At 42.2% G+C, this 226,487-nt stretch overlaps 6 protein-coding genes across 11 annotated transcripts; 3 read left to right on the top strand and 3 right to left on the bottom strand.

Moving 5' to 3' along the window:
• The first annotated feature begins 7,293 nt into the window (after window positions 1-7,293).
• Window positions 7,294-22,546, top strand: LOC120553386 (deoxynucleoside triphosphate triphosphohydrolase SAMHD1-like). The gene is made up of 14 exons (XM_039791730.1): window positions 7,294-7,415; window positions 8,714-8,874; window positions 9,111-9,226; window positions 10,190-10,284; window positions 10,621-10,770; window positions 10,860-10,960; window positions 11,156-11,264; window positions 11,959-12,050; window positions 12,176-12,291; window positions 18,142-18,275; window positions 18,863-18,916; window positions 19,069-19,173; window positions 19,256-19,393; window positions 21,032-22,546. Exons 1-14 carry the CDS (start codon window positions 7,404-7,406, stop codon window positions 21,053-21,055), a joined length of 1,407 nt encoding a protein of 468 aa, XP_039647664.1. The 5' UTR covers window positions 7,294-7,403; the 3' UTR covers window positions 21,056-22,546.
• A 2,738-nt stretch (window positions 22,547-25,284) lies between these two features.
• Window positions 25,285-31,016, bottom strand: LOC120553455. Its single transcript, XM_039791854.1, has 4 exons — window positions 29,316-31,016; window positions 28,863-28,975; window positions 28,577-28,774; window positions 25,285-27,757 (listed from the first exon to the last, which is right to left on the bottom strand). Exons 1-4 carry the CDS (start codon window positions 29,379-29,381, stop codon window positions 26,719-26,721), a joined length of 1,416 nt encoding a protein of 471 aa, XP_039647788.1. The 5' UTR covers window positions 29,382-31,016; the 3' UTR covers window positions 25,285-26,718.
• A 171-nt stretch (window positions 31,017-31,187) lies between these two features.
• aldh1l2 (aldehyde dehydrogenase 1 family, member L2) lies at window positions 31,188-60,015 on the bottom strand. Of its 4 annotated transcripts, none has more exons than XM_039791858.1 (23): window positions 59,930-60,015; window positions 55,098-55,242; window positions 51,674-51,908; window positions 48,381-48,546; window positions 46,332-46,433; window positions 44,619-44,708; window positions 42,949-43,083; window positions 42,323-42,448; window positions 42,119-42,210; window positions 41,239-41,386; window positions 40,926-41,045; window positions 40,611-40,738; window positions 39,443-39,593; window positions 39,281-39,351; window positions 39,063-39,168; window positions 38,838-38,925; window positions 37,009-37,102; window positions 36,823-36,922; window positions 36,474-36,572; window positions 35,649-35,814; window positions 34,915-35,020; window positions 34,614-34,813; window positions 31,188-32,532 (listed from the first exon to the last, which is right to left on the bottom strand). In XM_039791858.1, the coding sequence occupies exons 1-23, from the start codon at window positions 59,990-59,992 to the stop codon at window positions 32,477-32,479; spliced, it is 2,787 nt and encodes a 928-aa protein (XP_039647792.1). In that variant the 5' UTR covers window positions 59,993-60,015; the 3' UTR covers window positions 31,188-32,476. The 4 variants fall into 4 exon arrangements, with proteins under 4 accessions (XP_039647792.1, XP_039647793.1, XP_039647790.1 ...); XM_039791859.1 differs by lacking the exon at window positions 59,930-60,015 and adding an exon at window positions 57,384-57,630; XM_039791856.1 differs by lacking the exon at window positions 31,188-32,532 and having other exon boundaries at window positions 34,322-34,813.
• Window positions 60,016-63,990: 3,975 nt separating this feature from the next.
• LOC120553142 (trichohyalin-like) lies at window positions 63,991-69,538 on the top strand. The gene is made up of 4 exons (XM_039791230.1): window positions 63,991-64,058; window positions 66,251-67,383; window positions 67,870-68,751; window positions 69,240-69,538. The coding sequence occupies exons 2-4, from the start codon at window positions 66,291-66,293 to the stop codon at window positions 69,467-69,469; spliced, it is 2,205 nt and encodes a 734-aa protein (XP_039647164.1). The 5' UTR covers window positions 63,991-64,058; window positions 66,251-66,290; the 3' UTR covers window positions 69,470-69,538.
• Window positions 69,539-77,184: 7,646 nt separating this feature from the next.
• On the bottom strand, window positions 77,185-97,502 carry samm50l (sorting and assembly machinery component 50 homolog, like). The gene is made up of 15 exons (XM_039792222.1): window positions 97,327-97,502; window positions 94,602-94,715; window positions 90,767-90,868; window positions 89,638-89,725; window positions 88,147-88,253; window positions 87,362-87,492; window positions 87,094-87,181; window positions 86,047-86,175; window positions 85,760-85,831; window positions 82,920-83,006; window positions 82,618-82,688; window positions 81,274-81,341; window positions 79,523-79,669; window positions 79,012-79,153; window positions 77,185-78,175 (listed from the first exon to the last, which is right to left on the bottom strand). The coding sequence occupies exons 1-15, from the start codon at window positions 97,345-97,347 to the stop codon at window positions 78,130-78,132; spliced, it is 1,413 nt and encodes a 470-aa protein (XP_039648156.1). The 5' UTR covers window positions 97,348-97,502; the 3' UTR covers window positions 77,185-78,129.
• A 6,237-nt stretch (window positions 97,503-103,739) lies between these two features.
• scube1 (signal peptide, CUB domain, EGF-like 1) lies at window positions 103,740-225,958 on the top strand. Of its 3 annotated transcripts, XM_039792167.1 has the most exons (23): window positions 103,740-103,940; window positions 108,346-108,468; window positions 130,821-130,946; window positions 148,255-148,389; window positions 171,545-171,673; window positions 175,896-176,012; window positions 182,431-182,520; window positions 189,209-189,325; window positions 207,507-207,629; window positions 210,422-210,538; window positions 211,564-211,686; window positions 211,894-212,013; window positions 215,400-215,498; window positions 218,136-218,252; window positions 218,432-218,590; window positions 218,862-219,065; window positions 219,430-219,591; window positions 220,302-220,469; window positions 221,807-221,968; window positions 222,574-222,771; window positions 223,975-224,127; window positions 224,283-224,362; window positions 224,810-225,958. In XM_039792167.1, exons 1-23 carry the CDS (start codon window positions 103,853-103,855, stop codon window positions 224,960-224,962), a joined length of 3,063 nt encoding a protein of 1,020 aa, XP_039648101.1. In that variant the 5' UTR covers window positions 103,740-103,852; the 3' UTR covers window positions 224,963-225,958. The 3 variants fall into 3 exon arrangements, with proteins under 3 accessions (XP_039648101.1, XP_039648102.1, XP_039648103.1); XM_039792168.1 differs by lacking the exon at window positions 182,431-182,520 and having other exon boundaries at window positions 224,810-225,957; XM_039792169.1 differs by lacking the exons at window positions 103,740-103,940; window positions 108,346-108,468 and adding an exon at window positions 121,636-121,742.
• The last annotated feature ends 529 nt before the right edge of the window (window positions 225,959-226,487 follow it).

Below are 226,487 nucleotides of genomic sequence, written 5' to 3' on the forward strand. Positions count from 1 at the left end.
ATTGGCTTTTAATTTTCATTTAATATTTGGCTTTTGAATTTGAATTTAACATTGGCTTTTAATTTTCATTTAATATTTGGCATTTCAATTTAACATTGGCTTTTAATTTTCATTTAATATTTGGCTTTTGAATTTGAATTTAACATTGGCTTTTAATTTTCATTTAATATTTGGCTTTTGAATTAGAATTTAACATTGGCTTTTAATTTTCATTTAATATTTGGCATTTGAATTTAACATTGGCTTGACTGAAGCTTCTGACACCATCGGAGAAAATGTGCAGATGGCCATCAACGTTTGTAAAACTGCCCATATTCAAACTCTACACAGTTAATTTATCGCATAAAAAAGTCTCAGAAGTGAATTTAGTGGTGAAAAAGCAGATGAAAATTGTAAAAAGTTTCAGGTTGTTTGCTGCTGCTACTACTGCAAACTCCCGATCTAGATTATAGAATCGATTGCTTTTTTTATAATTTCACCCATGTTTCTACTGTTGCTTAATTAAATATAACATCAAAAGAGAGAAGTTGTCTGAGTCGTGTATTAAACAGACACACCTGGGGTGAAGTTGGGAACCAGAATCAGCTTTAAATACAGTCCTAATCTAGTCCTCACTAACACGGGCCCAATTATAATAACTACATGAAAACTTCACTGTTGTTGCATGAAATGTCGTTTGTGTTTAGCCTACATCATCATTTTCTATCATGTGAAATAAGAGGCCATCAAGCCTGAAGCTGCAGACAGATGCTCCCCAGCAGTAAGCTCCCCCTGCTGTTCATAAGGTGCCTCTGCACCCCTTCCATTTCAGACCCTCCCACCAGCCTTTGGGCCACGCCTCCTCATTTACATTGACATGTGTCAAGTCCAAACGAAAAGGCAATGTTAAATGGAAATTGAAATGCCAAATATTAAATGAAAATTAAAAGCCAATGTTAAATTCAAATTCAAAAGCCAAATATTAAATGAAAATTAAAAGCCAATGTTAAATTCAAATTCAAAAGCTAAATATTAAATGAAAATTAAAAGCCAATGTTAAATTCAAATGCCAAATATTAAATGAAAATTAAAAGCCAATGTTAAATTCTAATTCAAAAGCCAAATATTAAATGAAAATTAAAAGCCAATGTTAAATTCAAATTCAAAAGCCAAATATTAAATGAAAATTAAAAGCCAATGTTAAATTGAAATACCAAATATTAAATGAAAATTAAAAGCCAATGTTAAATTCAAATTCAAAAGCCAAATATTAAATGAAAATTAAAAGCCAATGTTAAATTCAAATTCAAAAGCTAAATATTAAATGAAAATTAAAAAAAATAAACAATAGTTTTATTTGATCTTGCTTTGTTTTCTCTTTGGACTTTCAATTTCTCTTTGGACTTTCAGTTTGAATTATGAATAAATATTTCCTCCATACAACAGCAATTTACTGGTGAAATAAGTTATTGTTATTGTTATAGTTATTACATTATTATTAAATCTTTAATTTTCACCATGGCCTTAGCAATAAACAAGTCACGGACTGCTGTTTACTACCCTTATTTTTTTTCTTCTTCTTTTTTTTTTAACTTTATTGAAAAGTACCGGTTCAGGCACCGTTTAGGCACCGGCACCGTTTTAAAAGTATCGATTTAGCACCGGAATCGAAAAAATCTCAAACGATACCCAACCCTACTCACGAGTCCTCGATGATTGTCATGAGTGGCTCTGTAGCAGACGAGCGAGTGAAGTCTCTCCTCCAGTCAGGGTAAAGCAAATCCACAACAAAAGCCATTCTTTCACTTCTGAAATAATATAAAATGTTCTGCACGTAGCCTAGCTAGGCCTACTGTAGGTTTGGTGTATAAATGTAGTGTTAAAATGCAATTAGGTCAAGCAGACAGTCTGAAATATTGCAAGCTCGCCTCGGCTCGCCTATAGATCAATACTGACTCAAGTGACTCGCACAACCCAGCTCAGTTTAGCGAGTGACTCAGAATAACCTGAATCCTTAAAAAGAATTGAGTCATTAGTAAATTCAAGTTTCCCAAGTCACTATATAATACATATTTTTTTCCTTATGACAGCCTGATTTTAAAAACAATGTACTCAACACACTAGTTAAAATAAAACAGAAAGAATAACAATTCTCAGATTGCATTTTCCATTGTGCACTGCATGTGTGTTTGTCCTTAATCTGCCTCCCTGCCCAGACCCCATCAGTCCTCCCCCCCCCAGATCACACCCAAAACATTAACAGAACATTATTAAATCACACTTTAACTAGGACAGAAAATGTTCAGAACATGTTTTTTTTCCCATGAGCCTTTGCACCACTTCAGAACAGAACAGTTCCAATGACCCCACCCCTCCCATACAGAAACTTACCATCCTTAGTTATCTCTGCTTAACATGATCTGTGCACTGCATACTTAAGATAATTATTACAAACAACTAATGTGATTCAGTAATGAATATGGTTTTACACAAAACATGAAAGAATAAGTAGTGACCACTATAAAGTTTAATTACAACTAAATCTGGGTTTACAGTGTATCCAGTATATATATATATATATATATATATATATATATATATATATATATATATATATATATATATACACCTTTAAGCCCAGCTGGTTTGGGTCACAATGAGATGAAGGGTGTGATGCTTCTTTGTGGCCGTCTAGTGGTTGGATTAGAGTTTCTGGAGACCAGCTGACTCGTTTACCGTCAACATTTCTAGAGAAAGTGCTCTGACTTCAATCTCCACACAGAGAGGGTGGAGGCCTGAAACCAGGGGCGGATCTACAGGGGGGCAAGGGGAGGCAGCAAACCCCCCCCACTGTAGGGCCTTGCAGTGTAGCATGGAGACTGTACCATTATACTTATTTTCAGTGTTTCTCTTGATTCAATGAAAAAGCTGACTAAATTGACCAAAATATTCTTCTTTAAAACAATTTATTTTTTTTAAGTTTACAATCAAGCCAGAAAAATACCTTAAAACACAATGACTTATTTTGAAAAAGTGTCCCCATATAAAAGAAATACAATACTTTATTATACACTTGTTAAATGAGCTGATCATAATGTAAATTAGTGAGCTACTGGTAAAGCTCATCTGCTAACCCTGACAGCACACACCTCCAAAAATATGAACTAAGCTCAACACACTTACCTGAGACTCTCTGAGACTCTAAACCTGGCTGTCCCTGGTCTCCCTGAGACTTTAAACCTGGCTGTCCCTGGTCTCCCTGTTCCTCAGTTCTTTCTGTCTCCTTTGCCTGTGACATAGTGACCTTAGTATTTCCAGAAGCACCCATTCTTATAAAGATGTTACCAAATTGTCTTGATATGAGGACTTACTTTGCATTTTGGTGTATTGAAAAAGGATCTTATTGTCAGGGTTTGTGACTTGGACCCAGAAGCAGACTGACAGACAGTACAAAGTTTTACACAGTTTATTGCTGAATCAGACAAAGTAGCAGAATGGACAGGTGGGAAAATCCTCTCAGACAACAGAGTAGGGTGTGGACACAGGCAGGGAGACGAAGCATGCAGGACTAGTGACGGCAAGTGGAGAGTGGCCTCAGCAGGCAGGTTGAGAGTCTGTAGGGCAGAGTGGCTTTCCTTCAAACACAAAGAACAGCATTCAGGTCTGCAGGCACAAACAGCAGGTTACAAAAGTACCACAACAGAATCAAACAGGACATTGACTTACATGACTAGACGTAACTATCCAGCACCAACCAGAGAGCAGCCACAGTTTATGAAGCTGTGCTGACGAGCCACAGAAAACAGGTGGTTGATTGGAGATTGCCTGCAGCTGCGAGTTATCCTGGGAGTGGCTAGTCACACACTGCACTGTGAGAGAGGAAAAACAGAGCGAGCAGAGGAGAGGGAGAGGAAAAGAGAGAGAAGGCTCCAGGGAAGCCCAGCTTGTCACTTCCCCACTAGTGGAGTCGTGACACTATGTCTGTTTTTCTTTTCTCTGTCATTTTATCTGGGCAACAACAACACAAATCTTTAACGTCAGATGATAATGATCATTAAATGATCTTGCGTCCTCCACATAAATATTAGGTTTCGTCTGGGACAGAGGATATATATTTAACTGATCAGCCACTTAACTTTATATTGAGCAAAACGCAACTGTAGATCTTCAATATTAACCCTAATATCAGTTCACACACATAACGCTGGGCTTATCGCCATGTTAAAGGTCCCATGGCTTGAAAATTTCACTTTATGAGTTTTTTTAACATTAATATGAGTTCCACCCAGCCTGCCTATGGTCCCCCAGTGGCTAGAAATGGTGATAGGTGTAAACCGAGCCCTGGGTATCCTGCTCTGCCTTTGAGAAAATGAAAGCTCAGATGGGCCGATCTGGAATCTTCTCCTTATGAGGTCATAAGGAGCAAGGTTACCTCCCCTTTCTCTGCTTTGCCCGCCCAGAGATTTTGGCCCACCCATGAGAGAGAGACATCATGGCTTTCAAATGTGCAAAGTGGCAGTTGGTCACGGCCACACCCCCACCCTCCACCTTGCCCCCCCCCCTCTCTCCTCAAAAGCATTTAAAGCTACAGACACAGAAATGGCACATCCTAAAGAAAGCTCATTGTGGGACTGGCTCTAGTGGCTTTAATTCTGCACCAAGGCTGAATTTCGGGAAAGAGACTTCAGATACAGTATTAGGGAACCACTAAGGTCTATATAAAAGAGACTTCAGATACAGTATTAGGGAACCACTAAGGCCTATATAAAAGAGACTTCAGATACAGTATTAGGAGACCACTAAGGTCTATATAAAAGAGACTTCAGATACAGTATTAGGGGACCACTAAGGTCTATATAAAAGAGACTTCAGATACAGTATTAGGGGACCACTAAGGCCTATATAAAAGAGACTTCAGATACAGTATTAGGGGACCACTAAGGTCTATATAAAAGAGACTTCAGATACAGTATTAGGAGACCACTAAGGCCTATATAAAAGCATCCAAAGAGCACCATGTCATGGGACCTTTAATGTTAGTTGTAGTGGGTGCATTTCTATCCAACAAGCTATTAAACAAGCTAGGTAACGTTACATTATATTACACTAACATAACAAACTTTTTTACTGACTAATTTAATAATTACTCAGCATAATTTCTATTTGAGAAAAGAACAACTTCATCCGGTGTTAATGTGAATAAAATAGCCTTGAACAGTAGCAAATCTAACTACCAGTAGCCTATGTTCTCTCATTCTCTCCCGCAGTCTGCTGGACTTGTGTGTGTGGGTAAAGCAGGCAGTGGACCAAAAATGTGGCTAAACTTAAAAAGCCTTTTTTGGGGAGTTGTATTGTTTTACTACTTACACAGACCATACATCATTATGTTATTTACAATACACAGAATGGTCTTTAATGATATTTCTAAGGGGGGGGACAACCCTTATATGGGACCTCCCTGGGATTTACGCCTATGATTGTAGTTGTAATCTTATCCCCTGCCCCTCAAATACTTAGCTACGTCCCTGCATCAAACGTGCATGTGAGAGTCTGGCTCGCACACAGCGAGTCTACTGCGGGGCGGTGGCCCTGTGTCCCGGCAAAGACTGGAGCGACTGAGCTGCCCCCTTCCATATAAATTGCAGTAGCATAACATGTCATGTCATTCGGTTGTATATGTTATAGGGTTAGATATGTAAAGATTTACATATATACATAGATTATCTAATGATGTTTTACAGTTTCTCTATCATAGCATTTGTTTGATCATAAGTACTGATAAAATAAGAGACATTCTGTTCTATTTTCTTTTATTTGTCTGTATCAGTGAATATGATCAAGCCATTTAATTCAATTTCAGCTAAATTCTGTTTTATTTATAGTATCAAATCATAACGAGAGTTCACTCTTCTCAAGACACTTTACAAATAGAGTAGTGTAGACTACAGATCTTAACTGTTGTGTTAGCCTACTGGTTCTGCCATTTTGAGTCAAATAAAGCAAATTATCCAAAAGGACATAATTCACAATTACTCATTCACACTTCTATTTTCAAGCTTAGTTCATGTAAGCTACTGTGTGAGGGAAATGCCTTCATATATTCACATAATATATATTTAAAACATTTTCTATTATTTTTTTTACAGATTACCTATTTAATTTATTCACAGTTGGGCCTTCAGTACATGGAATAATTTAATTATGTCTACCTCTACATGCTAAAACACAGAGGTAGTCTTAGTGTATTGTTTTTTTTTTATCTAGTTTGAATGACTGGAGTGCAAACTAATCTGTGCAGTAGAAATCAACCACAGTAGTTTTAGAAAAATAAAAAATATTTTTGACAGTACCTGTGGTTCTTGCCGGGCCAGACAATGCCCCTTAGCTGTGATATTATCACAACATACCACATCCTGTTCCAAGCTTTTGCTTAAATAAACATCAGTGTAATAAATGTAAGGTGAAGGAGCATTATGGCATGGTATCTATCTGTATAAGTGTGTTTAATTTTTGTTCTACCATGTTGCTTTATGACTCCATGAACATTGGACTTAAAAAAAGGTCTTCCTAAAAGCAGTCTGTGTTGTATTTCAAATTGTAGTTTGTGTCCAGGGATCTTCAACAGTCACTGCAGGGGGGTATCCAAATTATTGTCAATTTTTTAAAGTCTTTTTCAAAAATGTATATGTCTCAACGTAATTCCAACATATTTTTAGCAAATATAAATCCCCACTGATGATAGGCTTACTGGCCTATAGGTAAGGTAGTCACTAAGGACATCCACAGATCCAGTTCATCTTAAACATTCCCTGTGCCACATGTATGTTTAACATTAAAACATGATTTATAAAATCATGCCAGCAATTATTTTAATAGCTTAGTATTCTATGCAAAAAATGTATGTATAAAGGCTTTAGGCTGCCCTATGCCTTATTGTAGGCCCAGTTGATTTTGCAACTTAATTTTATACAATATAAGTAGTAGGGGGTCCCTGATCCATCTCACTTTCAGTTAAGGGGTCCTTGGCTTAAAAAACGATGAAGACCCCTGGTTTAAACTGTAGCCTATGTATTTCTTAGATAGATAGACATTTATTGATCCTTTCGGAAATTCATCTTGCACCATACAGCTCATCAGATAGACAGACAACAGACCATAAACAACGAGCGTGTGTGTTTTATATGCTCTCCTTCCCTTTCCATAAGTGGCTTTGCCAGTTTTCAATTTATCTATGGGGGCAGTAACCATCTGGTAGGTGTGGTGAAGATATTTATGGCCAGGCAGGCTGGGTTATCTTTGTACAGGTCTGCCCTGATCAGCTGTATAAACAACGTGATAGAACATTATTCGTGGGACTGTCCTAACATCGGTTAGACGCAGATACAATATCTGACAGCTCTGAAACGCCACAGAAGAAATTGAAGATGGACCATAAGGTAAGATATCGAGTCTAACCGTACATCACACTACATTTTCAGGACTGGAGAGATGAGGAAGACTAAACACAGGGAAGCTGAAGAGCTTATAGAATAGACAGCAAACCTACACAATCACAAAGTTAAGATTGTATATGTTTACCATCTTTTGTTTAATCTATTGTCAGAGTTTTTTTGAGTTTAGGCCTTTAGATTCCCATAGCAACATAGGTCATCGACGAAGCTCTTCCATTCTCTCCGGTCTTGGGCCCAATCTATTGCCAGTCTACATCAAAAGATGATGAGATGTTGGAGGCACAGACAATGAAGATGAGGAAGATTGCAGTATGAAAAAATGAAGAAAAACTAGTTCACTGATCACTCAGGAGTCTTTTTACTGGTAAACTTTTGGGTAAATAGACTAGGTATGTCCAATTTTTGTTCTATTTTGTTTTACCCGGGCCTGTACTACGAAGCAAGATCAACATGCCCTGGATTTCTTTCCGTTACCCAGCTTCACTAGGCTACACCTAACAACCGCGGTCCCACATAAGGTGTTACACGACGGTGCTCAGCAACTAGTTCAATCAACAAAGGGTTTCCCAAATTAGCAACGAGTGCATTCACATAAAAAAGGCAAAGCTGGCAAAGATTTCCGACGCTGTAAATGCGTAAATTACAAGACTTATAAATATCATCATCAGTCAGGCACAAGTAGATCTGACCATAATTACACTTCCAGTGCATTCCATAAACTTTCGTTGCTGTAGTCTATATTCTTTAAGTTGCAACCCTGGCAGTTAAGTGATCGTTGGAGCAAATAAAAAAGAATATAAAAACGTAATTCAAACCAATCGCATTGGCAACATATGACTCAAAAAGCTGACAAAGATACGTAAATCGAGTTCTACTGGATCTTCTAAGAACGGTGACGCCGTTATCAATCGAGTACTGATTGGTCAGTAGGTGGTGCTTCAACACTGATCTCTAATCTCCAACTTATCCTGCTCCCGAGCAGGTTACGCGTTGAGCATAAATTGCGATGGCAATGTAACCCGGTAACAAGTGAGCTACTGTCGTGATACACAGAACCCTTGGTTGAACCAATGCTAATTGGTCCCATCATGCGTCCCATCCCCCATGTTATTCCTTTGGAGCTTTGAATTAATGTTTGGGCTCATTGGGCCTCATTCAAGAACATTTTCCTATTCTCATTCTCTAGCTAGATCACAGCTACCCTCAGGAGAACTGGAGCTGGGTTTACTGGGACTCTTTTGGGTCATCATTGGACTGAGTTTATGTTCTATGTGTTCTGTCAGGTGTTTAATGATCCCATCCACGGGACGGTGGAGTTACACCCACTTCTCATCAAAATCATCAACACACCTCAGTTCCAGAGACTGAGAAACATCAAGCAGCTTGGAGGGGTCTACTTTGTTTACCCTGGAGCATCCCACAACCGCTTTGAGCACTCCATTGGGTATGTTGGTATGGTATCAGATAAATAGTGTTAGAGTCTTAAGGTATTCACAATCTAAATTAATTTAAGACTAGTTTGCAGTAAAGCACCAATAACATCAATAAAACCATAGTAAACATATTGCATACATCAGTACAGGTATAATACAAGTTCATATTTCTATTTTTTAGCAGAATACTTGTGTGATAATTGTTTCATGAGTTTTTTATTGTTGTGTATTGTGTCTGGTGATAAAGGGTGGCGCACTTGGCAGGTCAACTTGTTGAGGCTCTGCGTACAAGACAGCCGGAACTCGACATCGATGACAGAGACGTCCTTTGTGTGAAGATTGCTGGTCTCTGCCATGACCTGGGTGAGTGATACACACCTTTTCACTATAACATCATGTCATATGTTTTAAATGGTTATTAGTGGGTGGGATTAAAATTAAGTTTTCAGCATTTATCCTGTGTGCATTATACCTATGTCTATGTTTTATTTCTCCTCTTGTTAACATTTTTTTTCATTATATTTGTGAACCGGATGCAACATAACTTTGTTCTGTTGTCCACTTGCCCTGTGAAATAGTATGAATGACACAATATACTTATTTAAAATAAATCAATATAAAATCAAAGTGAAGCTATCCACACATTTTCAAGTACAAGATGATTTAATGGTAAAGGGTATGGCAGGCATTAACAGTTAACGACCGGTCCCTAATGAAAGCAGACACTAAAAACAATGCCTGCAACAGTTCCTGCACATGGTTCAGATTAAATGCCTTTTAGAAAGGTGAAAGGTTATGCCCTTTGACCTACTGGGAGGGACTTTAATATGAAATATTTGCAGCAAGTGCAATAATCGTTTAAATATATAATGACCTTTTTGACAGTCTCTCATGGAAGGCATTCCTAGTGTTGACACACAAAAAGTGACTTCCTACTTCAATCATTCATTACTAATACAATAGAAACTCAATAGTTTATTTTAGTGAGCAGTTAAGATTCATAACTAACCACTTCACTTTTATAGAAATTCTGTTGAAATTTGCATTGCAAAAGTAGCGTATTTTATTTTTCAAAACTCACAGTAAAGCTTCGAGTTTGGCATGACTTCAATTATGTTGTTGTGTTGATGGAAAATAATGCTGGATAAAATGTTCCTCATCCTGAGTTCATCAGATCAACAAATAAACATGGAAGAAATGTTGAATTTGCATCAACAGAAAACACAAAACAGGCTTGTAAGATTTACTAGATCTACTAACGGTTCACTTCACTGTTTACCTCAGTTCACTTTGCATACAATCCTCATTAGGTTCATTTATATTTAGGACATGGACCCTTTTCCCATCTGTATGATAAAATGTTCATACCCAAAGTACCATATCCACCAGGTCCACTAGGTGATAAAATGGCAAAGTGGAAGGTAAGAAATTATTATTTTTGATGTCTGATGTGTGATATAATAACCCACCAGCCAGGGGCTGTAATGTAGTCCTGGCTTGTTTGTTTATGAGCCAAAATTAAAAATGCTTTAATCTTTCACACAAACCAACATCCTGTGAGTCACTCTCAATGGATGTGGAGAGTGGGAGAGGTGAAGAGGTTAGAGATATGGTGTCGTCTGAACATGACAGATAAGACAAGACCTCACAGTCTGTGTATCCTGTAAAACTCTTTTTACTTCTTTATTTACTTATTTATGTCTTTCTCTTTAACGTCTCATGATACTCTTAATAATGTGTATCTTGTATGAATGAAGCATGAAGAAGCCTCTGTAGAGATGTTTGACCATCTGGTGAAATCTAATAATCTGGAGCTGGAGATGAAGGACCATGGTCTGAATCTGCCCGAGGACTTGGATTTCATCAAAAAGTTGATTGAAGGACTGAGTGACCCTAATGCAGTCCAGGTCTGCATTCATGTGTGAGTTGAGTGAAAACAATCAGTATCATCATCATCATTGATTATAATGCCATTAATATGCTCTCATCTCCACAGTGGCCATATAATTGTCGGCCAAAGGAAAAATCCTTCCTCTATGAAATCGTGGCCAACAAAAGCAACGGCATTGATGTGGACAAGTTTGACTACTTTGCCAGGTGGGGCTTGTTGAACAGCTACTGTAGATCAATTCATTGTTTGATGCAGAGTGATAAACTACTATGGATTATTTTCTCCTGAACATGTATAATAATCTTGTGATCATTTTAACAATATGCAGCTTCCTCCAGGTAGCTTTGATTAGTTTAAAGTAAGAAGTCCATTACCCATTTCTTCCCTCTGTCTCTTCTCAGGGACTGCTACCACCTGGGCATGAAGAACAACGTTGACCATCTCCGCTTCATGCAGTTAACCAGAGTGTGTGAGGTGGACGGGCTGAATCACATCTGCAGTAGAGACAAGGTGCTGACATCATTACTCCTGATTTTGTTAAATCCAGTTTTAAAATAGCATCTATTTATCTTATCTTCATGCTTTAATTCTATACCTGTCTTATTATATTCTATTTTATATTCTCTTTAATAAAGTTTTTTAATTGTTTTAACTGCTCATTAATGTTTACTGTGGCCAACAGGGGCAAATGCACTTCAACTTAATGAAAAACACACAAATAGACAAAACACAAGCAAATTAAGAAAACGTCTTCATTAATTTGACAACACATGCGCAACATTTAGCAAACACAATACAACCAAATACACAAATGTGTTGCAAATACAGAAACGATGCAAAAAGCACACAAATCCAAAAATCATTTTTATTATCATATTACGAGTTTACAGACACGTCTCTGCTGATTGGGTATCACCTGTGACCTTAGCCAATTTTGGGGGGTTTTCTTTTTTCATCGTTTCTATATTTGCAGCGCGTATGTGTATTTGGTTGTGTTGTGTGTATTTGCAGCGCGTATGAAGATTAATGAAGATGTTTTCTTAATTTGCTTGTATTTCAGTAAGTTGCAGTGCGTTTGTCCCCTGTCAGCCATCGTAAATGTTTTATGTAAAGCATTTTGAATTGTCTTGTTGAAATGTGCTGAATAAATAAAGCTGCCTTGCCTTATTAGTTGTGATTAAACTATAGACAATCCTCTAAACAGGAGGTGGGCAATCTGTATGACATGTTCTACACCAGGAACTGTCTCCACAGAAGAGCCTACCAGCACAGAGTGAACAAGATCATAGAGTATATGTGAGTAGCTAACCTGTTAATAACAATTAGCTTCTTCTGATGCAGCTTATTTCTTTTTTGATTCATAATTCACTCTATTGTGTGGTATGCATAAAAGTGAGAATATGTTGCGTATGGTCATCCAGGATTGCAGAGGCCTTTTTAGAAGCAGACGGGCATATCAAGATTGAAGGCTCAAAAAGGCAGATGTTCACTCTCTCTACAGCCATAGATGACATGGAGGCCTACACCAAGCTGACAGGTCTGTAGATACCACTGTGTGCTGTGAGCTTGTGTTTTAACATTAAAAACAACTGACAATTTTCAGAATTATTCTAAGGATTTTGATTGCTTACCTGCACACAAGGAGAGGCCTCAAACTATTGAGGCCACAGTTCTACTACTTCGGCAGATAGCACACTAGTTTTGGTGATGCTAAGGGACTGTTCGTTATTTATTTCAGGAGCCACCGGAGGAGTTCTGGGACCTTTAGTCAAAATAGACATGACCCTCCCCTAATACATTTTCTATGACCCCCCCATAACAATTTCGAATAAAGGCATGACCCTCCCCCAACAATTTGCACTAAAAACTCCTGGGTTATTTCTTCAACCCAGTTTCTGGGTTATTTGTGTTGGGTTAAAATTATGGCTTATTTTTTCAGGGAGTAACCATTTTCTGGGTTATAGGGCTAATATTTTGACCCAATTCCTGGGTTGTTTGGGTTGCTGGGTTATTTTTCAAAGAGTAACCCATGTTCTGGGTTATAGGGTTCTCTCTCTCTCTCTCTCTCTCTCTCTCTCTCTCTATATATATATATATATATATATATATATATATATATATATATATATATTTTATTTTTTTGTTTTTGTTTTTTATTATTATTATTTATTTATTTATTTAATATATAATGTATTTTTTGTTGGAGGGGTGTGTTTTATGGAGTTATTATATTATCATGTCAACATAGTTTATAATATGAACAATCACACTTGTGTGTTGTGTACAGTACAAGCCAAAAGTTTGGACACACCTTCTCATTCAATGTGTTTCTTTATTTTCATGACTATTTACATTGTAGATTCTCACTGAAGGCATCAAAACTATGAATGAACACATATGGAATTATGTACTTAACAAAAAAGTGTGAAATAACTGAAAACATGTCTTATATTTTAGATTCTTCAAAGTAGCCACCCTTTACTTTTTTTGATAACTCTCCAAACCCTTGGTGTTCTCTCAATGAGCTTCATGAGGTAGTCACCTGAAATGGTTTTCACTTCACAGGTGTGCTTTGTCAGGGTTAATTAGTGGAATTTTTTCCCATATTAATAAAAAAGCAAAGGGTGGCTACTTTGAGGAATCTAAAATATAAGACATGTTTTCAGTTATTTCACACTTTCTTGTTAAGTACATAATTCCAAATGTGTTCATTCATAGTTTTGATGCCTTCAGTGAGAATCTACAATGTAAATAGTCATGAAAAAACGCATTGAATGAGAAGGTGTGTCCAAACTTTTGGCCTGTACTGTACATTATGATAAAACAGTATCACCAGTATTTGTAGGAGAAATCAAGTGACACACCCTCTAAACATGGATCTATTAACTAAGAAATAGAAGAAATAAGTTCATATATTAAACCCTTGCCCCTATAACATACACATCAGTCTGCCAGAAATTCAGAAGAAGAGGAAGAAGAAACACCTCCTTCCCTCTCTACCCCCGTAGAAGAAGAACCCCCCCCTGCCTGCAGTTGTTCTGGAATCTATTCCAGAACAACTGCAGGTCTCTCAGAGGAGGGGCGGGACTGTTGAGCTCTAAATCTACTGAAATGGCCACCACACCATAACAGAGGAGTGTGATGCGTCAGATGAGAATGCAGAGGTTTAGTTGTGTATTTTGCGCCTGTAAAAAAAAAAGAACAATGTTCATCTGTATGTCTTTGCCAAATGCACACCAGTACAATAAATTGTTGCGAAGCGTTCTCCAATTTCTCCCATTCATTTTGGAAGGTCTTTCAGATAATGGTGGGAAGATTGAGGCTTTGTGAAACAATGAAACAGTTGAAGCAAAAGTGCCATATTGTGTCGAGGCTTCGAAACAATCCGTCACCCGTCTCAACAATGACACCTAGTGGTCTCTTGCAGGTGTTGATCTGAAACAACCTTGACAACGAGCCATTAAAAAAACTATGTTAAGCTTGTAGGCCCCTCACTCTGCATAATGTTTTTTGGTCATGAAAAATGAATTAATAAAAGAAATCAAGCCGCAATGTCTCACTTTTTTATAGATTTTTATTCCAAAATATAAATTTATCTGCTGTGGAAGGACTTAGCCTACTTCTTTTTTTTTTTACAGATAATGTCTCCAGCCTTTGAAAAAATCCTCACACAAGGGACACTTGTTGATGGCATGCAAAGATATTTTTTAGCAAGGACATACAAATGAGGAAAGCTTACTGCTCTCTCTTTCCAGTAAGTTAGGGGATCAGGAGTTCTGGGCAAAAACGCATAGTTGTGTTATTTTTTCTCTTTCACTGTGGCATCAGCTGTAGCATTGTGTATCATCTTGGTTTCACGATCATCAAAACGTTCCCATAAACTGTCTTGTGTTTCTACTGGTGTTGATGTTGATTATGATGGGCCTGATGTTGACATTTGTGGCTCTGAATTAAAATTAAAATGGAGCTTCCATTTTTATCTATCTATCTATCTATCTATCTATCTATCTATCTATCTATCTATCTATCTATCTATCTATCTATGTAGCTATATATGTAGGCCCTATCTATCTATTAATGTGTCACTGTATGTAGGCTATACTCTGTCTGTCTCTAGCCTATCAGTCAATGTGTAAATTTAAATGTAAGCCTAAATATAACTAAACAAATCGCACTATAAATGTCACTATATCACCAAAAATCCGCTATCTCAAAATCAAACTCCTCTCACAAAAACCCAAGAGATTGTGTGGTCTGTTCCAGACCCTGTCAATCAAACTCTGATTCGGCGGACCATGCCACCTGTCGAAACACTTGTGAAACACTCCGATGCTTCATTTAGCCGTAGTCACGTGACATGGGTGTTTTGAATCACGCTTCGGACCGTGTTTCGAAACATCTGCGCTTCAGGATCTCAACAAAGCTTCGGAACGTCAGTTTCGCGTCAGCCATCCCTACTTTCAGAATGTGTAGAACAGGACATGGGTTATTCTTTGAAAAATAACCCAACAACCCAGAAATTGGGTGGAAAGATTGGCCTTATAACCCAAAATTTTTTAAATTACATATGCGGTGAAACCTCTGCATTCTCATCTGACGCATCCCACTCCTCTGTTATGGTGTGGTGACCATTTCAGTAGATTTACTCACTAACGTTGTTAAGGAAACACAATAAGCATGAAAACTAAATGCACACTTCCTGCATTACTTCAAATACTAAGGGACCGTTCGGTATTTATGGAATGGACCATCGGAGAAAAATAGGGGAGGGTCATGTCTTTTTATTCTTTATTAAGGGGAGGGTCATCCAAAATGTTTCTGTCCAGAGCGGGGGGGGGGTCACCCAACTTTTGTATTCATGAAACAGCAAAATTTCAAAGTGGCTTGTTTGGTGCATATTTTTCCATGTAGCTCTTAGTCTCGGCCCCCGCTACCAGATGGGTCTGACCCATGAGTTGCTGTGGGGCAGGGGGAGCTGCCCCCTGGTGGCTGAAACGGATAATTGCATTGTTTAAAAAATTAGTGGAATCATGGGCTCAGTTTGGTTTGAAATGTGCTGGGGACAGAGACGCATTTGGAAGTACATTTCCAGAAGTGCTGGGTACAATGACGCATTCTTTTTTTTTTCTCTCTTTCGCGCATGTCTTGTTTGAAAGACGCTGTCCTGTAGCTTACTACTGAATAAAAATGTGGTTTAATGTACGTAAACAATGATTACCAAATTTCTCTCTCATATTGCTCCTCATAACCACTGAAAACTGTCAAAAAAATCGAATCCAAAGTCCAATTATTATGGACGTTATCTGATATCTGACGCATTTCTGCTTCACATTTTCAGCAGGGTAGCGGAGCGGCATCTTGGTTTGACTCCCCACGATTCTCATGGGCTTTATGAGTCATAACGTGAAAAAGCTTAATGTAGTTTAATGCACCTAAACAACGATCAATCATCACCACATTTCTGGTTAGATTTTTTGATAATGAAGAAGAAAACGCGAATGTGATAAAACTTATAATCGTTGGATTTCGGTTTAGTTCTTTTGACAGGCTCAAGTTATCATTACAATATATGGCCATGATACATTTGGTGATCATTGATCGTTGTTTAGGTACATTAAACCACGTAAAGTTTTTTCACGTTAAGCAGAATGTCCCGACAGGCAGTGTTTTGAACAGAGAAGCGTGCAGCCAGCGCAGCAGCAGAGCGGCTGTGTGTGTGTGTGTGTGTGTGTGTGTGTGTGTGTGTGTGTGTGTGTGTGTGTGTGTGTGTGTGTGTGTGTGTGTGTGTGTGTGTGTCTCCTCTAGTAAACTAGTATTTACATGAAATAAAACAATAAAACATTGAGACCGTTAAGCAAGGTACTCTGGGTAACATTCAACACACAAACTGGTTGCTATGGACTTGTCACTAGGCTTCCTCCTCTTCGCTGTTTAAACAAAGTGTAATAAACGTATAAAAGTCCAAATCTACACAAAACCCGCAATCAATTAGTAAGCTGACATCAAATGTGGCATTTAGGAAACCTTTATTGTAACCTTGGCACAGTAAGATGTCCAGACTAGCAACAGTCATTTTCATTTTTTGAGTCCTGCTGCTCGCATCGTCAGCCAGGTAATATGTTTTTTTATTAAAGCAGTATATGAAATCAGTTGTATTACCTACCACCATTTAGTTGTTTTGTGTTATTTAGCTAAGATATTTATAAAATATCTGCTCATGCCAAACGTAATTATTCCACTCATTTTTTAAACAATGCAATTATCTGTTTCAGCCACCAGGGGGGCAGTGCTCCCCCTGCCCCACAGCCAAATCATGGGTCAGACCCATCTGGTAGTGAAGGAGGGCCGAGACTGAGAGCTACATGGATATGCACCAAACAAGCCACTTTGAAATTTTGCTGTTTCTATGAATACAAAAGTTGGACTAAAAAAGTTTGGATGACCCTCCCCTCAACAAAGAATAAAAAGACATGACCCTCCCCTATTTTCCTCCGGTGGTCCATTCCATAAATACCGAACGGTCCCTAACATACAAATGGGTTAGCAAGGAGCAAGTTTTCCAAGTTTTTAAGTTTTAATTATCTTATCAACATGGTAGCGGACAAATATGCTTGCTTTATGCAAATGTTTATTCTTATTGCATTTAAAGGAGGAGGGTTCTCAGCATCAGCCGTATGCTTGGTCAGCACATGGTGTTTGAGACTAGACGTACTCCGCTGATATAACTCAGTTAACATCCACAGTACATGCAAATAACTTTAGTCTTGTAGAAAGAACCATCTGTTTACTTTCTGCTCAAGGAGCTTTGTTTCTGTTAGCCATCCTCAATCCTTCCTGATTTCCAAATCACAGAACGTGTCAATCGCACATCAAAAAAATGGTGGCATTAAAATGGATTTGCATTAACTCGTTATTATTTTGTTCAGTTTGACAGCTATCATTTATTTATTGCTACTCTAAAGAATCAGAAGCCTCACTATTATCTATGTAGAAGACATGGAAACAGTGTTGCAGTGTAGAGCTAGTTACTCCTTAAATATAATAAGGAACATTTTGTAAAAGGTAAGGATATTTCCTAAAGGCTAAATAAAAGACACAACCCTCCAAACTCTACATGCTAGCAATGCTTTTACTGTAGCTCCATGCACGCGTGTGATGTTACATGTCAGATTGAGTTAACTTTTATCAAAACTGTTTGGATAAAATAAATGTTATGGTAGCAGTAGTAGTTTTATAGAATAATCAGTAATACAAAGATTTTTTTTTCTTTGAGTTATGTTTCTGTTTACAGTGTCAATTGTTTATTTGTGAAACACTGGGAATGAATTTGTGACCTTTTCTTTGGTTTGTTTGAACTCAGCTGTCTTTCACTCGGTTTGTCCTGTAGATCATGTGTTTGAACAAATACTCCACTCTTCCTCCACGGATCTGGCTGACGCAAAGAAGATTCTGGAAAAGATCATCTCTCGAAAACACTACAAGTTTCTGGGTGAAATCAGGCCTGGACCAATCCCAACCAAGGTGTGCATTAATGTCTTTGGGGACAGCATAAAATCATGCATTATTTTTCTGGGGTGGGTGCAACTTTGTAGGGGTGTACTTGTGTGCCTTCATGCAAGTGTATGTGATGGCATTAACACAATAGCTGAGAGCAAGACATTATCTTATCTTCATGTTTCCTTGACATACAGAGATAAACATTACAGCCTCAAATCATATATTCTATTATATCAGGCTCTCAATTTAGAACCCAGCTGGCTTCAGTCTTGGTAGGGGTTTACGGGGGTAATAGGCTATTATTATGAAACCCTTGAAGCATAATAGGAGTAAAAATGAATGATGTTTTGTTAGTTATGGTCAATATTTTTATTGCAGTTGTTTTAGGTGGACATTTTTGTCCTCTAATGACACCAGAGGAACTTTTTTAAGGTGCATAAGGATTCATATTCATACATGTTGGAAAAGCTCCATTTTGGGGTGAGAAAGATGCTGTTCTAGATTATGTTTTTATGTTGAACTCTTAATGTATTCTTACTGTGTGTTAAGTTTGAATAAATTGTAAATCTTGTGTCCCTCACACTTCTCTCCCGTTCTCCTCCCTCCCCAAGAAGGTGATTGGTGAATTGGAAAAGGAATTGGCTGCCTTGGACTTCATAGTTTTAGTGAGTTTTTACTCTTATTACTTTTACTCCATTTGTCTTTAAATCTTGGGTTTTGTTGATTATCATTTAATTTGTAAGATGTTGCTTTCCACCATTGGTATAATTTACCTGGGAATATAAAAACAGACTTCTCTCTCCCCCTTCTAATTCAGGTCACTACTTTTGACTATGGAATGAAAGACAAGGACCCCATCAAGAATGTGTATTTCTACAGCAAGAGAAACCCTGACACAGCATTTAAGATCACCAAAGACCAGGTCAGAACTAAATCAATCACTCCAAAAGGCAGCCTCTGTTATGTCATTATTCTCAACTCTATGCTGCTGTAATTCTTTTCAGGTGTCCAAGCTTCTCCCAGAATGCTTTTCTGAGCAGCTGATCGGGGTTTACAGTAAGAAGACTGATGACCAGAGTCTGAAGGCTGCCAGGAATCACTTGGACCAGTGGTGTGAAGATAAGGGCTTGCCAAACCTTCAGGTAATATTTAGATCTAGGCTTTTATATAGGAAAGGTACTGTGTGGGGCCCTCAGGCTGGAGGTTCTATTAAAGTGCTCATATTATGCTTTCCCCCTTTCCTTTATTGTGTTATATATATATATACAGTACAGGCCAAAAGTTTGGACACACCTTCTCATTCAATGTGTTTCTTTATTTTCATGACTATTTACATTGTAGATTCTCACTGAAGGCATCAAAACTATGAATGAACACATATGGAATTATGTACTTAACAAAAAAGTGTGAAATAGCTGAAAACATGTCTTATATTTTAGATTCTTCAAAGTAGCCACCCTTTGCTTTTTTTGATAGCGCTGCAAACCCTTGGTGTTCTCTCAGTGAGCTTCATGAGGTAGTCACCTGAAATGGTTTTACCTTCACAGGTGTGCTTTGTCAGGGTTAATTAGTGGAAGTTTTTCCCTTATTAATAAAAAAGCAAAGGGTGGCTACTTTGAAGAATCTAAAATATAAGACATGTTTTCAGTTATTTCACACTTTTGTTAAGTGCATAATTCCATATGTGTTCATTCATAGTTTTGATGCCTTCAGTGAGAATCTAAAATGTAAATAGTCATAAAAAAAAAAGGAAACGCCATTGAATGAGAAAGTGTGTCCAAACTTTTTGTACTATATATATATATATATATATATATATATATATATATATATATATATATATATATATATATATATCTTTTTGTGCATGTTATAGGTTTACAAAGTGAAAAATCCCAAAGTCCCCCCCCCAAAGGGACTTACCATCTCCAACAGAAAACACTGTTCACCAACTGCTCCAAACAGCTCTATTGTAGTCCAGCCTTTACTTCAGAGACAAACGTGGTCACTTTGGAACACACGTTATAATGCTCGCCTAGCTGCTAGCACCCTCATACTCTGCTTCTGACTGGCTAGTAGTCCTTACCTAGGTACTGTCAGGGCACGCCCTCATACTCTGCTTCTGACTGGCTAGTAGTCCTTACCTAGGTACTGTCAGGGCACGCCCTCATACTCTGCTTCTGACTGGCTAGTAGTCCTTATCTAGATACTGCCCATGTGCGACTCCCAACAAAGATGGAACAGAAGTGCGATGTCTCACTCTGTAGCTAAAACAGAGAGCTCAACACACAGGGTGAAAAGAGGAGCTGCAGCAATGTGCAGTATAACACAAATATGGTGTTTTCTGAAAATGAAACCACATAAACCTGTTCTGGTACAACCTCTAAATACAATTATGAACCTGAAAATGAGCATAATCTGAGCAATTTAGACAATAACTAAGATAGTTTGGTCTATACATCTAAGAAAATAGGGCAAAATTCCTGTAACAATTTACTAAAGCCCAAGGTGGCTAATAGCTTGTTCTATCCCTTAGCACTATCACTTAAGACAAAAGAGCAAATCCTCACGTGAGAAGCTGCATTTTGGCTTGAAAAAATTACTTGAATGAATAATCAAAACTATAGTCATTAAAATAGTGTCAGATTTATTTTCAGTCGATCGACTAATCACTTCAGCTCCTTTGCAGTCTAGTGGCCTGCCTCAGTAATGACAAATATCTCACTCTGAGCCACTCTTGTTAATACTCTAAACACTTCTCTGTCTTTATTTACATGCAGTATGGAGACACTGCAACACCATAAATCATCCCTGGGGGAAATATCCAGAACAATCCACCAGATGTTTCAGAAAATAGAGATTAAAAGTGAAAAAAGAAATCAAACACTCCCTGCTACTTATAGGTTCATTATGATTGATTCTATAAGGTGAGTATGATCACAGTGTAGTACTAGACACCACTTTTCTCCAAAAACAAATGATTTCAGAGTACCAGGATACATTACCGCATGTTTGGGTCATATACTCAGTTTCTTTAGAGCCCTGTTCAACATTGAACACATATCTATGTTTTAGTTTGATCATTAAACACACTTTAAATGTCTTGGTCTAAACTGAAGCATATTTTAGATAATTGTTTTTTATCCATCACATTTAGGCTTCTCTGTGTATTCTGTGTGTATTCCTTATAATCAGGGCACGCTATAAAGCATTACCCACATGGAGTGGACTTAAAGTGAATATTTAAATTGTGGCTTAGGGATTTTAAATATTATTAAGGTGTTTGGTTTTTATGTTAATCTGTGTGAATTGATGTGATAATCTGATTATATATTATGGGAAGCTCTGACTTGGGAATCACTTTGTATTGCATCTATCAAATGAAATAAGAGTTATGATTACTATAACCATTATGATAACAGTATACTCTAGCCCAGTGGTGTCAAACTCATTTTAGTTCATGGGCCACATCCCCCTAATCTGATCTCAAGTGGGCCGGACCATTAAACCACTCCAGAAAGATCAGAAACTGTATCTGCCACAGAGTTACTTGTCAGCTTGATGTTGGCAAACGCAAGTCGCTTCTTCTACGACGGTGTTTTAAGGCCGTTGTAGGAAAAAAATAATGTTACAGACCCGGGAGAGAGGGGTAATATTCCGAAAAAAAAGATAAAGTCGTACATTTTCGGGAAAAAGAACTCTGATATTTTCTGAGATTAAAGTGGTAAATTTGTTATTCGTTTCTTCTCTGCAATTTTCACACTTTGCAAGTTCATCCAGTGGGCCTGATTGGACCCTTTGGCGAGCCGGTTCTGGCCCACGGGCCGTATGTTTGACACCCCTGCTCTAGCCTATATCACTGTTTCTCACTGTACTCGTACTATATAGCTCAACTTGCTTTGTTCAATGTAACCATTAGAGTGTGATTAAGATAAACTTTCAATATCGTTGTGTTTTGCTCATAGAGTGAAACTGTATTAGATTATTAATATATATTTGGGGATGTAAAGGGAAACCTATCTAATCTAATCTATTAGAACCTTTCAACTGTATCCCTGATGAGACAGGTTGATGTTTGTCCTTGTGTGGTTTAACTTTTCCAACAGATGAAATCATAACACTTGTGTTTTCAGCTGGGATGATAATTCATCTTTTATTCATGGAACATGTTGTCAAAGAAAAAATTGGGAATTTTTTTTTTTAAATGTGTATTAGCAAAGAAAGGCCTTAAAATGATAAAAGGAAAAGCAATCAATCCTGAATGGAAAGAGAAATAAAGGGAAGTGTCTCAGTGCTATTAAGTCGTATCAATTCAACACTTAGTCAAGTATTCTGCAATGATTCAAACTCAAGTAAGTATGTAGTTTCTTATTATATTTTTCAGTAAGTATTTTTTAATCACTGAGTCTTTTTTTTTTTTTTCAACGGTGACAAAATCCTAAAATGATCCATGTCTTATGAAACAGCCCCAAAATCGCTTATCCAAGACAGCTTTTGATCAAATTATTGTTTATTTAAAAGGTTTGTTTTTCATCTTCCCACTGTTCATATTATTATATTATATTATGACACTCTGGTTATGTTGAAATAAAACCTTAATTCACTCATGTACATGTGAAAATATGCTGGCTCTATACACGCTAAGAGTACTGTTTATTTAAACAAAATATCATTTTGACAGAAAGAAACAGTGTCACTAACCCTAACCCTTCCCTAACCCTGACCTACCTAATCCTTACCCTAGTCTTAAGCAACAACCATGGAGCCAGTGATGGCTCTGTGTCTTCCTGTGTGTGTAATGTATACACTGTTATACCAAATTAGCAATATTTACATTGTCAACATTCTAAGAAATGGAAAACCAATATTGACATGTGTTGCAATATACATTAAATTAGATGTGACAACAAAGAAATAATAAAATAAAGTATAATGAGAGAGGAGGAAGAAAAAATAAAAAAATAAAAAGGGGGGGTGGGAGAGGGAGGGGGGGATGCAGGGCATAGATATACATTTATATGCTAGGTCTGAAATTATTTTCTATATGTTCTAAAAAGGGCTGCCACACTTTTTTAAATTTCTTATCTGAGCCGCCAAGGGAGCATCTCATTCTTTCTAATTTAAGATGTGCCATAACATCGGTCACCCAGCGTCCAAATGACGGTGGGTTAGTGGATTTCCAGTGCAAAAGGATGAGTCGCCTAGCCAGCAAAGATGAAAAGGCTAGTACATCCGATTGAGCAGTAGTGAGTTCAGAGCCCAGAGGTGCTATCCCAAAAATACCAATCATAGGATCAGGGTCCACATCTTTATTGAAAACCTGTATGTATGTATCAAAAATTGCAGACCAAAATGGACGGAGCCCAGAACATATGATACAGCGCTCCTGGTTCCTGATGGCACCTAAGGCATGTTGGATCGGAACCAGGGTATAACTTAGCAAGTCTTGCCCTTGATAAGTGAAGTCTATGGCAGATCCTAAACTGCAGTACCCCATGTCTGATACATATGGAGGAGGAGTGTATCCTCCGTATAGTATATTGCCAATCCACATCCAAGATTAAGAAAGTTAGTTTGATAAGTCTTACCTACTACACCTTTAAAGTAACACTATGTAACTTTTCCCTCTTCGGTCCCCTTACAGGTTGTCTCACTGGAACTACAGCTAAAAGTTACACAGTGTTGCTTTAACAGGTCAAGTTGTATTAACACAGAGCGGTAAGTTGATGCAGTAGACAAATCAAGTTTACATTTCAATAAGGAGAGACTTCGTTTGCAGATATGCAAAATGATTTATTGTACAACTGTATAATATGAAATGTACAAAGTCTTTTGGAGATTAGATTAGATTTCGGAGAAGAGACCAGAGACCGGACCGAAGAGGCAACAGAGCGGTCAGCCGGGAGAAACACGAAGACCGGAGGCGGCAGGGGAGGAGGAGGGCCGAGCGCTTTGCCTGAAACGACAGCTGACAGCACAGGGAGAGAACAGATTTAAAGCAGAGTAGTAAGGCTGTGATTGGCCCATGAATTTCGTGGCCAAATCTGATTGGTTTAACTGACAGCGTCACTTCTAATAGCTGATATGACTTAAGAATGAGTAGTGCTTGGGTTAATGACGTCTTCCTGAATGAATTTGCGCTGAGCTTCATTAGTAGACATTACTGAAAATCATTAGTTAACACAAGTTTCTCAAGGTTGGTTACATAACAAATATAGACTAGATTATCCTTATCTAAACTACATAAAAAACTGTTCTAAATATGTTTTTTCCTTATGACAGCCTGATGTAAACAATACATTAGCTCCAAAAACACAGAAAGAATAACAATTCTCAGATTGTATTTTCCATCATGCTCTGCAGGTATGTTTGGCCGTGGTCTGCCTCACTGCCCAGACCACATCAGCCCCCCCCCCCGGTCTCGGTCATGGTGCAACAATAAATGGAGAAAAACATGAAGACTAAATCAACAATACAAAAGTAAAACCCAGATAACATAAATGCACACCCAAAACATTAACAGAACATTATTAAAACACACTTTAACTAGGACAGAAACCGTTCAGAACATGTTTTTTTCCCATGAGCCTTTGCACCACTTCAGCCAAGAACAGTTACAATGACTCCACCCCTCCCATACAGAAACTTACCATCCTTAGTTATCTCTGTTTAACATGATCTGTGCACTGCATACTTAAGCTGATTATTACAAACAACTAATGTGATTCAGTAATGAATATGGTTTTACACAATACATGAAAGAATAAGTAGTGACCACTATGAAGTTTAATTACAACTAAATCTGGGTTTACAGTGTATCCAGTATATATATATATATACACCTTTAAGCCCAGCTTGTTTGGGTCACAATGAGATGAAGGGTGTGATGCTTCTTTGTGGCCGTCTAGTGGTTGGATTAGAGTTTCTGGAGACCAGCTGACTCGTTTACCTTCAACATTTCTAGAGAAAGTGCTCTGACTCTTATTCTACCTCTGATACTAAATAATGACAAAAGAGACATCACAACCGTTTATTAGATTCATCAGCATTTATTAAAGTCCAGACAAAATGCAGATGTGTGGGTAATTTAGAGATTCCAATTGGGCTGCATGTCTTTGGATAGTGGGAGGAAACCGGAGCACCCGGGGGAAAACCCAACATGCACAGGGAGGGGGGGGGGGGAGGATAGAGGCCTGAAAGTCAATCCTCCACCTTCTTCCAATGAGGACTCACTGAGCCACACTGCTCACATTTTCTTAGGCCGGCCACACACCGCCTGCGTGGTGTGAGCGTGTCAGCTGCGTGGCGTGTCCGTTTATATTTCGGCTCCCATGGTAACAGGTTAGAGCTTGCACACTGCCTGCATGAAACGCACGTCTCAGGCGCGGCATGCTAGAAATTTTTCACGCGACACGCAAGCGTGTTGGAAGTGTTACCAGGCAAAATGGAATACGAAAAGATGTGTATATGTCATTTGGACACAAATACATATTAAAATTTTTTGTTATGGCCTTAATGTTTAATCTTTGTGCTACATTAGTGCCCGGTGTGAAGCAATTGTGTAACAGCGCCGTCTCCTGGAATGTCAAGTCTGTTCACTTTCTGTGGTTCAATGTCACGAGAGTTGACGGAAATTCATTTTCCTTTTTTAGGTAGTGAAATACTATAGCTAAAAAACCAAAACTGAAATGAGCTCATGTTCATTTTTTTGTACTGTTATTTTTTTTTTTAACCAGGTACTACTGTTTAACCTTGGTTGTAGTTTTCAGTTTAGTTTTTCCGTTTACTAACAATATTTTTCACTGCTTATTTTTGTTTCAGGTCCTGTACAAACTCCAGAAACACTTTTGGAAACCAAACTTACACATCGTTTTTAAGCGTGTGCATTCATCTTGAAAAATGACCCATGTCATTATAAAGTTTTATGTTTTTCAAGATGAAGGCAAAGCAGTAAAGAAAAGATCTTGAGGAAAGACTGAGGGCCAGATGTACTTTTGTACATCACTTTTGCGCCCACTTCTGGCGTATTTGTTTCACAACGTGCGCCTAAGAGCATGGCGAGGTATGTACGAACAGGCCGCACTGAGGTAGAAACGCACACTGCCTGTCGCGGGAACTGAAAATGTCAAATTGCGCTTTTCCGTTCACATTCCATTCCAGAAGTTGTTAAACTCCTCGCTACATTACAGATATTGGCATCAGGATCATTTCAAACGGTCCTAGCATCGGCAGTGGGAATATCGCAGTCTGCACTCAGCACAAGTACTTAACGCTTTGCTACAGCGCAACATAGTGTATAGTGGGCGGAAAAAAGGCGCTGATTACCCAAGGAACTGCAGGTCTGGTAAATACGACGAAAGCTGAACTATCACAGCGTGCGCTTTCTGCGGGTTGGCCATGGCGCTGATAACGCTACATTCGCAAAATGTACGTACAACTGGCCCTGAATGTTGGATACTTGCGTGAGCTAGTCATCCGGTGATCCTCGGCTGATGCAGGAGGTGAAGGGCTTCTTCAGAATCCTGGCCACGGCAGATAACATCCCGATGATGACGGGGCCCTTCTGTTTCTTCTGATGCCGGGGTATCGATTCACTCTCCAGGAGAGCCACTTGACTGTTGAATGTGTCGACTTCACACGCAGGAGCTACTTTGTTGCTTCTTCTTCTGAAAATCCTCCTCACGTTTGTAACAAAGCTGGGTTTTTTATGCGCAGCTTTCTCCTGCTGCACTCTCAATTCCCTGGCAACCGCCTCCTCGAAGGCCATACCTTCAGACACTATGGCAGCTCGCAGCAGCTTTGTGGATCCAAACTCCAGACCAAGCTTCTTAAAGATGGTACAGTGGAGGTTTCCAACAGTTTGTGGGAGAGTAAAACCTGTTTCTTCCACAGTCCTCGTCAGATTCTTCAAAATTCCATCAAAGTTCAAGTCCATCACGGATGTCTTGGTGGAGAGGGCAATGTGGTCCAGCAGCATACCAAGGAACATGGCCAGAAAGGTCTTCTCTCCCTGGGATAACTCCTGTTTGGTAGTGGCTGGAGACACTGAGCTCACAGAAACGCTTAGCTCTGAACTCTGTGACTCCACTAGACAGAAGTCCTCAACCTTGCCCTCGTCGTCTGGACTGGAGGCCCAAGGTGAAACGCTGAGCAGGCGTAATTCTTCAGGGGGATTAATCTCGTACTTCCGGACCACGCATCTGCTCAGTATGTTGGCAACATGAAAAACCATGTGTTTAGTTGATTGCGGTGTAACCCACTCATCAGATTCCTCCGATGGTGAGGAAGAGGCTGACTGCGTGATAGCAGCCAGTGTGCGGTTGACCTTCTTGGCCACCTCTTCTGCAACCAGCTGCAGCAGCTGTTCAGAGTCGTCAGAACTCTCCTCTACGACTTCTAACGCTTCTCCAAGACACTGGTGAAGTGAATGTCCAAGGCTGGCTTGGATATCCTCCACTGTCACTGAGTGATAGTTATGCTCCCTTTGTGGAGATTCACTCTCGCCCCTTAAAAAGAGAAACAATCATATTTTAGTCAACTGATCTGCTCTGGGCAGTGACATTTAAAGCAACTTTCACCGCTTTGGTCGCCCTACAGGTTGGAAGCGGAATTGTCCATTAAGTTACATTATGCAAGTTTGACAGATCGGGTAGCGGATCTGTAGTTCGAATGAACTGGACAATGTAATGTAACGGACAATTCCGCTTCCAACCTGTAGGGGGGACCGAAGCGGGAAAAGTTCTCTAGAGTTGCTTTAAACACTTTTTAAACACTACTGGTATCGCCCTCTGAACATTTTTCAGAACGTGAAGGATAAACCTCAATTCTAGCACTAGAATCTGGAGTCTACATACAGTAATGCAGCGCGAAATTAGGCGACATAAGTTTAATAATAACACATAAGTTTAGCTGTCTTAGCAGTTCAATTTAGCCGACAAAAGGTGACAGTGAGCTGCTGGTCGTTTCAGCTGACATTACAGTTAGGTTTAGGAGTGAATAAGTGAGCGTCATGTGACACAGACCGTTCATTTTAGCACCAAAAATGACTACCGGTAGTTAAGATTAGAAAAAAAGACTATAGTTAGGATTAAAAACACAAAAAAGCGTTTCCTGGGTGAACATCTTTTGTTTACCCAAGGACGCTAACTCCGCTCCCTGGGTCGAAAGCGTTGCGTATTCTGGCCAAGCCATATGTGGAATGCTTACAGTGCTTTCCTTTCGTAGCTATAGTATGTACAAATGGTTCATGGGAACAGCCTGAGTAATGATGCCTGAGAAGAAGATGGAAGTGAATAACACAGTTACTGTGGAAGCTTTTGACTTACAGGTACATTGTGACATAAGTGTTGCTGGGGTTGCTGGCACTCTCCATGGAAATGTGGCCCCAAGTCTTGTCATTAACCTGAGGTGCCACAACATCCAGGACCTCGTCGCAGACCGTCTGGACAACCTCATAACACAGGTCGGACAGCAGTAGGACTGTGGCAGAATCAATGCTGCCATCTGCCAGCAACAGCCAGTTTCTGGAAGAAGAGATTAGGAATGGTTAAGCCAAACAAACATCTAACCAGTGTTTAACCAGCCGAATGATGACTTTTAACTTTCACTTACTCGTTTGTGATATACCCCAAATATAACATGACCACTTCATCCAAAGTCTCTGATGTGAGCAGAGGCATCTCCAAATCACTGCACCTCTCCTCTCCGAGTTCATCTGGTGAAATCTGACAGGAAGAAAAACCATCAGGCTTTAGAAGCAGCCATCTTTTACACATCAACAAAAAAACTTCTCCTTGGGATGGATTGTAAGAAAAGCTACATGTTCATAATCTGACAACACTATTAACAGTTATGGTTGGCTATTGGTGCTGAGCACAATTCAGAAACAATCCTTGAATTCAATCTGCAAGCTTTAATAAACCATAATAGACATAATATACCATAGACTAGACAATAGACCATATATAAATCTGTGCATTTCAAGAGCTTAGGGTCCAAATACAACAGTTATAAAATGTTGCCTTCAGGGGAAACAATTAACTGTTGCATATTTGAATGTCTTACCTTGATATCCATGTGGAGCAACGATGTACGTTCCGTTTGTTGTGTTAAGTATCCTAATCTTTCCATAATTGACTCTGTGAAGGTCTGTGTAGATGTGTTCCCTGTGTCTCTGCTGAGTTAATAGTGTGACTTTAGAAGAGAATGGTCATAATGGAGTAGAACGCCACAATTCCACCTGTGGAACTGTAGAACATTCTATACATTCTACTTCCATGTGTGTCACGGTTACACACACACAAACATACACAAGCACACACACAAACACACACACAGTGCGTCTCACTATCTTTGTGGGGACCTGTCATTGACGTAATGCATTCCCTAGCCCCTTACTCTAACCGACCCCAGTCGCTCTTCGTCGCCAGGTCACTACTAGCTCTTGGCCGTCTGCTTGGTGTGCCAGGGTCTTAACAGTCACGGGCTGTGTGCATTTCTCTGTGGACTGAGCGTTTTGATACTTACAGTTTTTATATAGCACCTCGACCTGCTTCATAATAATAAAAAATACAAAAAAGACATGGAAACCTTCCTTTTTACAATATGTGACCATACCATGTATCAAATGTAAGATATGCAAAATAACTGGTAGCACCAAGAGCAGCATCACTGCTTCTTCCCATCATGTAGCATGTTTGCATATTTATTGAGTAACAGCAGCATTACACAGTAAAATTCAAATCAAAGTTTATTTCCTGTTGCATGACGTTATCCTACTGGCTGAACACTGTTTATTGAGGGGACATATTACACCTTTTCCACAAAGGGGGAGAAAAAACACTTGCTTATTAGCCCTTGCTGCCTTTACTGATAATGTGGGACAAACATAATACTAATTTCACAACTTCTTCTTATGAGTGATGGATAATTAAAAAAAAAACTGGAGCTGGTGTTTTTAACAAATATAATATAGTGTTATAACATACAGTCTGTGTCTGTCTGACAAAAATATATCACATATATATATTCCCTTCTTTTGTTAGAAAATATTTACAAAAAAGGTCAAATTTATCAAAGGGAAGAGAGTGAATCTCTAAAGTTATGTGGGAACAGACAGCTGCAAGGAAATGATGTAAAAAAAAAAAATGGCTCACCATAGCTTGACATAGTGACAAGTAAATACTGATCAAAAGTTTTAAATTCTGAAAAAAGAGGTGAATCATTTCTAACATATATATATATATATAATTTGAAACACGCCTGAGACAATTGCCTATTTCTTTTGCTATTTTTCATCTATGTTACAGTCACCAGTAATACTACGCAGAATGCTCCGACATTTGAGTGACAACACAAGAAACTACTAAATTCAATTGGCATTACTATTTTCACAACAAACATCACCGCTAAAGTCTGTTGTCTCTTGAACATACTTTCCTCACGACAGCTTGTGAATGTGATGCTATGAAATCTCAAATATTGGATGCCAGCTGCGTGCCAAAATAAAATAGTGTTAATTAAATTAAATAATGTTAACTGTAATGGATTACCTGTCGTAATCAAGCTGCAAGTCCCTGAATGATGATTTGTGTAGTGTACTCAAAAGAAAAGTCAAATCTGCCCAACAAAGTAGGAGTACTCCATTACAGTCACTCTTTCGTTGCAATAGTCTCGCATTGCCAGACCTTCCTCCACAGCGCTGCAAAGGAGGGTCTGGCTAGTCCACACAGCATTCCGGGATGGGATAAAAAGTGCTCTGGTTTATTGGCATTTCCTCAAACAAATGCCAATCGTCTTGGGCGGCACTAAGCTCCGCACGGAGCCTCGGTGCCTCTGCAAAATAGCCTCAGGAAGGAACTTGTTTTGGTGGAACGTGTACATTCAAAAGTAGTTTTTTGTTTTGTTTTGAAGATCATTTTTTGGGGCTTTTTTCCTTTATTTGATAGAGGATAGACAGGAAAAGGGACAGAGAGAGAGAGGGGTTGACACGCAGCAAAGGGCTGCAGGTCGGATTCAAACCCTGGGCTGCTGCAAAGGACTCAGCCTCCATGGGGCCCACGCTCTACTGCGTGAGCTAGAGTCCGCCCCGTTCAAAAGTTTAGTCGTGCGAGAGAAAACTCAGATTGGACAGATAGTCTAGCTAGCTGTCTGGATTTACCCTGCAGAGATCTGAGGAGCAGTTAACCATAGTCCTCACAAATCCACCAGAGGTTAGAACGCCAACACAAAGAAAGGGGAAGGTAACGGGACATCTGGCCGAAATGAGGACCTTCCGGCGGAATTTCCAGTGGCGCCTGAACAAGCGCGGAAATGAAACGTCGTCGATATGGAGTACTGCTGCAATGACGGACAGGAAGCCCAAGTGTTGACGCCTGCGCAGTATTTTTGTGTGTTGATGTGTGTACCGCAGATGAAAACTATAAGATTAGGGTTAAAAGCTTTGAAAAAACCTTTAGCAAATTGACCTTTGCTTTCATGTGGATTAATTGAGAATTCAAATGTAACTCTGGCTTTTTGACCTGTTTTCGATGATAAATTCTGACCAATAGCTCTGTGATTAAGCAGTTTAGTCCTGTCAGGCAGGACACTGGCTACTCCAAAACTCAACCCAAAGACATCTAAACACACGCTACAACAGTCATATTCATGTACAGATGAGTTATCCATCAATAAGAAAAGTGATACGGCACACAGCAGCCCAAAAGCTGTCAAAGAGTAACCAGGGAGATATTATAGGAATGATGAAGGCGAGTGAATGAGAAAGGCATGATTGCAGATGATTTTCAAAAGTTTGAATGGAACTGATTAACGCGATTGATAATGATGGGAAAACAGATTTTAGGTCGAAAATAGTGTTTTAACATAAAACACTTTTATGGAACTGAAAGATTGAAAATAGTCTTAACCAGCCCGGCTGCCACCAGACGTCCGACTCTGGGTTTTATGTGTGGATATACAGATGTGTGTAAACCACACGTGTCCCTTGTCCACGATCTGATTATTATTATTTTTTTTACGCAGGTGTCCAAACTGCGGCAGAGACGAACAACAAAGCTCTCCTCTCATTCATACAGTACACACACGTCACACGCGCACACGCACAAATACACACACAAGCACGCTGTCCAGAAGCAATGCTGTATGAAGCTGGATGTCTGCCTGAAGCAGACAGACGAGTCCTTTTCCTATTGAGATGTGGCTCCGAGTTGGTTGGAGTCCGCCCCTCAGTACTCCACAGTCACTGCTTTGGTCTTGAGGTATTCCAGTAGAGCGTCCTCTCCTGTGGACCAGACCCCCCCCCCCCAAAAAAAACAATATTCACTGGGAGGAAAGGGTGCCGAGGGACAAATCGTGGGACAAAATCTGAATGAAATGATACCTGCTCATTATCTAAGTCCAATCTAATGTTCATAGTTACAGTTATATTAGTTTCATTAATGAACACTTTAAAAAAAAATATATAATATATAATACATCAAGCATTGACTTGAATGGCAGCGATTGCTCGCGGGGCACGCAACGCAGCACAGACGCGCCTGGTGGAAATTAGCGGTAAGCCAGTGGTTTCTAAACTTCTTGGAGTGTGACCCATGTGAAGAAGGTCTATATGTGATGAATGTGTGAGCCGTTTAACCAAATAGGGATTTTTTGTTTGTCAGATTCTTTTATTTGAGTGATTTTCAGAGGGCCCAAAAGTACCCAGAATTTCAAAAAGCAAGAAATAGTGAATATGACTCATAGTAACAAAAATGAGTTTTTCTTTCTTAGCCTTTTGATCTTGTGTCCCTGTGGTGGTGGTGGGGGTTTACGCTGGTCTAAGCTGTGATTAAATCTTTTCCTCTGCTTGATTAAGTTCAAATTGAATCGCTGACATACGTACGTAGTTTTGGACTATAGTCTCAACGTTAGCCTGAGAACCCCCAGAGGGGATAAGTCGATATGACCGTAGTCACAGAGGAGGGGCATACATAAAATCATCATTTCTACACGTGGATAAAGTTTAAGAACAATTTTTAATAAAGCAACATGGTTCTTCTGAACTAATGCTCTACTTTTGTGGATATTGGCCAGCAGCAGCTCCACAATAAAAGCCTTACAGCCATCATGAGCCTAAAACAAGGCCTGAAGTAAAGGACAGCTTCAGTTTCATTCTTTTATTTTAGACTTTATAAAAGGACGTCAAAAGCCACAGAAGACATGAAACAACAGTTTCTTTATATTATAGGTTTTACGAGTTATAGTCCTTACAACTAATGAACTGGGGCGTATTTACAGAAACTTCTTAACTTGCAGATCTTAAATTAACTTCCCTAACTTCAGGATATCGCTAAGCTGTCCTAACTTTCACTGTTCCACCAGGTAGTGTTGGCTAACTTGAATCCAGTTTCTTCGAGCAACTGTGACCCGCTTTGGAGAGGTCGACCCGGCGACATGAGGCTCTCCCGGTTCTAGTGCAACCATGGGTGCAACTGAGAAATGCCCGTTGGGGTTTTTGCTCCATGTTTTTGTACGTTTCAACTTATGTTTCAGTATGGTCACAAAGTTGTTTAGCTCGGCGTGATGAGAAAAGTAGCATTGGATGCTAGATAACAGACATACAAGTTGATAACCACTGTTGAGTATTTAGGATTTCCTAACCTGGGGTAAGATGGTATTCCTAAAGTTAGCTAGGACTTGCTTCTGTAATACCAAATTGGGAGAAATACTATCTTAAGTGGAACTAGTATGCTTTTCTGTATTCATTCATTAATATCTATAATGTCATAATGTTGGATTTTCATAACAAAACAAATAATGAGGTCAACGTATTCAGCCCGTTCAGATTTCCAACTGTTCTGAACGCCCCGGTTTAAACAGGTTTTTCTATCCTCGGCTAACAGACTCGAGTCACCGACCTCGCCAGACTGTCCGACGGCCGATAATCGGGTTGGCGTGTCAACACTCTGGCCAATCAGAGCAGACTGGGCTTTTGAGGGAGGGAGGGCGGGCTTAAAGAGACAGGCGCTCCAACACAGCGTCTCATACAGAGGGTGAATCCAGGAGCAGCAGCCATGGGCAGTATGAGAAAGATAAAGTGTTTTTTGAACATTAAAGCATATAAACATGTCCTAGTACAAACACAAAATACAAGTATGAACCTGGAAATGCTACATAATAGGTCCACTTTAACTTTAGACTTAAGATAGGAAGTTTCTGGAATACGGCCCGTGGTCTTTTTGTGTAAAATCAGCATGTTCCCCTTTTGTCTCAGTCAATAATATTACACCAATGACTGTACAAATGTTACATTAAAGTAAGAAAAGTAAAGAATATAACATAACTTCTGCCAATCCATGTCATGACATTCATGCCTGTACTCACCGAGGTCTTTGCCAAAGCCGGACTGTTTGAAGCCTCCGAAAGGTGAAGCCACGTCGGTCTTGTTGTAGGTGTTGATGAATACTGTTCCAGCCTCCAGCCGCTCGCTCACGTACATGGCCTTGTTGATGTCGCGGGTGAACACGCCCGAGGCCAGGCCGTACTCGGTGGCGTTGGCTCTCTGCAGCACGCCGTCCACATCGCTGCGGTTTGCCAGAGGTACAGAGGACACCGGTTAGCGACTTGAACCGCGCGACGGCACTGCAGCAACTCCAGCAAGTTGCTTTTTTTTTTTATGACTCACCCATCTTTAAATTTGGACACCACCATGACAGGGCCGAAGGACTCCTCCTTGGCGATGAACATGTGGTCCTCGACATGAGTGAAGACAGTGGGCTCCATGAAAAAACCTGAAGGAAAATGACCGTATTGGGGATTAGCTAATGCTAACAATGATGCTAAAGCTTGTACAGAGAAGACCGAAAACAAGACCAAGCCGCTCCTCTGTGTCAAATGCTGAACTGAGAAACTGACAGTCAATCCACAGAAAATGTATAAATTAGCATTTTTATAATAAGCCTCTTTCAAAACATATCTGTAGTAAAGTCAAGACTAGGGTTTGGTATGAACCGATACTTTTAAAAAGATTAAAATATATATATATATAAAAAAAGGAGCATTCAGTGTTTGTATTTTATCCATCTTACTTTATCCATCCATCCAAACTTTATGCATAAGTGCCATTTGTGCAACCACTGTTTACCCAAAGTCTTTATGCCAAGGTGCTGGTATATACACATACCCTTTGTTTTTGTTTTCTATAGGCAAATTCTGAACGTACTTGTATAATTACAATCTTGAACTTTGTACAATCTGTAAAATACACCAATAAAAAGTAAAAAAAATAAAGTATAATGTGCACGTGTGTTCATGTGACCTGACTGGACTGAAAATGAGTCCCAGTAGCTACAGACACTGTGCAGCTGGTGGTCAGGTGTAGTAGCCATTTTGCCCGGGGAGGCTCAGCGTGTTTTCTACCTGGCCTGTCCACCTGTTTGCCTCCGTACACCAGCGTGGCTCCCTCCTTCAGTCCGACCTCACAGTACTCCAGCAGCTTGTCCATGTGGGCTTTGTGATTCTGTGGGCCGTGGTCTGTGGATCGATCCAGTGGGTCGCCAATCTTCATCTTCTTCAGCTCTTCCACCTTAGAGGGAAAGGGTGGAGAAGAAACACAATGCTCGGTGTGCTTAAAGGTCTTTGCACGTTAAAAAAGAAATACGACCTCCCCTTGTGTCAATCACGTTTATACACTGCCTCGTGTACAATTTTCTGCATTTTTTCGCATCCTCAGCAAGCGTTTTGACACTTCAGAGATCCTTTGAGATCAATAAGTTCGTAGAAATTGGTGGTCTTCTTTTCTGTGGGTACAGTATCGCTAGCAAAGCATCAAACTGAGCCACTGACATCCTGAAGTAAACTTTGAATATGCTCCTTGCTCTCTGTGCAATCTCAGGATTGGATGGACCCGATACTTCCTTTTTCTTTTTCTCTTTTTAAGAAGAGAGAGGACAACCAAATCATCCTCACGGCTTGAAGACTCCATTTTGTGAAAAATTTCACAAAAGCAATACGGATGAATTAATACGCATCGGACTCAGTGTGCAAGGTTTCTGTGCGTGACCACTTTTTAGGATCACAGATACAAAAAAACGCATATACAAGTGTGCAAGGACCTTTTTGATGCCGTTTTTTTGTTTCTTTTGCTCAAACTGACACAAGCAAATTGCATTGTGGGAAGTGTAGGAGCCCGTCATACCAGGGACTAAAGGAGGAGGACTTGTGTTAGGGTTTTGGCTGACTCACCACTCGGCTGATGAACTCATCATGAATGGACTCCTCCACAAACAAACGCCCAGCAGCGATGCAGTTCTCCCCCTTGTTGAAATACACAGAGCTCATGCCCTATGGAGCAGCAGACACACAGACACAGAGTCAAGAGCATGCTATTTGATCCACAGTTTGCCACTGAGCTCACTGAAAGATGTTAAAAACAAAGTGCAAATGCAATCAACGATTTGACTCTAACCCTCTATAGCCTTAGAAGTTTCTGTCAATTGAAGAATGTCTCCAGTGACTGATTGCTTCATCACTAACATGGTGTAAAGGTTAACAGGCCCTGTTCCCTCTCCCTCTGCGAGTGTCGCTCTCTCACCATGCGAACCGCCTTGTCCATGTCACAGTCGCTGAAGATGATGAGAGGCGACTTCCCTCCCAGCTCCAGAGAAACCTTCTTCAGGTTGCTGAGCGCACAGCTGCGACGAGAGATCACACAGAAACGGGACATGAACTTTTCACCTGGCAGACAAGTCAACAAAGCCAGGAGTGGGTCAGGTCGTACCTCTTCATGATCTGTTTGCCGATAGGCGTGGAGCCGGTGAAGCCCAGCTTGCGGATGTCTGGGTGGTCGCACAAGCGCTGTCCCACCATTCCACCTGGAGGAGAGAACGGGATTAGCAAGGTGCATTTTGGATCTATTAGAAAGCTTTTAAAGTAGGAGTCAGTAGAGCTGGGCAATATATCGATATCGTGATATGAGACTAGATATCGTCTTAGATTTTGGATATGGTAATATGGCATTAGTGGTGTCTTTTCCTGGTTTTAAAGGCTGCATTACAGTAAAGTGATGTACTTTTCTGAACTTACCAGACTGTTGTAACTGTTCTATTATTTGCCTTTACCCACTTAGACATTATATCCACATTACTGATTATTTATCAAAAATCTCATTGTGAAAATATTGTGAAAGCACCAATAGTCAACACTACAATATCGTTGCGGTATCGATATCAAGGTATTTGGTCAAAAATATCGTGATATTTGATTTTCTCCATATCACCCAGCCCTAGGATTCCTTTTCGGTCTCTGTCAACATGATGCATCACAAAAACAGAACACAGTTTAAATGATGTATACGGCTGATGTTACTGTAGATTTTTCCTATTGCCAACTAAACCCATAAAAAGACTAAAACCAATCATGTGTCAAAACGTTCTGACTGAAGTGGCCGGGTTAGCTCAGTTGGTAAAGCTGGCGCACATATACTGAGGTTTGCTCCTAGACGCAGTGGCCGTGGGTTCCGACCTGCTGCCCTTTGCTGCATGTCATCCCCCCTCTCTCTCCCCTTTCATGTCTTCATCTGTCCTGTGGAAATAAAGGCCTAAAAATGCCCCCAAAAAAATAAATGAAACTTTCTGTCTGAAGACACAAAAGTACGTCTTTAAAAATGACTCGCAAATATATAGTCATATTATTTATACAGTAAGCTCATAATCATCATTATGAAATCATTTTCATAAAACAGCTGGTCAGTTTTTATTAAACTTACTCAAACAGGAGGAATGAGTGCATTTGTTGGGGACTATTTTCATCATCAGAATACTTTATTGATCCTCTGAGGGAAATGTATTCAGTTGCAAGTGTATTAAGTAACATAAAGTAACATAGCTACAGTGCAAGAAATAAAAAGTTGTAACTGATACATTTTTATTTATGGTAGTGTGTGTGGGATTGAGTGAAAATGAACTACAGTGTATGTTCTTGGTAATGAAGGAACATGTCACCCAGTGCAACAGTGTGGCTCGCTGATGTGTTTTAATAGTTTTTGGACAACAGCGGAGCTCTATGGCACAGAGGAAGAAGATGTATCAGGCTTTGATACAGACAAAACTTGTGAGTAGATACATTCACTGTTGCTTTTGGTCTCTTCGTGAAATAGCAGATCTTGTATTCAAGACCTGCATACGTTTCAGGGCATGTATGTTTGTGCAATGGTTCCCAACCTCTGGGTCAGAAACGCACAAGAGGTTAGGGGATGATTACAAGACAAAGAAACAAAAATTCATCTACACAAAAGGATTTTCTTTCTTGCAAATTACTGAGCCACGCACGGGATGTCAGGCAATTATCCTGGAGATATACTTCCGTTGATCCAGGCTACTCTTCAACCGATCTGTTCACAAATGATAGATATATAACATTTGACGAGGGGTTGCAAGTAGACTATCCTTTGTATTGACAACCTAGCAACCCACGTTGGTTACCACTGGCCTAGAGTATGAGCAATCGGATTTCATTTGCACGGTTGACTTACGATTTCTGAATCATATGTTTTCTTGCAACTGCATGACATAAGGAAAGGAATGTGGATCCTGTATTTGTGTTCGTTACCTGAGCCTGGCAAAATGTTTATGACTCCTTTTGGAATGCCAGCTTTCGCGGACAGCTCAGCAAACTTCAGTGCCGTCAACGGAGTGACCTGTAATTATTAGAGTTAATGTATGAAACACAAACTCCTCTGACACTAGATCCATTCAACCGAAACTGTTCATTTTAGTACGATATGTGAGTCGAAGCCAGAGTGTGTGTGTGTGTGTGTGTGTATGGTGTGCTCACCTGTGCGGGTTTCAGAACGAGCGTGTTCCCTGCTGCGAGGCAGGCAGCGCTCTTCCACGCCAGCATCATGAGAGGATAGTTCCATGGGATGATGATGGCACACACACTGCCACAGGAAAAAACACACACACAGCTCTGGACTCAGTAAAACACACGCAGTATAGTCTGGTGACAATATTCAAATACAGGGCAGCATTTAGTAAATCCGGAGCTTTTACCCCAGTGGTTCTCTCTTAGTGAAGGTCAGATTTCGATTGGGCCTGGCTTGGTTGATGGGGATGGTCTTGCCCTGCAACAAAGAAATGGCGTGTTCCTCTGGTTATATAATCACTGTTCAACGTTTATAAAAGTGGCGTGAGCACGCCTGAAGGTTAACCTACGTGGATCTTGTCACACCAGCCGGCAAAGTATCGGAAGGTCTGGATGGACATGCCTACGTGTGTCTTGAGGGCCAGCGTGTACACAGCTCCCGAGTCAATGGACTCGATGGTGGCCAGCTCCTCCTGGTGTTCCTCCATCAGGTCTGCGAGCCTGGAGGGACGAAGGGGGAAGAGTGAGAGGGCTCACCAGCACCAAAATGACAAGAATTGAGAATAAAAATAGCAATTCAAATCCTCTCCAAATGTGTTTAGGAGCATATTACTAAACAACCGCTGAACAAGCAGGACATAAGAGTCAGGCTGTACCGGACTCTCCCGGTGATTTATTTAAATATTTATAGTATTTTAACCAGATTTGTTTATTGGGGTTTCATTTACTCAAGCATAATACACATTTTGGTTTATCAAATTGTCAGAAATAACATTAAAATGTATGGATTTCTGTCAAAAAGGTAACTGATAGAACGATACTGCTTCATGCAACATCTGATCAGCTGTATTGAAATAAGGAAAAAGGTTAATCCAGCTGATAAGCTATTTAGCCTGTAAACTGACATTAAACATTAGCAGCACATATGTTCCTTGTGGATTTGTATTTGCTAAACCAATTACTTGTTTTTATTCTTATCCATTCTGTATGTCTGGAACAAGAATGTCTTTCTGGATAAACATGGTTCTATATCATCTTAAGGTGCTGATTTTGAAAAAAGAGAGCACTATATGTAATTTACAGAGCAGACCTGCGTTATTTGGCGTGTGTTTCTAACCTTGGTGTATCTGGAACGAGGGTTATTAATGTTTTGAATTTTCAATTTGATTTTAGTTTTAGTTTAGTTTCAGTTCTTCAGGTTTAGTTTTTTATATATTTAGGTTTACAGTAGTTTTAGTTTGTTTTTCCTAGGTCTCAGAAGTCTGTAGCTGTATACATATGAACAGATGGTTGGAGAACTATATAGGAATACCATGATGTTTAATATTTAATCTTCGCGCTGCTTTAGTGTCTGCTGGAATGTCAATATCAAGTCTGTTCAATTTCTGGAAAAAACTGAAATGATTTGGGTTCATTTTTGTTTTATTTATTATACTGTATTATATATATATATATATATTTTTTTTTTCTTCTTTTTAGATCATGTACCACTGGAGTCCACTAGATGGAGCTACTCACTTGTAAAGCAGACTTCCTCTGTCTCTGGGGTTCATTTTGCCCCATGGTCCATTATCATAGGCTTCTTTGGCAGCTGCCACTGCCCGGTCCACATCCCCCACTGAGGCGTAGGACACCTTACAGATCACCTGGTGAAAGGCGTAGCGGTCACACACAGTGTCTGTGAAGGCTCTCAGTCACCCAGGTCATAGTTATCCAAGGAAGGGGGGGGCAACTGGACTTGGGTAAAAGTCCAATTGCCCTTGAATTCAACCCTTCCTTGAGTCGCACGCAGTCTAATAATTAATAATATGGCAGTATATTCATGTGACTCACTGATCCATCAGTAGGGTTGATGGTATTGTAGCTTTTGCCGTTTTCTGCATCCTCAAACTTGCCGTTGATAAAACACTGGGTTGGCATCTTCACTGTCATGTTGTTCACTTCTTTGGTTGCCTGGGTAACAGTACAAGCATCACAAATCAACCAACCACAAGCACCTACCTTTGTGCATATCTTGAAACAGAATGTGTGATGAAAACCATAAAAAAATCTCAAGACAATCTTTGGATTTAGAACTTAAATGGGAGGATCTAAAGATAAATCAGCAGACTCGGGGTTCACTGAAACATAACAGTGGGAGACTCACGTAGTCGATGACCAGCTCCTCCTCCTGGTCCTCCCCTCTCAGCTTGCGGACAAACATCTGGATGAAGTCCTGGAAGGTGGTAGCCATGTACACGTCCTCGTTCTGCAGCTGGACGCCGGCGCACTTCTGCTTCACCTCCTCCACCAGCCTGACACAGAGACAACAGCGCTTCGTCAGTGCTTACAGTGGCAGGGGTCTCTTTGTATAGTCGACTATTGAAACTACTAATTGGTACGGCACATTATTGTCGAAAATATTCGTTCATCTGTGGTTTTAACATGGTGCAGTAATGGAGTAGTGGCAATGTATGATAATGTTTGATAATATTGATAATACTGTGCAATACCATTACTGTGCAATATCTGTATACTGTGCAATATCATTACTCTCATTGTCCAATATCTATTTCTCATTGAATATGATCACCATCATTGGGCAATATTCAAATAATGTGCAATAACCCACACTGCATATCACACTGTATATAAAACCATATTTATTTTTTCACATGTATATAGTGTCTCAACTGTGCACCTTACCCTTATAAGGAAAATAAATGAGGACTGCAGCGGCAGCGAGTAAGTTAGTTTGTCAGGGACACAAAGATGTTTGATATTTTCTATTTTTGCACTTTATTTAAGTCGCTTTGGATAAAAGCGTCAGCTAAATGACATGTAATGTAATGTAATTTATGGTGTTTCATTGTGGTGAGAAGTCTAAGTTCTACATTTCTGTTTGCACTCTTTATAGACTATGTTCTGTTTACACTTGCCATCTGAGGACAATAATCAGTGTCCTTATGACATCTGATTCCACCGTGTCCGCCGCTATTGGCGTCTATTCATTTCGGAACGATCTCTGCACTGGCCTCCTCCCTCACCTGACTACATCCATGGAGGCGGCCCCGGACTTGAAGAAGTCTGTTGTGTCCTCAACGGCTGGGACATTGCTGAGGATGCCCTTCCAGATGTCCTGTAATAAATGAAAGCAACAGTCTCTCGCGTCAAAATGAACGCATCTTTTAAGAGACGCAGAAGCTCCAGTACAGTCCACAGCTAAACATCGTCCACTGACAGTAACTTGCCCTGATCTCCTCTGCCATCTTCTCTTCATCAGCAGTCAGCTCCACACTGGAGCTTTCCCCAGAGAAGAAGTATTTAGAAGCAGGGATCATCTTGCCATCATCAAACTGCAGGTTCTTCACCAGGAGCTGTGGACCAAACATAATAGAGGTCAGAGGAGACTGCGTGGTCACAGTGGCTGACAGGTTAAGGCGTTGGACTCGAAATCTAATGGGGTTTCCCGGCACAGGTTCAAATCCTGTCCATGACGATATCTCTTGGGGTGGCAGTAGCTCAGCCTGTTAGGGTTTTCTGTGGACTGCCAGTTCACCTCCTGGGCACTGCCATGGTGCTCTTGAGCAAGGCACTGAACCCCCAACTGCCCGGGCGCCTCTCTGACATTTGTGCGTGTATAGGAACTGAGCATGTGTGTGTATGTGTTCTAACAACAGAGTGAAAAAAATGTCCAAGCCAAATTATTATTATTTAACTAACCTAGCATTACCTGGCCGCCTAAAAACCTACTGTACGTGGAGGGCAGCAGACGGACAGTGAACAGGGGCACGACTCATTCAACTCTACTCTAATCTCTACTTTTGTTTGGTCTGAATATTTGTTCTGCAGTGCAACAAACGACACAGACACTCACAGCTTTCCCATCGGTTCCATACAGCACCAGCCCGTTCTTGGTGACCAGGCCTGGCTGGGGCGCCCCCGCTATCTCCAGGGGTTGACCGGCTGGTAGCGACCCCCCCAACATGGACGAGCCATACAGGGTCACAGCCTGAGGAAGAACACACACAGAAGCCCTTAAAACAAATATTTTGCGTGTTGCAAAACTTTTATTAACCTGCAGTGGTCACGTTTTAATATGGTGTTACAATTTCAGGAAGCTCAACAGAATTTTTTTAAGTCATACTGCAGTAAGTTCCTCTTTGTTCTATGTGGGACTGTCCTCATAAACACAAGTTCTGCTGTTAGAGAAAATCCGATTCCACTCTCATGTCTGTACCCTAAATATGAAGCTGACGCCAGGAGACAGTTAGCGTAGCTTAGCACAATGACTGGAAACAAGGGGAGACAGCTAGCTAGGCTCCACCTAAAGGGAAGGAAACCTGCCTACCAAGCACTTCTAACGCTCAGCGATTAACATGTTATATCTTGTTTGTTTAATCTGTACAAAAACCTAAGTGTAAAATCGCAACGTGTCCTTTTTTACTTCTCCTGCCTAGCTACAGAGCTGTAGCTCTAAAGGACAGACCGTTCTTATTTCATGAGATGTCAGGCTCGTACTTGGACTACATGGGAAGGCCCAGAGACTGTTTCTGGCTGTAGTGTGGATACAGGAGGCCCATCTGTAGAACCACTGTGTCCAGTGTATGTCTTTAGTAAAGTGATTGGTGCTGTACTGCTCATACGTTTAGCGACACCTTGGTCATGTTATTGTGACTGTTATGTCATGTATGGTTGAGAAGAAGCTTCTCCCCTTCCTTCATTAACTAGTGTAGCTGTTTTCTTTCAGACGTACAAGTCTTTTCTTCTTTTTTGGCATTTATTTATTTGAATATTTTTGTAGTTATTATCTGCTTTCCTGTTATGCCAAAAAAGTTGAATAAAACATTAATTTAAAAAGAAAGTTCATAGATTTTAGACTTTTAGACAAAGCCAATGCTATAAAAAGAAAGATACATTTTACTATTGGTCAAATGCCTGGTTTAAACCACATTGTCAAACTGCAACATATGAAATCCCACATTTGAACTCTTCCAGGACTTGTTGACATGACGTTTGAGTTACTAAATATCTGCCTCATCCCCAACATATCAGAATATATATCTGCCATACAGCCCTTTATCAATCTGACCTAGGCATGTAACAATTATTACATAATTGGGTAATTGTTTTTTACATTATTGCGGTTTCTTTGTTTAACCACAATTAATTGCTCACATTCCCTTAATGCGTATGACCGGTAATTGTTCATTTTGTTTAGATATGCCAAATGACAAGTGGGATACTGTTCATATCATATTTACTTTAATTATACTGTTTATGATAATAACGAGGCGTGTTTACCTCATGCCTCGTTTGTTACTACATAATCTGGGTCACACAACAGTGACAGAAACAAAAGACATATCCTGGGATTCATTCAAAACTTGAATTTGTTTTAAAAAGTAATACATTAATAAATATTTTTTAAAATTTGACTGAAAGGTACTATATTATTGTTAATCGCCATCATTTCTGAGACATTTGGCCTTGCAATAGACACAGAGTGGGTGTGTTTTATTTGCTTGTGTGTTCCAGGTACTGCACCTGCCCATCAATGACCGTCCAGGCACCGGGGACTTTGTCGTGGCCGCGGATCCAGTTGTGGATGTCCTGCGCTGGTTGGGCCAGGTTGACCTGAGGGAGAGAGCAACACTGGAGTCAACATGCTGACGGCTCAGATTCATTTCCAGACCAGGTCGCGTACATTTCTGAGAATGAGAGGGAAGCCCAACAGCTGGTTGCCACTAGCAGAGCGCCACGTGGAAAACTGACGCTGGACTCCAAAAAAAAAAAACTCTGCACTAAGAATAGCACATTTAGATTCACTGCCAGCAATGTGGCTCCAATAGGCAAATCAGAAAGCAGCTAAGATCAGCCCCACCTCTGCCTTTCCTCTTGTAAGATAAACACTCGCCAGACACTCAATCTTATATGTTTGGCCCTGAACCAATGGTGGAAGAAGTATTCAGATCCTTTAATTGAGTAAAAGTACTAATACCACATTGTAAAACGAACTAATACTCTGTTACAAATGAGTCCTGCATTGAAAATGTTACTTAAGTAAAAGTATGTAGGTATCATCAAGAAAACGTTCTCTAAGTATTAAAAGTGCTCGATGCAGAAAAATCCTCACGTTTTAGAAACTGGAAACGATCCAAACTGTTCTGTCAATCAACCAAGTGTTAAATCGGCCAAGTTTACTTGTAGGCCTGTATATTGTTGGGTACAGTTGGTAGTTTAATTTATAATAAAACATCAGATTTGATAAACTACATGTGTTTTGGGTGCAAAACATGCTACTTTGTAAAGTAACTAGTAACTTAAGCTGTAACAGATGAATGTAGTGGAGTAAAAAGTCCAATATTTCTCTCTGAAATGTGGCGGAGTAGAAGTAGAAAGTGGCATGAAAAGAAAAGACTCAAGTAAAGTACATATATACAATAATATATGCAATATCCCTTTTTCTTTGTCCCGTGAATTCTCAAAGAAGTTGGACGCAGATCATTCTATAAAGCTCCTTCTGATTGGAAACATCTTCCTGTTTCTCTGAGATCTATCACCACTGACCGGTGCTTCAGGACATTGTTATTTCCTCATCTTAGAACAAACTGTCTATGCTTTTTAATTGTGTATTCTTAGGACTTTTTTTGTTTATTTGTGCTGAAAACAAACTGCTTCAATTGTTCTTTATTCTTTTGGAACTGATTTATTATCCAGGCTTATTGTATCTAATTTCTATTGTGTGTAACAGCTGGGGGTGTGGGTGAGAGAGGCTGAGCAAGCTGTCTGTATCTATGTTTTTGTTTGTTATGTAACGCTGTTCTGTTTGAATGTGTTTTATAACTATGTATTTGTGTTTATGGGACCCTCCTCAAAAATGAGATGCTACATCTTAAGGGGCTATCCCTTTCAATAAATTCAAAGTACCTCCAATTTGTACTGAAGTACAGTACTTAGTAAATGTGCTTAGTTACATTCCACCACTGCCCTGAACAAACAACATGTTGGGCTAAGAGTACATTCTCACGCTGTTCTCTGAGGGAAGGTGTTGTTCACTGAGCAGCTGTCCACTGGGACACTGTCTGTGGGAAGCACCTCATCCAGGGTACTGCAACACTCCTGTCCCCACCATTTCATTCAAAACTAATTATGTAAAGAGCGACTTAACGCAGCATTTTAGCTTAAAACACTTGCATTTAAACCCATACCACACAAGCCCTTCCCACCGCGGTCACCCTACGACCACCAACCTCTCACCTTGGCGTTGGATTTCTTCTGAATGCCTTCATAGCTCGCTCCTTCCTCCGTCTGGGGAACTCTTGGGGCCTTTCCATCAGCAATGAGCTTCACCGACTCCACCTGCAGCAGGAAACGAGTGTGAGTGTGACAACTCAGTCTGTGCTGTGTGTCTGTCATTACGTTTACATGCAGCCAATAACACGTTCAAAACCGGAATATTAGCAATAACCCGGTCGCGCACGGCCACGTAAACACCGGCAAAACCCTGAATATGCTCATATTCCGGTTTTTAAAAACCCGATTATGCTACCTGGGTTACCCCTTTTCTAACCCGAAATTTTGGTCATTCGTAAACGTTGTGGCAGCATATCCCCCCAAAAGGAACATTGATTTGTGTTCTGCGCGGTTCTATTCGGCAAGGAATCTTGGTCTTTGAGTAGAGTAACTTCTTGTATGCGCCGGAAAACATAGTTATAATAATAATTATATACTATAATAATATAGTTATATATATATATATATATATATATATGTCAATGCAGAAAACCTGCGCGCAGTATACCGAGAGTAAACAAGAAGTAGAGGTAAACATGGCGAGACGCAGCACAGCACCACACTTTTGGAGCGAGGAGGAAACCAGTTTCTTCATTAGTGTGGTGAAAACCATGAATATAATATAATAATAATATAATATATAATATAAGAAGGTGACCGAAAAGTTATTGCGTCTTAAGCTTGTCCGCAGAGGGAACACAGACGCTAACCGTGGCCGCCAGACGTCGGGGATATTGCCATTTGATTACAAATTCCATGTATACAGGAGTAACTCTCTCTGCTCACGCATGTAAACGGTTTATTCCGAATGTTTCAGAAACCCAAATAATGACCTTAACCTGACCATAACCCGAAAACTGACAGCTTGTAAACGTAGTCTGTGTCATTTATGTTCATTTCTTGCTGAGAAGTTCAAAAGATAGAGAAGGCTAAGTTGGAACTAGGCATTGTGAATGTAAATGGACTGTATTTACTGTATATAGCGCTTTTCTAGTCTTAACAACTACTCAAAGAGCTTTTACATAGTACAGGAACCATTCACACACATTCACACACTGTGGCCGAGGCTGCCACACAAGGTGCCACCTGCATATCAGATGAGCATTCACACACCGATGGCGCAGCATCGGGAGCAATTTGGGGTTTAGTGTCTGCCCCAAGGACATATGGATATGGGACTGCAGGGCCAGGGATCAAACCACCAACCTTCTGATTGGTAGACGACCGCCCTACCTGAGCCACAGCCTCCCTTGTGGGAAAGAGCATGATTTGTCTCTTTACTCAACTTGAAAATGGTTCAATATAAATGCATACTGATCATACACTCTTGATTACAGTCCTTTTGTGATCAAAGGGAGTAGTTCACCCAAAAATATTAAAGTGCTCATATTATGCTCATTTTCAGGTACATAATTGTATTTAGAGGTTATATCAAAATAGGTTTATGTGGTTCAATTTTCAAAAAACACCATATTTTTGTTGTACTGCACATTGCTGCAGCTCCTCTTTTCACCCTGTGTGTTGAGCTCTCTGTTTTAGCTACAGAGTGAGACATCTCACTTCTGTTCCATCTTTGTTGGGAGTCGCACATGCTCAGTACCTAGGTAAGGACTACTAGCCAGTCAGAAGCAGAGTATGAGGGCGTGCCCTGACAGTACCTAGGTAAGGACTACTAGCCAGTCAGAAGCAGAGTATGAGGGCGTGCCCTGACAGTACCTAGGTAAGGACTACTAGCCAGTTAGAAGCAGAGTATAAGGGCGTGCCACGCTAGCAGCTAGGCGAGCATTATAACGTGTGTTACAAAGTGACCCACGTCTGTCTCTGAAGTAAAGGCTGGACTACAATAGAGCTGTTTGGAGCAGTTGGTGAACAGTGTTTTCTGTTTGGGGTGGACTTTGGGCTTTTTCACTTTGTAAACCTATAACATACACAACAAACGATACATAACACAATAAAGGAAAGGAGAAAAAGCCAAAAAGCATAATATGAGCATTTTAAATTCCAGGTGGTTACCATAGCCTTGATGCCCTCTGGGAAGAGGAAGCGGTTGTAGAGTGTGTCCACGGTGTCGGTGGGCTCCACAGCGCACTCCCTCTGCAGCAGGATTGGTCCGGTGTCCAGTCCATCATCAGCCCAGAACACTGTGAATCCAGCTTTCTTATCACCGTGGATCAGGGTCCTGGTGACACACACACATATACAGAAATATAACCAAGCCTTGCGTTGCCATAAACCTCTTTGATATAAGATATAAAGTAGACCATGAGCATGACCAAATGGAGCAGAATCAGATAAAGAAGACATAAAAGCTGATTGGGGCTGATGGAGGGATTGGGGCTGTTGATAAGACATATTCCTTTCTGCCTGCATTGGACTAGTCTGGATCAACTGATCAGGATAAAGCCTGACATACCCCTCTCCTTCCGCTCTGGTGTGTTGCCGTTCTGGAACTTGGCGCCTCTCAAGATGATTGTGATTGCTTTAAAATAAAATGTAAACAACCCAGAGCGTTATTTTTCTCCTATCCCAGAATGTATGTGTGTTGTAGCCAGACCTTACTCCACAACGCTGTGGAGATAGAGCCGGTAATGCAAGACCAGCATTGGAGCAACCTGTCTTCTCCTGCAGGAGGCTGCAGTCATGTTGCTGTCCTTTTTTTTTTTAAACTTTGGACACGGCTAAGCTAGCGGTTTCCCCCAGTAGTCTATGAACCAAGCTAATTTGGTTGAACCGTTGAAAACAAAAGGAAGCTATTCATTGACACACAGTGAACTGTACCGTTCACACAGGAGCAGAGAGATATTAAGGGCGGAGAACAGACGGTCTAGCAAGAGGGAGAGATAAGAAAATCTACTGCTACACAGACAGATAGCAGCAAACCCTCCTCTACCTCCACTCAGGACTCAGGGCCTGGTGAACTATGCCCTTTTAGCCTTTTAGTTTCTCTAAAGTACAGTTTAAAAAACCATTAGAGGAAGATAGCTTGTGTAACTTTTACTTTACAGCACCCACTGTAGCCACAAGTAGAGAAAAGTCATAAAGCCAACACATTTACTCAGTAATGCCAGTTACAATTAGCTAACACAATATCTATCTAAAGTTTGCTAGATTATCTGTCCAATCAGAGTTTTCTCTCGCACGACTATATTGCAGCGGCTCTGTGCGGAGCTTAGCACCGCCCATGACGATTCTGATTGGTTTAAAGAAATGCCATTTAACCAGAGCACCTTTTCCTCCCAAACCCCGAATGCTACAGGGCTGCCAACTCTCACGCACTGGCCGTGAGACACACGCATTTTACCTGTTGAGCCACTTGTGATCGACTAGTTATGCTTTCAGAGACGAGGAGGGGGTTCAAGAGCACCCCGTCTGTTGTATTTTCGAAAGTTTTCTCACATTTGCGACGCTACTTCACAAGCCATCCCAGGACTGTGGTCAAGCCAGCCGACACTCAGATCTCCGTGGTCAAATCAGCCGACGCTGAAATTGTAGTGCGCTCATACAGTATACTAGTACTTTTGGTAAGTGTATTAAATGGCACAGATCGACGGTCTTAGCAAAGTTAGCGGTAAGATACACATAGGACTACTTCCGGTATTCAAAATAAGGTGTTAAAGTTTATATATAAAGTACACATAAAAATAAGATTAGTGGATTATATTTCAAATTTCTTTTGCTGTATACATTGAGATTTTACAAAGTAATTGTCCCACATTTCTACCGTAAAAAAGTCGAGGTGCTAAAAAACTATTTTGCTCCATAAATCCAGTCAATGACTAAAATATTTGAGTTGACATCTCTGAATACACCAATAATTAAAATCTAACAATTTAACTGTATGAATATGGAGGTTTTTCCAAGTAAAGTCCAACATTTTTACTGTAAAATTAATCTGAAATTGTAGTTGCAATAAAACAATGTTGCTCCATAATTCCAGACAATGACTGATATATTTGAGTTAAGGACATCACTGACTGCACCCATAATGAAAATAAAACATTTTACTGTTCTCATTCTTTAGAATTTCAGTGGTCCTAGTAGATCCCTTTGATAGACCAATGTTAATTTAACCTTGGGACCCTGGTCCCAGAACTGAGAACTACTGTGTGTGTGTGTGTGTGTGTGTGTGTGTGAGAAAATATTTATAATAATTTTTGTTGTACAGTAATGATGCTGAATGAGCAAAAAAAAGTTGGCAGCCCTGATGCTATTTGGAGTAGCCAGAGCCTCCTTCAGCACGCTTTGAAAGAGGGTCTGGCAAAGCGAGACAAGTAATTAATAACCTGGCCGAGCAGGGTCAACTGCCAAACCTGTTGGCACAGCCCTTCTTTTTTGTTTGCCCCAAGTAAATTGGAACATTAATGGCAGGACTAGGGGGGATATGCCCCCCACCCCCCAAAATATTTAGAAGAGGTAGATTTGTCCCCCTCAAAAAAAATATGAAAAACAACCCACTCCCCAAAAGAGGTAAAGATAACTGTTCAGCACTGTAACTTGTGCTGGGATACTGGGATCTTCATTGCCGTGCATAGGTGGGATCCCAGCCCCCTCGGGCTTGGACCCCTAATTAATAATTATAATAATAATTTCCTTAATGCAAATGAAGACATTTGCACCATAAATGTATGCTCAAAAGGCACAAATTGTTGCATACAAACTCACCAGCATGCAGGAAATGGAAGTGTTTGGAAGCACAACATATTACGCAGGACCAGACCCCCCGGTTATGATGTGCCCCCCGCAATATTGAAAGAAAACCTGTGCCCTTGACGTCACGGTTGTCATTCCTTTACTACGGTGAACCCATGCTGGGCAGGGAGCCAAAGCAAAGTTCCAGCAGTGATGTCCTTATAACGCTAACCGTCGGGGCAAGGGTAAAGTAAAAAGAAATCTCTATTTCTACACCACTAACAAGACTCAAAATAGCACCACACTTCCACAGTAGCATAATGAGGGTCGCTACATGTAAACTCAAGCATTGAGAACTTTGTAAGTGTACAGACGGTTTATTAAAAAGATAGTTTAGAAAGACTGTACCGTTCACGTATACAGGCAGGCGCCATCTTGGGAAAACAGTCACGACCAGTTGAACGACGAACGCCGTGCTTGAGCTATGTTACTGGTTACTGGTTACACGGCGTTCGTCGTTCGACTGATCGTGACTGTTTTCCCAAGATGGCGTAAATAGAACTGACCCTCTGCTTCCTACAAGCTCAGGGTGAAACGTGGTCTGACATCTCTCTGGTATCAAAGCTATTTTATCGGAGGACGACGTCCGCCACTACTGCCTAACCCCTCCTCCTCACCAGTTAATAGCCGAGGCTCCTCTGTGCAGGGGCAGGAGGGAGGGGTGGTAGATGATGGAGCCGTGCCTGGGGTTGTCGATGACGTTCATGGGGATGAACTGAGAGCAGAAGGGCAGGACGTTGAGCTCGGCGCCCACCGCCTTGTAGGCATCCACCACCTCCTGGATGGGCTTCCCCTTGACCCGCCAGCGGGGGAACTTGAACACCGGCGTCCCGTCCTTCTCCGCCGCCACCGCTGACAGAGAAGAGGAGAGTTTACTGATAAGTTTAGAAAGCAGAAAAGAAGTGCAACAGGGAATCTGGAGGCCACGGTTGGAGCCTTTACCCCAAGTGCAGCAGATTTTAAATTGATTGCGGGCATTCTTAGAGGAGATACTGGATTTCTTTAGGCTGATACTGATATTTTAGTGTTTATAAATTCTAATAAGGATGGATCAATATTTAAATTTAATTTTCAAGAAATCTTACATTGGGTTATTAAAGAATTGTGACCATGTATGTACTACATCACATTATGTGTAATGGGACACTGCTTCTAAATAACCTCAAACTTCTTTGGCATTGCTGTACCATAGAATTTCAAACATTATATTAGTAATCGTCCAACATATATGCTGTTACCAATATCAGTCCAGCAGATTTATTGCTCTAGTTCTACTTCATACTTCAGTTCATTTAAATCTTTATATAATTGCTCAAACTTGCAATGCATGTGTAAGAAAGTCTGTTTTTTTAAACTTGGGCTCTTCAGCGATATGAGATCTGACTGCAAGGAAATGTCCGAATCCATGTCACAGTTTCCACAGTGTTAATTCAGGCTATACCAACTGTCTTTTCAGTTTCACTTTTCAACATTGTAGCTTGTGAATGCAACGCTTTTTGGTCCATTTTACATTGTCCTTTCCTAGTGTTGTTAAATGCAACCAAGAAGGAAAGTTGTGAAAAAGGCCTCTGCTTGTTACACTACATGACCATTATGACAAAAACACCGGTAACTAATTGTTCTCTGTGAAGGGCCATTTAGATAGCAGACAGTCAACCTCCACTGAGCATACTGTAGATACTAACTAAGACTACAATGGGAGGACTACTGTACTGCAGGTATTTTTAATACCGCTATATGTGCATTTTGAAAATCACAGTATCATTCCTATGTTGGTCTCCCTGAAGGGCTAGAAATATCTAAACTCGAGTGGGCTCAGACACAGAAGGTACTAGAATCGAAGTGAATTGAATATTGGCTCCAAATCCTCAAGAAAAGAGGAAGACAGGCAGAGGTCAAGAGGTAATTAAAAAAATTAAAGTAATTGCATCATACCAAAGAGCGCGGCCCGATTTTGTAGACTTTTCACCTTAGAGCTAGGGCTGGGTATCATTCAAAAATGTTCGATATAGTGACTTAGATACAGGTTCCTGAATGATACTTGTTTTGATACCAATAAACAACAAATTACAACATTATACACAGCATACAAATCTTTTTATTTATATTTCAGCTACTACTACTTGAGCCCCGTCTCTGTGTGTAACGTAAAGTTTTTTCTGCATGCCTTTATGACGTGCAACGTTGGACAGCCAATCACCAGCATTATTAGATATTAGTAGAAGCGTTCTGCATGCTGATTGGCTCACTGACTCTGATGAGATTCAAGCCATAGTGCATAGTTTCTGTCGCCCCCCCATGAGGAATTCTAAGTAATGAACATAGTCCTACTGAGAATTCCAGAGATAGTTGTGTGGAGCTGATAGTCTTAATTAGCCTTGTAGCAACTCATTTGGCAATGGCTTGAATGTAACGGGCGTTCATTAATATCAAAAAGTTACGCACTAAAGCTTTAACTCCTTAGGTATTGAAATTGGGTATTGAATGACGAGGCATTTTTCGATACTCAATACTTTAGAGGCAATTTGGTCGGTTCCTAAAGAGAATTGAGTCGGGTACCCAGCCCTACTCAGAGCTGCGTCTCTGGGCCACACAGGGCCTCTCCCCAAACAGACAATGGAGCCACTATCCCGCAGCTAACGCAGGATAAAGGCCTGTCTTTGTCCAGGAGCACTGTGGAGTCAACATGCATCTACCTCAGCCACAGAACAGGCCTGTGATGACCCATAGAAATCCCAGGACATAGGATCATCAGAGGCCGTCCACACATCCGAGATGTTCTGTCTTGTTTTGTTTTTTTTGTACAAACCCAATACAAAATTTTATTCTGTTCCATTTTTGTGTAATTTCTTATGGTGTAATTAGTGAACCAGATGGTACAACCATTTATACTTTAGAAGAAATTGAATTACCAAACCGTTTTAGTCTCATTTTATCCTGATATCCTCTTTCCTGTTGACTGATTAAGTTCCTATTGTTTTACCCGATCAACAACTTTAAGTGTCTCCTGATTTAATTATGTCTGCCTTTGCTTTAGTTTAGCGTTAAAACAAACCATTTGCTTGGGTCACTGTTAGTGAGACCTTTTGTTTTAGGGCAGGAGCCAAACTCCAGCAGAGTTCACACTTTATTCAATTTAACGGCCGTCCAAACCGGTTCCAGTGTGTTCACACCTCATTTAAACAAAGGGCCACTTTTCAATAGTTTGAGCAGACAGTATTGGGTCTATGTACTGTAAATCTACTCAGAAAGTTTTGTGAATGAATGCCTGTTGATATTGTGTTGCTTTCTGTAACCTTGTATAAAACCCTGACCAGAAAACTCATTCTGGTCAGAGAGAACCCTACAGCTTCTTGTGAGCTTCTTTCTCCACTGCACAGTGAATAAAACTCTTCTGAACCAGCCACTGGATTGGACTTGAGAGATCTTTTTCTTCCACAATACACATGGCCACATCTTATGTTAACTACTGTAGGTTTTAATTTGCTATATAGACTATTTCATATTAAGCTTTAACCTAGGCAATGAGCTATAACCTAGGAAATGAGCTATAACCTAGGAAATGAGCTATAACCTAGGAAATGAGCCTGTTTCTGGCCTTTCTATTTTATCCCCACTTCTGTAAGCCTCCTGCTTGTTGTTGTCACATTGTCGGGGAGTTCATCCAGGTAAACACTCCTATGAGCGCAGAATTCCGGAGTTCCTTCCTTTACCTCGTTGGTCCATCAACAGGACTGCACTAGCATCTTTGAGTTCATAGTTTTGATTTGACAGCCTACCGAACCAACTTTAGTGTTCAGTTCGCTCTCATCAGCATCATTTCCAGCTGCAGCAGGCAACTTCTTTCAGTGGAAAAAAACAAACAAAAAAAAGAAAGTCCTGCACACTGCTCTTGCTGCAGCATCACCACTTATTACCTGTAATAATTCCACAGCAAAATTTGGAATTGTTACAGCTCTACCTGGAAGACAGTAATGTGCACTCACTCAAGTCAGAGAGAAGGATAGAACCAACAGGTAAGAGAGAAGGGGGTTAACTCACCCAGGGGGTCGGCCTTGCCATCCTTGTCGGGGACTGTGAACACACCCACCACCTTGTGACCCTGCTTCCTCAGGTTGCTGTACACCTCCTGGCCGAACACGCTCTGGCCAATTATAGCTAGTTTGAGCTTATTCTGGTAATAATTCTGAAAAGGAGAGCAAACACATTTCAGCTTTTCCCAGTGTAAATCTGCAGTACTGGAAATGATGGAAATACTCATCCACAGTTTGTCTCATTCATGCTGCAGTGCTTTTGTATCTTTGTCTGTACACAGAGCTCTTGCTCTTGCACTTTTCTGACCTTGTTAGTTCCATGGATGTAATGCAACTGACAATGGAAAAGCTAATGCAGAGTGGGCAACTGCAGGAGAGTGCCTTCAGCATTCAGGGGGCCACAGGGGTCCACAAGCCCCAACTCTTAAAGGGGCACTCCAGAAATGTTGTTTTGCACTTAAAGCAACACTAGAGAACTTTTCCCGCTTTCTACTTTTCTTTTCCCACTTTCTACTCAGCCGTCATTCAGTCTGCCATCTGCACCTCCATCACTGTCTGGTTTGGGTCAGCCACCAGACGGGACAGGGCCAGACTGCAACGGACAATTAGGGCTGCAGAGAGGATCATTGGAGCTGACCTTCTCTCCATCCAGGACCTGTACCAGTCCAGGGTCAGGAAAAGGGCAGCAAAAATCTCTGCAGACCCCTCACATCCTGGTCACAAACTGTTCAACCTCCTTCCCTCTGGTAGGCGATACGGAGCACTGTTCGCCAAAACAAGCCGACACAGAGACAGTTTCTTTCCCCAAGCAGTCACTCTGTTGAACGCTCAGAAATAGCCCCCACCCTCGCACTAAACAAAGTCAATCAACACTGTTCTGCTCATCTACCTCACGTATATTTCAAGCTTATAATTAAAATATTTTTTTGTTTTTATATTTAAATCTTAATTCTCAGACTATACTGATATTGCACTATTCTTCCCCTCTCTTCAATTGTTTTTTTGTAATGTAATTTGTAAATTATATTGTATTGTTATGCTGTATACTTACCTGTATTTTTTGTATATTTCTTACTGTACTTTCCGTTTTTATTCTTATATGTTAAGTGAGTGTTGTACTTTGAGAGCGAAGATTAACCGGAGTCAAATTCCTTGACTGTTTACGCAAACCTTAAGTTTGTCCATATAATTATCAATTCATTGGGTGGTGATGGTGCAGTGGATATGACACATGCCTTTGGTGTGGGAGTTCTGGGTTCAATTCCCACTGTGATACATCAACCAAGGTGTCCCTGAGCAAGGCACTTAACCCCTAGTTGCTCCAGGGCAACCTCTGACGTATATAGATCGTAAGTCGCTTTTGGATAAAAGCGTCGGCTAAATGACATGTAATAATTCATTGAATTGTTATAAGTAGCCTATGTAATAAACGTATGAGTGTATAAACACATGAACTGAAATGAGCTGGTGTGGGGGGGGGCATGCTTCCCAGGGCCCACAAGTCCACCTCTGAACAACTGGTCATTGGATCTTTGCTGTTGGGATTAAAGCCAGCTCTCTGAGAAAAACTATTGGCCGCTGACAGAGAGCACAGCCCTAATTCAGTGTTAGAGGTTCAAGTGTCTCCCTCCCATCTGACTGTACCAGCACATGTGTTAAGGGAGGAGGTTTCAGGTTCCCCATGCTCAAATCATATGAATGCTCGTGTAGTGCTGGAGACACTGTCTCGGGCTGCTTTTTGCAATGTCCTTCATAATGCATTTAAAGCCATTTAATCCGAGCGACGACCTACAGTAAGGTAGCTCCAAACACACTGGGGCTATTACAGTGCAAAACATTCCCCCAAAATAATGAATGAATGAATGAATGCATAGGTACAGCCCTGCAGTAGCCAAACTACAGTATTTAAGCCGCTATAGCGGTTTACAGTGTGGAGCTCATATGCTGATGCAACTCTTCCAGATATTGTACAGTAGGCTAGCGTAAACGGAGAGAGAGAGAGAGAGGCGAGCGGTCAGTAACGTGGCAAGCTGGCACTGACACACCATCATTTTTTTTGCTCTGTTTGTTGAAAATATGGCAGCAGAGTGACTACTGCTACTAATGACCTGGATATGAACTGTGACTCACTGAACCGTTATCAGACCCGAGCCTGGCTCAGTCTTCTTCGTGTCACCACGACCTGACACGCTATTAGAATGTATGCTACTGCTACATTATGGATTTTGTTTTTGTTTTAATGCAACATTAAGTATCGAAAGCACTACGGTGTAGCAAAAGCAACGTTACTCACGGACGAGGTGGAGAATTTCCTTAAGACTTGGCTCGCCGTCCACAACATAATGGCGGTGTTTTATATATAAAAATGTATGTAAAAAAAAAAATAAATCCAAATGCTGCAGAGTTTTGTCCGACCCGCTGCTGAGGTCTGTGCGCTGCTGGCCACACACACCTGCTTCTGTGGGAGTATCAGTGTGTGTGTGACTGCGTGAGTCAGAGGCGGTGCTGTGTGCTTTGCTATGGGCTCGCCACAGCCAGCATGGATGTACTGTAGCAGACAGAGTACGTGCTGCTTGGAACCGTACGTGCGCGGTCACGCGGCGCCTACGTTACTACTGCCTCGACCGCGCGGTCACGCGTGGATATTCCCACTGTCTATGGATATTCCTAACAATCTTGCAGCGTTAGCAGAGACGAATAGAGAATCTTCGTCTTTGCAAATGACGCTATGTTACTGTAGCAATGCAAACAAATTGACTTAATTATTGGTTAGGTGTTTATATTTGTTAAATTATTTTATTCATAAGCCAACTAAAGATTTGCTAGCCTAAATCAAAATTTGAATAGGCATTTAAAAAAAAAGAGGTAGCCTATTTAACTTGAAAAAATCTAAAAAGGTTTATTAATATGTAGGCTTTTTTAACAACTTGTTAAGCAAGACAGCAGCGTCTTAAGCTATGCCACTTGTACATGGCTAATATTCATGTTTCCAACAAACACCATACACTATAAAACTGGGCAAACACCTAACTAGTAGCCATTAGCCAGTGTTTGCTAACAATAGCTAAATAAAGTTGCTGACATGCTAATAAAGTACCCACATTGCCAGACCTACAAGATTAGCAAAAACAATTTTTGTGAGCATTTCTAAAGAGCTGGGCTCAGATATCACAATGAAAAGTATTTTAGGTACAGTGCTCTTTTGCGACACTTTTTCCATTTCCATTTTATTGCAGTTTTACAACACTTTGGCCTTGGCAGAATTCACCAGCTGTACACCGGCCCACACTCCCACACAGAACAAGCTGTGATCAAACACACATCTGTCACCCCCCCACCCCCACACACACACACATACAACTGCCCACAAAAAACACAAAATCTGTGATCGACCTCGCGGTCTTTTGAGGAAAGCCGTGAACGCGCATCTATCCAAATTACTTCAGCCTGGCTCAACCTAGTCGCTCCTCCTCATCCTGGCTCGGCCTTCGTGAAACGCACCAAGCCAGGCTGCACAGATTAGACTAGGTCGAGCCTCGCTTTACCGGTTATCCTGGATTTATATATTCTGCTTTTGTGAAACAGTCCTCTGCACCACAAAACATAACAAACAAGTGTTCCAGCCAATAACCGACAAGAAGGACTTGGGGGTGGGGGTTGGGTGGGGGAGGGGACAGGATGATGAGGAGGGAGGGGTGAGCTAGCCTATGTTTGGTTTGACAATACTTGGAACGTCAACAAGAAGTGAGGTCACCTGACATCGCTTAGAGCACCTTTACATATGTTTTGGTGTTTAAATGTCATGTGTTCTGGCTCCCTCCATCTTTTTGCACGCAGTATCTCAAACTATATTTGCTCTCCATGTACAAAACTAAATAGCACTGATTTGTAAAGAGGACTTTCTACAACCTAAAAGCATCAAAGACCATTCAAACATATAGACAGTCCTCTCAGAAATCTGACTGGACACAATCAAGCTTTGGGACAGGACACTCATCAACATGGGAACTTGTTGATGAACTCAGAGCTTCTTGGCTGTTAGACACCGAGGTGTTCAAACATTCAATAAACATGCACACTTTTTTTAAGACAGTTTTCATGCAGTAACTTTGTATATAGGACAGGTTATGCATCCAATTTGGATACAGATGACATGGGCAATAAATACAATGTATTACAACATTTAAATTCTTGTTATTCATTTAAACATTTTCATACAAATTCAGTTTAACAATGACACAACTGTAAGGGTTCATTTTTATGCAGCCAGTGTTTATTTCTCTTAAACACTTGTTGCACAGTAGAAAATCTACACCTCAATTTGAGATTGTCGAGAAATGTCATTGTTAACAAATAAATCCACATTCACATTAATCTTGATTAAATATCATTTGCAGTACTTAAAATGGAGCGTCCTGAATGTTACATGTTTTCTTAACTGTATGTAAAACGTGAAAGTGTTTACTTCGGGAAAAAAGAGCACAATTCAACTCGGAAACATAATTCTTTGTACATTCCACTTTATAGACCACCTCACATGGAAGATCTGGCTGCATAGTTGACCTCTTCTTTATCTCTACGACTTTAAAGACCTCATAGGGGGGAATCAGCACTTCTGCTTGATTCTCAAGTTTAGAATAGAGGGAGAAATCTGCTCCCATGCACGTGAAAATCTTAAAGCATGACTTGTCTCCAAACCTCTCTGCTTTGCCGTAACGACCCGGTGAGGCTGAGATAATAAACCCTAAATAAAGTAGTTTTATTTAAACAGGTATTTATTTTAAACATGTAATCAAAAAAATGCACAGCCAACAATGGTATTGAATATAATATGCTTACTACTTCCTGTTGACGGTGTGCAGGGGCCTCTGGGTTGACGATGCAGATTACTGGGGTTGTCATCTTCACTCATAGATACTGAAATACACTTACAGTAACAGCACATTATTAGTTTTATTTGAACGTATTCAGTTTCTAATATGACAATGCATGTTATTGTACACAGCGAGGAGGAAGTGTCAGAGCAGGATGGCAACGGCTCAGCCTGATTACAGCTCTTCAGATGAAGATAACTTGGAGGTAGACTTTGTATAACTAAATAAGGTGACATGTTATCCACTTTTCAGCCCATTTCCCTCTGGCAAAGTTTGTATGCCATCTTTACACTCAAAATCAGTTAAAAATCCTTTGCCCCAAAAGTTGCCAGTAAAACATGTCTATCTGACAATTCCTATTGGATGAAATGCATTCCTGAGATGGCACATGCTGTCACAGCATGAACAGAAACATGAATGAGGTTAGTAATATGTAAAACGTTAATGTTTAACAGTAACTTTATTCTACAACATGATTTTTCAACCAGTAGTCATGGAATTGAATGACAACTAGGCCGACTAAAGCTTTGTCTGTCCTGACAGTACTATAATGAGGGATTCTTTCACTCTGGTGACTGTCTTTACAGCCATCTGAAGGCAGCATTTCTTTGGAGAGGGGGAGGGGAAGACGTCCTGGGCCACTATCCAAGTTTAGGAAATCGCCCCGGTCTACTATAACGTTATTCGATAGAAATATTGCCGTAACGTTAGTGTTTAACAAATAAAATAGCCTAATTTAAAAGGCCTCCGAGTAACGTTAACGTAGGTCGAGGACGGAGATTTGACCGAGACACTGACATTTAGCTAACTAACGTTAGCTAGCGGTAGGGGCTGGTACCACTTTATACAGAGATGAGTGCGCCTGAGCCAAGGGCGTCCAAAAAGTGATTAACTGCTATGAGAGTTGTGTCTTATAACTCCCGTGGTCTGCAGCTTGGCCAGGACTCTCTTTGAGAATGCTGATGTGGTGTGTTTGCAAGAGACTTTTTTAGCTATTCAAGATCTGGATAAACTTAACATTGTGCATTATGATTTCCATGGGGCAGGGGAATCTACGACAGACTTAAACACCAGAATTCTGCGTGGCAGGATCCCAGGAGGTGTGGCCATATTCTGGCACAAGAAACTTGACCCTTTGGCCACTGTGATCAGGTTAGATGTGGACTGGTGCATAGGAATTAAGGTGTTGCATAATAAGAATGTTTTTATAATCTTAAATGTATACACTCCTTATGAATTTCACAAAAATGAGAATGCGAACTTGAATAAGCTTGCTATTATAGGGTCTTACATAAGGGAAAGTGAATATACATCCATATTTGTCTTGGCATACTACATCCTGGTTGGACCATTGTATGTCTACAGCTGATGCACATGATTGTATAAAGGAGGCTGAGATCCTATATGGTTTGGCCACAGCAGACCATATTCCTGTCTCTATGTCCATAAATATTAAGGGTCTACCTGAGCTTGTTTGTAGTGACAGCCATAAACCAGGTGAGATACTGGACTGGACAAGGCTCACAGAAGATGACCTGCAATATTACAGGTTATTGACTGCTGTGCACTTGACAAATATTGAGTTACCTGTTGATGCAATTATGTGTGTGGATGGCAGCTGTAAGAATGTAAGTCATAATAATGACCTATGTGCAATGTATGATAGAATTGTGAACTGTTTAGTTGTTGGAAGTAAACCACTAAGAAGTAAAGTGGTGAAACAACATATTGTAAGACCAGGGTGGAATGACTATGTCCATGATGTTCATATGGAGGCAAGAGATGCATTTAGAAGATGGGTCTTAGCAGGCAAACCTATGCATGGCCCAGTCTGTGAGCATAAGGTACGGTCTAAAGCTAGGTTCAAATATGCTGTGCGTTTTATAAAAGGAAATGAGCAGACTATGAGGGCGAACTCTAGTATTGATGGCATTACTGAACCAGAAAACATTGCAGAGCAATGGAGGAGACACTATGAGAACATTTTTAACTGTGTGAATAGTGATGTGTTTAACATAGGAGAGATACCTCACAGTGATGGTGTAGTCATCAGGCCGGAGGAAGTCTGTTATGCTATTGACAAACTTAAAATGAACAAAGCCTGTGGGCAGGATAGAATAACAGCAGAACATCTGAAATACGCTGGTCAAAGTATTTCAGTTTTACTTGCTCTATGCTTTTCTGGCTTAATGAAGCATGGCATACTTCCTGGATCCATGTTATCTGTCTTGCTAGTACCTGTAGTTAAAAATAAGACTGGTAAAGTAACTAGCATAGATAACTATAGACCTATTGCACTTGCAAGTATACTATCCTAGGTGCTAGAGGGGATCCTTATGGATAGGCTTGCAGAATACATAGCGTCAACAGATAATCAGTTTGGTTTTAAGAACAAGCATGGAACTGATCTGTGTATTTATGCATTAAAGAAATTGTCCATAGGTACAGATCACGCAATAGCACAGTCTTCATGTGTTTCCTGGATGCGTCAAAGGCTTTTGATCGTATCAATCATGGGAAACTGTTTGGTAAACTACATGAGCGTGGTGTCCCCTCTAACTTAATCAGGATACTGCAGTTCTGGTACTCTCACCAAACTATGCAAGTCAGGTGGGGGATGAGTTTGTCAACCCCATTTTATGTCTCCAATGGAGTGCGGCAGGGCGGAATTCTGTCTGCGCTACTATTCAACCTGTACATGGATGATTTATCTAGGGAGTTAAAGGGCTGTAGAACTGGCTGCTTGGTGGGGGATAGTCTCATTAATCATATGCTTTATGCTGATGATTTGGTGGTACTGTCTCCCTCTAGTACTGGCCTGCAGCAACTTCTTAGAATATGTTCTCAATAAGGACTAATGTTTGATATAATATTTAACTCTATGAAGAGTGTAGTACTGATTGCCAGAACCAAGGAGGATATGAAGTGTGTCTATCCTTCTTTCTCATTGGCAGGTGAACCACTAGAGGTTGTAACGAAAGTTAAATATCTGGGACGTGATAAGAGATGACCTTTGTGATGATGATGTGCAGCGTCAGTGTGGAAAACTGTATGGGCAGGCAAACATGCTGGCATGCAAATTCCACATGTGCATACCCCTGATGTAAAAATCTCACTCTTCAAAGCCTATTGCACTCCACTGTATACTGCCCACCTGTGGTGTAATTTTAGAGAGTCGAAAATGAAAAAACTTCAAGTGGCTTACAATGATGCACTGAGAATTGTGCTTAAAATTCCTAGGTGGAGTAGTGCCAGTGAAATGTTTGTGTCTAACAATGTGCCCACTTTTAACGCTGTTTTAAGAAATTGTATGTACAGATTGATGTGCAGACTGACAGGGTCTAGAATATGATCATTCTGTCCATAGTTGATGTTTCTAAGAGTGACACAAGGTACACATCTTGCTTTTGGAAACATTGGACTCAAAGCCTTTTATATGTTTTATATATGATGCCTCATCGGCACCATTCTTACATGTTTTGTATTGTTTTATATATATACATATATATATGTATTTTGTTGTCTCTATGGACCTCTGTGTCTTGAATAAAGTTGATTGATTGATTGATTGAACGATTAGTGGTAACTTTAATGTTAACTTTACCTGTCAACAGGACTTAGCTAGCTAGCTAGCTTTAGTTGATACCATTAGCTTTTCCCAAACGATTAAACAAATCAACTGGGCAGTACAAACAGTGAGTGTAATGAAGAATGAATTATTTCAGGCTTACTAAAAATATAAGCAGTGAGTGTTATAAAGAATTATTTCATTCAGACTTACCAGAAATACTGTAGGCTACAATCACCGGAGACCTCCGTTCGTTGACCGCGGCGCAGCGACAGGTTCAGCTTTGAATGTCGGCGTGTGATTGGTAGGCGGTCGGCGAATCCTACGTTTCCAATTGGTAGTCTGCAGTTAAACGGAGCGATTTAATTGGGGGAGTCTACGGTCAGTCGACGAATCAGAACACGTAACTAAACGTAGACTTTGCTGAACGGTAGACTCAACCTCTGCTTTTATTTAAAATCAAAAACATAACAAAACAGAACTACAGTGGAACACAGAGTTCCTTTCAACACAATCCTTTGGAGAGGTAAGTCGCACTTTACAGCAGAGCTAAAACTACTTTTTTACTCAACTCTTTCTGTTAACTAGAGCCGTATTTTGTTAGGGAAGGCGTATGTTAACTTTCCTCACATGTTTCTGTCAAATAAATATCTTTTATTATCAGTTATATTCCAGCTATCATATGTGCTGTCTGTGATCAGGAGATGCAAATGCATTTTGTCTCTTGCACAAAACAATTTTAATTATTAAATGTTGCATTACCTGTTACCTAAATTGCATGTGGACAAAATTGACTGCATGTGTAGCTAGTGTTTCCTTGCACTCAAGGACACTTTAAATTGACCAAAGAGTAGAAGTAACTTCTATAATCTTTGAATTGACTAAGAGGTTTGCAGTACCTGCACTTGTGACATTCTGCAGCTTCTATCACAGATCACAGGTGAATTAATGATTATTTCTCAAACGTATGACTAAATACGTCCTGTTTTAAAATTATCTGTGGGTTGTTGATCTAAAACAAAAATGTCTTGTTGTGTTACAGTGAAGGTATATTTTGAGCTAGCTAGCTAGTCGTAGAAAACATTGCTTTCATTGTAGTGTTTTTATTCTTTGTTTTATTCTTACTTAATAGTAGAAATATTGTCTAATATTATCATTCCCACTGTAGCCCAGTGACGGACTGGCCATCCTCTATGGGCTGCTACTGATAAAAAAATATATATAATAATAAAATAATATCAATAATTTGTCTTATTTTTCAAAAAGTTATTTTGCATAGTTATTTTTCAAAAAGTCATTTTTCAAAAAGTTATTTTGCATAGTTATTTTTCAAAAAGTTATTTTTCAAAAAGTTATTTTTCAAAAAGTCATTTTTCAAAAAGTTATTTTGCATAGTTATTTTTCAAAAAGTTATTTTTCAAAAAGTTATTTTTCAAAAAGTTATTTTTCAAAAAGTTATTTTTCAAAAAGTTATTTTTATTCGCGATCTATGTAGAAAAACAACATTACCCACAATCCTAAGCGTTGCAATGACGTCATTGTTAGGTCCAAGTCGCCGTTGCCATGGAAATGTTTTCAGTACCATGTACCCGTGAACGGCGAGAGCGAGCAACTACAATATATAGAAGTCTATGATAGTTTCAAAAAATGTTTTTAGCTCCGAATCCATTATCACCGACCACCACCAAGAGAAAAGAAAATGAATCGCGGCACGAAATGACCAAAGGGGGGAGTCGAGAAAAAGAGAGAGAAAACAAAGAAAGTTGGCTTCGGGTGAAAAATATGCTAAATTAAGTGATTTATTTTCCAAACAAAAAGAGTGTGTTGCTTCAGATAATAGTAACGTTAGCAGCTGCATATTTTGGTGAAACTGTTGTAATTTGAACTGTGGCCGTGCATTGCTCTTTCCGTGTTTTGGTGGAGCTGTTATATTATGCAGCTAGCTAGCTAGCTACTGTTCTTTAACGACGAGCCGTTGTATTTGCGGTGGCTGTGCCTTTAGTGGAGCGTATCATGTCGTAGCACCGCCACCTAGCTAGCTAGTGGTCTGCAGATGCTTTAAGATGTTAAACTGTTGTCGGCACATTTTTGCTTTTTATGTTGTTGTTTTTTGGTATGTTTTATGACATTTGTGCACTGACGTTGGTGCATAGAAATAAAATGGCATGAACATGAAGTTAATTTGACTAATTTAGCGGCTGGCTCTCTGCCTACGCTAACATGGCAATGATACACCTTTCTTCTACGTTGATTTGAATGGAAATGGCCTTTCTATCTATTTTTATTTCTATGGGTTGGTGTGGTCTGAAAATAGGGCCTGTGTGTTGCTAATGCCAAAGGCCGTTTTTTGATTATAGTCCTTCACTGCTGTAGCCTAGTTGCAGCTATAGTATGTCAATGGATATATGTACTGTTTATGTGTCTGACATACATTAATACTTGATTGATTTATTTGAAAGTACATTATACTGTAGTCTGAAGTCTATATAATATAATATAATTATTATTATTATTCTAAGTGATATTTGTGGCAGAACTTTTGCATTTTTTTTATGAAGCACAGTGCAATAATGATGTGTGACCAGATAAATATTTCTCAGTTTATTTAAGTTCAGTTAGAAGGTTTAGTTAAGTGAAATAACTTGCTTAGTGCTTGAAACAATAATGTGATTATCAGTGAAGTAATTGCTGTGTGTGTTTGTGTGTTTGTACTTGCAGTTTGACAACGCCAGTATACAAACGAGAAATCATTGAGAAAATGTTTAGATCCATTTTTGGACTAAAATTATTTACAAGACCTCGGTCTTCAAGAGATATGGACTCTTCTACGAAGAAGTCCAAACGAAGGAGTGAGAGACCTTCATCTCCTGAAGACCTCAACCCTCCGACCATCTTGAGGGAGCACAGACGAAGGGGTGAGAGACCTTCGTCTAGTGGAGGCACCAACCCTTCTACCATCATGAAGGACCACAGGGAAAGGGGTGAGGGCCCTTTGTCTTGTGGAGAAAACCAGCCCTCTACCACCAGGCAGCAAGAACGAAGGGATGTGACATCTTTGTTCATCGTGGGCACCAACCCTTCTACCATCATGAAGGAGCGCAGGGGAAAGGGTGAGAGCCCTTTGTCTTGTGCGGAACACAAGCCCTCTACCACCAGGCAGCACGTACGAAGGGGTGAGAGCCCTTCCTCTTCATCAACTGAAGACAAGCAGCCTTCTACTTCAAGGCGGCAGCAAGCATGGAGAGGTGAGAGCCCTTCGTCTTCCTCTTCTGAAGATGACCAGTGTTCTACCACCAGGCAGAGAGTACGAAGGTTTGAGAGCCCTTCCTCTTCATCCTCTGAAGACGAGCAGCTTTCTACTCCAAGGTGGCAGCAAGCATGGAGGGGTGAGAGCCCTTCGTTGTCATCTTCTGAAGATGACCAGCCCTCTACCACCAGGCTGCTAGTACGAAGGGATGTGAGCTCTCTGTTCATCGTGGGCACCAACCCTTCTACCATCACGAAGGAGCGCAGGCAAAGGGGTAAGGGCCCTTTGTCTTGTGCAGAAAATCAGCCCTCTACCACCAGGCAGCAAGTACGAAGGTTTGAGAGTCCTTCGTCGTCATCTTCTGAAGATGACCAGCGTTCTACCACCAGGCAGCAAGAAAGAAGGGCTGAGAGTTTGGAGGAGGAGGGTTTAAAAAGAGAAAGAGAGAGGTGTGAAGAGATGAAGAGAAAGAACGAGGAGAAGGAGAGGAAAACGTTTAGTCTGCGTTCAAGAATGTACATTTGGTGGCTCAGTTGCAAGATAGACAACATTGCCAGGGACATCCAATCGACCTTTATGGATGAGAGCTACCTCCTGCGTCTTAGTAAGAAAATAAACTTACATTTTGTCTCATAAAATGTCATACAGGTATATGTATCACCTCCTTTTAGATCACAGTAGATCAGTGGTGGAACAAGTACATTTCTTCACTAGTAAAAGTTCCAACACCACTATGTAAAAAAAAAAAAAAAAAAGAACTCCATTACAAGTAAAAGTCCTTCATTTAAAGTCCTAAAAAGTGAAATTATTATTCACTAAATTCATTGAAAGTAAGTAAAAGTAGTCGGAAAACCAGCCCATGTGACTAATACAGGCTAATTACATTACATTGAACCGTTACAATGAAACACACAAGGTGTGTTAATTAGAGGTGTTAGCTAAGATAGCTCTTATCTCACTTATGGCGCCAGGCTAACATGTATTTTTAACAACTTGGAACAAAACAAATATGTTGACTATTTCCTTTTGGGAGGGGTGTGAGTGTACAACTGGACTCCAGACTTAACCTTTCATATGCTTTTGGTTACAGATCTCAGAAATCCAGAGAAAATGGCAGAAAAAGAACGGCTGCATGACCTAAGGAGGGAGCTGGTCTTGTACAAACGCAGACAAGAATTTAAGTTGGAGAGGGAAGTGAGGAAGCAAAGACTGAAGGCAATGGAGCGCAGGCGAAAGGGTGAGAGCCCTTTGTCTTGTGAGGAAAACACGCCCTCTACCACCAGGCAGCAAGAACAAAGGGCTGAGAGCCCTTCCTCTTCATCTTCAGAAGACAGGCAACCTTCTACTCAAAGGTGGCAGCAAGCACGAAGGGGTGAGAGCCCTTCGTCTTCATCTTCTGAAGACGATGAGCCTTCTACCACAAGGAGGCAGCAACAACGAAGTCCTTTGTCCTTCGTAGACATCAACCTTCCTACCACCTTCAGGCAGAATGGAGGAATTGGTGAGAACCATTTGCCCTGCATTGACATTGACCAGCCTACCATCTGGTGGGAGCACGTACGAAGGGGTGAGAGACCTTTGCCTCGTGGAGATTTCAACCCTCCAAACACCTTGAGGCCAGACGGACAAAGTGGTGACAGCCCTTCCTCTACATCTTCGTCTTCTGAAGACGACGAGGCTTCTACCACAAGGAGGCAGCAAGAAAGAAGGGCTAATAGCCCTTTATCTATCTATCTGGGTGCAAGAAAGGAGAGAGAGTTCATTGAAAGAGAAAAGCAGCGTTTGGAGGAGGAGAGTTTAAAAAGAGAAAGAGAGAGGTGTGAAGAGATGAAGAGAAAGAACGAGGAGAAGGAGAGGAAAACGTTTAGTCTGCGTTCAAGAATGTACATTTGGTGGCTCAATTGCAAGATAGACCGCATTGCCAGGGACATCCAGTCGACCTTTATGGATGAGAGCTACCGCATGCTTCATGGTAAGAAAGTAAACTTACATTTTGTCACATAAAATGTCATACAGGTATATGTATCGCCTCCTTTTAGATCACAGTAGATCAGTGGGGGAACAAGTATTCAATTTCTTCACTAGTAAAAGTTCCAACACCACTATGTAAAAAAAAAAAAAAAAAGAACTCCATTACAAGTAAAAGTCCTTCATTTAAAGTCCTAAAAAGTGAAATTATTATTCACTAAATTCATTGAAAGTAAATAAAAGTAGTCAGAAAACCAGCCCATGTGACTAATACAGGCTAATTACATTACATTGAACCGTTACAATGAAACACACAAGGTGTGTTAATTAGAGGTGTTAGCTAAGATAGCTCTTATCTCACTTATGGCGCCAGGCCAACATATATTTTTAACAACTTGGAACAAAACAAATATGTTGACTATTTCCTTTTGGGAGGGGTGTGAGTGTACAACTGGACTCCAGACTTAACCTTTCATATGCTTTTGGTTACAGATCTCAGAAATCCAGAGAAAATGGCAGAAAAAGAACGGCTGATTCACCGAAGGAGGGAGCTGATCGTGTACAAACGCAGACAAGAATTTAAGTTGGAGAGGGAAGTGAGGAAGCAAAGACTGAAGGCAATGGAGCGCAGGCGAAAGGGTGAGAGCCCTTTGTCTTGTGCAAAAAACAAGCCGAACACCTATCCTAATTTAGCTTTGGTTAGGTTCTGGCAGAGACCTTAGGGTTAGGGTTAGACCCTAAAGACAGTAGAAAGAAGAAAGTAAGGCAAGAATAGGTTGAAAATAGTAATAAAAACTTATAAAAAAAAAACACAGTAGAAAGAAGGAAGGCAACACTAGGGCAACAAAAGTGAAAAATTCAAATAGCCTAAGCGACAAACTTCGAAAAAAGCAGAATAAAACTTTGAAAAAAGAGACAAAAACTTTTAAGAAGGGCGCCCGGATAGCTCAGTTGGTAGAGCGCGCGCCCATATATAGAGGTTTACTCCTCGATGCGGCGGGCCAGGGTTCAACTCCGACCTGCAGCCCTTCGCTGCAGGTCATTCCCCCCCTCTCTCTTCCCTTTCATGTCTTCAGCTGTCCTGTAGAAATAAAGGCTGAAAATGCCCCAAAAAATTATCTTTAAAAAAATAACTTTGAAGAAAAAAAGACAGTAGAAAAAAGTAAGGAAGAAAGGCAAGAATAGGTCAAAACAAACGACAAAACCTTAAAAAAAAGGTGACAAACTTCAGAAACAACAAAAGCTTTGAAAAAACGACAAAAAGAGTAGAAGTAACTACAGTCTTATAACTGAAAAACATTTTGCAAAAAATGTCACGTACTCCCTGCAGTTCTCCAAAGTACCCCTAGGGGGACACGTACCCCCTTTTGAGAAACACTGGATTAGATCAGTGGATCACAGGTGGAGTGGGTCCTGAGTCCCGGGGAGACTTAATAATAGATTTAATAATAGATTTTATTTGTAATGCACTTTACATTTGGAGTAAATCTCAAAGTGCTACAGTTAAGATCGTAAAAGCATGGTAAAAACATCAATATAAAATACAAATAGACTTGCAGGGTTAATTAAAACTCATAAATTCTGCTAAATAGATTAAAATGTTTTTAGTCGTTTTTTAAAAGTCTCAATAGTTTGAGGTGCCCTCAGATGGTCGGGGAGGGCATTCCAGATCGGAGGAGCGGCAGAATCCCCCATGGTGCTGAGCTTAGTCATGGGGAGAAGGAGGCGGTTTGAGTTTGTTGAACGGAGGTATCGAGTTGTAGTTAGAGGGGTGAGTAGTTCTTTCAGATAGGGGGGGGGGGGCACTGGTGGGTAAGGATTATATTCAGTCCTGGCGGAAACAGGAAGCCAGTGAAGTGAATGGAGAACGGGTGTGATGTGGTCGTATTTTCATACTCTCATCAGGATCCTTGCTAGCCTGGCTCCGCCCTCCTACGTACCTCTGCTCAATTTTTCTTTAAGGTCCAATCAGCGAGAACGGCTGAGAACGATGACGTTGAGGTTTGGTAACCTTCGCCGAGTTCTGTAATGGCGGCGGAGAAAGATACGGTCCGTTGTGGCAACGCTGCCGAATATCCAGAAGTTAAAGCCCGAGCAAGAACAATCTTTGCTGAGTGGTGTTGGTGGCCGTGATGTCGTGGCCCCTCCTCCCCACGGGGTTCGGGAACAGTTAGCTTTTCCAGCTCGCTCCGTTAGTGGTGAAGGAGTTGGCCAAGGCTAACGCTAGCGATGCTAATGCTAAACATAAGCCGATAGTTGTCGGTCTCCCCTTCTGTTGCACAGGCGCATGACATACGTCACGACCAAACGTTAGCGATTGGTAGGGCAGATCCAGAGTTACCACTTGTCAATGGAGAGAGGCCAGACTCTCTGTACAAATGAAATGGACCAGAGTCTGGTAGGACCAGGCTAGTGTACCAGAGTCTGGTAGGACCAGGTTAATGGACCATAGTCTGGTAGGACCAGGCTAGTGTACCAGAGTCTGGTAGGACCAGGTTAATGTACCAAAGTCTGGTAGGACCAGGCTAATGTACCAGAGTCTGGTAGGACCAGGCTAGTGTATCAGAGTCTGGTAGGACTAGGCTAGTGTACCAGAGTCTGGTAGGACCAGGTTAATGTACCAGAGTCTGGTAGGACCAGGCTAGTGTACCAGAGTCTAGTAGGACCAAGCTAGTGTACCAGAGTCTGGTAGGACCAGGCTAATGTACCAGAGTCTGGTAGGACCAGGCTAATGTACCAGAGTCTGGTAGGACCAGGCTAGTGTACCAGAGTCTGGTAGGACCAGGCTAATGTACCAGAGTCTGGTAGGACCAGGCTAGTGTATCAGAGTCTGGTAGGACCAGGCTAATGTACCAGAGTCTGGTAGGACCAGGCTAGTGTACCAGAGTCTGGTAGGACCAGGCTAGTCTCTGCAGGCTTTTCTTAGGCATCCCGATGAGAAGTGTGTTACAGTAATCCAGTCTGGAGGAGACAAAGGCATGGACCAGTTTTTCAGCATAAGGTGAGTGCCCTCCAGGAGGCGCTACAGGAGCCTCTGTTCCTGCCCCCCTGCTGCTGCTCAATGGTCCTTTTTTTGGTTCCTGCTTCATCATGATGATGATGATGATGATGATGATGAGAACAGGTAAACAGCCGAACCCATTTTATTGTTTCATTGCATTGATTCAGATGTAGATTGTATTCATCTTTTGTTTAAAGTTTTTTATCATAAAGGAGCTTTTTATACTTATCTTTTAAGTTAAAGTAGCAATACCACAGTGTAAAAATACTCCATTAGAAGTAAAAGTACTCATTATAAATAATTGACAATATATGATACATTATGAAAGGGAATTATTATTGCAGATGGTAAGTAAGCAGCATTGTATTGTTGTAGCTAGCCGACAGGTAGCCCATGTCACGCCCCCGGGCGAGATGTGACTTCTGCACGGTGACAGTCTGGTGTGTGTGTGTGTGTGTGTGTGTGTGTGTGTGTGTGTTTTAGTTTATTTCTTCATTTTGTCATGCCTGCTGTGTTTGGTGTGTTTTTTTTGTTTTGTTTTTCTCTGTCTGTCTGTGTTTCTGTTCCCGCCTACATGTTCCACAGAGTGAGGACACGCCCCCCCCCCTGTTGATGCTCCCCACACCTGGTACCAATTCCAATCAGTGCCCCTGCTACTCATCCCGCTCCATCATCTGCCTTCAGATGCCAGTCTGACTTACCCCTCCCTGCTGGATTGTTGCTGACCACTGAGTATGCTTTTTCAGCAGCCTTCCAGAGTTGATCTAGTCTAGTTTCTTGTAGTTGTACTAACCTGTGTGCTCCGCTCCCTGACGGGACTAACTGGAAGATCTCTGTTCTCAGAAATCACCCCCCCTTCAGAGTCCTCTGCTGCCAATTGCCACGCCACGCACTGGACCATCAAGTCTGCAGCCGCACTGAGGAACACAGCCCAGCACCCCCTCTGGCCTCTGCCAGTCCAGCCATCTTCAGACCCAGCACCCCCTCTGCCAGTCCAGCCATCTTCGGACCCAGCACCCCCTCTGCCAGTCCAGCCATCTTCGGACCCAGCACCCCTCAGCCAGTGCAGCCATCTTCGGACCCAGCACCCCCCACTGCCAGTCCAGCCATCTTCAGACCCAGCAACCCCACTGTCAGTCCAGCCATCTTCAGACCCAGCACCCCCTCAGCCAGTCTAGCCATCTTCGGACCCATCACCCCCTCAGCCAGTCCAGCCATCTTCGGACCCAGCACCCCCTCAGCCAGTCCAGCCATCTTCGGACCCAGCACCCCTCAGCCAGTCCAGCCATCTTCGGACCCGCACCCCCTCAGCCAGTCCAGCCATCTTCGGACCCAGCACCCCCTCAGCCAGTCCAGCCATCTTCGGACCCAGCACCCCCTCAGCCAGTCCAGCCATCTTCGGACCCAGCACCCCACTGCCAGTCCAGCCATCTTCAAACCCAGCACCCCCACTGCCAGTCCAGCCATCTTCAAACCCAGCACCCCCACTGCCAGTCCAGCCATCTTATATATATGCACAGCATATAAATCAGTATATACTGTATTCACTTTATCAAATCTTTGGTGCCAGTTGTGTGATTCTTTAACTTTTATTATCATCAAACATCATATTTAATTTGTAAGATTTCTGGATCTTCTGATGAGTTAAAGTAGGGTAAAAAAGTACAATATCTTTTTTAAATGTAGTGGAGGAGATGTAGGAAGTGACATGAGAAGAAAATACTCAAGTGAAGTACAAGTATACCTCAAATATGTACTATACAGTACTTTACCCTCTAAGGTCTAAGCCATCTTTGGTTCTCCTGGTCTCCCTGTGTAGTAGTGCTCGTATAACCTCAACCCTGTTATGTAAAACCAAGTTAGATACATCACTAGCACTAGACTACTGATGTTAAAATAAACAGTACAAACAACTGCAAATATGATATATTCAACAATTATACAACTCATTAAGCACAATTACTCAAAGAATCCAGAATAAAGCCATTATCCTTTTATGTTACTGTGTTTGTGACTCACGACCAAACGTTAGCGATTGGTTATGGCAGATCCAGAGTGGCTCTGGGCAGATCCAATAGTTTTAAACTTTAACAGAGTAGTTACCACTTGTCAATGGAGAGTGGCCAGACTCTCTGTACAAATGAAATGGACCAGAGTCTGGTAGGACCAGGCTAGTGTACCAGAGTCTGGTAGGACCAGGCTAGTGTACCAGAGTCTGGTAGGACCAGGCTAGGTAGAGCCCAGATCGGCTGGAGATCAGAGCCCTGTGGCCATCCATGGTTATGACATCAAGCAGGTGTCCTCCTTTGAATATCTAGGAGTTTATATTGATAATGACCTGAGCTGGCGCACACATGTAACAAATGTCTGTGCCAGAACTCATCAGCGTCTCCACTTCCTGCGCAGACTTAGAGTGTTTGGGGTTTGTAAAAATATCATGTTAATCTTCTATAGAGCAACAATAGAGACAATTCTTCGGTATGGTATTACCAGCTGGTTTGGGAATTTGACAGTCAAATCCAAAACTCAGATTTTTCAATCTGGTTAAAACGGCAGGCAAAATTATGGGAACACCTGCACCCCTCAACTAGGGGTGCAAGATATATCCACTCAGTATCGTTATCGCAATGTCACGCTGCGCAATATTATATCTAGGGGTGCAAGATGTATCAACTCAATATCATTATCGCAATATATAGATAATAAGTGTTGCAATAAGTACGCAATATTTTGTTTATTTTATATTCTCGTCCGTTGGCTGTGTGGCTTAGTTGTGTTTGATTTAGCGCTTGAAACGCTATAATGATCATGTTTCATTGGCTAATTACCGTGCCACTTGCACGAGTTAGTCCACTACGTGACAAACCCTATGGAGCGTACCACGGGTGTGCATATTTCGACAGAGTGACCGTGTAAGTATAGAAATAGACAACAAAATGGAACGAATCAGAGAAGTGAAAGAAAATTTCTCTTTATTTATTTTATACTGTCCAACCAGTAGAACATGTCCTGTTCTGTAGACATGGTCCTTATCTATATATTTTATATTGTCCAATCAGTAAAACATGTCCTGTTCTGTAGACATGGTCCTTATCTATATATTTTATATTGTCCAACCAGTAGAACATGTCCTGTCCTGTAGACATGGTCCTTATCTATATATTTTATATTGTCCAACCAGTAAAACATGTCCTGTTCTGTAGACATGGTCCTTATCTATATATTTTATATTGTCCAATCAGTAGAACATGTCCTGTCCTGTAGACATGGTCCTTATCTATATATTTTATATTGTCCAACCAGTAGAACATGTCCTGTTCTGTAGACATGGTCCTTATCTATATATTTTATATTGTCCAACCAGTAAAACATGTCCTGTCCTGTAGACATGGTCCTTATCTATATATTTTATATTGTCCAACCAGTAAAACATGTCCTGTCCTGTAGACATGGTCCTTATCTATATATTGAATTGATTTATCGGTTGAAATAAACCTTGTGTTGTAAGAAAACTTGTTTAATTTGTTATGAATCTATTTTGATGCGTTTTCCCGTAACTTTCGTAATTTTACATGTTTAAAAATATTGAAATTCATATCGATATCGCAATATCACATTTCGTCAATATCGTGCAACCCTACTCTCAACCCACAGGAGCGTTTTGATCAGGCAACAATCAGGCAGGCTAAGCCCATTCTATCTGATAACTCTCACGGGTTGTCTTCACAGTTTGAGCTGTTGAACTCAGGAAAGAGGTCCAGGGTTCCTCTGTGCAAATAGAACAGCTACAAGCACTCATTGGTTCCTCTATGTCACGCTCATTAATGAGCAGCGATGAACGTATGACTGTGAATTAATTCATGTATATCTGTGACTGAATGTATGTATGGCTATGAATGGAGGAACGAAGGCGTATTTATACTGTAACTGAATGTATGGCTATTTATGAATGGATAAATGAATGTTTATTTATGACTGAATGCATGGATGCTTATGGAAGTAGGAATGAGTGTTTGTAAGGAGTGTATGGGAGAACAGAAGAATGTAGGAAGGATGGCTTTTTTGCACAAGTATAGAAAATGGTAATTTGCAATTTGCATAGCTCTTTGAGTAGCCCAAATGTTTACTGTAATTAATTTGTTAATTAGTTCATTGTTTTAAACCTGTGCACGTTGTAGGTTTCTGTTGTAACTCTTGCAGCAATTTCTCCCAGTGTCCAAAACTAATTTCTCCTTGGGGAGACTAATAAAGATACTTTGACTTTGATCGGACTTACCTTCCACAGCCTGGCTTACAGCCAACAGTTGAGTCTCATCACCTGGCCATACGGAACCATCCTTCTTGGAGGGGCTTGCCTGCGGTTGCTGGACCACAAATGTAATGTAACTATCTACATTTTATGATTTACTAGTTTGTTTAAATACCAAAAGCAAACATACACATTTAGCTAACTGCTTAAAATATCATTAAAAAATTCCTCTTTCATGACAAATACAATTAGCTAACACAATATCTATCTAAAGTTTGCTAGATTATCTGTCCAATCAGAGTTTTCTCTCGCACGACTATTTTGCAGCGGCTCTGTGCGGAGCTTAGCGCCGCCCATGATGATTCTGATTGGTTTAAAGAAATGCCATTTAACCAGAGCACCTTTTCCTCCCAAACCCTGAATGCTACAGGGCTGCCAACTCTCACGCACTGGCCGTGAGAGTGACACACACAAAAGTTTTCTCACATTTGCGACGCTACTTCACAAGCCATCCCAGGACTGTGGTCAAGCCAGCCGACACTCAGATCTCCGTGGTCAAATCAGCCGACGCTGAAATTGTAGTGCGCTCATACAGTATACTAGTACTTTTGGTAAGTGTATTAAATGGCACAGATCGACGGTCTTAGCAAAGTTAGCGGTAAGATACACATAGGACTACTTCCGGTATTCCAAAATAAGGTGTTAAAGTTTATATATAAAGTACATATAAAAATAAGATTAGTGGATTATATTTAAAAAAAAATTTACTGTATACATTTAGATTTTGCAAAGTAATTGTCCCACATTTCTACCGTAAAAAAGTCGAGGTGCTAAAAAACTATTTTGCTCCATAAATCCAGTCAATGACTAAAATATTTGAGTTGACATCTCTGACTACACCAATAATTAAAATCTAACAATTTAACTGTATGAATATGGAGGTTTTTCCAAGTAAAGTCCAACATTTTTACTGTAAAATGACTTTAAATCTGAAATTGTAGGTGCAATAAAACGACGTTGCTCCAAAATTCCAGGCAATGACTGATATATTTGAGTTAAGGACATCTCTGACTACACCCATAATGAAAATCAAACTGTATAAATATGGATATTTTTCAAAGTAAAATATTTTCCCACCTGAATGGTGAATGGGTATTTGAGAAAGCACAAAAAGGATCCAAAGAGAAACCAGGGGAGCAGCTGTGATTTATTTTGTGAATAACATCAAAAAGAGGACTAACGGTAAGAGCACTGGTGGTGGATGTTGCTCAGGTGGGGGGGGCGCGGATAGGTTCCCACCTTGAGAAATCAACCCGGCATTTTTCACATCAGACCAACAAGGGTTGAACAAACTGCTTTGGCACGAGGGGGGGGATCGATTCCCTTCCAACGCTGCTCCTTTAATTACAGAAGCGCCGGTTCTCTTTTCGGTTAATTCCCCTCGCTGCTACCGCGGCCGTTCAATCACACAGTACAACTCAACAGAACCCATCCGGTCAGAAGAGTGTGTGGCGTTCAACTGACCGTCAAAAACAAAGATTACTTAACAAGTCGTGCTCCTGGACCAGAAGCAATCCTGGAAAGGCAAACAGGGAATGTGCCCTGAAAATCTCTTAAAACATTCTGGAGAATAAAGGACTTTGTGTCACCACAGGAAACACAGTGGGGCGAAATCACTGGTTGATGACTTTACCACGGACAAGGTGCCAGCGCTGGAGAATTCAAACCAAAGAAAGAGCAACAGTGGGCTTAACATTCAACAACAAACCCATAACTCGATAGTCTGTTGCAGAGAATAAGCCCTGGCATGCTGTTGGGAAAAGACTCCCCATGATTGGATTCACCGTACACTATCTGCTGCTGAAGGAACCTGATATCTGGTTGCTTTCGACTCGAGCCCGTTCTGTTTGTACTGTAAAAACGTTCCAGTAGTTTTATGGCTCAGCGCTGGCACTTTGTTGTTCAAAAGCCGTGACGTATCAAAGGAGGGTTTGGGGGGGGTTGGGGGGGTCAGGCGTGTTTCCCCGGGACATAGGGCCCATGCTAGTGTTGCACACTTCACAACAAGTTACAGGTGACAAACGACAAGACATTCTTCCTTTTTCACATCACAGCCTGGATTAGCCATTAGGTCACAGGAAGCGGATTCCTGCTCCGAACTGGACACCGTCACATATCCTATGAGAGGAGAGAGGAAAGAACAAAAAGAAAAGGGAGGAATTACGGTCATCCTAAAACAAGTCCTATATGCAACAGTGCCGTGTGTAGCATTTTGGAGAGAAAAAAAAAGTTGAGTTGGGCGTGTTCGCTGTTGGGAGAAGTTCAGGGCCATCCACACCAAGAATGATACGATAGTTAGGAATCTATAGTTTGAGAAATCGTTTTAACTCAAGTGGATGATGGAGTCCACGCCACAGCTACCATATAACAACAACAACGACTTTCAGAGCCATTCGATGAACGATGGAAACACTGAAAGCCAATCAGAAGCCATCTGAGTTCATAACATGGCACGGCAGGGAGAGACACTGACAGCGAATCGGAATCCATCTGAGTTCATAACATGGCACGGCGGGGAGAGACACTGCGGAGAAATTTGTTGCATACAGGTGGTTAGTGGCGGGACTTTTCCCCTCGGTGGGGCTACGATCCTTTAGCTCGGTGTATTTTTTTTTAAAGGCATTTTTTAGGCCTTTATTTCCATAGGACTGTCTGACAAAAGCTGGGGTTTAGGAAGTCCAGTGACTAAAATATATATAAAGAGCAACAAAGTAAATGAAGGAAGGAGGTCGTGGTAGGTGAATGGGTAAAAAAATAGGACTTTCACCCAGGAGACTGGGGACTAGGAAATTCAAGTAAAATACAGACAGCACAAAACACATAGGGGGAGACATGAGGTACCGTGGTTATACTAGTTCTCTAGTCGTTTTTGTGAAAGTCAGTAAAAACAACATGAGTGAACCTTTGTCCTGGAATATGTAAATATGTATGAGTGTTCGTGACTAGTAGTCTACCTGTCTCCACTCTGAACTCCCATGGGCACGCAGTAGTTGAGCTCCAGTCTGGCGATGTTGCCGAGCCGCAGCACGATGCCGGCTCCATACGACCAGCGAATGCACTCGGCTAGCTTCTGAAGGTGTGCCCGCGGACCTTCGCCTGCACACACACGCACACAGACACAGTTACTAGGGGTGGGAGGAAACAAATCCATACAGAAAAGTATCTTTTTTTTTTTTTAGTGGTGCCAATTTTATATTCAATTCAATGTTCAATTTGTTCAACAAAAGAAAGTTCGAAATGATTTCCTTTTGTTCGTTTTAAGTTCAACAAGCAATCTGTTGTATTTTAGCAGAACACTGAAAGAGGCAGAAATGCAGAACGCATTTTAATATCCGTATATTTATCGCAAGTTATATATATATATAGCATTATCGCGATATTCATCAACGTTATCGCACATTTTTCTCACATGGTGCAGCCCCAGCAGGTATCTAATGCATCTAGTGCTATTTTCGGCCCACCCACCGTAGTTGAGGTTGCAGAGGTTGCCGGCGTTGAGGAAGAAGTGCGTTCTGAAAAGGTCTCCGAAGCCGCCCTTGCCCGGTCTGAAGGGCAGTGGGGTGTAGAGGTGCAGACCCCCGGCCCAGTACGCCTCTCCACCCAGGTAGTCCCCTGGAACACACACAGACAGGGTTAAACCAACAGAAGCTGCTGGACTACACTGCTTAATGGGACACTACCAGTGGTGGAATGTAACCGAGTACATTTACTCAAGTTACTGTACTTAAGTAGAAATGTTGAGGTGCTTGTACTTTACTTGTAGCCTTTTCTTTTCATGCCACTTTCTACTTCTACTCCGCTACATTTCAGAGAGAAATGTTTTACTCCACTACATTCATCTGATACAGCTTTAGTTACTAGTTACTTTAGTTACTCCGCTACATTCATCTGATACAGCTTTAGTTACTAGTTACTTTAGTTACTCCACTACATTCATCTGATACAGCTTTAGTTACTAGTTACTTTAGTTACTCCACTACATTCATCTGATACAGCTTTAGTTACTAGTTACTTTAGTTACTCCACTACATTCATCTGATACAGCTTTAGTTACTAGTTACTTTAGTTACTCCGCTACATTCATCTGATACAGCTTTAGTTACTAGTTACTTTAGTTACTCCACTACATTCATCTGTTACAGCTTTAGTTACTAGTTACTTTAGTTACTCCACTACATTCATCTGATACAGCTTTAGTTACTAGTTACTTTAGTTACTCCACTACATTCATCTGATACAGCTTTAGTTACTTTACACATTCAGATGTTTCGCACACAAACCACATGTAGTTTATAAAATCTGATGTTTTACTATAAATTAAACTACCCTACAATATGGGGGGGGTGCTAAATTGGATGGTGACAGTGTTGATACAGACGTAGAACATGGGGAGAGAGAGGGGTAACAAAGGTCTCCAGCTGGAGTCGACCCTGGGACGCGGTGTTACATGGTATGTGTCAACCACTATGTCACCAGGATGCTAGTCTATATCACTGACATATATAAAAGGTCTATATCCAAAATGTTCCACTTCCGGGATTGCTCCGGTGACACCGGAAATTGTGTCACTCTTTTCAGCCGGATGTCCGCCCCCTTCCTCTTACTTTGTGTTGGCGTTCTAACCTCTGGTGGATTTGTGAGGACTCTGGTTAACTGCTCCTCAGATCTCTGCAGGGTAAATCCAGACAGCTAGCTAGACTATCTGTCCAATCGGAGTTTTCTGTCGCACGACTAAAACTACTTTTGAACATCCACATGTTCCACCAAAACAAGTTCCTTCCTGAGACTATTCTGCAGCGGCTCTGCTGCTGACTCCGTCTGGCGCTTAGTGCAGCCCAAGACGATTGTGATTGGTTTAAAAAAAATAAAAATAAAAACGCTAATAAGCCAGAGCACGCTTTTCTCCCATCCCAGAATGCTGTGTGTGGACTAGCCAGACCCTCCTCCGCAGCGCTGTGGAGGAAGGTCTGGCAAAGCGAGACTACCAGGATGCCCGCACTGATGCATTTCTAAAGTGTTGATACAATGTTCTCTCTTTGCAATTAAGGAGCTCCTTGTCTGTGTTTTATCGTCTGGGACAGTAAGCCTTTTGACAGAGATAATGGATTAACTATAGTCTCAATTTAACAAACAGCTGGATTATTTTTAACCACAACTAACATTCTACATTTCCTTTGGTCACGTTTTCTACGACTGCCGGACTGAGCAGTTTTTACCTTCGCTCTGTGGTCCGATGCTGTACATCCCAAACCCTCGAACACTGGTGGGACCTCCGAGGTAGAACCTGGACAAAATGCACAACTATCATTGAACCATCCGCTCAGAGTGCATGGTTGTCATAAACCTCACAAATCTGCCATTTAAAAAACAGTGAGTATTTAACAGCACAAAGTTCAAGCAAAAAGAGCACTTAAACCAATGAAAATGTTTGGGTGACAAATGAGAACACATTAAACGAATGGGTCAGTTTAAACATATAGCTTCTTAAAAGTATCCTTGCTCCTCACTGAAGCTGTGTGAAGTGGGTAACTATTTTGAGAATAATGAACGTCCGTTAACATTCCAGCCGTTGCCAAATGAGTTTCTCCAAAGCTAATTAAGACTATCAGCTCCACACAACTCTCTCTGGATCTCTCAGTAGGACTATGTTCAGGAGATTGTGGCGTCCGGTGACTTTCCCGCACAGAAACTCGAGTGAAGATAATGACCTCTTCTGAAGAGTTCATCATGTTTTTTTAAGCCTCTGTGTCCTCCTTGGCTACTAGCTACTGTGTGGAGGTGTGTGTGTACTGTGTGGAGGTGTGTGTGTGTGTGTGTGTGTGTGTGTGTGTGTGTGTGTGTGTGTGTGTGTGTGTGTGTGTGTGTAGAAGGGGCATGCAAGATCACGGAAGGCTTGTATCATGTGGACGCGCCGACAGTTTTGTTGTCATTACTTACGCTGGTCGTCCATTTGTCCGTGCGACGCTTGTGTCGCGCCGCACTCCACTCCACGATTTCAACGTGCACGCAAAGCATCCCGGGAAGGCGCCGCTGCATTTGAAAAAAAACGCTGTGCGTCCAAAAGCTGGCCGATGATGCCCATCTCTATGCAAATGAATCTGTTGAACGCGACGCGACTATCCAGTAGAAGTAGACGAAAATCTTTTAAACTGACCTTTGTCGATCTGAAATGAAGACAGATTCAGCAACTGCACGGCCTATTTCTCGCTTAAAATGTTTTCAGAAACACGCTGAGAAGCCAGACCCACGTCACGCGTTCGTCCAATCAGCTGCCGGTCAAGGGGCGTGGAGCATCAACCATGGACGTATGACGTCGCGACACCAAGCTTCAGTCGTGTCGCAAAAGTGGATCTATACCGTTAGAATTCCTTATGTGGGGGGCGACCAAAACTACGCACTATAGCTTTAAGGAGCTAATATAAGTTTTGATTTTTGAATGGATGTTTTATATTTGGAGAGAAGTCCCTTCATTAATAGAGCCCAAATGTGTGGAAGTGGTATGTTGAGGTGTGGCTCATGTGTCAGAGCCAGATGACAGCTCTTGGATAAATCAGACGCACCTGTCGGCGATGCAGGACGGCTGTCCTCCGATTGGACAAAGCATCCCACCCCACAGAGAAGCAGACAAGACCTGAGAGAACGCAACATGTTGCATTTTTAGACACCAAACCTTGCACAAAAAGTATACAGTGAAACAGAGCTGTTCATCTTCAAATCACTTAGTGCTGCTCTATCGCCCACTGGTGGTTCTGCAACGCAATCTACTTTGTCCAAGTAAAGACCGAAGACCAAAAGAACAAACTGAAAGATTGGTTGCATCTTTTAGAAGCCGGTCACATCAAACAGGTCTGGAGGGACTTACCGAGTCCCAGAAGAGCCGCCTGTTGAGCTGCAGCTCAAAGTCCTCTTTCAAGAAGCTGGCGTCTCCTCCCGTGTAGCCAGCCAGTTCCTGCAGGGCAAACACATCAAACGTCCTTGGTGGTAGAGAAAACAACACAACAAATACAACTTCTGAAATTAGCCACAAATCTCTAAACAGCTGGCCTTGCTCCTCTCCCGCCGCCCATACCTGCTCGACGGAGAACTTAATGTCACGCTGCTATGAGGTGGTATCGGAGTAATTTGAAGATTACAAGTATAAGTACATGTGCACGGCATCAGACCGATATCAGATTATGGCATCGGTATTGGTGCATCCCTAGTTTAAACACATCATTTCCCTTCTGACAGAGATGTTATTCTCCGTTTCCTGCCCCAAGGAAAATTAGTTTATAGCCAACGCTGGTACTGCTAAGGAGCTCTCCCTGTCAAACAAATAAAAAAAAGAAATAAACAATGAGCAAGGAAGAACTGAGAATTTCAGATCCACAGTTTCTTTGCCATGTAACCCTCAAGTGTGCGCCCTTTGGCCAGAAATCTAGGTTTCGTCTTTGACCCAGCATTAAAATTTGACAAACAAATGTGTTGTGTTGTCAAATGTAGCTTTGTTCATCTCAGGACTATTGTTAAACTAAAATCCTTCCTCTGTCGTAAGGACTTGGAGACTGTTATACCTGCTCTTATTTAGTCTCGTATTGACTACTGCAATTCCTTGTATTCTGGGATTTGCCAAATCATCTTGATCACGCCTGCAGCTTGTCCAGAATGCAGCTGCTAGATTGTTGACTGTTACCAGAAGGAGGGATCATATCTCTCCGATATTGGCTTCTCTTCACTGGTTACCGGTCAAATATAGAATCGATTTTAAGGTAATAAGGCATTACATGGATTGGCCCCTTTATATGTTGCTGATCTCCTTACCCTACATCACACCTCCAGGAACCTAAGATCATCTAATCAGTTCCTTTTAGCTATTCCACAGACTCGGATGAAAACAAAAGGGCGATCGTGCCTTCTCCGTTGTGGCCCCGGGACTCTGGAACAAACTTCCCATTCATATCAGGCCCTCCTCTACTGCCGAGATCTTTAAGTCTTGTCTTAAAACACATTTTTATTCTTTGGCATATGATTTAGTTTAGGGAAATTTGTATAGAAGTGTGTTGTTTGTATGATGTTCATTGTGTCTTTGTTTTTATAAACATAATATAAATTTGTACAGCACTTTGTTCAGGTTGGTTTTAAATGTGCTCTATAAAGAAACTGACTTGACGAAACACACATTGTAGTTTTTGTACCATCTAAGACTTATTTTCGATGCTATCCAGCCCCTAAAAAGGCAGCTGAACTTGTTTTCCCAGGCATTGTTAAAGATCTGACTGTTCTGTATGGTGTCTCCACTGTCTCCACTCCAACTCTACATTGTAACTTCTCCTGTGCATTGTTTGTTCAAATAAAACTGTGTTGCTACAAAACTCTAACAAAAAAAAAAAAAAAAAATGCAACTGTTCTTAAAATATATACATTTGTTCATTTATTGAAAATCAGTAACCACCTAAAATACCTCTTACAGTAATTTCACTGTGTAACATTACATTTGCACCTTGTTTGTGACACAGAACGCTCGGTTACATTGTAACAGTGGTTCTCTGAGTGAAGAGACTCTCCACCTTACACACTTTCTCATTCAATGCATTTCCTTTTTATTTTTATGACTATTTACATTGTAGATTCTCACTGAAGGCATCAAAACTATTAATGAACACATATGGAATTATGTACTTAACAAAAAAGTATGAAATAACTGAAAACATGTCTTATATTTTAGATTCTTCAAAGTAGCCACCCTTTGCTTTTTTATTAATAAAGGGAAAAACTTCCACTAATGAACCCTGACAAAGCACACCTGTGAAGGTAAAACCATTTCAGGTGACTACCTCATGAAGCTCATTGAGAGAACACCAAGGGTTTGCAGAGTTATCAAAAAAAGCAAAGGGTGGCTACTTTGAAGAATCTAAAATATAAGACATGTTTTCAGTTATTTCACACTTTTTTGTTAAGTACATAATTCCATATGTGTTCATTCATAGTTTTGATGCCTTCAGTGAGAATCTACAACGTAAATAGTCATGAAAATAAAGAAACACATTGAATGAGAAGGTGTGTCCAAACTTTTGGCCTGTACTGTATTTTAATAACCGTTATTTATTCAGGGAGGGCCATTGAGATCAAGCTCTCTTTTACAATGACGCCCTGATTACAGCACAAATAAAAACAATCTTAGAGAAATTACAGTACAAATAAATATTCGGATCATAAAACAATGCCCAAACTTTAATATGTAAATGCAACAAAAATAAGTGAGAATCACTGGTGTAGTTAATAAGAGGGCTATTAAAAACAAGACGTAACACATTTCATCATCTTCAACATCCCAATGGAAACAAGTTGTTCTAATTTGAGAGAATCCTGAAGCCGGTTCCTTCGGTCAGGAGCGTCAAAGTTAAAAGCACTCTTCCCTAATTTACAGTTGGTGTGTGGGGTGAGAAGCCTGATGTGTGTTACTTTTAGCGTGTCTGATGTCCTGTGTAAATTTTTAGGGTGAGAAACCCGTCACTAGTAATAAAACGTCAACGTGGCAGATGTAGCACGCATGTAAACAATGTCCCCATAATCAAAAACAGGCATTATGAGTGACTGCACTACAGTTTTCCTACTAAAAATTGGAAAACAAGCCTTTCTGTGCAGAAAACTAATTTGGAATAAGGAACATGTAACGGTGGAGAGATTGTCTCGATACGATAGAGAACGCGCGTGCACACTTACCTGGTTGAGCCGGAATAAGGCACCCCTGCTGGGGAAAATGGCAGAATTCCTTGAATCGATGGACAGAGTGTGCTGCAAACAAACAAAACAGGAGTTGTGTTGAACTGGTGCGCTGGACAAAATGATTTTACAGCCTTTCCAAACATTTCCTGAAAATGATATCCATCAAAAGGCAAATATGGAAAAGAAAAGTTGTGTTTTTTTAAGAAGAGACTAATTTACATCAAACAAAACCAAAAAGACATTTTGAGTGTAGCAGGAGCTACAAAAACAGCTCCAGGATGTACCGAGAGGGCAGATTTCAGGGAGTGTCCGCTCTCCTCTCGCACGGCGAAGGACGCGCTGCGTGCCAGGCAGCCCAGCTCCCTCCACACACCCTCCCACTTCAACGTGTGGTTGGTCATCCCGAGAGGAAACTGCAGGACAGGAAGATGGAGAACTTCAGCTGAAGAGGTGCTTAGTTTAAGTCAACTTAACAGTTACAGGTCTTGCAGATAATGTGTCAATCCTGCATGGTTAAACATGCATGTGTGTGTGTGTGTGTGTGTGTGTGCGTGCGTGCGTGCGTGCGTGCGTGCGTCTCTCTCAACACACACATACATGCTTTTGTCCCGCGAATTTCTTTTCCTTCTTTACCAAAAACAAAAGTTGAATAATACTGTTCTGGAGACATATCATGAGACAATTCTGAAAATGAATTGTTTTCTAAGAAGAATGCACATCCCATGTCAGTCAGTCAATCTGACATTGATTTCCTTTGTAAAGAAGAACATGGATTTTCTGCATTTTCTGCTTTCACTTTGTTTTGCTGGAAACAGATATGATGTAGTTGCCGTCAGAGGTACCGTACAAACAGAAAATATTTAGGTCAATTATTGGTAAAATAAAAAAATATTGATTTGAAAAAGAACCTACGCTGTATGCTCAATACATACGAATTTTGATTTTTGTTTTCCCCCAGCCCTACTGTACAGTATTATAAACATAAACAATATGTGCAGGTTGATGCAATATCTGCTCTTTGCAGGTCTTATGTTAATAACATTTAAGACTTTTTGCAAGCTTAGGCAACAGCTACAAAAATGCCTGAGCTGTCTGAGACTTTTTCTTCAAAACATACAAACAAATGTGTTGTGTCTGATTGCAGTTTGGAGTTGGAACTGCTGTACAAAAATACAGAGCGTGCATGTATTCACCAACTCTTCCGCTCTCTCTCAAATTTCCATTTCAATTTGCGTGATGAGCATGATATGTTAAGACATTTGTGTTGCCAAAGCATGTAAAATAAATAGAAAAAGGAATAGTGGACAAAATAAAAAGACACAGCCTCTTACATTTAATTCTGCAGATACGCCTCTGTCGGTCTCTTTCAAGGAGCTCCATGGGAACTGACCGGTGACTTTGTACATGTTGAGTGTGAGGCTGAAACAGAAAACAGCAAATCTGAAGAAAAAAATACAACAACTCCTCACTGTGCCTTGGTGGTGCATTCACTAACAATGTCCGTCTTGAAAAGCACTGCGTTTACTCCTATGTAGCGAGGATGTCTGCGCTTTCTGGGACACGCAGTCGACAGACTTTTCAGGACGCTCACTGACATACTTGCGTTCAAAGTGTCCGGGCTGGGGCTTGAAGAAGGACAGGCCATAGGACGTCTCCTTGGTCCCGTAGGAGAACTGGAAGGTGAGTTTCTCAGCTCGACCGAACACGTTGGGCAACTTCAGACCCAGCACCTGGAAGACCGGACAAATACTGTTAGCACTAGAGCCACTTAGGTCTGGGACCATTTAGGCTTGTACTGGGGTTTTTCTTTCACTGTAATAGCACCATGTGTCCAGATGTCAGTAACTTGTTACTAACAACTCACTGGGGGTGATGATGATGACTTTTTTTTTCCTTTTTTTAATATAGCATCACTACTTATTGAAGAAACTTAACATTTTGGCACCTCTGGGCCTTCTATTTTTTTATCTTCACCGACTTTTTTTTTTTTTTGTATGTTTTTATTGATTTTCACAGGAAATGTTACTACAAACATAAGGACTTATTTTTTTTATTCTGCTTCGAGTGTCACGCAAACAGTTTCCCCGTATTTTTGGTTGGGCGCACAACTAGGTGGGCCGGATCAAAATTTGCGAGGGGCCCGGATTTGGCCCGCTGGCCTCGAGTTTGACACACGTGATCTAAGTAGACAATTTAATCAGACTCCTGGCAGCCAATCAGAGAGCATTTACCATGGCTGTGGTATAAAAATCTCTCTAGCATGTGTGCTTGAGAAACCTCGTTAAACAAGTTCACCATGCTATGTCCCCTGTCTAATCCCCAGCCCATAATAAAGAGCAAAATATGACCGACATGAATTATATGGAAGTGCTGTTGTCTCTCACCATGCTTCCTTCATTGTTGCCAACCATGGTGTTGTAGCTTCCTGTCAGCCTCTTTACCTCCGTCACCTCAAAAGTTACATCCAGACCGTTGGGCAGAGCATCGGAACCTGAGAGGGAGGGAGAACCAATCAGGAGGAAGACGGTTTGATTCTGCATAATACACGTCACACAGCCGTTATCCCATAGGAAAACACCAGGCAGTCACATCTCAGAGAAAGACATTTTTCCAAATGCGTGACAGAAATACAGACATTGTTTTAATTACCTGTTCCGTTCACAATAGTACCGCATTGCCAGACCTTCCTCCACAGCGCTGCGGAGGAGGGTCTGGCTACACTACACGTACATTCCGGGATGGGAGAAAAGGTTTATCGGCATTTCTATAAACCAATCACAATCGTCTTGGGCGGCGGTAAGCACCGGACGCAGGTACGCAGAACAGCCTCGGGAAGGGACTTGTTTTGGTGGAACCTGTGCACGTAGGGAGGCCAGCTCTGGATATAAAATGGCTGTCGAGTGTGCAATGAGAATTTTACTCCAAAAAAAAGATAAACATCATTTGATTGTCAGCTCTAGCTCGGAGGATGTTTCCCGAATGGGCCGGAGTTTGGTATGCCAACACAAAGAAAGCGGAAGGCGACGGGCATCCGACGGAACCTCCGGCAGCATCGCAACGATCCCGTAAATAAAACCTCGTTGATATAGACTCAGAGTTTCTGCAGGTTTCACCAAGTCAAATGTAAGACTTTTTAAGACCTTTATCACAACAACTAAGCCCAACATTTTTGTACTTCCCCATAGCTGAAGAATAAAATCGGTTTTATATCTGTGGTACAATAGGGACGAAAGAGACTCGCGCCAGTAAGCTGATTGGCTGCAATATAAGTTGCACGCTGGTCTCATTTGTAGTGGTGATACAGAGAAATTACATTTGGACTAGCGAAAGAAAGAACTACAAGGCCACAGAAAAAAGAAAGAGCATTAGAGGTAGAGTTGCATGGACGTAGGAAAAGGAAGAGCTGTTTAGAATTATTTATTATTTATTTAATTAAATTTTAGACTTTGTAAGGCTTAAAATTGTAGACTTTAAGGCTTTTTAAGACCCCACGGAAACCCTGAGACTAGGTTCATAATGACAAGATTTAAAGGAACACGCCACCGTTTTTCGAAATAGGGTTATTCACCATCTCCCCTAGATTTAGATAGGTAGGTAAACGCATTTTTGTCTCAGTGCGTGCATTGTCTTTGCACTAGTTTAGCTTAGCATAGTGAATGGAATCCTTTGTTGCTGGATAGCATGTCCTGAGTAAAAAGTGAGCCTACAACAACAACAAACAAACCTAATTACTTCTTGTGGCCTGCGTATTCACAAAAAGTACAAATAGCAATGCAGATTGCAGAAAACGTTCCTTCACATTTGGGTTTGAGTAAATAGAAAAATGATTCTATAGTGGTGAGGCTCTTTTTGGAAAGAAGGTGAGAGTGAGCTACCTTCAGACGTATCGATAAGGACCTCCACCTCTTTGAAGACTCCCAGGCGGAGAAGCCTCTGTCTGGCGATGTGAGACTTCTTCATCACCTGGAACCAAGACAGACACACAGCTCTGATCGCAGGAAACCTCATCTACTGGACTCTTCAGAGAGACAGACACACACAGCTCTGATCACAGGAAACCTCATCTACTGGACTCTTCAGAGAGACAGACACACAGCTCTGATCACAGGAAACCTCATCTACTGGACTCTTCAGAGAGACAGACACACAGCTCTGATCACAGGAAACCTCATCTACTGGACTCCAAAATTCTAAAACTTTTCAGAACCAGAAACCGTGAGTGTGGCAATGCCTTGCAGCAGCGATTCTCAACTGGTGGGTCGACGCCCAAAAGTGGGTCGCGGACCCGTTCCGGGCGGGTCGCGGACAGCTGGTCAATAATTGGATAAAATAATATTTAATGCGCGTCTGATTTTGGTCTTTTCTTTTGAAACAACAAACACATTTTGACGGACATGCGTCAGAGCCGTGCAGCAGTCTAGCGCTGTAGCCATGGTAACCATCATTTGATTTCCGCTCACTTTAAGTTTGTGTTGACGTTTGGAGGCAAGGTGGAGAAATTTGACCCCGAGTATTTAAAATGTAGATTTTCGTACGTTGAGGATAAAAAGGGACAGAAATGACAGGTCAGGTGAAAACATCTCGTTTTGTGGGCTTTTAAAAAATATATATATTTAGTGCAGTATTTCACTTTTGTACATGGATTGGTCATGGTCCTCCTCAGTTCCTTACTAATGTTCTCTAAATGCAGAGATATGCATAGAAGTTAAATATCTAATTGTGTGGCCTTATTTATTTTGTGCAGTTTTGATATTTCATTTATTTGTCTCCTCCTCAGTTTGTTATTAATGTGCTCGGAAATGCACTTTGTAAATATGTGTATTTATGTTAAAATAAAAAGATGACATACGTGTGTTTCCGAAGGCTATTTCTGAAAAATAAATATGCTTGTTTTGAATTCTATAAAAGTGGGTGGCGACTTTATGACCATGGGGAAATGTGGCTCACAGGGGCAGACCAGTTGAGACCCCTGTGTTAGAGTGCAGTACGGTCATGAATACATACATCAATGAGGTTTTTGGCGTGGAAAACCTCAGAGATCTCATAGCCGAGCAGATCCTCTTTGGTTCTTCCAAGACCCTGGATGTTAACATGTTGGACCACCACCTGCAATCAAACATATTTCACTTGATACATTTATCACTAAATAAAAGCAACACAGAGTATAATAATCTGTACATATACAACGAATCACATTGGTACTATCGAAGAATTTAATTCTTTCTAAAATATTTAGAAAGAATCATAGCACAGAGACGGCACTGGTGAAAATTACTAACGACCTTTTAACTGCTGCAGACAAAGGTCTTGTCTCCATTCTTGTTTTACTAGATCTTAGTGCTGCATTTGACACTATTGACCATTCAATCCTGTTACAGAGATTGGAACACTTGGTTGGCATTAAAGGAATTGCTCTGAGTTGGTTTAGGTCCTATTTCTCTGCGATCTCAATTTGTGAATGTTAATGATAAATCCTCCAAGTATGCACGCTAAAGTTAGCCAGGGGTTCCTCAAGGCTCAGTGCTTGGACCAATTCTATTCTCCTTATATATGCTTCCTCTAGGCAATATTATTAGAAAACACTCAATTAACTTTCACTGTTATCGGATGACACCCAATTATACTTGTCAATCAAACCAGACGAAACCAGCCAGCTAGCTAAATTTCAAGCGTGCATTAAGGATATAAAATCCTGGATGACCTATAATTTTCTGATGTTAAACCCTAACAAAACTGAAGTTATTGTGCTGGGCCCTAAACACCTCCGAACTTCATTATCTAAAGATATAGCTACTCTGGATGGTGTTGCCCTGGCCTCCAGCACCACTGTTAGAAATTTAGGAGTTATCTTTGATCAGGATATATCCTTTAATGCCAATCTAAAACAAACCTCAAGAACAGCCTTTTTTCATCTTCGTAACATTGCCAAAATTAGGAATATCCTGTCTCAAAACGACGGCTGAAAAACTAGTCCATGCATTTGTTACTTCCAGGCTGGACTATTGCAATTCCCTACTGTCAGGTTGCTCAAATAAGTCTCTTAAGACTCTCCAGCTGATCCAGAATGCTGCAGCCGTGTTCTCACAAGAACTAAGAAAAGAGATCATATTTCTCCTGTATTAGCTTCTCTGCATTGGCTTCCTGTTGAATCCAGGATTGAGTTTAAAGTCCTTCTCTTGACCTACAAAGCTCTAAATGGTCTAGCACCATCATATCTAGAAGAGCTCCTAATACCCTATTGTCCCACTAGAGCACTGCGGCTCCCCAGAATGCAGAGTTACTGGTGGTACCTAGAGTCTCTAAAAGTAGAATGGGAGCTAGAGCCTTCAGTTATCAGGCTCCTCTCCTATGGAACCAGCTCCGATCTGGGTTCGGGGGGAGAAACTGTCACCTCATTCAAGAATGAACTTAAAACTCTCCTATTTGATAAAGCTTATAGTTAGGGAGTGAGGAGTTGCAGTGTTCACCTAACTGGCCCAACTGCTTCTCTTCATAATTGTTAGATTAATAATACATAACAAAGTAGAGGGAGGCAGGCCAGCCAAGCCAGATCCGGAGCGGGAGAGTTCTAAGCCCGAAAAAGCTACCTCTCCTTATGACCTGTCTCTCTTAGTTACCCGTTATAGTTACGCTGTTATAGTTCTAGACTGCCAGGGGACTTCCTTCCTTTGACACACTGAGCTGCTCTCTCCTCTCCCTTTCTATTACTGTTACTATTACTATTACTATTTGTGTGCAGCCCGTCCCAGAAATTACTAAGTTACTAATCCTAGCTTCTGGGGAGTTTAACTCCCCGGAGTCCTTTGTTTTTCCCCCCCGTATTTCCTTGGAGAACGTTGGCACCAAGATCCTGGTCGCAGCTGTCCCGTGGTCCTGCTGCACTCCCTGCTGAACTCAGTGATGCCCTGCAATGTCATGGTGCGTCCTGCTGAACCCTGCAGCTTCCCGCTACATCCAGTCACTGTTCCATTATTAATGTGACTACTATCGCCACTGTTCATCACACCCCCAACCGGCTCGTCAGACACCGCCTACCAAGAGCCTGGGTCTGTCCGAGGTTTCTTCCCAAGAGGGAGTTTTTCCTCGCCACTGTCGCACTGCTTGCTCTTGAGGGAATTACTGGAACTGTTGGAATTGTTGGGGCTTTGTAAATTATAGAGTGTGGTCTAGACCTACTCTATCTGTAAAGTGTCTCGAGATAACTTATGTTATGATTTGATACTATAAATAAAATTGAATTGAATTGAAAGTCCGAACGAACTTAGCGAAAGAAAGAACTACATCAGAATAAAAAAAATAAAAAAATAAACATTTCAATGAGCATTAGAGGTAGCGTTACATGGACATATAGGAACATTTTAAATTATTTAAGACCTAGAACACAACACTTTTTTTTTAAGGCCTAAAACTTATAATACCCCGATAATCGAGCAGCCCTAACTTCTGATAAGTTTACAATAATTCGATTTTCTAACTTACTTAGCATGCCTTGCTAACATTGCACCATTGTATCGAAGGGTCCTAAATATTGTTCTTCAGCTCTTCTGCATGACGAGTAAAGAATTGTGCATACCAGGGGCTGTAACCCAAAGTGTAACCTGTTATAACCCACCAATTACATTACATGTCATTTAGCAGACGCTTTTATCCAAAGCGACTTCCAATTGCTACATATCTCAGAGACCACACACCTCTGGAGCAACTAGGGGTTAAAGTGCTCATATTATGATCATTTTCAGGTTCATAATTTTATTTAGAGGTTCTATCAGAATAGGTTTCCATGGTTTCATTTTCAGAAAGCACCATATTTTTGTTGTACTGCACATTGCTGCAGCTCCTCTTTTCACCCTGTGTGTTGAGCTCTCTGTTTTAGCTACAGAGTGAGACAACTCATTTCTGTTCCTATCTTTGTTGGGAGTCGCACATGCCCACTACCTAGTTAAGGACTACTAGCCAGTCAGAAGCAGAGTATGAGGGCGTGCCCTGACAGTACCTAGGTAAGGACTACTAGCCAGTCAGAAGCAGAGTATGAGGGTAGGGCTGGGCGATATGGAGAAAATCAGATATCACAATGTTCTTGACCAAATACCTCGATATCGCGGCTATATTCTAGGGTTGACAATTGGTGCTTTAACTTAGTGTCTTCACACTAAGATTTTAGATAAATAATCATCAGTAATGTGGACATAATGTCTGAGTGGGGAAAAGGCAAATAATAGAACAGCTAGTAGGTTCAGAAAAGTACATCTCTTTATTGTAATGCAGCCTTTAAAACCAGGAAAAGACAACACTTATGTCATATCACGATATTACCATATCCAAAATCTAAGACGATAACTAGTCTCATATCACAATATCGATATAATATCGATATATTGCCCAGCCCTATATGAGGGCGTGCCACACTAGCAGCTAGGCGAGCATTATAACGTGTGTTCCAAAGTGACCCACGTCTGTCTCTGAAGTAAAGGCTGGACTACAATAGAGCTGTTTGGAGCAGTTGGTGAACAGTGTTTTCTGTTGGAGATGGTAAGTCCCTTTGGGGGGGACTTTGGGATTTTTCACTTTGTAAACCTATTATATGCACAAAAAAGATATATAATACAATAAATGTAAGGGGGAAAAGCCAAAAAGCATAATATGAGCACTTTAGGTGTTGCAGTGGGAATTGAACCCAGATCTCCCACACCAAAAGGCATGCGTCATATCCACTGCGCCACCCATCACATTACCGTAAAGATTGCTCTACATTTGCTAACTACTATTTTTCATATTTTACAAGACCTACTATGGTATTTGGATTACTACTACTACTACTGCTGATGCTGCTACTACTCACATCTTTGTTTTCGAGGATCTCCTGCTTAGACTCCTGCTCCGGTTCTGGAGGCTCCATCAAGTCATCAGGGTTGACGCCCAAGTCCCGGCCGTGCATCGGGAGAGGATCCAGACTCTGCAGCAGTGATAAGCACTATGTTAAAAGACACCGCCTGTACAATCTGTACTAAATGCAAGGAAACAGAACAGCCCCCCCCCCCCTGGAAGAAATCCTACTTTGTCAACAGTACTTGGCTGTATAACATAGGATAGTGTTAATGGCTACAATATTAAAAGGTCCCATGACATGGTGCTCTTTGGATGCTTTTATATAGACCTTAGTGGTCCCCTAATACTGTATCTGAAGTCTCTTTTATATAGACCTTAGTGGTCCCCTAATACTGTATCTGAAGTCTCTTTTATATAGACCTTAGTGGTCCCCTAATACTGTATCTGAAGTCTCTTTTATATAGACCTTAGTGGTCCCCTAATACTGTATCTGAAGTCTCTTTTATATAGACCTTAGTGGTCCCCTAATACTGTATCTGAAGTCTCTTTTATATAGGCCTTAGTGGTCCCCTAATACTGTATCTGAAGTCTCTTTCCCGAAATCCAGCCTTGGTGCAGAATTACAGCCACTAGAGCCAGTCCCACAATGAGCTTTCCTTAGGATGTGCCATTTCTGTGTCTGTAGCTATTGAGGAGGAGAGAGGGAGGGGCAAAGTGGAGGGTGGGGGTGTGACCTTGACCAACTGCCACTTTGCTCATTTGAAAGCCATGATGCCTTTCTCTCATGGGTTGGCCAAATTCTCTGGGGGGGTAAAGCAGAGAAAGGGGAGGTAACCTTGCTCCTTATGACCTCATAACAAGTAAGATTCCAGAACGGCCCATCTGAGCTTTCAATAGGCTCGTTCGAGATGAGCCAGATCTGCGCAGAATCGATCACCGGCGATCGCCGCCCAATGCATGCCGGTTAGATTTGTGTCCGACTTGATCCCGACTTGCTCTGATGTCATGCACACGTAGGCAACGATAATCTCACGAGACCAAGGCGACTGCAGTTCTGAGACGCAGGTAGCGCAGTTGCTTTTCACCAACTGCAAGAGCCAGGCGGACGCAGGCGGACCCAGGGCATGCTGGGAAACGCCGGCCTCTCAGCTGATCGAACAGCTGATTGGTTCAGAATCAACTCAACATGATGACGTTTTATATAAACTTTTTATTGATTTGGAATCGGAGGGATTTTAACTGCGATTTGTCTGATTTAAAGGCTTATTCTGTACAGACCACATGTAATGTGACTGATAGTTACGTTTAGAAGTCAGAGAGACTGAATCTGTTCAGATTACAGATCATCTACAGTGTGTTGTTAATTAAAATCAGCAACAGATCGCATGTGAGCATTTTGACAGCTACTCTGTCATAATAAAAACAGCTGGAGACTGTGTAGGAGCTGATATAGGGGTCTGATAAAAGTTTATCAAATCGGAATCGGACCACCACTGTTTCTGTCACTTCCTGTTCAGCCTGAAGGCTGCTGGAATCAGCTGGAAAACTGTCCGACTTGAGAGCGGATTTTTGTCACCGCCCCCGGCTGCTGCTGCCTGCTCTCGTCTACTTTACAGGCGAGGCGCAGTTCATCTCCAACGAGCCTGCTTTCTCAAAGGCAGAGCAGGATACCCAGGGCTCGGTTTACACCTATCACCATTTCAAGCCAATTGGGGACCATAGGCACACAATTATTAATGTTAAAAAACCTCATAAAGTGACATTTTCATGCCATGGGACCTTTAAACAGATTATTTATATATGCCGTTTTTTGAGTCATGAGCTTTGTCATGTCTCAAATAGAAGGGATATAGTAGCAATAATAAATAAGGGGTTTAATAAATAGTAGGGAAATAGTAGCAAAATGAAATAGTTTTCAATATTAATTTTTTAGGTTGACTTTTCTAAAGACGTTTGAAATATTTGTTGTGGAATCACTGTAGCTATAGTCTAAAAAAAGACCTTGAATAACCAAAGTGCTAGAATAGTTACATTTCAATGGCTTCACTCTGTTAGTAACAATTGTACATTTAAAAAATCTGCTCAGGTGAAAACAGATATAAAACAAAATTGACAAAATTGATAGTTCAACCATATCAAAGGATATGATTGATGATTTATTTTATTTTATTTTTTTAGTATGTATGGCACCTTTAAAAGGGCAGGAATGTCAATGGGTGGGGCTTTAAGAGAGGACTCGAGTGTTTCTGATGTCCTACAGCCAGTGAAAGTCACTGCACGTGGAGAGTTGACTTGTGTACACGTTATAATATAATATATAATATTGGGATAGGAGACCATAGCGACTGTACCTTCTGGAATGTCCTCTGTAAATAACAGTCTGAATATCGACTTAAATATCACCACAATGAGAAGCGTTACAACGAGTTGTCAAATTATATGATGATGTCTTCGTTTGAAAATGCCGCCCTGGCTAACGTCATACAGGCAGCATTACGGGCATTTAAATTAGCTAAAGGCTAAGTTATGTCGCTTCGCCATTCACAGTTCACCTGTATAAACTCAAGTTCACCCGTCAGGTGTCTTTATTGTTGGTCTCTGTCCGACTGGGTGGAACAGTACACCGAGTACAAACGCTGGGGAGGCTGCAGCCTTTCAGCACTGACTGGGCAAGGAGGTCACAGTCAAAAAAAAAAAGCCACAGAAAAAGCCCGCTGTCAGGGAGAAATGGAGTTTACCTTAGCATGGACAGTCCCCATGTTAACTATCCGCTCCTAAAAAGCCTCTTCAGTCGGCGTTAGCTGCTCCGCACACAGGAGAAAATGGATAAATGACAGCGGCTACTTTCTCCAGTACCAAACCCCCTTCAAGGGAGACGCCATGACAGTTGCTGAGATCTCGTGCTGTGTTCAAGTACTCCTCGTAATGTAACAACCTCAACAGAGGTCTTCATAAACCAGGAACGTTATGTAGGCTATTTTATGTTTTCTGTGTAAAAAGGTCCTACATGGAAAGAAAATGAGTGGTACTCACATTTATGTTATGTTAGAATTTAAGCAATACACAACAGAAGGAATGAAAAAGCAGGTACGCAGCAGGTGTGGATATGCGGGCAACATGAGTTCACTAATGACATTGTGTGTACAGTGATGCTAAAAGCTACCAGCTCCTGTGAAGTGGCTCCACAGCCATAAAAACCAGGGAGCAGGAGCCAAACCCAGCGGCCACAGTTTGACCCATCTACATTGTTGCAATATTAGGATATTGTAGGCCTAATGTTAGATGTTACAATGTAGCAAATGAGTGGCACCAGACAGCATATTGGAGAGAAAAGCTACTAACTTAAGACAACGCTGTCAAAGCTTACGAATGTATTGCTCATAAAGGCATCATCCTGTCTTTCTCTGTGATTGGATAGAAAAGAGAAAACGCATTGAAGTGGGAGGGGCGGGACCATAATGGAAGGAGCTCTTCCAGCAGATGGCGGTGTTTGTCATTTTATTTTCCGCCGGTTCTGAATTCAAGTCAGAATTTTGACTTTAATTTCACAATTCTGACTTTAAACTCAGAACTCAAATACATTTTATCAAATGTGTCCTTAATACTCTTATTATTTACAAATGTACATCCTGTAATTACACCTATACATAGCCATATTCTACTGCTCTTCATACTATTCATCCTGCACATACTGTACACTTATTCTTACTACTCCTATAATGTTACCACACTGCACATAGCTGTACATACTGTACTGTCTATAGGGTTCATACAGAATATCCATATTTATTCAGTTTTTCTTATTATATATTCTGCTAATACACTGCATATATCTATATTATTCTTACTACTAGTATAATGTCACTGCTACTACATTGCACATATCTGTACATGCTGTTGTTTATACATTGTTTATATTACATAGCCATATTTATACTGCTCTTATAACACTGCAATATATTTCTTGTCCTGCCTATGCATCACCTGTCTATACTTTGTACATCACGTTGCACTTTTCTGCTTTTTTGCACCTCTGGTTGGACGCAAACTGCATTTCGTTGTCTCTGCACAATGACAGTGAAGTTGAATCTAATACTAATCTTCTGTATTATAAATTGCACCTCAGTTTAGACTCAGGGAACGTTTGGTGAGTTCCCAGCCAGCTTCGGCCCTGTCTGTAAGCGGGCTTGTTTGTTGTAGGTCTACTAGTCTGTAAAACTGTTAAAAATAGCATCCATAAAATTGTAACTAGACGTACTTATAGGCTATTGATAAATTCAGTCAAAAATGGGTAAATAACAACGACCACTCAGCGATGTCCTTCTGAGAAAAATAAAGTTGTGCTTCTGTGACTATATTTTAGGTTTGCAGACATAATGGCTAACATAAATAAAAACCACTATAGGCCTATTCACTAGTTACCTAAACGGTGATCCTTGAACTTCCATTCTTGGCTCAACAACCAACAAGGAAATGTGTTGTTATTGAACTGTTAACTCATTTAGAAAGGCTTAAAACAAAGATAATCACCATATTTATGTTGACTGTTTTTTAATCCTTTAAATGAATGAACGGTCAGTGACCCTTGACATAGCTGGATTAACCTGCTTGACATATGGCCCCCATGGGGGGGTGCGTGCCCCCTTACACACATTCACCCAACCTGTTTAGTCCTGAGCTCCATAAACCAAACATGTATTCTTTGCCGAAATAGTGGCCTGCTCAAGGTCCGTGTGCCAGTTAGTGTGTGACCATTTCATTCATTTAGTTATCTAAGGTTGCGCATAACGCTTTGACAATGATGTGATCCATTCTCGAGCCATGATGTCAAACCACTAGGTGTCAGCATTTCTTTCTTAAAACCTCCCTACAGCTTCATCGTGATTCAAATAGTGAGTCGATGAGTGTTGGAAGGAGAAATAAAGTTACAGAACGTTAGCCTTCCTAGACTCTTTGACATTGAGTCGGTGCTTCTTAACCCTCCTGTTGTCCTCGGGTCAAATTTCACCCGTTTTCAAAGTTTCTGCATCCGAAATATAGGTTACTTAAAACCCAATTGCCTCAAAAATAACATGTATGGTTCCATACAAGGCTTTTTGTAAGTCAAATGAAGGATCGGAGCATTACACTCATTGACTTGTGGGGTTTTTATTTAACTTCATAGCATTTGAAAATAAATTGAAATGGTTTCAAACCATAGACTGTATAATATTAAAGGTGCTCTAAGTGATGTTGGGTGACGTCACTTTATTGTTGACGTTCAAAGTACTTTAGCTCGCCCCTCCCTCCTCCTCATCCCGTTCCCTCCCCTCCCCTTCCCTTCCGTGCTTCAGCGAACTAACCCCCCCAACCCCCACCCCAAATCCTTGTTGTCGGTTATTGGCTGAACGCTGGAACATGGTTTGTTATGTTTGGTGGTGCAGGTTGGCCACTTTGTTTTTGTTGCCGTTTGTGGACCCTGGGCTGTCTACAGAGACCGCGTTTTTTTACAGTGTGTTCAGGGGACAGGCAGCTAGCAGCTAGTGAGGAGATGTTTTTTTACAGTGTGTTCAGGGGACAGGCAGCTAGCAGATAGTGAGGAGATGTTTGCTGTATGTGACAAAAAATGTTGAGGCCTAAAAAAACGTGTGACATTGCTTAGAGTAACTTTAATGGACAACGCATGCGATTCGGCGAAGTGCTGCAAATGCGGAAGTACCTTAAACCTGCATTCTATCTGAATTCCTGCAGGGGGAGACTCCTTAAACCTGCATTCTATCTGAATTCCTGCATGGGGAGACACCTTAAACCTGCATTCTATCTGAATTCCTGCAGGGGGAGACATAGATATATACACTAGATGTCGCCTTGAGGTTCTAAGCATACGTCAAAACCGCCGCCATCTTGGAACAGGGGTCCGAAGTTTTCCCACATTCAGATCAACGCTAAAGATGCCGGACTTTTGTGCTGCTTATTGATATTCGATAGAGGAAATGAAAAGAACAAACAGCAAGGGATAGCATTTAACAGGTGACAATGTGTTTTATGATATATATGCCGCCTTCGACCAGCAATCTGAGCTCCGGCGGCAGCGGGAGGCGGAGAGCTCCGTGGCCAGCCGCAGTGTCTCTTCCCCCGGGCAAAAACGCAGCTTCGCCTCGCTGCTGCACCGGTCCCCGCTGATCCAGGTCGGACCGGCCAAAGACAGAGTGGTGATCGGGAGGATCTTACACATAGTCCGGGAGGCTCTTACACGTAGTCCAGGACGACCTGTATGTCGATATCGGCGTGAAGTTCCACTAAGTTTGCCGGCAGCAGGCAAATGGAGAGAAGCTACAGCGGGGCAACAGAGACCGTCTGCGGCTGCAGGATCTGGAGCTCAGTGCCCGTTAAAATTATATCTAACGCATAAATACATACAGAAATAAATAGTGGAGGAGTGAGCCTGGACATGTCAGTCTGTTTAAACTTCACTTTGAAGCAGAAACTCTTAGTTCAGAAGGGTGAAGTTTCTGTTTGGACTCAGATCTGTGAACCGATCCTAATAAATATTCTTTGTATTAATACATTAATTAGTCTCTTTGTTTTGTAGTCGATAGTTCATCTTAAGTTTACTTAAGTGGAAGCAGTATCAAGTGGAAGAATGGGACTATAAACCTAGGCTTACAGGCACTAGGCATTACATTTTGAACAAAGTAGATTATATTAATATCAAAAGCTTATTTTTTCTCTGGACTCGATCATAAATACATGTCTGACCTTTGGAACGAACCACAAAAACTAGAAAATCGCATTCATGACGATTTATGGTGATTTTATTTCCGTTAGACCTTTGCCTACATTGACGCTGATGAATTAAAGAGGAGTGACTCCCCTGTTCCAAGATGGCGGCTCTGTTGACGCATTCGTTCCAATGAACTGCCGTAGTCAAGGCGACATCTAGTGTATATATCTATGAAGGGGAGACACCTTAAACCTGCCATTCTATCTGAATTCCAGCAGGGGGAGACTCCTTAAACCTGCCATTCTATCTGAATTCCTGCATGGGGAGACACCTTAAACCTGCATTCTATCTGAATTCCAGCAGGGGGAGACTCCTTAAACCTGCATTATATCTGAATTCCTGCAGGGGGAGACTCCTTAAACCTGCCATTCTATCTGTATTCCAGCAGGGGGAGACTCCTTAAACCTGCATTCTATCTGAATTCCAGCAGGGGGAGGCACCTTAAACCTGCATTATATCTGAATTCCTGCAGGGGGAGACTCCTTAAACCTGCATTATATCTGAATTCCAGCAGGGGGAGACTCCTTAAACCTGCATTATATCTGAATTCCTGCAGGGGGAGACTCCTTAAACCTGCATTATATCTGAATTCCAGCAGGGGGAGACTCCTTAAACCTGCATTATATCTGAATTCCAGCAGGGGGAGACACCTTAAACCTGCATTATATCTGAATTCCTGCAGGGGGAGACTCCTTAAACCTGCATTCTATCTGAATTCTTGCAGGGGGCGACACGTGCGGTTGCAAAAGGAGGTCTATGAAAAAGTGACCCACTTCTCACTTGATTTATTACCTCAGTAAACATTTTCATAATGAGTTTATGGTCTCAATCGCTAGTTTCAAGTCTTCTGCAACACAGAAGGATGTTCATTTTTGGAATTATGGTCTCGTTGATTTTAAAATCGGTGATAAAGCAGGGGGTGTTTTAGGGCGTGGCTATGATGTGATTGCCAGTGAATGTGTGTGACGTAACATTGAGTGTAAGCAGCTCCTCCCTCGCTCCTCCCTCTGTCTAAAATCGTCACATCCACAACCAGGATGGCTGCGCCCGTAACGGCAGACTTGACGACTCGTAGCAAATCAACGCAGCCCAATGGGTGATGTCACACATGCTCTGTCCATTCATATTTTACCGTTTATGGTTTCAAAACCATGTGCCGACTAAACGTTGACAAACACCAGTCTGTGATCCACTCCACATCCTCTGATTTTAATTGTTAGTGAAAATAATTCATACTTTGTGCTTTTTTTAAACCCAGATTATTAATGTATTAACACTAATAACACTAGTGTTAATATGTTGGAATGAAGTGGGCTAAGAAGATGTAACACAGAATGGGGTGATCATTTCTACTTTACAGAACAAACAGAAGGAGGACAACACAAGGGTTATATTGCCCTTATACAGTAATGCCTACGCGGTTCCCAAACTATGGTCTCAGGACCTTTAGGTGTCTTTAGGGCAACAATGGGGGGGCTTTCGGTTATTTCTTTAATAGTAGAAGTTAAAAGAGCAAGAGTAGGCGTGAGGATCTTAACAGGATAATATGTTCATTCTTTTAAATCAGTGGTTCCCAACTATTTTGGCCTGTGACGCCCCCCCCCCCCTTCCCCATCACAGACAAGTGATAGACATGAGTTGAAGTCATAGACTGGTCATTCATTTTACAGTCAATGGTTGCAGTTCAAGCAAACTGTTCTTTAAGGATCTGTGGAGTGTTTAACATTAAAAAAAATAAATAAATAATTTCTTAATTTCCTTTTCTAACAATATGGTTACCCCTCAGACTAATCTTTGGACATTTTGGGAGCCAAGGCTTTTGGGAAACGAACATTGAGTTTCCATCATGAGGCTGCGCTACTCATTCAATTTCTCTCTCTCTCTCTCTCTCTATCCTCTCTCTTTTTCTCTCTCTCTCTCCTCTCTCTCTGTCTCTATCTCTATCTGTCTCTCTCTCTCTTTCTCTCTCGCGCTTTTAATTATGAATACTACATAAAGATGCAGGATGTGTGGCACCTTGGAGGCATTCTTTTCTCTTAAAAAGAGATGTGCTGCTTTAATTTCATTTAATTTTGTTTCATTTTTTTATTTGTTTTGATGTTCAAATGTGTATTGTCTGTTCTGGTTATCATGGCATCGTTGTGTAGTTGTCTGTTTCTGCCGAATGTATATGTTATATATGTTATATTATCTCTCTCCCTCTGTCTCCCCTCACTCTCTCTCTCTCTCTCTCTCTCTCTCTCTCTCTGTCCCCTCTCTACCGGCGCAAACAAGCCAATCAGAGGGCTCGAATTGCCTCCGCTCTCTCTCTCTCTCTCTCTCTCTCTCTCTCTCTCTCTCTCTCTCTCTCTCCCAGCCGCTGCCAGTCCACCAAAAGCGGTCCTCCTCCTCTGGTATCAGAGACACACACGCGCACACACTACACACCCACCCACCCACACACACACACACAGTCCAAACCCCCAGAAAAGCCCTGCTGAATCCTCACACCGTCTGTCAGCATGGGGAGCGCTTGTTTTTCCCGGGACGTTTGTTTGTTTATCGTCCTCATAAATACTTGCAGGGTGATGGGGAATGTCGGACCCGCAGGTAAGAGCTCCCCTTTCCTCTCTCTCTCTGTCTCGCTTTAATTGTCAACCATGAAATGCACTTTTATTTATTTCTTTTATTGGCTCCAGTCTTACCTGCTTAACGGGGAAGGAAACAGGAGTAAAAAACTACTAATATTCTAATGACATCACTACAGATATATACAAAAAAAAAATAGAATAGGCTAATAAAGCAAATGAGCACGGCCATGTGATAACAAAGTCGCAATGCAAGTTCCTATAATAATATTCTAGTGAAGCTACTTGGAGGCGTTTTTATTCAATAAGAACAGCATCATAATCGCAAAAAAATACATGTCACTGAAAGTTTTTTTTCAATTTGAGTTGGAATTGTAATAAAACACTTATTTATTTTTTTATGTTGAATTCGGTCATTTTAAAGTCTTGGTAAGAAAGTCAGTTTTACATCACAGGTTTTTTTCTCCCTCAAATGCATGTGAAATGCGCCAAACTGGAGTTCCAGTCGGTTCCACAGCAGCGTCCCCTGACTTCACTGGAACTTGTGTTTTCCTTGCGCTGCGCGCAAAGGTCAATTTCAATCGGAAACCGCAGCTTGCTCTCCGGGTTAAGCACTCACTTGCTGTGATCGGGAGTGAGAGGGGGGTAGCCTGTTCGGATATGTGTGGAAACGGTGCGTGCAAATGATTTACCGAGGGGTGGTTTCAGAAGCCGAGTCGGCTAAGCCGCTAGAGAGCATCTTGTCTCAGGGTTGAATGTTGGCCTGTGCAGAGCACTAGGAGGTGTGTGTGTGTGTGTGTGTGTGTGTGTGTGTGTGTGTGTGTGTGTGTGTGTGTGTGTGTGTGTGTGTGTGTAAATGTGGGTTGAAGGGGGAGGGGGGGATGGTGGTGGCAAGAGGGCCGTCCATGTCCCAGGAGGAGCAGGCAGGCAGGCAGGCAGCAGGGGCCCAATATCGACCGGGCAGCAGCAGCAGCAGCAGCCTGCAGCAGCCAGCAGTAGCACATTGTTCAGCCTCCCACCACTGTGAACGCGTGAGGAGTCAATATTGAGACAGCGTGAGCCACCGTGTAGGAGAGGCTTTGTCAGAACCAGGTTCATGATACAGCACATACTGCAGAAAATTAGAGGATGCAAAAGTGAAACATTGTGCCTCCTCTTGCAGCATTTCCCATCAAAAAAAAAACAAAACCCCATAAATGACTTGAACTTGTTGCCTCTCTCTCTCTCTCTCTCTCTCTCTCTCTCTCTCTCTCTCTCTCTCTCTCTTTCTCTCTCTCTCTCTCTCTCTCTCTCTCTCTCTTTCTCTTTCTTTCCACTTCTCCAATTCGGCTCCAATAAAATACTCACTGACCTTTTTTTTTTTTTTTAAACAGGGAAAATATTTATTGTAAATTCCTTTTTATCGTTTATTTATTGCCTTTATACAGCTGAGCCGGGCGGAGGGCCAGCCAGAGAGCAGGGGCTGAACCACAGGCAGGCAGCTTCTAGCCAGTTGCCTAACTTACACACACACACACACACACACACACACACACACACACACACACACACACACACACACACACACACACACACTGACTATGTATACTCAGATGGAAGCACAGGATGAGCAGAGGAGCTCTGTAGTGATGCAAAGGTCCGCTGAGCGATATATATATATATATGACAGGAAAAAACATCTCTATTTGTCTCTGGGTCCCCCCTCCCTCTGTGTGTGTGTGTGTTTGTGTGTGTCCATGTGTGCGTGTGTGTGTGCGCGTGTGTGTAATGAGTTGTCCCTGGGATTCGGGCCCAGATGTGACTGGCTCCTCTATCAATAGCCTGATCAATAGGAAGCTGTGCGATGCATGTTGTCTCAGGCTGGACCTCGACTCGAAGGCTCTCGCTCACTGTCACGCAAAAAACAGTTAATAACAGGTGTGACACATTTGGCAAGGGTGCCCTGGATCTGATTGGTTTTTAAAGAAGCAAATTCAGTCACATTAAATCTGAATGAGGTAGTTTTTCATGCCCACTGGCAGCTGTGAATGGCACCGACAGGATGTCAGGGGTTCCCAACCTTTTTGGCTTGTGACCCTAAACTTAAAAGGGGTGCAATTTTGTATCAAACCTCCATAAAGTTGGGGGACTTGGAGAGACAGATGAACTTCAATAGTGGTTGAAATGAAAGCAGCAGAATCTGACATATCCTGACTTATAGTCCCCCGGTATGAGTTTCAAAAAAAGCTGGATACTAAGATTCCCACAATGCAACTTAACAGCAGCATTTATTAGACCAAGGAGGTCAGTACACTTCAACAAGGTGCTTGTCGGGTGGTTGAACACCTATTAAGGAAAGGCTTTTTAGGCACAGCCATTTGGCCAACGCTTTTGGCTTCAGACATGGCTGGACGACATGTAACTAGTTAGTTTTACACACAACTCAGCCGAGTCTACTTGTGACCCATTGTCACTGGTTCCATATGTTAAATGGGCTAAACCAGGTCAAGAGGGATTTTATTTGGATTTTCATTTGGCATGAGGAGGTAAAACTATCCACTAATTCACAAAGGACAAACAAAAATCTATTTTGTGTCGGTTAAAGGTTTTCCTATCCCAGTAATCTTCTTGTGTCGCCTTGGGGGGTCCATAACCCTAGGTTAGGAACTACTCGTGTACGCTCATTATGCCTTCATCATCAGTGTCACATGCAAAAAAAAGAACACATCATTTTTTCCTACCGTAGGTGTAAAATAAACAAGAAAAGTAAGTTTTTCCATGTCACTCGCTGCAAATGTGTGCGTCTTGAAAGCAATTATTGGAGTGTAATTGTACAAATTACATCTATTGTCATACCAAAGAGACGCATTGCTTGATTTATGACTTAAATAAATACAAATACAGATATGGGGAGTACGTTGAGATGTCAGTATGCCGGCATTTAGGAGATTACATAATCAAAAACATAAGTATATAGCAATGTCAATAAAGCATGGCTTGCTCTTGGGTGGAATTGTTAGGTCTCTGTAAATTAGAGAGTGTGGTCTAGACCTACTCTATCTGTAAAATGTCCTTCGATAACTACTGTTATGATTTTACACTATCGATAAAATTGAATTGAATTGGAGTAAATATGGAGTGCACACCTTTTGATCTTATCTAAGTGCGTTGGTCGACACCCAGCGTTCTGGGATTTGAACTGTACACACACTTCTTGTACAGCAAAACAAACTGGGATCTGGGATCTCTTAATAGGACACTAAAGGCAACGGGACATCATGACTTTGCGTAAATGCCACTTCTTGAGATCAGCCTGTCCATTGACTTACATTACCTTGCGATTGCGTCTCAATTTACGCCGTAGCGAGTAGTATGAAAGGCCGAAAATCCGCACAGGGAGGTTGGTCGGTGGGGGGGGGGATTGATGGGTCAAACAACACAGGACTTTCACCCAGGAGACCGGGAATCGTGTCCCGCGCGTCACGTTTCCTAAACCTAACCGTCGCTTTCTTCTCTTCCTAAATCCAACCCGTTCGCCATGATGCTAATTCCTCGAGCCGTCTTCCTGCTCCGTCTCCTGTGTCACCCTTACACTGTTGCCCCTGGCAACCGATAGCGTAGGATCCCAAAACGGTGGGCAGGCTCCGACACCTCCCAAATCGTCATGTGACAGCAAGCTACCATGACGTATGTCTTCATTCTCAATGTGGCGTAGACATACATGCGGATAGTTTTTCCAGAAAAATGCGAGTTTTTTTGTGATTGTTGTGGGCAAAAATCCTTTCATCATGCGGCACGTTTTCTTAAAAAATGCGATGGAATATGCGGGATATTTATGCAATTTTATGCGATGAAATTGCGGGAACTTGCAAAAATTGCATGAACTTGCAAAAATTGCGGGAACTTGCAAAAACTGCGGTTTGATGAAAAAGAGTAAAAAAGTGATTGCGGGGATTATGAAATCATGCATGGCTGCATTCCACTTAGGAGAGACCCTGGTATTAAACCATTACTGATGGCTGCATTCCACTTAGGAGAGGTCCTGGTATTAAACCATTAATGATGGCTGCATTCCACTTAGTAGAGGTCCTGGTATTAAACCATTACTGATGGCTGCATTCCACTTAGTAGAGGTCCTGGTATTAAACCATTACTGATGGCTGCATTCCACTTAGTAGAGGTCCTGGTATTAAACCATTAATGATGGCTGCATTCCACTTAGGAGAGGTCCTGGTATTAAACCATTACTGATGGCTGCATTCCACTTTGGAGAGGTCCTGATATTGTGCATGCTGACTCACTGAAATAGCTTACTGGGACACTTGATGGAATGGAGCCATTGTTAAGGTTATCCATTTCAGCTGTGCTGAGCAGCTCCTACAATGACAAGTCAACATGTCTGCTGTGAAAAAAGGTCCATTGAGTATTGATTGTTCATGTTTGTGCAGACGCAGATGAGTGTGCAGAAGGTTCGGACGACTGCCACATCGACGCCCTCTGCCAGAACACGCCCAAGTCCTACAACTGCATCTGCAAGCCGGGCTACAAGGGAGATGGAAGGCAATGTGAAGGTGAGTGGCCTTTCCACTTCATCATACTTCCTGTTCACTCCTTTCCCTTCATCTCTACTTTCTGGCCTCATGAACTCTTTGTACTTCCAATGTACCTTGGTAGACCCAAGTACAAGGTGAAAGCACACTCAGGACTGGCTGGCACTCAGGACTGGCTGGGATCTTTAAGACACGTGCACTTATGAATGCCAATGCAATGTAAAGAAAATCTACATCACAGGATCAGTTTTTGCTGCAAGATTGAAGTGAGAAGAGATGATTTTATTGCAACTACGTCAGACTCAAGTCCTCAGTACACCTCAAAAAAATTGACGGATTGTCACGTCGCGTAGTTTCTGTCTCCCCCATGAGGAATTCTAAGTAATGACAACAACACTGTCGGCGCGTCCACATGATACAAGCCTTCCTTGATCGCGCACCGCCCTCCGTCCCCTCCTGTACGCAGTTGCTAGTAGCCAAGGAGGACACGGAGGATTAAAAAAACATGATGGACTCTTCACTCGGTCATTATCTTCACTCGAGTTTCTGCGCGGGAAAGTCACCGGACGCCACAATCTTCTGAACATAGTCCTACTGAGAAATCCAGAGAGAGTTGTGTGGAGCTGATAGTCTTAATTAGCTTTGGAGCAACTCATTTGGCAATGGCTTGAATGCAATGGACGTTCATTAATATCAAAAAGTTACGCACTACTGTAGTTAATGTTGGATATTTTACTTTTAAACCGTATCCATGGTTTACTTCATCTTAACCAAGTATTTTCATTTTTCCTAACCCTAAGCATACCTTGTTCCCAAACATAACCTCACTGTAGGGAGAAGTACAGTCAGGTACAGGAAGAAAATTCCATTTCTCCATGTAGCAAAGATGTCCCGAGGAAATCCCAGTGATTGGTATTAGGCCGTCAAATGCCGATCCCATCTTCACTGAACTCTACTGTGTTTCGTCCACCTCAAGCTTTAATTATAGTGGCACGTGACACCGTGGCGCGGGCCTCTGTAGATGGCGTGCAGTATTTGGATCAAGAAGATTATGAAAAATGCAGTTGACTACCGCTGCTATTTCAATGTGTCAGATACATATTTAATCAACATGTAGGTTAATACACTGTAGGTATCAGATCAGACTATGTATTGGCAGATATCCAATATACAGGGGTGAAAGAAGTATTCAGATCTTCACTTAAGTAAAAGTACTAGTACCACACTGTAAAAATAGCTTACTCTGTTACAAGTAAAAGTCCTGCATTGAAAATGTTACGTAAGGCCGTTATATTGTTGGGTAGTTTAATTTAAATTAAAACATTGTATTTTATAAACTACATGTGTTTTGTGTGCAAAAATCTTAATTTGTAAAGTAATAAGTAACTAAAGCTGTCAGATCAATGTAGCGGAGTAACGAAGTACAAATTTCTCTCTGAAATGTAGCACAGTAGAAGTAGAAAGTAGTACTTAAGTAGCCTGGCTCCGCCCTCCTACGTACTTCCGCTCAATTTTCATTTTCCTTCAGTACACCATCTGCGTTTGCGGTATATTCTTGGGTTTTCTCCGGTCAAATCTTTACCGGTCCAATCAGCGAACAGAGGGAGTGGCTGAGAACGATGACGTTGAGGTCATGCGCTAGTTTGAGTTGTAGTTCCGTAATGGCGGCGGAGAAAGTTGCGAGCGAAGCAGTTCGGTAATATCCAGAAGTTAAAGCCCGAGCAAGAACAATCTTTGCTGAGTGGTGTTGGGGGCCATGAGGTTGTGGCCCTCCTCCCCACAGTGTTCGGGAACAGTTTGATTTTCCAGCTCGCTCCCTTAGTGGTGAAGGAGTTGGCTAAGGCTAACGCTAGCCATGCTAAGCTGACGTCACGACCAAACGTTAGCGATTGGTTATGGCAGATCCAGAGTGGCTCTGGGCAGATCCAGAGTTTTAAACTTCAACAGAGTACCCGCCTTCAAGGAAGTTAACACTTGTCAATGGAGAGTGGCCAGACCCTCTGTACAAATGAAATGGACCAGAGTCTGGTAGGACCAGGCTAGTACCTAAGTACAGTACTTGAGTAAATGTACTTAGTTACTTTCCACCACTGCCAATATAAACTTGTATTGGGATCGAGGCAGGAAAGTGAAATGTAAGACACACTCTGATGCCAGGTGTGAACTCCAGTCCATCTTAAACACATCTAGACCTGATCTGGAACTGGGCCTCTGATGTAACGGCCGGGTCAGACTCAGGCTGTTTCACAACCCAACATACACACACCCTCCAAACCCCCTTCCCAGGTTCTCCCAATTAATGGGGAGGAAGTGGACTGAGCGAGGGTGTCAGGGTGAGACGGGGGCAGCACCTGGCTGCGCGTTCACACCTCCACTCACTTCTGCCTCAAAGCACACCACAGCTGGAGCTCCGGTGAATGCACAGATATGCCGAATCCTAGCTCGCTCACTCACACATTCATTTACACACACACACACACACACACACACACACACACACACACACACACACACACACACACACACACACACACACACACACACACACACACACACACACACACACAAACACACACACACACACACACACACACACTCAGTGTAATCCTCTAATCTTTTCCCATGTACCGTGCGCTCCACTGCTCGTAACAAGACAGATTGCCTTCATATAAATGATGCTACAGTCCTTTTGCATTGTTGAAACCTCGACAAAGTAAAATGTACTGCAACTTGGGTCTCATTTTTGTAGTTCATTCCTCTCAGTTATGATAACATTGTACTCACAACTTTGTTGATCTGCCCATACGCTTGCTGTATTATGTTATTTTTTTCTTCTGCCATCTATGTGCGCTGGTATCTCACAATAACGTCATATGTGGTTATATGTGAATGATTTTTGAATGTGTAGTTATGCAGAGCTGTTGTCTTTTCTGTTTGCCATATAGTATGTGAGTTTTTTACACTGGACAGACAGACAGACAGACAGACAGAGACACACACACACACACACACACACACACACATACACACACACACACGCACAGTCTGAAGGAGGCGTCCTGAATAACAACAGCTCCTCTGTCCTCTGAGAGGAGACAGAGAGGGTTCGGGCTTTTCAAGAATATGATCTTCCTTCCATAAAGCTGCTGTCTGAGCGGACCCATCATGCCAGCCACTTTTTATTACATCACTTCACCGAGGCCAGCATTTGAATCAGTGTGTGTGTGTTTCGGTGTAAGTGTGTGTATGTCTGAGTGTGTGTGGAAGCTGTACTCTGCTTCGATGGAGCTTGAATGTCAACTACGTTTGATTACTTCCCCAGTCTACATACAGCATTAAAACGCTTCTGCGTGTAGGTATGGAACACCATTTAAGTCAATATTAAATACATGCATATATACATACATACATAAACCATTTGGGCTAGCAAATAAATATGGCTGGGAAATAAATCCTGAAAATAAATAAATGATGCAAAAAATGTAATTATAAATACATAAACAAGTCATCATAGTTCAATAAATAAATACATTTGAAATGATAAATTCCATTTTTCAAAGGATAATTTTTTTTCTTATGTTTTCAGGAGACTTTTATTTCAAAATTCAACATTTACTGTATTTATTTTTATAATTCCATTTTTTTTTTTAACTCTCTGCTTATTTCCATTTATTATATTCAAATGAATGGGGTGTGAATATCTTACAGATTCAGACCAGAGCAACTAGCTAGGCACAGCTGTGGTCCCTTCATCTCTCCCGGCCGCTGGGACAACATACTTCGCCGGGAAGAGAGTGGACGCCGGCTCCAGAGATGGACCGGCTGTAGCAATTTAAATCTAGCCAGCGCAAACTCTAGTGGGCGGGCGGCCAGCGGAAGCACTAGCACCAGCAGCTAACTAGCTGCTAGCTAGCTGCTAATTGAAGAAAACCCCAGCAGCTAGCCGGGGATCTGATCCCCAATGGTCTGATCCCAGCAAACCTTCTGTTGTGGCAGCAACTTAAAGTCTGATCCGAAGCAGTTTCAGCGGCAGGGAGGGAGATGGACGGAACGCCGCTGTGCACTAGCTAGTTAGCCTATAAACCAGACAAATCTGCCGAGCTCATGTTTTATTTGCTTTGGCAGTGATATGCTGGTGGCGATGCCAGGCTACTAGTTGCTTTAAGCTTGATTTATGGTTCTGCGGAGGCTCCACAAAGAGCTTCGCTGTAGCCTACGTAAGAGGCCTGAAGTTTATACTTGTGCGTTGGCGTCTGCGTCGATCTCTTTAAGAGAATAGCAGAGCCGGTGTGTGTGTGTGTGTGTGTGTGGTAGAGTGAGTGAGAGAGTGACGGTGATTAGGTTCAGAGTGAGTAGTGACTCTAGAGTCATCATGAGAGAAACAAAGTGTCTCCCCTGTTCTTTCTGACCACGGTGGGAAATCTGGAGCAGGAGAAGTTAACCCTCTCCTTGATTTCATGTTGTTGATGGAGAAGGAGAACCAGGAAATGGGGGAAATGCAACGCTACCAAGACACGGCCAAGCGTGCGTCGTTGCGACGTGTAGTTAAATTTTTCAATAGGTGCACGTCAGGCTATGGCGTAGGGTACGGCGGGTAACGGCGTAGGGAAGTGCGGCGTAAGTGATACGGCATAGGTACGGCATAGAGAGTGCAGTAGGGTGCGGTAAGTGCGGCGTAGGAGTACGGCGTAGGGATGCGGTAAGTGCACGGCGTAGAGTGCGGCGTAGGGAATTACTGACGTAGGAGTGCAGTGGTACGAAGCGTGGGAGATGCGGTAAAGTGCAGCGTAAGGTGCGGCCTGGATCCAGCTTAGGGGCCGTGTCCCCACATACCTACGTACGTAGTCATGGCGTCGATTTAACACAGGAGGCATAAATCGGCCTTTAGTCTGGTTTGAATCTGTGAGATAATCACACCCTCTTCATTTAAATTCGATAAATGGAAATAAGAATGTCCTTAGGAAATGCCCGGAAATTATTTATTAAATAAAAAGCTATTTATTTATTGAACTATGTTGACTCATTTATATATTTATTGTTTTATTTCAGTATTTATTTCATAGGCATATTTATTTATTTCATAGGCATATTAAAAATGTATTTATTTAATATTGAATTAAATGGCATTCCATATGTATGTACATTTGTGTGTGTGTCAAACATGCTTCACAACAGCACCATTCATCCATCCATTGAACTCCTCCCAGCGATGAGGCCAGCAGCTCATGACAGGGACGTTAAATGAAGACAGACGGTCGGAGGGAGTTGACCACTGACCCCGTTGATTAGATATGGCCGCTGTAATTGGCTGGCTGTGTTTTCCATCATCAGGCATTACGGGCCACTTTGCAGGCCAGCGCCATTAGCGGCTCTCCTATTCCTGGAAGCACCTGGAAGCAGCAGAGCGCCTGGGCTCGCCCTCTTTCCCTCAGGTCTTCTCTGCTTCTTTATTACCGGCGTCATTCCATATCAGCAACGACTCACTCAACAGTCTAGTAAAACATACAGTGGGGGAAATTGGATACAACTGAGGGTCTGCATGGACTTTTTTACTCCGCAATGCTCAAATGTACATTGGCTCAGAAATGTAAGATCTATCCACACGGTTATCTCTCATATGTCATCTTATCATTATTATTTTCTGTCCAGATCACCTGTATTTATTCAGAGACCTCCAGATGCACCCTTCATACTCCATATCCTTGGATGCAATGTGTTATTTTTATTGTCAGGATAGAATGTTATAACATCTAGGCCTCTGTGTGGTTTGGCAGAAAGACCAGCAGCAATATGTGCAAAGTAAATTGTAACAAAAATGAAAAGATGCAGTTAATTGAAAAGAATGAGCAGGGTAGGTTATCCCTCTACCAGCCTGATGACACAAACTTTATTATAGTTTAAATTGCCACTTCACCACTGAGATCAGCCTCCAGAAAAACTAATCATGGTACAGCTTCTTGACAGAATTCTGAGGAGAACACCCTTAACAAGGAAATGATTCTCCCTCCCCATCAAATTACATTACATCTACTTAATAACCTTGAGTTATATCAGTGTAATATCATTCGGACTGTCAGTCTGTATTTCTATTTAGAAGCTATTTAAATAATGGCGAAGGCAGAATTTTAACATTCATCCATCCATCCATCCATCCACCATTTTCTGCCGATTATCCGGGGCTGGGTCGCAGTGGAGCTCCCTCCGGATGTCTGTGCTGTCTTTAAGGGTGAGCCCAGCCACTCTTAAGAGGAAACTCTTTTCGGCCCTTTTGTATCTGTGATCTAATTCTTTCATTCTTCACTACCCAACGCTCATGGCCATAAGTGAGGGTTGCAATGTAGATCGACTGGTAAATTGAAAGCATTGCACTCAGTCTCAACTGCTCCTTCTTCACCAAAACAGTCCGGTACGACCCCCACATCACTGCTGCCGCTGCACCAATCCGTCTGTCCATCTCACGATCCATTTTACCCTCACTTATGAGACCCTGAGATACTTGAACTTCTTTACTTGAGGGCAGCAACTCACTCCAAACCCGGAGGGAACAATCCACTGTTTTCTGGCAGAGAACCATGGCCTCAGACTTGGAAGGTGCTGACTCTCATCCCAACCTCTTCACGATTGAATGCAAACCACCCCAGTACATGCTGGAGGTCACAGTCTGATAACGCCAACAGAACCACATCATCTACAAAGAGCAGAGAAGCAATTTGTAGTTACCCAAACCGGACACTGCGCTGACATCCTGAACTTTTCTGAAGTGGTGCTCTTGGTCAAAAACTCTGTGTGAACTATTGAGATAAGTATGTGATGCAGCCTGTAACTTCAATGTGTATGTTACATACACGCAGCAACATGTCTGAATTTCTTTGTTAGTTCAGAAAAAGGTCCTGCATTTTAAAAAGAAGAAGCAGGGGGCTATGTTGGTTATTATCAAAATGATTTGTTTTAAATCTAATGTCTGTCGGAACAAGGCCTTATTGCAAACCTACTTTAGTCTAACTATGCAACTGCATCCATCTACATTGGCAAATACTCAATATTAAAGGGCCAGGATCAAGGGCTAAAACACTGGGCCTTGGCCTTATGTCCAGTTCTTACTTTAATATTTCCTAATTAAAATGCTCAGTGTTTTTGCCATTTTCCCAGGAAAATCCTTTGGCTCAGAGTAAGTGATTTGTAAGCAGATTTGTTTGCAGTTTGTTTCGTCTCTGGGAAGTACAGTTCAGAAACACCACAGCAATGAGAGCCGAGCACTAAAGAAGCTGCCAAAGAAAGCAACAACGTGAAGTGGTTCGACTTTCCCATACAAAAGAAAAGCTAAATGTGCTGGGTCAGGCCAAAAACCCAACGTACCTTTGTCAAGATCGAAAAGCTCTACGTGGTCAAAATGTCAATAGGAACTTGTGAATTGGTCAACTCGGAATCAGTAAAATGTACGGACATCATTTTTCACTTTCCTTTTTCTGAAGAAAGCCACACGGACATGGAGTGTTTTGATGATGATGGCCTGTGTGGCACCACATTGAGAAAACTCTCGCTTGCTCTTGTGCTTTTGTAACGGCTGGGATGCGAGCCCCGGTGACCAAGGGAGACGACCTGTGCTCTCAGCCTCTGCTACACTTCGGCACTACAAATTAGCAGCTCGCAAGCCGCATTGTTCTGCCAGGAGCCGGCTGCCCGGTAGTTCAGCAGGACTCGGCGGGATCACCCCCCCAGCCACAGCGAGTTTCGCCCAGACCGGTGACCATGGGTGTTCCACCGCTGACCATGGCTACCTCTGAGTGCTCCCATCAGGACTGTGTCCTCAGGATAGTCATTTTCTCAAATTAATGTGTTTCTTTCAAAGCTGCTCGCCACTGAAATTGGATGTGGAGTTTATGAACGCTGCCCTTTCTGTAGAGTTTTCCACAAGCTGATACTGCCGGCTCGTTATGGAAAAATGTGAACTTTTATCCCTGTGCTGTCAAATGAAGAGTATGTGGGAGCAGCTGTGTATCAGTCCAGCCTGCTGTACTGCAAGTGTGTGTGTGTGTGTGTGTGTGTGTGTGTGTGTGTGTGTGTGTGTGTGTGTGAGAGACACAACTCAGCGCCAGAGTTGTCTCCCTGTTTATAGAGGGATCTGGCGGAACCATAACCGTCTGTTGATAGAGTGTTGTGAGCCCTTGTTTACCAAGCTGAGAGTAAAAAATTCAAAGGATTATGACAAAATGAATCACCGAATCAAAGAGACTTTGCTGTGTTTTCAGAGTTCAGGGCAGAAGAAAACTCCATGAGCTTTGGGAGATAAGTAATGGCATTCCTGCTGCAAAAACCCATCGTAACAACAACAATTTGAAATGTCAAGTCTTTAAATCTCCTAAAAGTCTAACCAAACTTCACTTATTTTTCTATTATTCAGTTCGGTGGTACTGAAGGTAAACTTCAGGTGAGGATATTCTTTTACAAAACTGATGAACTGATGAACTAAGTAAATAACATTTGAGGATTAATCGTTGAGGAGAAAGTGTGATTTTGATACATAGTTACAGGTTCAGTGGCCTGTTAAAATGTACTTTTTTTTACAGTGTATGGTGGTCCAGAGGGATGAGTGATCTGGCTGGTTGCCACAGAGCTGTCAGAGGCCTGCAAAAACAGCCCTGTTTACTTAGGATGTGTCACTTACAGACTAATTGATTGGTTTTCATCGACTGCCAATTGCACTGAATAGAAACCCCTCTCATTATGTGTTTTAACACTAATGCGTGTTTTACAGTAGCCGCAGCCAAGCCGGCCATCGTGAAGTCAAAATGACGTAGATCTTGCCGGCGCGCTCGAATTTATACCGCGCGAGCAGAGGTCGCGCACCACTCTTCAGTCCTTCCAGAAAAATGCGAAAAATGTGATTGTTGCGGGCAACAGTCCTTGATTATGCGGCACGTTTTCTTAAAAAATGCAATGGAATATGCGGGATATTTATGCAATTTTATGCAATGAAATTGCGGGAACTTGCAAAAACTGCGGTTTGATGAAAAAGAAAAAAAAAGTTACTCCCCAACACCCTGCTTCTCCATGATGTTCACGTTGCGTAATTACGTCACTTCATAACGTTCCCATGGCAACAGGGGAAAATAGCTGCTCTTGTGTAAAGTAAACGCAACACTTTTCAACTTTCTGCTAAAACTTTTTTAGACTGAAAATGCGGGGATTATGAAATCATGCAAGCCCCGCATATTTTGCACGGAAATCGGCAATTTATGCGGCGAAAGTGTGGTGTATTTGAAAAAATGCGGCCCCCGCATAAATATGCGGACTTTGGCTGATTATGCATTGAATTATGCGATCGCATAATCGCGTTTTTCTGAAGGGACTGACTCTTTTTTTTTCAGCGGCGCGCAACTAAGCGGAAACAGGAAGCATGAAAGAGCTCCTGGGCAACGTGATGCCAGGACTCTCAGAGTGACTGCAAGTCAGGGTTAAGATGAGCTCTTTTATGGTGAATGAAAGGCTTGATTCGACCAAGTAGCTCATCCAATCAAATCGAAGCATTGACGGCAATGCTGCTGCCGGTTCTACCCATTGACATATTATAAAATGACCCAAAAAATCACAAAACTTTTTGGGATGTACAAACACTGAAAACAGCATGAAAGTGCACTTTAAGTAATACATTCAAGACTTTGAAGGCTTATCAGATGCCAGAATTCTGCCTGGAATGTGTGCCCGATTTGCAAATGCAGTGCATTGTCAGATGATGTTACAAACACAATTGTGATAATGCAGTGGTCTCAGTCTGAGCGTGGCCTTAGAGGAAACATAAGAACAACAATAAAGACTAATATTTAGGCTGCATTCTGTAGTATTCAGTAAAGTGCACCTAGAGCATCACTCTATACTTCTCCTTTTGAAAAATCACTTTGTCCTCGGTCATTGATCAGGCAAGTTGTGATTCATGCAACATGTGCACCTCATGTGATCCTTAGTGAGCGTTCACACCGAAACAATTTGTGATCAATATGTATATATTATCGACATCGGAATGGAGACTTGACATCCTTTTTCTGGGTTTGAGTTTGGGGCCGTACCATACCTTCCAATGCATTTTTGTTTGTAAGAATTCGGAACATATTATAAAAGATACCCTGCCAGCTTGAGACTGGATTGTACTTGCAACCACAGTAACGAACACCTGACCTGCTTTACAGAGACAGAGACAGAGGGGAAGCGGGCATCTCATGGGAATAATGGATGGCGATGGAGGAGGTGGGAGGGCGAGAGGGAATAGTGGCAGACAATTACTAGGCCATTGTCTGCCTGGCGTCTGCACCTCCGTCATCAGTCAGCCGCTCTCCTCACTGGCTAGTTGCAGACACACACATACCTACCTCAATTCAAACCCACACACACACACGCACACTCACAATCACACAAACGCAACCCACCCAACACAGATTCCGTCCGCGCACCTCCCTCCCTCTCCTGTCTCTATCTGCTTCTTCCATGCTCAGACTCAGTGGAGCAGGTCAGATGCATTGAAGCTCAGGCTTTATATATAGATACAGTGACCTCATGCCAGCATCTCCAAGCCGCTTCCTTGTCTATCTCTGACGGATGATGTCTGGCACTGCGGGGTGGAAATGTCCCACTGAAAAAGGGAGAAAAGAAATTCCCTGCGGCTTGGTACTGACTTTAGCTTTCACTCCACAGCTGAGATTTAAGTGTGCGTTGGATGTACTGACAAAGACCTGCATAAAGACGGGCTTTATGTCGTAACACGTACAGTACACACTCTGTCTGACTCCACGTGTGAGAGAAAGAAAAAATAAAATATCCATCGAAATGAGTGGGCTTGACTTGATAACTAGGTGGTCGCTTTGTGGCTTGTTTTTGACAAAGCAGTCGGCCACGCTCCTGGTTTTGCCCTGTCATCTGACCTCGTGAACAGGCACACATGGTTGTTATTTTGGGACACGAGTGAGTGGAAATGTTTGCTGAAGTCTGTTAAAACCAATTTGATCTACAAGCTTAAGGGCCCTATCTTGCACCCGGTGCAGTGCAGCGCAAAGCATATGCACCTGCGCCCATCTTTGCACCCATGGGCGTGCTGGTCTTACTGGGAGGTGTGTTCAGGTGCATTCTGGGAGTATTGCAATCTTGAGGCAGCGGGAAGTGATCTTGCCATTGACCAATAAAAAACCTGGTCTAAAGTCAATAACGCAGCATTTCATTGTTATTTTAACAGAGCATTAGTAAAATGTGTCTTATGCACAGTGCGCGCACACTATGATTGTTGGGAAGCTCAGCAGCACACAAACATGCATTCAATCTTTTTTGTACCCAGATCTAGAAAAAAAAGAGACTATTTTTATGGTTTTGCTTTCAGCCAATGACCGCAAGCATTCTTCAATTAAATGCGACGTGTGATTGGCCCACAAAAATAAATGATAAAAGGTATCAAATGAAGTACTCTGTTGGTATCGGTATCACTTTAAAGGTATTGGTACTTGTATCTTCATTTTTTAAACGATACCCAGCCCTAGTGACTAGTGATGCAGATGTTTGGGAAGTCACACTTGCCAGGCTATAGCTGCACTTTGGGTCCATCACCAAGAGAAATTGCCTTAGGATTTTGCTGCATTCATTGGTTTTGGGCCACTAGCGGGAAGTAGAACGTTCACATACACACAGCCATATAGGTCCTTTTGATGGCACACATTTTGACAATTTTTAATTGCAGCAAAAGCACAGGTTCAACTCATAACATTAATGAGGGCTTCAGTCTATTTAACTACTCAGGAAGCTGTGTCACTGAGCTACAATGTGTACAACACCAGGGCACTGCAACAGGAAAACCTAAATGGAATGGAGCCATTGTTAATGTTAATAATTACACCTGTTTTTTTCTGCTTTTTTTTATTAGGACTCAAAATCATCATTGTTATCTAATAAAAGTGGCTAATGTGTAAGCAAGCTAATACACATGGACACCCAGCAGACACAGTGCAACATTACCATTCATTTGAAGTCATGTTTCTGGTCACTTGAAGAATGTAAGTCCAATATTCACGCTTCACTGAGCTCTGTCATGGTCTCAGTCAACTGCCGATACCAGGGCTGTGTCTGAAATCACTCCCTATCGACTAATCCTATATGGTGTCCACCATTTATTTAAAATTCTGAGTTCCTCAATGTGCTGCTCATCATTGAGTAAAATGTTGAGTGTCCATTGTATAGGGAGTAGTGAATGAATGAATAAGGGAGTGATTTTGGACACAGCCTATATTTAAGTCATTGTAGCTTGCTAGATGTTTGACTATTTGCACTAGCTAGTCCCTAACTGAAGTTTGGTGCTGGGCAGGTAGTGGGTAAACAACTTGGGTGGGTAAATAATAACTTGTAGAGCTTAGAAATTATTTTTTTTACAGCATGGTAACACTATGCTAGAAAGAATAGCTTGTAGTTCTTTATTGGCAACTGGCAATTTTGGGCGACCTGGTTATTACAAACACAGTGACCTGCCAGCAAATCACTTTAATGTCTAACAATAGCCTAGGCCTTTATACACAACGAGCAAACACAGAGCAACATTAACATTCATGTGAAATCGTGCTCGTGGCCACCTGACTAATGGAAGTCCAATATTCATTCTCTTGTCATCCACCAACCCCTGACAAAAATAGCTGAGTTATAATGTTAGCTTGCTAACATTAGCTTTCTGTCATTTGGTGCTGAGCAGGTAGCAACACAGTGGGTTTATTAGAGCTTGTTTTACTTTTTGTTAGCTGAAAACATCCTAGAATATCTGTGTTTTCTCAACCATTCCCAGAGTTAATATGTCAGCTTGCTTTCTTCACTATTAGCTTGCTATGCTAACTTTGTCTTTCGGCCCTGTGATGCCTGTGGCAGGTGTGTGTTTTATTTATTTTTACAGCCATGTTGTTTGCTACAACTTGAACATGAAATCCTGGAAAGGTTTTTTGGCCAATTTGAGGACTGAAGGCTCACAGCTAAACATGTAGGTTAATCTGTATATCATACATTTTGACATAGCAGAAAAAAACAAGGTCCAGCTAATATAAACAAGGGGCTCCCCTCCATTAATTTCCCCAGTAAGCTGTGCCAGTGAACCAGCCCAGCGGACACAAAACCAGAGTCCTGGAAAAATATCTAAATGTGATGCAGCCATCGTTAATTACACCTGGGCTTTTCATGCTATGTCTGCTGTGAAAATACCCATTATCACCTAATAAAATTAGCGTCAGCAAGGAAACACATTTAACAGCACAATTCCTGGCAGACAAAGAGCACCTTCGAATGTAAGTCAAATGTGTATATTTATATATATATTTTTTTTTTAGCTCTGGTGTGGACAATTATTTGTATTCAGTCAAGGGTGTGGACTCTACCAAGTTTATGTAAGTTTGCTAGATATTTAACTGTCTTTGCTAGCTAGATGCTATATTTGCTGTTTGCTAGAGCAACATTGAATATAATTCAAGCAGTTACTCTCCTTTTAGTTCTGGTTTGTTATCTATTAAGTTTAAGCAGCTAAGCTTGCTAATCGCTAACTTTTCTAGTTACTAACTTTTTCTCCCATTTGCTGCTATAGGCTTGACAAGCTCAACAGTCTTAATAGCCTCTAGCGTTGAGAGATTTGTTTTATAAAATGGAAAGTTAACGTGCTTGAAAGAATTACTAGTAGTAGTTTGTAAAGCTTTATTCATCTTTTTCGTAACTTTGAGGCAGGAGGAACCCACAACAAGCTGGCAGACAGAGACGTGACATATTTCTTTTTATCAACTTGTAACGTTAAACTGTTTAGCAAACGTCTGTTTACATATAAGCAGATACAGAACAACGTTTGCAACTTGGTGCTGTGTTTCTAGCCATGTGACAAATGTAAGTCCAATATCCAATCTCATTTTAGCTAGAAATATCTTTTTTTTTTCTTCAGCTGCTAAATATTCCACTTCCTATAGCTAGCTAGTTTTGCTCTCATTGTGGGTCATTTAATGCTGGGCAGGTAGTGGGTATATCACTCCATATTTGCTGAAAACAAAGAACAGTGTGAGGCCCTGTCAGTCACATTGCATTTAGAAAATATAGCCTTATTTAGTGGAGCTGTAAAGGACCAAGACAGTGATTTTGCATGTTTTGTAGTACTTCTGCCCCCCTCCGAACCCCACTGCTCTTTCTTTCCTCTTCACACTTGTTTACTGTTGTTTGATTCATGGTCATTTGCATGATCATCAAAGTGCGGAAGTTTTAACACCATTTATCGGAAACTAATCCCGGGTGTTTTAAAGTGCACAGGAAAAATGTGCAGGGTAACACATAATAGCTGCTGAGATTTAAAAAACAAGTGTTATACATGCATACACAAGTTATACATTATTGTCAGGAAATTAGTGTTTATAGTCATTCTACGTGGCATTGCTTACACGTATAGCTCACAGACCTGCAGACACCCTGCATGAAGTGTAAGCAGCATCCCCTCCTCTCCTTTTCTCCTTTACTCCCGCTGCCTTTCAGCTTGCTGTCCGGTTAGGGGGCGTGGGCCCGTCAGTGAAGGCGCCTAATTCTCTTGATGAGACGTGGAGCAATTACAAAACGAGCGTATGTGAGCGGAAGCAGCAGCAGCCCGTCTGAAGCTGTCGGGGCACCGCTGTCAGATGTCAACAACAGCTCAGGGGCAGGAAGTGGCACTGTTTGGGGGCATGTAGGCTAGACCCTACGAGGCACCTTCCTCCTCCCTTCACCAACCTCTCCCACCTCCCTCTAGTGTCTCTGTCACACATGGACCTACACATGCTTCAAACCTTCCTTCTCGTTCTTTCCATCACCTCAACATACACCATCATTCAACGAGTTTATCCTCCTCGGTCCTCACCCCTTTTAACACCCCATCTTCAGGTGTAGTCATTCAGAAGAGCTAAAAAACAGAGGGGGTTACTCGGCCCAGGCTCACTTAAGGTGGACTGACCTTTTTAAGGTTGGCAAATTCAGTCTCCGCCCAAGCAGCGCCCGGATATCATTCCAAATTTGTCGGCACCCAGTATGAAAGAGAGACTTAATAAGTAACATAATTTTAAAAAAGCAATCACTGTAATCCATGCGGCTTTCTGTTTACTAAACCTGTTTTCCAACGTGTTGAACGTGACACGCCAGAAAAAAACCTGAAAGACATACTTGTCGGCAATGCGATTATTTGTGGGTTCATTTGTGTTTAAAAAAAACCCTGCATATACACTGTCATTTTGTTGGGAAAAGGGTATAACTCACTAACTAACACAGTTGTTTGTCTTCTGTGTCTCTAAGCTTTGTCAATACTGATTTCATCAGGGTTATCTTAGCTTGGGCTTGAAAACTATCTTACTAACTAACATTTTAAACAGAAAGTCTGTGTTACAAACAGGGCAGGAGTTTAATAGAAATGGGCATGTACCAGGCAGTGGGGATCGAATGAAAAGAGATCGTCGGCCGTTAGTGTATGTCTCGCATGGCTGCTATTCGTCGACCTTGACCGCTGTTTTTTTTGCTTATTCAACATGTTGAATATAATGGAAAATCAATTTTTGCGCATTATGTCCATAAGAGGGCAAACATACAAGTGTAGATATATTTATTTCAACATTTAAATTTTTTTTTGTTTTGTTGTAGGTATCATAGTGTTACAAACGGCTAAAGCTAACCAGGGCTCGTTAAACAACAAAACACAGCTGCTGAAGGTTAGCCTAGCCAGTAACATTAATGGTGTGCTCTGCCTGCGTGATGCATTTAACGTGAGAGTAAGTCCTAAACTGGCCTGGATGAGTGCATATCTTTCTTACTTCTAGAGCAACATGACATTGTGACTTTGCGTAAACATACAAGCCACTTTCCTAAAGCCAAGTGGCATGTTATCTGCACTTTGAGCTATCCACGTGTATGTCTACGCTGTATACAGTGGATGTAAACATACACACCACGTGGCGTCGCCAACGGCGGTGACCACGTCACACGCTTAGGAAAACAATAAACGGTTGGGTTTAGGAAAAGAACATTGGGGAAGGCTTTATTAAAAAAATAAAAATAAACGGTTGATAAACGCCACACGCGATCCCAGCTCTCCTGGGTGAAGTCCTGTGTTTTACCCATCCGCCACCCCAACCAGCCTCCCTCTGCGGACTTCCATCCTTTCATACTACTCGCTACGGCGATAATTCACACTTAATGTAGGTCAATGGAGGCCAAATGGTGTTGATAAACATGCTAAAAAGCGATTATGCGTCTTGATAACACGCCAAAATGGCATCCGAATTGGCGTGTCATACATATGCCACTTCATGAGATCAGTCTGTTCTAGAGGGGTTTGTGCTGTGTTAAACTGACTCACCCAGCCACCGATGCATGGTTGCAGTTGAGAAAGGGGTTGCTGAGACACCAGTCACAGTCCTTAGAGATACAGCGTCAGGTCAGTCCGTTATGGTGGCAGGCACTATTGATCTGCCTGAAACGGCTGCTTTGGGAACCTTTGTGCCTATTGAGGGTTTTGAAGGTGCTTATAGTGCTGTCCCCCTCTATAGGATGTTTTATAAGGACTAACATTTTTGTTGGCTATGCTCAGGTGGAAGTGGCGCCTGAATTTCCGGTGAGAGTGTTGCCTCCTGGCTAGGAAATGAAGTAACGCATAATCGGGTGGTTGTGACCCCCCCGTTGTCCCCGACTCCTTGTGAAGTAGTGGCTTTGGAGGAGGAATGGCCAGAGGCTTTCCCAGTTTGTGTAGTCACTCAAGAGTCTCAAGAGTTCGCTGTTCCAGACCCCACAGCGAACTATGATGTGGTGGCTTCAAGGCCCGCTGTTGAGGTGCTTAGACCAGAGGACCCACCTCCACTTGACTTAGCAGACACTGTCTTTGCCAAATGGTGTGGATCGGAGGACCCACCTCCAGTTCACTAGACAGATCTGTTTTTTGCCGAATGGTGTGGTGAGAGTGAGCTGCCCGTGTTGAATCAAGACACATTGATCGCAGCACAGAAACAGGATCCTACTTTAAACCCTCTTGGAGAGACAGCTTAAAAGATGACGTGCATGTATGCATTGTAATTTCCCTTTGCGGGATTAATAAAGTATACATTATTATTATTATTGTGGGGAAATGAGTGATTTTCCACAAAATCACTCTGGTTATGCAAAAAAAAAAAGCGCCAGCTTAGTGCGAAAGGAAGTCCAAAACAGAGAGAAGATGTGTTTTTCAAACGTAGCCAACTTTGTGTGAATGTAGTCTCTGTCTGCCTGTTTGAAACGATTCAGGCACCAATTAATCACCTGCTGTTTTTCATTCAGTAGTGTAGTGAGGCTCTCTTCCCCCCCCTCAGTAGTTCTAGTCTTTACCTTCTCCCTTCATCTCTGACAGATGAAAAGCAGAGCACAGAGGAAGTGCCACATTGTGCTGAACCACGCCGTCTGAGCTGACAGCACAGCAAAGTGTCCAAACAACCTTTCCCCAAACAGTTGCCTTTTCCAGCTTCCCCTAATTGGTTGCAAATGCCTTTAAGGATGAGCCAGTTATGGCCGTCAGGAGTTTGTATATTTAAGACTCAGGCTCTGTAATTCCCCCATGATATAAATTCTGGCTGTTCTTGCACAATGCAGCTCAATTAAAGCTGTTGGAGGCTCTGTTCACTATTTCATATTACAGCATGTAATGCAGAGAGTTATTATTATAGACATGGTTCCTTTGTCAGAGATCCGACCGACATGCGCTGATGTGTGTGTGTTGGCCTGTGTAATTGGCTTCTGGTAAACATGTCTGGGGCGCTTCATGGTGCCGAATGTGGCATTGATTTGGCTTTTGTCATGATGGTTTCTAACCAAGTGAAACCTCTCTTTTTGAGGATCTTTTCATGTGTATGTCTGCCTGCTTTTGGACTTTTTCAAAAGGGTTCATACTCAAGCTAATGTTAATCATCTGAACGGCAGTGTTTAGAAGGTCTCGGTGAATAGTATGGTAAACGAGTGTGTCTGTGTTGTTTTTGTTTGTTTGTGCCTTTGTATTGTGTGTTTATTTGTCTGTAGTTTGCGATATGTGAGTCAGCATTGCGTTACATTTGCATGTGTTATGGTTGTGCGTGCTGTACATTTGTACTTTTTGAGTGTTTGTATATGTTCAGTGTCCAGATTGGGTGTGTGTGTGTGTGTGTGTGTGTGTGTGTGTGTGTGTGTGTGTGTGTGTGTGTGTGCGCGTGCGCTCCAACGCTGCTGTGTGCCAGTGTCTCATTCCTGCTTAGGGAACTAAGAAACAAATTGAGTCACTAACAGTTTTCCACCACTTCCTGAGAAACTCTGTGATCCAAACAAACAAAGTCTGAACTTATATGGCCAATATTGGTGTTGGAAAAAAAAATACAGTCATCCACTGCTAATCTGTTGGACCTAAAGTTTGAACTGCTTTAGTCACACCAGTGCCACACACACACACACACACACACACACACACACACACACACACACACACACACACACACACACACACTGTCACACCAACCATAGAAATTCCGTCTACATGTTACTAATTTGTTTTTCCAGCCACTACAGCAACCTGAACCCAGCCAGCACTCCAGCGGCGGGTGCTAAAGGCAATAACCGAAAGTTTAATGCTCCGTTGGGGAGCAGGACCATATGGACCTTTTTCACAGCAGACATGTTGACTTGTCATAGTAGGAAAAGCACAGCTGAAATTGATAACCTTAACGATGGCTCCATTCCATCAAGTGTCCCAGTAGCTATTTCAGTGAGTCAGCATGCACAATACCAGGGCCTCTCCTAAGTGGAATGCAGCACGTCTCCGGTCCGCCCTGGAGATGCCGCTCTCAACCCCCATCCCCACCGGCGAAGTAAGTCTCCCTGCGGCGGGAAGTAACGGTGCTAAAAAACATCCGATAGAGGACACTGGCATATAAATTATATACGGATATTGTAGTTTTAGCTGCTGGCTAACGTGAGCTTGCTTGCTTGCTCGCTAACTGGTCAGCTACAATACATATAGAATCTAAGTAATTACGTGGGAAACACTGCTCCTATTTAATTGAAATGACAGACTGTACTTAATGTGAATACAACTTTATTACATTAACTCGTCCGTAAACAGATACATTTTAATCGGCAATGGTGGTTTCAAATGAAGACAACTCCCATGATCCCATGCAACTTCCCGACGTCTTCAAAAGTCCGTGTTGACATCCATTGTTTTAATTGAGAGATGGCAGAAAATTACATATTGTACATTTAATCTAGTCTTGCCAAAACCAATAATTGTTAGATTAAGATAAGATTTTATCTGATATATCTTATCATTATCTGATGAAAATCTGAGATGCCTACCAACGTTATCCTCGCTTCACAACTGACTTTAGCAGTTTAACCGCTCAACTCAACTGTCCTGCTGTTATTACAGACATGTGAAGTAATCACAGACACTGAACTGTCCTGCTGTTATTACAGACATGTGAAGTAATCACAGACACTGAACTGTGCTGCTGTTATTACAGACATGTGAAGTTATCACACGAAAATCCATCTTGTCAGGCTTCAAGTAATGCATTTGAATGACAATATTGGGTGCACCACCCCAATAGTACTTGGCGCCAGTGTGGGGAGTGAGGTGTAAACATTTGGACCAATTTGGGAGGCATCAGAACATTCACCTTTTTAGGGAGTTGCATGTAGGCTACACTAGCTACCATGCTGTTGTGTGAGGAGTAGAGGAACAGAAGAAAAGTTGCTGCAAATTAACCAAAATGAAGACTGAAAAACAGAACGATTATCGTACAAACATTTATCCCGCCATGTGGCGCATATAGCCCTCTGAGATTTACTCGCCAAACCGAAAATGTACCCGCGTCAGTGTTACTGATTGTGAACATGGTAAACATTATACCTGCTAAACATAAACCTGCCAACATTTACCCTGGGAGCATTTTAGCATGCTAACGGTGCTATTTAGCTCAAGTAAAGCCTCACATTGCCCTAGGATGGCTTTTTGGGTCTTTTCACACGAGTAGCTCTTCCGCAGTGTTTCTACTATCAGGTTAGACTACTTTTAAAATTGGCTTTTCAGTTCTTACCTTACAGCTCAATGTTGTAGTACATTCACCAAACACATCAAATTGCCACATAAGATATTTTCAATTTCATTGGAGAGTTTTAATGTCTTACGATGGCAGCATGCTTCCGGGGCTATTCCACACTGAGAGGATGTGGAATGCTAATTGTAGTTACTGCCAGTGATTGTTAAAAACTATTACATCTTGTAATGTTTAGTATGTAAATATAAAGTTTTTTTTCCATATATGAAGCTGTAGTTTGTGATTTACCATTGGATTACATAATATATATAAGTGTTTCACCTGCAAGGGGAGGGCGCTGCTCTCATTGACTTTATTCTCAAAATAGCTTCATTGATGTCAGCTGTCAAACTGTTGGAATAACTGAAGGACACAGACCGTCAAACTGACAGACAGACAGGCAGGCAGACGGACAGGCAGGCAGGCAAACAAACAGGCATTTTAGTTAGCAGGTATGTAAGTGGAATGTTGAAAGACAGCAGGTTTAAAATGAAATGAGAGGAGGCAGCAAGGAAGAGAGCAAAGGATGGGACAATGATCTGGGTGGACACACTGTAGAGTGACACTGTAGAGCAGGGGTGTCAAACTCATTTTAGTTCATGGGCCACATCCCCCTAATTTGATGTCAAGTGGGCCAGACCAGTGAGCCACTGCAGAAAGAGACTGTATCTGCCACAGAGTTTCTTGTCAGCTTGATGTTGGCAAACGCAAGTCGCTTCTGCTACAGCGGCGTTCTAAGGCCATTGTAGGAAAAAAATAATGTTACAGACCTGGGAGAGAGGGGTAATATCCAGAGAAAAAACTAAGATTAAAGTTGCAAATTTACGGAAAAAGAACTCTGATATTCTCTGAGATTAAAGTGGTAAATTTGGAATTGGAATTAATGACTTCTCTGCAATTTTCACACTTTGCAAAGTCATCCAGTGGGCCTGATTGGACCCTTTGGCAGGCCGGTTCTGGCCTAGTCACTGTGTGTGAGTTTGTATTCATCAAACTGACATGCTATTTGGCGCCAGGAAGAGACGGAGAGAACAAGATGGTCCATGGGCACATCCAGCAGAACGCCTGGGTGCCAGAATGGAGACGCTCAGGCAGATACCTGCACCGTGTCATCCTCAGTACAGAGTGGGGGGGGGTGTGGGCCGGGGTCTTCCTTGCTGCCTGCCGGATCTCCTGCTGTTCACACAGAGGGGGAGGACTGTTTGTTTAAGTGGCTCCGCATGGCAACCACTTGTGAGCCGCTCCTGCGAAAACCTCCGCTGGCTCAGCATGGAGGTGGGGAGGGCTCATCCCCAGACGAATAAACACCGTCTGACACTTTCCTCTCCTTCCTCACTCCCCACCCAGATGACCCCCGCCACCCCCCTTCCTGAGGGTCCTTTCTCTCAATGCTTTGGTTTACATGTAGGGACCCTCATTTTGAGCCTTGTTAGTGGTATAGAAGCGATTTACCATCTGCCCCGACTACTAGCGTTAGCAGCTAATAACCGGTTTTTGGTAGCTTGTTTCAAGCTACGGACTCATTCGGTTAGCATGAGAACAAGTCCCAGAGAACGGTCGACTCAGTACACATATGTCATTGACCCCTAGGTTCATTTTGCGCTGGAATTGTCCTTTTTAAAAGTATTGTATTAGAACAAAACAGGTATCATCATCATCATCATCATCATCATCATCATCATCTGCATCTGTTAGGACGCAGTAACCTGCTGCATCGTCTCTTTTTGTCATCTCTCTTCCCTCCTACAGCCATTGTGTTTCCCTCTCTGCTCTGACTGATGTCCAGACATGACTAACCTCTGCAATCTTGAAAGTTTCAAGGGCACTCACCTGTCACAGGGCATGTGTTAAAAGCTTTTTATTTATATATTTTTTATCTTAGCTAATTCAGTCATTTTAAAACTGAATGTAAGTGTGGAATTGTAGTATTTTCAGGAATTATTTTTCAACATAAATTGGGCGTCACCGCTTTAAAACAAACCTGTACACATTACAGCTCCACCAGAGATGCATTGAATATAAATATAAATATAAAATGTCATGTGTCCAGTGATTGACAGCAAGGACTGTGCAACATTGTGCACCACCGACAAGAAAGCCCTGAACAATTCACAAACTTCGACCAAACCAGTTGCACTTTTAATTAGGCAGTGACCTCTGGAATACCAGCAGTTTTCCCGAAAGAGAAAACTATCCTCTCTAACCACTGACTGACTGAATGTGTGCAGATAACAAGCACAGTGATGACCTAAAACAACTGAATCAAACAAAACCACCCTTCTCTTTCAGACATGGACGAGTGTGAGAATGACTACAACGGAGGCTGTGTCCATGAATGTATCAACATACCTGGCAACTACAGGTGCACCTGCTACGATGGATTCATGCTGGCCCACGACGGACACAACTGTCAGGGTAAGACCAGTCTTCAAGACATCCCTCCTCCTCTGCGTGTGTTTCTGTTAACTGTGACTGGGTTGATGAAAGTGATGGACTTGATAACGAATGGATTAAATGACCAAATGACTGTAGGGACTATGTACAAAATAATCATTCCATGTGGTAAGACATGATATTGGTCCAAATGATCCCCATGATGGTCTTGTTGTTTACTCCAGGTCTTAGAAATGGCAAAACAAAAAAATGTGGCATCATGGGATTTTTATCTGGATATGTTGATGCTCAGTGGCAATAAAGTAAAAAAAAAAAAAATTAGAGAATGAGTGATAATCGATAGTGGTGTCAGTATCACTGAGTGTCTTTAGGTGTGTGTGTGTGTGTGTGTGTGTCTATGCATCCATCTGATCCAGTGCATGATTGTGAAATGGTGTGTGTGTGTGTGTGTGTGTGTGTGTCTGTCTGTGTTCCTAAGCCCGTCTGGCTCAGCTTGTCTCTCTCCAAGGAGTCCCTCTGTCATCGTTTGGAGGGTTTCCGTGATGTGTGCTGCTTTGTGCTTGTTTCTGTATACTGTTGGGAGGGCGCGCGGGGTTGAAGAGTTCTCCTACAGATATCTGGCTGTGCTTTATTACTGACAGATCCAGCCCATTTAGCCCCCAGTGCTGCGTTATTGACTTAGTGTCAGTCAGTGTAATGTTTTTTTTTTTTATGCCCTGTGCAACATGTAGTTCTGCACGGATGTGCTCAAACACATTTCATCCCGTCAGTCCTCAGCTGCTGACTGACGAGTGCAAAATAAAATCAGAAACATTAAAAAACATGTCGGTTTGGATGTCCATGTGTCTTTGGTGGGATATGTTTTGGCATGTGTAAGTGTTATAGCTCATTCTTTGAGCCTTTGGAGAGACTGAGTGAGAGATTGAGTGCTAAAAGCAGCAGCCAGCAGTGCAGAGAAGCTGCTGAGTTGTGGATTCCCCTCACAGGGATGACTTTCAGACAGCTGACATAAAGCAGAGTTAAAGACGCCCTCCCATCAGAGTTCAAATGTTCCTTAAAATGTTCATTAAAAAAAACATATTGAGGTTCCAAGTTGCATCTGTGGTTTCTGCTGGAGTAAAAGTTTAAAACGTTGGCCACACAAATAAAGTAATGTTTTAGTTAAACTGTCATTAGTCACGAACAAACATGATTGTTTTTTTTTTACACCACAGTGCCAAACACTGGAGCGATTATAATAGAATAGAATGTAATAGAAGAGGTCTCACCCAGGAAAATATAAACACAAAACATGTCCACAAGATAAAAATGTCACATTAACAGAAGACATTATGATCTCTCAATTGTACATCATGTACATCCGAAACGCTCATATTCAAGTTTACTGTAATTTGTGTACCACATGAATTACATTTGGGATAGAAGAGCCCTTGTAGATCTTTTTATTTGCCAGGGGTATTCTATAGCCTCGCCCTGAAGGAAGCAACTCAAACTCAGAGTTAGAGATGGGCAATATATCAATATTATATCGATATCGTGATATGAGACTAGTTATCGTCTTAGATTTTGGATATGGTAATATCGTGATATGACATAAGTGTTTTCTTTTACTGGTTTTAAAGGCTGCATTACAGTAAAGTGATGTACTTTTCTGAACCTACCAGACTGTTCTAGCTGTTCTATTATTTGCATTTTCCCCACTTAGACAGTATATCCACATTACTTTTGATTATTTATTTAAAATCTAAGTGTGAAGATATTTTGTTAAAGCACCAATTGTCAACCCTAGAATATTGCCGCAACATCGATATCGAGGTATTTGGTCAAGAATATCGTGATCGTCTGATTTTCTCCCCATCGCCCAGCCCTCAGGGTGGAGGGGATGTATTTTTTCACTGCTGTCTTAAAGGTCCGATGACATGGTGCTCTTTGGATGCTTTTATATAGACCTTAGTGGTCCCCTAATACTGTATCTGAAGTCTCTTTTATATAGACCTTAGTGGTCCCCTAATACTGTATCTGAAGTCTCTTTTATATAGACCTTAGTGGTCCCCTAATACTGTATCTGAAGTCTCTTTTATATAGACCTTAGTGGTCCCCTAATACTGTATCTGAAGTCTCTTTTATATAGACCTTAGTGGTCCCCTAATACTGTATCTGAAGTCTCTTTTATATAGACCTTAGTGGTCCCCTAATACTGTATCTGAAGTCTCTTTTATATAGACCTTAGTGGTCCCCTAATACTGTATCTGAAGTCTCTTTTATATAGACCTTAGTGGTCCCCTAATACTGTATCTGAAGTCTCTTTTATATAGGCCTTAGTGGTCCCCTAATACTGTATCTGAGGTCTCTTTTATATAGACCTTAGTGGTCCCCTAATACTGTATCTGAAGTCTCTTTTATATAGACCTTAGTGGTCCCCTAATACTGTATCTGAAGTCTCTTTCCCAAAATTCAGCCTTGGTGCAGAATTACAGCCACTAGAGCCAGTCCCCAAAGCAGGCTTTCCTTAGGATGTGCCATTTCTGTGTCTGTAGCTATTGAGGAGGAGAGAGGGGGGCAAGGTGGAGGGTGGGGGTGTGGCCTTGACCAACTGCCACTTTGCTCATTTGAAAGCCATGATGTCTCTCTCTCTCATGGGTGGGCCAAATTCTCTGGGCGGGCAAAGCAGAGAAAGGGGAGGTAACCTTGCTCCTTATGACCTCATAAGGAGAAGATTCCAGAACAGCTCATCTGAGCTTTCATTTTCTCAAAGGCAGAGCAGGATACCCAGGGCTCGGTTTACACCTATCACCATTCCAAGCCAATTGGGGACCATAGGCAGGCTGGGGGAACTCATATTAATGTTAAAAAACCTCATAAAGTGACATTTTCATGCCATGGGACCTTTAACAATGTTGGTCAGGTTACACCTAGTACAGCTCTGTTTTGACTTCCAGATTGGGTTTGGCACATTTTATTATGTGAAATTAGAAGGGATATCAGACTTTGAGAATGTAAGTTTTACGAAAAGGCTTTTTACTGACTGACTGACTGACTGACTGACTGACTGACTGACTGACGGACGTGGGGTGTTATCACAGCATTTTGCTCACTGGCTAGTTAGTGGAATGCAGACATGGGAGTCACTGATAGAAACAGCTTTACATCGTAAGAGCAGTTCAGCAGTGGAACACAGTGCCGGCAACTACTAGAGAGTCTTTGTCATTCTTTTCGTTCAAAAAGAATGCAAAAAAATGGCTGGTAGAGAGCCAAACTTGTGGGCACTAATGTCATCTGTGTGCACTTAAATGTTATATAAGTATTTTACTGGAATTGTATTTATTAACCATAATGTGTTGCATGTAATTTTATCTTGTGATTTTATACTTGTCATTATTTTTAAAGGCTGCCTGTTTTACATCTGGCTGGGGGACTACCGATGAAAATTAGCACTTTTGAGCTAACTCGGGAACATTTACATTGTTTCAATGTTGATTAATGTTCACTGTCCCCTTTCAAAAATAAAGAAATTGAAAATTGAAAAAAAATTGAAAATCAGCAGGAATCACAAGTCTCACATGTTAAACAGGGTTAAACCCAACTAAAAGGTTGAATGAAATGTATAAAACGAAGGGTGAAGTAACATAATGTAGGTCTAATCCTATAGTTCAGAGCTACTTCCTGCTTCAATTTGCAGAAATGGGCCTATACATAATTTTTGGTTCTTTGTAAATAGAGGTAGTGTGTTATGAGAGTTTAACCCAAACCAACAATGTAGCTGATTATTCAATTTTTTGGATAAAATATACATATAACTTATATTAGTTTTTACTGGCTAAACAGCTACTAGGGCTGCACAATTAATTGCAATTTATCCAAATCACAGGGGCGGGGGGCGGCAATATTTATTAAAGGCAAAATATGTGTCAAACCATTCTGAATCAAGTATTGTGGTGTTGCAGACGCCAGACTACCAGACTGGTACAGATCCTCGCAAAAATCACATTTTATAAAATCTAGTTTTTATATTTTTCAATTAAAATGAGAATAATACAACAATGATTCCATCATTCCCTCCAAAATCGTGAATACAATTGCAATATCACTGAAAATAATCGCAATTAGATATTTTGCTCATATCGTGCAGCCCTAACAGCTACTACGCCAACAATGTTACCATGACACACTTATTACAAGTATGGATGCAAATACAATCCAACATATTAATGCAACGAGCAGACTCAATTCTTAGTTATGCCCATATTTGACAAGTTGTTATGAAGATTCATTCTGCATCATCTGCATCATAACATAACCCTTTTAAAAAATTCACCTCGAATGGAATTTTTTGTGTGGGAGGCTTCTGTTCTTTTACACCAGAGGCCATTGTAATGCTACTGTTTGTCTTAACTGTAGAAAAACCTAAATGTACTGTAGCATCACTGATGTCAGCTTTGAGTTTGGGTTTGGGAGCCAGAACATCTGAATTTGGGAAACGTACTACTCGCACATAAATAAACCACACGCGCCAGAACTGCTTTGCAACGGCACTGTAATCATTCCTCCTGTTCATACTGGTTGTCTGGAGATTATATCCTAATATGCTTCCAATGGAAGTGATGGGGACAACATCCACATTTCAAAATGTATCCAAAGTTAATGTGAGCTGTCCGAGTTAGACAAATCAAGGCATCTTCTACAGTTACAGTCTTTTTGGTTCAGAATTCTGTGTCCTTTGCTGTGCTGTGGTGATGTGGGGTGGTGATGGTGCAGTGGACATGACACATGCCTTTGGTGTGGGAGATCTGGGTTTGATTCCCATGTGATACATCAACCAATGTGTCCCTGAGCAAGACACTTAACCCCTAGTTACTCCAGAGGTGTGCGACCTCTGACTAGCAATTGTACGTTGCTTTGGATAAAAGCGTCAGCTAAATGACATGTAATGCTGCGATGGAGGGATAATAACCCAAAGAGCAACATTTGTACTATAAAGACTGTAACTTTAGAAGATATCCACTGTATAACTCAGACTGCTGAAGCCTCAAACTAGTTTTCGAATCCATTGGATTGTGGATTTTTTTAGATTTGAAGCACGAAAGGAAGGTATTTGTATAAACGGGATGAATGATTACAGCAAGCAGAAACTGTTTTAGTGTATGGGCATGGTTCTGTTGTGGGTTTCCCTGTTTACTATAAAGTTGGGAGTTTATATTTTCAAGCCAGCATCTAGTGTTCATTAGAGGAACTGCAGTTAAAGCCGTTCCCACAGGAGCTTGAGCCGTGGTGGTTCCCTCAGTATGCTGGTGTGTGAAATCGGATCGCCCTGAGAGACATGATGGAAACAACCATAAAAAGTGAAACCCTGGTTGTTAAAGAACTAGACATTTGCCAGTTTTCTGTATCGGAGCAGTGGGTTAGAGAGGCGCTGTCTCTGTAACTGTGTCTGACAGTGTTTTGCGTTGTTTATTTCCTGTAAATGGGCCCCGACTGTCTACAGCCGTTAGCCCCGCTGGTTAGCTGCTGTGTCGTTCTATGTGTTGTGGTTAACTGAAGAGAAGGGGCGTGAGACTAGTGGCATTTCACCACACGTGTTTGTGCCGCTAATTCAAACGGTACCAACTGAGTCATGTGTGAGAACTGTCATCACCTGCTCTTTACGGCCCGGCGGGAGGAAGCCAGCCCACGTCTGACTTCAACCCAGAGGCTTGCTTTATTGGATGTTCGCTGGATGCATGCGGCCTTAATGAACTGCTGCTAATTGAAACCGGGTTACTGAGTTCAAACCAGGCAGTAAAGTGTGAAATCAGACAATCAAAGCCATTGCAGTCTGTGTGCGTCTTCTTTCCTTTCGCTTTGCTTATTTCTACCTTCCCCTCTCTTTATTTTACTTGTTCTTTCTTTTTCTCATTTGGCGTTCTGTATTTTGTTCCACTTTAGTTTCAATCAGCCTCACTCTTTCTTTCGCTCCTCTGTTCTTTGAGTGGTCACTAAGACTATAGAGGCGCTATATAAATGCAGTCCATTTACCATTCACCATTTATTTCTTAGTTGCTTCTTTTCTTCCCTCTGTTTTCTCTAATCTTCTTGTTTCACTTTCCATTCCTCTTTTCCTTCTTCTGTTTGTTTTGTTCAGTTTGTTTTTCTTTAATTTTTGTTTCTTCTGCCTTCATTTCTTCTTCATTTCTTCCCTTCATAATTTCCTTCCTTCCTGCCTTATGTCTTTCTTTCCATCATTCTCTTACCGTATTTCTTCTTTCTATTCTTGCTGCTTCTCTCTCTTTTTCCTCTCCTCTTCCCTTTTTTTCCTTTTCCTTTCTTTTTTTGCTCTATCTGTTCTCGTTGATCTCTATCCTTTTTCTCTTTCTCTCCTTTAGTATCCTTCTTTTCTTTCTTTTCCTTTTCTCCTTCCCCTGTCCCTTTTTCTCCCTCACTGCCTATATATTTCTATTTGTTTCTTAGTTTCCTTTTTAGTGTATCTCACAGCCTGTCATGCTCTGCCTATTTTTCCATCTACATCTCTCTGTGTATTGTCTTTTTTTCCGTCTTTTTCTCTCCTTCTGTTCTTCCTCTGTTATATTATACTCTCCCTGTCTGTCTGCTGACCTTGTACTAACTTTCATCTAATTACCTTAATAGCTGTCTGGTGTCCTTTCCTTTTCCTTTTCCTTCTTCTCTCCCATCACATTTTAAATCTATTTGTCAGACGGATCACTGAATGTTTTTACTAGATGTTCAGCCATCAGCAGGTAACAGGAGCAGAGGTATAGGCTGGCTATAGTCATCGTTGGTTATAGGAATGCTATAAAGACATACCTATTAATGTATTTAATGAGATGTTAGCTCTCTGGGCTTGTTGTCAGTTGTCTCAGTAAAGAACACTTCACATGTGCTCTAATCTTGAAATGTCCTGCGGTCGTTCATGATCCGAGTTTAGTGATCAATAATCATTGGGTTGACCTTCTGACCTTTCCCACCTGTAACAGCCAAACACCTTCTCTTCACTTACATCGACGTCATCGATTGCAAAAATACGATTGATTTGCATAATGTGCGTCAATGCGTCGGAATAGAGGGAGATGGCAGCGCCCGTAAGCATGGATTCCTCTGAAGAAGCTGCAGCTAAAAAACATTGCCAACGGTCAGCGTGATTTATGGTCCTGCGGAGGCTCCACGCAGAGCTTTCGGCGTAGCCTATACGTAAGTGGCCTGAAGTTTATACTTGTGCGCTGGTGTGTGCGTCGATCTCTTTAGGAGAATAGCAAGGCTGGCATGTGTGTGTGTGTGCGTGGGGTGTGTTTCTCTCACTTTGCCTCTAGAGTCGGTCCTTGCTCCGAAGCTAATCGCAGACACTTTCTTACTCGCTCTACCACGCTTTTTTATGGGTCCCACTACAGTTCTAGGCAAGACCCGCCCTATGAAGCAGCTTGATTGTTTGAGGTTAGGCATTGACCTTGAGTAGTTAAGGTTCGGATAGCCAATTGGTCAGGGGATAGGACCTGAACAAATCAGGTTCTGTGGCCGATCGTAGCTCGCGAAAGCTATTGAAGGGCGGGGTCTTGCCTAGAGCTGCAGTGGGTTCCATAATAACGCCAACTACCACACACTCCCCACGCACACACACATACCGGCCCTGCTATTCTCTTAAAGTGCCCATATTATGAAAAAAATCACTTTTTCTGGGATTTTTTTGGGGTGGTGTATTTTGTGTCTCTGGTGCTTCCACATGCATACAAACTTTGAAAAAAATCCATCCATGCTGTTTTGAGTGAGATACGGTCTTGCCTTCAGTCTCCGGGTGAGCTGTTCAAAATCTGCACGGCTTTCTACGTCAGTAGCCGAAACGAGGGGGCTAACCGCAACCGTTAGCATGCTAGCATGCTACCTCGTTCTCAACGGCAAAGCTACAACACACACAAGTTCACAATAATCTACAAAAGAACTAAAAGAACTTGATGGATAGTTTAAGGATGTTGAATATCAATTTGGAATGAGTGATGGGTCTGGGCTGTGTCTGAAAACGCTGACAGGCAGAGCAGCTTTTCTCCTAAATCTGTCACACACAGACTTCAAATGTGGCTAGTTGCTTGGCCTTGCAAACTCCTCCAAAAGTTATGTAAGACACTATGACGTGGTCAGAACTGAGAGCACAGAAGACTTCCTTTTAGAGCAGTACAGATATAGGCAATTGTCTTCTGAAATAGTGCTTTGAGCTTATAGGTTGAGGAGAGATCGAGATTCCTTTTGAAACAGAGAAGTCGTGTGTGTGTGTGTGTGTGTGTGTGTGTGTGTGTGTGTGTGTCTCTGCTACAATATGTCTTTTGCAGTAGGACACTGTTCATAATGAGTTTTAGATACTCAAAATTCTTTTAATTTTTAATCTTTTATTTCCGATTATTCCGACACTACGTGAATGCAGCACAAATGCCCTGTCTTGCAATGTGGTTGAAAGTGAAAAATAATTTTGTGTATCAGCCCCGTGATCCGGAACAGCTCCAAAATGTAATAGCCAGTAGTGGGCTCCTGGGTCGCTCACCTGGTAGAGCAAGCGTCCATACACAGAGGCTCAGCCCTCGACGCAGCGGCTCAGGGTTCGAGTCTGACCTGCGGCCATTTGCTGCATGTCTTCCCCCTCTCTTTCCCCCCTTTCCTGTCTACAAAAGGCTAAAATGCCAAAAAAATTATCTAGAAGAAGAAAACTAATTTGGGCCAGTCGTTTCTCTGTAATCCTGCTGACAGACAGACAAACCGAGCAGAAAACAGGACCTCCTTGGCGGAGGTAATTAGCTGTTTGTAAGCAAAGGTGTTGAGATGACTCAGAGTTTTAAAAGGAGCCTTTATTATGTGGCTTACTTTGATGCCAGCAGCATGTCTGTTTTTGCAAATGTGGTCTACATCTAAATTCGGAACAGAAGACCTTATTTTCACATTTCAAACCACATAAAAACAAATAGGATTGTTGGCAGAGTAAGGCGCTGTCCAGAGGATTACTGTAGGTTGTATTTCAGGTATGATGCATGTTATCTAGGATCTATATTTAGCCCACTTTAAGAAGCTATAGGACACTGCAGATTGGGTAAGGCGTTCCTGTGTATTGACTCATGGATACCATATCGTCACCGGCCTCTCTGATGCTTTATGTTCACTGTCATCGCTGACTGTCGAGGTAAATAGGGCCCCGTGATGCAGGGCAACCATATAAACGGGTCTTTGAGAGACTGTCATGTCGCCCTATTGTCTAATCGCAGTTTCCAACCTTCGTCTCCACGCTGCCTGTCAACAAGGACCTCGGTGTTTGTTATAATGTCTCACTCTCAAGTGTCTCATTCAGCAGGAGATTTACTGTATGAATAAGGGCACACGATTGCACACACTCCCTCCCTTATCCCATTTGTACATGCATACACACAATTAAAGGTCCCATGACATGGTGCTCTTTGGATGCTTTTATATAGGCCTTAGTGGTCCCCTAATACTGTATCTGAAGTATCTTTTATATAGACCTTAGTGACCCCCTAATACTGTATCTGAAGGTTCTTTTATATAGGCCTTAGTGGTCCCCTAATACTGTATCTGAAGTCTCTTTTATATAGACCTTAGTGGTCCCCTAATACTGTATCTGAAGTCTCTTTTATATAGGCCTTAGTGGTCCCCTAATACTGTATCTGAAGTCTCTTTTATATAGGCCTTAGTGGTCCCCTAATACTGTATCTGAAGTCTCTTTTATATAGGCCTTAGTGGTCCCCTAATACTGTATCTGAAGTCTCTTTTATATAGGCCTTAGTGGTCCCCTAATACTGTATCTGAAGTCTCTTTTATATAGACCTTAGTGGTCCCCTAATACTGTATCTGAAGTCTCTTTTATATAGACCTTAGTGGTCCCCTAATACTGTATCTGAAGTCTCTTTTATATAGACCTTAGTGGTCCCCTAATACTGTATCTGAAGTCTCTTTCCCAAAATCCAGCCTTGGTGCAGAATTACAGCCACTAGAGCCAGTCCCACAATGAGCTTTCCTTAGGATGTGCCATTTCTGTGTCTGTAGCTTTAAATGCTTTTGAGGAGGAGAGGGGGGGGGCAAGGTGGAGGGTGGGGGTGTGGACTTGACCAACTGCCACTTTGCTCGTTTGAAAGCCATGATGTCTCTCTCTCATGGGTGGGCCAAATTCTCTGGGCGGGCAAAGCAGAGAAAGAGGAGGTAACCTTGCTCCTTATGACCTCATAAGGAGAAGATTGCAGATCGGCCCATCTGAGCTTTCATTTCCTCAAAGGCAGAGCAGGATACCCAGGGCTCGGTTTACACCTATCACCATTTCCACATTAGCCACTGGGGGACCATAGGCAGGCTGGGGGAACTCATATTAATGTTAAAAAACCTCATAAAGTGAAATTTTCCTGCCATGGGACCTTTTTAATACTGGCAGCCTGTGTCCAACCAGAGACAGAAAGTGTCTTGTCTCTCGTATGACGAGCTGTCATAACACCGCACGGCAGCGCTGTGCCTTGAATCAGCTGAGATGAGTTCAAAGATTTACAAAGATGCTGTAAATTAAAATCACATGTCTTCCATGACTTTTGGAAACGTAGGACCTGCTAACGGTCTGCACTGTGACTCATTAATCATATGTAATGTCAAGTCATGTCCTTAGAAGACATTTGTTGTAAGCTTTTGGGTGCAGCCGCAGAGCGACACATTAAAGCCCAGTGCAGCTGGAGAGGAAATTAACTTTGATGTAACCCCTTCAGACTGATGCTGCTAAATGTACTTGGATTAAACTGCAGCGTTAAAGAGCAACCGCTGCATTTGAAAACAACATTTCTGTCCAACTTGTTTGTTTCTCCATCAAAGTTCACACTCAATTTATGTCTTATTTTTCTCGCACGCTCTGGGCCTGCCTGTGAAAAACAATAAAGACTGTGTGGCTTTTAATAGACCTAAAGCATGATACTGAGAAACCCCCCAGAACCCTGTGGCGTTCTGAATGAGCTTTGGATGTCAATCTACACTTTAGAAGAGTGTTAAAAAAAAAAAATTGCGTGAGTGGGCAGGCAGGAAGTCACTTCATCGTGTCCCAGATGCACTGTGTCAACATGGTAGGGCACTAATTGATTGTACCCTGATTAAAGAGCGGTGCTGTTTGGTTCCTTTCTTCCTTTTCATTTTGACTTTATTTATTTGGTTTTGGCCTGGACACAGCTGGGCTCAATGTGTCGGATCGTTCGGTGCCCTCTGTGAATGTCTGGTGCGCCTGCGAGAGTTTATTTTCCTTCCAACGTGTCCTTTTCATTCCACGGTGAGATCTGAGAGGTGGCTGCGCAGCGGGGCATCAGCGAGCGCAGTGTGTCACAGAGAGGTCCAACATGTAACAGACAGGAGGTGGGAGGACGGGGGCAGATAAACTCAGGCAAACTTTGCAAAGCTCACTTGGTGCTATCCAATCCACATTAATGAAAGCCACTTGATTTTAAAATCAAGAGACCAAAGAGTTATTAAAGGATAGTTTCCTAACAAATATAAACTGTCAAGTTTGAACACTAAACAGGTTTTAGCTAGTCCTCCTTTTCATAATGACCCTTACCTATTGACCCTCCTAATGTAAGTGATCCACAGTCCTCCTGTACATAAATGTATTCAAACGTTAATCTAAATCTAATTTGATGCATTAGCATTCTGAGATAGACAAATGAAGTGGCTATCTTCCAAAGTTAGAAGTCCTTTTAGCGACACAATTCCCTCTTTATGTTACTGTCCCTGCACTGCAGCTCAACAGGGAAACACTAGAAAGCCTATAACTTTGGAAGATACCCTCTTGAAATACCTCAAATTGACTTCAGCTTAGTCTCGCATTGCCAGACCTTTCCCCCACAGCGCCGCGGAGGAGGGTCTGGCTAGTCCACACAGCGTTCCGGGGTGGGAGAAAAGCGCGCTCTGGTTTATTGACATTTCTTTAAACTAATCACAATCGTCTTGGGCGGGGCTAAGCGTCGCACAGAGCCACGGTGCCGCTGCAAAGTAGCCTCGGGAAGGAACTTGTGTACGTTCATTAGTAGTTTTAGTCGTGCGAGAGAAAACTCAGATTGGACAGATAGTCTAGCTAGCTGTCTGGATTTACCCTGCAGAGATCTGAGGAGCAGTTAACCATAGTCCTCACAAATCAGCCGGAGGTTAGAACGCCAACACACAGGAAGAGGAAGGTAACGGACATCCGGCCGAAAAGAGGTGCATCTGGGGGAATTTTCGGCGGCACCCGAGCAATCCCAGAAGTGGAACGTCGTGGTTATAGACTAACTTCAGCTAAACTTAAAGATGCATTTTTGCACACACCAGGACTGTGGACTGTCCCCATCTCTTACATTAGAATCACGTGTACGGATCACTTGACAGCCAATAAGGACAGAAATAACATAACAATATTTTTCAGTGTACATACGTGAATATTTTATTCAAATATGAACCTATTCTTTATGTAAAGGATTAAAACATGTCTCTATAATAAACCATAGTGTTGTTAAATTTGTAAAACTTGTGCAACACGAAAGAGTGTGAGTTAAGGAACCAATTCTCAACCCTTTGTGCTTTCATTGTAAGCACATCTGGGCTGTTACTGCTTCCCTGAATGAACATCATTCTGAAATGACTTTCTTCACTTTGTTTGCATCGTCCCCTACAACTCCTTCTGTTTCCCGCCGAGCCTCCCGACCCTCACTCTTCTCCCGCATCTCTCTCTCCCTTCTCTTCGCCTCCCCCGTCAGCCTCACATCGCCTCCGTAACCCCTCCCTTCTGATGTGTCAAGCACATCCTCGTTGTGTCTAAACAAAATGTTATGCAAGTTTACACAAGCACAATCAAACAAAACAGAGGGGCTCCGGTCGAAACTTGCAAAATGTGGATTGTGTTTATGCAGAAATGCTGGCAGAGACCAATTGGACTTGGAGAGGTCTACTCTTCTCTCTCTCTCTCTCTTTCTCTCTCTCTCTCTCTCTCTCTCTCTCTCTCTCTCTCTCTCTCTCTCTCTCTCTCACCCTCTCACCCCCCCCTCCCCTCCCCTCCCCCCCTCTCACACCACCACCAAGGACAGAACCACTAATACAGCAGTACATTTACACAGGAACTAAAGGTTTCTGGGTGTTTAAGTCCAGGACAGAATGAACTCCGCTTTAGGCATGATTGCACTCTCATGCCCCGATCACACAGAGGACGTTATAGCAGCCTGGGCGGCTTTTTGTAATTGTTTTCAATGAGAGCGAAGCGTTTTGCTCGCTGCTTTTGCGTTGCTGAGCACCTCACGTTTTGAGGAGCGCCCTGAACACCTCGAGTTGAAAAGAATTCAACCGGGAGCGGGGGGGGAAAAAATGGCCAACGTCATTTGCAACCTGCAAACGCGCTCTGCCTCATTCATGCCCCAATCCTCGGTTCATTCAGTGAAAATGATGTCCATACAGCTGGGATGACGGGGCACTTTGAATGGCTTTGTGGGCCGCTCTGCAGTTATCAGGATGTCTGCAAAGTGGAAAAGTATTGTGTATTAAGTGTATTCATTTGGAATAATAAGATAATAAGGTTGGAATCTTGGATATGGGTTAGTTAGGTGGGGCATGAGTGTAAATCACCCTGACGATAATACAATCAAATCAAATCACAAAAATGGTCTTGGGAAAACTGGAATTTTGGACCTGACCCTGTTGGTGCGCCTCCATCAAGGATGGGCTGCATTAAAGTAAACTGAACGCCTGACTGCCCAAAGAGTTTCTGTTGCTTCATGCTAGTGGATTCATATAGCTAAACATTCACACGGCGACACCCCCCCCCCCCCACCCCCCCACCGCGTGCCGGACATCACAGCCCATTCAAAGCAAGAACCAAGTGTTAGAGTTGTGTAATTGTCGTTGGTGGTGGCGGGTGGCACAGAGGCAGACCTCGGCAAATAAAAGGCTACAGAGTAGAGTCAGCGGTTGGTAAGTGTTTGGCAGAGGCTCTAACAGCTATATACAGCAGCATCTGTTCATCTATGCATTCTGCACTACTCTCTATCTTCTGTTTTTGGCCTCCCCCTCCCCTAAATTCGCAGCCTAGGCTCTGTAACCGGGTGAGTGTCCGTGCTGGCGTCTGTTTTCTCTGGATTTTGAAGGTTCCCTTGGAGCTGATCTCCTTCCTCCTTAAATCCATGTAGAGGCCACTTCAGTAAACAGATATAAGAAGAAGGAGAAAGTGGAGAAAAGATGAGTATAGGATGAACATCTGGACAAAACAAGTATATTTTAAGTACATCTGTATAGGGCTGAACGATTAATCGTTTTCAAATCGAAATCGTGATGAAAGAATAAAAAGAGAGAATGAAAGAATGCCATTAGCTAATCGTGAAGACCGTGATTAATCGAATGTTTGGTGTAACATTTGGTTTAACATTATTTATTCCTCTTTTTATTATTATATTTTTTCGTAAGATAAATGCTGGAATCATGTTTAATTATAACAAAAAGAAAAAAAAAAAAATAAATTTTGTGTGTTTTTTTTATTTTTTTTTTTTAAAAAAAAAAAAAAAAAAAAAAAAAGGGAATTATGTAAATGGTGTTAAAAAAAAAAAACCTATCAAACATTTCAGTTTACATTTTTTTGGGATTTTTGGAAAGTAGTCATATTTTTTTATTGGAATTGTTTTTAATTATAATAACTTTAGCTTTTGTGATAAATGTTCTGTTTGACTCTTCAGTGTTCCATGCTTGTTAAAAGAAAAACACTTATTGCTGGCTGTTCATATCCATGTTCTCATCCTTGCATAAAAAGATAGAGCCGTTTGGATGGTGTCCCATGTTATGTTTCTGTTACACAGTGAATATTGAACTTGAGCTAAAAAATGAATCGCAATATCTGATTCCTGATGGTTCTGAATCATTCGGCCCTACATCTGTATTACTGGTTCTCAAAGCAGTGCGAGGCAGGCAGGAGAAGATGGAACTGATGGAAGGCTCTGTGTCTTAACATTGCACACTGAGGGGAGATTAAAGGGCTAAAGCCTAGTCTTTTTTTCCTCCTCTCCTGCCCACCTTCTCCTCTTCTCTCCCACCAGGGTTAACGTGACAGTAAAACATTCCCTCTCTCTCCACACAATGTTCAGTCTCAAAGGCGCCGTCCGCCATGCAGACGTTTAACAAGCCTACCGTCACCTTCTACAAGTAGAGAACGAGTTTGCCGGTAAAGCTGCACATGAAAAAGCCTAGAGTAAGTGTCAGGAGCTGAGAGGACCCAGGCAGATAGACAGGAAAACCTGGGGTGCGAAGGGAGTGTCACATTAAGAGTTATACACACACACACACACACACACACACACACACACACACACACACACACACACACACACACACACACACACACACACACACACACACACACACACACCTTTTTCTGGTCAGTACAGCATCTTACAATTGATTTAAAATGAGATCCCAACACTTTTCTTGTTAAACACTTTACTGTCACATTGTAATAGAACTGGTGAAATATATTTTTTTGTATTTTCTTTGGCAATAACTAGATTTAATAGAGACCATGTCCTCTCAAGAAAAACAACAGAAGAAGCCGAGTCATTTTATTAAGTGCCCCAAAACCTGTTTTACGTTCAAGTGACAAAGTCCTCTATAGTGGTCTAATAACAGCGGGAGCAAGGGAAGAAGCCAGTTTGCGTTGTTATAGAGCGACGGGGAGGAGGCCGGGGGCTGGGTGGATGAGTCAACAAAATGGAGGACTCTAACACGGGAGACCGCTGTTCGTTTCCCGTTTCCAGCCAACAATCAACATTGGTGTCTTTTCCCCATAGTTTTGAGCCAAACCACAATGTTTGAACCTAAACCAGGACCTTTCCCAAACCTTAATCCCTGTGTTGTCTTCCCGTCGACCATGCAACCTTTTGTTTTTCTTGGTCCAAATTTAAAATAAAAAAAAATAAAGTTTTTTTGTCACTTTTCCCAATGTTTTTGTTGATTTCTTTTTTTTTTCAACATTCTTTTACAATTTTTTTTTTTTTACAAATGCTATATAATTGAATAAAACACCCAAATTGCATGAAAGTAGTGAACTGATAATTTATTTAACTTGTGAAGAGCGTTGTATGGAACCCTCCATGTTATTTTGTTTTAAAATTTGGTTGAAAGAAACCCCACATTTCTGATATGGAAACTTTTTGAAAATGGGTCAGATTTGACCCGAGGACAACAGGAGGGTTAACAATAGCGCTGTCACATAATAAAACAGATTTCTTATTTTTTTTAACCAGCAATCTGTAACAGTTTATCATCCTGCTGGTAGTGTCGTCCCATCAGAAAACCCTTCTACAGTATGTGTGTTTCTGCAGGCAATTACAAATCATATATTTATTGGTTAAATGTAAGGGAATTTGTTCATTTCATCCCAACAAGGCACTTTTTCACTGAGTCAAGTGAGCAGTAGTTCCCAAAGCCTTAACCTTGATGGTATCCGTTAATAAAAGCGTGTATAGGCTCAGGTAGAACAAGGTTGGACATTGTGTCCAGCATGATAAAAGCCAAGTGGCACATACTTTTTCTTTAAGGGCAGCTATGTGTCTTTTTGTCTTTCTGTATGTCTTTTCTTTCTTCGTTCTACAGTATGTCCACATCATGTCTATGTTTGTGTAACCTGTCTGTACTGTCTGCTAGGTCAACCTCAGAACCTCAGACTAAACACAATGAAAAGTCATACCGCCACTGTACACACACACACACACACACACACACACACACACACACACACACACACACACACACACACACACACACACACACACACACACACACACACACACACACACACACACACTCTCTCTCTCTCTCCCACTCACCTACGGGCAGCCCTGTTGAATCCCTGTTAAAGTCAGTCAAGGGTGTTACATGTTTGCAGTTCACTTCAGCCCCATCGAAATGCCCCATTGGAAATTTAATGGCCTTTCAGTGGCACAGTGGGCCCCATAAACACACTCATGCACCAGTATGTGCCCATATCACACTCACACACACACACACACACACACACACACACACACACACACACACACACACACACACACACACACACACACACACACTGTAGATGCTCACGTTCTCCCAGGAGTTTGATTCTGCCACCTATGGTGCCAGGTTCAGACGCCGGTTAGGTGTGTGTGTGTGTGTGCGCGTGTGTGTGTGTATGTGTCACATTCCTGACTCTGGTGTCATCCCTTTCATTCGACATTTCCCGGCACATAAACTTTCGGTGACACAATTGGCTGCTATTCCACCATGGTTGACATTATCGCTCTCTCTCTCTCTCTCTCTCTCTGTCTCTCCATCCTAACAGATGTGGACGAGTGTGTGGACAACAACGGCGGATGCCAGCAAGTGTGTGTCAACACCATGGGGAGCTACGAGTGCCAGTGCACAGACAGCTTCTTCCTCAGCGACAACCAGCATACCTGCATCCACCGCTCCGATGGTAAGCCTGGGACAGAGACAGAGAGCACTGGGAGAGCTGTTTTCTTCCACTGTCTGAAAAGCAAAGGCAACATGTAGAGCTTTATTTGTGTAAAGCTACTCGATGCTCCTTGCTCAATCTTCAACTAAACACAGGGATTACATTGTCTGAAATGTTTTAGGTTTTGGGGTAACTGGATCCGATTGGTAGAATCTGCTTGCAAATGTGACAAAGCATTTATTCATTATAGGTATAAGTGAATTCATGCAAAGTCATTGTAAAGAAGTGGACAGATGAGTGCTGCTATGCTCTATTAGGTGCAAACTTAGAGGAAGATGTGTATTCAATGCAGTCATTTAATCTTACGGCATTGAAAGACTTGATTTTTCAGACATGGATTATGAGTCAATGGGCCCTGGGGAACAGACATGTAAAAGGCCCCCCCACCCCACCTACATATTAGCAAGACACGCAGACTGAACCATTTACTGAAGCTGCACCATTTGTAGTTGTTTTGTGTCTCCTATTTCTCCGACAAGAAATGTTTACAGTCACTTCAAACCGAGGCTTTGGACCAGGCGCTCCATGACCCCTTGGGCCCCTGGGCCTGTGACTGCTAGGCCCATTCAGTGATCCGTAGGGTTCCAGAGGGGTGTTTCTTGCATTCCAGATAACCTCGGGCGCCTTTTGAGTGGAAACAAAGGATCATTTTGGTTTTACTTTCGGGTAGGGTTGGGTACCGAAACTCGGTTCCAATAGGGAACCGGTGCCGACGTAAACGGTAGTAACGAGACCGAATAAGAACGAAAGTTTCGGTGCCTCATTTCGGTGCTTGACTTTACACTACAAACAGTGTAAAGTGTGACTATTTCACTGTGGAGGACTTCAACAGCAGGATGTAACAGTCTGCACTGCAGCGCAGCAGCTGTCGTTGTCGGAATTCATAGATATACAGTATGTTTCTATGGTCGGAATGAAACAACACAGACGGTGCTTTCACTTGCAGCTGCCGTTGTCGGAATTAAACAACACAGACGGTGCGTTCACTTGCAGCTGCCGTTGTCGGAATTAAACAACACAGACGGTGCGTTCACTTGCAGCTGCCGTTGTCGGAATTAAACAACACAGACGGTGCGTTCACTCGCAGCTGCCGTTGTCGGAATTAAACAACACAGACGGTGCATTCACTTAAAACAGGAAGCCTCGTGGTGCATTCACAGTAATTGTAAAATACCCTTTTCTCATCTGGGGTTCAACAGCAATTTACTGGTGAAATAAGTTATTGTTATTGTTATAGTTATTACATTATTATTAAATCTTTAATTTTGACCATGGCCTTAGCAATAAAAAAGTCACTGACTGTTGTTTACTACCCTTATTTTTTTTCTTCTTCTTTTTTTTTTAAACTTTATTGAAAAGTACCGGTTCAGGCACCGTTTAGGCACCGGCACCGTTTTAAAAGTATCGATTTAGCACCGGAATCGAAAAAATCCCAAACGATACCCAACCCTACTTTTGGGTATCACAAAAACTGTACAGTCTCTGATTGTGATAAATATCTGAGCAAAACAAATTGTAGTCAAAGGGGAGACTACATTTACAGTACCATGCATGGGGTTGGGTATGCTTCCGTGACTGAGAAACTCTTTGCATATGGCCAATGAAAACCTTTCGCTTGAAACCGTTTTTTAGCCATGCTGGGGCATGGCTCGAGGGATGGCAATGTCCAGACTGAAATATCTCAGAAACTGTTGGATGGATGACCGTGATATTAGATACAGATATCCATGGATGGATGAATCCCAATGGCTGTGTTGATGCCCTGACTCTTCCTATAGCACCACAGTCTACTGGTCTATCAGCGTTGTCCCAGGCTCCCACCCTTTCCTCAAAGTTAGATTGTGTCCTAAAAAAGTCACCTATGGTTCACATCCCACACACTACATTCACATTTTTCCTCAGTCTACAGGGGAAAACATATCGGCCAGTTTGAGCAAAATACTATGCGGGGGCCTGTAAAATGCTTTGATGACATTAGTCTTGGAAGGAGGCTTTTAAAAAAGGGGGGTTTTTAAGAAAAAAGGATTCGAGGGCACTGACATCATGCCTCTGGCTTAGTCAGTGCCCCTCCACACCCACAGTGGCATTAGATTTCTTAAAATCGCTTGACCCCCCACTACCCTGGCACCCCCGACCCATTACGCCTGTCACATTTAATTTATGGGCTCAATCGGCAGAGGCGAAAGGGTGCTGAAGGAGCGGTGATCCCGAGGTGAGGAGGGGCTGCCTTCTCCTTCCCTATAACACTCACACACACACGCACACACACACACACATTCTCCAAGCACAATGCTCACATGCATGCAGCTGTGAATGGGGACAGTGTGGCAGTGAAGTTCAAAGACAGATGAGAGGACAGACATCCGTCATCTTTGCAAAGGCACAAAAAAGGAGACACTGGAGGAATGTGGTGAGGGATGGGGAGAGAGAGAGAGAGAGAGAGAGAGATCAAATACAGGAGGAGGCTGCCACCTCTCCTTTATCCTCTCCCTTTTTTCCCCCCCGACTGCTCACAGTGTTGGTGTGGTCAGTATGAAGACGTGTTAGGAGCCAGTGTCAGGATGTTAGAGGATTCTCTGTGGAGACATTCAGAGAAAGAGGTGAAAGAGATGCAGAAATAGAAGTGTGTTTGCTCACTGGAAACCCTATAAACCAGCATGTGACTACATCCCCCCCCCCCCTCTCTCTCTCATCTCCTCACCTTCAATACAATTTCTGAAGGTTTCAGGGTAGAATTCAAGTGACAGCCATTGAAGCGTTCTCCCGTTGTATGGTGGATTAGCAAAGTTGTGCCACAGAATTAGAGCACAAATTAAAAAATGCAAATTGAATCACCAAATTCCATTGTTTCCATTTTTAAAGGTAAAAAAAATCTTTTGAATTCCTTATTCTTAAAACAAAGGCTAAATAGATTTTATTACACCATATATGTATCCAATTAAATGTCAAAAATCTCTATAATTTTTAGGATAAGCAGTTACTGTGTCAACACGTGTAATTCCGGCTCCTGTCAGAGGGATGTTCACGGTAAACAAGCAGCGGTGTATTCTTGTTGCCCTGCTCTGGCAGGCTGTTCCGAGCCTTTAACCACCAGCACACCGTCCCCTCGTCCCCCCTCGTCCCCCCCGCCCCATCCAGAGATCCTCAATCAGACACTTGTCTCCTCTCCTCCTCCTGCACAGGAATAGCAGCAGCATCCCGGGGTCCCACAGGAATCTCCTTGCAAATGTTTTTTTTCCATCTCTCCTACCGTGGCCTGCTTCTCTCTTCTTCTTCTTCTTCTTCTTCTTCTTCTTCTTCTTCTTCTTCTTCTTCTTCTTCTTCTTCTTCTCTTTGTCTCTTTCTATTCACTCTCTTTATTTCATCTTCCAAAGGTTCCACCCTAAACCGGATTAGGACCTCTCACACTCCCACACAGCTGTTTAAAGTGGCTATATGTAACTTTCAGTTTGTGTTGATTCCAGCGGCCGCTGTGGACAAAAGCGCTAGTGTTTTTTACCCCACCTGCTGTCGTAAAGGTCTTTTCTTTACGGTGCTGTATTGCCCACTGTATAGTACTGAGTTAGTGTTACCGGGAGGTCATGTAGTTGCGATGAATGTTTTGCTCAGACAGAAAATCATTCATTTACAATAAGAGAATACGTTACAGATGCATCGTTGCATTTCAAGTGTTACATACGGTAACTTAGCCTACTTTGGCTGCATCGTGAGATAAACCAGGGATCACTGTCACTGGGTCACGAGCCAAAGCAGATTGTTGTAGCAACCAACGTAATAATAACTTAGATTCATATAGCACATTTCTTGAAACCCACGGACGCTTTACACAAGTACAGGGGGACAAGGGAACAGAAAATGGTAGGCCAACACAAACACGGACTGAAAGGGAATAAAGTGTCCGCGCTAAATGGAAGGCGGACGTAATTTAATGACGTACAACCACATCGTGCATTGTAAAGTTATTTTATGAATGAAATTAGGTATTACATACCTGAGGGCCAATTCGGGGTTGCATTTGAATCATTTACAATCCCATAATTTGTTAAAGCCAGACCGAGTGCAACTCGGATTTCGCCCGTTGTCTTTCCCTTTTAGTTTTTAGTAGTTCTTGGTTTAATTTCCTTCTATTCTGTGATGGCCCTGCCCCAGTATCAGCCATAACTACAACAGATAACTTCTACAATAACATGAAAATACAATTAGGCCTATATAAAGAAATCTCCTGCTATCCTTTACCTGGCTGGATACTCACTAACACAGGCTTTTCCGGTGTTATGCCAAAATCTATGACCCATCAAAATGTGATTGGGGGGGAAATTCGGACACGGGCAAAGGCATTAATAAAAACTATATAAAACTAGCATTCTTTTCACTGTTAGTCTCCTTTGCTGTTACAGGTCATTTATGGTCATCAGATGGAACATTACATGGTTTCAGGAACATTTAAAAGTTACATATAGTCACTTTAAAGACAGTGGTTCAATCTGACCAGAGAGTCACAGACGTACTGTACAATATTAAGCTCACACATTTCACACGTTGTGTTCTGATAAGGCTGAACTATTATTTCACCAAAAAAAAACTCGACCTGGGAACTTCTGGACCAAACTCCGTCCCTGTATCTAGTTAAAACTAGCTCTGCAGCTATAACAGTACAACTTAGTGCTCAGCAGGGAGCAGAAATAATAAAAAAAACTAAACAAATGTAGCATTTTTCGGTGTAATATATAATAATATATCACACACAGCATTAATATATCACACACAGTACTTTTACTTTTGATTCTATAAGTACACATTGCTGATAATACTGCTGATACTACTTCTGTACTTCTTTGTAGAATTTCAAACGCAGGACTTTCACATGTAATGTTTTTTTACATTGTCCTTTCACTGGAAGGATTTGAGTACCGCACTTCAGATCATCTATTTTAGGTGAATCTCACGTATTCGCACAAAACCTTGGAAGAGTTTCTGAAACACATCCTGTGGAAATCGATGACCATGTTGCTCAAAGTATCAGAAGTCATGTTTCCATTCCATTTATTTTGAAGTATCCCATTAGAAAAGCTGAATGGAAACGGAACAAAATTCAACGAAACTTCATCGTTTGCACAAAAATGATTTTTCGCTCGCTTGAGTTTTTTTTTTTTTTTTTTTGCCTTTGTGGAAAGATATTTGATGTTCTGAATGAGATGTACAAACCCCCTTTGTCGACCAAATTCTGACAGAGCAAACATTTAACTCACGGCACCGATTAGCTGTTTCGGCTGCCAGTGTCCTAATAGCGTGTGTTGTTGTTGTTGTGTTGTGTGGACTAGCCAGACCTTCCCCCGCAGCGCTGTGAGCAGCTAATAGAGGGCAGAGGAGCTGTCTCACCTTTCCTTCACTGAGCTCACAACTAGGGCTGGGTATCGTTCAAAACCTTTCTATCCGGTGCCAATTTCGATACCTCAGTTTTGATGCCGGTTCCTAACGATTTTTTCGATACCATATGTTTTAAAATCCATTTCAACATCAACAAAAATACATTAAACACAAAGCTTTTATTTTCCACCTTAATTGTGAATCAAAACGGTTATCAAAATTTAAAAAATCTGGTAAAACTGCTCACTCAGAGTAACATTAATAAAGGTGCCTTGCAAGCTCAGCCTGTCAGTCAGTCATCAGGGCAGAGAAACCACCGTTGTGCCTGCTTGTCTAGTAAGAGGAAGTGTAACATCAACAGCACTATGACCGCTTTCGGCTCGCCATTAATATCATATCGCAGCAAACGCTGTCTGCGTGAAGTTTTAAAAAACTGTAACTACACTTGAAACCAACCGAGACTCTCTTTGACTTCAACAAAACTACAGACAGTTTACTCCGTCCACACCTCTCTGTGTGTGTGTGTCGGTCAGAGCTCCGCTCTGTGTCAATATGCAGAGAGGACAGATAAGCTTGCACTTACGCGCTCAGATGCTTTTGGAACCGAAATTTGGCACCGAAAGATAAAGAATTCTAAGAAAAGTAATTTTTTTCGATACCATAAAAGTATCGACGTTTGGTACCCAGCCCTACTCACAACCCCAATCATACAGTACAGCAATGTACACGTACCGCTGGCCTTCTTCTGTGGGTCACACTGGCCATCACATATTTTACCAATGTGGGTTGACCTCATCACGTTCTTCTCCCAACAACCTGTGTAGAGCTAAAATACAAAAAAAAAGCTTTTAATTTGCTTGTATGTCATCGTGTGTGTCGTGGCAAGTGACCGCCAGTCTGCTGAAGTCGTTAGCAGGAAAATAGATACGTCTCATTGATCCTCACAGATCATAACTCACACAGTAAGGGACTTCTGGGCTACGACCAGCCACTCAAGTTATAGTCCGGTAGATACAAATTATCACACACACAACCATTTTTCGTGTGTGTATGTGCAAGGCAGTGTGTGTGGTTGTGTTAGATTGTTGCTTTGCATGTGGTGAGTGTCAGCTCGCGGCTCATTTCTTTCTCCCTGACACTCGTCTGGAGGATAATAAAGCCTAGCAACAATTGTTTGTTCCATTATGGTGTGTTTCCACTCTGCTGTGCTTCACCGGCTCTGTCTGAAGCACATCCAGGCGAGAACCAAGACTCCCAATCTCTCGAGTTGGGGAAACAGCGAATGTTCCTGATCTGTCATGATGTGGGAGAGCTATGACCACATGAGTCAGGTATGGCTCACAGGCCCAATGATGACACGCACGTAGAGCGGAGAAGCTCATTTCCAGTTTGGCAAATTTGAGGATCTCTAAAATAGAGGAACTGGCTTGTCAATGAAAGTGTTGCTGCCCCTTGAAAAACGACGGTGCTGAGTTTGTTCCATCAATAATTGTAGCGTAGGTCTCAGTTAACGTATGCCCCATTTAAAGAAACCTCCTGTGTGTGTGTGTGTGTGTGATTTGCAGCAGCAGTGCAGAGGTTGATTATTGGCAGTATTAGATGTCAACTTGATGCCTGCGAGTTGACCGGGTCTGTCTCTATGTCTGATATATTAATCGTTCCTTTTGGACGATGTAGTGCCCACCAAAACAGAGTGAAAACAATACGCTTGTAAATTCTTCTCTGAGCTCAACACCAAAGTTCCTGGCAAAGTTGGAGTTGGCAGTACGTTGGGAATTTTAAACACCATCTCGTGTGGACGCCATGCCTGGCGCTCCAAGAGAATGTTTGGTCACAGGAGTGTCTGTGAACTGTGGAACACGATGACTAGGCGATTCTTAGAAGTGGACTGTGGCAAGAAAAATCCACCATTTTGATCAGAAAACAACTGAGAAAAAAACTATTAACACTATGGAAAATGTCCCTTTCTTTTGTTTTTGAACACTTTCAGATGCCCTGGTATAAATGCGTTTCCCCACAGTTTAAAAAAATCTTTTGGCATCAGTCCAGTGTGTCTGACCCTGAGCACAGCGCCGGGCCAGGTGGAGATACTGTGGCCCGGCGTGATCTACGGGACACGTCGGCAGAGATTAATATGGGCTGTTGCCAGCTCCTGGAAAGCTGTATATAATGGCAGGGGTTACAGCTTTTATTAATATACAATATTTGTCAAGAATCATGTCAAGACATATTTTACATGATTACAACTGTGTTTTACGATGTTGTTATTCATAATCTGTCTACAGCAGTCTGCCTTTATGGGTGCCCACAGCAGGAGTTCTAGTCTACATTGTAGTGTGTTATAAACCATTCATCACATCTTCATATATTGAATGCTAAATAGGTGGACATGAAGTCAAATGTTGCCATTATTTGAAATAATGACATGGCTCACATATCTATATATATACAGTGTGCTATGTGTTGAGAGAGAGGAAGTGCAAAGAGAGCAATGGATTATGGGAGCATGGGATGGGGGGAGCTGTTAATGTTGGGGGAGAAAGAGAGAAAAATAAATACAGAGAAAAACATAGTGGAGTGGACCAATGGAAGCTGCATCCGTTTATTTGGAGTTGTGTGAGGAGAGGAAGCAGGCTGAGGCTGCTACTACACACACACACACACACACACACACACACACACACACACACACACACACACACACACACACACACACACACACACACACACACACACACACACACACACACCTATAGACACAGATGCGTAGACGTGTATTCATGCACAAAAATTCACACACTCGCCGACATGTACATACTCTTCTAGAAGGAGGAATTCTCACTTTAAACAAACCGAAGCAGGAAATTGGAGGTACGGGGAGCTTTTAAATGGCGGCCCAGGGGCATGTGGGAACTCTTAAGTACAGGGAGCTCTGTCTACCTGGCTCTTATCATCATCATCAATTACAAACGCCATCAAAAGCCAGAAACACTTCACCTGTCATACAGCGTAACACGTAGAGCTCTGTGTGTCTGTCAAATGCGGTAAATGCTCCCCAGTTGTTATTTAAGAAACCCTAATGGGTGTAGAAGCACGTCATTAAATGGAAGCCATCAGTTCGAATTTGTATTTTAGTATATTATTGTAATGTCTGAATGTAAAGGCCCTACAGGTAATAGTTTTGACCCCCAAAAATATGATTATACGGTAAGCGCAGCGTTTGACTGCTTGATTTAGTCCAATCAGGAGAGACATGTGAATGTTTGTTATACGGTAACAGATACGTGACACTTAAGTCTTAGTAGAAAGTCTTTGGGAGATTTGTAAGTGAGGGGCGTCTGCCCTGAGCCCAGAGGCCGGCCACTGGCGGTGATGGGAAAGGGGCGCGCGTTACAATCACAATCTGGCTGATTAGACCTCTTCCCAGGACTCTGTGGGTGTGTATAAACTGATTGACTGACATCTTCCTGTGAGCCTCCGGTTAGCTCCGTTGCACCTGTCAGGGCAGGACACATGACACCTTTATCATTCTTATTGGTAGATGAAATTTGTGACGTAATGAATTCCCATCTAAGCTCCGGCCCACCTTCAACCTGGGCAAAGGGTCTAATAAGCTGAAAACACCTGTGTGGGTGTTCAAGGGCCTTTAAACAGAGGCAGCAGTAGGAAGACTGGCTCGCAGGGTAGGTTTGTCGCTGAGCTATTAGAGAGATGGTGCCAGCTGATGAGAGCAGCTGATAAGATAATTGACATCCCCGGACAGGACAGCAAGGAATAATGAGGATTGAATGCAGATGCGTGAGAAATAAAGACGGCCTAAGATTGCAAAAGTATAGTCTTCCTGGCTGAACTTATGCTTTAGCTTCATTTGTCTAGTCTATTCATTCCACAGAAATGAGAGAAGGTTTCAGTCATGTATTTAGAGTTTGGGTGGTAAGGTGTCCTTTCCTTACATTCGGGCCGCTGGCTGGCTTTTGAGACAGCTGAATAGAAATTGCAACATCCAATAAGATTTAATAAAAAAAAAAAAAAAAGGGTTTATCTCTTTGCTTGCAAAAAGGCTTGAAAACAATAACACTTGACTTGTTAACGTACACTGAACATTTCTAAAATTAAATATAAATCCTGCATGTTTATAGACTGCTTATATATGCTAAATAGGGGGTTAAAGTTGAGTGTTAGCGTTTTTTTTTTCACTTGAGGGTAACATTAGACAAGGTCACGGTTTCACCAAAACCATTAAGAATCATCTTCTGTCTTCCATGAATATTCTATGCTGAGGACCATGAAATCTAACAAATGTCTCGCTCTGGACCAAAGTGGTGACTAGCCACTGGCCAGTTGAACATGCAAAGTTGTCATCAAAAATCTGAGTAGATGCGAAACACGTTGCAAAGTATTCAATTGTCCTATATGGTATCAATAAAGTGGATCTACTTAAAGACTATCAGGGAAATATAATGCATGCAGTAAATGAGCTACGCCCCTGAATAGAGCTGGTATAATCCTTTAATGTTTGTCCTGTCCCGAGTAGAGGGCCTCTGTTTGTGTTTTGTATTAACTTTCCCCCTCTCTTGTGCGGAGGTGAAATCCTGCTGTCTGTGTGTGTCTTTGGACGCTGTGAGTTTAGCATCCCTGTGGGGGTCTTCTACATTTTTAGTTGTTGTTGTTGTGTGTGAGTGTGTTAAACCATGCCAAGCATCTGCTGAAGGTCTTTACCTCTGCGCTGACTGCTTTTGTGTGGCCGAGGCCTTGGCGTGAACTCTCCTCCAAACAGTGACAGTCCGTTATATCCCGCCCCCACCCCCCACCCCCACACACACACACACACACACACACACACACACACACACATACACACTGGGTCATCACAGCATGGCGGGAGTGCTGAAAGGTGACTAATGCTTTCCTTCCCAAGCACCCGCTCTTCCTTCATTTTAAAAATACTTTCTTTAAATATTATTCCAAGCATGTGATTTTAACTTTAAAAACAAGCTATAATAACTTTGTAATCTCTCTCGCTCTCTCCGTCTCTCTTTGAGGTAAATAAGAGTTATTTACCTGTGAGCGGAAGGTGGGATCCTCTGTTCTACTCCCTCCCCTAAAGCTGCCGTTGATATATTTTTACGCCAGTGTTTGTCTGTGGTCAGTGGAAATGTTTAATACGAGGGCGCGGAGCTGACCTGGTGTGTAGCTGCTGCTCAGTAGCAAACACAGGAAACACAGGGAGTGGAAACACACACACACACACACACACACACACACACACACACACACACACACACACACACACACAAACACACAAACACATACACACATACACACACACACACACATATCTACGTATAAAGTAAACTCATCTGTCTCATTTCCCAGCCTTTTACAGGAAACTAACATCTGCCTCAGCCGGAACCAGTCTGACTCACACACACACACACACACACACACACACACACACACATGCTTTGTAGTCATTAATGTAGTCACTATTTTAGTTAACCAGGGCTGTGTGAATCAAACAGTTGACCAAAAGTTTTTTCCTGTCTTTAACGTTAGCAGCTGGACTCTGTTAACATAACCCACTGAACTCTGGTTCGCCTGCTCTCCTGCCTCCATGTAAACGTAGCTGCTTTGATGTTATAGCTGTTGCTCAGAGGACACAAGGACTGTACCCACGCTGCGTGTGTTTTTAAAGAACCATACCTCGGGTTTGCAGGTTGTAGCTCATTAACTACAAATTAAATATACTATAAATAGTATTATAAATATACAAGGTTGCATTTTCCAAAGAGCACCATCAGTTTTAGACATATTTGCTACCTTCCAGGCAGCCTTTGGGTGGGGGCAGGACATATTATGGAGAGAAAAGGCAGTTTGATATGATCTGAGGATGGACAGAACGGTGGGATCATTGAAATGTGTAATTGCTTAACTGGTAGGATTGTATTTGCAGCCACTAGGGCATCACATGATCACCACTGAAGATTAGGGTTGAATACCAGGTAATACCGGAATGTGGGATCCTGGGAATTGTTGCTTTTGTGTCTGTGTGCACCTATACGTTGGCATTCATTCATATGAAAGTTGCTCAGTGGCGCATGAATTCTGGCAAAACAAGTTCTTTCCCGAGACTATTGTGCAGAGCCACCGTCGCTGCGTCTGGCGCTTAGAGCCGCCCAAGATGATTGTGATTGTTTTCATCGCCTATCCTAGAGTGTATGTGTGGTGAAGCCAGACCTTACTCCACAGCACTGTGGAGATAGGTCTGGCTATGTGAGACCACTACTGCACAGATTCTGGCTCCAAATGACATCTAAGGTGGCAGAAGCGCCCATGTCCAAGATATTTTGGCTTCATTTTTGTACAGTGGGACCGTGCTATCCTCCTGCTAGCGTTAGCACCCAGGAGGCTGAAACAGGGCAAGTTTTAAACGTGCTTTTAGCCTCTTAACATGTTCGAAATGTCATTAATGTCATTAAGTGCCTACCCGTGTGAAGTGATTCCTTCCGAGTGAACACTCTATCTGACTGCAGTAGGTGTGAAAGAAATGCCCAAATGTTATGCTAATTCAGCTCTGTTTAGTTCCGGTGTTGAGACGGCAGTAAGACGAGTGCTTCGGGACTGTCAACAAACTACAACACCGAAAAGAGATACAAAAATATTTTTCAAAAATAGGCATATGCTCATTTTTTAAAAGTAAGTGCTGTAGTACAACTAGCAGGAGACAAGTTATAATTGAGGTAAGTTTGGAGACATTAATCATTAAGTTAGTAAATAAATATTTTTGTATCTCTTTTCGGTGTTGTACTTTGTAGACGCTCCCTAAGCACTAGTCTTGCCGTCTCAACACCGGAACTAAACAGAGCTGAATTAGCACAACTTTTATGCATTTCCTTCACACCTACTGCAGTCAGAGTCACTGTGTTCACTCGGAAGGAATCACTTCACACGGGTAGGCACTTGTAATGACATTTCGAACATGTTAAGAGGCTAAAAGCACGTTTAAAACTTGCCCTGTTTCAGCCTCCTGGGTGCTAACGCTAGCAGGACGATAACACGGTGTAGGCAGCACCGATTGTTTTCGTTTTTCTCGCTACTCTCAGCACTCCAAATTTACAAACAACTATGTGTTGAAATCGACCGGAATTCTCCTTTTAAGTGATACCGATACCAGTAGAGTACTTCATTTGATACCGGTTATTTTTTCTCCTTCATGCAAAACCCATCATGTGAATGGAAGCATTCAGTTGCTTAAAATTCCACCATTACTCCTACACATAGCTGCTGTGGTAGTGGGCCAACCACACATCACATTAAATCGAAGAACACTTGCGGTGATTGGCAAAACCATACAAATAGTAATTTATTACTATTATATATTTTTTTCAGATCAAGGTACAAAAAATATCAAATGCTGGTATTGTGATAGGAAAAGATTCGATAGTACTTATTTCTGGGTTATTTAGGTCGATGCCTTAAAGCCCCAATAATGGGACAGCAATTTGCAGTGCTGTTAAAGTGGTGGATTGAGTGCAGAAGATAGCCACGTTACAACTAAATGTCCATGAATCAAGCCAACAATATTTCTCTGTGGATATTTCTTTCCTGCCAATGCACACAGTAATAACTTCAGGTTAGCTCTAAAAAGATGATCTTCCACATAACAACTCGGTTGTAATGCTGGAAAAACAGAGGCTCAAATTATTCTTTTTCACCTCAAATGTAATGTAGGCTACTTTTAAGACAGATTATTGCTCTACTAATGTAAACAGAATATCAGACAATTAAAAAATAACGTCATTTTATAATTAATTATTGCAGTTCTCTCTTTTAAACTAACTTAATTTATTGCAAGACATCCTTGGAAAAAAGGTTAAATCCAGTTCAACTGGTTACGTCTTGTTCTTTAAAGTTGCTGCAAATAAAAGCAATGACTGTCAGGGCAGTTTGGTAGTGGTTGTTTGTGGTCCTGTAAATTAAGACCCCATTTCCGGTCACAAAGGGGATTTTGCGACTCTCTGTTATTGCTCTGGGCGTGTTCATTTTCTTTTTGGATTCACTGAAGCGGAGGGTAAACACAGTATTTTTCTTCCAGGTTTCACAACCATCTACTACCAAGCTTTAGTTGTGTTTGCTCTGGAAGAACAGGGCCTATTGCCTGGGTTCCCTCCAAATCTCACAATGCAAGACATAAAAAGCGGACAGTATTCTAGTGTTTCTTACAGTAATAATACGTTAAAATGAAAGCTATAATCATATATTCATGTTCAAATCCACATTCCTTGTACTGTGATAAAGTTAGAGTGAGATACAGAAAGAGAGAAACCGAATGAGGGAAAGAGATGTGTGTTTGAAGAAGAGATTGGTGCGGGTTATTAAAAAGCCACAGTCCTTATTTGAAGGACTTCAATGCAGCCGGTTGAAGAAAGGCTCTTATTGAAATTCATGGCTTAGCACCTATAGCAGTGTGGTTTGAGCAGACCAGTGAGAGAGACACACAGCAAGCGTCTGACAGATTTCAATTAAAACAGCATTTACAAGGGCATGGAAGGAAAAGTGGAGGGAGGGAGGGAGGGAGGGAGGGAGGGAGGGAGGGAGGTGGGTGAGAGACGGTTGACGAAGGGTTTTTGTTTCTGTCTGGTGAGCTTGCCACTTCAGTGCTCGTAAAGAATACTTTTGACACACTTCATCATTTATTTATGTCTGAAAATTTAGACCCTTGTGCTTTTTGTAACCAAATGTCCTTGGTTTGGTGCAGTTACCCAGGTTTTCAATATTAATGGAAACCTTACAGAGATAGTAGTAGGTAGTTATATCCATAGTCAATTACCTATAGCACTGTAAACCCAAATGGTCAAATTAATTGTTTGGAATAAGTTAGGGCTGCTCGATTATGGAAAGAAATATAATCACGATTATTTCGGTCAATATTGAAATCACGATAATTTAACACGATTACTCGTTGACTTCTGGAAAGATGTTGCAATTATTGAACTTAAAAAACTGTGGAAAAAGTTAAATCAACAGTTAAAAAATGCATACAACTGTGAAAATTTGCCTTAATTCTTTTCCTAACACAAGAAAAAATAGGAGTTTACTTGCAAAACGTAATGAGCTAAATAATTGTTTTTCTCGATTATTCTGTTTTTGTGATCATTGGGAGCCAAAATCATAATCACGTTTAAATTTTGATTAATTGCACAGCCCTAGAATCAGTACTGTTACCTTAACATTTGTAACAAGAAGTTAACAAGAAGTTGTACTTAAACTACGAGTGCCAGTAGCGTTTACTATCTTTTAGGTTTAATAAACTCTTATTTTTTTGATTAATATGATGTTTTTTTACGGATTAAGTAACCACTACTTAAAGTGATAATTTCGTAGTAACTTAAAGCTATAGTTTTAACATCATTATGTCCTATTTTGACAGAACAAACCAATATATATATACATATATACATACATGTATGTGTGTGTATATATACTGTATATACACACACAAGGAATAGATTTTTGAGTACTGCTTAGTATTTAGGTTTACAGTGTAGATGGCATTTGACATGTCCCCAGTTTTTAGGAAGAGGCAGGAGAACCGGCACAGAAGCCAAGCAATGTACTGCTGCAGCTAAGCTATTTCAGACACCTAAAAAAATCTATATTAGTTTAAGTGTACGCTATACTTAGAATATTTTCACCACTTCACCTTGCTGTAAGACATTCTTTTCCGACGGGGAACACATTTCCTGTACACAAAGCAGGGCCCATCACAACGCAGTGACGTAACAGCTCCTCTCTCAGCCAGTCCGCAGCAGTGTTCTCTTTCTAAAGGAAGCTGTAATAGCAGTATAAATTGTTCCTGCTTGATAGAGTGTTTGATGCTTTTTAAAAGCGTCATTTAAAATAGGCCTTTTAAAGTGGAGTTCTTTATGTGTGGCTTTGTGCCTACCATACAGTCACAGTACAAACACTTGTAATTCATGTGTGGGCACAGACAGGCATGCACATGGTCATTAGCTGGTGTACAAGCTAGGGATCGACCCATACTGGTTTTTCAAGGCCGATACCGACTATCAGTAGTTAATAAAACTGATAACCGATTTGGAGCCGATATGCATTTACAGTGAAAATGAAAATCTTTAGGTAAAAAAAAAAACTCCAACACAAAACTTTGTTTAAATGCTTTAAGGAATTATTTAATAAATGAGAAACTTTCAGCATACTACACAGTAGAAGATAGTCAGATGTCAGTGTTGTTGGGACAGGACATTAAAGGTGCAGTAGGTAACTCTTATAAAACTAACTTTCTGTCATATTTGCTGAAACTGACCCTATGTTCAGTAGAACTACATGAAGCAGGTCATTTAAAAAAAATCCAGCTCCTCTGGCACCACCTACAGCCTGTAGTGGGATTTGCAAAAATCCACAGCTCCCTGTTCAGATGCACCAATCAGGGCCGGGGGTGGGGGGGGGGGTGTCTAACTGCGTGTCAATCACTGCTCATGCACACACATTCATTCTCCCTTGTGGGGGGAGGGGCTTAGGAGACCGTTTTGGGCTTTAGCAGAAAGGGGAGAGGGACTGAGAAGTTGTCGATGTTCAAATTTTTGGGTAAGTCCTGGATCTTCACAGTCCTACCTACAGCACCTTTAAGTCAGACTCAGTGGTGATTGAAACCGAAGCAGAGGGACAGACACAGAGCTGTAGCCGAGCCAAAGTAGTGCACTTTTTAATTAATTAACTTTATCGGTTATCAGGCAAATAAAAGGCAGATACAGATACTCTGCAAACTGCCAAGAAACGGCCCCGATAATCGTCCTGGGCCGAAAAAATTTGCGATGTCGGGCAGCAAGACGCTCCGCTTCTGAGCCGCTCCCGGTGTGGTATGGCGCAGCACAGACGCGCCCAGTGGAAAATCTGGGTGTCTCCCATTCAGAACATTCTCAGAAAATAAGTGACAGACTCTTACCATGTCTCAGTTCATGCACTTACACATAAGTACCATAGTTGTAGAAACATGACAGTGTCAACTCAATTAGGAAATATTTTTCACAAGTACTGTAACTAAAATCCACCATACCATAAGCAGTATAATTCAGCAAACCCTTAAAAGAAAACTTTACTGATTGTACACATCGTGTGTTTCCAGGTGGGGTGCTTGGTGTGAAAAACCATTGTATAAAGCCTTTAGTGTATCAAGAGGGAGCTGTGTGAAGTCTGTGAAGTGATGTCACTTGAGTCAGCATCAGTTAGGTCCAAAGTTTGATAATGAAAAGAAAATTGGGGATGTGGAGTTAGAAAGAATTGAGACCTCTGTAGCCCGCTCATCTCTGCTGAAGGCTACATTAGCACAACACACCCGACTCTCCGACTAAAATGCTGACAGTAAAGTTGCATTGTGGGTATTGGTGGCGCCAGGTTTTTGAAAAGGAATAAGATTGTGAGTAATCGAAAGACAGTATCTTTGTTTGTCTCAAAAATGATGAGTCTGACAGTGTTCCATGAGTGCAATGCTGCAGTAAATCAGTGGAGCACTTTTAACCAAATAGGAGCGGCTGCAATTTTGGGGTGACGTGTTAAATTGGCATGTAAGTTGGCAAGATCACAAATTATGTGCATATGCACACATAATATTATGCGGTATAGGCATAAAGTAGTGTATGTACACACTGTGCTTACACAAATCAATGCAGAGTCATACTCATACAGCCTGAGCAAGAAATGTTCAACTAATGCCGATATGATCATAGGTGTGCACAATGTATTACATGTATTGCAATGGCACGAAAGTACTGCAGCATTCAAATGTATATTCTCATTAAGGTTAGGAAACGTTTTTTGACCCAGTAGGTGTAACTGTTTTACTGGCAACGCTAACGGGAGTCTTAATAAATAAACAAGTTTCAAATTCTTTTGGTCCAGTCTGTTGAGCTTTTGCAAGACATTTAGTTGAGTCCGTTTTAAAGGCTAAAGACAACACAGTAATGTGCAGGCTTTCTTCTCAAATTGTGTTTTATTAATACCATGGGGCTTTATTTATATAGTTAGTATTTGTCTAGTTGGAAATTATTCCAACGTTAAACGTTGCAACTTATTTTCTTCACAGTTGATTGAAAGTGTGAAATGTCTCTTTGTCTCTCACCTCTCCCTGGTGAGGAGATCAGGCTGTGAGACTGGCGTTCAGCATCACCTCATTCCTCATCCGCCTCAGAGGAGACGGGGAGGAGGGCTCTAAATTATCCTAAACTGTCTCCATCTCTTTCTCCGTCTGCCTTTGTCTTCTACATTCCTCTCCTCCTTCAGTTTTTCTCTCTCTATCCGTCTCTGTCTTTAACTTCATTTTTTTGGGTCTCCCGTCATACTCTGCCAGCCAGACTTCTGGGGCTTTGGGGTGTAACGCTGCAAAAGTCGAAGTTGTAATAACACGGCTGTGATATGCTTGGACCTCATCAGGAGTCAGGAGAGAGAAATGTGTGGAGAGGTGGATAACAAAAGGCAGGGAAAGTGAAAGAGAGAGACAGACGGACAGGGGATAATAAAAGAGACAGAGGAGAGACCGTGTCCTCGGGGCTGTTATGGGCCGTGAAGACGTGTCTCTGTGTTTTATCTGGACCTGCTGGGGCTCCCAGTGAGGAGCTTCAGTAGTTGTGAACCTGCTGACCTCCAGTCTAAATTTTTTTTTTTTTTTTAAATACTTTTTCATTCCGACTCCAGTTCCAAAACATACCATATTTTTTTCCATTCATTTTAGGAAGCTAATTTCCTTATTTCTTTTCATTTTCTAATGACTTGTATGATCAATCACATGTGTGGTTGCCCTTTTCGACTAGGTTGTAGGCGTGTTGCTGCATCTCCAGACCCCGATGAATTAAAATGTTCATGGACTACCAGGTCATGTAGTACTGTGCTGAGCAGTAATGTAAAGTGGCCAAAATGTGTTTGTACAAACCCACCGGTATGATCCTTTAATTTGTCGTTGGTGGAAATGTTAAATGCTCTGCAATATTGGTGTTTGGAAGTAAAAAAACATAAAAGCTTTTATAAAATGGGTAGGGTGAATTAGTAGTGTATGTTACAGAGAGCAGGGAACATGTTTTTAACTATATAAAAAAAATCTCTCACGTATTCCTTTCAATTTTGCGATTTAGTGAACAGAACCAGCGTTTTCTTTCACAAAAAAAGTCCCTCAGGATATGTTCAAGTTGTAAAGGAGTCTTTCAGAAATGATTTATAATAATGAATTGACTCGCAGGAAGTTTTTGTGCAGTGCGTCACTTGTGAGTCACTTTAATATTAGCTTCAGTTGTATAGTGACTATGTGGTCTCTGCCTGTCTCTCTCTGTGTATCAGCAGCTCAACGCTGACGTTGAGCTAAACAGAGCTCGACATCAGATCTGGCTCGATATGTATCCAGGAACCCATGTGGGTTATTCGGGTCTGACAAGTGAATGTGTCAGTGAGCCGCCGGCTTTCCCTCTCACCCTCCCTGCCCCGTCACGTCGGGCACGTTGAGAGGCCACAGTTCCTATTTGTTGTTTTAGGCTCGATTGTGCTGAGTCCCAGGCCTGTGTCCACCTTCTCCCTCTGCTTCAGTTTATTTGACTTCTCCTAGGTTTAAATTGATTGTAGATACTCTGCTTTCTTATGAGTTTAGTTTTGAAAAAGGGTCAATGCATGCTTTGGCAAACTGTTTAAAGTTTTTTTTTTTTTACCTCCAGGCTTCACTGCCCTGCTAGTTTTCTGGGTTGTTACAGGGTCCAAATTTGGCTGTGCATTAATACCTGCCTAAACTGAACGTTAACTGAAATATATTGTCTGAATTATATAATGTTGAACAGGGGGACAGATTTTGTTTGATCTTTTGTTAATCATGTAAATGCACACTTTCCTTTGGCTCCTTCTATTTGGGACTTTGATGGAATGGTCCTTTTGGGAGTGGACAGCTAGAATGGCAGTGTTTAAGAAAGGACTTGTTGTTTGTGAAGGGGACTCTCTAGAAGGAATAGCACCCTAATGAGGTACTTGAAGCACTCCTGGGCCCCATGAAGGGACATTATTCACCATGGTGACCAGGGAAGGGGTGTGTCTAGACGAAGTTCAGTGAGTGCTAGATTAGGATTGGGATTTACAATTAGTTCTTTGAATTTGAAAAACTGGCTACTTATGACAACTTAAATCTTCCACATGGTGCTTGGATGTTTGGAGAGCATCCTCAATACAGCTAGGCTTTATCTAGAAAGCATTCAGAAAGCACATAAGGCTACACAGTCCCCTAATGTGTTATTTTAATATGAGAAAATATTTAGAAGATTAACATTTCCATTTGGGTTCTAATCTGCAGCAAAATAAAACATAGTGATGGACTGTCGTGAATTTTAGAATAACCTAAAGTCTGGGAATAATGGGGCTTTGTAAAAGATAAATTGTGCAAACTTTGCAGACAGCCTGAGTCGTGGCTCAGTTCATTGGTCAGCAACATTTTCACACAGACACATTGTATACTCAATGCAATGGGATAACAGCAGTCCTGTAATGCAACGATGGGTCACTGGAAGCTTGTAGTTCTTGTTGTCTCCATGTGGTATCTCTGTAGATGCTGTAGTTACTGATGATGATGATGGACCGGCAAGTAAAAATGCATATTGCTTTTTTTTAAATCGCCATGGTGACAGTAATAATTCCTTTCTTTGCCCACAGCCCAACCTTGTACCAAATGTCATTGAAATCTATTAAGTAGTTTCTGTTCCATTTAAAAGTGGTCCATTATGCATTGATATGTGTGTTTTGTAACTGAATTTAAAGTTTGGCTATCATTGGATATCTTGTTTATTTTGGTCACAAGACCAGGCTCCAATACCAAATCACACAAGTGAACCTGAAACTTCTAACTTCTAAATCTCCCAGCTACCTAAACTACAGCTCTCGTACTGTAGCTCTTGCACTAACTTAACCATCAGCGCTGGAGCTACAAACCACCAAAGAATGATGTTGAGAAATGAGCTGCAGCCAGCACAACATTAAAAATGGAGTCTTAGGCTAATATGATCTCTTTTTGTATTTCACATCTACTGTATGTCAGTGTTTCACCTCACATCTTGAGTAGAGCAAGGCTCTCCTGTCACACTAGTGAACCTCGAGAAACTTTGGCAAAGAACAGAAGACAAAACGATGATGTCTTGGTAACAGGGGCGTCCTTTTAAGGGAGTTCATTTTGTTGTGGTGGAGGTCTATTTTATCTGTCCTTGAGCAGACGGATTCCTCCTGTCCTGTTTCTGGCCTGATACTCCCATTTCACAATAATAAAGACTACTCTGAAAAGTCTCAAAGAAGTGCGTTGACGAAGCTCGGTCACAGGATTTGATTGGTATGAGGAGCAAAGTTGTTCCCACAAGGTTGTCAGTTGACATCATGGAGCAGTGTATCAATCAAACAATGTGAGTGTTAAGGAGGCTACTAACCCTATGGGCCCGATGATCTCCTACACCACATCGGTACCTTTTATATCATATTCAGTATCTCCAGATCAGTGGAGTGTACAGACGTGCAGCATTTCAACAAGGTCCCTCTTGCAATCCTAGGCCTCCCGGAGCTTTGTAATCCAACTGGAACTGCAGTGTTTTTTCAGAGCATTTGTACAATAAATTCACAATGATGAAATCATATATCATATTAAGCAAAATAAGATATCTTCAGCTTCCCCGTTCCAAAGAGTGTCAATGTAATAAATAATGTGTAGATTCTCCTTTGCCCATTAGGATAGTATAGTAAGACAGGTGCCCAGGGCGCATTTAGCATAGATGAATAGTTTTTATTCTTCTTTATTCTTATCTGTTCTCTATGTGATTATAATACATTTCTGTAAGATTCAATTTCCATTTTAGTTTTTGTCTTTTGTCTTTATCATCAAATAACAATGTATACATTCATGTGACATACATATTCCTGCAGCATACATATCCTGACAGGATATATCTATAACTTGATTGTGCATTACAATGGAAGTACATTGCCAGGATAAAGCCTGACATATCGGGCCTGGCTCACGCGCCGGATGTCAGGCTTTGCCCCTCCACTTCTGCTATCTGTGTGTTACCGTACTCAAAACACCAACCTTCGAGCTACAAAGCTACACGCTGAAAATGGCAAGGTTTGATGGAAATTTGGATCGAGCAATGAGGCAGGCCTGCTTGGTTGTTTTGGTGAATGATTGTATAGATTTACGAAGAGGAATATGTGTACGGCATTTACTATCTAACAGGTACGTGCTAGCATGTTTGCCCAACGGTTATAGAAAAAGCTTATTATGCTGGGCAAGATAAAGACACGGATGAAACAATTGCTGCTGACCAGTTTTCCACCGTAGACGGATCACCAGAAACATTCGCTGGCAACAACAGATGGAGAACCATCCTGCAAATGCCAACGTTTCGAGACCGATTGTTGGGGATTTCTATGGACAAAGCAAGACCTTTCTCCTGAAGTAAGGTCTAGCAATGCAAGACTACATGGTTGAGGTTATTCAAGCATTATTTCACAAGGAAACCAGGCGACCCAAATATTGAATGAAATGGCTTAGGCCCCAGAGGGTTAAATAAAAGGTCCTTTTTAAAAGAAAACCTCATGTCTAAAACTTTGTTCAGCTTGGAGTGTAATGAAGCTGTAAACAGAAACCATCTTTTGCGAGCTAAGGCATTTGATTGTGCCATGACGGGCAGACATCTGCACACTCCTAAACTAACTTTTCCAGTTCTTCCCAGAGCTCGTGATATCTTTGGCTGCCTTCTCCTTCCCTACTTGCCTCTCTGGAGAGCATTGGCCGTCCGCCTCCTTGCTTCCTCCCCTAGCTGATGAAGATTTAAACACTGGCCTATTTCAGATATTATAGCCACAGTGTGCTCTACAAATCACCAGGATGGGAGACCACATCAAACGGGCTCGGGTGAAGGAACGGAGGCATGGAGGGATCAGACGAGTGGGAGGAGGCACGGCTGTGTCAGTGCTGACAAGAAGAAGCCTCTGATGACTGACAGCTGAAAACATGGGCTAATCAGAGTCATCCATTGAGACGCAGGGCTTAATTGGTGCTGATGAAGAAGAGGAAATGTGTCTGGATTTGGATTGTCACTGTTTTTGCAGTTAGGAAAGAAATGGTTAGCTGACCGTTGGCTGTCCAGCCGGAGTATCGTGCTCGCTGTCACAGACAACACAGAAACTCAGCTCAACTCATCCTCTCTACTCCACCATAAAAAAAGAGTTGTTGTTTTTTCTTGTGGTAGCATAAAGGGACTGCAACTTGCATTTTGTTGTACAACCCTGTACTGTACACTGACATGAAATGAACCTTGAAAGTTGTAGCAGTAAAATAATGCTTTAGGGAATTATTGTGTTCACACCAACAGGTGTATTTCAGTTTGTTGTGTGCCTGTGGTTCTAGCTATATCCAACTTGCCGAAACAGACAACATCAACAATGTCGTTTGGCCACTGTCAATCAAAACCACACCCACACAACAGTCCTGATGAAGCATTTATTTTTGAGTATTAAATTCTCAACGAATCATAACTAAAGATGCTTTTTTTTTTCATGTCTCCTGTTGCTTATTTAGTCATGACTATTCAATTTTATTGAGTAAATCTTGTTGTGAACCCAAGTGTGCCAGTGAAAATGATGACTTGTTGGCTGAGTTCACTTCTGTACAATCAGAGAAAAGTTCCATAGCTCTCTGTTCCTGTGTCTCTGTCCCCCTTCACAGATGGGATGAACTGCATGAACAAGGACCACGGCTGTGCCCACATCTGCAGAGAAGCTCCGGGCAAAGGCGGGGTGTCGTGCGAGTGCCGTCCTGGCTTTGAGCTGGCCAAAGACCATAAAGACTGTACATGTACGTATCACACCTAACTTCAGTGCTAACCCCAACAAACTGCGCCAACCTGCCCCACGAACCATAACAAACAGTGTTCCAGCCAATAACTGACAAGAAGGAGCTGGTTGAGTCATGAATACGCATTGTGGAAGTAGCCTACGTGCTAACGCTACTGCAGTGATGGCTCAAGAGAGGAGGAGAGGAGGAGATGTTTTTTACAGTGTGTTCAGGGGACAGGCAGCTAGTAGATAGTGAGGAGATGTTTTTTTACAGTGTGTTCAGGGGACAGGCAGCTAGCGGATAGTGAGGAGATGTTTTTTACAGTGTGTTCAGGGGACAGGCAGCTAGTAGATAGTGAGGAGATGTTTTTTTACAGTGTGTTCAGGGGACAGGCAGCTAGCGGATAGTGAGGAGATGTTTTTTTACAGTGTGTTGAGGAGACAGGCAGCTAGTAGATAGTGAGGAGATGTTTTTTACAGTGTGTTGAGGGGACAGGCAGCTAGTAGATAGTGAGGAGATGTTTTTTACAGTGTGTTGAGGGGACAGGCAGCTAGCAGATAGTGAGGAGATGTTTTTTACAGTGTGTTCAGGGGACAGGCAGCTAGCAGATAGTGAGGAGATGTTTTCTACAGTGTGTTCAGGGGACAGGCAGCTAGCAGATAGTGAGAAGATGTTTTTTACAGTGTGTTCAGGGGACAGGCAGCTAGCAGATAGTGAGGAGATGTTTTTTACAGTGTGTTCAGGGGACAGGCAGCTAGTAGATAGTGAGGAGATGTTTTTTACAGTGTGTTCAGGGGACAGGCAGCTAGTAGATAGTGAGGAGATGTTTTTTACAGTGTGTTCAGGGGACAGGCAGCTAGCAGATAGTGAGGAGATGTTTGCTGTATGTGACAAAAAATGTTGTAGCCTAAAAAACGCGTCACATCACTTAGAGCACCTTTAACCGTCACAACTAAATGCCTAACCTTAACCCTTACCCTCACCCTAACCATAACCTAATTCTATCCCTAATCCTAAAACCAAGTCTTAACCCTCAAACAGCCCTTTAAACCAGCATTTTGGCCCCACAAAGCTGTCGGGACCCCACAAGTATACTGGACTCCTGGTTTTTGGACTCCACAAATATAGTTAAACAAGAGCACACAAACACACACACACACCAGAAAGTGACTTTTAGGTCAAGCTTTAGTCGCCGATTCATGTGTCGGTTTGGTTCACATTTTTTCATATTAAATGAGCAGCTCAGGCGCTGGATGTCTTTATATCTTACATGTAGTCATATGCACTTTAGCGGAACGCTTTCCGTCATCTGTTAATCTTCTGCCTTGTCACTTCATTTTACAAGTCACATGGCAGCAAGGTATTAACACTTTGTTTCCTAGACTTGATTTTATAGAGGTTACGTACTGGTGTGATGAAGGATCTAAACTGTTCCTGTAATAAACATCTGTAATAGCAATGATGGACAAGTTCCAGTAGGCCTTCAGCGGTAAAATATGAGGGTGGACATTTAATACCAAAATCAGTTAAGCGTTTCAGGCAAAGCTGAAGGTGCTGACGGATTCAGTGGACTCCCCCCTCGCCACTCCATCCCTTTTTCTCACTCTTCACGCATAGTGCCTGCAGCCATGGAATTTAGGGCTGCTGTTTTTGAGGGGGGAAAATAAGCTTTTAGTTACACTTTGTTTGGCAACACATCTTGTTCTCCACTCAGACGGTGAGAGTGTGAAGATTGTGAAAGCCTCTGAAAGGCTCTGATGCGTCCCCCGCTGTGGTAATATTTCATTAGTGGCGAGGGACCCAGTGCTGTGTCGGCCTGTTGAATATGGCGGCACAGGACGGTAGTAAACAAGTGATGAAAGAAATGCTAGTTATGTCTACACACACACACACACACACACACACACACACACTAGAGGATGGATACCCGAACCCGGCCCGTCTAGCCCGACGGGCCGGGTTCGGACAGATATTTAGAAATGATGTCCGGGTTCGGGTCGGGCTCAGTCACATCAGCGCAATAAGGCATTGAACATTTTAAATGAGGAACGCGGGCCGGGCTCGGACAGAAAAATGTGGCCCGATCTGCACTCTAACACACACACACACACACACACACACACACACACACACACACACACACACACACACACACACACACACACACACACACACACACACACACACACGTGCCCTTCCTTCTCCTTTCATATCCTCTCTGCCCCTCTGTCCATGTTCACCTCTCTCCTCCATTTTCTCCCTTGTTCTGTCTCCCCATATCTTCTACCTCCTTCACTCCTTAGCTCATCCTTTCTCCTTTTTTCTCTCATCTCTACACTCCTCTCTTCTCTTCTTTCTTCTCCTTAAAGTTACCATAAGGTCTAACAGTGGTCCATGTTCGGGAACTGCACATTTTAGCAAAAGCTTCTGAAAAAGTGTCTGCACTTACTTTCCCTTTTCACCTCAAGAACTGTGAAGATAAGGGAAGTTAGGAGGTTCAAATTTTGGACGAATCACAAACCTCTCTCCTAGTTAGTGTTTGACAAATCAATTCTGTTTTTTATGGCAAGCTCCATCTCAAGAGTTTGTGGCCCATTACAAAGTACTACTTAGCTGGCTGTTTCAGGGCCAAGTTGAAGTTGAGTTCTCTAAAAAGCTCCAGGAGAGGTCCCGCAGCGGTGAAATCTCCTCGTTATAATCTCGTCTATCCCACGTTTTCCATCTCCTACCTTCTCTTTATCTCTCATCCACGAGTGCATTATCTCTCTCAATCTTCCACATCTTTTCTCATCCCTTGTGTTCACATTCTTTCAATTTGTTTTTCTTTCTCAAGAAATGATTTAGAATAAGAAACCTTTTGTCTTTCCCTGTACCTTCTCCTCTTTAGGCCCCTCTTGACCTAAAGTTTTCCAGGAAGTCAGGAATTTTTTTGAGAACCGATTTTCAAACACAGGTACCTAGTCTGAGTTTATGTGGGACGACGGTCCCCCAACCTTACCAAAGTAATCATTTGAACCCAAACCAGGATCTTAAACCTAACAAAACCTTAGCCATACTTAGCATTTTTTTCTCCTTACCTGTAACAGGGTTTCCGCGGGGTCTTAAAAAGTCTAAAAGTTCAAAATCAAAATGTGAGGCCTTAAATTATTTAAAACAGGTTTTCATTTCCAGGGAATAGTGAGTGAGTGAATGAGGGAACGGTTTCCAACACAGCTAATGAGTATGCTTCCTTCTGTGCGCTAACACGTTTGACGGGTGTAGTAGAAAGAAAATAGTTCCTACATGAAACTGGTCACAACCAGGTCTGTGGACTTTTTTGGAGTAACCGGGTCATGGTTTCTGGAAAGAAAAATTGCTGTTGAGTTTTTCAATTATTTATTTTTTAGACGCCACACGCCATCTACTGTAGTAGATAGTACCCTTATATCTAAGAGAAGGCAGACATCTCTAGGGTCCATATCTCCAACACTGGGCAACTCACACCAAAACTAGCCAGATTGATAAATAGCACTAGAGGTAAGAGGAAAAATATGTATTTTAAATTTTGGGGTGAACTGCCCCTTTAATCCTAGAAAAAGAACACAAACCTGTCCCATTGACTAAAAATGAAAGATGTATTGTAATGTTACAAACAGTAGAATCTTCACTTTATATAGAATATGATAGGGATTTCCACAGAATTTTAGATAAACACCGTGAACACATTTCTTCATCTTCTCCCATCTTTCTGCTTCCTTCTCCCTCTTTTGTTACCCCTCTCCCCAACTAAATCCCCCCCTACTATTTCTCTCTATCTCATTCTCCTTCTCTCCCTCTTTTTCTTGCTGATTCCTCTTGCTCTGTATTCTACTTTTTTCTTCTCTTTCTGCTACTCCTGTGTTTTCTTTCCCTCTCGATTTGTCACTCTCACCTTTTCTCTCTTTATCCCTCTTTCTATCATTCATCATACTCTCATTCTCCTTCTCTTTCGGTCTCACTCTTCATCCGTCAGGCCATATATATCCATCCACACATCATTTTGCATCTTTAATTCTGTACATTAGAAATATCCCTCTGGGTCTTCCTGTATTGTTCCCGTATAAGCTAAATAAAGAATTAGTGGACATATAAAATGTCATGAGCCTTGTACTGTATATCACATGTGGGTGTGTGTGTGTGTGTGTGTGTGTGTGTGTGTGTGTGTGTGTGTGTGTGTGTGTGTGTGTGTGTGTGTGTGTGTGTGTGTGTGTGTTGTCCTCAGTGACATGCAACTATGGAAACGGCGGTTGCCAGCACACATGTGATGACACAGACACAGGGCCGGTGTGTGGCTGCCACCAGAAGTACGCCCTGCACACAGACAGCAAGACCTGCATCGGTGAGTGACAACCAAGACGACTTCCCTGATCTCGCACACACACACACACACACACACACACACACACACACACACACACACACACACACACACACACACACACACACACACACACAGATGCCCCCGCAGCTGTTTGACTGTAACATCTGTACAGTGTCAGTGCAGCACAGCTGATTAAAGAAGAAAAGTAAAAAACAGAAACAGAATGAGGAAGTGTGTTGGGGGGTTTGGGGGCTGGAGGTGGTGAGTTAGCAGATAGATAATCTCCGAGCTCCCCAACATTTCTTCTCCCCTTCCTTTGTTAAAAAAAAATAGCCCTTTAACAGGTTCATCTACCCTGATTTATCAACAGAACAATCCACAATCGCAGCAATGACATAACATTTCTCATAAGTGACTTGTTGAATTCCAGGCAACTATCAGACTACTTCTCGAGTTTCATACTTTTCTCCATATCTTATGATGTGTTCATACCAAACACAAAGCAGCTTTTCATACGGTGCGATTACATGCAAAGACATTGTAAGGACACAAATAGATGCAAATTTGTTGGTGCTGCTGTGTCGCGAAAGCCTATCAGCGGTGAGATTCTCCTGCATAGCCCTGATCGATCCAAACTTCATTCAGAAAACAAGCATTTTAAAAGTTGTTTGCAGACAGACCTGACAAAGCATGATTTCCGACTTTTTACAAATCGGAATCGTGATGTAGTTATTTCAGCCTGGTTTTGATCTGTTTGTTGAAAATAAATCACGTGCGTTGGAAGCGGCAGTCATCTAGACGGGATTCCAGAAGAATGCGGTGAAATTCAAAAAGCTGTCTGCACCTCCGGATGATGCTGTGGACCCAGACGCGACGTTGTTTGGTTGTCGACCGAATCTGGGACTTCCACAATAGGTACAAGCAGCAATAGTGGTAAGTTCGGTAGTTCAGTGCTTGATGACGGTAAGAAACGTTGGTATCTACAGCGACGCGTCTTATGCAAGTAAAACAAATAAATACAAATGATTCAATATGACGCTGCTGTCAAACACGCACAAGTAACGCCAGGCGAAAATCTGCTTTGCGTTTGGTGTGAACACAGCATTACAGTGCATGCCCACTGTACGTGACCAATTTGTTTAAACTCTCATCCGCCCTGACCCGCTGGTCGCTTGTGGGCGTCGGTGGAAATGACAAACTCGACTAATCACGTTTCAACTACAGCATAGGTCTCGTTAGCTCATCTCTGCTGCTTGTTTACCCACCGGATTCACCAACAACAGCTGCCACATTTCCTCCAGGCAGCATTTCTAAGAAAGACATCATCTCCCACGCTGCGTGTCAAAACTCAGTTGAGTCAGTAATCCCAGCCAGCAACCAGCAGGCAGCTCCGTACATGTGACTGTCAACAGAATCATGCCTCCACATCCTGGCTCTCACATACAGGATATTTTCATCTGACTATTTTTCCAGTCAGTACGAGAAGAATGCGGCGTTCCAGGTACAGTAAGTGGAGTTTTCTCCACTCCCTGATATACTTGTAAGAAATAGTTTCTTCGCTCTTAGCCAGTCTACTGCAGCTTATTCAATTCAATTGTATTTATAGTATGAAGTAGCAGGGCATAGCAGGGTGTAGCAGGGCGTAGCAGGGCGCCTAACAGGACCACGGCGACAGCTGCAACCATGATTTAGGTGCCACCCTAATCCAGGGAAAACTGCGGGGCAAGAAAACACAAGGACTCTGGGGAACAAGCTCCCCAGAGCTAGGTTAGTAACAAGCATTTGCCCACAGATGAAAAGAGAGAGGAGAGAGGAGCTCAGTGTGTCAAAGGAAGAAAGTCCCCCCCGCAGTCTAAAACTATAACAGCATAGCTAAGAGCTGCAGAGGAGCAGAGATAGGGAGGGGGCGCGCCGTGACTGTGGCTACACACCCTCCCCCGCCGGTCTAGGTGAACGCTGCAACTCCTCAATCCTTAAATATAAGTCACACTGGTTGTAGTTTGAGTATTTTGGCCTCAAGGTCCTGTAATCTATGGAGCATTAAGGTATGGATCATTTGTGCGCACTAATTTGTACCATCGCATTAATTCTTCCCATCCATATGATTTTTATATGAATATATTTTATATCATGTTAATTAAATGAAATTATTAAAATATGTATTAAATAACTGTCCAAAACTGTACAATAAAGTATTTCAGAGCTTGACTTCACCACACAACAGACTGTATGGGTTATATACAAGAACGTTTGCAGTGATTGGCTGCGAGCAAAACCGTAGAAATAGTGATCTCTTTCCTAGATCTGGGTACAAAAGTATCGAATGCAGGTATCGTTTGACTGGAGATGTTTCGATACTACCCGGTACTAGGTTATTTCGGTACCTTAAAGGTATCGAGGACCGATACCCAGCCATGCTGAATGCGATGATTGATATAATTTAGCAGACATGTTGGTTTCATGTGTCCCCGCCCCTGGACCCTCTTCCTTATACAATTTTGATGCTACATTGAACATTGCTTCAGAACTTTGTTTTCTTTAGCTGGCCAGCTTTGACTGATAGCTGCTCAAATGTTCCTGTGTAATGCAGTACAAAATAAACAAAGTGGTCAGGTCATGCACAATCTATTTGAGCTTGGGTTGAATACATTTTAATGTTGATCTTGGAATCCGGTATGTAGATGTATTTAACATTTTGGCTCTTGAACACAATGGTGTGTTTTCTGTTCTTTCACTTTGTGTTGGAATTATTAATTTGAAGGTATGAATTAATGAACTGCAATAGTTAATGCCAACACATCTGTTAACACATGACACATGGCTTGTCTAAAACGCTAGTGCAACAATATAACATTTAAGGTCATTTTTAAGACGCGGGCCAACACTGTAACACTCTGCGTAGGCATACATAAAGGAGTTCCTTTGAACTCTGAGGTAACAGCTCTTTTTCAGTTGTGTTCATTTGGATAAAAAAAAGGAAGGTCTCTGTCCTTCTCTAAAAGAACTGCCATGGTGTGGTTTGTCAGGAGTCAGCACACAATCCAAATCAATTTTAGAAAACCAGCAGTTCATCACACTCGGAAGGTTTAGCGTGACAAAATGAACCGAGACCAAACCACAGTCTGGACTAAAGTCTTATTTGGCCGTATTCGCAATTATTACACCAGAAAAAGGTGCTGGGAGTCCGTGTGACTTTTGTTTACAAGTTGTGGTTCATTTGTAATTGGGCAGCGTAGACCTTAATGAACCCAATAAAAATAATCAAGTAAACTTTCCCATGTGGTTTGAACTAAAGAAAACAAAGTGTTAAGTGTGTTTAACACACTGTTACATGTAAAACGGGGAGATTATAACCACCTGCACGACTACAAGACCCATCAAGTTTTCACAGTCCTGACTGAGAAACACCTCAGAATGATGTTGCTGATTAACACACATGGACACACAATTCTGATGTCATTATTACGTGCTGCCCTTCCTGCTGTGTCCGTACACTGGAAACACCTCTCTCTCTCTCTCTCTCTCTCTCTCTCTCTCTCTCTCTGTCTGTCTTCCTTCCTCTGTCCCTCTCTCTGTCGCTCACCCTCACCACTCACGCAGATTGACGTGCTGCTTTTCAGCAGCACTAGGTTTTGACTGCCAATAACCCCTTTTTCTTTCCAGCTGCATTGAAGAAGTGAAGCACACCGTCAAGCAAAGGCTGCGAAGAGGAAGCCGAACGAGAGAGAGAGAGAGTGGGAACCCTCCTCTCCCTCCTTTCCCAATGTCTTGTGTCTTTTCTCTCTCTGTCTGTCTCTCTTCATACTTTGACGAGAGAAAGGACCTCTGTGTCTCTGGTCTGGGTATCCCAACTGCTCTATGGACCTACCTTTAATCCCCCCCCCCCCCCATCCCTTTTACCCTGTCTATGTAGCGCTGTCCCTCTGCTCCTCCTTTCTCCTCCCTCCTCCTTCTCCTGCTGCTTTCTGGCGATAGTACCTGATTGCCTGTCTTGTCTGAGCATCCATGTCAAACCCACATCAGGTGGATTTAAAGGATTAATCCTCAGTGCGCAAGAGGAAAGAGTGACTCTGGGTGTGTGGGTGGGGGGTGTGGGTGGGGGGGATGGTTCAGGGGCCACGTGTTAGACTCTGTGGTTAAAAACGGACATCTCAATTGCAGCCTGATCTTAGTTAAAGCTCCCTCAAAAGCAAACCTAACATCCTCCACCTCTCTCTCTACCTCCTCATCCTCCGTCTCCTCACAAGTCCCAAACAAAAAAGGCAAGCGACTCGTCGAAAACCACAAACCTGCCAACGTAACGACCTCCATGCCTCATCCCCATCCATCAGCCCCTTTTCTCGCTCCATTCACCTTTTTAATAGAGAGGCAGGGACTTGCACCGCTCACCCTTCTTTCTCCTGCATGTGTCCACTCACATGGGCCACAATGTCCAACTGTCTGCCACTGACTCTTTCACTAAACAATCTGTCCGTCTGCCTGCCTGCCTGTCTGCTGCATGGTAGAGCCTGCACTGCATTTGTACGGTTTCCTTTTTTTTCTTCTTCTTTTTTTTTTCCTGTTTTAATTTTTTTTTTTCATTTTCCCTTTTTAAATTGAAGTACATTTTTTATTGTTGTTGTTTTTAGTGGCCCTGGTCCTTCTGTTTCCTTCCAGTGCATTGGTTTCTCATTCTCCCCCCCCCCCCCCCCACCCCCACCCCCTCCTCGTCCGGTTCAGGTCTGGCTCTCTAAAACACTCCCCTCTCTGTGGGCCTCCGACCACTGCTAGCCCCATAGACTCTTTAGGAGCGAGTGGCAGGGACTCCTCTCTTCCCACCCCTTCTCAACCTGTCTTACACATTTAGCCCTCACATACACACACACACTCGCATTTTTATCTCCCTCTCTGACAGATTTTTTCACACACTTAAGAAAGCAGACACTCAAAAGCACGCAGACTGGTATGCACAAGCTCTCGATTCAACAATCGCGCACACACACACATTCACACAGCCACATTTCACCCGTTAGCTGAGCACCAGAAAGCCTCCATTCATCGCTGAGCGTACTTCAGAGAGTCCTCCACTTTGTCCATCAAGCGCCTGAGAGGAGAGAGAGAAAACACTAGTGGGCCAGGGCCGGGGAATGGAAGGGACATTAATTACCCCCATATCCACCCCTCACCACCCACAGGACTGTGTATACATCAAAGCCCAGCCCTATAGCGGCAAGTGGCGTCCATTCCCAGAGAGATGCTCATTCAGGCCCTGATGACTCAGGCCCAATGAAAGGCCGCCTCTCTCCCCGCCATCGTTAAAACCCATACCTCACCCACACAGCAAAACATGCATGCCATCTTAACAGCGATTGCATCCACTTCTACAACCATCGCCCGCGGCCACCTTCCTCCCTCTCCTCTCCCTCCACCCCCACCCAGCTCCGCTGCCCAGCTTTGGGAATGTGGTTTTTCCAGCGTTGACTGTTAAAGCCAGGTGTGATGTGTTCCATAGACAAACAGGCAACCAGCGCTGCCCCCAGACTACCTCCTCCTGCTTTTTATATTCCTCTGCATGCCCTCCCTACACTCCCCCTTCAAAATCTCATTTCTCAGCGTGTGCACCCCTTTCCCTCATACCCTTCGCTTGCAGCGTGGGCCATGATGGGACGGATTCTGTCTTTCCTCATCCTTCTCTCCCTTGCTCTCTTTCCCTACTCTGTCCATCCTTCCCTCTCCATCATCTTGTCATCACTCGGTCCTTCAAACACCTCTCCTCTGCTGTTTGACCTCTCGTCCTCCTCCCCTGCACCACCCTTCTCCTCTTTCCTGTTGTCACCGTCACCCCCTTTTCCTTTGCTTCCGTCTCTGTGCCCACCTTTAAGGCAGCTTGTCTTGGAAATGTTGGACACGTGTCCTCCCCTCCCTCTCTTTCTCGTCTTCCTCCTCCATCCTAACGCAAGGGAATCATTGCTGACAAAGTGTGGCTGTTTGATATGGAAGACAGAAACTCCATCGGCGACAACGGCAACGTCAACACGAGAATTAAAATCCCTCTTAACGTCCCCCCCAACCCCATTCCGTCCCCACAACCTCTCACCTCTAACCAGCTTTTTTCATATGTAAGCCCTGAACCTCCCTCCCCTCCCTTCCTCCCTCCCTACCTACCTACCTACTTACCTACCTACCTCCCTACCTACCTTCCTACCGCTTCATTTTGTAAGCTCCACACTGATACTGATCATTTCATTTATTTTGTTTTGTTCTTTTGTTTGCTCTGGGGGATTTATCATTTGTTTGGGGATTAACACTCTAACAGGGATTTTGGCGCTTCTTCATCGCTTCTTGCTTCTTGGCTTTGGTTTTTTGCTCAAACGCCAAGAGGGGCTGAAGGTCTGGTCATTTGGGCTTCTCATTAACCTGCTGCTCACTGTTTGTCCCCTTGTCACTTGTGTTTTAGAGAAAGATGAGGCTGCAATTGAGAGCTCTGAGTTCAATGCCACGTCAGTAGCTGATGTGGACAAGCGGGTGAAACGGCGGCTACTTATGGGTAACTCTTTTCTTCCTCTTTCTATGTGTTGCCATGGCGCTTGTGCTTGTATCCCCGACTCCACTCTTCTCCGTTCCTCCTCGTCCTCCTCTCTCTGTCTTTATTTTGTTTATCTTTTTTTTTTTTTTTTTTGTAACCCTTTGATGCCCACTGTGTCTCCCACAGTCAGTTTTGTTGCAACTGTATCTAACGTGATGAAAACGGAGTGAAAGAGGTGGCTGTTTTCCCTTTACACCAGTCCTCCCCAACTCTACCTACCTGTGACCAAATGGATTGTTGCTCCCAAAACTGTCATTCTATGAGACTTTTATCATCAGATATGTCTTTTAAAATGGCATATCTGTCTGTTCTTTAGGTGGGCTGATTGTAAAGTAAAACATGGGACGAAAATAGTCAAATATTGCTTTTTCTCTGCCGGACACATGAAATGCTCTAACAAAAAAACCTGGGCATCCTTGGACCACATTTTAAGAAGCACTGGTCAAACATGATCCAATCTGTTCTTAGAGTGGTCTTTGGGTGTTCAGTTCCTGCTATAAATACCCAGGGATGGCTATTGATGTAGATTAGGACATCAAAGACTTCTACTTTAAAAAAACGAGCCATGATTTGGTTTCCACGAAGGCGTATTAGGTCCATTGTATTTAAATAATAATAATTATGGAGCCCGGGAAAGGGATGATTTTCCAAGAAAAAAACGAGATACATTCGTAAATTTTTTTGAAATAAACTTGAAAATGCTCTGAGGTTAAAAAGGAACTACATCGCTCTACCTTGCAAGTTTGGATCAACCTTGGAAATCCAGACCCAAATCCAAAAGATTTGCTGAGCAAATTTGAATTGTGCTTTCGCGAGGACTCTGGATTTCCAGGGTAACCTTTAACCACATTATCATAAGCTTCTGGACTTTAAAGAGACATTGCGTATTCAGAAGAATGCAATTGGCAGATACACGGATATCGCTGGTTACATCTAGGGGCAATTCAAATGGGATTTGAATTGAGTCCTCCCTCGGCTCCATATTATTTATATTTTGGACCTACAATGGCCCTAATGTACCGTCGCAGGTTTCTGAGACATTGCACCCTTGCTTTCATATCTTCAATCCATCTATCAATAAATGAATGAATGTTTTTTTCCTATGACTTGATCAATCAGACTTACCCAAAATCAAATGGGTGTTTCAATTAAAGTTGTGCTTTTTTCCCCCCAAGCACTACTTTCGTCCTTTACTGTTTAGACTTTAACCTTCTTTTTTTCTTTAAACTTTCTAACACAGAGTTACATTGGAAAGCCCTCCCGGAGTCCGGTACTCCAAACCAATGTGCTGGACAGTCTGTAGTCTATTAAACCATGTTCTATAAACGTTTCATTTCAGCAGGTTCTGGACACAGTGACTTGGAGGAAGAGTGGGGAATTTGATTTTCCTCGTCCCTATTCCAGTCCTCTGTTCTTCTCTTTCCTCCCTCAATGACCTTTTAACTGAATATTTGATTTCTCCTCACTCCTCACTAAAGCCCGTCGCCTGTCCTGATGGCGCTCCATTTGTAACCTGTAGTGCTCCAGGGCTGCCCTACTAAACACCTCACTGGGATACCATGGGAAATACCTCCTAACGAGGCTTCACTTTCAAATCAAGCCCTCCACAGTAAGATCGGTCACAGCAGCACCTCTGGCTAGTGATGCAGTGGGTTTAAGACATGTTAGGACGCTATGTCTATCCAGAAGCCCATCATCCACAGTCCACCATGTCCAGCTGCATGCTCACTCAGTTTACCTCCGAAATGTGCGCGGATAGAAACAACAGAACGAAGTCAGCACACGTGTCAGCCAAAACTCTGTTGAAGTTAGCTTGACCACTCAACATACAGCAAGTTGGCCTTGTGATAAATGTGAAACATATATGCAGCTTGGGTACATCCAACAGAATTTCATGAGAGCTGCACTACCCATCGCTGGTTTGATCCCCGGCTCCATCGCGGTATCCTAGGGCAAGACACTGAACCCTAAATTGCTTGCATGGTTGCCTGCTGCCATTGCAACCCGTTCTCACTCCCAACTCGTAAAATACTGACGCTTTCTCAGTGGCTCTCAGCGTCAGATATCAACGCAAAAATCAACCTTTTTGTATGGAACGCGCCGGGGCAGAGCAGCAGCGCGACCGCGGCGCTGTAAGATGACGTAGTATTTAGAGCGACAACGTAGCTAGTAGTATGAAAGACCGAAAATCCACGAAAGGAGGTTGGTAGGGGTGGTGGATGGATCAAACAACACAGGAGTTTCACCCAGGAGACCGGGGATCGTGTCCCGTTCTTGTCCCGCGTGTCACTGAAATGTACATTTTCATAAACCCCACCCACCATCTTTTCCTAAACGTAACTGTTCTGTTCTTTTGCCATATGGCATTTAAACATACGTCCCGACCAAGCGCGTCTAAATATGACGCTAAAGGAGACTTTTTGCGTCAATAACAAACGCCAAAGGCACCTGAAATGTGTTCAGTGTTTGAGTCCGGACATGCCTCCATCATTCCAATGTGTGTGAACCAACACACATGCACGCGCGTGGTTGCTGAGAGCACATAGAGGCCATCCCGGTGCTGCACTGGCACGGCCTGAGCAGCAGCATGTTAGATTTGACACAGCAATCAGTTTGTCTGCTTCCTCTGACACGCGGCGCTCCTGTCTCTGGCCCCGCCGCGTTCACACGGCGCAGACCAAGACAAATGGATGTGCAGCAGAAGAGGCGCTGATGAAAAGGCGCTGCTGAGGCGAGGACAGGCTGGAGGAAGCGAGGGAGCCAGACGGATGGGGAAAAGAGGGCAGAGGAGAGGAGGGAGCGTGGGCGACTCAATGAAAAGTCATTCCAAAACATTTCGGGATGTTGATATTGAAGGAAAATCAAGAGCCAGGTGCTGGACACATGTGAGCAAAGTGTCAAAAGAGAGACTCAGTGGTGCTACAGTGGCCCTGGATTGCAAATAAACCATCACCTCAGGACAGACGGAGCTCAGCCGAGGTGTGTGTGTGTGTTGGTCTGCACGGTAGGTGTATCCATATAGCGTGATTACAGGCCAGAGCTGTGCTGACTGACGGCTGATTTAGGTGCCCATCACGGGGCAAAAGGGGATCTTGTTGAGCGCTGAGAGGTGATCGTGCCCCTCTCACCTTTTTTCAACAGTGCAGCAGTTGCTGTTACTTGGCATGATGCTGTAGTATACACAGTGCACATGGTTTTCTCTCTCGTGCTCTCCAGCTTTAATCAATAGAACATGTGTCCTCCTCCCACGGAAAGAGCGGTCAGCGTTTCCATGCGAGGAGTGTGACGGGCATGTGTATACTAACTGTCTTCCCTCTCATTCCTCTGCCCCTCGCTCACATATTGTAATCCCCACGGATGAAGTTGCCGCCCTTGTTCAGTCTGCAAGAGGACATTTGTGTTCAGTTGCTTTCATTTTGCCAGCCTCCCCTCACCTTAAATGTTGGCAATTACGTCCTTTCTTATTGATTTCATCTACAGTATAGTCCAAGCACCCAATGACTGGCCTTTATCATCTAAGTAGGCCTAAATAAAATGAAAAAGAATCGTTCAAGATATTATAAATGTGCATGATGTTCAGGTTCCTCACTGATCTGAATACATAAATGAGCCACACAGTTGCTAGCCAACCTGTGTAATCTAGGTGATAACAGTTTACTTCATGACCACTTTCATAGTTACATGTTCAAAGAAAAAATAAGTGAAAGTGAATAAAGTTAATTGACTCAATAGCCGATTGCCCAGATTGCATTTTCAAATAAATACTTAAAGAAATAGCTCCACCTTTTTTTGAAAATACATTTTGCTTTCTTGCTGAGAATGTCGATACCTCTCACATGTCTGTACTGTAAATATGAAGCTAAAGCCAGGAGGCACCTAGCTTGGCTTAGCGTCAGGACTGGAAACAGCTAGCTTGGTTATGTCCAAAGGTAGCGAAATCAGCCTACCACACAAAAAACAAAGTGTAAAAATGACAGGTTGTAGCTTTACAGAAGATTTCGTGGCCGGGTACAGTGACTTCATGGAGTCTTAGTATGAAATGAGGTTGCTGGTCAACCAACGCAAATCAAAAAAATGTGTTAATTTTGTGAAGAGAGATGCTGGTATTTTGCAAAATGTTGAACAATTCCTTTAATCTTTGCCAGATTTGATTCTAGACATCTCTTCTGTAGAAAAATCCAATAATATGTCAATGTTTATGTTGAATAAAAGGGGACCTAAAAATCACGAGACCACTAGGTACGTTTTATCGCTTTGTTTACTGGCACATAATCAGCAGCGCATTTTTCTCAATTTTACCCATCACATAGTGAACAGTGTCCACTGGAAATACACCAACTTTTGTAAGTGTGGTGACATCAAATTTGGGAGAAATTTTGATTGGATTCTGTCCTTTAAGAAAAATGTAATTTACAAGTAGAAAATTGGTCAGGAAAAAGAATGATTAAACATTAAACAAACAGGGCAACTATGTGATCAGAATCCATCATTGGTGATTCCAGTCCTCATGAGAGAGAAGTTACACACACACACACACACACACACACCAGGATAGGCTAGAAATATGCAGGGTTAGATGGAGGGTGTTGAGGCTTGGAGAGGGGGCTGAGGGGGGTTATGAGGGGCTTGTCCGACACATCAATCAGGCCCGGCGGTGCGTCTGTGTTCCTGTGCTAAGTCTGGCCCTGGGGCTGGGCTGGGCGTGGCCTGGAGAGCAAGGGGCTCTGAGCAGGACTGCTCACCCTCACCTAATGATAGGGCCAACTGTACTCTGTATAAATCACTGTGACCCATAAACACCACCTCCACACACATCAAGTCTACTCACATGCACATTTACACTCACACAAAAAGTCTTACTGACTGTGTACACCTGTGCAGGCATGTATACCTACCCCTTAAGTTATTAGTTAACTTAACAATACACATTCTCACACACACTTGACAGAGTCCCGAGCTGGGGAGGGGAGGGGAGAGGGGACAGGGTCTGCTGTCGCAACCTACAGGGCCCATCAGACAGGCTGCCTGGATGATGGAGTGTCTCTCCTCCCAGCCTTTCCCTCCTCTTTGCTGTTTTTCTACAACGCAACATCTATGAAACCACCTGCCTCGTTCTTAAAAAAAAACATCTCCATTTAAGACAGAGTTAGGAGTTTGAAATAGCTCGATATCTGGCGTCAGAACTTGTCCAGAGAGAACTAGACTTGAAAAGGATTGCAAATGATGAACACAGAGCTTTGGATAAACACAGCGAGGAACAAATGCCGGCTAGGAAGCGGAGATTAAGAGAAGAAGCCGTGAGATTGATGTTGTTTGGAGCTGCATGAAGAAACACAAACAAATATACAAATACCTCCCTGTTTCTTGATAGAATGCGTCAGCCATCTTGGCTCAGATGTGTTTGTGACTCTGCATTCTGAAAGGCCATTATGCTAATGCACTGACCTCTAGACGTGGATGTGTTTGCCAGCCTGAAAAGGCTTTTCCTATTTCCCTCTTTACTTCTCAGGCACACAATCTGCTGGCATTTTAATTAAATGGGAAAAGCTGCCAAAAGGGAGGGAACATCCTCCATTTACATGTTGCTGTTGTCCACGAAAAGCCTTTGAATTCCAAATGTCAACTTTTGAAGGAACTAAGGAACATTTACGTGATGATGCTAGTTTTTACATTTAACCATTTGGGTTTCAAAGTGTGTGTGTGTGTGTGTGTGGGGTATACTCCCAAGAACTACAGACATGTCCAAACTCCCAGCTCATGCACTCTTTCGCACAGCAGCAATATGTAGGACTTTCTCTGAGTTACTGAAGTCAGACCCACCAAAAGCCCAACAGTTACTAGCTGAAACTGCCTTATTAGGTGTAGTTTTATTAAATCCCTTTCAACAAACATGAGTCAACGTCAAATTTCAGCCTCCTCAGCACTTCTCAAGGCCCATTGGGAAAGTGTGTGCTGAGCTTTGCTAAAGCAACAGTGGCTGGGCAGGTGAGCTAGAGTTACCATGAGCTTGTGTTTGTTTTGGGATCAGCTCAGGCAATATTCACAAGTCCCGGCAAACCTTTCTTTACCTGCGCCACGTACACGAACATTTTTCATTTGTCAAATATATAAGCCAGTTCTGCCGAGTGCGTTCCAGACTTACAGCACTAACTTTATTTTGCTGTCTACCTCCATTAACCCTACCTTTTTTTTTATTTGTGTTAACTGATTTCTTGTCCTGTTGGAAACAGGACCAACTTTCAGGCCAAAGACTTCTTCAACCTCCTTTATCAGAACACGTTTTTGTCTTGTTGTAATGATACACAGCTTCCAATGATACAACACATCTTGATTGTGTCTTTCTGTGTGTGTGAACACTGTATTTGTCTCTGTATAAAGATGTCTCTCCTCATGAAAACTGGAGTGTTTTGATTGAAATTGCGTAATTTCTTCATCTGTTGTGTGTTGACAAAGCTACATGAGAAAACGCAAGAATACATTATATCCTAATGTGCTGCTGTTTGTGTATTTGTAAAACTGCATGAAGCTTTGTCTCAACCCACATCACCGTCAGTGTCTCTTGTTTCTTTCTTCATGTTGTTTCAGAAGCAGGGGACACACGTTAACACCCCCTTCTTCTCTTTCTCCATCTCTGTCCCGCCATCCGCAGAGACCTGTGCCGTCAACAACGGCGGCTGCGACAGGACATGTAAAGACACGGCCACAGGGGTGCGCTGCAGCTGCCCCGTGGGATTCACTCTGCAGCCTGATGGCAAAACCTGCAAAGGTCAGTATATCACTACTATTTTAACGATCTAAGTGCACGGCGTGAAGTGCCTGGCGCAGGTGCGTTTAGGGCGTGTACGAATCCACTTTTGCTAGTTTAATGGCGGAAAAAAGGGTCCGTGCCCAGGTGCATGGTTCAAAAGGGTTGTACTGAGTGTCTCCATTAATTCATGTTTTTTTTTTTCGGCGTTAACATGCAATAAACCAATCAGAGTGTCATCTCCCATTCCCTTTAAAAGCCAGGCGTGTTTGTACCTTACTATTACTATTGCATTACTATTATGATGGAGGATTTGCTAAATAGGAAGGAGGAGAGGAAGAAGAGGAGAAGAAACTGATCTGGTCGTGCGTGAAGTGAAAGCGCGCAAGCAGTTCATATCATAATGCCATTTCCCATTGTAATATTTTTATTTTTTATCTTTTGCATGTTTGTGTGCTGCTGCGCGGCCCTGTGTGTATTGACTTTAGACCAGGTTTTTGTTGGTCAGTATCACTTTCCGCTGCCTCAAGATAGCAATACGCCCAGAATGCACCTGAACACACTTCCCACAGTTGCATTTGCTGTTTAAACGACGTGGACGCTGGAAGGGAAATTGACAACTGTGTCGGTCTTAAACTAGCAAAGACACTTGCGTCGGGCTTTGTTGCGCCGGGTGCAAGATAGGGCCCTAAATCGACTACGTTTCATTTACGGTATTGTTCAGGTTCCTCATTTCGACCAGATGTCCGCCCCCTTCCTCTTTCTTTGTGTTGGTGTTCTAACCTCCAGTGGATTTGTGAGGACTATGGTTCACTGCTCCTCAGATCTCTGCAGGGTAAATCCAGACAGCTAGCTAGACTATCTGTCCAATCTGAGATTCTATCGCACGACTAAAACTACTTTTGAACGTACACATGTTCCACCAAAACAAGTTCCTTCCTATTTTGCAGCAGCACCGTGGCTCTGTCCGCTTAGCGCCGCACAAGACGATTGTGATTGGTTTGGAGAAATGCCAATAAACCAGAGCATGTTTTTCTCCCATCCCGGAATGCTGTCTGGACTAGCCAGACCCTCCTCCGCAGCGCTGTGGAGGACGGTCTGGCAATGCAAGACTAAGGAGATAGTTACAGCAGCACAACTTTTTGCACTTTTTGCAATGCGAGACTAGTACATTCGTGAAAGTGTGGGGACATTACATGTGTGTGAGACCTGCAAGCCTGCTGTGTGTGGGCGATGGTGCACAGCTGCCGGTCACTGAGCCCTCTGTGTACTGTATGCAGGTCCACCTGAGCCTGCTATGACTGGTATCTGAGTGATCCAGAGCCAAAACACGACCCCCGCCGTCCGCTTCACTTCCAACTGCACGGAGCTCTGGTCGCGGTCATTGCCACCGCTTGTTGTTGATTAAGCCTCGGAGCCACTTCCGCCAGCCGGCTGGTGACGTCAATGACAGTGGTCCGAGGAGAATACTGCCGCAGCGTGGGCCTAAACATCCCAAACATATTATTGTAGTGCTTTGGCTTTCCTCTAAACAAACAGTCTGGATGAACGAGGCTGACCTGTGGGTTCAAACACTGGTCTTCTCCTCAGGGCTGGACAAAGCGGCAGTGAGAGGACTGTGGGTAGAGTTTGGTCACATGTTTAAGGAGACGTGGTACATTTTAAAGGATACGTTCACATTTTTCAAGTTTGTTCTAAAACTATACTGACATGCCCATACGTACAACGAAAGAGTTGATGGTGGCTGTTATGTTTCCACTGTCCATGAAAAGATCTCTATTGGACATGGTTCCACTGTGAATCCAAGTCAACAATCCTTGTTCCCTACAGACATGCAAGCTAATATGTAGTCTAAATTGAACAATGTTAGTACAATATTTGCTCTTATTTGCTGAGCAAGGAAACAGTTCAAGAGGCAATTTTATATTAAAACGACAGGATGATACCCACTGGATTTAATTAACTCGCATTGCCAGGCCTATCTCCACAGCGCTGTGGAGTAAGGTCTGGCTACACCACACATACATTTTGGGATAGGAGAAAATAACTCTCTGGGTTGTTTGCATTTCTTTAAACCAATCACAATTGTCTTGGGCGTCTCTAAGCTCTGGACGCAGAGACGGTGGCTCTGCTAAATAGTCTCAGGAAAAAACTTGTTTTGGCGGGACATTTGCACCCCACTAAAGAAAACGCCACATACAATATTAAATTAAGTTAACTGTTCACACAATACAGTAAAATGAGCTATTTAAATTTGTTGGCTACATCGGGCCAGACGTCATTTGCTCTTACCAGTGTATCGCTTTGTGTACTCTGTCCACAGCAATCTCCACCAATCGGTCCCAAATCGTCCAACTTAGAGAGTAAATACCGTAAACATATTCTTTGTAAATCTTTAGAATCATTCCCCAAAAGAACCAAGCAGGCCTGCCTTGTTGCACAATCCAAATGTTCTTCAAAACATGCCATTTTCAGCTTGTAGCTTGCTAACTCGTAGTTTGTTTGAGAGAGCGAAAGAGTGAGAGAGAGTGGAAGGTGAGGGACATCCGGCGCCCGATGTCGGGCAATTATACTGGAAATGTACTTCCGTTGATCCAGACTAACTTCAAATAAACTTTTCACTGTGGATTTTGTCCCCCGTCACTTTCGTTGGAAGATCATCTGATCTCTTAATGGTAGCATTAACAGGAGCAATGATTACAGCAAGCCAAATCTATTTCAGTGTTCATGTGGACATCTGGCCATTGTTTTAAAAGAGACTTGAACATTTCTGTGTTTATATGACTTTGATATCATGGTTACACATCAGCGTTTACTGGGTGGTGTGAAAAGTTCTTTAGTGGGAGTGTACAGTGGATTAGAGCTGTAATCGGGCCTTAAAAGTTAGGCCCGACAAGGCCCGAGCCTGACAAGTACATTTTGATTGACAGCTTTTGAAAAGCCCGAACCCGTTTACAGCCCGACATTATTCAAATGTGCGCACGCACACAGCTCTTTTTGCCTTTTGTCAAGAATGAGTCATTTATACCTTTTTTAACATCCTTTATGTTACCCGTCGGGTTCGGGCAAAGATCTCAGCTCTACGGTGGATATCGTCCGAGTTATGTTTCTTGGTTACAACGACCTGTAGTCACTGTGAGAAGGATAATATAGCTGCCATGTGTACATGTGTGGTGGTTGATGGTTGGACCTCTTCCTCTCTGTATGGATGGCGAGATGGAGTGGTCAAGGAGATAGTAATCTATATCGATGACATTTCATTTCTGGGATTGTTCAGGTGCTGCCGGAAAGTCTTCTTTCTTTGTGTTGATGTTCTAACCTGCGGTGGATTTGTGAGGACTATGGTTAACTGCTCCTCAGATCTCTGCAGGGTAAATCCAGACAGCTAGCTAGACTATCTGTCCAATTTTCTCTCGCATGACTAAAACAACCTTTGAACGTACACATGTTCCACCAAAACAAGTTCCTTCCCGAGGCTATTTAGCAGAGGCACCGAGGCTCCGTCCGCTTAGCGCCGCCCAAGACGATTGTGATTGGTTTAAAGAAATGCCAATAAACCAGAACATGTTTTTCTCCCATCCCAGAGTGCTGTGTGGACTAGCCAGACCCTCCTACGCAGCGCTGTGGAGGAAGGTCTGGCAATGTGAGACTAAGGAGATAGTTACAGCAGCACAACTTTTTGAATGTCAGTCAGCGCGTGATGTGAGCGTGCGCTTCTAAATTGTATAGTACAGTATGCGTGTGTGTTCTGGAGTGTGTGTGTTTGAGTGTCAGGCAGTTTGAGAATGTGGCATGTAGGTGTGTGAAATCCTGGAGCCGGAGCTGTCTCAGGGCTGGCAGGCAGACGACGTGTCGGCAAACTTTGAGATGTTTGAACAGTGAGGCCCACGCTGGCCACTGTCTCTCTCTCTCTCTCTCTCTCTCTCTCTTTCTCTTCCACCCATGACACACTCATACAGAGAGCACCATCCAGCTACAGACCGCTAAATGTACTCGAATAGAGGTCAGGACAAATTAGTCCGTTCCTAATTTGAAGCACTTAACGCAAGAATGCAACATAATAATTACTATGGGAGAGAGCTCTGGCTGGCTGCATGTTTGCTTTAGATTAACATATTAACGTTTGTACACCAGAAAACAATGTTATTAAAGTGTAATTGACTCTTGTTCAGTAGGGTTTGTATGATACAAAGTCTGTTTACGTTCAAGCTCTCAAAGCCCTCCAGTGGTTGGGAGTAAGGGGACGTTCTTATAGAGCGACAGAGTCCACATGAGAAGGATGAACGACAGTCAGCATTGGTTTTCTTTTAACCATGACCACAATTCAATTTCAATGAAATTGACAATGTTGACTCTCCGTTAGAAACCGTAAATGAACAGCTGTATCCCCAGGTTAAGGGTAATTTTGTTTTTTTCAACCCTATTTCCCCATATTTTTGTGTGTAATGACTGATGGGAACAACAATCTTTGACATTGATCCAGTATTAAGCGTGAACGCTGTAACCGGCAGCCACAGACCAGGCTGCAGTGTAACATTATGGGGCAAATGTGCACCTTCAATTTACGTCCACTAAAAAAAGTGCTGTTTTTGTCGCTAAAAGGATCAGATTATTACACAAACTTGTGTGCCAACATTATGGAAAGGATCCCTGCAGAGATAGACCTTTAAAACCTCTTTAATGCCTTTTCAGTTTAACCGTAACCCACCAGACTCCATTTAAAAAAGCAATACTTTTAGCATGTATAGAGCCAACATATTTTCACATGTAGATCGGTAAACTATGTGTTTATTACGACCCAAAATGGCTTTCATAGTTTTATTTTGTTGTGTGTGTAAAAGTGGATTTTACGTTACTAAAATGACTAAAACTAAAATGTTTATTTACATGGAGTCTGGTGGGTTTAGCGAACACAATTTCGCGGATGTTTTTATGTTTAAAAAAAGGATCTTACTCTTTAACAGAAAGGTCGATCTTAGAATTCCTTTCCATAATGTTGGCAGACACTTAAAATAATTATCTGAGCCTGTCAGCAGCAAAAACAGCCTTTTTGTGAAGGTAAATACAAGCTGCACAGTTGCCCTATTAACTTACTTGCTTAATACTGGACCTGTGGCTCAGGAGGTAGACGCTCATCCTTTAATCACAAGGTTGATGTTTCGATCCCCAGCTCCTCCTATCTGCATTTCAGTGTCCTGAACCCCAAGTTGCTCCCGATGGCAGGCCCGCGCCTTACATGGCAGGCGCCGCCACTATCGGGGTATGAATGTGTGTGTGTGAGAATGGGTGAATGAAAGGCCAATTGTAAAGCACTTTGTCCGATAAGGTAGAAAGGCGCTATATAAATGCAGACCATTTACCATGTTGTTTGGGGGCACTTGCTGAAACCGTTGATGCTGATGTATTCATGCGGGGGACCGTACATTTTGAAAATATAAAGCCATGTTCATGAGGCCAACTATTTGGCTCTAGCAGCCCTTCTTGCAGCATCGTCTGCTGACAGCCATGTAACACTGCAGTTGCATCCTGGGAGAACGTCTCGACCACCGCTCTGATGTCAAGTTCAAGCCCAGCGGCTTGTGCGAACACTTCCACTCTGTCTCCCCAGGTGATTTGTGTTCCTGACAGAAAAATGAAAAGTTTCCCCTCTTTTGTTCGGGCGTGAGTTGAGTGGGGAAGATGGATAGGAGAGCAGTCCAGCTGTGCCCCGCCCACATAATTTGGCTGTGGATCAGCCCCCCGGGCTTTATAAATCCCTGAGTGGGGATCAGTGCTGAGGGGAGCTGAGAGACACAGGCAGGCAGCGCACATCGATCAGTATCTATCAGCCGGGCACACACACACACTGACGCACACACAACACGTCTGGATGCACACACGTTGAGTGTGCTTGATGTCAGACACCCTGCAACATTGCCGCGGCTGTTTGTAGCTCAGCTAGACCTAGACCACAATGTGCAGGACTTGTAGACTGTAGAAAATCTTGGCCGTAGCGTGACATCCCCCAGGGGAGCTTTTAAAATCAGAAGTGTGGGTTTACGGCACAACTAAAGATTACTAACGTGTACCAGTAATCAAAGATCCAAATCTGTTGGATCCTGGGTGGAGCTGGAGAACAAGTGGCAACCACATCAACTTCAAGGCTGAAAGGCTTGTCAGGAAGTGTCTTCCATTCACTTTAAAGGGTTCACCCAAATTACTATCTTCACCATTTTCTTCCTTGCCTCTGACGGTATCTATCCGAACTATGGAGATATGGAGGTGAATGGGATTATGTTTTGCAATGGTTGTCTTTCCACAACCTGTGTCCCCATTACTCTGGGAAATGTACTATGTACAGGTTTTGTTCAACAAAAGGTCCCTGGATGGACTTTGAACAAGAGCTGTTACAGGTCTCTGGACCAATGTTTTCAAACTCAGACCTATCTCGCTGTAAGGTGACTGTGCTTTTTTTTTTTTTTTTTTCTCCTGTGTCCTGTCCTGTGTGACATGGGCTTCCTGTAACCTTGGCAACAGCACACAAAGGTTGCGATGGCTGTTTGAGTTAGCTAATCAATATCTCCTGCTGAAGCGTGTGTGTGTGTGTGTTTGTGTGTTTGTGTGTGCTTGCTTGCGTGCGTGCGTGCGTGCGTGCGTGCGTGCGTGCGTGCGTGCGTGCGTGTGTGCGTGCGTGCGTGCGTGCGTGTGTGTGTGTGTGTGTGTGTCCAGTGGCACACATAATCACAGTCGTGTTAGCTGTGTATTGTAGTGCAAGACTGGAGTATAATTGCTGGCATTTGGTAGCTTACTGAACATAGTAGTTAGCGGCAAGATAAGTGCCACGCTGTGAGGTGGTCCATCTAATGTGCCACTAAATTGCTTGATAGACAGCGCTCTCTCTCCCTCTATCTCTCTCTCCCTCTCTCTCTCTCCCTGTCTGCGCCAAGGGGATGTGCCCTGTCGTGCCTGTCTATCATAATCATTTCAATATAAACTATGTAGGGCATGTTTAAAAACCCACCAGTCCGATAAACGCCCTTTCATCTGCGCTGACAGACGAGTCGGTTCCAGCCTCTCACGATGACAGACACGCCAACTCGAGGAGGCGTTTCATCACGGGGCTCTCGTGCCGACAACTGGGTGAGGGAGAGAGAGAGAGAACGAGAGAGAGAGGCAGAAGTTTTTCCTAACACTTTCCAGATGCTTGATTAGAAGGTGCACACTGGAGGAAGGATGAGTTACTGTGTGTGTGTGTGTGTTGTCTGTCCATGTGGGAGTCAGTTTCTGTAGGTTAATTAGCACACATGTAGGTTGCATGTTAGCCTGTATTTTGTGCACATACACATGCTCGTTGGAGTGAGTGTGAGTGTGTGTGTGTGTGTGTGTGTGTGTGTGTGTGTGTGTGTGTGTGTGTGTGTGTGTGTGTGTGTGTGTGTGTGTGTGTGTGTGTGTGTTTCTGTGGATAGTGTGTGGTCGGTGTACTTTGCTGCTGTGCAGTACACAGTGTGTATTGGCACCTGAGACACGTCCCCACTGGCCTGCATTCCTCCTCTACCTGAAAAGACCTGAAAGCACAAACACACAATCAGATCAAAGTAAGACCGGGACATGATTACATCCATTTACCAGGAATCTATTAGCTTTCTAACAAAAGAAACATCATAACCATTTATACGCAGAGACCGTTACCATCCAAATTAAGCTTTTTTAGTTTTAATCGATTTCCTGGAAAATCTCCAAAAAGTAAACTCTCCACTTGGGTGCCATTAAACCACTGCAGAAGAAGAGGTCACAACGAGATGACGTTATGAAAAGAGCACCAGTCAAATCACAAACACACGAAAATGCCTTCTGCTTCACCTGTTTGTGTACGCACATCATGCTGTTTCAATTTTTTCAATAAAATGTTGGAACAAAAAAAAATCTTCAAAATTGTATGACCGGATGGAAATGCCTGAGAAAATTCTGAGTATTCCCTCAAATGCTGAGGAATTTTTACTCCTGTATCAATGTTTCCTGACGGGGAACATCACTGCCTGGTACCGGAAACAGCACCGAACAGGACCTGCCAGAGGGTGCTTACAATAAGCGCTATAACCCGCATTAAGAATATTTACATCGGGCGCTGAAAGAAAAAGGCCCGAATAATCCTTAAAGATCCAAACCACCCGGGCAAAGAGCCTTTCCTCCCTGATGAGGTCGGGTAGAAGGTAGCGGACAGGGCTGTCGTCAAGTTCAGCTAAAAGTAAGACCGAGTCAAGACTGAGTCCAAAGAGGTTTGAGTCCCAGTCAAGACCGAGTCCAAATGAGAGACAGTCATGGCCGAGACAGAACCAAAAAAACACTTTAGAAAAAGAACATATAGTGCTGGACTCCGGAGTCCAGACTCGAGTACTACAGTCCTGGTAGTGGATACGCCAGGCCAGCACTGAGGGGCTCAGGAGGAGCTCCTCCCCTCAGGCCACTAGGATCCTAAATGAGGACGCTGTGTGTTGGAACAATGTCTCTTGGTAGTAATAATGAGAACTACTGGACTTGTATAGTAGCCTGGCTGTCCCTGTTGCCTCAGTAAGGAGTCACAGATCAGTGGCCTCCTTAGCGTCCACACTCCAGGCCAGGCGCACCGATCCAATCACAACACCGTGGTCTTCGTCACCTTACATGACTGCAGCACGGCCGGCAGTGCTCGCTCCGGTCCACCCGGATCCAGATCGCTGGCTGTTGTGTTGTTGTGTAAAACTGAGAGTTTCCCCTTGGCCCCCGTGCCCCCGTGGACTGTTTGTTATTAAACAGAATCGCGCGCTGAGGTGGTTTAATACCTGAATAAATACACGCTACCTCCCGGGCCTGATGTCTGTCCTCTCCACCGGCCCCACCCTAGGAGGAAAACCAACGCACTCCAAGAAAACTAGATCCCCTGTACTTGGTTTGTAATTATTTGTAGAGGTTCGGGTTTCTGCAAATGTATTCCATTTAATTGCTTTTTACTGCAAATATTTGGTAAAACTATATTTGGGAGAACTCTCCACTCATGCAGCTCGTACTCTGGAGATATGAGTAGCGCATTCCTACAAGCAAGTCTAAATGGGATTTAAGTGACAACGCAGGACTTTTATTCGTGTTTTTCAGACCTTTTGTTTTTTTTCTATCTCTGTCTTTCTCCCGGCAACAAAGTAAGCAAGCCTCTTACATAAGGGCCTGACCCTGCGCTTGGCCTCTAGATGCTGGGGTCAGAGGTGAGGAGTTAGGGTTCATTCATTCCATCCTCATTGTTGTCGGTTGGTTTAGGCTGCAGGGCTGATCAATCAGGTCAGTCGGGGAAGGGGGGGCGGCTTTATCAGGCAGCTGAGCTTTACGGCAGCATCAGGGTCTCTTTTGGAGTCGGGTTTCTCATTCCAAACACTGGACTTCTCAAACACAGCCCGGGGGCTTACAGAGCAGCAGGCAGGGGGTGGAGGCTTGTTTCCTTTGGCCCGGGTGGATGTTAGCGAGCCTTCTCATTGGGCCCTCAGCCACCTCCGCAGCCAGAACAAGGTGACTGTGAAGAGTTCACTTTCCAAAATATCTGACCTGGATGAAAAATGAATTCCCTAAAGGTCACCGTTCAACTACCAGTAGATTCAATTCAAATTCCATTGTGCACGAGGCAGATCGTTTGGATTACTAAAATATTGTGTTAAAAAATGCCAGAATATGTTTTAACCCTTGTGTTGCCTTCTAATCAAGTCTCTTTTTTTGACACTTTTAAAAAAAATGTTTATGGTGCTTTTTTTGACGTTTCAACGCTTCTTTGCACTACCATGTATAAACACCACTAACACCAACCTATTACCAGTTTTACACTTAATTTTTTGAATTCATGGTCAATAAATGTCACTTATAGAAAATTATACCTAATTCTTTAGTAGAAAATGCAGAAATTATGAATTATTTGGACTAATATTAAAGGAAGGACTATCACAGAAGGGTCAACGTTCAGTCGGGATAGAGTTTTTTCAAATGCTAAAAAATTGAAGAAAAAACCCACTCTAAAGTTAAATGAAAGTAGACATCCGATCTTTTGTTGTACTTGCGAATCACGTTGTATGTAATGATCTGTGTTATTTTTGGGCAATCACCATCAGGTATAGTTAAAAAGGAACCCGTATTTCTAATAGAAAACAGGTCAAATTTGACCCAAAGGCGACACAAGGGTTAAATCAATACAGGCAAGCTCACTGGGAATGTCCAATCATTTAAGGTTAAACATTACAGCTCAGTGAATTTGAAGCTGCTCTAAGATTTTAATGGTGAGTCATAAAACCATAGCTGACTGCTGCTAAACACTGTGACAAGAGCTGAATCCTTTGCTTCAGCGTTTTATTACTGGACTAGGGATTAGATCGCAAACGTTACATTTTCTTTTGACAGTATGACAGTGTGACTTCACTGCCGTGAGACTCTAATGTCACATGAGTAAATGAGTTTCCATCCACTTGTTCTTCTGCACATTTTCAATTTGTTAGTGAAAGTGAAGCATGCAACTGAAATGTCCCTCGAGTATCTACTCCACTGAACAGCTGATAACATGAGGTCGATGTGGGGCAATAAGGAGGCTGTAACCTTCCTCACAATACAGTAATGAATACAACAGTCATATTTCCATCAAGCTTTCAACAGTTTTTGTTTGTTTTAGGTTTGACTGCAGCTCTTTTTATTACGTCATCTCATTGCTCCCTTTTCTTCTGCAATGGCCTAAGTGTTTCTCAAATTGGGGTATGTGTACCCCTAGGGGTACTTTGGAGTACTGCAGGGGGCACATGAAATGTTTGCAAAAATGCTAATTAAAAAAATATGCCATGCATAATTCCTAAAATAATTATACTATATATAATGAATGAATTAAGCGATGGATTCTAAACATTTGAAATGAAGCATTTAAATAAAAAGGTTGTTGTTTAGTGAATCTATCACTGCCGGCGCTGTATTGTACCTCTTTATATAGACTTTTTTTTTTCTACCAAAAATGTTTAAAAAAGCTATTCAAAGGGGGTACAATATTGAAAAAAGTTTGAGAAACACTGAGACACCCAACTTGGACTATTAGCACCACCAACTGTTGATGTCGATGCACCCAACTCCTAAATGCATAGTAGAGGATGAAAATGTGCATTTGTTCGCATTTCTTTACCAATTTTCTGTAAAATCTTTTCAAATTTGTACAAAATGTTGGCTGAAACTGTCCGACTTAACAGAAACACTCCCTCCTTGCTGAGGTCACGGCATTTTTGGGACGTATACATGTGGTCAGAAGCTTGATAGGTGTGAGAAACTCTGGCCTAACATTTGTTTTCTTTTAAATGATACATTTGTGTGTGTATGTGTGTGTGTGTGTGTGTGTGTGTGTGTGTGTTTTATATTAACTAAAATAAGTGTAACACGGTTGATACAATATAATGTTATGTTTTCATTAAATGTCCTTTAACAAGTTTCATGACATGTTCTTACATCGTTTCCTAGTTTAAAAAAAATAAAAATACTTCCATTTATAGTCCCACAACTTTCATGAGCTATGTTCAATTGGAAATACACTGCCATTGCCAGTCTTTTTTATTTCTTTATTTTGGTCGTTAAATTGCTCCTAAAAGCCAATTCTTGGTAGCTTTAAAAAAAAAAGGCCCTAAAAAGTAGGTACAGTTGCGTGTCACATGCAGTAGCAGATACCCAGCCTGTCAACAAGAGATTTGAAATAGTCCGGTAGAGCCGTGTGATATTCCAAGAGCTTGTGGCAAAGGATGAAACTATTGATTGAAGGCCGGAGCAAGATATTGATCGTCTAGAGAAAATGTCACAGATGGATCCCAGGAGACTCTGTGTGTGTGTGTGTGTGTGTGTGTGTGTGTGTGTGTGTGTGTGTGTGTGTGTGTGTGTGTGTGTGTGTGTGTGTGTGTGTGTGTGTGTGTGTGAGAGACACACAGAGGCAGACAGATGGAAAGAGTTGGGCTTTTGGGGAGGAAACATTGGAGTCAGAGACATAACAACACCACTATGTGTGTGTGTGCATTGATTGTTGGAAACAAGCAGAGACAATTCTCTGTGATTCAACCTTTATATATATATATATATTTTTTTTTTGCTTCTCAGTGCTGTCCATGTGCAGCCCTATGTGAGGCGCTAATTAAAAAAAAAAAATAAATAAATGAGCGTCCTCATTAAGAAACGCCTCAGGCGAGATGGCTTCTGGCACCCCAGATGTTTGTGCAAGATGACATTAAGGTGCCCATTCATATGAACACAGATCACATTCACAATTTGATTATTCTCCTGCTCTTAAACAGATTAAGCCATTGTAGCATTTCTACGTGTTTAGCCATGCTAGCTCCGTGGCTCCGTGGCCCTCAATGTTAGTCTTCCAGTCGGTCTGAAGTTTGGTCCACTTTAGTCTTAATCCACGACGTTCCACTTCCGGGATTGCTCCGGATGCATTTCTTTTTTGCCGATGTCCGTTACCCTCCGCTTTCTTTGTGTTGTCATTTTAAACTCTTTCAGAGGTTAAATCCTTATGACTGTGGGGATCCCCTGACTTTTCCTCAAGTCGAGGTTTTCACTTATTCAGTGAAATCTAGTCGATGGATTGGCACACTGACCTCCAATCCAGTGCCATCATCAGAATGTACTGTATGTATGTATGACCTGTAGTTAATGACCTCCACATCGATCTCAGTTGCACCTGCAACCTTGGCACTTGTGTCAGGTGGAACATGTATGTAACTGAGTGTAGAGGCACTCATTCTTGAGGCTTCTCCTCGGCCCACATTGGTACGCCGCTTTGGACAAAAGCTAAAGGAAGAAATGTAGATGTACTTTGTGCTAAAGGGCAAATAGTAGCATGTAAACACGCAGAACTAAGATGGTAGCATTGGTAAATGTTGATGGAAGCCCGCATGATGGAGGTTGAACACCAGAAGTTGTCAGAACTGCCGCACATGTCAGTCAACCCTCCATTCTCCCTTCGCCCGCTCTCCTGACTCGCCTTCATGTGTCCTCTCTCGCTCTCTCTCTCTCTCTCTCTCTCTCTCTCTCCTCTCTCCGAACTTTATCATTTCAAGATGTGCGGAGGCTTAATGTATTTATTTAAGCTCAAAGCTTATTTAAGCTCCATTAAAGGTAATTATATACCCCGTTATAAGGCTCAGCCATCCCCAGAGTGGCCATTAAGTGTGGGTAGATGCGGTGGGTTCTGCCAGTGTTTGTGGCTGCCAGAATAATTACGAAGCTGTGTCTGTCTGTGTTAGGTAGACCCGGGGTGGTATCCACTGTTTTACACAGGCATTAGAGCAGAGACAACGTGGGCAGAGGGGGAATGTTGTGGAATTGTGTGTGCCTGTGTGTGTGCGTGCGCACGTGCGTGTGCATGTCTTACTTGCCAACATGCCTGATTTAAGAATCCAGATTTCCTCAACTCCTGAAGCGTTTCTTCCTGTGGTTTCTGTGCCATATGTTTGTTATCTGATTCATTGCACTTCACAAGATGAAGGAAAAGATAATCTCAAATTTCCCTGGTCTTGAAAAGAAATCTCTTTACTTTTGTAGTCTCAGGGTTGGCAAGTGTACAGTGTGTGTAACCTGAAGGGAGAAAGGCATCCATCGCTCCTGCTGTCTCACAGATAGAGATCAGCCCCACTAGCTACTGTCAGCGTGTCAACGAAAAGAACAGGAACATCGCCGTGATTGATTTGAATCCTTTGGCAGACGTTGCTGCAGGTTAGACATGAGACAAGGAGTAACTCTGAGAACAACAAAAGAGAGTCCAACGGGAGGAAGGACAAAGAGGAATCAAAGGGGGTTGAAAGTCAAGAGGAGGTAACAGGCAGAGCAGAGAGAAATTATTGTTAAGGAGCTAATCAATCTAAATGCTTCTTTCCCGTTATGACATCACATTTTGGGACGTTAGAGTGTACTTGAACGCCCTTACCTGTCCCGCTCTCCTTTAAAAAAACAACAACCAGAGCCTTGTTTTTCTTCCTGCCAGCCATGGGGAAATCCGTTTTAGCCGAGCCAGATGGAGGGACAATCCCATTTAAAGGCCGCTGACAGGGCACAGCGGGGCATACAGTTTACTAAATTTTTTGCTGCGGCGTGCCGCTAGCTCGTTGTGGATTCCTGCCCCGGCTCCATATTTAGATGAAGAGTTCATTCAGCAGAAGCTCCCTGAGGACACAGAGTGAGAGGATCAGGCGAGGGAGGCCAGAGTCTACCCTGATGGAAAAACACAGTGGCTTAGTTACTGGCTGTTTTATAAGGGCTCCTATCACGCTACACTGAGAGCCATTTAAGAGTGTGTGTTCTCCATCAACAACATGAAATCCAGGAGAGGGTTAACTTCTCCTGCTCCAGATTTCCCACCGTGGTCAGAAAGAACAGGGGAGACACTTTGTTTCTCTCGCTATGCCTCTAGGATCAGTACTCGCTCCAAAGATAATCACCATCACTCTCTCACTCGCTCTACCACGCACTCCCCACACACACACACACACACACACATGCTGGCCCTGCTATTCTCCTAAAGAGATACGCTAGAACGACGCAGACACCAGCAAACAAGTATAAACCTCAGGCCACTTATGTAGGCTACGGTGCGAGGTTCTGCGTAAAGCCACCGCAGAAGCATAAATCCGCTTTAATAGTTTAAATATGTGCAGTGTTAGGATAGCCTCTCAAGCCGGCCCACAACTTTCACTGCACTCATTGTGGCCTGCCACCTACCAGCACTTCATTATTTCAGGGATGCATTACAATAAATCATTGACATGTTCCCTCCTATGCTGAACCTCTCCCAAACAGTGATTGTCCAATCATAGCTTGGCACAGAACTAGGCATGGCAGGCCTGGATTGTTTTGTTGCCGTACCAGCGATACAGTATTGATGGCCAAAGTGCAGAAACCATCATCAGCACATTCAAAGTTTAAAGGGCTTCAGAGTGAAATGTGTTTTAGTGTCGCTGAGAAACGCTGAAAATTGAGAGATGAAAAGTTCTTCCTTTTAATTCCATTCTCTCCCCTTCCCCCGAACCTATACTTTCTCCCTCTCGTCTCGTTTCTCTCCCCCCTTTCCTCCCTCTTCTTCTCCGTCTTGTCTCACCTCCGTCCTCTCCCCCAATCTCTCTCCCTGTCTCGCTCTGTGGTGTCTTGCCGGACTTATTCCCCGGCTCAAGGGCTTAGGTGTTAATCCCTCACAGTTTTCATCACTTAGAGCACCAATCAAAAAGGGCTTAGCCTGTGTAATCTGTCAGACTATTGTCCCCTCTTGCTCCTCCTTTGCTCCTGCTCCTCTCCTCCACCTCCTCCACCTCCACCTTCAGCCACTCCACTTTCCAAATCTTTCCAGCTTGATCTTTTCGGCTTGCCCTTCTCCTATTCTGAAAATGTTGTCCAGAAGATAATGACAAAAAACTTCCACGATCTGGGTAGAGTACAATTGCTATAAATGAGAGATAAGGAGTAGCAAAATGTATTCATAAGCAAAAGCCGCTGACAGACATGATTTTGCAGTTTGGGTTCATCTCAGGGCACCGTAGGCTGGCTGAGGCAGGGCAATGAGTCTGGTTGGAGTTTGTGAAGGCAGATCTTCCAGCAGGTTTGCGGGTTGGCACTGAACATGCTTCCTCGGGGCGATTGCATTTGCCTTATTATTATTATTATTATTATTTTAGAATCTGCGCCTCTGGATGGCTTCAGCACACCTGGGCTAGAGCTCAGGTATCTAGGTTTGAATCCACAGGACAGACACTCACTCTCTCTGCCTGGACCTCAGACCTGTGTGTTTGTTTTACTATGGGACCATATGTCTTAAAACCAAACTTCTGCCAGTTATAGAGTTGTTTTCACTTAGTTTGTAGATCCACAGGCAGGTTCAGGGTGTAAAACATGTTGTAATGGGCTTTTAATGACGCTTCCCTGAATCTTTACAAGTTTCTTCGTCCTTGTGGCCGGGTTAGCTCAGTTGGTGGAGCAGGCGCACATATGTAGGGGTTTACTCCTTGGCGCGGCGGCCGTGTGTTCGGCTCCGACCTGCGGCCCTTTGCTGCATGTCGTTCCCCCTCTCTCTCCCCTTTCAGGTCTTCATCTGTCCTGTGAAAATAAAGGCCTAAAAATGCCCCAAAAAAGTTTATTCGTCCTTTACTTTTCCATTACTTTTAATTGGGACATAAAGTCAAGATCATTAAATGTACTAAACTTATACCAACGGGTAAAAATGGCCAAAATCGAAAAACACAAAAACCCTATTGCATGGGACTAGTATTACAAGGGGACCCCAAAAAAAATTAAAAATAAAGCTAACCTCTTTCCTAGAAAGTGCACTTAAATATTAATCATTTGTTTGCCAAAAATGTTTTGCAACCATAACCAGAAAGAGTTTAACAACGCTTTAGTTGATATGAGCAGATATTGTCAGGAAACATTTGGCAGATACGTTCCGTGACGGCATTGTTAACGACCGACATTAAGAGGTGACAATCGCCCTTTTCATTGGCCATCACCCACCCTCCAAAAGGGAAGGAGCATGAATAGACTTCTCAGTGAAAGTCTGTGTCTCTCCTCTTCCTCTCTCCCAGCAGCTAGACTCCATTAGTTCCAGGTAACTAGCGTGTCATGGGATGAGACAGTGGGATCCCTGTGAACAAGCCCCGAGCTAAAACCTCCGAGGACTGATCCACGCTGCCTGCTGGAGCCCTGTTAAACAAGCCCAACAATAAGTGTACCCGACCAGTGCACACACCATGATGAAACACTGCACCTTAAAAAAAGGACAGAGAAAGAAAAGAAAAAGATGAGTAGAGTCAGCAAAGTCTATTACATGACAACAGAAGTAAATTAAAGTGCCCATATTATGAAAAAAATCTATTTTTCTGGGATTTGGGGTGTAATTTTGTGTCTCTGGTGCGTCCACACGCATATAAACTTTGAAAAAAAACATCCATGGTGTTTTGAGTGAGATATGGTTTCTGAATGTGTCCTGCCTTCAGTCTCCGGGTGACCTGTTCAAAATCTGCACGGCTTTCTACGTCACTAGACGAAACGAGGGGCCTAGGGGGCTAACTGTTAGCATGCTAGCTCGTTGTCAATGGCAAAACACTGTTACAACACACCCGAAATCACCCTAATCTACAAAATAAATTGTATAGAACTACTGACATGTCCCTGTTCTGCAGGTATTCCACGCAAAGTTGGAAGTGTGCCCTCGTTTAGAAGAAGTCTCCCAGCTAATCCTGCCTTGTACAGGCCGAAGTTGGAGAAACAGCCAGCTAGTTCATGTAATCCTTGCCTAGCTACTGAGCATGTGCGAATGACAACAAAGATGATACAGAAGTTGCATGGTCTCACTCTGTAGCTAAAACAGAGACCTGACACAGGGTGAAAAGAGGAGCTGCAGCAATGCACAGTACAACAAAAATATGGTGTTTTTTGAAAATTAAACCATGTAAACCTATCCTTATACAATCTCAAATTACAATTATGAACCTGAAAATGAGCATAATATGGGCACTTTAAGAGTTTGGTGCTCAGCTGAACAGCGCGTCTTTCGGTCTGTATAGCACAAGTTCAATTAGCTAAATAGGGCTGCACGACATGAGGAAAAATATCTAACTGCGATCATTTTGACTGATATTATGATTGTGCTATGATTTAAGATATTGGAGGGAATGATCATTTTTGTATTTTCATTGAAAATTAAATGGAATTTCACTAGCAAGAACCACACCATCAACCAGGTACGTTTGGAACAATTTAATAATGAAAGATGATTGGAATGTGAGGCACGAAGTCGCTTGTAGTCATCACTTGACTTGCCGTTGACTGCGTTGTGGGGAGGCTTCGCTAGGGAATCCGCCATAGTACCCGGGCATGACCGACCTACTTAGGACCTAAAGAAGAGGAGAAAGGATATAAACATACAGTATTTTGCCTTTAACAAATATTAACGCCCCCCTGCGATTTGAATATTGCACTACGAGTCCATATTGCGATTTCGATAAAATTGGGATTCATTGTGCAGCCCTAATGCTAAATGCACAGGGCTATTTCTGAAGAAACTTACCGACAACTTCCACGCCAAACAAATTTGCAATGTGAATCAGTCCGACTCAGGTCAGCGTCCTATTCATGGGTCGAGCTTTGACACTAACTTGTGCTTTCACTGATGGCCCTTCTGTTTTCCATTCTTTTTAACTTCTCAACCCAGACATCGACGAATGCCAGGAGAACAACGGGGGCTGCGATCACTTCTGCCGGAACACAGTGGGATCCTTCGAATGCAGCTGCCAGAAAGGCCACAAACTGCTCACTGATGAACGGACATGCGAAGGTCAGTGGCTGCGGTGGTCAATCGCTCCGATTCTCACTGTCATCAGTGCTGCTGTCAGGCTCAGGGTGTCACCCAGCACTCGGGTCTAAATACACATAGAGGCAATCATCGTGAATGTTGAATCCCTGTGGTTTCACCTGCCAAAACTGAAAGTGTCATCTTTGTTCATGATCACGCAAATCAACCGCATTAAAGATTGAATGATGAAAGCAAAAAAATTAAAACAAACAAGGGAACCAAATGGAAGTAAATTAGTTGGCAGACAAATTGCATCCATCACGATATTATCACAGTTGAATCATGGGATGGGTACCGGTATGTGTGTTTAGCAATTTTGAAATATTGACATTTTAAATTTCATTTTAAATCTCATAGACCATTTAAGACCATGCTATAAATTGGTACTTTTACTTGCATTGTCTGAATTGAGTGGCTAAAAGTCTCTGCTTCTGTGCATGAACTAAAATTATTGATAGTGTGAGAAATACATACAGAAGCATCCTTTGGACTGTGGACTTGTGGATTCCATTAGATGCAGGCGGGCATCAGGAGAAGGCTGGTGAATTAGTGTAATGATCATTCACACATATAAAAAGGCCCTATCTTGGCTAAAAGTATCAGGGCAGGGAAATGTCTATGTGAATGGGAAACTGGAGTCTTAGAGCAAGTTTGCGTCTGTGCGAGAGTCAGATGAGAAAACCAATTAGATCTCTAGGGATTCAATTCAATTCAATTTTATTTATAGAATCAAATCATAACATAAGTTATCTCGAGACACTTTACAGATAGAGTAGGTCTAGACCACACTCTATAATTTACAAAGCCCCAACAATTCCAACAGTTCCAGTAATTCCCTCAAGAGCAAGCAGTGCGACAGTGGCGAGGAAAAACTCCCTCTTGGGAAGAAACCTCGGACAGACCCAGGCTCTTGGTAGGCGGTGTCTGACGAGCCGGTTGGGGGTGTGATGAACAGTATCCAGGCATACACTAGGTCCTGCAGGACACGAGTCTAGAGAAAATATACACTTTCCATCAGGTTTGTGCAGCTATGCTAGGCTAACGTCCCAGTGGACCGACTGGACTCACAGGAGACAAATAACAATTTCCAAAAATGTCGGGGCCGTTCCTTCCTGCTGTAGTGTGAAAATTTGAATGTGAGTAAATCCATTGCCCATTGTAAATGCGTAAACGTTTAAATGCGTAAATGAGATAAGGTCAAGCCTGCACACTCATATAATCTACAGTGTGTTGCAGCTGGGTGTGTAGTGTACACGCGAAGTCTCCTTGAGATCAGCGGTTATGTTTGTACGACTAAAGGCGGATTCCTGGTTTCAAGTCGCAGCAAGCGAGACGGGGAGAGCAGACAAACATAAAATGATTTTTATCAACATCAAAACACCGAGGTGCTTCAGTCCCAGGCCCAAAACCACCAAGTGTGTACGCTTCGGCGCTGCGTTTGGATTCTTTAATGTGCTGTTGAGTGTTGTTCGCCACATCATAGTGGCGGTGCCTATTTCTGACACACCTTTGCCACTGTAGCATGCCAGCCAATAGCTGCCAGGTTTATCCCATCAGCTGACATCCAGACTGTTCAGCTTCAAACATGAACTTCAAATGAAATATAATGTTTAATGTGTCAGCTCTTTCTGTGCCCTTGAGCTTTTCCAGAGAAAATAGCTCCCGGTGATACACTACATGCCAGTGTTAGAGCATTTGCCAGAACTGGCTAAGGAGCCAAAGCAGAAAGATTAATCGTTTGCCATAGTTGCATAAGCAATTCCCACAAGGTTATTCCTTCTATTCTAAAAGTTTAGATAGGCAGAGCGATAGAGTGTTGTCAGCAGTTAGATAAAAAAAAAAAAAACGCCCCATCAAGACCGAAGGAAAACACATCAGCCAAACCAGAAACGAGGTTTATTTTATATATGCTCCCGGATCAGTTTATGTAAACCCTGCTTGTGAGCTAGCTCCAAACAGGCAAGTTATTACCTAAGCCCTCACATGAGCAGTTCCCTGGAATATTTACGGAGCCAACATCCAGGCCTTAACAACTTCCTCCACATGACAAACTCCATTATAACATGTCGTATTTTTAGCCCCTGTAAAGCCCTGCGGAACAGCCTGAAATAAACCAGGTGAGCTTGAAACGCTGACCTCCATTCCTGATAGGTTAATAACATTTGGTGCTGGACAAGTATACATAAACACATGCGAAGGCAGGCGTGCACGTACACACACACAAACATACACACACACACACACACACACACACACACACACACACACAGATTGACGTAACGGTGAATGTGAGCCGTCTCGACGTTAGTCCAGTGAAGTTTTTCCGGATTGCTTTATTAGAATGAGCTCTTGTCCTAGTTTGGTGTGGAACTCGTATTTGTTGACTATACTGTCCACTGTTATTAATGGGATGGCCTCGTTAGTCCGCGGTGTGCAGCCTGTGTTTGTCCATAAATGAGTCATTAAGATTACAATATCTGTGAACCACTCGTCCCGCTGACCTTTGCTTCCACCGATGCAGTGGAACAGAACCCGTGTTCTCTCGTTTGACTGATTTAAAGGGGACACACTGTGATATAATGTCCCGCAATTCAACCCACACCGCACTGTGAGTGAATGAACACAAACAGCAAATGAAGCCTGGCTTGATTAGTCACTGATGATAATGTGTCTCGCAGTCACTGTCTCCATTTCCTGTTCTCAAACTCTTTGCATTTCATAGAGCTGCAGTATTTCTCAGCAGTTATGTACTGTATCTCTTTGGTCTCCCTCAGACATCGACGAGTGCTCCTTTGAGAGAACCTGCGACCACACCTGCGTCAACTACCCTGGCAGCTTTGAGTGCCTGTGCAAAAAGGGCTACATCCTGTACGGCCTCACTCACTGTGGAGGTGAGAGCATGAGAGAGAGCATGGGAGAGCATGAGAGAAACACCTGAAACCGCAAACGGGCCTGGACCTAGCTGTTTGACACAGCCAAAGTGTGTGTGTGTGTGTGTGTGTGTGTGTGTGTGTGTGTGTGTGTGTGTGTGTGTGTGTGTGTGTGTGTGTGTGTGTGTGTGTGTGTGTGTGTGTGTGTGTGTGTGTGTGTGTGTGCATGCGTCTGAAAGGCAAAGGCTTTTCAGGGTGTGAAGGTGAGGGTCGCTGAGCGTGTGCAGACGGCTGCTGCTGAAAGCTCCCTCACACCTCAGTTCCTCTGAATAACTTCTCCCTGAGCTTTCTGTGTGTGTGTGTGCGTGTGTGTGTGTGTGTGTGTGTGTGTGTGTGTGTGTGTGTGTGTGTGTGTGTGTGTGTGTGTGTGCGTGTGTGTGTGCGCGTGTGTACGCTGTCACACACCTGTAGCTCAGTACAGTTCTGACTGTCCTGCTGTTCCACCGACTGACAATCACAGCTGCAGGAGCAGGATGTATCGGTTTCAGCAGATACATACGCTCAGTGGCCAGTTTATTAGGTACTGCTCAGTAAAACACATGCAGTTCTAAATAATAAACCATGAATAAAAATAAAATAAAAAATAAAACATTTCTATAATATGGCAATTTAGAAAATGTTTCACTTGAGTGCATGTGCCGAACACTGCCACGGGAGATTTTAAACAGCTATCACAGTAGACCGTGGCTCAGGTGGTAGAGCAAGAGGTCGGTGGTTCGATCCCCGAAGTGTCCTCGGGCAAGACCCTGAACCCCGAATTGCTCCCGATGCTGCGCCATCAGTGTGTGAGTGTTTATCTGATGAGCAGGTGGCACCTTGTACGGTACATTTTCTCAATGTATCAAATGATGTTCAGTAAATGTATGTGGATGTTTGTTTGTAATGAACTATAGAATGTCCACTGTTGTATGTCTTATAATTGTAATTATAATGTTTTATATTTCATACACACACTGGCTATAATACTGTCTGTGGTTGTGTCTCAGACATTGATGAGTGCAGCATCAGTAACGGGAGCTGTGAGAACGGCTGCATAAACACCCAGGGAGGCTACGAGTGTGTGTGTCCACCTGGGCAGAAACTCCACTGGAACAAGAAAGATTGCATCGGTAAGCGCCGTGTGTGTGTGTGTGTCCGTGTGTGTGTGTGTGTGTCCGTGTGTGTGTCCGTGTGTGTCCGCTTTTGAGTTTCTCCACATGAGGTGTGGTGGATTCCTCGCAGCAGGCCTGAACACAAGTGTACGTGTGTGTGTGTGTGTGTGTGTGTGTGTGTGTCCAGGTGGTTGTCATGGTGATGTGACTATGTGTGTTCCTCAGAGGCAGTGAAGTGTCTGCCCAATGGGAAGCCAGCACCCCGAGCCCAGCTGACGTGCAACAAGAGTGGAGGGGCAGAGGTCTGCTCGCTCTCCTGCCCCTCCAACGCCCTCTTCCTTGCAGGTAAACACACACACACACACATACACACACACACACACACACACACACCGCTAAACAAAACACAGTGAATATAAAATTTATTTTTCTCACACGGCTTTCCTATTTTCCATATGCATTCCTATTTACAGATTTACAGTATGAACTAGGGGTGGTACGGTTCATGAAAAAACATCCAAACCGTACAGTTCGCTTGTCTCGGTTCGGAACGTGTGTGTGTAGCGCGGTTCGTCAATACACTTCTAATGTGCACAAACCACTTACTGCTGTTGTGCCCTCTTTCAACACCTATGTTAAAACGCTTACCGGAAATGACGAGCGGGATGAGCGTGACAAACGCAACACATGGCAGATGATTGGACGAACGCGTCACGTGGGGCTGGCTGCTCTCGAATTTCAAAACAGACTCTAATGGCGTCTCGTTGTGAATACGATCTCATATTTAGAAAATAGTTCAGCGAAACGTGTTTCTGAAAACATTTTAAGCGAGAAATAGACCATGCAAGTTGCTGAATCTGTCTTCATTTCAGATCGACAAAGGTCAGTTTAAAAGATTTTCGTCAGATTTTGAGTGGCGGCGAGCCGAACGCTCCTCAACGGTGGTGTGTGGAGTGTTGCAGGTCACGTCACCTGTATTTTTGTAAGAGCTACACTGAAGTTGTTAGTTTGATAAATGCAAGTTATTTCAATTGTTATTCTGTAATATTTCAGTCTTCATGTGCTAAAAAAGGGCACATATGTTCCTGTAAATGGTGATACACACTCATTTTTTTGCCAAATAAATGAAAAGCTTGTTGAAATCATCATTGTCTTCCCTCTTGCTGTATCAAAATCTCACCTCGCTCTCCTCAGAGATGGTCCCAATAATGTGCTTAAAGTCAAATTCCGTTTGTGCATGATTACAAGATAGAACTATGTTTTAATACTGTGTCCTAAATTGTGGATAATTAAGCTATATATCATATGCTGAAGTATATTTCTGGAGTGTTAAAGATTAAAGAAAAAATAACAACAAGAACCGTACAGAACCGAAAACCGTGACCCTGAAACCGTGATACGAACCGAACCGTGGGTTTTGTGAACCGTACCACCCCTAGTATGAACCATAAAGTGTTGCTGACAAAACAAAACATGGAGTTTTAGTGTTGATATTAGAATAATTATTTAAGTTAATAAGTTAAGGAAGAATACCGAACATTTGCGAGTTAGAGCTTTAGAAAGCAGCCTTGTCATTCATTAGTAGTACAACATGCCAAACTGCAGCTAGTGGCATGGCACAAGGGATGGCAATTTATTTGGTCACTTTGGTAAATCACTTTGCTACTGTTGGATGGATTGCCATGACATTTTTTAGTTGATGAATCCTGCTGGCTTTGGTGACCCCCACCCCCCAAGATAAAATACTGGATGAGCACAAACTTCAGGGATTCATGGTTCCCACGATGAGTCCTGTGGACTTTGGTGATCCCTGGCTCCTTCTTCTAGTGCCACCATGAGGTTGACATTTTATGGTTGTTTATGAAATATCTCAACAACTTGTGGCTGGATTGTGATGAAATATGCTACAGAAATTCATGGTCCCCAGAGGACGAATACATTTGATCCCCTGACTTTAATCTAGCACCATCATCAGGTCAAAATTGCAATTGCCTAATACTTTGGTTTATGACCAAATAACTGCAAAACTAATGACATCCCCATCAGCCTCAGCTGCACTTTGTGTTTACTGCTAATTATCATATGCTAACCCTAGATGGTGAACATGGTAAACAAACCTGCTAAGAGTCACTGTAAATGTGAGCTTATTTTTTTCAAATTCTTTTTTATGGCAGGCTTCACAACCCCACTTTCCACCTTAAATGTGCTTTTATCTTCTGTACCTAACAATTAAACAATCTAATCTAAACAATTAAAATAACTGAAAGTATTGTGAGGTGCCTATTGCGCTGTGCAGAGTTTAAAGTGCAGGGTTCAAAGTGACATCTTCAAGTTGCTTGTTCTTTCCAACCTATGGTCTACAGCTCATAATAATATGTGGCAAGGAAGGGCATAATTATTAGGGATTATTTGGCCTTTTTCTGTGTCCTGGCTGGGATATACAGTACTACAGAGGGCCTATGAAGGTGTTATTACCGTAATTATAAATTTGGTTGTTGTGACCTTTTTTTCTGTGTTTCATGTTCATTCATTTTCATTTGGGGATGGGTTAGATATACATATGTGTCAGTTTGTGTTTTGTCTGGAAGTGGTCTGGGTATAAAGAAGATTATTATAGACCAAAAAAATTAGAGAGAAAGTGGGAAACATGGGAAACATTTTCTTTGTGGAATTGCTCTTTATTTATGTAAATAGAAATATACTGTAATTTATATTGTGAAAAAAGTCACAGTTGGTGACCCAGCAAATGGAACTAAAACACTCTAAAATTAGCCTTACTGCCGGATGTATAGTTTCAGCGGCCATGTTGCACACGCTGCTTCCCTCTGGTGGCGACAGCTCGCTGTCACAGCTTTCTGTACCATCCTTTCCTCTCGATGCCACTGATGCTTGATGAAGGCGCTCACACTCTTTGGTGCTGTATTGGTTGATCGTCAGGGGGCTCTCCACTCAGAATGATGTGTTTTTCACTCTGCGTAGTTTTCTTGGCTTCTCCCGTCCCAGCACTTTGGCTGGCACCCCGGTCTATCCTCCTGCGATAGTACTTAACACACATCTGTAAATCGATTACATTCTTTCATCATGCCTTTTTTTCCCAGAGCGAGGCCTTGGCTCCATTTAACTTGGCCACCATGGTGTGAGAATGATGGATAGCTCTCAGGCATGAAGTGAAATATTTGTTTTTCTGTCTTTTTGGAGTGCCGCTTAATTTTCGGGGGCGAGAGCCATGTAAATTCCTGTGGCTTAATGCAGCTGGGGTTCTTATTTAATCATCTCGCTTTTATGACCTCCGAAGGCTTCATCGCTCATTTCTTACTTGAAATGCGTCTTTGTGCGTGTGTGTGCATCAAGACAGGATTCATAGATTTTTCATTTGCGCTTTCATTTCTCAATAGGGGTTCATGGTGAAATGGCAGCGGAGTTTTCTCTGGGCTGTCAGTCACGTTTCTAAATACAGGAGGAGAGTAAGGTCATACAGCATTTATAAAATTCTTCTTAATCCTCAGAAGTGGACGTGGCCCAGCCCACCGCCAAGTGAAACACACATGCTTCCATACCATACCTTAAAACTAAAACTAAATACTTCCTAACCTCTCATTATCATGTCTGATATCTCTATTCTCACTGTAGTCAACTGTGTGTGTGTGTGTGTGTGTGTGTGTGTGTGTGTGTGTGTGTGTGTGTGTGTGTGTGTGTGTGTGTGTGTGTGTGTGTGTGTGTTTTCCTAACAGACTCAGAGAACAGCTACACACTGAGCTGCGGAGTGCCTGTCCAGCCTGGGAAAGCTCCTCAGAAGAGGAATGCCACCACTGCATTACCTACATGTGCCGGTACAGTAGGCCTGAGAAAAAACTGTTACTAACACTCCAAATATGATTATCTTAAGCATATATCTGATTATTAATACATTAGGACGGTGATTACCAACCAGGGACACTTGTACCCCAGGGCGTACTTCTGCTAGTGCCAGGCAGAGCCGTATAGAGAGTTTGGCCAACTCAAATCATGGGCGCCATATTGGATACCATCGTCAGATGACTCTACAGTGTAACCCTATGGGGCGAATATGCTATCTATAAATAAATCGCTTATTTTCACCATAAACAGGCACATACATGTTATTATCAACGTTTGTCAATGTGTAAAAGGCCCTTACGGAAATTTTCCTTCTATATCGTAAATGGGCCTCTAAAAAATACCCATCGTAGTGAGTGACCAAGTCGCCTAATAAGTCTCTGAGCAATGTTTACCTTTCTTTCAGTGTTTACCCCTATGGTTGGTTTATACCTTAAAATAATGGCCAGGATCTCCAGGAAAAGGCACGATATGTGTGTCTCCATTTCAAACATCACTGCAGGTTGACTGCTTTAAGCAGCAGTGGTTGATTATAGGCGACAATACTGTTGTGGTTAGCTTGCTGAAACTCTACTGCCGAAGTTGCTGGCTGGCTTGGCAACGTTAGCTAATTTCCGCTAGCATTCGTACAGGCTAACTATAGCCAGTTAGCTTTGTGTGTAACGTTACAAAAACCCACCCATCTCGTAGGAGCGAAGCTTAATATTTCATTCAATAAAATTATGGTAGAAAAGGAGCACTAACGGCAGGTCTTATGTTGACAAGGTGGACGCAGAAATAGGAAACTCTGAAGCCAGTTGTAATATTTACCAAGCAGGCTAGGCTAACGCTGTTGCGCTAACGTTAGCAAATGTCAGTGTCGCGTTAGCTGGCTGTCTAAACTTGTGAAAAGCCAAACAACATCCCCGTCCAAGCTGTGTTTCACTTTCCGTCCAATATTATTATAAACACCTGGACTCAGTCGAGACCAAAAGCCGTATTTGGCAAGACCAGTGGCAGAGACTGAGACAAGTCCAAGTCCAAATACCAGCGAGTCCGAAGCAAGTCCGAGACCATAAAAAAAACGTCCGGTACTACAGCCCTGAACGTTATCACGCTAGCAATAGCTAATAACTTTGTAGTAACTGAGGCAAAGTTATGTATTAATAATATTTGGTGATCTGAATCAACATAAATGACATGCCTGCGTGGTCACAGTATATTACATCTGAGTTACAGATGACAATTGAAGTCAGACTAGCATAAATTCAAGTCATGACTATGGCAAGATCACAAGCATTTAGGTACATGGAGTGATAGCGAAAAAGCTAACGCTAGCATAAGGCATGGCTAACTTCAAATTTCATTCATTTCTAAGCAGTGTTAGAACTTTTTTGACAGTATGGTACATATTAACGATGGTTTTACTATATTTGTCCTATGTAATTTGTTATCATAAGTCGAAGAGAGAAATTGACATTTACCTAACACAATAATGAGTAGTCATTTGCCCTCCAGTTTGCTCTTTTCACCTTCAGCTCCCATACTTTTCGCCTTTTTGGTTCACAGGGGAACTTGTGAACACCCAACAGTTGGGCATTTTTTCAGTGATTCATGTCATTTTAAAAAAAAAATTATTAAATGTTTCCACTATTCCCTGCATGTCATTGGGAATCAGATGAATGTTGGTATCCAACATGGAGTCCTAAAAACACGTGACCACCTCAGAACCAAACGCATAACGGGATAGCTCAGAACATTCGATTCCCTAGTTGGCCAAACTCTCTCTAATATATGGCTCTGGTACCAGGAGGGTACTTGGAAAGATTGTGGAGCAGCTCAACTAATGTGAAAAAATTTAAATTATGATTTGATTAGAAGAATATGTAATTTGTAACAGTTGCACAGGACAATAGAACACAGGACACAATACTTTTAAACTGGTAGCTAAAAGTAATGCATTATCGTCTGAAATGGTTAGCTAAAAGTATTGAAAAAATTGTAGGATTAAAAAGCTAAAAGTATTGCATGCGGCTAAAACAGTTTGAATAGTAAGCTAAAACTACTGACTTAACACTTCAAATAGTAAGCTAAAACTACTGACTTAACAGTTTAAATAGTTAGCTAAAACAACAGACTAAATTGTTTAAATAGTTAGCTAAAGCTACTGACTAAATAAATGGCTAAAACTACTGACTAAATAGTTTAAATAGTTAGTTAAAACAGCAGACTAAACTTTTTAAAAAGTTAGCTAAAGCTACTGACTAAATAGTTGGCTAAAACTACTGACTAAACACTTCAAATAGTTGGCTAAAACTACTGACCAAACAGTTTAAATAATTAGCTAAAAGTAATGGATAAACTGTTGACACATTCAGCTTAATTACCAATAAGTAGTAGAACGATTACTTACCAAACCAGCCTTAGTGTTGACAGTTCAGTTATATGAAATAATTAACAATATCCACTTTTATATAATTAATAGTGTTATACATTTGGAACATAAATTAAATATAGTTACTTTCAAAAAGACCAAACTCAGATTAAGGGGGCAGATAATGTACTCTTTACACACCTGTGGTTTCTATCGTGATTAACAGTGTTGTGTTTCTCTCTGCTGTGAATGAATAAAGACACACTGGCCCCACCCATCAAACAGAAGGCCAGGTTCAAGATCAAAGACGCCAAGTGTCACCTGAGGCCCCGCAACAAGGAGAAACACAGAGATTCATCCAAGCAGAATCTGCAAGGTAAAGACATTGTACTGGATTAGCAAGTGTTTAGGAAGCCACTAGCATTTATAATCTATATTTTAAACTGAAAGTCTGCACTTATCTTTAGTGCTTCATTACAACGCATTATAATCTTCTACCTCATGACTCTTCCTCTCCTCCTCCCCATACTTCACCTCTGTATTTTCACCTGGAAGGAGGCCAGTTCCCCTGTACCGACGACTGCCAGGTAACTTTTGTCAACCTCAAGTGCGATTCGTCTAAGAAGCGCAGACGAGGACGCAAATCTCCTTCCAAAGAGGTTTCCCACATCACAGCTGAGTTTGAGATGGAGATGAAGGAGGAAGAAGCTTCAGGTGAGATGTTCTGCCTTACCTGTTTTGTCGAACTCCAACTGGAATGAAATGGTAAACATTCATACAGTGCAAAGAGAATTTACAAATAATGCATGCATACCTTACAGAAGAGTATGTAGGCTTTCAAAACTGGAAATACCAAATCAGTCCCAAAAATTGCTATACTTCTTGTGGTACCAAACCATATACAGAATACAATTTGATGTACATAAACAAGCATTTAGAAAGAAAATATTTCATATTTTGATGAACACTCATTTTTCTACCTCAGACACGTGTAATGTGGACTGCGTGCGGGAAAAGATGAAGCAGAAGCTGCAGAGCACCATGCGGACGCTCAGGAAGTCCATCAACAAACAGCAGTTTTACATCCAGTTCTTTGGGACGGAGTACGAGGTGGCCCAGAAACCGTCCAGGGTACCAGAGGGAGCCGAGGCTTGCAGCACGGGCCAAGTCCTCCGAGATGGAAAGTGTGGTTAGTACGGAGTTTTACTAATTGGTCCGTTGGTGTCATGATGTTGCTTCCCTGTTTTTGATGAGGAAGATCAACATGAGACACAGAAAGTACCCACCTGGGGCTCCTTGGTATCTCACCTGGTAGAGCGTGGGCCCCACGTATTAAAGCAACATTAGAGAACTTTTCCCGTTGCTTTAAGGCGCAGTCCTTATTACAGCCCAGGGTTCGAATCCGATCTGGGGCCCTTTGCTGCATGTCTTCCCCATCTCTCTCCCCCTTTCCTCTCTACAGCTGTCCTATCAATTAAAGGCCAAAATGCCCCCCAAAAAAATTAATAAAATTATAATCTTCAGAAAGTATCCACCTGTGTCTTCCTCCTCAGTGAGCTGTGGTGCGGGGACGTTCTACAGCGGGGAGCAGGAGCAGTGTGTCCAGTGTCCTCCCGGTACCTACCAAGACATGGTGGGTCAGCTGTCCTGTGAGCCATGTCCCAGCACTGAAGGACAGGGCATCGTTGGCGCCAAGAACGTGTCTCAATGTGGAGGTAAGTCACCATCCCGTCATTACAGTCTTGCATCCTTGCTCCAACAGTACTGAAACAATTGCATTGTATTAATATTCCAAATGTATTAATCATGTTAACACACAGGCACTGGTCCATTAGAGCAGTGGTTCTCAACCTGGGGGTTTGGACCCCCAAGGGGGTCGGCAGATCATTTCTTGGGGTCGCCAGATGGTTGGGGAGAAAAAAAAAGAAATAACATATTTTAGACTGAGGAATGGTTATTACATTATTAAGTATTAATCAGGGCATTCACAATAATCACTCAAAATCATTCATCTTTGTCATTGCTGAAAATTGGGACATTTTAATTTTCCTTGGGCTAAAAGTGCAACAGTAGTGCTGCAGGTAAAATAAGTCTTCTCTACATTGGTGACATACAGGTACATATTACATGCATGTATAATGTGTGTTGGGTTGGCTCCACCTAGTGGCCATTCATGCAATGTGAATCTGACCGACAGCCACAGGAGAGCGACACAGACCAGAAGTGTGTTCAGTTACTGTGCTCTTTGTGGAGAGTGGAGATTAGAAAGATGTTTACCAATGGATCCTACACTGAGAAACACTCTTACATTGTGTAATCAGTATCCAACTTCAAACAGTGTCTTAGAGAGACAAAACGCTACATATACATTAAGAGGATCACAGAGATCATAAAGACAGGTGATTTTCTTCTGTCCTTCCCTCAGGTCAGTGTACAGCAGGTCACTTCTCTGCTGACGGGTTCCGTCCATGCCAGCCCTGTGCGCTGGGTTCCTACCAGCCAGAACCTGGCCGAGTCCTCTGCTTCCCCTGTGGAGGAGGTCTCATGACCAAGTATGAAGGATCAGTGTCCTTCAGGGACTGTGAGGCCAAAGGTGAGGCTTTGTGTCTCTGTGTCAGATAGTGTGCATCTCTATATTATGTCTACTGTTTTTCTGTTGATACAGTACTTTGGTTACTACGCACACCATCTCAAAAGCACTGTGGCAGCCAAAATGCATTTACATGTATTTGAGGGGAGCTATAGTCAGAGATATGCTTTTATTTTGTATCTTCAATGTAGATGCCAGTTTGCAAATATTTTTCTCTAGCACTTTGAAGAATGTATGGCTTTAACTAAAATGCCTCAACAACTATTGAAAGGATTACCGTGAAATTTGGTACACACATCCATGTCCCCCTCAGGATGAATTGTAATATCTTTTGTGATGCTCTCACATTTCATCTAGCACAGGGGTCTTCAACGTTTTTTTAAGCCAAGGACCCTTTAACTGAAAGAGAGCAGGGACCCCCCAATTGTATAAAATTAACCTGGGCCTACAATTACCTGTAGGGCAGCCTAAAGCCTTTATAGATACCTTTTTTTGCATACAATACAAGCACATTGAATCATTTTAATTAACTGTGGATGGTCTTAGTGACTACCTTACCTATGGGCCAGTAAGCGTATTATGAAATAATATCAAATAAAATATGTAATAATATGTTGGATTTATGTTAGGCCAATTTGGTGGCCCCCCTGCAGTAACTCTGAGGACCCCCTAGGGGCCCTGGAACCCCTGTTGACAATCTATCTCTGATCTAGCACCATCATTAGGTCAGGTGTGATGTCATTCCCAGCTCTGAAAGTTAAATAGATATCTGGTAGATGGCAGTAACACACAGCGGTACACAGCCCACACATTATTCATGACATTACTCAGACTATAAGGTCTGCGTTTAAAAAAAAAACACCGGGAAATCTGCGCAAACCCAACCTGAATCAAGCCCTTGAGAAAATTTGAGAAATTATAGCTCAGCCATAACCTGACGGATAGGGTCGGGTCCAATCGGATTAGGGCTGAAAATTCAAGCTCTACTGTAGACTCTAAGGCTTGTTTAATATTCTATAGGTTGGTCGACTTCCGTGTAATTGGAGCTTTTTATGTTATCTGCCACTTTAAAACTGCGTATGTTAATGCTGGCATTTGCAAAGACATAAGCCATTTGTCAGCAGTTTCATTGTTAATGCTGTCATAAAGTAGTGTTCAGATATTTATGAGATGGCAATTTGCACATGTAGATGATAAAGTCATCTGTACAGGGTTTAGTTCTCTGTTTATATGCCTGCTTTGTAATCAGGAATAATATCACAGCTGTGTGATGTATCTTGTAGATGGCCTGCTGTTTATTCTCATACATTTTATACTGACTGCCTCCTGTTCCTCCTCAGTGCACTGTGCTCCTGGACACTACTACAACTCCAGCACCCATCGCTGTATCCGCTGCCCAGCAAGAACCTACCAGTCTGAGTTTGGGCAGAACTACTGTATCACTTGCCCGGGGAACACCACCACTGACTTTGACGGTGCCACCAACGTGTCTCACTGCAAAAGTAATGTTGTTTAACACACACACACACACACACACACACACACACACACACACACACATATATATATATATATATATATACACACACATAAGTCATCTGAGGTAGACTGACCACAAGCTCTGAGGTTGTGAAACAAAAGTTTCTGCTCCTGTAGAAGCCACAATTATTTTTTTTTTTAAATCAACCTTGTATCAAGAAAAACACGTTTTATTCGCAATTTCATGGAGAAATACTACACTACCCGCAATCCTAAGCGCAACAGCGGCATCTCTAATTGGTGGAGCTCGCTTTAACCATGGAAATGTTTACCGCGCCTGTGAACCCGCGAGCGGCTGTCACCGAAGTCTATGATCGTTTCTGTACACAGTCTTGTACCTTTGCCTTTTTTGACGTTTTCAAAATGTTTTTTTGTGCCGAATCAAATGTTTTATGGTCACAATTCCTTTCGTAGCTGGTTGGCTTGGTTCCAGGCTTAAAACTTTATATACAGGCATAAAATGAAACGTCAACGGAGAGATGGAAAATCACTTCGGGAACCAGAGCCGTTCAAAACCGTTGAGCTCTATTGAAAGGAGTTATGTTTGTTTCTATTATTCTGCCCTCAGACCAGCTGTGTGGAGGCGAGCTGGGAGAATACACAGGCTACATTGAGTCTCCTAACTACCCTGGAGATTACCCATCCAACGTGGACTGCGTCTGGACCATCAACCCACCACACAAGAGGCGGATTCTCATCGTGGTACCAGAGATCTTCCTCCCCATCGAGGATGAGTGCGGCGACGTGCTGGTCATGAGGAAGAGTGGTATACAGATATTTTGTATTTTTACCAGTTGATCAGACAGATTCATGGTCTTTATGTTGGTAGTCTGCAAAACTCAAAATGCAACCGTTAATGTCCATTGCCAGCCAAAGGGTTGGCACTTGTACTGTGTTTCCCTGTGTGGTTTTGCTTGAATGTTATGTGTACATCAATGAGGTATTTATTTCTCTGTTTCACAATAAGCCTCTTTTACACATGATTAATCATGCAAGAATGACACGCATGATGCCCTTACCATAAACACACACAAATTCTTCTTCAGTGGCAAAATAGATTATTAGATTAGATTAGATTAGATTAGATTAGATTAGATTGGATTTCATTTGACATGTCACAAGTGCATAGCAACGAAATGTAGTTGCGTCCAACCAGAAGTGCTTTAAGCAGTGATTGAATAACATATGTGTGTATGGATGGGGATTGTGGCTTTGTATTGATATTGATACCGTTTTAGAGACTGCTTAACTATCCGAGTCTTTACCGATAGCATTATCGATACTTTTCTATTATATAAATTTTTTTGAAAGTTTTTCAAAAATGATAATGTCTTAACATAAATAAAAACATATTATTAGCAAAAAATAAATCAGACTATTTGTGAAAAAATCCATTGATGATAGGCTTACTGGCCTATAGGTAAGGTAGTCACTAAGGTAGCCATCCACAGATAGAGTTATCCCTAAGGAGTCACTTTGCCACATGTTTGTTTAATATTAAAACATGATTTATAAAATCATGGCAACAAATATTATTCTACTAGCTTAGTATTCTTTGCACAAAAAAGGTATGTTTAAAGGCTTTAGGCAACCCTACACGTTATTGTAGGCCCTGGTTAGTATGCAACTTCATTTTATACAATATATGTAGTAGGGGGCCCTTAGTTGATTGACAGAACTGTTTGGACCATTTCCAGTTTCTACAACATGAGGTTTTTCTGCATTGAGCTCTTTTAATACTTTAAGTACATTTTCATGAGGATGGCTACATCATTTTTTTCCTTAAGTTTAACTTTCAATGCAGGACTTTTACTTGTAACAAGAGTATTTTTACAGTGTGGTATATCTGAATACTTCTTCCTAACTGCCACCTTATCTCCTGATACATACCAGATGATGAACTATATGTCTATAAAACCTTAAGGATGTGGAAAAGTACTATTGTGACATGTTTGTCCTCTTCCTCCAGCCCTTCCCACATCCATTACCACCTATGAGACGTGTCAGACCTATGAGCGGCCCATCGCCTTCACCTCTCGCTCTCGCAAGCTCTGGATTCAGTTTAAGTCCAACGAGGGCAACAGTGGCAAAGGGTTCCAAGTTCCATACGTCACCTATGACGGTGAGTTGAGAGGCTGCCGTGAGTGGCTTCCTAATCATTCAAATATGATCAGTTTACTTGTGAATCATGGGATTATTTATTGTTACTGATTTTTCTATTGCCACCTACCGTCACTCTATATACTCTGTGATGTGTGGTTCCCTGTCCTGTTCCAGAGGACTACCAGCAGCTGATAGAGGACATAGTGCGAGATGGCAGGCTCTACGCTTCTGAGAACCACCAGGAGATACTAAAGGTATTCATCAGTCTTAGATTCTGATTGAATGACATTAACAGGGCCCCAGACCCCCTCTGAGATTCACTCTTAAACCTCTTTCTCTCTCTCTCTCTCTCTCCCTCTCCCCCCACCCCCACACACACACACACACACACACAAACACACATCCCTAGTCACTACACTTTGCACTAACCTTCATTTGCCCTTTGCACATACTGTATTCTTTTTGCATTCTGCACGCCGTCCATTCATGTCTGTATTTATTGTTTATTTCTTATTAATGTTAAATCTTTGTTTGTGTATGTATGCACCATTCACCAAGGCAAATTCCACGTTGGTGTAACTTTCTGTGGCAATAAACCCTTTTCTGATTTTTTTAATTAATAACACAAAATAAAGGTTGAAAAAATCCTCCCCTCCTATGATTGGTCCGTGACACTATTTGTCCATGTGTCCTCCCTACAGGACAAGAAGCTGATAAAGGCCCTGTTCGACGTGCTGGCCCATCCCCAGAACTACTTCAGGTACACGGCACAGGAGTCCAAAGAGATGTTCCCTCGCTCCTTCATCAAGCTGCTGCGCTCCAAAGTCACCAGGTTCCTAAGGCCGTACAAATAGACGGGGCCTCTCCATTGTCCTGTTAAATCCAGCAACCTAAATGTAACCCCCCCCCCCTCCGCTTTGTCTACTTCTAAGTTTTTGGATCCGTTTTATGACTACACATTTTTCCTCAATCCTCACATGCTGCCTTTCCTCCTCTTTGACCCCTTTAAGTAGTAACACATCACTAACTGACACCCTTCCCTCTAGCTACTGCAGCTTTCTTTTTCTGTAAGGTTTGACCGATATGGGTTTTTGCAGGCCAGTATTAATATTTTTATAACAAAGCAGAAGATGCCTGATATATATTGTGTGTATATATTGTTTCCTTAAATTTGACCATTTAATACCAAACACGTATGGAGTATTGAGGGTTTTTCCTCAGTTTGGTACGGTAAGATTAAGCAGCTCCTTAAGGCAGGGTGGCCCTGCATGCCAGTGAAGGTGCAATATCTGCAATACTGGTGGTGCATGTTCTAATTGAATATTGAATACTGAATTGAGTATTTACATATGGACTTAGACTCAGCATAGCAAACCTTCACATCCTTTGTCTGAGGTTGGTTTCAGTAACAAGCAGTGGTGGAATGTAACTAAGTACATTTACTCAAGTACTGTACACACACACACACACACACACACACACACACACACACACACACACACACACACACACACACACACACAGGGGAGGAGACACAGGGAAAGACAGACAGGGAAACAAACAGGAAACACAGGGGAATCCAGAGGTCACAGACTGGGCTGTGACAGCTTTACCTAAGTCTTTTCTTTTCATGCCATTTTCTACTTCTACTCCGCTACATTTCAGAGAGAAATGTTGTACTTTTTACTCCACTACATTCATCTGACAGCTTTAGTTGCTAGTTAAGACACAAGTTAACACATTAAGATTTATTATAAATGAAACTACCCAACAATATACAGGCCTACAAGTCCAGCTGAAATGATTAGACCATTAAACACTTAGTTGACTGACAGAACTGTTTGGATCGTTTCCACTTTCTCAAATGGGAGGATTTTTCTGCATTAAGTACTTTTACTTTTAATACTTGAAGTATATTTTCCTGATGATACTTACATACTTTTACTTAAGTAACATTTTCGATGCAGCACTTTTACTTGTAACAGAGTACTTTCACTTGTATTAGTACTTTTACTTAAGTAAAGGATCTGAGAACTTCTTCCACCACTGGTGACAAGCATCACGTTATTAATTGTTGTCACTGATGAGAACAACATGAGCACAAAGTTAAAGCAGCTGAAAGGAAACCTGGATTTAAGGTGTTATAGTGTCTATTTTAATTTACTAACACATTTGTTATTGACCATCTTAAATGCTAAAAAGGCAAATCAACCACTCTACAGTACATTACTGTATGTCTGTATGGTAAATATGAAGCAACAGCAATTATAGCTTAGCATGAAGACTGGAAACAGGTAAGCAGCTAGCCTGCGTCTGTCCATCCAAAGGTAACACAGTGCGCTCCCCAGCTGAACCTCAGTAATACACACTTCATACCTT

This window comes from Perca fluviatilis, chromosome 23 (genome assembly GCF_010015445.1).
Source record: "Perca fluviatilis chromosome 23, GENO_Pfluv_1.0, whole genome shotgun sequence".
Lineage (NCBI taxonomy): Eukaryota > Metazoa > Chordata > Actinopteri > Perciformes > Percidae > Perca > Perca fluviatilis.

Bases quoted from the DNA above. Each gene is read 5' to 3' on its own strand.
- LOC120553386 (XM_039791730.1), top strand. The intron at 10,771-10,859 runs GTCTGCATTCAT...TCATCTCCACAG, and splicing joins GTGACCCTAATGCAGTCCAG to TGGCCATATAATTGTCGGCC. The intron at 18,917-19,068 runs GTGAGTTTTTAC...CTTCTAATTCAG, and splicing joins CCTTGGACTTCATAGTTTTA to GTCACTACTTTTGACTATGG.
- LOC120553455 (XM_039791854.1), bottom strand. From the start codon at position 29,381: ATGGAAAGATTAGGATACTTAACACAACAAACGGAACGTACATCGTTG. The intron at 28,976-29,315 runs GTAAGACATTCA...TCTTCCTGTCAG, and splicing joins TGCTCCACATGGATATCAAG to ATTTCACCAGATGAACTCGG. The intron at 28,775-28,862 runs GTAAGTGAAAGT...CTCTTCTTCCAG, and splicing joins TTGGGGTATATCACAAACGA to AAACTGGCTGTTGCTGGCAG.
- aldh1l2 (XM_039791856.1), bottom strand. From the start codon at position 59,992: ATGACAACCCCAGTAATCTGCATCGTCAACCCAGAGGCCCCTGCACAC. The intron at 41,387-42,118 runs GTGAGGGAGGAG...TCTCTGTGTCAG, and splicing joins GCCTCCATGGATGTAGTCAG to GCTGGTGGAGGAGGTGAAGC. The intron at 37,103-38,837 runs GTAACGAACACA...TCTCTCCTCCAG, and splicing joins AAACATTTTGCCAGGCTCAG to GTGGAATGGTGGGACAGCGC.
- LOC120553142 (XM_039791230.1), top strand. From the start codon at position 66,291: ATGTTTAGATCCATTTTTGGACTAAAATTATTTACAAGACCTCGGTCT. The intron at 67,384-67,869 runs GTAAGAAAATAA...TTTTGGTTACAG, and splicing joins GAGCTACCTCCTGCGTCTTA to ATCTCAGAAATCCAGAGAAA. The intron at 68,752-69,239 runs GTAAGAAAGTAA...TTTTGGTTACAG, and splicing joins GAGCTACCGCATGCTTCATG to ATCTCAGAAATCCAGAGAAA.
- samm50l (XM_039792222.1), bottom strand. From the start codon at position 97,347: ATGGGGACTGTCCATGCTAAG. The intron at 82,689-82,919 runs GTAAGTCCCTCC...GCGTTCTCTCAG, and splicing joins GGCGGCTCTTCTGGGACTCG to GTCTTGTCTGCTTCTCTGTG. The intron at 78,176-79,011 runs GTAGACTACTAG...CTCCTCTCATAG, and splicing joins GGAGTTCAGAGTGGAGACAG to GATATGTGACGGTGTCCAGT.
- scube1 (XM_039792167.1), top strand. From the start codon at position 103,853: ATGGGGAGCGCTTGTTTTTCCCGGGACGTTTGTTTGTTTATCGTCCTC. The intron at 171,674-175,895 runs GTACGTATCACA...TGTTGTCCTCAG, and splicing joins AGACCATAAAGACTGTACAT to TGACATGCAACTATGGAAAC. The intron at 189,326-207,506 runs GTCAGTATATCA...TTCTCAACCCAG, and splicing joins TGATGGCAAAACCTGCAAAG to ACATCGACGAATGCCAGGAG.